Source organism: Vipera berus (genome assembly GCF_964194415.1).
Source record: "Vipera berus genome assembly, chromosome: 2".
Lineage (NCBI taxonomy): Eukaryota > Metazoa > Chordata > Lepidosauria > Squamata > Viperidae > Vipera > Vipera berus.
This window is the reverse complement of record NC_138203.1, coordinates 162,190,458-162,473,813: the sequence shown is the minus strand read 5'-3', so window position 1 is coordinate 162,473,813 and position 283,356 is coordinate 162,190,458. Positions and strand designations below refer to the sequence as shown.

At 40.7% G+C, this 283,356-nt stretch overlaps 2 protein-coding genes and 1 long non-coding RNA gene across 6 annotated transcripts; 2 read left to right on the top strand and 1 right to left on the bottom strand.

The window, feature by feature from the left end:
• Window positions 1–4,293: 4,293 nt before the first annotated feature.
• On the bottom strand, window positions 4,294–33,780 carry LOC308662153. Its single transcript, XR_014025111.1, has 4 exons — window positions 33,613–33,780; window positions 29,477–29,541; window positions 29,252–29,363; window positions 4,294–4,647 (listed from the first exon to the last, which is right to left on the bottom strand). It is a non-coding gene; the product is annotated as an uncharacterized lncRNA (long non-coding RNA).
• CHMP6 (charged multivesicular body protein 6) lies at window positions 33,243–47,083 on the top strand. The gene is made up of 8 exons (XM_081321698.1): window positions 33,243–33,338; window positions 35,512–35,621; window positions 37,182–37,269; window positions 38,501–38,587; window positions 38,682–38,747; window positions 39,055–39,135; window positions 41,193–41,247; window positions 45,241–47,083. The coding sequence occupies exons 1-8, from the start codon at window positions 33,276–33,278 to the stop codon at window positions 45,291–45,293; spliced, it is 603 nt and encodes a 200-aa protein (XP_081177824.1). The 5' UTR covers window positions 33,243–33,275; the 3' UTR covers window positions 45,294–47,083.
• A 43,655-nt stretch (window positions 47,084–90,738) lies between these two features.
• Window positions 90,739–278,669, top strand: BAIAP2 (BAR/IMD domain containing adaptor protein 2). Of its 4 annotated transcripts, none has more exons than XM_081317652.1 (15): window positions 90,739–90,977; window positions 132,361–132,436; window positions 140,134–140,220; window positions 189,471–189,532; window positions 190,571–190,642; window positions 191,294–191,431; window positions 238,419–238,571; window positions 246,017–246,244; window positions 248,867–249,068; window positions 251,252–251,453; window positions 256,269–256,337; window positions 257,024–257,174; window positions 260,910–260,944; window positions 267,924–268,041; window positions 276,205–278,669. In XM_081317652.1, exons 1-14 carry the CDS (start codon window positions 90,900–90,902, stop codon window positions 268,036–268,038), a joined length of 1,668 nt encoding a protein of 555 aa, XP_081173778.1. In that variant the 5' UTR covers window positions 90,739–90,899; the 3' UTR covers window positions 268,039–268,041; window positions 276,205–278,669. The 4 variants fall into 4 exon arrangements, with proteins under 4 accessions (XP_081173778.1, XP_081173781.1, XP_081173779.1 ...); XM_081317655.1 differs by lacking the exon at window positions 267,924–268,041 and adding an exon at window positions 267,794–267,853 and having other exon boundaries at window positions 276,205–278,668; XM_081317653.1 differs by lacking the exon at window positions 267,924–268,041 and having other exon boundaries at window positions 276,205–278,668.
• Window positions 278,670–283,356: the final 4,687 nt, after the last annotated feature.

Sequence of the window (283,356 nt, the reverse complement as noted above, 5' to 3'; positions counted from 1 at the left end):
TAAATGGAAAGGTTCATTAGGTAGAGGTTGAAAAATGCCTATTCTGACCTTTACTTCATACAGCAAAAATTGGCAGTTTCTCCAGGGAACAGGAATGCACAACTGTGAGGGCAGACTTTGGCCATGGTACCAACATCATCAGATATATTACATTGTGCAAGTTGTGCATTTTGCTTCGCTCTCTCTCTCTGTTGAAGTTTTGTTGTGCAAGACATGTATTGTCATGTTGAGGAACTCTCTCAGTAATGAAGGTTAGCCACATATTCTTGAGCTGATTTTTCCTTTCCTTCCCCCCTCCATCATTTCTTGTCTCTTCATTCATTCATTTTTTGCATCTCTCTTTCAGCAAAAGGAAAAAAGGAAAAGTTTGCTAGTTCAACCTATAGTATGGTAGAAGACAGACTAGGAATATAAGCCAAAACTGGCAAGAAAATGGTAAGAAAACACCTGTCTACTCTAGATTAGTTCAAGTGGCCAGGACCAGATGGATTACATCCCAGGGTTCTGAAGGAGCTGGCAGATATGATCTCAGAACCACTGAACAAAACCTTGCAAAGCTCCTGGGATATGGAAGAACTGCCAGAGGACTAGAAAAGAGCTGATCTCCTTTCCATCTTCAGGAAAAAAAATGGATCTAGGAGATTACAGACCAGTCAACCTGACATTAATAAGCAAGGAGCAGATTTGCAAGCACTTAGGAAATGAGCAAAGTTATTACTAGAAGACAACATGGATTTGTTAAAAATTTATCATGTCACACAAACCTTCTTTGACAAGGTGACTAAATTGGTGGATCAGGAACATACTGTGGCCATAGTTTACTTAGGCTTCAGTAAGGCTTTTGCCTATCTCTTGATAAGATAGAAAAATGTGAAATAGACATTACCACCAGATGAACTCACACCCAGCTGACCAACTGCACTCAATGTGTAGTCCTCAATGGAATTACATTCAAATGGAGGAAATCATGCAGTGGGATACCAGAAGTTTATGTCTTAGGCCCAGAATTCTTCAATATCTTCATAATTGATTTAGATGAGGGGATAGAAAGGGAATTCATCAAATTTACAGATCATACCAAGCTGGGGGGAATAGCCAGCACTTTAGAAGATAGACTCAAGATAGAAAAGGATCTTCAGAGACATGAACGCTGGGCCTTATCCAATAAAATGCAAATCAGTAGTGAGAAAAGTAAGTTCTTAGGCATGAAAAACCAAATGCATTCCTATAGAATAGGTGGTACCTGACTCAACAGAAGTGACAATAAGAAGATCTAGTTGTCCTAGTAGACCACCACTTAAGTATGAGCCAGCAGTGTGCTGCAACTTCCAAAAAGGCCATTGCAGTTCTAGGCTACATCAAGAGTTTTAGTAGCATACGGATGATTAACCATTGTGATTTATGCCAGGAAACGAAGAGTTTTTCAGTATAGTTAGAATATGAGAAAAACCTCATATTCATATTGTGAATAATATCTTTTATCTAATTGTTGTTTTGTGTTTTTCTCTTTAGTGCTTCCTTTTAATTATCAATATGGATAGAATGTTTATTGTTTCTGGCTTCTTCCAAATATTTCATCTATATTTATAAATTCCTTGCTTCATCTCTCTCAGGAACACTTGACAATCGACTATTTCCTACATATGTAGGAAGTGTGACAAATACCCATGTGTTTATTTGGTTGTGTTTTGCAGTTCTGCTTTTAATCCCACAACACACTGATGGAGTGGGAACGTTGCAGATGTTTCATCATTTTCGTCGGTGAGCTTGCATCTCTGCATACTGCAAATCAGATCCATCCATCATGGCTTGGGCTCAGAATTAAAGTTGGTAGCCCAGAAAGATCTAGAAAATAAAAGACACTACCCCTTTCAATTTAAGAATCTCCGGAAGTAAAACTGGGTAAGCCCTTGCTGTATTACCAGCAGAATGCAAAAAACAGGATTATATGGAGATCAAACCTTCACACTGATCTGCTGCTTTCCAAAGATATTTCAACTCAGCTAATATAATTCCCAATTTATATAACCATTTTTTTCATTATGGAATAGGTGCCATCCATCAGTCCTCGAATGAACAGAATATTTGCAGAAATATTTACAGTGGAACAGTCAAAGTGATTGGTAAAAGAATTCTAGACAAAATAGCAAAATAATGTTTCTCAGCAGTCTTGAGAAATATATATTCAATATAGTTTCTGAACCAAAAAAGGTTATTTAAAAAAAGTTTCAAATTATTTCTTAAATTAGGTACGTCACAGTCATGTGATCCTTCATCCTGGAAGCATTATTGCTGAAAAGTAGAACAGAGCATGAAACTTTAACACAGGAATATTACATTGTTTATTCACTAATAACTAGCAAAATGCGTATTTTCCGAGAAAAGAAGCAAAGCAGCATTGATAGATATTTTCATCAGCCTAATTTTCTGTCAGAATCCTTTAAAAAAACCTTTCTAATAACTTTTCATGGGCATGAGAATTTGCTCATTTATTGATTCAAACCAAGTGTTTGGAATCTTGTACAAGTTTAATCAAAGCATCACTCAGTCACTCCTCAAAATAGCTCTTCCCCCCCACAATCTAAAGCCTGAAAAAGAGATCCAGTTGTTTTATTTATTTATTTATTTATGGGACTTATATGCCGCCCTATCTCCTGAAGGACTCAGGGCAGCTCACAACAATAAAACAGCTATAAAAAACAGTAATACAAATATTAAAAAAGAATTAAATTACAAAGCCCCATAATTAATTATTAAAACCAATAAAATTAAAACAATATTAAAAAACCCCATCCTCAGTCCAGGTTGCCCAGTTGGAAAAGATACGTCTTTAGGTCGCGACGAAAGGACCGGAGATCTGGGGACATCCTAAGTTCACGGGGGAGCTGATTCCAAAGGGCAGGTGCCCCAACAGAGAAGGCCCTCCCCCTGGGGGTCGCCAGCCGACACTGTCTAGCCGACGGCACCCTGAGGAGACCCTCTCTGTGTGAGCGCACAGGGTGGAGGGAAGTCGTTCCTGGCAGCAGATGGTCCTGTAAGTATCCCGGACCTAAGCCATGTAGGGCTTTATAGGTAAGAACCAGCACCTTGAACCTCACCCAGAGGACAACCGGCAACCAATGCAGCTCACGCAGGAGGGGTGTAATATGGCAGTATCGGGATGCTCCCATCACAACCCGCGCGGCCGCATTCTGCACCAGCTGAAGCCTCCTGGTGGTCTTCAAGGGCAGCCCCATGTAGAGAGCATTACAGTAATCTATACGGGAGGTAACGAGTGCATGAGTTTTAAAAGTTGACTTATTGTAATCACTCTCTTAAAGTAGCTGCAGCATTTTTTCACTCTACTGCAAAGGACACTCAAAAGATGTGACCACTTTAATGAGATTTAATTATTTAAAGAGATGCAGTATTCATACTTCTGCATAATCCAAGCATTTATTCCTAATTTTTTGGAGCATGCACAGCCCAAAAGCATTTCAGCATAATTTCCAAAACTAAAGTGGAACTGTCTGCCTCAACTTGAAGTTCCAGTGGTTTTCCATTGCTCTTGGGAAAGTTAATGACAGGTATGCATTATGCCCTAGAGAAGATAGACTCAGATGCCATGAATTAGTTAATTAAAATTAAATGACTCCCGGTTGATTTCCATGCAGGGGGCAAAACCATGAATACAAATGGAGGTTTCAGATCACTCCTACATGAAATTAAATTTCCTACATTTTTATTGTTGCGGTTGCTATTACATGATTGTGATCTAATTCCAAGCATAGGTATGAGTTAATGGAATAGAAATACAATAGAATAGAATAGAATAGAATAGAATAGAATAGAATAGAATAGAATAGAATAGAATAGAATAGAATAGAATAGAATAGAATAGAATAGAATAGAATAGAATAGAATAACAGAGTTGGAAGGGACCTTGGAGGTCTTCTAGTCCAGGGTTTTTCAATCAGTGGTACAGGTACCACCTGTGCTACATTGGCACCTGGCAGGTGGTACGCGACCATCCTAGAAAAGTGGTAGCGGGGGAGGAGTATGAGCTGAACCGGTGGCAGTACTGCACAAGCCTGCGTGTGAGATGGCTGGAGCTGCGGGGCTGTCAGGGCTCAGCGGAAGTGCCAGGATCAGCGCCAGGCTCCAGCTGGAGCTTGGTGCTGATCCCGGGGCTTCTGCTGAGCCCAGAAGAAGTGCAGATCAGCTGGAATTTTGCAGCCATCTCCAGGGTCTTGTGATTTACATTCAGATGCTTGGCAACTGATTCATATTTATGACGGTCACAGTGTCCCAGGGTCATGTGAAGTGACCAAAACCTGCTGCAACCACCCAGCAGACGGGGGGGGGGGAATAAAAACCAAACACCCCCCCACCCCACCCCCGCTGCCAATCCTCAACAGAAATGCTGACAACAATGAAAACCTCAGACAGGAGGAAGAATGCTGCCGGGCGGGCACACAGGTGTCTTGCTTGGCTGTGGCTTGGAGGGTACTTTTTTCAGTGCCATTGTAACTTCGAACAGTCACTAAGCAAACTGTTGTAAGTCGAGGAGTACCTGTACTTCATCACTTTTTTCCTTTTTTTTCTTTTTTGGTCATCAAGTTTTTGACACCTTGCTGGTGACTGATGGTTCTCGGATGTTGCCATATCCTAAAAGTGGTACAATGGGTGAAAAACTTGAAAAGCCCAATCATCTTTCTTTAGCCATTTCAGCAACGACCTCCACAATGTAATCCTGAAAAATGCTATACTGCTGGAAGCCTGGTGGGTGAGCCCCAAGGGACGTCCTTTGGCCAAGACCTATAATTTACTAGCATCCAGAGACCCAGTTAAAATATTTGGTCTCATTGTTAACTCTTAGCCATGACGGCGGCTAAGATATATACTGGAGTGTACTGGTTTACAGCTCCTGCACATATACTACAATATCTGTTTCGTTTACGTTTACGTTTTATTTAATTTGTATACCGCCCTTCTCCCTAGGGACTCAGGGCGGTTCACAGGGCATATATAAATAACAATACAATACAATACAAAAGTTAAAAAAAGATTAAATCAGTGCCCAGTTAAAAACAATAATACTATTCTAAAACAACAATTTAAAACCCAAATCCCCCGTCAGGCCAGACCAGCTAATTCAAATAAATGGGTCTTCAGGCCACGACGGAAAGTTCGGAGGTCTGATGCCATCCGGAGCTCCACCGGCAGTTGGTTCCACAAAGCCGGGGCACCCACAGAGAAGGCTCTCCCCCTGGGGGCCGCCAGTCGGCATTCCCTGACCGGAGGCACCCTGAGGAGGCCCTCTCTGTGGGAACGCACAGGGCGGAGGGGAGTTGACGCCGGCAGCAGGTGGTCCCCGAGGTAACCCGGACCCATGCCATGTAGGGACTTAAAGATCATAACCAAGACCTTGAACCTCACCCGGAAGACAACTGGTAACCAATGCAGTTCGCGGAGCAAAGGTGTAACATGGGAGTACCGGGAAACTCCCAAGACAACTCTCGCGGCCGCATTCTGTACCAGTTGGAGCCTCCGAGTGGTCTTCAAGGGAAGCCCCATGTAGAGAGCATTACAGTAGTCAAGGCGAGAGGTCACGAGCGCATGAGTGACCGTGCACAGGGCATCCCGGTCCAGATAGGGCCGCAACTGGCGCACCAGGCGAACCTGGGCGAAAGCCCCCCTAGTCACGGCCACCACATGATCTTCCAGGGTAAGCCGTGAATCTAGGAGGACTCCCAAGTTGCGAGCCCTATCCACGGGGGGTAAGAGATCTGTTTCCTCAGGCTATGTTTTTGATTTATTTATTTTGTGCCTTCCAATCAGCTAAGTTCTGGCAATTGCCTGGATTAGTCCCTGCAGTTTTCTTGGGAAGATTTTGGAATTGGTTTGCCCTTAGCTTCTTCTTAGGTTTGAGAGAGAGTGACTGTCCCAAGGTCACCCAGCTGGCTTTGTGCATCTGATGGAACTAGAAGTCACAGTCTCCCAGTTTCTAGCCTGGGGCTTTAACCACTGCACCAAACTGCCTTTGTGCTTTTAATAATCATGGTCAAATAATAATGCCGCTTGGGGTGTGTGTGTGAAAGCCCTAATAAGCAGGCATATACATAGAATGAAGGCTACTGCTAAGTTTGTAAGCCACCCTGAGTCTTCGGAGAAGGGCGGGATATAAATGGAATTAAAATAAAATAAAATAAAAATAAATGTAGCACACATTCTATCCTACTCAGCTCATGTGAATAGAGATGCCACCTCTTAACTGATGGCACTGCCTACCTCTTTGGGCCTGTTCTGGGGCAGATGTGCTGAAATCCAAAGAGGTCTGAAAAGGTATCATCCAAGTAACATTCTCTCTCCACTAGCTTTTATTTTTTTAAGTTTGATCAAATAACAGACTGTCAGGTAACAAAGGGCTGTAACTAAATATAACCTGGCTTGAAAAATCTCTAGTGGGGTTTTGGACCTGTCACATTTTTCTACCATATGTATTATTTACTGTAGACTGAAAGTGGAGTTTATTAATAATTCTCTGCGTGTTTTGTTCTACTGATAGAATATTTCTTCAGCAATTTGTTCTTGCTCCTTGGCTGACTTCAATAACAATTGGATTTTCTGTTCTTTGCAAGCAGGAAGGTATGCATTTTAGAAGAACAAGAGCAAGGCTGACTCTAGAAGGGAAGCCTCTGTATTATGGCGAGGCACTCTGAAAGGGATGCAGGAAAAAAAAAGGGTGCCAGCTCTCGTGCAAGCACTGCCCCTCTTTAATATTCTTTAAAGCAGGGGTGTCCATCTTGGCAACTTTAAGGCTTGTGGACTTCAACTCCTAGAATTCTGAGAGTTGAAGTCCACAAGTCTTAAAGTTGCCAAGATTAGATACCCCTGCTTTAAAGCAACTATTGTGTCCAGCGTCTATGAAAAAACAAAAACACTGTATCCACTAGCAAAACAAACTGAATTGGAACCTGACATATTATGGACCCTTAAAGTTATCTCTGGACTGTTTTTAGCAAGTGTCCCTCCATCCCCCAATACTGAACTTTTGTTCTCAATGACCATGCACAGCCGTTATCCGTAATTCTCTAGCCCAGACGTGTCAAACACAAGGCCCGGGGGCCAGATCCGGCCCACGAAGTGGTTTCATGCGGCCCGCGAAGCCATCCTGGAAACAGTGAGGGAACGGCCCCCACTGCCTTGGCCCTGGCCCAGAGACCCTCCTCCTGCCAGAGACCCTCAGATCTGTCCCACTCCTGCCCAGGCCCCCATAGGCACCCTTGATGCGAACGATGTAGAGCTGGCCACGCCCACCCAGTAGGCCATACGCACTCTAGCCACGCCCACCCAGTAGGCCACGCCCACCCAGGCCACACCCACCTGGCCCCCTAAGGGCAACCGCAATGCTGATGCGGCCCTCAATGAAATTGAGTTTGACACCCCTGCTCTAGCCTCTGCACCAAACATCTACTCAAATGTTTAATGAACCAAACAGTGATTTTCTTCTTGACAAAACATTATTAGAAATGAAATAGGGGATTTAGGTGCTTCCAGAAGAAAGCCAACTATTTATGAGGTAAATAGTTACCCAACACTTTCCAAAATAGAAAACTAAAGAAGTCCAGTTCACATCTTCTGAAAGTAAAGTCTGTTTCCAATACAGTAAGCTCTGCTTTTGCTTTCTCGCCAATTTTGGCATCCTCACCAAAGGGACTGGAAGCAAGTCACCCCTTACTGAAGTGCTCCTGTGGGGAAAAGCGTTCGGTTTATGGATTTGGGACCGAGACTAAAATGCATTAGTGAAAAATATGCTTCCAATTTTTCTCTAAAAACAAAATCTGTATTTCAGATGAAGTACTTTATTATGTATTCAACCAACAATTCTCTTTCTAGTTGTTAAGGCGACCATCTGGTTCAGTTAAAAAGTAAATTGAGGAGACAGAATTAGAATTCCAATTTTTAAAAATTATTGGGGCAGGAGGCGGAACACAGAGGGCTTTCACAACAGACTGTTAGAATCCATCCACTTTGGCTTTAAAAAAGGGCTCAACTGCCAGGATGCAGTCCCGTTTACACTGTTGAAGGAGACTAAACCTAGAATTAAATGTATATGTGTGGAAATGGTTTCCCCAAAGAGTCTTACCCTCTTTCACCGTTAGAATATATGCACAATAATGAGCATCTTTCATATTATTGAAATTGGGTTTTTAATCAGAGATATACGGGTTTTAGATTTTAATCAAGGAAAATTTAATCTATTTTAATTGCTATTAATTTTTGTATTGTAATGTTGTTTTAATTGCCTTGTGAACCGCCCTGGGTCCTACGGGAGAAGGGCGGTATATAAGTTTAATAAATATAAATATAAATATAAATAATATAAATATAAATATAAATATAAATATAAATATAAATATAAATATAAATATAAATATAAATATAAATATAAATATAAATATAAATATAAATATAAATATAAATATAAATATAAATATAAATATAAATATAAATATATTATAGCTCCTCCAGCAACGCTGCCTGAAGGCTAGAATTCATAGGTGCAATCTGTTTTCATTGTCCAATGGACCCTCGCACAAGATTTTAAACTGAATTATTGTCACCAGTATTTTAATCACTGCTTTGAAACAGAATGTATCGATTCCTTTAAAGAAAAGAATACCCTGCAGTTATTTGCAGAACTGAAAACCAAGGAATGGTTTTAAAAGAACTTATGAGCAGAAAGAACCACTTTGCAGAGAATCAGTAGAATATTTTGTTAACTTCCTGCTTTCATCCAAAAATGACATCCATACGTTTCACAAATCCCACTTAGCTTACAGAAATGCAGATCGTGTTCTAGGAAAGGATGATCTTGTGCATAAGGAAACCATCAGTAAAACCAGTGCACCGTTAGTGGTACCATCTGCGGGACTCAGGCACTGTCTCCGTATGTTGCATGAACTGGACCAGCACATGACTGATTGATTTAGACATCATGTGTTATATCAGTGCAATAATTGCGTTTCAATCCCATCCCAGCTATAACTCTCAGCAAGGGAGCTGCATGGAATATTGATTTCCTATTTGCTTACTTCAATATCCTATCAAACTGAGGCTCAAAGCAAGATTTTCTGACAGGATGGACTAAACCACAGGTCTGCAACCCACGGCTCCGGAGCCGCATGCGGCTCTTTCAGCTGTCTCCTGCAGCTCCCAGTCCTCTGCCATGTGCAGTCCAAAAAAAAAAGTGGGACTAAAAAAGTTCAACCAATCAATTCAAATATGCAGGGTAGGTGCATATCTCGCCTTGGCTCCACTCTTCAGTCAAACCCTGTTCTGCGTATGATTGCATGTATGCGCATGCGCACATATTTTTTGCGGCTCCCAGTTTTTCATTTTGTGAGGGAACCGGTTCCGAGTGGCTCTTTCACTGTTTCAGGTTGCTGACCCCTGGACTAAACCAAGACATGGGGGAATTTTAAACCATCATTTATATAAGCATAGCCCTGCCTCTGAATGTTGACTGGTTAGCAGAGAGCAAGTAGGAAAAAATGGGTTCAAACACCACCACCACCCCCCAAAAAAACCCCATGAACCTCACTGGGATGATCTGGGGCTAGTTACAACATTTTTCTAAGAATAAATGCCAGAACTGGGAGGAGTATATACAGCCTCAGCTCCTTGGAGGGAAACCGAAGTAATAATAAGTAGAATAGAGTACTTAATATAATACAATAATTGCCCAAAGTCTGAAGATTAATTAGAAGCCTTTTCATGAAATCAACAAGGGTAGTTCTTTCACCCTTTTTTCACTGGCCAAATAATGGCCTTCCTGTTGAAATAATAGGTTGGAGACCAAGTGCCCCATTTCCCCATAACTGAAGCAGGTGGTTATTGCACGGCTGCAAGGAAGGAGCTTGCCTAAAGTACCTTAAAAAAAAACAACACGTCTATTCTCCCTCTACTTGAATAAAGGGATATGAATAAATGTGTACTACTGGTTAAAAGTTTGGAAAATAGAACCACAAATAGAATATCAGGAGTTTAAATATCAAGAGTAAGCATGAGACTCTTCAATAGAGTACAGTGTGAAGATTGAAGTTTGTGGATACTTGGCTTGCGTTCTCTATTACCTGTGAATGTTAATGGCACCTCTAATCTGGAAACATCTTCAGAGCCAAATATTTCTTGCCTCCTGAAAACTGCTTTTCATCCTGAGAAATGCACCATATTTGGTGTCATGGGTCTCACAGGCCATCCACAGCCTTCTTACAATTTTTTAAGTCAGGAAACTGAAATACTGTACTGTATTATTAACTCCCTCCTTCTCCCAGATTATGCTGATTGTCTTTAGTCCCAATATTTAGCAGCCATCTGAGTAAAAAAGAAAAGACATTTTCTAGGCACTCAGCCTCAGGAATAGCGTTGTGTGTCTTTCAATAAAACAGACTGGCAGTTTGTACAAATCTATTCTGCAGGTTGTTCTCTGTCCAATGAAAATTTTGCTCTTCTCACACATTGTCCAAAGTTGAGATTTCCCAAATCAATTTCTTGCACTAAGGGGCCTTTGCATGTTTCCAACTTTAGTTAATTAACTTAATTTTGTCAATTAGTTGAGATTTAAAACCAGGAGGAACACTAAAGACTTATTGTCATGATACATTTTTCTCCAGAAAAATTAGTAGATACCACAAACTTTGGATCTTTTCACTGTTCTAGTGATATTGCTGAAATATAATACTACAAATTAGGATGAAATAATATATCCATCTTTTTTGGTAGACCAGAGACTAATATCTGAGATCAAGCACTGCTCTTGATAAATAATGAATTTTCATACAATGTCAAAATTCACAATTCTCTAGCCAGAAATATCATATTATTTCCTTTTGATATTGCCACATGCCCTTTGAAAATAAAGGCCCTTTCAAATCCTCCTCCTCCTCCCTGTCTTCCCTTCCTGTATTTACAGAACAGATTTAAGGGAATAACAGAGTTGGAAGGGACCTTGGAGGTCTTCTAGTCCAACCCCCTGGTCAAGCAGGAGATCCTCTACCATTTCAGACAAATGGCTGTCCGGTCTCTTCTTAAAAACCTCCAGTGTTGGAACAACCCCAACTTCTGAAGGCAAGTCATTCCACGGATTAATTGTTCTAATTTTCAGGAAATTTCTCCTTAGATCCATGTTGCTTCTCTCTGTGATTAGGTGCTTTGAAAGGCAGGACAAGAAACAATGGTTGGGAAAATTTTGATTAGATGGATGGATAGAAACAATGGATGGAAATTACTGTCAGGATTTTAGCAATGATATTTAATACAACTATCTTTTGGAATGCTTTACCCATGACATACCTTGACTGAATACAGGGGTACCTCGGTACTCATCATTACTTGGTTCTTGGAGGTGTGATGATACCAATAATGATGAGTACCAAATATTTTTTCCCATAAAGAGTAATGTAGTGAATCTCAAGGCAGCCAATACCAACAAGATCTAACTTGTGCATTGACTATCAAATAAACGATGAATATTGGGACAATTTTTTCACGTTAAAAGGCACTGAGTACCAAATTCGATGGATTTCAAAGCAGTTGTGTACCAAGATATCACCGTATTTGATTCTGCGGGGAAAGCTCTCTTCTGCATCCAGCCATTGGGGAAGGCATACTACATATGGCTGTGGGAGGGGGCCTGCTCTGTCATCTTGAAAGCCCTTTCTCAAAAGCCAGCCTGGCATGGCCACTACCTACCTTTTGATACCCAAGAAATATTTTAATTAAATCATGGTGGACCTTTTTCACGATACCAATGGGGGGGAAAAATACCCATGTTCTGAAGGTCACTGACAACAGCTCTCTTAGTGGAAGGTAGAAAGGCAAGAGGGAAGCAAGGTTACCCCAAAGGAAATGCAAACATAATAGAGAGTTAGTAGCCTTGGCTGAACTGAATTCTCTAATTCTGCACCTAAAAGTACCTTTTTTATTGAGCTTTAGAGATGGAAATATTTTATTAGTGTTTTGTTTCTCTTCCCCAGCAACAGTCTATAGTTCTAGTGTTAGATGATTAGTGCCAGCCATTGGCAGTTCCCCAAAAAGGTCATCAGATAATTGTTAGATGATTAGTGCCAGCCATTGGCAGTTCCCCAAAAAGGTCATCAGATGGAGGCAAAGAGGCTTCTTTGCTTCCACTGATGAGCCAAGGGTCTCAGACCCGACAGCCCCATTGGTGAGAGAGTTTTATGGTCAGGGAGGGACCAAGACCCCCCATAAATACCTCTGCACGAGGGGCTGCTCTTTGTTCTAGTTTCTAGTTCTCCATTTCTCCTTCTAGTTCCAGTTCTCCTCTCCTAGCTCTTAGTCCTTCTGTTTTAGTCATGTATTGCTAGCTTGTTTTGTTTTATTTTATTTCTCTCTCACATGCAGGCATGAATGCTTTCATGCCAAGTATTTCTTTCTCTTTGATCTATCATGAATAAAGCTAATATGTTTGCATCTCTGCGTGATGCCTTTGCTTGGAAGCTCCTTTAACGATTCATTGTGAGATCACCTCACAAGTTGGTAGCCATAGGATGGTTTAAAGGAAAGCTTCCAAGCCAGCCAGGACCTATCCAACAAGATGTCTGGAAGACCCGGCTCAAATCCACTTATAACAGATGGCAGGACTTATCCTATCGTGACCAGAAGTCATCGATCAAAGACGGCGTCCCTGCCTACATCCAAGACTTCAGTCCCTGAAGCAACCTCAGCTGCAGATGAAAGCACAAATGGCCTTCATCCCGTCAGAGGATCCAGCAGAGCGTCTAGGACCCCTTCACATGTCTCTTCACAACTGAACGCCACAGAGGAGAGCATAGAAGGTTTGCAGACTGCCCAAGACTGCTCAGATGCTGCAGAGACGGACCTGGCTGAAGCCAAACGCCGCGTGAGTAAGCTGACTGCACAGGAACGTGAAGAGCTGCTTAAAGAGATCTTTGCAATGCAAGGGAGGGGGGAGGCAGCCCAGGAAACCGCGCAGGAAGCCTCCGAACAAGCGGTGAGTCTTTCCCTAGTGGCCACGAGGCCTCCAAATATGGCGCCCGCCACCCTTAGTGACCCCGGGACCCCAGGGCTTTTGGCGCGAACCCCCCCGCCCAGCTGTGAGCTACAGCTTCCTGGGGCAAGCGGAAACAAGATGGCTCCGCCCACATGGTCTGGAACAGGAAACAAGATGGCGGCCCCCATTAACCCCACACAGTCTAACAAAGACAAGACTTTTTTAAGCCTGGAAAGCCAGCAGTCCCTGGCATCCAGCCAAAATAGCCAGCAGTCCCTGGCATACAGCAGAAATGACATGCAATTCCTGGCATCCGGCCAAAGCAGCATGCAAATTCCTGAGTTCTCCCCACCACAAAGCCTAAAGTCCTATGATGGCGATGAGATCTGCCCAGCCGATACTAATACAAATACAAATGCAATTAAAACGGCCATCCAAGTCCTGACTACGGCCCTGGGGGCCAAGCAGACGTCGGGGGTGACCACCCCCCCAAGGCCTCCCATCCTCTCCCCAGGGCCCAACTGCCGGGGGAAATCCAGCCTGCAGCCTCCCAACAATCAACCCCCGCGGCCTCCCACCTTCTCTTCAGGTCTTCAGGACCAGCAATGGGCTCCTCAGGGCAAACCAGGCAATGATGAAAATCCATGTGGCTGCAATTCTCGGGAGGATTCATTGCAGCAACTGCGAGCTGGCAAATCTGGGCTCCGCCCCCCCAATGCCTCATGGGAAGAAGGGAGAAATCCTGAACAACGCCCTCCCCCGGATCACATGGTTTCCGGGCACGCCCATCTGGAGTTACTAAATAGTCAAGAAAGGATTCCCTCCTCGACCACTAGAGGGACCCCTTTCACTGTGGGAACCCCTTTCCCTTTCCCTTTTATGTCAATGGACATTTCAGAAATTTTTGAAAGTGGGTCTGAAAAGGACTATATTCCAGCAGCAAATCTTCCAAACGATTTTAAAAAGCTACAACTGGGAGGGGAAAATTATAACAGTTGGAGTAAAGATATACAGCTATATCTCTTAAAGAATGGGACTCTACAAATGGTTCAGAAACCACCCCCTCCCCCATGGGGACGTCAAGAAGAGTGGCGACATTTGCAGGCTTACTCGACCCTGCTCAGTTCTCTGGATAATAACCTGTTCTCCAGCATCCCAGTGGGGCTCAGAGCTGATGAAGTGTGGCGGCTACTATACAATTTATTCAACAGCGATACCATTGGTTCCATCACCAGACTTACAACTGAGCTTTATACAACCAGACTGAGGTTTGGTGCCAGCATGCCTGAACATCTTGCAAAATTAAAGGCACTCAGGTCAGAATTGATATCCAGAGACTTTCCTGTAACTGATGTGAACATGGTTGCGATCATTTTTGCTTCCCTAGACAGGAGTTGGAGCAATTTCATTGTTTCACTCGAAGCGGTCAAGAGGGAAAACATAAATCTGTCCTACCTCACAGGAAGACTCATCGAGGAAGATAGAAGGAGAAGAGATGCCAGAGAATACGCCAGAATCACCACTCAGCAAGCCAGAAAGGGGCGCCACAACTCAGAGCAAATTAATGCTCTACTTAAGTGTTTCATCTGTGGCTCTGAGGAGCACCTCAAGAAAGACTGCCCCCATCAACATCAAGCCCCTAAACGTGGTCCCAATCAAGTAAGAGGCAAGGGGCAAGGAAGGGGGCGTGGCAGGGGCAAGGGAAATTCTCTGCATACTTGTTCCCTCACCCCCACAACAAAGGCTGATAGCTCCACTGACTTATGGTTACTGGACTCTGGAGCTTCTTCTCACATTACTAATATGAGTCAAGGTTTTAAAAGGTTAAAGAAAATTAACTCATCTGTCAAGGTTGCAAACGGTGATACTGCTTCACTTGTTGGTGAGGGGTTTGTTTCTGTACCTGGTCTTGGGAAAGTTGAAGGTGTCTTACACGCCCCCTCCATAGCCAACAACCTATTAAGCATTACCAAATTGTGTGACGATGACAAAGTGGAAGTTTTATTTCGCAAGGGGGGAGGTCATGTCACCAGGGACCAGAGGGTCATTGGAAATATTACAATCATAAACGGCTTACCATATTTTTCTCCCAAGCCACCACAGCCTGCCCCAAGGCTTTCCAAGGGCAGTGTGGGCAAGGAGCCTGAATCTCAGCAGGCACCTACAGCACCACTCAAAGCAACTAGAGCCAAGAGGGTGTCAATGGGGAAGCCGATTCACAATAAGTGCGTCCACCTCATGCACAGAAGGCTAGGACATGCAAGCTTCCCTGTAGTTAAAAAGATGGGAGAATTTGCTGAGGGAGTCCAGCTCAAGGACTGTGACGTATTTCTGGACTGTGCCATTTGCAAGAAAACAAAGAGGAAGGCTGCCCCGACCTCAAAGGTGTCATTACGTAAGACTCAATACCCATACCAACTAGTACATGTTGACCTAGTTGGGCCTTTCACACCATCCCTAGGAAAGAAAAAGTATTTTCTCACTGCCGTTGATGATTTTTCACGATACGGCCACGTGTATACTCTCACAGAAAAATCTGAAGCCTTTGACGCCATAAAGTCACTGTACAACTTCGTAGAGACCCAGTACAAGACCAAGATCGCACAATTGCAGAGCGATCGCGGGGCTGAGTTCATGTCTCAGAAGTTCCAGGACTGGGTAAGGCGTAAGGGCATCCGCCATTTTCTAACTGCACCATTCACCCCTTCGCAAAATGGTGTAGCTGAGAAAAGGAATGGAATCCTGCAAACCATGATGCGTAGTCTGATTGCAGATGCAGGTGTCGCAGAGTCATACTGGGGAGAGGCGGTCCATTACGCCAATTACACCTTAAACCGCACCTGGAGCAGTGTTGTGAACCAGACCCCATATTTCCTGGTTCACGGTAGGAAACCAAATCTGGCACATTTGTGTGTTTTTGGTTCCTATGCATGGGTGCACATCCCCAAACAGCTGCGGAAGAAGGGGAGATCTGTTTCCCAGAGACTAAGGTTCTTGGGCTATGCTCCTGGCTCCAAGGCCTATCGTTTCCTGGGAGAAGGGGGCAGGCCTGTGACTTCCCAATCTGCCTCTTTCGAAGAGGATTCCAATTGGACTCAGATCCACTCAAATGATCTGAGCCCATATGCCAACCGACCCAGCAAAGGCACACCGACCACGACATCACCTGAGACAACCACATACCCTGCCACCGACGAAAGTGAGGAACAAGACGAAGATGCGTCCAGTCCCATGGAGGAAGACACGCCGTCTTCACCCCCAGCGACACCTCAGAGACCCGCGGAAGAAAAGAGCGGTGAGTGGCAGAAGGTAAGGAGGTCAAAGCGGTCCAACAAAGGGGTCCTGCCAAAGAGAATTGACATTGGCCACATCGCGTCTGTCAACAGCGTTGTGGTCACCCCAAAATCCTTCTCTGACATCCAGGAGCTGCTCATCGAAGAGCAGGAGAAATGGCAGCTCGCGATGGAGAAGGAGATGCAGAGCTTAAAGAAACTCAAGGTCTTCACCCCCCAGCAACCTCCAAACGAGAGGAAAGTCATTGGCACAAGGTGGGTTTACAAGGCCAAACCACTTGCCAATGGCCTCTACCTATATAAGGCCCGTTTGGTAGCCCAGGGCTTCGCTCAGCGTTACATGGAGGACTACTCGGAGACATACTCTCCAACCGTCCGGGCAGAGAGCGTCAAGGTCGCCCTCGTGACTGCAGCCGCTCTGGGAGAAGAAGTCTTCCAATTCGACATCCAGACGGCTTACCTCCACGCCAACTTGGACCGGCAGATCTACGTGAGGGCTCCTCCTGGCTACCAGCAAGAAGGGGGAAATACATGGTTGCTTCTCAAAGGGTTATATGGTCTCAAGCAGTCAGGTAAATTATGGTATGACTGTCTTAGAAAGAGTTTAGAACGAGTTGGTTTCTCAGCATCTCATGCAGATCAATGTGTTTTCACACGCAATTCCAAGGGAACCACAGAACGGGTGTTAGTTTATGTGGACGACCTATTATATGTAGGGCCTAACGAGAAAGGGTGTGATGAATTTGCCAAGGCCCTGGAAGAAAAATTTACTCTGAAGTCTTTGGGGCGGGTTGACAAGTACTTGGGTGTGCATATTTTGGCCACTAAGGGGGGGTTCGCTCTATCTCAAAAAGAAAAGATAGAGGAATTACTGGCCAAATGCAAAATGACAGAATCTAATCCTACGCATAGCCCAATGCAAAGCGACTTTTACAACCACACCCATAAGGACGGTCCTGAGTTCACAGATAACACGCTTTACAGATCTGTGATTGGCTCCTTGCTATACATCAGCAATTGGAGCAGACCTGACATAGCATTAGCTGTGAATCTATTGTCCAGGCACGTGGAACACCCAAAGGAATTCCACTGGACTGCTGTTAAAAGGGTGCTTAGATACCTAAAGGGCACAGCTGATGCTCTCCTTATGCTAGAACCAGAGAAGGGGAAGACGGCCCAGCTCTCCGCTTACTCAGACGCAGACTGGGCTGGCGACACCAAAACTAGACGGAGCACTTCTGGTTTCCTCATATTGCTAAATGGCTGCCCAATACATTGGCATGTCAGGCAGCAAAGATTTATTTCTTGCTCCACGGCCGAGGCTGAATATGCCAGCCTGTCAGACATGGCCAACGATTTGACTTGGTTCAATGAACTGATAACAAGCATCTGGGCATCTCCCCCTCTGCCCATCCAAATTCTAGAGGACAACACAGCCGCCATTGCAATCTCGGAGGCTTATGCAGTAGGATCTAGATCTCGCCACATAGACATACGCTATAAAAATGTCAGGTAGCTTACCAAAAAGGGTTTTATACATGTTGAGCACTGTAATACAGCTGACCAGATAGCTGATCTGTTTACCAAGCCTGTTCCCATTGACCGGCACAACCTTCTGTGTAAGCGTTTGTGTTTGGCCTTCTGAATGTTTTTATACATGTCTATGACACCTGCTCACCCCTCACATACATTCACTGGTCCCTGTCATTGGCTGGCAAGAAGGGGAATTGTTAGATGATTAGTGCCAGCCATTGGCAGTTCCCCAAAAAGGTCATCAGATGGAGGCAAAGACGCTTCTTTGCTTCCACTGATGAGCCAAGGGTCTCGGACCCGACAGCCCCATTGGTGAGAGAGTTTTATGGTCAGGGAGGGACCAAGACCCCCCATAAATACCTCTGCACGAGGGGCTGCTCTTTGTTCTAGTTTCTAGTTCTCCATTTCTCCTTCTAGTTCCAGTTCTCCTCTCCTAGCTCTTAGTCCTTCTGTTTTAGTCATGTATTGCTAGCTTGTTTTGTTTTGTTTTATTTCTCTCTCACATGCAGGCATGAATGCTTTCATGCCAAGTATTTCTTTCTCTTTGATCTATCATGAATAAAGCTAATATGATTGCATCTCTGCGTGATGCCTTTGCTTGGAAGCTCCTTTAACGATTCATCGTGAGATCACCTCACATCTAGGTAACCAAAAGGAGGATCTAAAGTGTTAAATGAATGTAAAAGTGGGAAAATCAGCTCTGGGAAAATATTTAGGAGAAGCAACCGTGATATATCATTGCTACAGAGATTGGCCAGTTTATATCAACTTTCATTGCTGCACAGTTCTGCATGCAATATTGGTAAAGCTTATGGCCAAAGGAACACAGTTCCTTTCCTGCACATTACCCAAGTCAATTGCAACCAGCTTCCAATTGAAGCTAATTTGAGATACATTCTCTGTACTATCTGCACTTAGAGTCTCAATGCATTTGATGGGCTTCTTCCCTAGGATGTAACATGGTTGCTTCTGCCTTAGTCGACAATTATTTTTCAGCTTTGTTCCTCCCTTCAGTGCAAGCAATTCTCTACCACCTCCTCTTGTTTTTCTTTAATACCAGTTTCTATTCCAAATTACAAATATTGTTGCTTACTATGTGCTCAGCAAAATAGCATGTTGAGACGTTATATTATGTTCTAGTGCAAAGATGTCCAGTCTTACCAACTTTAAGACTTGTGGACTCCAACTCCCAGAATTTGCCAGACAGCACTGGGAGTTGAAGTCCGTAAGTCTTAAAGTTGCCAACTTTGGACACCCCTATTCTAATGGAAGAAGTGTGGCAAGTGTCTCAGACTTGAGTTCCATCTGCTACCTGCTCCTGTGTGTCAAGAGGTTCTTGGATAGCTTTTCTCAAAATAAAAGAATAACAGAATAACAGAGTTGGAAGGGACCTTGGAGGTCTTTTTGTCCAGTCTCCTGCTCAGGCAGGAAACCCTATACCGTTTCAGACAAAATGGTTGTCCAATCTCTTCTTAAAATTTTCCAGTGTTGAAGCACCCACAACTTCTGGAGACAAATTGTTCCATTGAGTAATTGTTCTAACTGTCAGGAAATTGCTCCTTAGCTCTAGGTTGGTTCTGTCCTTAATTAGTTTCCATCCATTGCTTTTTGTCCTGCCTTCAGGTGTTTTAGAGAATAGGTTAACCCCCCTATTCTTTGTGGCAGCCCCTTAGATTTTTTTTTTAATCCCATTTATATCCCGCCCTTCTCCGAAGACTCAGGGTGGCTTACAATCTAAAGCACAAATCAATGTGCTTAGCAACAGCCTTCATTCTATGTATATGCCTGCTTATTAGGGCTTTGCCCCCCCCAGCAGCATTTTTACAAAGTCAGCTTATTGCCCCCAACAATCTGGGTCCTCATTTTACCTACCTTGGAAGGATGGAAGGCTGAGTCAACCTTGAGCCTGGTGGGACTCGAACCTGCACTAATTGCAGGCAGCTGGTGTTACTTAAGGAGGCATTAGCCCACTGCTCCACCAAGACTCTTAAAGATTTTGGAGTACTCATATCAGGTCACCCCTGTTCCTTCTTTTCACATGTCACTAGAGTAGATATATCCAATTCCTGCAACCGTTCTTCATATGTTTTAACCTCCAGTCCCCTAATCATCTTTGTTGCTCTTCTCTGCACTCTTTCCAGAATCTCAACACTAGAGTCTCCATAGAGTTAAGGAACCGTATCCTTGCCCAGATCTGATTTTGGATCTATTCGTGGATTTTTAGAGGGAAATTAAGATAGCAAAAAGGACCAATTCTGTCTTTTTTTAAAAAAGCTGGAAGAAGCATGTCTTCTGTCCTCAGTAATTTTGCCAACTGCTTCACTTGGATGAACGTATTAATGGGCAAAGACTACTATACTTTTTCAGCTTTTAGTCTTTAAGGAAAAACCAGATATTTGTTTGTGGCTACCAAAATGTTGAACTAAAATATCTCATGCACTGGCTCTCACAGGATGAGCACAGTTGTTATATACGTAGACATAAGGCAGAACATTTGTTTAAAATGGTTATAAGGATAAGGATAATACTAAACACAAGAGAGGTAAAAATAATAGGGAGAGGAGGGAGAGTACAAGCCTTAAAATAAAGGTTGTGAAAAATGAAGCCCACCAGAATGTATTTCAGAGACCCAGGGCTAGGTTCTTATAATGGACAAAATCTTGGGAATTGCTTTCCCCCCCCCTTTTTGAGAAGTTACGAAGGGCAAAAAGGACAAGCTTTAGAATTTGCAAAAGATTCATGCATCATTTCATCCCAGGGAACCTCATCACAATCGCACAGTCCTGGTGGACCACCACTTAAGTATGATTCAGCAGTCTGCTGTAGCTGCCAAAAAAGCCAATGCAGTTCCCAGGCCGCATCAACAGAGGGATAAGATCACGGGAATTAATAGTACCGCTTTATATTGGACTAGTGAGGCCACACTTGGAATATCATGTCCAGTTCTGTTCACCTTGATACAAAAAAGATGCTGAGGCCTTAGAAACAGTGCAGAGAAGAGCAATAAAGATGATCTGGAGGCTAAATCATACGATGGGGTACTAGGTATGTTTAGCCTAACAAAGAGAAGGCTTAGGAGAGACATGATATCCATCTTCTAATACTGCAGCCCCCAACCTTATGGGCATCAAGGACTGGTTCCGTGGAGAGAGTTTTTTCTGCGGACCAGGGGGGCTTGGTTTTGTGTGTTGCCTGCATCCCACAGATGGGGCTTCGCTTGTTTGGGCGGCCCAGTTTCTGGCATGCTGCAGCCAGGTACCGGTCCATGACCTGGGAGGTTGGGGACCCCTGTTCTAATACTTGAAGGACTGTCACAGGGAAGAGGAAGTCAATTTATTTTCCAAGCCACCTGAGGGCAGGACAAGAAGCAATAGGTGGAAGCTTGTCAGAGGGAGATCAAACTTGGGACTAAGGAGGAATTTCCTGACAGAACAACTAATCACTACAACAGCTTGCCTCCTGGAGTGGAGGGTGCTCCATTGCTGGAGGTTTTCAAGAAAAGATTGGACAACTATTTGTCTGGGATGGTATAAGGACTGCTGCCTTGGGCAAGGGTTTGGGTTATAAGACTTCCAACTCCCTTTCAACCCTGTGAGTCCACCTCCTTTGGCATGCAGCCCTCTCTGCATGTCAAACAAAGCCCAGCCCTCACGCAATGGAGTTTGGGCAACTATAATAAATGTATTGAAAATAGTGTTGAATAAATAAATAAAGCACAGTGGGATTTCTCTCCAGTAAGTTGATGCAAGAGTGTAATTTTACAGGGATGGAGGAAGGAAGGAAGGAAGGAAGGAAGGAAAGGAAGGAAGGAAGGAAGGAAGGAAGGAAGGAAGGAAGGAAGGAAGGAAGGAAGGAAGGAAGGAAGGAAGGAAGGAAAGGTTTTGAAGGCATTTGGAAGCAGGAAAAATCTAGTAGTAACAGAATCAGATAGTGATGAATGTTTTAAACTCAGCATGTCCTTTCTTTGTGCACACATACAGAGATCCCTTATGGCCAGCATACGTCCATACATGAGTTGCTGCTGAGGTTTATTAGTTGAACACATAGACACTGAAAAGCTGTTATTGTGATTTGGTCAAGCATAAGACCAGCACAATCAATGACAATTTTAATATGAGATTTATATTGGCAGATAGGCAGGGAGTAATCCACAACTTTTGACAACTAATGCTAAACAGTAGGCCTAGCAATGGCGTGAAGGTAAACTGTGATAAAGTATCAAATTTCTACTTTTAATTTTGGATAATAAAGACAAAAACTGCATTGTTCACTTTCTCTCTCCTACACATACAAGTACAGCACTTATATTGTCTTTTCCTACAGACCTACTCCACTTAGATACTATGCTAAATGCTAGACAGGTGAGACCATCTAAAGAAAATCTAATTGATATATTACTAAAACTCTCATGTCTGCAACCTTTAACTGGGTGAAGCCAGTGCATGATAAGGCAAAACCTTCCAACCAAGGTACTTCAAATGGACTAACCTACAAAATGCCAGCACCCTTGACTCCCATAGGAATGAAATTTTGCAAAGTTGTTCAGTGTTGTTGCTGCTACTGCCATGATCTTGTAACCCTCATTGGGTGTTTCCTGACACCTTCCCACAAGTCAGTGGAGAAGGCTGGAGAAGGCTGGGAAGCTTGCAGGAGAATGTCAATGGGAAACCTTGCAGGGAAGGTTGCAAGTTGCTCAGGTAAGTTCGCCACACCCACACAACCTATGCAGGCCCTCTGTGTTCATGAATATAATAATAATAATAATAATAATAATAATAATAATAATAATAATAATAATAATAATAATAATAATAATAATAATAATAATAAGTTGGAAGGGACCTTGGAGGTCATCTAGTCCAACCCCCTGCTAAGGCAGGAAACCCTATACCATTTCAGACAAATGGCTGGCCAGTCTCTTCTTAAAAACTTCCAGTGTTGGAGCATTCACCACTTCTGGAGGCAGGTTGTTCCACTGGTTAGTTGTTCTAACTGTCAGGAAGTTTCTCCTTAGTTCTAGGTTGCTTCTCTCCTTGACTAGTTTCCATCCATTGCTTCTTGTCCTGCTTTCAGGTGCTTTGGAGAATAGCTTGGCTCCCTCTTCTTTGTGGTGGCCCCTGAGATATTGGAACACTGCTATCATGTCACCCCTCACCCTTCTCTTCATTAAACTACACATACCCAATTCCAGCAACCGTTCCCTATATGTTTTAGCCTCCAGTCCCCCCAATCATCTTTGTTGCTCTTCTCTGTACTCTTTCTAGAGTCTCGACATCTTTTTTACATCGTGGTGACCAAAACTGGATGCAGTATTCCAGGTGTGGCCTTACCAAGGCATTGTAAAGTGGTATTAGTACTTCACGTGATCTTGATTCTATTCCTCTGTTAATGCAGCCTAGCTCTGTGTTGGCTTTTTTGGCAGCTGCAGCACACTGCAGCTGTGATTGTCCACTAGGACTCCGAGATCCCTCTCACAGTTACTACTATCGAGCAAGGTACCACCTATACTATACCTGTGCATTTGATTTTTCCTGCCTAAATGCAGAACCTTACTTTTTTCACAATTGAATTTCATTTTGTTAGATAGTGCCCAGTGTTCGAGTCTGTCCAGATCCTCCTGTATCTTAAGCCTATCTTCTGGAGTATTGGCTATTCCTGCCAGCTTGGTGTCATCTGCAAATTTGATGAGTTCCCCATCTATCCCCTCATCCAAATCGTTGATGAAGATGTTGAAGAGCACTGGGCCCAGAACAGAGCCCTGGGGCACCCCACTACACACTTCCTTCCATGCAGATGCAGTTCCATTGAGGACCACACGCTGAGTACGGCCTGTCAGCCAGCTACGAATCCATCTGGTGGTGATGCTATCTAACCCACATTTTTCTATCTTATCAAGTAGTAGGTTGTGATCTACTTTATCAAATGCCTTACTGAAATCCAAGTAAATTAAATCTACAGCATTCCTCTGGTCCACTAGTTTTGTCACTTGGTCAAAGAATGCAATAAGGTTTGTCTGGCACGATCTGTTTTTGACAAACCCATGTTGGCTTTTAGTGATAACTTTGTTCGCATCAAGGTGTTCGCTGATTTGTTGTTTGATTATCTTTTCCAGAATCTTCCCAGGTATTGAGGTCAGGCTGATAGGTCTGTAGTTTCCTGGATCTGTTTTTTTCCCATTTTTGAAGATGGGAACTACATCAGCTCTCTTCCAGTCCTCTGGTAGTTCCCCAGTGCTCCAGGATCTTTGAAAAATATAGTTCAGTGGTTCTGAGATCACGTCTGCCAGTTCCTTGAGAACCTTGGGGTGTAATCCATCTGGTCCTGGTGATTTGAACTCGTCTAGGCTGGACAGGTGCTCACTTACCATTTTCTTGCCTATCTTAACTTGCGTTTCTATTCTGTTTTTTATGGCACTGGTTTGGGTAGGTTGGACTGTTTTTTCCCTTTGTGTAAAGACAGATGCAAAAAACGAGTTAAATAGTTCTGCTTTCTCCCTGTTGCTTGTCACCTTCTTGCCACTTTCCCCCACTAATGGACCAATCATTTCCTTAACTTTTTTCTTGTTTCTTATATGTTGAAAGAAGCTTTTTTTGTTATTTTTGACTTTGGTCTCAAGCCTTAGTTCATTTTGAGCCTTAGCTTCCCTCACTTCATCTTTGCAGGCACGGGCTGTTTGCTGATATTCTGCCTTAGTTATGTGCCCCTCTTTCCACTTCCTATACTTGTCCCTTTTATCTTTCAGTTTATCAGAGAGTTCTTTATGCAGCCATGCTGGTTTCCTTTGAAAACTGTTATTTTTCTTCTTTGTTGGTATTGTGCTAGACTGGGCCTTTATTATCTCACTTTATTATCTCACTTTTCAAAATTTCCCAAGCTTCTTGAGTTGTTTTCCCCTTTAGGATTCTCATCCATGGAATTCTTCCCAAGGTCTCTCTAAGTTTATTGAAATTAGCTCTTTTAAAGTCCAAGACTCTAGTTTGGCTGTGTTCTATTGCTTGTGCTTCCATAATGTACCTGATAGGATGACCCAACAGGTCACAGGTTGTGTAGTACAGCTTCAAAATATGTTTTAGTTTCTATCATGATATGCATGAGTTCCCCAAGGATGCTCTTATGCACAGAATGGCCATTGGATATCTTATCTTTAAATCCACATTATATCCTTTCAAACTCCTTTTCCATTAGCTTCTTACATGCCAGTAATTTAGAGCCCAATGCGGCGTTAGCCTCCATCCTACAACCACATTGCAATATAAATGGTATGTCCTTGAAGGTGTATTGTGTGCTATGGAAAAAAATGTCTATTGAAAGACAGTTTTCGTTATAACCTAGAATTATTGATAAAGAAAAGGTATGGAAGGTTGCTCTTTCCAAACCTTCCTTTTATACCATGATTTAATTTCAACCAAAAATGAATCAAACAGCTTCCTATCAGTGGCACTAGGTGTCACTACTGCTTGAAAGGAGAACAGTACCAGCTAAGAGAAGAAGAAAAAATGCAGGAAAAACTTTGGAACAAATCTCCTGCCCCTGAGAAGAGATGTGAAACTTGGGAAATATTGTAAGTTGCAGCTGCACAACAGCATCAGCTTCACTCTCAGGCTAATATCCCAGTGACACAACTATATCTTGCAGCTTCAAATCTGTACATCTTTCACTTCAGCCCTAGGAGTGCCATTCAGAGCTAAAGCTGCTGGTGATGACCTATAAAGCCCTAAATGGCTTGGGTCCGGGATATTTGAGGGAACACCTGCTGCCGGCATCAAGTTCCCTTCGTCCTGTGAGCTCCCACAGGGAGGGCCTTCTCAAGGTGCCGCCGGTAAAAGACTGCTGGCGGATAACACCCAGGGGGAGGGCCTTCTCAGTGGGTGCGCCTGCCCTTTGGAACCAACTGCCCGTGGAGCTTAGGACTGCCCCCGACCTTTGTTCATTCCGCCGGGACCTGAAGACCTGGCTCTTTGAGCTTTCCGGCCCAGGCTGAGAGTTTTTAATTTGGGGTTTTTATATTTTTCAGGGATCAAATTTAATTATTTTTAATTGTTTTTAACTTTTGTATTGTATTGACATTTTTAATTGCCTTGTTAAACCGCCCTGAGTCCTACGGGAAAAGGGCGGTATATAAATTCAATAAACTTAAACTTCTCACTCATTTGGAATGGAAGAAAACAGGCCACAATATAACACAGCGTTTGGGTGGGGGAAAACACTTCCCACTCAGCCTATTGTGGAAAGAAGGCTTGTGTGTTTGTCAGGGAGTAGGACATGACTGTCTCCCTTCAGCCCTACCCCAAATTGCTCATATCAGTGTAGAAAATCAAGCCGGACAGTTTAAAAAGAATCAGGGATCGTCGTTTTTTTTTGTTTTTTTACTTCTTCAGTACAATTACATGTAAGGTCAGGTTGATTTTAACGTTGCTGTGAAATTTATTCAAAAGCTGAGAAATTAGGCATTGAGAGGAAGGATGAGGCAACCGTTCCCATGGAAGGGAGAAAAAAAAAGCCTTCTCCCAAGCCCTATAGAGCTGCAGCATCACAAATCACAAAATGGAAGCTTTGTGATTTCAGCTACAGTGCCGCTAAGCCGGAAGAAAATCAGCTTACGTGCCCAAAGAGGATAACCTTCTGGGAATAACATGGCAGGGATCAATGCCAGATTAGCACAAAAACCCTGTGAGGACTTTTCCAAAGTCCAAATCATAAAGAAGAAAACATAGGAAGCCCCTTACGGACCCCTACCGGATTTTTCAGTCTCCTCTGACATTGGCATGCAGTGTTTTTAACACTCTAGAACAGAACAAAACAAACTGCCTATTCTGGACATAAATGCGAAGACAGCTGAAACCTTCATTTCCATACACTTAGGGTCATATTTCAGTTTTGCCTTAGCACAATGTATGAAGTCCTCTATTGTGTTTATTCAACAAATACACTTAATGTGATGAATGAACTACCTTTCTAAAGTTATGCAGCACTTATATCTTTGGTAGCATTTCCTATCTATCTATCTATCTATCTATCTATCTATCTATCTATCTATCTATCTATCTATCTATCCACACACACACTTTCTGGAGATTGTGCCTACACACACAATCAAATGTAGACACCAGGGTAATATAAATTCTGTGCAGTACATATATCAGGTTTGCATATCAATAGGTTATGCATAAAACATTATGGGAAGGGCACAATCCCTACTTGATTGCTGAAAATCAGCTCTCTCTGGATATTTCAGCAGCTGTGCCTAATTATACCCAAACCTCTCTGCACCAACCATAAGAGCTAGAAACATGTCGAGGAAGGATGAATGCTGCATCCCAACCTAACTATGTGCCCTATCACCTGTGCCTACTACATCAAATCACTGAACTGGTTTAGACTTCCAAAGACTCTAGATTCTAATGCTGATTTCTTAATTCAGTTGTCATTTCAAATTCATAAGAATAGTAGTGAAAAAAAATCAATACTAATGAACTTCTGTTACAAATCTCTCATATAGCAAATATTCACAGATCTCTTTGCCAACTGAAGAGCACCTTATCACTACTTTTTGAGAATGTTCCTTTATACAAACTTACAACTGTTTTGTTGGCAATAGGACCTGGTCCAGAGATCCATTCTTGCCATGAATAGCATTGCAGCAAACATCAGTCCTGAAATGCTGCATGGAAGTTTTTGATGATAAGCCTGTAATGCCATCTAGCGAGAGAAAGCGTCTACAACCTCTGCAGAGCAGAAGAAACCGGATCCCGCTTGATGATGCATTTTATTATGTACAAAAAAATGGTAATTCTAACACTTATGGAAAAAAAATGTGTAAAATATTTGATTGTTTTTTAATACATGGAATGTTATGAATCAGATAAACTTTCCAGTACTGTCTAAAGTGCAAAAATAGACAATTCTAACAAAGGTATTATTTAGCAGGTAATTTTGAAGTTGTCCCTTCTCCTAGATCCACACGACTACCTTGACTTTCTACCTGCTTCTGTTTACAATCCCAAAACTGTTCCCAAGTCTGCCTCTTGAGGGGATATTATTCACGTTAAAGACTCCTGGAATCCAAAAGGACTCATATAAAATGCACAATAACAATGCAACGTTAAAATGTTCGCAATTTAAAAAAAAATTTAAATTTTTTTTTTAAAAAATCAACGCAAAATATATAACACAATCAAATCCATGCAAGATAGTATTATGGCCCAAATGCCTTCCAGAAAAGATCTATCTTGAGGTGCTCCTAAAAAGCAGGCACTGGGAGCCAATCCAATGTCCATTAGGAGGCTGTTCCAAAAGACCAAACTGCTCTTTATTTATTTATTTATTTATTTATTTATTTATTTATTTATTTAATTGGATTTGTATACTGCCCTTTCCCGAAGGACTCAGGGCGGTTTACAGGGAATTAAAACAAGAAATACAAAAATTAAAAAACAATTAAAAAGATTATAACAGTCCCTGAAAGAGTAAAAACCCCAATTAAAATTAAAATTAAAATTAAAATTAAAATTAAAATTCTCAGCCTGGGCCAGAGAGCTCGAAGAGCCAGGTCTTCAGGTCCCGGCGGAATGAACGGAGGTCGGGGGCAGTCCTCAGCTCCACTGGCAGCTGGTTCCAGAGGGCAGGCGCACCCACAGAGAAGGCCCTCCCCCTGGGTGTCGTCCACCGGCAATCTCTTACCGGTGACACCCTGAGAAGACCCTCCCTGTGGGAGCGCACTGGACGAAGGGAGCTTGATGCTGGCAGCAGGTGTTCCCTTAAATATCCCGGACCCAAGCCATTTAGGGCTTTATAGGTCATTACCAGCACCTCCAAATGTCTAAGGAGATTCTCAGTCATCCAGGTCATGGTTGTCTCAAAGGTGCTTTTTTCACGAGGCAACTGGACTTTGTTGTTTTTCTTTGAAGACCTTTTGCTTCAAAGAAACTTCTTCAAAGAAAAACTACAAAGTCCAGTTGCCTCGTGGAAAAAGCACCTTTGGGACAGCACCTCCAAGTCCTGGGCCCTTTCACCTCCCTAGGGTGGATAGCCACTAACAGCTTCTCCCAGTTAGATCAAACTGGGCAGTCCAATTCCAAAGGGAGAAAGCACATAACTTGGCACAAAGCCATGTAGGGCTTTAGAATTAGCACCAGAACTTTTTCACCTGAAGCTGATTGGCAACCAGCACAGAGTCCTGGAAAGAAATGCTATTGCAGTAGATATGAAGGAATAATTAAGGAGTCCAAAGATTACACAATCCGGAGACTGAAGCAAGAGTGAGGAAAAAACTCAAAACAGCCTTGCCTTGATTTTCTTGTATAAGATAGCAATAGCACTTAGACTTATATAGCCTTTACAGCCCTCTCTAAGCAGTTTACAGAGTCAGTATATTGCCCCCAACAATCTGGGCCCTCATTTTACCAACCTCGGAAGGAGGAAAGGCTGAGTCGACCTTGAGCCCGTCAGGATCGATCTCCTGGCAGTGAGCAGTGAGTTAGCCTGCAGTACTGCATTCTAACCACTGCGCGACCACAGCTCTAAGATGGAATAAAGAGAAACTTAGGTAGCTTTCAAGATGAATGTCATCCCTTCAAAGAAACAGACTCTCCTACTTTGTTGGTGCTGGATAAAATAATAGAATCTTAAAAACCTGTTTCTCTCTGGAGGTCACTTCCATTGAAGGCTGTAGGTTCTTTTGGATGGTGTAGAAAATAACTGGAAGTAGTGAAGAAATTTAAAAACAAATATATATATATGCTTTTAGTATTATGTAATCATATTTTATATTTTATAACAATCATTTTATAATCAATTGCCTGAGTAGATGCTTTGAGTATATGGGGAAAAATACAAGCCTCAAGTGGAGGAGGGGGAGAACAGGAGTTACAATGGGGCCCAATGTGAGTCACCATCTAGAAATTGTTTTTAAGTACCTTCTGGTGCCTGGTACCCCTGGCAGGTTTAGTAGAAGATGGGAGACATCTCTCCTCTAGAATTGATAGTAGGGGAGGGATCTTATTAGTATAATGTAAGCAAACAGGGGCAGAGATAATGTATTCTGTTTAGGCACTTCTGATAGATTGTAACCTCCAAAGCCTAAGCCAATGGGGCCATGGGGAAGGGAATGGGGCGTCGCGATAGGATGTATAATAATATGTGATTTTGGAATTTGGGGTGTGGTTCAGTTCTTGGCTACATTGCATTGTTTGCCTTCCTGAATCCACCACACTTTGCAAACCGTTATTTTTTTAGACTTTGTTGTGAAGTCTAAGAAACTTCTTTTCTATTTGTAACTCAAACAGAGTGGATTTCAATTTGTGACTATTTTTGTGTCTAACAATGGGAAAAGAAAAAAGTAACCCTAGGTGTCCCAGAGATCCATTTCCCTTTCTGTACCCTTCTAGATGCATAGAGGAGGGTGTATTTTTTAAATACATTCTTCACAAATCAATCTGAAGAGCTGGAATATGATAAAATGGGAACAGAATTTAGACAGCGTGGGAGGTACCAGCTGTTAACTGAAAGCCTCCTCAAGGCTTCATTATATTCATATTGGTCCTCTTTCTTATCAATTTTTGGGACAAATCCTCTCCTTGGTCTGTAGTTAGCAGGCTTGTAGGAAGACCAAAGGGCAAGATTTCAATTATATGTTTCTGTATTTCAAATCTTTTCTTCCCTCAGGCAAGATCATTATATAAACCTGACTGGGCAACTCTGAACTTACAGGCAAATAAAATGTTATGCCTGTCTCTGCGTGGGTTTCAATGCTTATTTCAGTGAAAACATAATCCATTGAAATTGTTGGTATGGAAGGGGTTTTACCTTGGAAAAAGTGATTTCTAGAAGTCGAACAACGCTGTGCATGTAACCTGATCATAGCTTGTGTAGTGAATGTGCTTTGTATGTCAGATTCCAGATTGCACTTATAATGCAGCTCACCACATACACAAATTAAGAAACCCCAGCATATTCCTCCAATGGAGAATGTTTGATCTTTAAAAAAAAACAGAGAGGATTCTGCAGAAAAAAGCTGCATGAGGAATAAGGTTTTCATCTCAGCAGCTTCTGTGAACATTTGCTATCTCCAAGAAGCTGGAGAAATCCAGACTTCGAACACAATTTGCTTTAAAATTGAAGAAATAAGCAAAATGTGTACCCACTAAGTTGTGGTAAGCTACTTTTTGGTATTGTGCTAAGTTTCATGTTCTTTGTCTCACTATACAAATTATGGAATTAGGTATTTTTGAGCTCCCATTCATACTTCAGGTTGTGTTCATGAAGACAGGGGGGGGGGTTGGCCAACTGTATTAAAAATTTTCTAATCTGATATTTTAGGTAAAGTGCTCTTCATCTGTAGGAGAAAATTATATATTTTTTTCAAATATTCTTTAACTAATGTGAAAGTTACTGTATTTTTGTAATCTGGGGAGCTCCATACCGAATGTGATTTTAAAGATTAAAAGGACTTTTCTGCATTTTATTGTTTTTTTTCTATTTGAATTAACTTTGATTTTGTTTATCTCCTGTGATATTGATTTGTCTTTCAAGGTGGGAGGAGAGCTGATTCTTCTAGCCACCACTTTTATGCTGCGTGCCTAGGAGAGGGCACTATAGAAATTATTCCAATTTTTGCATTTTGATTTTTTGTGAGAGCATTATTTCCTTTGCACTCCAGATTTAAACTGTGGATGACAGGTGAAGCACCTTAAGATACAGGGTAGTGATAGGAGCTTCCAAGCTGCTTCCAAGCTGCTTCTCTGAACCAGGAAGCAGAATCAGGGCATGAAGCCCCAAAACAACTTCTGAGAGAGGAGATTTATAAAGTCCTACCTTTTACCTTGCAGGTTTCCTGGATCATGTTTTCTCAGAAATGATAATTAAAGTGAGGCTTCCTGTTATGTGATCCAACTTAAAATTGCATCAAAAAGGAGCACCCATTGGAGGGACGGAATAAAATCTGCAAGATGTTGGAGCAGGGTCATAATCCAAAGCTATGAGTGCCACATAGATGCCTTTTCAAATGGTTCAGGGCATCTGCCATTTGGCAGATTTTGACTTCCCTGCAGATTCCACTGGCCTTACATTAATACTGAATGTTAGAACCACATTAAGGTTGGGGTGGACTGCATGTCGGACAAAGATCCATCCAAATAATATCAAATCAAGAGTGCTATTTTCCTGTCTCCCTTCCCACCAACTAGGCTTTATGCAGCTGACATGCATCTTGATTCACATTAAAAGGAATAAAAGTATTATTCAGAAATTTCTAATGAGTCTAAAGGTTGAAACAAAAGCCAACTGAAGATCAGAAATAATATTTTATCTAAATATTGACAGGTAGAAATGTGAAAAGCAGAAGTTACAAATTGTAAGAGGAAATATTGAAACAACTATACTGTAGGAGACGGACTGTGGTAACAGAAAATTAGATGGTGAAAGATAGGATATGGACAAAAGGGCTTCCTTGGAACATGGGAAGGACAGTGGTTTTAGGGGGTCCGGAAAGTTTATCGGATGATTAGGGAAGGGGCGTTGAGTGCGATAGCGGAGTGGGAATCTGCGTCGGGGATAGGATATAAAAATGTGTCAAACAGCTATGTAAGGTGTGGTTGAACTCCTGTGTGTGTGTTTCAGTCCACCAAGCCTTTGCAAACGCTTCTTTTGAAATAAAACTTTGTCACTGGAATTCCAAGTGAGTTTTTTTGTTGTTTTGGATCTTGAGCCACGTTCCAAACAACACGGAAGAATTTTGTTTTTCATGTCTAAAACTTACAAGAAACTAGGAAAAGCCACCCTAGCCTGCCTCTTTCCTACAAAAGTTTTTTTTTTATTTCTGGGTAACATTCAACCATAGCTATGCTGCTAAGCCTGAATCCACAATCAACTGAGACTAACAAAATTGACCACCAAAACTGTAGAAACCTCCGACTCTTTCACAGGGAAAGTCTTACAAAAATAAAACCCCCAGGAATGCAAAGAATAAAGGACGCCCTAAATTAGAGTCAGGAATTGAATGCACGCGTCATTTGAAGAATATTATCAATTGCCAATCACCTTGCCTTCTCCGACAAACAAAGCAGCAGCCACCCCCACCCCCCACCAAAAACACCGAACTGAAGGAGAAGCTACTCCCCTATATACGGTAAAAGTGCACAGGATACGCCACTTCCTCCCCAAAAGGTGGGAGAAAGATTCTTAGAGAATCGAAAGTTGCATCTTCCCTCAGTGTGCCAGTAAAATCATAACTTGTCCCGGAAGTGTGCTATCCAAAAAAAAATGTGGGGAGTCTTGCTCTGTCTTTCTTAAGTCTGCGACGTGAGTCCGCCGTCAATTTCGCTCCGAGTCTAGCGGGTCTCGTTCTACCAGAATAGAGCCTCGGTGGCCTCCGTACTGAAGTAAGGAACGGGTGGGGCCGATGTAGGCCAGGCCGCGCGGGCGGGGCCGGGGCGATGGGGAATCTGTTCGGTCGCAAGCGGCAGACCCGCGTTACCGAGCAAGATAAGGCCGTGCTGGTGAGAGCGGGGACAGGGGAGGGGGTTGTGGGAATGGCAGGCTGCGGCTGTCCGCCGGAGGTTCAGGGGGCGTCCCTCGCATCAGACCCAGCAGGGCTGCCTTTCCTCCTGGGCATAACTAGCAAGGCGGAAAAGGAAGCGACTTTTGTTCTCCTTTACGGAGGCGGCGACTTCTTCCGTGGACTTCCTCGCCGTCCTTTTCCACTTTTTTCCCCCTCCCCTCCCCTTTTAAAAAAGTCTCTGTGCGTGTGTGTGTGTAATGCACACAAGATACCTTTTTTTTTCCTTTTGAGGGGTCCTTGGTGCTGTCTGAGCTTGGTTGCTGCCTTGCAGACGTTTCATTATCCAAACTAGGTATCATCATCATCATCATCTAGCATCGATGAAGCTTCCTAGTTTGGGTTATGAAACGTCTGCAAGGAAACAACCAAGCTCCAGACAGCACCAAGGACCCTTCATTTCAGTGTGAGTTACAAATATTCTCCTTTATTCTTTTTCTTTCTTTGGTGTGTCAGTGCAATAAGGCAGAACGCGTCAGCCAATAGTTTGTTGTATAAAATAATAGTGTGTGTTTGTGTAAAATAGTATGGACTAACAAGCTGAATGTGATTGCATAAGCCACTTTTGGCCCTAGACACATGGTGGGAACACGGCCATAAGAGCCAATGGCTGATAGATGGGTGGAAGTTCCCCTGACATTATATGCTGTCTGGATTTGGGAATCTTGGTTTGAAGTCTTGCTTAAACCCAAGTGTTTTGACTCAAATCCTACACTGAAAGGCTATGACAGCCTTTTAGATGATCTTAAAAATATCCTGAGGTTGCGGAGTCCTTTTGAAGTTGGAATTTGTCATACATTGGATATGTTATAGAGTTTTTCTGAATGTCTTGAATGTTAAAAAGCATAAAATACTACTATTTCAATAACATGAGATAAGTTGGAAATCAGCTTAACTGTCAGAAAGTGAAGAATATTTTGAAAAAAGGACAATGTGTAGAATGGAGAAAATCTACAAGTTGTAGAAATGCATAAAGTAAAACGTAGATCATTGGATAGGAGATAATGGATTTTTTCTCACATTTTTGTTAAGGGAAATCTCAAACAACTGGTCTTTATTTGACCTATTATATTCCAATTTCTTAATCTGGAATCTTTTCATATAGTTACTTAATGTCCACTAAACATATGTAGGAAATTGAATTCATATCATCCCAAGCCAATGCATTTATATAGCTTTGTATTGTTTCTTACAGTGAGACTGTTGTCACTTAGTGAAAGTTTTCAGCAGAAATATTTTCCAATCCTACCTGAAAGAACCAGGGATTGGACCTGGAACATTTTTACACTTAATGCATATGCTGTGCCATGAATCACAGTTCTTCATTTAACAAGAAAATCTTAAGTGCCTTACAGTGGATTACATTATCAGAATGTGTCATAACACTTCAGAGTTCCTTCATTACTTTATGAGGAGTCTTTATATATAATAGCTTTCAGTGCAGATTTACTAACTGTTGAATCTGTCAACAGAGAAATTGGGAGCCACTTTCACTTTTGGTTCTTCCATATTTCCATATTAAAATTGCCATTTATTTGTATTTATTACATTAGAATTTAAGTAGATCACTATTGTTGGGCGTAATTTAACTGAAGATATTACAACTGTATACAGAATGGAAAGAAATTTTGGAATAAAATTAAATACTTTTTTTAATTAAAAAAAATCTTATTAGCCAGAAGAGGGAACCTGTTACCTTCTGAATTCCAGTCAGTTGCCATATATGAAAGGAACTGTAGTCTAACAGTATCTGGAGGATCAAATTTTTTATTAGTGAATGAATAGTAACATAAAGAATTGTTCTGAATGATATTTCAACTTACTGTTTCTAATAAGGCACCCTTATGACTTTAAATTCAGAAGTGTGTGAATGCCAGGGGATGGCAATAACTCTCACCATTATTTTTTTAATATTTTTAATATATCATTTATAACAATGAACCAGTAGCAATGCCTTGACTTTAATTTTGCATAGCTTAATTTTCAAATCCAGTTTTAACTTTCCAGTATTTTTCAGCACAGTAAGTTGGAAATCAAGATTGCTGGGTTCACAAGTATATCTACTTAAGGAAGAAAAGATTTTTTTCTAATGATCTGTTTGTTTTCTTCTCCAGCAACTAAAACAGCAACGAGACAAATTAAAGCAATATCAGAAAAAGATTTCTCTACAGCTGGACCGGGAGAGGATTGTGGCTCGTCAATTACTCAAAGATGGCAAGAAAGAGTAAGTCACTCCTGGATAGAGTTTGAGCTTACCGTTATTTATTTACATTTATTTGTATCCCACCTTTATTACTTTTACAAATAATTTAAGGTGGCAAACATATTCAAATATACTTTCCTCCTCCTATTTTCCCCACAGTAACAATCCTGTGAGGTGGGTTGGGAGGGAGAGTGATTAGCCCAAAGGCACCCAGCCAGCTTTCATGGCTAAGGCAGGACTTGAACTCACGGTGCCCTGCTTCTAGCCTGATGCCTTAAACACTAGATTAAACTGGCTTTCTCTATATTATATGTAGTACTATATTTCAATACAGCTTTAGCCAAATGATTCTCACCGGTGTTTCAGCTGAAACATGCTCTCCTATGCTTTCTAGTTATCTGCTGTGTATAGTGGAGACTCTTGTTTGGTGTGTCCCAACAATCTCTTTGGTTGTAGCCTTTTCAGTAGATGCCCTTCAGTTCCAAAAGTTAATGAAAAACTTTATTTTTAGGAGAGATTGTATTGTATAATAGTTTTTCTGCTTGTAATCATTTGGCTATTTCAGGATTGGGTGTTGGGGGAGTGATTGCAGCTATTGTGTTTTTCTGCTCTTTTCTGAGGTTTTATCTTTCTAATTTTTTATTTTTTTATAGTAAATGTAAATAATTAAAAGAAATAATACCTGGAAACAGCTTGGCAGCCAGTGCAATTTAATCACTATAGTGCGTTGACAGAATGGCTGCATGCTTTTAAAACATTTTAAAGGGTTAAATATATTTTAAAGGGAATAAATATATTTTAAAGGGAATGAATATATTTTAAAGGGAATAAATATATCAGTTTTGTTGGCTATAATGATGAAAAATAAGACTTGCTTGACAAGAGGCAATAATTCGGACTAGTTTGTTCTGAACCAGCCTGCTACCGGCCTTGCAGAAAGGCAACCCCTGTACAAACGGCAGAGGCTGGAGAGCGTCTGAAGCTGGAAGGCGTCTGCCAAGATTTATTACACAAACAACAGAACAAGAAACAAAACACTGGAACTGTGATCCTCAAACGGAGCGGTTGCTTTCAGCAACCAGCCCTTCCCCAAACACTCCCTTTATTAGAGTTCAGGGCGTGGCCTCCCTGTGCCTCCTTCCGAGGAGTCCCACAGCCTTTCTCTGCTTGTTCCTGCTTGACTGCCTCCTGCGTCGGGCATCCTTGAACAGGGCCAGCTGTGGGTCATCATCATCCGCACTGTCGGGCTCGCGCAGCTGAGAAGAGGGCCCTGGCTGGGGGCTCTGCGAAGCCTCCAAGCCATCATCAGCAAGTTCGTCTTCAACACCCTCCTCCTCCCCCTCGTCTGAGTCATCCGAGACATCCGAGCCGGCTGCCGGACCCACAGGCTGGCCCTGAATCACAACATAGTTCTGTAACTGACCTGTTATGTTTTTTTCAAGAGATTTTTAGTTAACTTGTCAAGTTATCAAATCCTGAAATAAAAGATTTTTTTTCTATTGAGCTCGGACAAAAATGGCTTGGTATAATATTTTTTCTAGATTTGCTTTTTCATCCACTCCTTTTTTCCCCTCCTTCTAGGAAAGCCAAGCTTCTGCTAAAGAAGAAGCGTTATGAAGAACAATTGTTAGACAAAACTGAAAACCAAATTAGCAATTTAGAACGCATGGTATGTGGGATTGGGTTTCTGAATTGCATCTGGTCACTTGATTTTCAGGATTTCTGAAGTGTGGCTTACATGTAAGGTTCTGAGTTTAGTTTAATTTACTTTTAATATAAGAGGATTTCTTTAACTCAGGATTCACATTGGCTCTTATGGGGGAATGCTGTGGTTTAAACATCTTTTAGGAGTCCTATATACTGTATACTCACAGATAAGCTGACCCTCAAAATTTAGTTGAAACACTGTGAAAAATAGGTCACCTTCAGATAAGCCAACCCTTGAATTTTTAAGCAAATTTTTAACCAAGGTACTCCTAAGCATTTGACTGCTGTTTGTGCAGTTGGGCCGTGATATCTTTAAAAAATCTGAGCTGTGGTTCACAGGTGTAAGCCAAACACAATTTTGGATGTGTATTTTGATACCTAAAATTTTCAACTTATGTGCAAGTATACATGGCACCCCTGCTCTGGGCACAAGTATATATTGCTTTTCTTGAGAATAGAATGATAGCTTTGAACAGCATTAGTTGCTTTAATGGTCACATAATGTTGACTGAACTGTCCCTCATTCCATCTTTTTTTGTTGCTCATCCAGCCCTCTTATCAAACTTGTCACAACAGTAATGTCCTTGCATTTTAAGGAAGGTTGATACTAATATACGTTCATGTGTTTGTGTGCCTTTTTGGCAAGAAAAGAGGAGAGAGAGAGGCATCAGAAATTAATCTGAACAACTTGTAATCCTAGTAATTCAGTAGACACGGATTCATACAGAGAAATTATATAACTTAGATTTCTCCTGCTTTTATTGCTGTCGTAGCAAGATTCTCATTTACTAAGGAAATGCTACTTATTTTGCTTGGTGCTGTACTGTCCATGGACCCCGTAGACCAGATGTGGGCATTTTACACATCCAGTGCTTTGGCTGTCACTGTCTGGCCCACAGGGTTTTGGGGTTTTTTTAAAATTTAAGTATGTCCATGTTTACATGGCTACACACCTTCATAGCCCTATTGGTTTGGCGCTCCACGACAATCCCAGTTCCTGATGTGGCACATTGGGAAAACTAATTGCCCATTCTTGCTGTAGACCATCCAAGTGTACAAACTGTCAACCAGTGAAACTAGCTGCCACAGGCTGCCTTCTGTTCGCTAGAACTCTTCAAACATCTTCAGGTTGCTTTCCTTAAAACTTATGGATAGAACATGGCATTCTGTGATCCTTGTCTTCTCTCCTACAGGTACACGATATTGAATTCACACAGATTGAGATGAAAGTGATTGAGGGCCTCAAAATTGGCAATGAATGTTTAAATAGAATGCACCAAGTAAGTATGACTGGAGCTGCCTGCCTGCCCTCTCTTAAATTGCAACCCACCGACAGTCATCTTGTTTATGTAAAATTGTGGGGTTCTCTTACAGGTTATGTCAATAGAAGAGGTGGAAAGAATCATGGATGAAACCCAGGAGGCTGTAGAGTACCAGAGGGTATGTATGGCTTGTGTGGTCCATTCTGTAGCGCTTGGTGCAAAGGCACACTCTTTTTATTACTTGCATTCCACCATTTCACTCCCTTGGATTGTTAAGGTACTTGTTTACATGTAGCATAAAGTACCTTGCCATGTTAACCTGGAAGCGTGTACAGTATTGAATTCATCCCGAGTATTGAAGCTGAGATTGAAACGAATAGCTAACAATTGTTCGTTGTTGTTGTTTTTTTTATGTCAGAGAGGGAACTGCAATCTTGGAGATCTGTTGTTAACAGCATGGTGTTCATCTGCCTTTTTCTTTGCAGCAAATAGATGAGATTTTGTCCGGAAGGCTCACTACAGAGGATGAAGATGCTATTTTAGCTGAATTAGAGGCCATCACTCAGGTAAGCACCAATTGCCAAATTGGGGAATTAGTTCAGGAGTTTATTTTGAAATGGTGTCTTTGATGAGGAAGCAGCATTTTCTTCCAAAATATTCAGATTACAGATAGTCCTTGACTTAGGGTCACAATTGAGCCCAAAATTCCTGTTGCTAAACGAGACAGTTAAGAAAATTTTGCCCTGTGTTACAACCTTGCTTGCCACAGTTGTTGAGTGAATCACTGCAGTTGTTAAGTTAGAACCACGGCTGTTTAAGCGAATCTGGCTTCCCCATTGACTTTGCTTCTCAGAAGATCACAAAAGGTGATCGCATGACCCCGAGATACTGCGACTGTCATAAATATGAGTCAGTTGTCAAGCATCTGAATTTTGATCACAGATCCATGGGGATGCTGCAACAGTCGTAAGTGTGAAAAATGGTCATAAGTCATTTTTTTTCAGTGCTGCTGTAGCTTAGAATGGTCACCAAATGAACTGTTATAAGTCAAGGACTACCCGTATATCATTTGTATTAACCTTCTGAATCTTCAAAGGATTCATCTTAATCCTTCAAGGTACACTTTAAATAGAAGGATAGATATTTTCCTTTTATTCATAGATTTTCCCAAAAATTTGGACCACTCTTCCAGCCACATAATTCCCTTCTTAGAAAATTGGTCCTTCACTCTGGGATAATTAAGCTTTATTTCCTCAATAGGTATGCATTCATATGAGTATGCCAGTATATTGCATTTTGTATTCATGTTAGAAATAGATGGGAAACAGCTAATGTTAACAAAAATAATAACTTATTATGATCTTGTGCAAAAAGGAGGCCAATAAATATCTCACTCCAGTAAATAAAATTCAGGGTAGAAAATCCTACTTGTTAGGATAATAATTATGGAATTATATATTAAGGTGAACTGGGAAAATATTGGGAAAAGATTAGGGAAGATGTTGGGGATTGTAATTATTTTCATACATTCAAAAGCAATTCAAAATTCAAAAGTAAGACCTAGAAAAAGTGTGGTCCCTCTTAAGATTAGGTGCTTTTTCAATTCTGATTCCTCTTTATATGTTTTAACTGACCAAAGAAGAAGTTTGCCATAGTAAAAGCAAAATAATGCAGTCTTTAAAGCTGATAACATATTTCGATCAGTCTTTATTACCATAAATAATGAACTTTTAACCCAGAACTATAAGTATTTTTACTGGCTGCTGATAGAACTTAGTTCAAGAAAATTCAAGTAGATAATCTTGTGGCATTAGTATATTTAATACTCTTATTTTATTCTTTGGGTAATCCTTGACACGACTTCATATCTTTTAAAATGGCTTCATGTCTCTGTATTTACCAGGCCCACACTAGAAGAGAAATAAGTGATTTGCAGAAAATTCAAACCAGAGTTCACTTTATATCCTTTCTTCTTACTGGGAGCAAGCAAGAAAGAAACAAATAGTGCCTTAGTAATCTTCTGGTTATTCCTTCTTACAAGTTAGGAAGTTCCTGTAGTTCTTCTATTGTGGTGTCTGCCAGCAGTTTCAGGGATAAAGGAAGGGTTAGTATCTCAGAGACCTTACATTGTTACTTGAGAGAAAATGATGGCTATGTATCTGATTGGAGCAATCCACAGCATTTCCTAAAATGTCTCTGCTTGTCCCACACTTCATGGCATTGTAATCAACAACCAACCAGCTGTGAGAAATCTAGAAAAAAAAAAGAATAGTATTGACCAGGAAGTCCAAGAACTATGAACTTGGTGTGAAAAAAGACAGTGGCTAACCATTGCTGTATTGTTGTCAAGAAAAATACATGTCCATCCCCATGTAGTCCTCGTGAATTGAGCTTTATTCATTGAAAAATCCACAGCTTCACCTGACCAAATTAATCAGAATTACTCATCAAAGTGCTAGAAGCATTGTATAAATGATACAGGCTCAAAGCCTTAGAAGTGGCAGACAGATGGTAACATAGTTATTTCCTGTGCATTTAAAAGTTCTACAGTAATATAAAGTTGTTTCCTGTCTGTGGAATATGTGTTTCACAGGAACCCCCCCTTTTTGTTTTTCCCTTCCAGGAACAGATTGATCTTCCAGAGGTTCCCTCAGAGCCTCTCCCAGAAAGGATTTCAGGTAGTATTATCTGTTCGGAGTTTATCCTTTCCTTTTGATATTGCCATTGTGCGCAAAAGGGCTCTTGATCTTGGCTATGGCTAATAAATACTTCATTCAAGACAGGCATGAAATCTACAGAACACTCACAAACAGCTCTAGGGCCATTTATAATAGCTTGTATCAAACTTCATTCTGTGTTCAGGCCCCAGCTAGTTATTATAATCGGTGCAGAGCTTCAGAGTTTGTAGTCTTACGTTTGTATTGCTTGCTGGCAGTTGTTTGTAAATTACCTTGAAAGTAGGTATGGTGTATTAGCCCAGTATTGACAAAGGGGAAGGCTGAAAAATGAGTGAGTTTTCCATTTATATTAGATTTAATTTGGTCCTGGGCCTTTACTCTTTGGAATCTCAGCCTCTGAACTACTTTTTTGCACTAGCTGTAGCTCTTACCTATTATTATTTTTTAAAAAAAAAACAAGTTTTATTGGTTTTCCAATTTAACAACTATATTTAGAAAGCATCATGGTGACTGGGTAATCAAAAATTCAATAACAGAGTTTTTAGTACATAGTTCAGGTTACATTATCAAAACATCCTTCTCTATTTCCCGTAACATTTAATACAACATATTTAAACTAATAGATTTCTAAGAATAACATAGTCAGTTAAAAAGTTTGTCATTCCAGTTTTAGTTAGATGTCCTGTTATTAAATTTTACCTAATCAACAAAGACAGCGTATTGAAAGCCTGGATAGCCGAGCAGTAACTGCAAAATTGGATAAGGCTCTTACCTATTTTATTGTTACATTCCATATTTCCTCTGGAAATTCAAAGGAGCAGCATGGACATCTATTGATCTTATCCTGCTAGCAACCCTTCTAAATATGAGAGTGTCACCACAGCCCATAGTCACCTTGTGAGCTTCATGTCTCATCTCAGCCCTGCACTTTAATCTTTATACTATATTGGGAAATAGACATCATAACTGGTTATTTTTCACTACATTATACTCAAGTGCAGGGGTCTTCAAACTTGGCCCTTTTATGACTTGTGGACTTCAACTCCCAGAATTCCTCAGCCAGGAGTTGAAGTCTACAGGTCATAAAAGGGTCAAGTTTGAAGACCCCTGCTCAAGTGCTTCTCCCTTTTCAAGCATAGAGCATAAACTTTTAAAAGTAATTATTTATCTAGAAACTGTTAACTGTTTTCCTATCTCTTCCCTAATTTTGAATTGCTACAAGAGTCTAAAAACTAGAATTTCCAATTAAAAAAATAAAGTTACTTCTAACCTGTGTCTTAAATATCTGGCTCCTGTTTTTTGTTCAACTTGCTTGTCTTTTTTTTCTGAAAGCAAACACTGAAATGTAAAACGAGTGGTGCTGTAATAAATTTGTAGAGAATGAAAGTTGGAAGCAAGAGTTGTGCAAAAAGGATGAGAACAGAAAAGTAGGGCCTTTCTGCTGTCTCGGATTTTATTTGCAGTGCAAATGTAGTATTAATCTATGACTCATTAAAGCAGCCACATCTGATTTTTTTTTTAATTTTTTTTAAATTCCATTTATATCCCGCCCTTCTCCGAAGACTCAGGGCGGCTTACAAGCTTAGCAGTAGCCTTCATTCTATGTATATGCCTGCTTATTAGGGCTTTCACACAAACCCCAAGCGGCATTATTACAAAGTCAGCTTAATTGCCCCCAACAATCTGGGTCCTCATTTTACCTACCTTGGAAGGATGGAAGGCTGAGTCAACCTTGAGCCTGATGGGAGTCGAACCTGCACTAATTGCAGGCAGCTGGTGTTACTTAAGGAGGCATTAGCCCACTGCTCCACCAAGGCTCTTATTTCAGGATCATGTAGCAACAGGGGAAGGCTTCTCTGCGCTAGTTGCCATTGTATGATCCTGGAAAACAACACAGCTGCTTAAATGAGTCATAAACAGATGCTATATTTGCACTCCTGCATGTTCTGAAGCATCTCTTGCAAACTGAATCTATAGTAGAAGAGGTCAACTATCACATGCACACTCTCAAACCAGTTTTCAGTTTTTTTAGCAAGTTCATTGTAACTATCATGCCCAGAACCTGGTGCTCTCAAAAATAGATTGAAAGCACACGTATTTAGAATTGGTTTTGCTTGGACCAGATTGTAGTCTGCGTAAATGCAGTAGATTACAACTGAATCTGGACAAGTCAGAAGGCTTAGTGGTTGGTGATTGGGAGGGACTCTCCCTCAATTAATGTTTTTTTTTTCCTCCTGAAGGAGTAAATCTACCATTTGCTGGACAGGCTCTTGGACCTTGGGCCATCCTTGAATGCCAGATCAATGAAGTGGCCTAGAGCATTTTTCTAACCTGTATATGATTTACTATTTCAAACCTTTTCAGAAGAGATCGTATTATTTTTGCTTTGCTTACTTATCAAATGGACCATTACAACATGCTTGGTGTGAAGGTGCTGAGGAGGCGAGCTGGAAATGTTGTCAGATTCAAATTGCAGTGGCCGTATCTCTGTCAGATATATCTTAACAAGAGCGTGTGACACATTCCGGCTAAGCTGCCCGCCAACCAATTTTTGAATCGGATTCAAGGTGCTTGATAGTCGATTTCTGAAAGGCTTGAATCCCACCGTCCTCTGTATGTTGTAAGCTCTGAGTTGCCTTCTTCAGATAAAAAAGACCCTTTGTACTTGCTACTCTGGGAAGAGATTTATTTGGAATCTGTGGTGTTGCTGATGGCTCCAGTGCTTTGCCTGATGGTTTTGCTGCTCCTTTCTGGCATTTTTGGAGAGGATGAGGACAATGGAGGGAACTAGAATCTATTTTTGCACTTTCATCTTTCCCCAGAGAGTGCCTTTTGACCTGTTGTCTTTAATGTTGATTTCAGATTGTTTTGTTATGGGGGGTGGGAAACTGATTATTATTTTTTTAGGATTTTACAAAATGTTATAATATTTTGTATATTTTGTCTTTAGTACTTATTTGTGGAATGTATCATAGGCTGGCTCTGCTGAGAGCATGCCGTACATAAATATGTTAAATAACAGATATTTAAGAGACACCCAACTGTAGAATATCACATGTAAATATATAGCCCTTCTAGCAAGCAGCAAGATCTGGCTTTTATTTACAGAGTTTATTATTATTGAGGACCCAGATTGTTGGGGGCAATAAGCTGACTTTGTAATAATGCCGCTTAGGTGTGTGTGTGAAAGCCCTAATGAGCAGGCATATACATAGAATGAAGGCTACTGCTAAGCTTGTAAGCCGCCCTGAGTCTTCGGAGAAGGGCGGGATATAAATGGAATTAAAATAAAATAAATAAATAAATAAAATAAATTTAAACCTTTCCATGGTTTGACTAATCCTTCCCTTAAACGGGCTAGACCTGGGAGGATAGCTCAGAATCAGAAGAAGGCTTTCAGCGAAACTGGACAGAAGAATAAGCTTTTCAAAACAACCACAACACTGCTCTGCTTGTGCTGCAGCCATTTACATTCTGCATTCGTAGTATGATTAATAGTAGCACAATATAGCCCAGTTGATTGGCATGTTCTTCTGTGAGGGTCTCTGCCTTGTCACAGTAGCTCTCTTTTCAAAGGCATTAGGTGCCCACTGGGAGAATATGATTTATCTGCTGTGGCCAGAATTGAAGGGTGCACTCATAATTAAGCACAGCTTCTCCAGAAAGATTGGGGCAGGGAATGGGGAGGTTTGTATTTGAGCAAGTTGGCCTTGAAAATACTGGTGTTAATGCAGATCCCGAAGAATGTAATGGCGCAAACACACACATCGGATCATTCTGGAAGAACAGAGAGGAATTCACCATTCACATTGGAGGGAGCGTTTGTAGAAGCAGGAGGCAAAAAGACTCTATGTCTGAGTTCCTGCAAAAGTTGTTCTGGGTGCAGGTCAGCGAGAGGACTGCATAAAAACCACTGGTTAGGATTTGCTGGCTCTAAAACCATTCAAAGCCAATAACTCCTTCCTCTTTGTGTGTGTTTTTCCTTCTCCACAGAAAAATCGCCTGTCAGAGTCAAACCAAAGCCAGAATTGATTGCTGCATCTTAACTCCACTACCTGCGGGGTATCCCTGCGCTGAATCTCGGAATCCCAGCATGCCTGGGGCATAGGAGGCCTCCCTGCTGGCATTACCCAGCCATACTGGAGCAGGGTTTTCTGCACAGAGTGGAAGCTGTAACTGGTTAATGTTCCCATATCAAGGTTATTTTGTAGCGTGCACACTCCTCTTTTTTTGTATCTTAAATGGGATTAAAAGGTGACTCTTAAACCTTCCAAGCCAAATGCTTTCTGCGACCAGATTTCAGCTACAGACCTGCCTCAGATGCCAGCAGAGCCTCGCTGTCTCTCGCTCTCTCAGTTCCTGGCACACGTCGGAGCATGTTGCCACTGCTCGGCTATCCAGAGAAAAGAACTTAACGTGGAACTTCTTGGCCTTCCTCTTGACTCATTTCACACTGGCTTTTCTGAAAGGCTGTTTTCCTTTTGCAAGGATGGAGTCTCCGAACTTTGTTAAATCTGTGGGTTATGTGCCAAGACGGGAGCATCTCTTCCCTTAGTAGTTCCAGCTGCTTCTGTTAGCTGCTAGTGGAGATTCGAGAAGTTGATTCCATGTTCAGTATGCTCTTGAGGTTAATGCGCTCATAAGCCTGGGCACTGGGGAGTAATGCAAGGCTGATGGGCTCATTCATTAGAAGAAAGAAGTCTTGTTTCCTGCCGGGGGAGAAGTCTAAATGGCTTGCTAAGGGTTTGTGCTTCACATGCTTCCCAGGCCGTCTGCTTTTTCCTTTCCCTCCAGAGTCCCACAGCATGAAGAGGCTGAACACGAGTTCGGCTTCTGAGGTCTTCTAAAAAACAAATGAGTTCAGTCGTAGCAGAGTGCTTTGTGATGGCTCCTGCCCTCCTCAGCTTCATAGATCTGGGCAGGCAGGCAGACTTAGAAAATGTACCTTTTGTTTTTAATGACAGAGCCGCTTGGTCACCTTCATTCTTGAGTTACTAGGTGGGCTTAAGAGCAGACAATGCCACCCACATGGTTCTCCTCTCACAGAATACCTGAATGTCCCTTCAATTTCCTGAATGTAGGAAATTGTTAGCACTATAGTTAGCACTTGTAGGCTGGGCTGTGAACTGAATAGACTTCCCTTGAGTGGACAGTTCATATATCAATAATACCCCATCATGTTGTACTGATTTTGAAAGTATTCAATTTACCTTGGGCTGGTAGTTAAACAATGAAGGGGACTACCAGACGGTTGTTTTGCTTGTTGCCAGGTTGGACAAGATACGGCTGTATTTGCATTGTTCACCAGAGGGCAGTCTTACCCTAAGCTCTTCATAACTGCGACTGCGAAGGAACATTTGAGTTGTGTGTCTTAACCTCTGAATTGCTCCAGGAGGGTTGCATTGATTTTTTATTTCTTCAAGCAAATGGCAAGGGAGTACCTGAAGAAATGCAAGATCCTGCTCCAGTGGTGTCCTGGGTATCGTACAGATGGGGTTTCTTAAAGGGCTTTATTAGACACCCCACCCCAGTTTACAATACAGCTCAGTGCCTGGGGAAATAGATGGGAGAATGCTTCTGCTTTTTGCTTGCCAGTAAGAACAGAAACGAGAAGAACTAAGGAAAACCAAATCTGCAAAGCCCACGAAGAGGAAACACTACTGTGTGCCAAGTGGCCTTGGAGAACAGGCTTGGACTTAGCTAAATCGCTTTGTGATTTCCTGATCCATACTCGTCTCGATGACTCAGGTGGAATTAAAAGTGTTGTTCAGCCTCCAGGAAAGTTCTGTCTTCTCCATTTGCTGTACATGGCCATAATTTGGCTAACTTCCTTTTGGGGAGCTCCTTAAAACAGGGAAGGTAGAAGCAGGGTAGATAGCGACAAGTTTTTAATACCTTCATCCTCTAATGTCTCGTTGCGTACCTTGGTTAAGAGCCAAACTCAATACTGTCTTTCTTGGTACCTGAAACATTGATGGTGCCATGAGTTCCTAGTGTTTTTTCTTACAACAGGAAACTGACCTAAAAGGTGAAGAGAGATTTGAAGTATTTATGCAGAAGAAATGAATGAATGGCGCTCTACGTTCTAGGTATGTATGTCAGGGATAGAGATGTTAACATACCCCAGAGCTTTGCTGCTCTGTGGTATATTAAATAGGGGCAGCCAACATAAATATCTTGATTTAATAGCTTTCTTTAGAGGTCAAGTCCGGAATGCAAAGCAGGGCCTACAAAAGACTGTGCCAGTCTATCAGGCCTGTTTCAGATAGAATGATAGGCTACGATATATTTTTCACAAAGCTTAGGTGTGAACCCAGGTGCTGGGGTTTAGAAACCATGGTTTATAGCTTAGTGCATGGTGGCTTATACAGGAATCTAGGGTCAACAAATTTACATCTCTGATTGAAATATGAGTTCAACCTGTGTCTTTCAGTGGGGAAAGGCAGGATGTTTTCCCTAAGGAGCTGCTTGTATGCATTGTGCTATAGTTTCGTGGATTCAGACTAACTCCAGTGCCAAGGATTTGTGTTCTGGTTTAGTTTTCCCCAGTGATGGGCAGCCCCCCCCCAAAAAGAAACTTAAAGGAGTTTCCCCCTTGAAGGAGTTCAAACTGTAGCAGAAGGTTGTGCAATAGACATAGCCCTCAACGTGGTCCTTATCTAGACGGTACCTTGCCTTGTCCTTGTCCTCAAGGACTTTACTGCCTTTTAAACTCCAGGTAACTTTCAGGCTCCTTCCTTCCCTTGCTCAAAACTTACACACGTCTTTCTTTAGTGGCACTATTCCTATTTACCTGGGGGGGGGGTGTTGTTGTGTTTTGTTTTTTGAGGGGAGGGGGAAGGTATGGTTGCGGAACTGCTGTAGCTGTCTAGCCCTGATGTGGTTTCTATGCCAACTCAGTGCAATCCTGGGAGTAGGAACAGAGGAATTGATTTAACAGTGACCAGTTTAGCAAAACCAAAAGGTTTCCTGCCCCAGCTCTATAGATAAGGTTCTAATGAATTCTGATAATCTGTATTCTGATGGCCTGAAGAAGATTTAGGTTTTTATCACACATGCTTGTTCGATCGTTTCTTTTCCCAGAGAAGCTCCAGCCTTCAACGAAAGGTAGCTGGGACTATGTTACTTCACAACTAATGCAAAATCTGAACTACATGGTAACTTGATCTTTTTAGTGACATGCCATAATCTGCAAACACAGCATTCCTGCCCTGACGTAACAACCACAGGGGCCGAGGGCGTACTAGCCTCCACTTCCCTGTCTTTCACCATAGGCAGGTTCTTTCTCAGAGATCCTGGAAGAAGTCTGGCTGAACTTTTGCCCAGCTCTGTATCTTAGACATTCTTGTCTATATTTTTTACTCTCTTCTCACTACCTTCATCGCCCTGGACTTAAATTCTTCAGTGCTGTGAAATGATTGGTAAGAGAATGTATATGTCAGGTGTCGGCTGTGTTTTCCAGTCAATCCGACAAGAACAAAATATTGATAGGTTTTTTTTATTATTATCCATTGTCAAAGCTGATTACAATCAAATATTAACAAGTCCTTAACTCTTAAAATCCTATCCGGTATGATAGAAACCGGAGGAAAAATTACAAAAGTTGGCAAGCCTATCTCAATCAGGGCATGTCCCTCCTAATAATAGAACAGAGTGTCTTTTCTGAAACAGTATTGTCAAATCCCTTGGATGATGATGATCTTAATGGATAGGAATCTTCTCTCAAGTAGTCAAGGTGATTGATGTTTATGAAAGCGGAAGTAAAACACATCTCAGAGTTATTTATTTTACTGGGACTTACATGCTGCTCCAATCCAGAAGTGGGTATTGGGACTAAGGCTATTTATATCTTGAAGGTTGAAAATGATAATCAAAAGCACATTGCAGGAAATGCAATCTTTTAAAGAAGAATGGGCAGAATTTAAGAGATGGGTTAATGCTGTTTATAGATCAGTAGTTTATCCCAAGGGTGTTTCCATATAATGTCTCACAGTTTCATGGTGCTATATTAACTTTTGCCTGCTTCCACATAAGCCACTACTGTATTCTTCTGGAATCTAAATGCGGATGGTATTGGAAAGTTGACATTTTGGTTGATCTCAAGAGCTTTACTGAAATGTTAAACAAGGCAGGGAGCCTTTTGTGACTATCAAAGACATGAGGAGCAATTCCTCATATCTGACAGTTTTCTCAGTAATAGGAATGGAATTGACTTTTTAAAAACTTGGTTATGTTTTCATACTTTTGACATGCAGGTAATATACAGCTTTTTCATGTAACATCAGTTCATAGTTACGACAGTCTCAGAAAAGTAAATTAAGATCTATCCTCAAAGTTAACGACTGTCATAACACCCCCCTTGCTCATGGGATCACAATGTGGGCATTTGGCTGCTTGCATTTACAATGGTTGTTCAGGTAGTCCCCAGTTCACTTAGTGACCATTCAAACCTACAACGGCACTGAAAAAGTGACTTATAACCATTTTTCACACTTAACGACTATTGCAGCATCCCCGTGGTCATGAGATCAAAATTCAGATGTTTGGCAACCAATTCATATTTATGAGGGTTGCAATGTCCGGGGGTCATGTATGATCACCTTCTGCAGCCTACTGACAAGTAAAATCAATGGCATGATACTAGCACTGCCCTTTCTTGAGCGGCACAGCACCTTGTTTCCGCGCACCACAGTGCAGCGGTGCCTGCTTTTGTGCCCCGAGGTGGGGTGGCCCATTTTCATGCCATGCGGCGTAGCGGTGTCCCGTTTTTGCACCTCAAGGTGTAGCATTCTGTTTTTGCGCCTCACACTGCAGCTTCCTGTTTTTTCATGCTGCGGCACTAGCACGAGTGGGGTGTCTGTGTGCACACACACGCACACACCGGCCAGCCTGTCCCGCTGCCCACCGGTTGAGGACCCCTGAAGTAAGTCATGCCCAATTTCATGATCTTTTCGTGTTGTGATTGTTAAGCAACTCACGGCAGTTAAGGGATCACATGCTCCTTATCTGGCTTCCCCCATTGGCTTTGCTTGTGGGAAGCTGGCTGGGAAGGTCGCAAATGGTGATCATGTGACTCTGGGATGCCGCCACCACCACCACCATCATAAATATATGTCAGTTGCCAAGTGCCTGAATGTGGATCACATGATTTGCAGGGATACTACAATGATTGTAAGTTGGGTACCAGTTGTAAGTCCCAGTGCCACTGTAACTTTGAATGGTCACTAAGTGAATGGCTCTAAGTCCTTCCAAGGACTCTTGTAGTCCTTCCAAGAGAGAATGGCAATGATTTGGAATTTGGAGAGGCCTGAAAAGAGAAAGGGCTAACCAGAAGCTGCTTCACAGCTGCACACTTATGGTTTGTAGAACAGCGCAGGCATCCGTTGTTTTTAATTATCCTGCTGTCCCAAGTATTCTAACCTGATTTCCTTACTTAAAGACCATCATGGAAGGGGGAACGCTCCAGATAAGCAATTATGCAAGTGATATAAACTGTTTCCATCCTCCTAACACATCGCTGGAGAGTAATTCAGCAATGCATGGTTCTGTATTTACTAGTTTTATAAACAAGTCAACCAGGTGTGAGGAGTCTCTGAGGATTTGAAATGCCTATTCATCTTCCCACTACTTTTTTTTTTTTTTACATTATCCTCCTACCTGTCCTCACTCTCACTCTCTCTCTCACTCTCCCTGCCTGGCAACTTAAATTCACCAAACCCAATGGGAGACCTTCCTACACAGTTCCTTTCATATTATCCCTAATGCAAAGCTTGGATAAGGAGCTTATATCTTGTACGAGAAGGCTCTGCGGACTGACTCAGCACAGTCATTTACATTTAGTAATAATGGTTCAAAACAAACACACAAATCTGGCAAGAGATTTCCTCCCTCAAAAGTGGAAATGTAACTTAAGCCTCCATGTTTAGGACAGTTTCATAATAACGGTAGCATTTTACGCTTAGCCATGTTATAGCCGTAATATGTAGAGGGTATGTTTATATGAATTATGATAGCAACACCCCTCTGAAGCATTTGAAAGGACCGCACACATATCTCTCTGCTGCCCTTAACCTGTGGACTGCATGGATGATATAAGGTGGGGTTAAGGTAAGGTACGGTAGATAGGTAGGTAAAACCTTATCTGTGTGGCTGAAATACAGATGGCTACTAGATGGCAGCGTACCGCTTTGCAAATTTTTGCTTCCATCTACTGGTTTTCTGTATTTTTTACCTCACCAAGGAGCCGGAGGAGGCTCAAGCTTCCTGTATTCTGTGCACAATGGTTTCAACCACCAGTTTGGTCACCAGAGGGTTCCCCCCCTCCCCCGAAACATAAAAATAACTAACGGCATTGGCATTGGGCTCAGCATCTTCGTATTCATTCATGTTTACTGCACCATATAAGCAATTTGCATTTTGGTAATATTCCAAAGCCTTAAAGTGTCATAACTAGATATTAGCAATCATGACAAGTAATCTGCTTATACACATCATGTTGCTCAGCTTACGTGCTACATGGCTAGCTACCATAGGAAGGCCACTATCTTGAAATGCAGTTTAGAAATACATTAAATAAATTTGGGGGGAAATGAGTGCAATTACTAAAGATGTAGCTTTAGGATCTTGAAACAATATAAGCCATAGATTTGGGCAATAGAAATAGTTTTAAATAGTTTTACTAGTTAAATAAGAATCTTAAATCCTTCAAAACTCTCATCAAGGGAAGGCAGCAGCTCAGCAGAACGTTATAACACAGTTTGTTTTCAAAATACAGCTTTCAAAATTCCCAGCCATTACAGCAAAGGTCCAGGCAGGTTGGGAATTCTAAAACTTGTACCAGACTGGAAAAAGCTGTATAAGGGGTATTCTTTATTACCGGTAGGATTTCCATAGGATAGTAGTGCATCTCTGCTATTCTGCTTGTGGCCATGTGAAAAAAAAATCTGTAGAAATTCCACACAGCCCACCGGTTTCCTTCCCCCAAACTCCTTATTTTCTGTGGTCCAGAAAGTACAAATCGGGTCTAGCTGATTTTGTCAAAAGATAAAGCAAAGCCTCATATTGGGAAACCTACACAATGCCCTATGGACAGCTCAGGAACATGTTGCACCGGTATCGCCCAAGGACTATTTCAGTAGCATGTGTTGGCATCACCATGGATACCAGCAGAAAAGTGTGAAACTTCTCACCACCTGCAGTGACCATGCTTTCCTTATAGCTAGAGCCAAAATGCACTGCAGTTGTCTGCTTTGTATTGCATATTCCAAGTTGTGCTTTTTTATGTACGCAAAATTCAGAAGAGGGTTTAAATTTAAGGCAAACCAAAGATAATGATGGCTACATTTCAGGGGATGCTTTCTCCCATAACAAATAACCTTAAATCATCAGCAGATATCTATATATCTGTCTATATATGTCTATAAGAAGATATAAAAGGTTGACCTTCTGCCTTTGGAATAGTTTTCCTAAGGATCCATGGTTATCCACCCTGCTTCTTTTTAACTGACTTTGTTGAAGTAGTACAACTTACAACCACAATTGAGCCTAAAATATATGTTGCTAAGTGAGACATTTGTTAAGTGGGTTTTGCCCCATTTTACGACCTTTTTTGCTAAGGTTGCTAAGTGAATTACTGCAGTTGATAAGGTAGTAACCTGGTTGTTAAGTGAACCTGGTTTCTCCTTGACTTTGCTTGTTAAAAAGGTTGCAAAAGGTGATCACATGACCTTGGGACACAGCAATGGTCATAATTATGAATCAGTTGCCAAGTATCTGAATTTTGATCATGTGATCATGGAGATTCTTCAAAGATCATAAATGAAAAACGGTCATAAGTCACTTTTTTTCAATGATGTTATAATTTTGGATGGTTACTAAATGAACTGTTGTAAGTTGAGGACTCCAATGTATTACTTGTTAAGGGATTGTATTACTGCTTTTAACCAGTGGTGGGATTCAAATATGTGAACAATCGGTTCTCTGTGTGGATGCCACTTCTGGAAGTCTATTCTGGGCTTGGGCAACAAAAAATTAGCTACCGTTTCTGCCAAAGTGGTGCGAACCAGCTGAATCTCACCACTGCTTTTAACATTTAATTTTAAAAAAAGATTTGTAAAGTATCTACAATAATACTAGTAAAAGGCGGTTTCAGTAAAATTCACCTACCGGTAATTGGCTGGGATTATGGGGACTATAGTCCATCATATCAGACCCCTGGTGGCGCAGGTGCAGTCTTGTAGGCAAAATGTGCCCACAGCCTGGTGTGTTATCTTGATAGAGCTCAAGACTGAATCAGCTTTCCATCCTTCTGAGTAAAATGAGGACTCAGATTGTTGGGGCAATATGCTGACATTGTAAACCTCTGAGAAAGTGCTGTAAAGCAGGGCTTTTCAACCTCTTCACCCATCGTACCACTTTTAGGATATGGCAACATCCGAGTACCACCAGTCGCCTAGCAAGGTGTCAAAAACCAGATGACCAAAAAAAAAAAGGAAAAAACTGATGAAGTACAGGTAGTCCTCAACGTACAACAGTTTGCTTAGTGACTGTTTGAAGTTACAATGACACTGAAAAAAGTGCCCCCCAAGCCACAGCCGAGCAGGACACCTGCCTGCCCACCCAGCGGTGCTCTTCCTCCTGTCCGAGGTTTTCATTGTTGTGAGCATTTCTGTTGAGGATTGACAGCGGGGGTGGGGTGGGATATGTTTGGTTTTTATTCCCCCCGTCTGCTGGGTGGTTGCATCAGATTTTGGTCACTTCATATGACCCTGGGACACTGTGACCGTCATAAATATGAATCAGTTGAATCAGCATCTGAATGTAAATCACAAGACCCTGAAGATGCTGCAACATTCCTCAGCAGAAGTGCCAGGATCAGCACTGAGCTCCAGCTGGAGCCTGGCGCTGATCCTGGTGCTTCCACTGAGCCCTGACAGCCCTGCAGCTCCAGCCATCTCTTGCTCAGGCTTGTGCAGTGCTGCCACCGGTTCAGCTCATTCCCCTCCCCCGTTACCACTTTTCTAGGATGGTCACGTACCATCTGCCAGTGGTACCACAGGTGGTACCCGTACCACTGGTTGAAAAGCCCTGCTGTAAAGCATTATGGGGTGATATATAAGACTAAATGCTATTGTTATTGCTATGATATCTGAAATTTTAAGTGGGAAACCTAAAATAATTACACAATTCTAATGTTTGGTCTTATCATTTACCGTACTAAAAACTGTGATGTTTGCAAGGGGTGAAATAAGAATGGAGAACTGAGCATTCATATTCTGTTTGATCATGTTACAATTCTAGATAAAATAACAAGGGCCTTCATAAGCTCTGATAACATCACAATGAATCTGAATTCATTAAAGGTACAAAGAAATGTCTTGCTAATTCATTTTATCAAAAATTGCTTGTTCCCTTCATCCTGTTTTCCTAATAGAAAAGCCAGCAACAACTAATCCAATATCCATTTGTATATGCTGTAGCTGGTTATATCTGACAGGTTTATCTGAAGAAACAATTATACAAGATTAGTCGTAATTAAATATTTTCCACTGTAGAACAAAATCTTTCCAATCAAGAAAGATAAGTAAACATACCAATATATCTTCTGGAATTGAGAAAGAAATAGTCATTCAAAAGAGAGAAAATTAAATATTAGTGCAAGGGGAAAACCAGGAGAATTGGACTGCTCTGAACTGAAAAACAACAGCAAGATAAAGTATCAGCACTGGTGTGAAAAACCAATTAAAGGGTTTGGAGAAGAGAATGATAAATTAATCCAATTCCTCCACATTTGAAGAATCCCCAAAGGATGGTATTAGATCTCAAAATATCTGAGAACCCTGCTAATATTTTTAAAGTATTTTAAACATCTCTCTGTCTTCTGCCGATAGTCCATAAATATCTAGGTTATGTGCAGTTGTGCACAGTGACCAAATCTGGGCTACAAAATTCTGAATGACCATGAGATGGTAGCAAAGACTTACAGGAAAACTAATGCTCTGGTGCCCCCTAGCAGTCATTTACAGCAAAGGTGCCCAACCTTTTGGGCACCAGGGACTGGTTCCATGTACAGCGTACAGCGAATGCTGGAAGCGTAGCTGGCACCAGCTACACACAAGGCATACGCTGTACAGTGAATGCTGGAAGTGTAGCCGGCGCCGGCTACTGAAAAGGCATACTCTGTACAGCGTGCAGTAAATGCTGGAAGCGTAGCCGGCGCCGGCTACGCACAAGGCATACGCTGTGCAGCGTACAGCAGCCGGCGCCTGTACAGCGTATGCCTTGTGCGTAGCCGACACTGGCTACGCTTCCAGCATTCCCTGTACACTGTACAGCGTATGCCTTGTGCGTAGCCGGCGCCGGCTATGCTTCCAGCATTCGCTGTACGCTGTACAGCGTATGCCTTGTGCGTAGCCGGCGCCGGCTACGCTTCCAGCATTCACTGTATGCTGTACGGCGTATGCCTTGTGCGTAGCCAGCGCCGGCTACGCATCCAGCATTCGCTGTACACTGTACGGCATATGCCTTTTGCATTGCCGGCTACGCTTCCAGTATTTGCTGTACACTGTACAGCATATGCCTTTTGCATAGCCGGTGCCGGCTACACGTCCGGCATTCACTGTACGCTGTACATGAAAATGAAAAAAGAAAAAAGGAAGAAAAAAGGGAAAAAGAAAAAAGGAAAATAGAAAAAAAGAAAAAATAGGAAGAAAAAGGAAAAAGGAAAAAAGGAAAAAAATAAGAAAAGAAAATGAAAGAAAAAAGGAAAAAGAAAAACTAATTAGAAAAAAAGAAAAAAGAAAATGAAGAAAGAGAAAAGGAAAAAAGAAAAAGAAAAATAATGGAAAAAAGAAAAAAAATTAAGAAAAAAGTAAAAATATAAATGAAAGAAAAAATAAAAAAAGAACAAAAAAAGGAAAAAAAGACAATATTAATAGGAAAAAAACAAAAAAAGGAAAAAGAAAATTCTAACTGTATATGCTGTACAATGTACAGTAGATGGTGGAAGCGTAGCCAGTGCCGGAATGCTGGAAACATACATAGCATTGGCTGCGTAGCCAGCGTCAGGTATGCACACTGTATACGCTGTACAGCATATATGTACAGTGTATGTACAGTGTATGTACTGCATATACATACTGTGTATGCCTTTTGCATAGCCGGCACTGGCTACGCTTCCGGCATTTGCTCTACGCTGTACAGCCTATGCCTTTTGCGTAGCTGATGCCGGCTACGCTTCTGGCATTCGCTCTACGCTGTACAGCGTATGCTTTTTGCGTGGCCACCGCCAGCTACACTTCTGGCATTTGCTGTACGCTGTCTAGGTTTACATTTAAAAAAAATCCGTAACAATTAATTTCTATAATTCCATAATCCACATAGTAGCTTTCTCTGATTTTCCATTCTTGCAATAATATTATCTTTTTCAAACCTTAAATAAGTACATTTCTTAATATTTTGATAGATAACAATTGAATATAAACATTTTTCTAGTATTTAACAATCATATCAATATAAAGCTTCTTTTCTAAGTAATCATCTTAATTATCTTGTCATAAATCCTGTTTGCACAATTTTTATTTAGATTTGTTTTCCCCGCAATGTTCAAAATATTCTTACCAGTTCAGATTTTCTGAGTTAATTACATTTAAGTATTAAATCTTTTTCCTCATACAAGCCATCCCAACAGCTTTGTTTCTCATATCTTAAAAAGAAAAGAAAAAAAAGACAGAAAAAAGAAGGAAATAATATAATACTTGAAAACATATCCCTCTTAAGCTAAAATACATATCCAAATTTTTTCTATTATTTTAACCATATTCAAATAAATGTTTAATCTTTAAATATTCCATCTAATAAATCCAATCATCTAATCTTTTGTATCTATTCAGAACATTTTTATCAACTGAGATTTTCTCAAGATAAATTACACTTAAATATCTAAAATCTTTCCCTCATATAAACCATCCCAACATTTTTATATTTCTCATATCATAAAAATAAATAAATAAGTAAATAAGAAAAAAATACTATTAGCCTGTCCCTCTTAAACTAAAATACATTTATATCCAGATTTTTTCTTTTTTTTAACTATCTTCAAACAAATGTTAAATCTTTAAATATTCCATCTGATAGGTCCCATCATCCAGTTTCTTAATTCTAACTTTAGCCTCCTTTTTTTGCCAAACATATTTTATACTCAGTAAGCTCCGCTGGAGCAAAAAGTCTTCTCATAGTTTTGTAGCTGTTATTGTAGGTACAAGAGACAAATCCAGTAAAATATTTTTGTGGGAGAATTTCGCCCTTTCATATTCATTGAGAATCTTTTTCTTTCTTTCTCTCTTAATTTCTCTTATCATTTTTTGTCTCTCAAGTTCTTGTAGGTCTCCTGACAGCTCTGTAATCCATTTTGTCAAATCTTTTTTCTTGTCCTCAGACTTATTTTGCAATCTTGAAATGTAGGTTATCTTTTCCATGTCCAATATTTCCTGCAATTTTTCTCCACCTGGGCTAAATCATAATTCCTTCCATTGTTGAGTTTCATCTTTAAATCTCTTTCCTCTGGTTTATATTCAGTTGTCTGCTTTATCTGATCACTCTCTATTTTTATTTTCTGAGAGTTTTTTTGTTGTAAAGTTAAATTGAAGATGTGTTCATTTAAGTTTTCAAAGTTGTTTTATATATATATATATATATATATATATATGTGTGTGTGTGTGTGTGTGTGTGTGTGTGTGTGTGTATGTATATTGTTTCTGCAGGTCTCTGATGTTCTATGATAGCCAAGTTTTCATTTCTCTGCAAATAGCTTCAAAGTCACAATTCTATAAGTATTTATAATCCAGGAAGGTCAATTTTTTGCTAAAAACTATAAAGTTCTTGCCTTGTAAATAGCCCAAAATGTTTTTTGTTGTTGTTGCAGCTGTTCTCTGTTTAGTTAAGATATTGAAGGTCACAAAAACAAGATAGCTTTTACTGGGCCTTCTGTCAGTTCCTGTATTAGAGCAACTACAGTTGTATATTTTCCTCCACCACTAGATGTCAGCACCATTTCGTTTTTTCAATTTTCAAAACAAACAATTGCTTTCTTCTGTTTTCAATAATCTTTTGAATAGAAAATCTTAACAAATTCCACCAACTTCAAACTTATCCAAAATTAAGTCTTATATTTATTTCATTTCAATATATTTCTGTCCCCATGAAAGTTTAATTCGCCGCTTCCTTCTTTTGGAGGGTGGGGCAAAACTCCCCCTCCTTCACACTTTTGGAGGATTTTGCTTCTTGGGTTTTTTCCCCCCAGGAAATCAATTATCAAGTAGAAAAGAGAAAATTGATGTTCTTACCCAGTTCCAATCACATTGTTTATGATCAAGCTTAAATTAGTGCCTTTTGGCTTCAGCTGCTTGTAACTTGGGCTAGACTCTGAAATGAAGCTAGCCTTTCTTCTGCTGGTTTCTGGAGTTCTTTCCCCAGCCCACCGGATTGACCGCCATCTCTCCACGGTCAATGGGGCATTCCTCCTTCTTCATCACCTCTCTGGGGCGACTTCAGGCCCATTTAGGGTCCCCTAGCAGAGAGAACTCAGCCGTAGGGTGTGGAGCTCCACGATCCCTTGGCTGTTGTGCTAACTGCGCAAAACCGGAAGCCTCAGTTGCTGAAATTCTTATAATCTTATCCCATTAATTTCAATATATCCTGCTAAAGATTCTGTGAGAATCCTGTATAAAAAAGAATATGATTTCAGTTGCATTGGTGGCCAGGAACCTACTATATGTGGCAGAGCTATAGTCCAAAACAACAAGTGGAGCCAAGAAAAATAATTTATTTTTATATGTTTATTCTTCCTCCTTTATGCCCAAGGCTTTTTGTACCAGGAGACGGATTGCTTAAACAATATTCTCTGATACATATGTCAGATAATCAAGTCAGATCAAGCCTCCTTTGAATCAGGCTGGACGTATGGTGACTTCATAGACACATCCATGCAGTTCTCTTGGCCACAGCATGGAAATTATGTACCACTGCTGCCTTTTAGGATGTTTATTTTATTTATTTTATTTAATTAGTTTTCTATACCGCCCTATTCCCGAAGGACTCAGGAAGGTTTACAGGGCAATATTTAAAAGACAATATAAAATTAAAATAAAAATAGAATGTTCTTTAACTTCTGAGGCTAATGATCCAAAATATCAGACAACAGATATCACTTATTGAAAACTTCCTCTCCTCTCCTCTCCTCTCCACAGGATAGATAGCTGTATATTTGAAGGAGCATATTCAGTTCAAAGGGACGCAGTGGCTCAGTGGGTTAGGACACTGAGCTTGTCAATCAGAAGGTCGGCAGTTTGGTGGGTGAGTGCCTGTTACTCGTCCCAGCTTCTGCCAACCTAGCAGTTCGAAAGCACGTAAAAATGCAAGTAAAAAAATAGGGACCACTATGGTGGGAAGGTAACAGTGTTCCGTGCGCCTTTGGCGTCTAGTCATGCCGGCCACATGACCACGGAGACATCCTTGGACAAGCGCTGGCTCTTCGGCTTTGAAACGGAGATGAGCACTCGCCCCTAGAGTTGGAAACGACTAGCACGCATGTGCGGGGGAACCTTTACCTTTACTATTCAGTTCAAAGATCAAGGCCTTTAAGGAGGAAAAATAATAACTTACATCTGCCTATCAGCAACTTTTAGCATCTGGAGAGCTGCACACTAAACAGGCATACAGATCACCTGGCTATTCCACAACATTAAAATTAATTGTATTACTGCTTAAATTATAGCAATTGTTTCTGCACTTGAAGCTATGCTTTGAACTGCTATCTTGTGCATAATTTATGCAAATCTGAGTCCTCTTTTTAAAAATATAATTTCCTCATTTTGAGGGAATGGTTAAGTGGCCTCTCTAATATATGCAATTTTAGCTCAGGAGGACATCCTCACCTCTAGAAGATTTGGAGGTTGAAATTTTAATTAGCATAGTATAAAGCCTGATCAACGTATTGGGTCAACACTGACATTAGATAGGACTGGATAATCTAATGGCATAGTGCTACTGTAGTGCACTTCAACAGTGGCAGAAACTGTTGCAGATATTATTATCAGCCCGTAATAATCACAGTGGGTTGCCTGGCACCAGTTCAAATGTTACACCGCAGAATAGAATTGGAATAGAGCTGAAGCAAGTAATTAAAATATCCTTTTCAATGTCTCTACATTGAATTATTGGCAAAATTCATATAAAGCAATATCCACCTTCACCCTCAGCCAAATATAGTTAAACCTGAAGATAGTAAAGAAAGGATGCAGTCAAATAGTCCCCTAGGGTGTTCATTTTCAAGTTATGATAGAATTGTTAGATCAGATCTACAAAAGGCAACAAAGATTATCAGGTAGCTATGTTGCCTTTTGTTATAAGTGGCTGATATGCTGGTTTGCTCCCCCACCCCACACACACACTTATAGTTATTGTCACATGTGTTTGGTTGATAGCCAGAAAGGTTTGCTGGAATGCATCCATCTAGAGTTAACTTTAAAATTGTTTGGAATCTTCAGCCTGGATGGAAACTGGAAAGCTGCCAGCTGACTGAGGAAGATGTTTTAATTATTATTATTTCATATGTGCAATCACTGATATAGCTGCCCTATGGCTTCCAAGACCAATTCAAAGAGCTAAGTCTAACTTTTAAAATGATGATTTCTTGGAATGTATTTCTAATTATTAATTGATGCTTTGTGTCTGTGCCAGGTTTCAGCTCAAGTTAGACTGCATTTTTTCATGGAAAGCTTTTGCTTTCTAGTGCTTTTCAGAAGCAACACCATTTTTTTTCTTTCTGATTTTTAAAAGATTGCTTCAAAGGTGTTGATTTTTGGTGCTACATACCCTTGCTCTGTATCTATTTATTTCTTATTTGTTTAAAACGTTACATAGCTATGCTTTAATAGAATTGGATTCGGAAATGGAATTAGTTAAAGATTGTATGGTAAAGTGGGCCCAAAATATTCAAGAACCGATCCCATTGGATATATGGGAGGTAATTTGGCTTAGAAATGTAAAATTTACCCAGGCCCAAAATTTAAGAGAAAATTTTTATAAAATGTTTTATAGATGGTATCTGGATCCTAAAAAGTTGTCTTGTACGTATCCTAATTTACAGCCCAAATGTTGGAGATGTGGCAGTTTGGATGCTACTTATTTTCATATCTGGTGGACTTGTAGAAACATAAAACTTTTTGGATTAAAATTTGGTGGAACATTCAAAAGATTTTCAAGAGAAAGATAAAGTTTACTCCACAATTATTTTTATTGGGTGTTATTACAGATTGTGATACTAAAGAAACTAACTTGATGTTGAATTTGATAACAGCTGCAAGGTTATTGGTAGGGCAATATTGGAAGAAGGATTGCTTGCCTACTATAGAAGAGTGGACGCTTAAAGTGTCAAATTTAGCAGAAATGGCTAAGATTTCTGCTTATTTGAAGGATCATTCACAAGAAAGATACATTTCGGTCTGGAGAAGATGGATAGATTATATTCAGAATAAATATGGGACTAAAAAGTTCCATTTAGCCTATGAGTAAATTTTAGATTGTTATTATTATTAATAGTTTATTATAGTGGAATTTTTATTAGTTTTAATTATATGGTATTATTATTTTTAGTATTAGTATTGTTTAATAACTTGGATATTGTATTGTTTAATAACTTGGATATTAATTTGTTTATGTTTTTACTATTATGTTTACTTTTATTTTGCTTGTATTTATGTTAAAGGGGAGTTTAAGCGCATTATAAACTTGGTTATTTATATAGTTGGTTAATGTTAGTTAGATTATGATTATTATATTTGTAACCCTGTATTCAGCTCTGGGAAGTGGGGGAGGGAGGGGGGTTATGGTGGGTTGGTTTTGGGGATTATATTGTAACTTTTATAAAACTTTTTAATAAAAAAAACATTACATACCTACCCATCTTATATCAAACTCTGGGCAGCTCTCAGTCGACAACAATATGAATAATAATTTCCCTTTCTATTAGATGAAATTGATTTACTAATTTGTATTGTTGGCTGCCATTTGATGGTTTAGGAAAGTGGTCCTCAAGCTGTGGTCAGTGGATCTCTGGGGGGGACGACGCGATGTCGTCGCAGGGGGTCTATGAACGCTTGAAGAAATTTTATAATTTAAATCTTGAGTTAAGTCTTGGTGGTCCATGGCCATGGTCTGTGGTCACAAAAGGTATTTAAAGGGGGTCTGTGGTGAGGAAAAGTTTGAGAACCACTGGTTAGGGTTAGGCCAGGGGTAGGCAACCTTGGCTCTTTTATGACTCATGGACTTCAACTCCCGGAATTCCTGAGCCAGCATGGCTCGGAGTTGAAATCCATGAGTCCATAAGTCATAAAAGAGCCAAGGTTGCCTATCCTTGGGTTAGGCAAAGAAAGTGGCAATGAATTTTTAGAAGTAGCAACATAAAAATATTTTAATAAAACAAACATAACTAGGTGGACAGTATGTGTTATACGCCATTTGCCTTCAGAATAAAGATATACAGATATGGTAATACAACAGTGATAAGCTTTGTATTGCCCTAATGTAGCCTAGCCTAACCTGATATCTTCTAGATTACTTGAATTCCAATATCCATTAGTCTTCACCAAAGTAACTAATGGCCTTCCTGACTTAAGAGGATTTAATAGAAGAGAACATTTGTAGCTCAGGGTTAAACTGTGGGGTCTTTGATGTCTCAGAGCTTGGTTGTATTCTTGCAGATGTTTCTTACTCAACTAGGTAACTTCATCAGGGCAGTAAGAAGGTTTACAATTCAATGTGTCAAAAAACCCCTACACCAAGTTGGGGAAGGCGGGTCTAACAGAAGCTATATCTTGGGTCAGCCATTTGTCCTTGCTATTGGCCAAAGACATTAACTGGCCATTTGGCTCATGTACTGTAGTCATATTTGAATGTACTTTGAACAATACCAATCCTTCAACTGACGGGAAGCTGCCAAAATCACTCTCCATTCTTGCTGAAAGCCCCATGGAATGCGACTCTCCCTCATCCAATTCTCAGAAGTGCCTTCAAACTACTTTTATATGATATGCTACCTCGGTTTAAGCTTCTGCTGTCCTTGACTGATTATGGCGTGAGGGGCCAGGGATGAATAGACAGCTCCTGCTGTCAGATAAAGAGATGATGAATTCTCCTTCATCACACCACCTGGAGGTAATTGCTACAGCCTAAGGAATTGGGGGGGGGGGTAGTAGTATTCAATTAGTAGTATTCAATTGAAGGGTGTGAAGGTTTCTGTGGGTTTTGTTCATAAAGCAACAGGGAAATCTGCATGCACATGTGATTAAATGCTGCAGACATGTGGTTAAAGATTGGATGCTTAGTCCCTTCAGTCTCTGGCTGAGAGTTTCATGTTTTGGCTGAATTACTTTATGGGCCAGGCTGTTCCTGTTGATTTAATGTTTTTCCATAGTATGTTTTTAAGATCATTTTTAAAATACTTTAAAAACCTCAAATGACAATGACCACTCTTCCTTCTACATTTCTAGTTTATGAAAAATCACAGTTCCAGATCAGTTTCTGCCCTCTTCTTGTTTTAGCCTTCTCCTTTTAATGCTGCAAAATTATACACCCACAGCCCCCCCCCGCCCCCGCCAATTTATAGCAACTGTCTCCTGTGCAAAGTTTTTCTTCACGGGTACACATATACTGTATAATAAATTAAAAACACTTTTTTTCCAGAGAAAGAAAGAATGAACAGGAAACATGTCCCTTTAATTGAAATTTTATGCTTAGCTAAAAGTTCCCATTTTTTTTAAAACCATCTAGTAATAGATGGCAGATGCTTCCATCAAATTTTTCTTGTATTATAACAACAGCAGCAACAACAACAACACATATTGCCTCATGATCTAAATCTCTTAACTAAATGAAGAAAGACTTTATTAGGGCATTCCCAACTATGTAGTGTTGGGCAGCTATAACAAATTTGAATAAATACATTTAGAATTTAGATTACAACAGAAGCAGCCCTCTGGCTTCTTCCATATCTTTTTTTATAAAAAAGCTCAATACTGAATTCATATCTTAAAGCAGTTGATGTTATATGTTTAAGCAAGAGTCATGAGGGAATCAAAGCAGAACTGGTTCCAAAATGTCCAAGGTGAGGTTCCTTCTAGGTCAGGGGTGTCAAACTCGATTGTGTCACGTGACATATCATGATGTATCATGACATTTTTTTGCCTTTGTGGAGCCAGGGTGGGCGTGGCCTGCGTGTGATGCATCCGGCCCATGGGCCGCCAGTTTGACACGCCTGGACTCTAGGTGAATAGAATCCATGAAGGGCAGAAGACTGGAGCTCCAGGAAGCCTCAGAGGTTCCTCCAATGCTGACATGTATCTTTTTCCAATATGACAGAGGGGGAGATTGGATCCATACACAGCAAGTAATAATAGAAACTTGATTTAATTCAATTTTTTTTAAAAAAAATTAAAACTAAAGAAAACTAAAACAGATTTAGCTTTTTCCCCTCTCTGGTCCTTTCTATTTTTGGTAAGTGTTGGTTTCCAGTATGCATCTTGTCAGTGATCCTTAGATTGAAAAACGATGAGCTTCTACATTAAGGAATGTAGAATGTGAGTCGTGGCAGATCAAGAGTCTATCATTTTCATTTTTACAGAAGAGAAAATCTGACTTGAGCAATCATGCATGCCGTGATCCCTTAATGGAGGAGAGGGGGAGGGAAACCACCTTAAATCTGATGTACAAGGTAGCCACTTCAGTCCATCTTGGCCCCATCTATGCTAACTACTAATATATGTTCCTAAGATCAGGTCACATGGTCTCTTGGCTTTGTTCTGCAGCTTTAGTTTGATTTGGAGTTTGCACATGAATAGTTTGTGATCTGTTCCACAACTCAGCTCCTGCCAATGTCTTTGCTGCTGCAAATGAGCTTTTCCACATTCTTCTACCAATATAATTATCTGTTTGACTTCTGTTTTATTCTGTCTGGTGATGTTCAAGCATAATGATGTCATTTAGTTGTTGGAAGACTATCTTACAAATAAGGAAATAATTGGATTGGCAGAAAGTGATGTCTTAGATTATTACAATTCCACTAAATTATTTGAAGAATTGCTTACATCCATATAAATCTGCTTGTGTTTAAGATCAGTTTTGGGGATTTGATTTGCTATTCAAATATGGTGTGCACTACAGAGAAGGGAGCTTGGTAATCTTTCTGCAGGAGTTTCTTCCCACAAGACATTCAGATGATCCCACTGTTGTTGTTGTTAGCTGCGAAGTCGTGTCCGACCCATCGCGACCCTATGGACAACATTCCTCCAGGCCTTCCTGTCCTCTACCATCTTCTGGAGTCCATTTAAGCTCACGCCTACTGCTTCAGTGACTCCATCCAGCCACCTCATTCTCTGTCGTCCCCTTCTTCTATTGCCCTCGATCTTTCCCAGCATTAGGCTCTTCTCCAGTGAGTCCTTCCTTCTCATTAGGTGGCCAAAGTATTTGAGTTTTAGCTTCAGGATCTGGCCTTCTAAAGAGCAGTCAGGGTTGATCTCCTCTAGGACTGACCGGTTTGATCGCCTTGCAGTCCAAGGGACTCGCAGGAGTCTTCTCCAGCACCAGAGTTCAAAGGCCTCAATTCTTTGGCGCTCAGACTTTCTTATGGTCCAACTTTCACTGCCATACATTGCAATTGGGAAGACCATAGCCTTGACTATACGCACTTTTGTTGACAGGGTGATATCTCTGCTTTTTAGTGTGCTGTCTAGATTTGCCATGGCTTTCCTCCCCAGGAGCAAGCGTCTTTTAATTTCTTGGCTACAGTCCCCATCTGCAGTGATATTGGAGCCCAGGAAAATAAAATCTGTCACTACCTCCATTTCTTCCCCATCTATTTGCTAGGAATTGAGAGGGCCAGATGCCATGATCTTGGTTTTCTTAATGTTAAGTTTCAACCCAAGTTTTGCACTCTCCTTCTTCACCCGCAACAAGAGGCTCTTTAGTTCCTCTTCACTTTCTGCCATTAGAGTGGTATCATCTGCGTATCTTAGGTTGTTGATATTTCTTCCGGCAATCTTAATTCCAACTTTTGATTCATCTAGCCCTGCCTTTCTCATGATGTGCTCTGCATATAAGTTAAATAGGCAGGGCGACAGTATACAGCCTTGCCGGACTCCTTTCCCAATTTTGAACCAATCAGTGGTTCCGTGTCCAGTTCTCACTGTTGCTTCTTGACCCACATATAGGTTTCTCAAGAGACAAATAAGATGGTCTGGTATGCCCATCTCTTTAAGGACTTGCCACAGTTTGTTATGATCCACACAATCAAAGGCTTTAGCATAGTCAATGAAGCAGAAGTAGATGTTTTTCTGGAACTCCCTAGCTTTCTCCATGATCCAGCGTATGTTGGCAATTTGATCTCTAGTTCCTCTGCCTCTTCGAAATCCTGCCTGTACTTCTGGTAGTTCTCGATCCACATACTGCTGAAGTCTAGCTTGTAGGATTTTAAGCATGACTTTACTAGCATGAGAAATGAGTGCAATGGTGCGATAGTTTGAACATTCTTTGGCACTGCCTTTCTTTGGAATTGGAATGTAAACTGATCTTTTCCAATCCTGTGGCCACTGTTGAGTTTTCCAAATTTGCTGGCAAATTGAGTGTAGCACTTTTACTGCACTGTCTTTTAAGATTTTGAATAGCTCAGCTGGAATACTGTCACCTCCACTAGCTTTGTTGTTGCTCAGCTTTTCTAAGGCCCACTTCACTTCACATTCTAGGATGTCTGGCTCGAGGTCAGTGACCAACTCATTGTGGTTATCAGGGACGTTAAGCTCATTCTTGTATAGTTCTTCTGTGTAATTTTGCCACCTCTTCTTAATCTCTTCTGCCTCTGTTAGGTCCCTGCCATTTTGGTCCTTTATCATGCCCATTTTTGCATTAAACATTCCCTTCATCTCTCCAATTTTCTTGAAAAGATCTCTGGTCCTCCCTATTCTATTGTTTTCTTCTATTTCTTTGCACTGTTCATTTAAGAAGGCATTCTTATCTCTTCTAGCTATTCTCTGGAATTCTGCATTCAATTGGGCATATCTATGTTTTTCTCCCTTGCCTTTCGCTTCCCTCCTTTCCTCAGCTATTTGCAAAGCTTCCTCAGACAGCCATTTTGCTTTCTTGCATTTCTTTTTCTTTGGGATGGTTTTGGTTGCTACCTGTTGTACAATGTCGCGAACCTCTGTCCATAGTTCTTCAGGCACTCTGTCTATCAGATCTAATTCCTTAAATCTATTTGTCACCTCTACTGTATATTCAACAGGGATGTGATTTAATTCATACCTGAGTGGCCTAGTGCTTTTCCCTACTTTCTTCAGTTTAAGCTTAAACTTTGCAAGGAGAAGCTCATGGTCTGAGCCACAGTCAGCTCCTGGTCTTGTTTTTACTGACTGTATAGAGCTTCTCCATCTTTGGCTGCAGAGCATATAGTCAATCTGATTTCTGTGTTGACCGTCTGGTGATGTCCATGTGTAGAGCCGTCTCTTGGGTTGTTGGAAAAGAGTGTTTGCTATGACCATCGTATTCTCTTGACAAAATTCTATCAGCCTGTGCCCTGCTTCATTTTGTACTCCAAGGCCAAACTTGCCTGTTATTCCAGTTATCTTTTGGCTTCCTACTTTAGCATTCCAATCCCCCATGATGATAAGGACATCATTTTTTGGTGTTAGTTCTATAAGGTGCTGTAGGGCTTCATAGAACCGGTCAATTTCATCCTCTTCAGCACTGGTGGTTGGGGCATAGACTTGGACTACTGTGATATTGAATGGTTTGCCTTGGATTCGAACTGAGATCATTCTGTCATTTTGAGGATTGTATCCCAGTATTGCTTTTCCTACTCTATTATTGACTATGAAGGCTACTCCATTTCTTCTGAGGGATTCTTGCCCGCAGTAGTATACCTGATGGTCATCTGAATTAAATTCACCCATTCCTGTCCATTTTAGTTCGCTGATACCTAAGATGTCGATGTTCAGTCTTGTCATCTCTTGTTTGACCACGTCCAGCTTTCCTTGATTCATGGATCTTACATTCCAGGTTCCTATGGAGAAAAAATCTTTACAGCATTGGACTTTCCTTTCACCACCAGACATATCCACAGCTGAGCGTCCTTTCGGCTTTGGCCCAGTCGCTTCATTCTTTCTGGCGCTACTAGTACTAGCCCTCTGCTCTTCCCCAGTAGCATATTGGATGCCTTCCGACCTGAGGGGCTCATCTTCCAGCGTCATATCGTTTTGCCTTTTGGTACTGTCCATAGGGTTTTCATGGCAAAGATACTGGAGTGGTTTGCCATTTCCTTCTCCAGTGGATCACGTTTTGTCAGAACTCTCGGCTATGACCTGTCCATCTTGGGTGGCCCTGCACGGCATAGCTCATAGCTTCATTGAATTACGCAAGCCCCTTCGCCACGACAAGGCAGTAATCCATGAAGGGGGATGATCCCACTACTAGTTGCTTTTGGAAGGTGTTAAAATCATTCTTCTCCTTAGCTGTTAACTGAAAGTTTAACAGCATTTCTTAATGCAGATTTTGCAATTGCATTTTATCTTTAACGTAATTTTATGGTGATTTGGTGTATTGTGTCTTAATAACTTGGAAAATGCTATGGAGTTGAAAACCTGTCAGGCTTTCAGTCAATCATAAAAATGAACTGGAAGTTGCTACAAAGTTTCTAAAAACTGAAGGCTTTTTTGGTTATCTTCCATTTTGTTTTATCCCCAATGCTCCAGGCTATGGAGCATTGGGTGGAGTATTTGGGATGAAAAATATTGGTTGTCGTTGCCATATGCTAATGCCTACTCGAAGCTAAACAAATTCTGAAATCAGCAATGTGGTAAAATATCAAAAATATGTTCATAGCAAGATGGGGTGGATGTACAATCATGCCTGAAGGAATTCTTTTGAGTTCTTTTAGCTTCAGAGACCAATGGAGGCATCTGTACAGGTAGTCCTTGCTTACTGGCCACTCATTCAGTGACCATTCAAACTTACAACAGTGCTGAAAATGGAGACTTTAGGCTTTTGTTTTTCTTTTCAGTGTGACATTAAAGAAAGAAACCCTAACTGTAGGTTTAGGATCCAGAAAGTTAAATAGAGATTAAATATCAAGAGAAACAATTTAGTTCTGATTCCTATCTAAGGAATAAAGACAAACATATAATTAAGTGTACAAGTCGTTAAAGGTAATGGTTTGTCCTATTACTGATTTTTTTTTTAAAAAAAAAGTTTGATTCAAAGAAATGGGAAGGGATGGGTTAACTTGCATAGCACCTAGAATTCTCCTTCCCTTCATTTCTCCAGAAATCTCTCTCTCCAGTGCATTTCTCCAGTTTTCTTTTGTAATCTCAAATGACACACAGAACCTCCAAAACAACCAACCCGGGTGTGCCACAGTAAGCAAATGCAGCAGAGATGCAGCATTATATCACTGTGTGATAAAATGCACAGGGTGGAGTGAAAGAAAGAAAGGGGGGGGAAAGCAGGACTACACCAACGAAACCATTCAGGGAACACACACAATGTGTCTCTTGCACATACACACATACCTACAGTTAAATTGGGTGGATTATATAATATACTGTGTTGCTACAGTAACTCTGCTCCATCCCATGGCAGCTGGGGGCAGATGCTACTGTTCTGTGAGCCAATGCATTGTAATTTTCATCTCTCTCTTTTTCTGAGTAGAAAATATACCCTGAGACCAAGAGGATTTGTGGAAATGAAGAAAGTGGGGGGAGGGGAGAGGAGAAAACCTAAAAGCTGGAACAGAATTCTATAAGAACTTGGTGCCTAAAAGATGCTTTCAGCCATCATTTATTTTGTCCAGTTCCCTTATTTTATAACCTAACAAAGCATCTGTGTGTCTTTAGCAGGTATGCAATTCATTTAATATCTGATCTGTTATACCTTCCCCAAAGCTGGGTGCCTTTCTTAGTGTTACCCCAGCCTTGACTAGCAGAGACCCCCAGATTCTCAGGCAAACATCTTTTCCTTTTAAAAGCAGATATCGAAACTGTCTCCGATCATCCAAGCTACAAAAATAGCCATACCTGCCCTGATAAAATTGAAGCCAACCTAAAGTCAGAATCTAGCATTCAATGTTTGCTGATGACTGCTTGAAGTGATACTTGCAACCCAACTGTCTACAGTCTAATGCTCTCTGGAGGGGATAGATTGCAACTTCATGCCAGCTAAATCAATGGAAAGCATATTAGATAGAGAGGCTTGCTTTGTGTCTCAGTCTCTTGAAAGTCTTAAAAAAAACCTGGTTCACACATTGTGCTAAACCCAGGATTTGCTTATTCATGTCTTGATGAATGGAACCATTTGTGAAATGCACACAAGATGGTAAGTGCAGTCTAAGAAAACCAAATTAATGCCATTTCTTCAATAGAACTTTAGCATCTTCTAGCCCTAGCATAAGGAATCAATCCTATTGGATTGCTTTATAACAGGGGCATGCATCTCTGGCAATTTTACAACCTGTGGACTTCAATTTCTGAGCCAGCCATGCTCTATAACAGGGGTGTCAAACTGCCGGCCCACAGGCCGGATGCGTCACACGGAAGCCGCACCCACCCCAGCTCTGGCAAGGGGAAAAAAGTCATGATAGATCGCAACATCACGTGACACAGTGAGTTTGACACCCCTGCTCTATAAGATCCTCTTTATTCTTTAATTCTCATGCAAAAGGGCTAATCATCAAAACCAATCTCTTGAGCATGCAAATGAGTTAGAAAAACCACAATTCAACCTCCATCTTAGCCATACAACACTGCTCTTGACTCACCCCCGCCAGCCCAATAGTGAAATATAAGTAGTCCTCAACTTACGACCACAATTGAGCCCAAAGTTTCTGTTGCTAAGTGAGTTTTGCCCCATTTTATGACCTTTCTTGCCATTGTTATTAACTGGATCACTGCAGTTGTTAAGATAGTAACACGGTTCTTAAGTGAATCTGGCTTCCCCATTGACTTTGCTTGTTAGAAGGTTGCAGAAGATGATCACATGATCCCAGGAAACTGCAACCATCATAAATATGAGTTGGTTGCCAAGCACCTGAATTTTGATCAAGTAATGATGGGGATGTTGCAATGGTCCTGTGAAAAACGGTCATAAGTCACTTTTTTCAGTGCCATTGTAACTTTGAATAGTCACTAAACAAACTGGGGTAAGTCAAGGACTACCTGTACCATCATTAAATGTTCTGGCAGAACAGAAGTATCATCTTCCCACTCCCCAGCTTCAAAATATGCAAAATCTTGAATGGGTTGCCATGCAGTGCAGTTACCCCACCCCACTGAAGTCAGGTGATCTGTGTGAAGGGCGAGAAGTCTTCTTTGGGAGTATCAGGAAGTCTGGCATGGTCCCTTTCTTGGGCCACTAGCCAGCCATTGTCTTGCTCTTTCCCTTTCCATTTATCATTTGACCTTCTTTCTTGCCTACTACTATCTCCACTCTCACTTTCGACTTCAATTTCTCTCCAGGCTTCCCACAAGATAGAGTAGAGCAAGGAACAGAGTTCTTTTAGATTATTGAGAGAAGAAATGTGTGGCATATGAGCATGGTTCTGCTTTCATAGTATTTTGAAATGATCAGATCGCCAGGATTTTGTACTGAGACTTATTCCCCTTTATCAGAATTCTGACTTGGTTGCATTGAATATTTTCAGCTTCTCTCAGTCTTGTGTCCTCTACAAGTTGTTAGACACTGAATATTATACAGGTAGTTCTAGGTTGGGGGCACAATGGCTCAGCAGTTAAAGACACTGAGCTTGTCAGTTGGAGAGCTGACAGCCCAGTTTCAAGACCCAAGTGCCATGTTAATAGGGTAAGTTCCCGCTACTTGTGCCTATCCAGCAAATGCAAGTAGATAAATACAGTAGGTACCACTTCGATGGGAAGGTAACAGCATTTCATGTGCCTTTAGTGTATAACCACTGGCCACATGACCATGGAAAATGTCTTCAGACAACACTTGACTCTCTTGGCCAAGAAACGAAGATGAACACCACGCCCTAGAGTTGGACACGACTGGACAGGGAAACATTTACCTTTTAGTTCTAGTTTAGCAATCAAACCGCATGATTTTATGATTTTACTTCAACTTTCTGTTGCTTTACAGATCTGCAAAGATTGTAAATGTGAGGATTGGTTACAAACTTAATTTTCATCACCATTGTAATTGGGAACAATCACTAAACAAGGCAGTCACAAATCAAGGACTACTTTTAATTCCTAGCAAACTTCAGCCAATCATTGTGTTGCATCCTTCAATGTACAAATATTTAAATTTGGACCCTAACATCTAAAAGATAAAATATTTCAATGTTTTTAAAATAACGGTAGTCTTTTCAGTTTTGTACTATACTGTATATTACATATTATATGGAGTTTTCTGAAAGCAGCCTTAATTTAGCATCCAAGTTCCACATCTGGAGCTGCTCACCACACAGATTCCCTGAATTATGTGAAGAATGTTCCTATTAATGCCAGTTGGGGAAGTTCTCCATACAAGCTGGATGATCCATATGTGTGAAGATCAGAAACCTACAGCCATAGCAAAGATCAGCAGTTGTGTGTAGGCTTGTTTCAGCATCTTCCATACCATGGCATAATAGGTCATATAGGTCTTGTCAGGGTTCTATTAACTCCACCTTTCCTATTTTGTTATATAGAAAATAATCTTAAGAAAACACTCTACAGCACCCTTCCCCAACCACTTTATAAAACCCTAGTGAGACCATACCTGGAATACTGCAAACAATTTTGGTCACCATATTACAAAGATGTTGAGACCTTGGACAAAGTTCAGAGAAGAGCAACTAAGATGATCCAAGGCCTGGAGACTAAAACATATGAAGAACGGCTGTAGGACTTGGGTTTGGTTAGTCTAAAGAAAAGAAGAAATAGGGGTGACATGATAGCAGTATTCCAGTATTTGAGAGGCTGCCACAAAGAAGAGGGGGTCAAATAATTCTCCAAAGCACCAGGGGGCAGGGCAAGAAACAATGGTTGGAAACTGATCAAACACAGAAGCAACCTAGAATAAAGGAAAAAGTTTCTAACAATCAGGACAATTAACCAGTGGAACAGCTTGCCTTCAGAAATCATGGATGCTTCATCATTGGAGGTTTTTAAGAAGAGACTGGACAGTCATTTCTCTGAGATGGTACAGGTTCTCCTGCTTGAGCGGGGGGCTGGACTAGAAGACCTCCAAGGTTCCTTCCAGCTCTGTTCTATTCCACATGCTCTTCAAATATATCCATATCAGCTTCTAGGATTCTTCAACAGCATGGTTATTACTAGGAATTCTGGAAAACATATATCTAAATTTATTAGTTTAGGGAAGTCTAGGACAATGTTTTTGAAACTTGTGAGAACCACTTTCACAAAGATACATTGAAAGCAGCAGTGTCTGCAAAGGATCACAAAAGGCAAGATGGCGGCCATAATGCCTACCATCTTTCCTTTTTTGATCTTCCTCCACCCCACCAGTAGATGTTGCTGGGTGAAGAAAAAGACAGTGGGATTTTCAAGGATTTTTCATTTAAGAGCTCATGTTCACTGTGAGTGTTCATCCAAAAATCACATTATTTCAATGTGACATCTGAGGAAACATTTGACAAGATCTTTTCTTCCATGGATAGGGTAATTGAATAGCTAGTCAAATTAAATGCATCCAAAACCCACAAAAATCTTTTGTGTGTGTTCTTAGGCCAGCTCACAGAATGCTTTTAAACTGAAGGAAGAAAAATAGATTTTATGCGAGCTGGGAGACAGCTCGAGGCAGCCATGAAGAAAAAATTATTTGAGAAAAGAGAAAACTTCTGCTGATGAAGCTGAAGAAGTAGTGAATTGTAGTGAATATAAAAGCATAAATACAAAAGAGTAGCAAGACCATAAAATAAGGGATAAAAAATTTATGTTGGATCAGCAACATGGTAAAAAGTTGGTGTCTCCTAGACCTTAATTTTGGAACAATATGGTATTTTTCAACCCAATAAAATTGTTGCCTTGCTACTTTCTCTTCGGTATTTATACATTCTTCTTGTTTCTTACCTCAACAATACCTTTTTCCCTGGAAGTTCTTTCTGCATTTACTTGCTTGCCTTCTGAACAACCAAAATTATGTATTTTAAGTTGCAGTTTCATAACCTTGATTGTAAACAATTAAATGTGGCTGAAGCACTCCAAATGTACAGTGCCACTTTGAAGAATGGACAATGGTGAGCATAATTATGATATATAACCTGCCTGGTGTTAAGAATAAGTTGGAAATGAAGAAAAAGACAAAGCAAATAAAAGAAAATGGTAAAGCTTAACCAATGAGCATTAATGTAGCTTCCACATTAAATCTTATTTTTAGATCAATGATAATCCCTTAAGGAAGAACACATAAAGCAAGAGAATCTTGGGATTGTCAGCTATATTGTGGGTGACCCCCATTTGAAATTCAGTGTGAAATCTTGGAAGCCTTGGAAAAGTTATAACCTGGAGAGGGGGAAGGGGGTTGAGAGATAATGAAAAAAGCTCAGGTAATCTGTTAACCTGACATTAAAGAGATTCTCTGTTTACCTTTTAAATTTTTGACAGGAAAAGTAAACTAAACTTACCATTGTGATGAAAAAGAAAAAGAATATTTTGAGCTAAAGATGGGGAGATAAAAATGTGTTTGAAGTTGGAGCCTAATTCCGTGAAAAATAACTCCAGAGATGAGCTTCCTAATGGGAAATTACTGCAAAGTCTTTTATCTCACTTGCCAGACAAATGACTTGTTTGAACTGGTAGGCTGTCCCTTTGAAAGTAAATGCAAGCTTCCTATTTCCTTCTTTGTTCCATCATTAGCCCCCTCCCCAGCCAAGTGAACGCTCAATGTAATGAAAAATATCTTACATAACATCCTATTTATAATATAAGGGATATGTGCAGGCCTTGCTCTGATCTGAAATTTTTGTCTTGAGTCTCTCAAGGGATACTTAATTAAAATCTGGGACTTAAAGTCATCAAATAAAGAGGGTCACTATCCCAGCATTCCCTTCTTCATCACCAGCATCTTCAGTTAAAAATAATTCTGTCTCTCTGTGTTCTGAAAACAAACATTATTGTCTTTTTAATTAAAGAATCATTGCCCGTGTTAGTTGTCTGCAACATCATCTATGTTGCCCAGCATCTTATGATTTTCATGTAAGGCTTCTAGGGCCTCTTGAAATAATGTGCTTTAATTCACATGAGTGAAACAAAAACTTTGAGAAAGATGTCCAAAGGAGATTAACCATATTCTGGGTTTTTTGACAGGAAACGAATCAGCCTGTCAGGATTGTTGTGTGCCTAGCAGACTTTCCTTTCTTAACCACCAAGAGCTAGATTTCCAGAAGCTTCTGAGAACATATAAGTTGAGTTCAAGTTTGGAGTGTGGATATTAAAGTCAATTATTCTTCTGTCTATCAAAAATTAAATGTTGCTGCTATTATATTGCACCAAATAATATTAATTATGCTCACCAGCTGATTATATTGGTCTGTAATCTTCAGATTCCTGCTCTGATGTTAGGTCTTGCTTTTTTTCTTTATGAAATCAGTACAGGTCTGGTGTTTCTAGCTGTCATTATTTTGCCAATTTCAGAAACTATCTTGGTACCATTTCCCATTACTTATCAGAGAACCCTCTTTATCTAGTCATGGGACCTTTTGGGGGGGGAGGTCCTTTAAAAATCTTAATTAACCATGATTCTCCAAATTATGTCATTTATAATTTAATTAGCTCCTGCCAAGGCATTTTGCTGTTCAAAAAAATCATAGGTGATAACTGCTTCCATTCCACAGAGAACCAGGCTAGACTTCAACCAAAGCTTTTATTGGCCTCCATAAGTGTTCCCCATAGAGAGGGAACAGCAATGGCATCTGCAGAGGTCAAAATCTGCATCCACCTCAAAATCACATTGCGAAGGGGCAGAATGTGTGTTGCAAGATTCGATCTCCATTCTTGATGGGTTTTGATGCACACTTCCAGGATGCTGGAAGTGCCTTGAGAAAAATATGTGCTGAATTGCTATTGCTACCTTGTATCAGAGGCAGTTTGACTCATGAAAAGGCTAGCTAGACCCTGTCCTTAATTTATAATTAACTTTTTAATATTGACTTCTTACATTGAAAAAACCCTGTAGACTTAGAAAGCTGAGATATTTTTTTAAGCTACTCTCTTCTCACCCAATTTACTTATTCTATTGGCTTGTTCCACTACCTTAATATGTTCAACCAGCTCACTTACTCTACAGCTGTGTGCATACTACACTACACACTTCTAACTGATAAATTATCATTGCTTAGGAGGACTGCAATGATAATTTACATGTAGGAACAAGTTTTAGGTCCCCAAGTCTTGATTCAAAAGGGCTTTCCAGTTCTGAATATTAATTTTAAAAATTACAAGACCACGGCACATGTAAGCTTATGTCCCAAGCATGGGCAACTCCTGGAGGGTTTCTTATTCCTTACTATTATTGAAGAAAATTTAATTGGATTTGGCCATGTGTGCCTGTGTTAATGCTAAGTTGTTCTGAAAAACTAGCTCTTTTCACTGAAAGGAAAAGGCTCACCCAGGAAGCATTAAACAGGTTGGAGCTGGGAACAGTGTGGTGAGATGGCCTGCTGGTATTATTATTAAATGGCAATTCATTCATGAGGAATCCGATCTGATCAGCCAGAATGTCAGCTCCCATGAGCCATCCATCCTTCTGCCTGAGCAGTCTAATGGCTTTAGAGAACCTGAGTCAAGAAGGCTCCTGGGAGAATGTCAATGGTGTTGCCTTGAGTTCTGCTGGCAGCATCTTCTCTTTGGCTGCTGCTCTCTGTTCTCTGGGAATTACTTCTAAATTATGCTGTTCTCAAAACCATGCAAGGAAGAGAAAATGAAGAAGACCAACAGAGATAATATTCTTCCACGATGGAAACTTGCCTCCAAACACACGTCCAAAGAAAAGCACATTTAATGCTAGTTCTGAACGGGGATTGAGAAAGATGAAATGTTGTTTATAGAACCAAGGTCCCAGTAGAGCCAGGCTTCCCACCCTTGGCATGCTGGTTGGGGAATTCTGGGAGTCGAAGTCCACCTGGCTTAAAGTGGCCAAGGTTGGGAAACCTTGCAGTAAAATGTCTTATATCAGCTCTATGACTGACTTACAGTTATGATCATCCATGTATTGGTAACCTTGATATGTTAAGCTAAAAATTGCCTGAAGACACTAGTTAATGCAGGATAAATCAGTCACAAACCTGCTTGCTAGGTTCAGTCATTTTCAATATATCCCTCCAGTAATGGATCAGGTATGCTACAAGCTGTTCAGTGGTTGGATTCCATTCAAAGAATAGGGATCAACTGTTGCCTTTGAGGATCTGGAACTATCTGAAACAAAGATCTTCAGAAGCCTTTTGCTGACTGCTGATTTCTCAATGGTGCCATTTTTAAAAAATGTTTTCCCCCTGGTCCTCCTCCCTAGAAAGGTCTGCGTGGCAGTCTCCTTCCTTATGTTTAAATTCCTAGCTAAGTGTCATGGTTCCGACTAATGAGACAGATCAAAGAACATTCAGGCATTGTTTATTCTAAAAAGTCTATAATAATGAGAACGAAGCATCAGCACTCATGGATGGATTCCAGAATCTGAATTCTCCTCCCCTGAACACATCTATCAAACACAATTCCCTCCCTTAATTTACACATCATAAATCATATTCTCCAATTAGTTTAACATGCAAAGTTTCCCTTCCCTTCTATAGCAGGCCATTCCTTATCTTATTAAAACAACCGGGTTAGCATTCTCCTCCCCCCCCACCCCCACCTTCGATTCAAAGCAAAACAGTTTAAAGAAAAAGGCTGCCTATTATATTGTCAGAGCAAAAACATCCAATGTTTGCAGTGTTGACACTAAGATTATTTTGTTCTGTTAGTCACATGATTGTTAACACTTACTAGATTTTATCTGTGCTTTTAATTCTAATCAGTCTATATTGATTTTATCATTATCTTTATTGTGGTGGTTGTTTTGTTTCCCATATAAACTATTTCTGAAGGCAGCTTGGGCAACATCTAAACTCAATAAATCTAAACGCAATAAATAAGTAAAAGGGTTGAAAGTTGCATCATGGAAGGCTTACAATTTTCTAAATCTATAGGTTGTCCATGACATATGACCATAATGGAGCCTGCCTATTATGGTCATTAGTTATAACAGTTATAAAATGTACAGCTTTTTTTGTGGTAGTTGTTAAGTGAACACGATAGTTATTAAGTGAACTAGTGGTTCGCCATGGTACTGTTTTGCTGAAAACTGGAAGTATCAGTTTTTGGCAAAACCATAATAAAACATGGTCACATGACCACAGGATATTGCAAATGGCGGTAAATGCAGCCATGTTGCCAGGTGCCTGGAGTTCAGTCACATGACCACAGAAACAGCCAGACTGTTGGAACTTTAAGTTTGTGTCATAAGTAGGTCCAAAGTAGGTCTGTTTTAACTTCAAACATTGGTTAAGTCGTAAGTCAAGGACTACCTGTAATTTGCTGTGAGAACTGAAATCAGCTGTCAATCCCACAAGATAGGACAGGTTTGAAAATCAACTCCACAGAAAGTCTAGAACTATATTTTATTGGCAGGCTATAATACAATAATCTTGCAACTCTTTGCTTTTCCTCCTCTCTCTTTTATACCCCAGTAAATCAGGGAACGGCTAACTTCTTCCTACTCCTTTTTCCTTTATTTTTGTTCCCAACTCCCTTCTAGATTTTTGTCCACGGTATAGTTTCCAGAGTTCAGGCATTCCTGGTCAAATTGTATGTTTCAATGAATCCCTAAGAAAACAGAATCTTACACCACCTGTACAAGGTTTGGAGTTGAAGCTTTCCGCAAATCTGAATGCAAACGTAAATTCAGTTTATGTGTCGTTCTTTACAGATTCAGACAAACAAAAAACAGGCTAGGGATGCCTACACTTTTTCTTGCAGCTGTTTATATAGTAAAGACTGGAATTCTTGATAAAAAGAAATGATACTTCTTCTGGGGATAAAGAAATAAGCCTTAGCACATGGCTGATCAGCTTCTGAAGAAAAGATAGAAAGACCGCTATTTATTTATTTATTTATTTATTTATTTATTTATTTATTTATTTATTCACTGCCCATCTCAAAAGATACAATTAAACACAGAGTTAAAAGGTGGTTTTCTTTTCATGAATAAAATGGGCAAAAAAGGATTTTTCTGGAGGAAAGCTGCTGGTGACAGCATTACCCAAGCTGGCTACTTCCCCGGGGTTTTGGGCAGGATTCAACTGGGTGATGGTTGGTGGATTTAGATCCACCCTCAGTTGGAACCAGTGGAATCTACTTTACCACATTTCTGCTACATGGGTCAATCAAAATCACCTTAGCAGAACTGGGGGGGGGGATTTACTCTTAAGAAAAAAAATGGCATAGGTCAGTTCAAACATTTCTTCAACCTTTTGTGCAGAAATGAAAAAAAAACATGAATGTAATTTTTAAAATCTTATAAACTATTTCTGTGTATCTAACAAAGATCTCTCTTGTTTTTTATGCCTATCCAATGAAACAAGTCTCACTGAGATACTTTGTTGAAAAAACAAATAAGGTGCAATTCATTAAAAAAAACCTAATAGCTACAGAACAAGAAAAATCTATGCAATTAGCTGAAATATTTTTAGTATAGTACTTAGAAACAAAATATAGGATTCAATTGACCACTATTATTATTTATGTGGACCTGGAATAAACGAGCGAAAAGGACAGAAAAAATATTGTAAAGCTAAGGACCCATTTTAAAATTGGTGCCTAATTAATTTATCTGAGTTAATTAATTGATTGAACATTGGTGGACAGGAGCCATGATATATATCAGCACCGTGTGGTCTCAGTATAATAATTATGGATGCCAGTTAAATAAGATATTCACCTACTTCACAATCTTTCAGACCACATGTATGTATGTATCGGATTATGATAAGGTGTGAAATTTTTTTAAAGAGACTGTTGTGCTCACTTCTATTGCAACTGATTATGGACTACATTACAAAGTGAGTCTCCCTCCTACCCCATAGTAATTTCTTGCTAACTTGGTAACCTAAAACCATGTACCTTTTGTTTATAACTGAAATGCCAATATCAATTCACTGGAAACAAACAAACAAAAAAAGATTTTAAAAATGTTCTCTTGAAATGTGTAAACAGAACCTTTGTTTCTATAATTACTGCTATAGACAGGCTGAGAGACAATACCTGGGTTGTTGTTTTTTCTTTGCCTAGCTCTATTGCTACCCCAGATGCTGAAAAATCCAACAGTTTGTGAATAATTGGCTATACAGCAAATCTGATTTGATACAGCCAGGCTCTATATATCTATATATCTATATATCTATATATCTATATATCTATATCTATATCTATATCTATATCTATATCTATATATCTATATATCTATATATCTATATATCTATATATCTATATCTATATCTATCTATCTATCTATTACAGTCTATTTTTAGTAAGTAATTCTTTAGGTGTTATATTGCGGGGGGGGGGGAAAGAAGGGGGCAATTACATACGTTCCCAGGGCTCTAAATTCATCACAGCTTCTTTTCTTTAAACGTCTCCCTTTATGTTTTTGAGGATCTCACTGACTCCTTTCTACTAGATTTTTCATCATCTTTCCTTTCCTTCAGTTCAGTCGCTTATGCTCATGTAATTGTTTTGTACATGATCCGTATGCATGAACTTCCATTGTGCTGATAGCTTATTTTTATATTTAATCCACATTCAGCATCCCTTTGTGTTTGAGCTTTTACCACACACACTTCTCAAGCACCCTATTCCCACTGCATTTAATTTACTTTTATATGTTTTCCCCCCTGATATACCCACCTCCCACTTCTGTATAACTAAATGGGCAAAAGCACATTCTTTTACACTGCCATTTTCACTTCTTTCAACATTCATTCATTTCTCACAGCAAGCGTCATGCTACCTTTCTAAAACATTTACACATCTTAAAAATTTGACAGCTTCAATCTACCTGTAATAAACATTCTATTCACAAACCTTCATTTCATTGCTCTGATTGTTCACCATTTTTTATCACACACAACTGTTCACATTTCCCCTTCAGAATACAGTTACCACTTTTGATCTATTAATTTGCAGATCCATATTTCACGTTGCTTCGTGCAAGCTCACATTCCTTGCAAATTGCTTGGCTTCTCAGCCAACAACATTGCACTGTTTGCATTATAAAAAGATGCATCCATTTACATTGCTGACCAACACATCCTTAACCTTACCATAAACATTTCTTATGTAATTGTCCACATCTGATCCACATACTTATGCGTTGATCTATAAATACTTCTTTGTCTTATTCCCTACTCAGTAAGCTTCAATTTTTGGGGTAAGAATTTCACCTATTGTCACATGTGCTTTCTTCCCATCATATACCATTTTTATTACATTAAGCAACTTATTTTCAAATCCACATTTGTACAAAAGTTCCATAATTCAAGGCTATGCACTTTATCGTGTGCTTTCTCCTTTTCTATGTTTTAATCAATTGAATTTTATAGTTTTAAAATGAGTTTATATGTCCTTTAATTTTTAGCTGGGAACTACCCAGTGTTGATTGAAAGATGGGCAACTACGTAAATGTTTTAAATAAATAAATCGAAATGAACAAACCTGCAGCGAACTATTTGTCACCTACATACATTTCTCAATAAACGACTGAAGAGAAAAATGTTGGTCTACACATTCCCAGCTGGGCAGAAAGCTCCATTGCATTCTTCTAGTCATCAGCTACAACATTCATATACACTTTAAACAAGTCTGAAAACTATTTTTGTAAGCATTTTCTTTCTTCAGTTAAGAATGTAAGAGCATAAGCAGCACCCTTCCCCATTGTTGGATCATCCAGTCCAGCAATCTGTTCCATGGGGGCCAACCAATTGCACTGTTCTCCCAGAGCCATCAGGGCTACTTGCCATAGGTCCCCAGGACTTCCAACATTACCCCCACTTCAGTTTCATCCTAAGTAATGTCATCACTTTTATAATTAATCCCATTTGCTCTTCTTGAAGCTCCTTGTTTTAGCCCATATATATGTTTTAAAATTTCCATCAAAATTGCTCTGTTTTCTCTTTTCATCTTACTTTCCTCTTGCTTTCCTTGTACAATCTTTGTTGTGTCTTTTCCCCCCTTATATATATTATACAATGATTTTCCTCATTTTTATAGCAGTTATGCTTATTATCTGCACTTCCCCTCATCCATAGGTTCTTTTACCTCATGGTTACATCAGTAATTCTTTTTCATGCTTCCCATGAGCATAACTCAACACATTTCTATGGCAGTCTGAAACATAAGTCTTTTTCATTCCCTCTCAAACCTCTTCTACATCCTCTTTATTTATGCCCACTTTTCATTCATTCTGTTGGAAGATTAATCTGTTTTCTAATTTTTTTATGCAGAATGCTTTTTTCCCCCAGCAGCTACTTTACTTTTCCTGACTTGTCTTGCCTTGTTTTGTCTTCCATGTCCATAATTTCTCAAGACAGTCTTGACACTGCTAAAAAACCCAAAGCTTTGCCTTCCATTCAGGTTTCCAGGATGCATGGCTATTCCACCTGTCTCTTCTCATTTGGAATTTATGTGTGAAGAAAAAGTTGAAGAAGGGTGGAACAAACACAGGTAGGTTACATTATGGAAGTCAGCAGCATCTCTGCCATCAGCAGGCAATGACTCTTAAATAGAGATAGCATTAGTTACTACTTGCAGAAAATGCCTGGTTAAAGAAGAAAAAGCATTTTTTTCCAAAAATATATTCTTTGTCACATATAAAATTTCAGACTGTTTGGTCTTTGTTCGTTGCCTAAGCTTTCAGTAAAAGCAGGAGAGATTTTGGGCCCAAATGATCTCTTCCAAAAGCAGCCAAATAAAAAGAAATAAAAAATGCTTTAAAAGCAACAGTTTGGCAACAGGAAACTTAATTGTGGACACATATTAAATTCACTGAAAATTTCCAATATCCTGGAGAGATTAGAAAGAATTTATTGGCTAAGAATGGCAATGGCATCTTAGGAAAACCCACATGTATATTTTGGAAATTTTTTCACCATAGCTTCATTTTCTTCTGATCATCAGCACCCAAGTCTACTGGTACAACTAAAAGTAGTACAGTAGTATAAATGCATTTATTTGGCTTTTGTAAACTTGTGCAGTGTTGTTGGCAAAGTGCTGGGCTTCAATTGGATAGAGGTGCTGGGTTCTGATTTCTACTTATTCCTAAAGCTTAATGAAACCATGGCACTAATTCTGCACTTAACCATCTATGGTTCTTTTGATGGTAAGATGATAAGGAATCATCCAGTTTCAAGTGACTACTTACCTGCTGGTTTCTAGTTACAGCTGGGAAAAGATAGACAGGGAAGAAAAAAAATAAAAAAACAGGAAATGGTTGAGGCTTATTTCTCACAAGCAGAAGGGATAACAATGGTATCTCCATTGCACCACATCAGGCTGCAGAGGGGGTCTTCGAGGACTAAACAATGATTAGGGTCTCCTTCTAAAATCATCATTATTATCAGTGTAGAGAAATAGGTACCATGGGAAAGGCCTAGCTTAATATTGTTATCTATTAATAACTAATCGACTTAGCTATTTAAGTAGAGGAACATTGAATTATGTCAACTCACATCATCAGTCTGAAGTAACACAACTCAAATAGCACAAGTTTGCCATCTCATCTGCTGTTTCTGAGAACTAAGCCAGAAAAGGGGGGGGGGAATCAGAGTAGGCTTTTCTGAGTGGGAGTTAATGTGTGGGACATGAAAAAAGAGGACATCTTTAGAGAATTTCTGCTTGAATATTATTTGTTCCCGAGTATTTATATTTTTATTCTTTCCCCCATTAGATGTTCTTGGATTACGTATTTTACTTTAAATATAGTAAAAAATAGAATAAAAAATACATAATCATATATATAAGTACACTTTAAATATGGATGAAAGCAGCACCATGGAGAGTAAAGACAAAGGCCTCTGTTTAAATACATCTTTCACCTGAGAAATTTCTCTTTTGTACAAAAATTTATATATCTGTTACTAGGCAAATCTTGGGGAGGGAGTTCCCCAGACTGGTTGCCACAGCAGAAGATTCTTTCTCTTTCTTTATTTGGCATCGGCCTTCCTTCTGAAATGTATAGTTTCTCAGTTGGTTGATATGAACAAAGAATATCGTTCTTGAGCCATGAGCCATGTAGACCTTTGCAGGTAAATGTCCAACTTGAATTGGATTGGACATAAGCCAGAAACAAGTACATCCTTTTCAGTTTCAAAGTAACAGAAAATATATGTTCCCAACAATTTATTTTGGTTAAAATATCCCTTGCTATGCTTCCAGACCACCTTCAATGACAACTTTATGTGGTAATCTAAAATAGAAGATTATTGGAGAATGGATAAACAGTAGCTAAATTATCCAAAGAATGATACAGTCAAAGGCACACTTTTTGTCACTGAGATTAGTTGGGTCTTTAGTAGCAATCCATGAATTCTGAGTATGCTGGTGCATATTACTATTCAAATTAAACTATTCTTTACTAATGGGAATCACTCCTTAAAAAGCCCAAGCAATATGACATTTTATTTAAGAACTAAAGAGTGAAAGCTCAGTTCACAATCTCATCCCCCAGGCCTTTGTAGACATGAACGCATATACTTATAAGAGAAACATAACCCATATAACTGGTCAATTATCAGATACTGTAATTCTTTATGTGTTTCCAAAATATGAATTTGTCACAATTGATTTAATGGGTACATTTCTACCAAGTCTTTACCTCTTAGCTGCTTGCTTATTTCATCATGAGTTCTCACACTGATGCTATTACTTTAAATGTCTACAGTTTTGCAGCTTATCAAGTAATTATTAAGGAAGCAGAGGAAGTAATATCTATAGCAAGGGTGTCAAACTGCCAGCCCACAGGCCGGATGCGTCATGCCAAAACCGGACCCACCCCATTGCCGGCAATGAAGAAAAAGTCATGATATGTCACGACATGTCACGTGACAGTGCGAGTTTGACACCCCATGTCTCTCCAATGGATGGGTGGGGTGTTACATACATAGATGTGTGTGTGTGTGTGTGTGTGTGTGTGTGTGTGTGTGTGAGAGAGAGAGAGAGAGAGAGAGAGAGAGAGAGAGAGAGAGAGAGAGAGAGAGAGAGAGAGAGAGAGAGAGCGCTAACCCACAGGTTGGAAAAGATATTGGTGTTAAGGTACACTGATTATTTTTTAATAATGATGAATGATGAAACTGCCTGGATCTCAGTTTTGCATTCCATTTTTTGGAATTACATTACTGGCTTTCAAAAAGTTATGAAATTTGTCATAGTACGGTCATCAACTTAGGTGGGTTGACTCAGTAAAATTAGTTGCTAACCAACAAATCTGGATGTAATAATACAACTCCTTCAATTTTGCACTTGCTGGTTAACATGCCAGCTGGTCAGATTGTTTGAAGATGATAGAAGTTGTGATCCAAATTTTTTGGAGGGGATTAGATTGGTGATAGCTCCCTCCCATCGGGACTAATTATATTTGAAGCAGAGAAGTATGATATACTTGAGTGCTGGATGTTAGTAAAATGGCATGGAAAGTATTACAGAAACCTGCTGAAATGGAAAAACTGCTCAGAAGTTTGAGAGAAAAGACAAGGAACGGTGTGCTGTAGACTAAGTTGCCTTTATGTCGAGGAACTTAAGTTCCATAAACAACAGTTCATAAATGGAGGATACTTTGGGTGCTATATCATTGCCTAAAAGAACATTAATGGAAGAGATTACCTATAATCTTCCTCCTTGACCAAGAAGTTAAAGCTAACCTATAGAGGAAAATGAATTTCTTTCGGAAGAAGACAATGGTAATTGTTGAGTTCATTCATCCTCACATATATTGGAGAGGGTTTTTTTTCCTGCATGCAATAAAGTGATCAGATTTCCAATACTCTAAATGATAAGAATGAGATTTGGAAAAGTATATACTAAAGAACATTTGAATATAAACAACAACATTCTTCAAATATATTTGGAACAGGAAATTGACCTGGGAAACCATTGGGTCATTGGATGATGTGCTAGTTTGTTAAAATGTATTATCTATAGCCTACTTTCCCTGCAAGAGCTCAAGGCAATGTACAGAGCATTGCCTTCTTTATTTTTCCATACAATAGCTGTCCTATAAGACGTTGAGACTATAACTGTATATATTATATTATATATTATGTATAAATAATTGTATATGTTGAGACAATAACTGTCCTATAAGATGTTGAGATTCTAGAAAAAGTGCAGAGAAGAACAACAAAGGCGATTAGGGGACTGAAAGCTAAAACATATGAGGAACGGTTGCAGGAATTGGGTATGTCTAGTCCAGGGGTAGGGAACCTTGGCTCTTTTATGACTTGTGGACTTCAGTACCCAGAATTCCTGAACCAGCCATGCTGAATCAGGAACTCTGGGAGTTGAAGTCCACAAGTCATAAAACAGCCAAGGTTGCCTACCCCTGGTCTAATTTAATGAAAAGGAAGGACTACACGATGACAGCGTTCCAATATCTCAGGGGTTGGCACAAAGAAGAGGGACTCAACCTATTCTCCAAAGCACTGAAGGCAGGACAAGAAGTGATGGATGGAAACTAACCAAGGAAACTAACCAACCTAGAACTAAGGAGAAATTTCTTGACAATTAGAACAATTCATCAGTGGAATGCTTTGCCCCCAGAAATTGTGGGTGCTTCACAATTAAATTATCAATTTAAGACAAGATTGGACAACCATTTGTCTGAAATGATATAGGGTTTCCTGTTTGAGTAGGGGGTTGGACTAGAAGACCTCCAAGGTCCCTTCCAACTCTGTTATTCTGTTATTCCATACTGTAACTTGTGCTGGGAGTGGCCAAGTGACCCATAGTCACTGGTTAAGAATTTTCATGGGTGTGGGTAGACCTCAACATGGTTCTCTCTAGTCCTAGTCCAGGGCCTTAACCTCTACACTAGGCTGGCTGTTAGCATTAATGGAAGGTAGGGAAATATTGGTGACATGGAACTAATTCCTCACTCATTCAGTTACCAAATTTATATAGCTGTCCATCTACCAAATTTCACTTTGGGCAGAATACCATAAAAACCCCCATAGAAAACAAACATCAAAAATTCCACAATAAAAATGTTATATTATTTATTTAAAAGCCTAAAAGACAGCATCTTTGGTGTTACAAACAAGGTAGCCGTCTCAGCGATTCTCCATTTCCTTCCATGCCTGTTGACAGAGCCATGTTTTGAGGGACTTCCAGAAAACTGCCAAGAATGGGTTCACCTTACTTCTCTCTTCACTGCTAAGGATGTAATATAAATACCCATGCTGGAACTGGTTTTTTCAAGAGAAATATAGGACAAACTGAGATAAATAGTGCTGAAATTATAAGTAAAAAGTGCTGAAATTATAAGTAAAATTAACAAACTAAAAATAAATCTTTAAGTTCACCCAAGAGTTCTTGAAGAACTTAAATATGAAATTGCTGATTTTTTTTGCTAAAATATGAATCTTCCTTTTAATCTTGGCAATTTTTCCCTGAGAAAGGAAAATAGCCATTGAGACCACAATTTTTAAAAATGGACTTAGGGACAATGTAAGAAACTTAACATCTTAGCATTTGCCCTGGAGAAAATTGCTGATATTATTAAAGGTAAAAATAATCATATAACTAGGAGTCATGTTGAAAAGAAGCTCATAGCTTCCACAAAGGTACATCAAGTCTCACTTCCTATTTAGATTTGAAGGAATCAACAAGTACGTAGACAAGAATAACTGAATAAGTATTTTCTACTTAGATTTTCAAGGCTCCTTTGACAAAATCTCTCACCAAGGACTCCAGAGAAAAGTGGCAACTAATTAAAAAAGTAAAGAAGAATAAATGGATAATTTCCACACTGGTAAGGCATGTGTAAAATGAGGTCCTTCATTGTTGGTACCATTCTTTTTAATCTGCCTATAAATTATCAGCAGTTGAGCAATAAGGCTGCTTCGCTGATGAAACCAAACTGCTTAAGGTGGTAAAATAAAAAAATGGTTTGTTAAGCATCTTGCCAAATGTGATGAATTAACTTCAAAATGGCAAGTGCAGTTCACTGTAAATAAGTATACAGTGACATATGTTAGAATAAAAAAATCCATATTTCATTAATGAGACCTGAGCTGGTAATGGTTGGCCAGCAAAGGGATCTTTGACTCAGGTAGACAATTCAATGAAAAAAATCAACCCACTGTGCAGCTCCTGTAAAACACACAACACATAAAAGCCCCATAAAAGAACACAACTCCATGTTTGAAATTGGAATTGAGAATAGAACGTTCAATATAATAATGTTCTGATACATTTTTGTGTCAAGAACATGCTCTGAAGAATTGTAGGCAGTTCAAATTAACGATCCAAAAGGATGTTATAGAATTTGAAAAGCTGCAAAAATGACAAGCAAACTGATTAACAGAGTAAAGCAGCTCCCTTACAAGAAAAGACTACAGCAGCCAGGACTGTTTGGCCTTGAATCAAGGAAATAAGGATGCAGGGTGAGGGGAGACAAATTTGCAGGATGTTGTGACCTTTTCTTCTTGTCTCACAATATAACAATTCAAAACAAGCTTCTGAATTAAAGGCAGAGAAACACTGGACCAGCAAACTACTTTTGTTCCACAGTGCATAGTTAAATTCTGGACTTCACTGCCAGCAGTTGTAGTAATAGCAACCAGTTTAGACGACTGCTCAGGTTTGCAAGATTAGATAATCAGTGACTAATACTGATGACTGTTTATTACCTTTTGAATCACAGCTTGCTGTAATACTGGATGCTGGGAAGTGATAGTGGAGAGGGGTAATTTATTTATTTACCAAATATCTAAGGTCATAGGACTCCATAATGATTCTGGGTGACATACAAACAATATAAAGAGGAATAAGGAACAATAAAACACCCAACCTAAAGATAAAATATTCCATCAAGAGGTCTGCCTGGTGCAATAGGTAGGTAGGGACCATGTGGATCTCTGGGACTACCTGGACTCCGTTGAATGAAACTTTAATGGAGGGAGCCTGGCTCATGCTAATTCTATTTGACAGGAAGGGCAGGCAGAAGCTACAGGAGATGAACAGTCCCTCAGATAACCAAGCCCCTTGCCATGAAAAGTTTTATAGCTGATCATCACTATTTTGAATTGTATCTGTCAGCCAGCTGCTAACCATTGTAGCTCATAAAGCAGAGGAATTACATGGGTGCATTGTGGCATATCCATCATTTCTTGTGCCACTGAATTCTGGACCTGGTGCAGTTTCAGAGGAGTAGCTCTGTGTAAAGTATATGGCCATGGGCCTCCCAAAAATGGGTGCAATTGACGCATAAGACAGCTCTGTGCAACGTATGTAGCTCCAGCCATAGCTACACCCTGCGTTTCTGGGACAAGTACACAAGTCCAGCAAAGTTGAACGCTTCCAATCAGAGGGACAATCTGGACCAGATGGTCCAAATAACCTCAACCACTCAGTTTTCCTTGGGTTGATCCTGAATCTATTCCTCTCCATCCTGACCCTCATAGCCTGCTGCCAGTGAGCCAAGGGTGAAAATATACTCCTGATCTCCAAAAGCGTATCAAGTTGCCCATTGTGATACAGAGCGCTGGACTTGGTGAAAGAATGGTCTGATTCAACCCAAGGCCGTTGTTACATTCAGGATGATGAGGTTTCAGGTCACTCTTGATCAGATCAGCTCCTAGCAAATATTAAGCCAACCAGTGTGTGTGTGTGGGGGGGGAGGGGAGGATAGGGGTTCGTGGGTGGCTGCCCCTCTTCTGGATTACGCGAAAAGGCTGCAGTCACAGGTTGTTTAGCGTGAACATTCCGCAGAAGTCGTCCGAGTAGACATCAGGCACGAGGAGCGAAGCCCTCTTTCACCCTCCGTGACGTGAGGGCGCCGGCGACTGGACGGAATCGTTCCGCATACTTTCTCCCTTTCTTGCTCGTGGGCGGGCAAGAGAGATTTGCGTGTTTGTTTGTTTGTTTGTTCTCGGGAGTTCTTGGTGCGAGGCGGCGCGCCAGAAGGTGCCGGAGCGCCGCAGGTATGACTGGGCTGTGGGCGGCGAATGGAAGTGGGTGGCTGACTCCGCCCACCCCCACCCCCACCCCACCCCCCGGGCGCCCCCTAGCTCCAGCCTCCACTCTGACTCCGCTTCGCCTCCCGCCTGCCTGCCTGCCTGCCTTTCCCAGGCGGCGCTCCTTGAGGCAACCGCCAGGGCAGAGCAACGCGGGGCAGGCGGAGCTGGGGGCGGGTGGAGGCGGAGGCGGCTGCCGGGGGATGCGCCCGGCCCTGAGAGGCCATATATAAAGCGTCGCGCCTCTCCCAGTCGCTTCGCCTGCAACGTCCGCGGATCTTAGCTGTGGTGGCGGTCGTCGCTCTCCCGCGCTCTCCGTGGAGTCTTGCGTCCCGACCAGTCTATGGTGTTTCCTAGAGCCCCCGGCACCGCCATGTCGCGCTCGGAAGAGGTGCACAGGGTCACCGAGAATGTCTACAAGGTTAGAGCCAGATCGTCTTCGGGAGAGGGGCAGGGGTCGGGCTCGGGCACCAGGCTGTGCCGTGCCCGTGGCATTGGGACCAACTTCCCGCCCTGTCCCGGGCTTCCTGAATCCTTTTGGCCGTGGCGGGACTCCCTGCCTTTGGCGCACTCCTCTTCCAACCACCGCCCGGCAGCGTCTGGCAAGCGAGACGTGCTGGTTTTCTTTGTGTGCTTTGCCGAGCGGCGATCACCTGTTGCAGGATTTTGTACCTTTCCTCGCTTGCGCTTCTCACCCAGGTGTTCAGGACGTCGTGGTCTTTCCGCCCTGTTTGTCGGGTGGCTTTTCGCCTTGAAGCAAGTTCTTTTCCAAACACATACACACACACTCTACCTTTCTTGGATTCTCCCGATTCTGCCGCCCAGGGCTGGCTGGCTTGCTTGCTTTCTCCCCTACCTCGGCATTGGTCGTTTCGTAATTGCGAAAAGAATATCGCCCAATTCCACCTAAACTGCTTCACCGTTTTTCTCTTTCTTATGAGGGGCTGCTGGTGGAGACTTGATTGAAAACCATATTTCCTGGGGCGAGAAGAGAGTGTGTGTGTCTTTGTGTATGTGTGAGCGACTCGCGTGTGTCTGAGTTTCCCTGGGAAAAGGGGGAGCGAACCATAAAGAACAGACTCATTTGCCAAGCAAGCGAGAAAGCAGCAACTCTAATCTCTCTTTTAGTGTAGTGTACTTGGTTTGCTTCAAAGGAATTCTAGTTTTTAGGCAAAGAACAGCATTTAGCTTCTTCCTTCTACCTGGTTAATATCCACTGCATTGGTCTGAAGCTTTAGTTGCTCCCTATCAGGTACTCCTGGGGAGGAAACACCATCTCTTTATTTAAGATTAAGATTGTTCCTCTTCCCTCTCTCTGCCTTTTTCTTGGCCTATCCTTTGTGTTTAAATAGGGGGGAAATAGATTTTGTCCTAAAAAGGGTGGGAAAAGATAGCTTATCTAAGAGTACAGGTGATTTGTATGTGGGAGTATTTTTTAAATAACTTATTTCTTTTTGTATTAAAATGAAAAACCATGTTCTACATTGGATTCTTTATTATTCTGGTTGAAAAATTATTTCTGGGGAAAAAAATGCTAAAGAACAGAAAAAAAAATCCTTCCCTCCATGTCAACACGCACTTCCTGGTACATGATTCTGTGGTAAAAGCTTCATCCTTTCTTTGCTTTTGATGTGGTTTCTGATGGAATGCAATGGTCTTAAAAATGACTTCTGGATCCAGAATTGTAAAAGTCCCAGGCCACTGGTAACATTGCAGAGTTGTCTTACTCTAAAAGCTGAGATCTCTCTCTACATGCTTGTAGGTATTCATGGTTTCCTTAGAGGCTGTTCTGAGGCTTTTGTGGAATAGAAAATACTCCCCTTCTAAACTGTTTCTCTGCTAGGTGAAATCACTGCTCCCAGCATGGCATGTTAGTTGCATGAATAGACATCTTTTTTCCCTTTCAAGGGTGTCATTTTAATTTTTACATTATTGGGTTCATTGGTTGTATTTTAATTGGTATGACCAAGAGGTTAAGAAATAGGTTATTTTAAAAGAAGGTAGGTTCATATGGGAGCATAATTCTAGGAGGGCATAAGATGGCAATTACACAAAAACAACCATTATTACACTCATTGAGTTAATAGCTAGTTGGCTAGCATGCCATTCAAAAGCATTTATCCCTTAGTAAGCAAGGAACTGCTAATTCAGGTGGTTCTTCGTGCTTTATTTGCATGAAGTGCAATAATTTAGCTTCATGCCTAATCCAGTGCTACATGCAAATAGGTCTGTACTATTTACCACCTGCACATATGTCACATGCAGAAATCATAGCCTGAGAGCACAGATGGTGCTGACGGGGGTGGAGGGGGGGGAAGAGGGCGAGAGAGAAAGAGAGCTGTTGATGGAAGTCTTCCAACACAATGTCATACTTGAAAGAACAAGTATACTTGTTCTATCTTGTGCGTGGAACCAAGTGTATTGGAATTGGCGTATGGTTGTTGTCCTGACCTCCTTGTCCCTAATGTGTTTGGGAACAGTGGTGCAACTTCTGTGTTTTCTGTCAAGAGGGAAACATTTTCAGTATAAAGTTAGAATGTGTATGCATTTGAAAATGCTGTTTCGCCCTGTTTTCTAATTACTGATACTGTACTTCAACAAGAAATATCATTAGGCCAGTAATTTGTTCTGTGTTAAACCTTTTTTTTCATATTAATGAATCTTTGAAATTTTAATCTCTCAGACCCTTGCCTTTGACATTTTCCTGAAAACATTCTTTTAAATTAATATGTTCTACTTCAGTAGATCCTGTGAACCACACTGAATCAAATCTTATTTAACTTAGGAATGTAATGCAGGCTGTCATGCATTAAACTAGATCAAGTTACTGCGTTATCTGGGGTCAGTCTCTGTTCCTTCATTTAAATTAATGAAACATTAAGTTATCTAGGAGAAGAATGAGGCATCTAAAGTGGTAGACCAGGGGTGTCAAACTCAATTTCATTGAGGGCCACATCAGCATTGTGGTTGCCCTCGGGGGGGGGGGTATGGCCAGGGTGGGCGCGGCCTACTGGGTGGGCATGGCTGGAGTGCATATGGCCTACTGGGTGGGCATGGCCAGCTCTACATCATTGGCATCAAGGGTGCCTATGGGGGCCTGGGCAGGAGTAGGACAGATCTGGGGGTCTCTGGCAGAAGGAGGGTCTCTGGGCCAGGGCCAAGGCAGCGGCGGCTGTTCCCTCACTGTTTCCAGGATGGCTTCGGGGGCCACATGAAACCACTTCGCGGGCCGGATCCGGCCCCCGGGCCTTGTGTTTGACATGTCTGTGGTAGACTCTCACCATTTAGCCCTATGTGATATTGAAAAGCTTTCTTTTTTGGTTCTTTATCCTGGGCTTTTTGCATATTTTGGTACAAAGTCCTTGCCCATTTCAGGTTCTATCTTTCAGCAAGTCTGTCTCTCCTTCCTTTCTTCTTCTTCTTTTAATGAACAAGTTTATGTATTGTAATTTTTGGATCCAAATAACTTTGAAAGCAAGATTTTTTGATGTTGAATAGTACCTACTCCCTTCGACAAGGCAAATGCTCTTTAAAATAGTGGAATAAGAACTCTTGAAACCCATTGTGCAAAGTTCCGTTTTCAACAGGGCTTAATTTAGTCATAGGGACGCGGTGGCTCAGTGGGTTAGGACGCTGAGCTTGTCAATCAGAAGGTCGGCAGTTTGGCGGGTCAAATCCCGAGTGCCGCGTAACAGAGTGAGTGCCTGTTACTCGTCCCAGCTTCTGCCAACCTAGCAGTTTGAAAGCACGTAAAAATGCAAGTAGAACAATAGGGACCACTACGGTGGGAAAGTAACAGCATTCCGTGCGCCTTTGGCATCTAGTCATGCCGGCCACATGACCACAGAGACGTCCTTGTACAAACGCTGGCTCTTCGGCTTTGAAACGGAGATGAGCACCGCCCCCTAGAGTTGGAAACGACTAGCACGCATGTGCGGGGGAACCTTTACCTTTACCTTAATTTAGTCATGATTAATACCCATATATGGATATTGTTTCGGTAAAGACTCCAGTCATAGAGGGGCAGATATTGTTTTGGTTTTTAATGGAAGATAGAAATGCTTTTGAGTTAATGCTTAAGATCTATGCAGTTTTCTTGGTAGCTTTGCCTTCTCATGGCAAGTTTCTTATCTGCATCTCTGGCATTTCCAAGTGGTCCACTATCTAAGGACAATTGAAGTTGGCCTTCTTTAGCTTTGGAGAGCACCCTAAGTCAGCAAGGGTTTTTATAAACCCTTTTTTTAAAACTATAGTTTTTAATGCCATAGTCCTAAATAGATGGATTGTGTTTATAATAAGGACTATTGGTTATCATAAGCAGGCATATACATAGAATGAAGGCTACTGCTAAGCTTGTAAGCCGCCCTGAGTCTTCGGAGAAGGGCGGGATATAAATGGAATTAAAATTTTAAAAAAATCATTTGAAACTTATTTAAAGATAAATATAGACCTAATGTAATTGTGTTGGTATAGTGTTTGGAGAAGCTTCCCTGGTCCGGGGTCTGGATTTATACACCATGCTAAATCAGTAATAGGCAAACTTTTGGTTGCCGTTGGCTAGTTTTAATACATTTGATGGGGTATTAAAGGCTGGAGTGGCTCTGGCAATAATGCCAAATGAATACGAATGATTTATGCATGCAGGGAGAGTCAGCATTTTGCATTTCTTTTCCCAATTTTGGGTTGTAGCTGGTTGCCAGGCCTTCGGGGTAGATTAGATTAGGCCACTGCTTGTCAAGGGCCAGGGAAATCGGTATAAAGATGGGTATAAAGATTTATTGGAAGCTTAAGCTTTCTGAAAGAATCTGAACTACTAAAGACCCAAGCAAAATGACAGTAGATAAGAGCAGAAGGTGGGCTGGAATTAGATCTATGGTGGGTGTGAAGGGACTCATGACCGATGACATGTTTGACCTCTCCCTTGGGCTCAGCCTGGTGATCTCCTACACTGCTATTTCTATTATAAAGCTTCAATAACAAAATCTTACAAGTCTGAATGTGCTACCCTCCTCTTTTCTTTTAATTTTTGTCTGAAACATTTGCTTAGGTTCCACTCCTGCCTGGACTCTTGTCTTCCTTTATGTGACTATTGGCTTGGTAGCAACTCTTCTTCCTGTTCCTCAAGGCCATTCCTTCTGTTTTTACGGTGATAGTTTGTGATTTTTTTTCTTTATTGAGCAAAGACTGTTTTACGGATTACATTGCAGGTTTCCTGAAGCTTCCCTCCCACTCAAAAATAATAGAAGACTATAGTGTTGATCAGACACTGACATCTTACCCTTTTCTATACTAAGGCAGTACTTGTCTATACAACCTCTAATGGCTTAAACCAGAATGACAGAAGTCTAATGGCTTAAACCAGAATGACAGAAGTCTAATGGCTTAAACCAGAATGACAGAAGTCACCTTAAGGCTGAGTACAATGTATGTACTCTTATCAGGGTGATTTGTAAACTATGAATTATAACTTCACAATGACTCATTGTTTCTCCTTGCAAGGGTTTGCTGAGTATGCAGCCACTGCAGTGGACCCTAATATTCTGAAGAGCTGCACAGTGCTGCATCCCCTCACCATTGGCCATGGCAGTTGGGAGTTATAGCAAGTTAGAAATAATTCTATGGTATGGGTCTCTACTTGCTTAAGCATTAAGAAACAGCTATGTAGCTATAAACCACTGTTCCCATTCTGCAATGGGATATGTTTGGCAAGCAAGATTAAGTGTGTCACTGTCTTATGTGTTAGGTGTAGATTATTAAATTTATCTCTAAATCAAAACTATATAATATAAGTTGCTGCACTGAAATAACAGAATAACAAAATAATAGAGTTGTAAGGGACCTTGGAGATCTTCTAGCTCAGGCAGGAAACCCTATACCAGGGGTGTCAAACTGCCGGCCTGCGGGCCAGATACGTCATGCTGAAACCGCGCCCACCCCATTGCCAGCAATAGAAAAAAAGTCACGATATGTTGTGACACGTCATGTGATGTTGCGAGTTTTACCCCCCTGTCCTATACTATTTCAGACAAATGGTTGTCCAGTCTCTTCTTAAAAACTTTCAGTGTTGGACACCCACAACTTCTGGATGCAAGTCATTCCACTGATAAATTGTTCTAACTGTCAGGAAATTTATCCTTAGTTCTAGGTTGCTTCTCTCCTTGATTAGTTTTCTTATATTTCTTATATTTTTTGTAAATATCCCTTTTTTAGTTGTAGGAAAAAATAGTTGGAAATGCTCATTGTAATTCTTAAACTTTCTTCCTGGCATATGTACAGTTTATATCTACTCCATGCCTTGATTGATCCAACTGGCAAACTAAGTTTAACAGAGAAACAGTCAAGCTGTTCATATCTTGTTTACTTGCTTTGTTATTTCATACCACACTTAATCTCCTGCACAGCTGTGGTCAGCTTGCTCACTTTCCAGGAGCATCTTCCCCAATAATGTTGGGTTTGATCCTCAGAGGTGTGATTGCAGCAGTACAAAAGAAGAAAGTAGCGTATATGTATCAAATGAGCCTTAAGTGACCTCTGAATGAAGTTGCCTTACTTCTTCTGACATTCTAAGGATCAGCCTCATAGTAGTTTTTTTACTGACTTGTCTTAAGAATACATATATATAGTTGGTCTTTCTCATTATTTTGTATTTTTTGCAGCTTTTCATGGAAAGCTATTGAGATGAGGATGCTATTTATGGGAATATCTTAGATTTATTAAAATCTAGCATTAATAAAGTACATACAAGTGTTCAGAATGTTCTTTGTACATTTCATCTGAGTTCTTACAACAAACCTGTAAAAAAATAAATCAACATTCTTTATCTTACATTGCAAAAGATAAAGGTCAGCTGAGAGGTTGAAGTGAGGTTTCAACTATTGACTTTCCAGCAGAAATATTTACACTGCCACTAGGCCTCTCAATAGATCGCTGTGCTGTATGGTGTTTATAACTCCTATAATTTCCATCAACAACAAATATATATGCAGTATATTTCTTGAATGTATGTGAATTGCAATCCAATATACTGTAGTTGGAAGGCACTAAGTCAGGCAAGGCTGTCTTAGAACATTGAACCAACCTATAAGAAATCTCATGGTAAATCTGCTTTTCCATGGCAGGAAGTTTGGTTTTACAGATAGTACATTTTGTTTTAATCATAGTTAAAAGCTGAAGAGATGTGACTAATGCAATGCAAAACTGCAAACCAGGATTTGTACATCATAAGGGCTGCTTTGTACAGCCTACTAATCCAAACAAGTCACATTACATTTACCTACATCTTCTGTAAGCTCCAGCATTTATGAGACAGGTCAAGGCCACATTCTAAAAATGAAGGTACTGCAGCCTACTTGTTTTAGGATGGTCTATGAAATCGGCTTTGTGGTTTGTAATCACTGTTTCTTAGGATGAGTTCATACATCATATTAAGCCAATAACTAGCAGATCATATGGGTATATTTGCCTGATATATTTAAATACATTATCTTGTCTCCCTCACTCAGAGTTCAATTCAGACTTGGTGACTTTTTTAGTTAAGATATCCAGGAATGCCAACCCCCATTAATGTTCACTGCCCAATAGAAATGGCAGCTTCTTTGCCATGTAATCAAAGAAAAGCTATTGACCATGGTTAAGGGTCTAGACAAGATGAAGTTAAAGAAATAGCCAACTACAATGGATTAACATGTTTTAAGAATAATGGCTTAATTTTATGGGAGAACCAGACTAATTCTGTAAAGCATGTTTTTTTTTTTAAAAAAAAAAACAGAACAAAAACCCAAGCCTGTTTTTGAATTTGATCTCAGCAGTGCCATTACTTATTAAATCAATTTTATCCCAGTTTATAAAAGTATTTGAAATGGGTTTGGAAATTATCCTGTATTATGTTTTTCTTAGTAGCAGCCTCAATTGCACTAATAGTGTGTGCTGAGGAGTGAGCAGAGTGACTGAGGATTATGACTGCCTGTGTGGAACAAACAGGAAGGGAGATGAGCCTGAAGAAGGAAATTGCATTTGCCAGTTCTCCAAAATCAAATACGCTGGCCATTGCTTCTGAAGGAAGGTTGCTGCTGCTGAAGTTGTTGTCTCTTAAAGAGCTCCACTAATGGCGCAGTTTCAGGAAAGGCAACTTTCTCTGGGAGTTCAGGCACAGTGTTATTGTGAGCTTGCTTGCTCTTGCTGTATCGGCAGATGCATGTTTCTATCAATAGTTTGCTTCACTCTCAGGACTCTTCAAAGAGATGAAGCTGTGGTGGAAGTAGAGCAATAGCTTAAGGCTCCCCTATTTTGAAAGAAGGAGGAAAAGCAAATGGGATCCTAACCTATAGGACATGCTGGTCTTTACTGTACTTACTCTGTACACAAAGCAGCTGCTAATAAGGTTGCTTCAGGTATCTCCGCTTACCTGGATTATAAGTGTCATTGAACTCTGTTCTGCTGTCAAACAATCTACACCTTTTCCAGTGCGTAACATTTTCTGTCAAATTAAATTTGCTGGCACTGGAAGATATAACAAAATAACCTAAACATGCAAGAAAATAGCAAAGGGACCCTTGCTGCCTACTTGCCAATGGCTGGATTTGTACAGAGGAGGACTAGACTAAAATAACAGCCCTTTTGGGTTTTTTTTGAGTTTGCTTATTGCATGAACCCAATTTATTTTATTAACCATAGTTGAACCATATCTTAAAAGCATTACATGAATTCAGAAAATATATAATACTATCTATTTTTTCCTAATCTGATTTTTCTTTTCAGTTTCCTGTGAATGATTAAATAGTGATAAAGAGTTTCTTGTTACATCAGTAGCATATATACCATTAGTAGCATATAAGAAAGTACAGTTTCTGCAGGAATACTATGTAAGTCTTTGCTCAGCACATAACTCAATCTATTTTCTGGGAACAGCTAAGAGGGGAAAAAATCAATAAAGGACAATTTAAGCCAGCTTGATGATATTCAGATGAGCCTTTAGTCATGCCAGCTGAAAATTTTGTGAAATGTAATCTAACAAAGCTGGGGGGGGGGAACTATGTTGAGGAAAGAAAAAAATGTGTGTTATACAGCAAGGGTCCCCAACCCCCGGTCCATGAACCAGTACTGGTCCGTGACATGCCAGCAACCAGGCCACACAAACAAGCAAAGCCCCATCCATGGGATGCAGACAGCATACAAAATGCTGCACCCTCCGGTCCGCGGGAAACCTCTCTCCACAGAACGAGTCCCTGGTGTCCAAAAGGTTGGGGACCTCTGTTATACAGGATGCATTTTATCTGGTAAAGAATCATTCGTGATTAAGCCAAAAGCTTCAGAGGAGAGGATCAGAACTGGCACTCGTCAATTATTTTTATCTTATTATTTATTGTTTACCGCCAAATCAAATGGTTATAATTATTGATATTTCATAAAACTATTAAAATTACAACTTGAAAATGCTACAATGCTGCAAATTATAGAAACTTTACAATGTGCCTGCAATTTATCTAAAAGGATAGTTAATTCACCCCATTTAATTCTTATTTTAAAATGGTGATTGGAATTCAGCCATCAATGGGGCGGTACTGAAATGCTTCATTTTTGGGAGACAGTTGTCTCAAATTGAGTCTTCCTTTGTTTCCATTTGTATAAGCCAAGTACAGAAAGATTTTTATAAAAACATTATAAGGCCAAAACAAATTAGAGATCCTACCAATGCTTTTCATTCCTTATAAATATTGATAGTAAGATTTTAAAAAATAGTCTTGGATCTCTTCTAATTTAACAGTATATCCACAGGGGATATAGTACAGGTAGTAGTTTCACCCAGGTTGTTCATTACTCTAAACCAGAAGTGGGGAACAACGGCCATTTCATGACTTGTGGACTTCAACTCCCAGAATTCCACAAGTCATCAAGGGGCCATAGTTTCCCACCCCTGCTCTAAATCAACCATGTCATTTTAAATAGATGTCAGGTGAACCCTTGCTTAAACCTCGGCTTTCTTGGAAGCCATGCTGAGAAGCTAAAGGGATGAAAATATAAGCAATCTTTTCCCATTTTCTGTTTTATTTTAAACTGATGTATTCATTTAGCTATGAAAAAGTCTGAAAAAACCTGTGCAAAGTCCTTTCTTCTGAGAAAGGAAGTGAGAACTTGGTTCCATGACAACCTGATATTTTCCTTCCTAATACTGAAACTAAAGGAAAAACATGTCTTGATTGACTTGATGCTGCACAGCAATGATTATACCGAGAAAAACATTTCTGGCAGTATCTCCTGCAGCAGCTTCTTAACTGAAAAGAAGTTTTATGAAATCTTGGCCTTCAGTTATCTTTTTAAGTGTATCCTCCTTGGGACCATCAGTACCATTTAGTCCTACAAGGAGCTTCTTCATGTTTCAGATTGGAACTGGAATCTTTAAATGAAGATTGAAACTGAAATCCAAATTTTGGATTATTTGGAATTCTTTTGCGGGGTCCCCAAACGGAGGTGCTTAGGTGCAGACATAGCTCCACAGTGTCAATGGAATGCTCTGGTTAACTTTTTTTTCTCTGTAGGATTCACAAAAACGCCTCTAAATCTGGATATATGAAGTACAGGTATGACCACAATTGAGCCCAAACTTTCTGTTGCTAACCAAGACAATTGTTAAGTGAGTTTTGTTTGTTTGTTTTGTTTTGTTTTATTATTATATTTGTATACCGCCCTTCTCCCGAAGGACTCAGGGCGGTGAACAGGGCACATATAAAAAATACAGGATACAAAAATTAAAAAGAATTAAATAGTAGCCCAGCTAAAACAATCGATAACAATATAAAAATCCCCATTAAAACCCCAACATATCCCCATCAGGCCAGGCCGGCTTGTTCAAATAGATGGGTCTTCAGACCGCGTCGGAAGGAGCGAAGGTCAGGTGCCATCCGGAGCTCGACCGGCAGCTGATTCCATAAAGCTGGAGCGCCCACAGAGAAGGCCCTCCCCCTGGGGGCCACCAGCCGACATTCTCTGACCGTTTTGCACATCTTACAACCTTACTTGCCACAGTTATTAAGTGAATCACTGCAGTTATTGTTACATGCAAAAGGTGATTGCATGACCCCCCCCAGGACACTGGAACCGTCATAAATATGAACTAGTTGTCAAGCACCCAAATTTTGATCACGTGACCATGGGGATGTTGCCATGGCTGAAGTGTGAAAAAACAGCCGTAAGTCACTTTTTTTAGTGCCATTGTAACTTTGAAGGTCACTAAACAAATGGTTGTAAGTTGAGGATTACCTGTACATTATATATAGAGAGCAGTGTCTTGTTGTAATTTCTATAATATGTTTTCTGCTCTTTATTAGAATTCAGAGCGAATCTGATCACAAAGAGGATGAAGAATTGTATGCATTCTTAACTGTTTTTATTGGTCTTTTGAGGATGGTTTCAGTCTTGCTGTAAATGAGATGATATTCATAGAAACACAGAGTTGGGAGGTGTCCGACCCCCCAGCTTGGTACACCAAATTCAAGCAGCCCAGGCAGATAGCTGTACAACCTCTGCCTGAGCATGTCTGTTGTATGGGAGCCCCAGCCATTTTTTCCATCTGAACTGCTCTTATTATTAGCATGTCTTCTTTAATGCCCATGCAGAATCTGCCTTCTGGTAATGTTAATCCACTATATTCTATATCTGACCTGTAACATGCAAGGATAAAGAACAGATCCTGACCTTTTTGTGTGAAGAGTGTGAGCTCGCATATTCCTCCTTGGGTTTTTTTTCCTCCCTAAGATTATTCTACAATATGCATTTACCTTGGAATTTAAAAAGCTGCATTTTTAATCTACTGACAACCTGGGAATCCCCTTAGTATGTTTTAAATTCAGAACGACTGTTTTCTGGATGTGTTGAGATATTGTCATCTGGGCATTTGCTTAAGCTGCTTGAACAACAATGGCGACTTCTGTTCTAAAACCATATTTTATTTCTGTTTGGTGGTGAGTGTGCCAGTGTCTGCTTATAAGAACAGAGAACATGAATACACTGTGTCATTTCTAATGACAAGGAAAGAAGCAATATTTTGATCTCGAGCTGAAAAGCTTCCTCCCCCCGCAAGTATTTGGTTATGACTGGCATTCATTTGCTTAGCATCTTCCTGCTCAGCTGACACCATACGAGGCAAAGCAAGAACAGCTTCAGCTAGGAAGTTTAAGAAAGGGCTTAAAGTAATCTAATGGAAACTAAATTAAACTAAATCTAATGGAAACCCTAAGCCTAACTTCTAAAACAGTGTTTCTCTCAGGATCCTTTCGTACTTTAAAAAATTGCCCCAAAAGAGCTTGTGTTTGTATCATTTATATTGATTGATATTTGCCCTATTAAAAATTAAATTTGATGCATACACTGCCACTACTACTTCTCACAATTGTTTGATTGCATTTTAATATTATATTTTTCAGCATAGGCTGGCAAATAATTGTGATATGGTCATCGGACCATACTTTAAAAACATGGTTTTAGAAGAAATAAGAAACAGAATGCGCAGCATACCAGGTGGGGAAGTTCTCTTAAGCTTATGTGGCAGTAGATATGCCTGTTTCTAAAAATGCTGAACCAGTGACCAGTGACCAAATAAATACCATGTTTGATCACGGGTTCTTTTAATAATTGTCTCACTAAGATGTCTGTGTTTTCCAAATTCACACTAAGGAAAGCAAAACTGGAAAAGTTGTATAATAATGACCGAGATACTGGCTGTTTTTAAACCATCATTTACCCTGCAAAGATGGACATGGGAATTTTCCAACATTAACTTAGCCACCTATACTGACTATAATGGATAAAGGAAGATTCCTCACTGCAATCTGGATATTCTCCCTGAATCTCTCATTCTTGCAAATTCTTGTTAAAATTTTGGAGAATTAATGTAAATGGATTACTTTTTTGTCATAGTAGTTATATCCCAGGATTGAGTGTATTATCAATTTAGATTCTGTTTCGTTTTCTGAGTATTACCATTAATTACTATGATTTTAGGTTGTTCAAATTATGTGTATATTCTTTATTGAAAATAATTTACACATAATTTGAGCAATGTAAAATCATAGTAATCAATGGGATAGATCTTGTAAAATCTACCCATCATCTCACCATTGCTCCTCCCTCAAATCTGTTTACATCCTTCTGCTTTTTGTAATCCACCCATTCATTTACAGTGTGGCATCAAAGTCTCCTTTAGGTCAAGCTATTTTCTGATAATAGTCTGGAAATTGTAGGTCATTGCCTTCTTTCAGGATGTTTCCTGGTGATCTTCCATTTAAATACTAAGTAGGGTCAACACTACTTAGTTCTGTAGTCCACACTAAGTTACAGAAACATCTGCTTATTTAAAGAAGAAAAAGGTACTGTTATATCAGAGTTAGGGACGCGGTGGCTCAGTGGGTTAGGATGCTGAGCTTGTTGATCAGAAGGTCGGCAGTTTGGTGGGTCGAATCCCGAGTGCCGCGTAACAGAGTGAGCGCCTGTTACTCGTCCCAGCTTCTGCCAACCTAGCAGTTCAAAAGCACGTAAAAATGCAAGTAGAAAAATAGGGACCACTACGGTGGGAAGGTAACAGCCTTCCATGCGCCTTTGGCGTCTAGTCATGCCAGCCACATGACCACGGAGATGTCCTCGGACAAGCGCTGGCTCTTCAGCTTTGAAACGGAGATGAGCACCGGCCCCTAGAGTCGGAAACGACTAGCACGCTTGTGCGGGGGAACCTTTACCTTTACTATATCAGGGTTCTTCTTGTTGGGCCTGGGAGCTTTTTTGGAATTTTGAGGAATCTTAGCTGCTTCTAGAAAGTGGTTGCTATGGAGGATGCCTCTGGTCACACACACTCATTTCACAAAAGGGCAAAAAAGGAAGAAGAGAAGGAAAAAGAAAAGAAACCTAAATATAAGGTAGAGGTGGGGCAGGGGCCTAGAAGTCAATATCTCTCTCTCTCTCTCTCTCTCTCTCTCTCTCTCTCTCTCTCTCTCTCTCTCTCTCTCTCTCTCTCTCCCTCCCTCCCTCCCTCCCTCCCTCCCTCCCTCCCTCCTATCTAAGAAACTTATGACTTTTGTGGTCCAGAAGTATTCTGGGAAATAAAAATGTCAGACACCCAGACAACTTCATACTGAGTTTCTTGTTAGTACCTGAATTTTAGTTTAGAACCAAAGAAAGAGAAACCAGTAGGGTACCTGGCAAAGTCAGTAGAACTGCTTTCTGAAAAGTGTGTGTGTGTGAGAGAGGGAATATTCATACATTCACACAATGACCTTCATTTCATTTTAATGTATTAAGTGACCTGGGTCTCCAATATTCCTACGTTCACTTTCCCATTTTTCCTTAGAAGGGCTTCAATTCCAAGAATCTCCAATTACTAGCACTCGTCCTTGGAATGATTGCACTTAATGAGAGTGGAAGGAACTATCAGCCTCCCCCTCACCACTGCTGCCTCTACAATCGCTTGCCTACACATGTGGAATAATTACAGGGGGGAGGTTGGGGAAAGCTTGGCACCTTCCGCCAACATCATCCCACTTCTCCTCTACACGGTGACTCATCCTGAAAGTTCTCACTGTGGCACTGATAGAAGTCTTGTCACCTCTGCTAGTGATGTCTGAAAATCTGCATCTACAGCATAACGGAAGCCTCTGCTGTGAAGAGGTGCAAATTCACCCACTGAAGCAGACATTAACTACAAAGTTGAGTTCTGCCTGTATGAAATTAGAGCAGGAAAGCAAGCTCTGTCTTATTCATGGTAAGATTTTCTTTCAGCATAGAAGGAAAGAGATTAGATGCCGAAGAAGGTTGGAATATAACCAAATCATCCCCTGAAAATCATGCTTTTAAAGCAGGGTTTCCCAACCGGGGGTACGAGATGATATTCCAGGGGGTGCAAAAATTTCAAAATTATAGTGTGTATGCACAATTTGTTGCTGTTATTTGTAAGAGGTGCGAGAATATATCAGAAGTGTTCTAGGAGTGCGAGGTATAGAAAAGGTTGGAACCGCTGCTTTAAAGTCTGGGGAAACATTTTTCCCTTCCTCTTTAATATTCTTTTATTTGTCTTGGCTGAGCACAGCTAGAATTTCTGATCATAGCTTGCTGCAGATTAACAAATGTCACTCCAAACAGAAGAGCTGATTGCTTTATTATCTTTAAATCCATACGGGTAGACAAGAAATTCTCCTTCAGATGAACCCTAATTAAAATGGTGGATGGCTGTCAGGTCTTGACAGCTAGAAGGAGATATGCAGGTCGACAGAGGGTGGTCTTGGTCCCTAAAGCTCAATTTAGCCTCTTTACAGATGTAATTCTTTCAGATCTTTACTGCATGACTGACTGAAAGGGTTTGCAGTCATAGGGAGCATAATGCAAATATAATTACTAGCGAAAGATAATTGAATGTAGACGTATGGTTTGGTTGGTGTTCCTTAGGTTCACTTAGGAAATGGCCTTCTGCGAGATTCTGTTTAACAATTTACTTCCTACTGACTTTTTTATCTGCCTGGATTCCAGAGTTGCACTAAGTCATGTTTAGCTATAGTGTGATTTTTTTTAATCTATATTTGCACCTTCTAACCTTGTTTCGTTGAAGCTTATCTCACACCACATGCTAAGTTAAAAGGCATACAAACCACAGTTATAGCTAGGCAGTTGTTGTTGTTGTTAGCTGCGAAGTCGTGTCCGACCTATCGCGACCCCATGGACAACGTTCCTCCAGGCCTTCCTGTCCTCTACCATCTGCTGGAGTCCATTTAAGCTCATGCCTACTGCTTCAGTGACTCCATCCAGCCACCTCATTCTCTGTCGTCCCCTTCTTCTATTGCCCTCAATCTTTCCCAGCATTAGGCTCTTCTCCAGTGAGTCCTTCCTTCTCATTAGGTGGCCAAAGTATTTGAGTTTTAGCTTCAGGATCTGGCCTTCTAAAGAGCAGTCAGGGTTCATCTCCTCTAGGACTGACCGGTTTGATCGCCTTGCAGTCCAAGGGACTCGCAGGAGTCTTCTCCAGCACCATAGTTCAAAGGCCTCAATTCTTTGGCGCTCAGCCTTTCTTATGGTCCAGCTTTCACTGCCATACATTGCAAAGCTAGGCAGTTGTCACATGTAAACCTAGCTAGGGTTAATTGTATTGACTTACCAGCGCAGTGATGCAGGGCCTACGTCTGACAATAACACAAGCTACTGATGGTGATCTTAGAGGACAGTTATCTTGGAGGGGTAGTCCTAGGTTATGACCAGTGGTTTGCCAAAACTCAAAAGTTACTGCCAGTTTTTTTGGCAAAACAGTTACAAACCTCTGTCACGGGACCATGGGAGGCTGCAAACAGCTGCAAACGTGGCCATGTTGCCAAATGTCCAAAGTATGGTCATATGACCGTGGGAGGCAGCATGATTGTCAGAAATTCAGATTTGTGTTTTCCTAAATCCCATTTTTTTGGATAAGTTGTAACTTCAAACAGTTGCTAAGTGGCCAGTTGTAAGTCAAGGACTACTTGTATCTCGTTATAATACTCATTGTCTACATTGCTTTGAATATGTCACAGGGATCACTGCATGCTTGCTTAACTCCTAATTAAGGATTAATTATCTAGGTATGCAGAGCATTGCTGTCTCAGGGGAGGGCTTCATGGAGAGATAAGGCATTGCTGACTAGCTGCTTAGAAGCACACTAATAGCTCTAGTTGTTGAAGGGTGGTGATTTATACTTTTATCTTTTCTTAGATAGCTGAAGTTATCCTTTTTGAATATCTTAATGTTATCCCCACAGCAATCCTGTGAGGAAGGTTGGGCTGAGAATGTGAATGAGCCAAAGTCACATAGCAGGTTTCCTAACTGTAGTCCTCAACCTATGACTACAAATAAGCACAACATTTCTGTTGCTAAGCAAAACATTTAAGTGAATTTTGCCCCATTTTATGGCCTTTCCTGCTACAGTTGTTAAGTGAATCACTGCAGTTGTTAATAATGCAGTTGTTAAGTGAATCTGGCTTCCCCATTGACTCTTCTCATCAGAATATCACAAAAGGTGATCACATGACCCCGAGACACTGCAACCATCGTAAATATGAGTCGGATGCCAACCATCTGAATTTTAATCACATGACCATGGGAATTCTGCAGCGGTCGTAACTCTTTTCACTGACGTTGTAACTTTGAACGGTCACTAAATGAACTGTTGTAAGTTGAGGACTACCTGTATAACTGTGGACTGGCTGAAAGCTAACTTGTGCCATGTTTCCAGCACCAGCAAGCATACTGGATCATATGAGAATACTCTCTCTCAAGGTAGTCTGGTTTGGTTCACTTCATCTCTAGCTCTGCCATAATGCTGCTTGGGGTGTTGTGTGAATCTCGCCATGATGGTTTGTATGGGTGTGATTTACCATTTTATATGAGCCCACTCAGATTGTAGTGGGTTTAATAAGCAATAGTTAAAGTCTGGCACAAAGCAGTGTTGAAGGTAAGTCTGTTGGCTGCTCAGTAAACTTTGAGATGCAGTAATGGCAGTCTGGAAGCTCTTGGGGTCTTGCATTAGGCAACTCTCAACCGTATTCTCCTTGAAGTTCTGCTAAATTAAAAGTATCGTTACAGACACAGATTAAGGGTGTTTTCTGAGTGTATGTGCTGCCGAAACTGCATTTGGGCCTTGGAAGACTTGTGGTTTCAGTTCCTTCTGATACCATGGAATGGGAGTGTCAGATGTAAATAGCGATTGTTTTGTTTTGAGCAACACATTTTAATACCGGGGTGGAGTTCTGAAGCAGGATCAACCAGTTCATACACTGGAGGAACTCCTTTCAGCATAGACATAGATAGAGCTTGCACGCTGCCAAAGTGCTGGTGCTATTTCCAGTGGGGGAAAAAACCTGCTTTCCCATCAGCCAGTCCCCATCTGTGACATTCCTGAGTGCAGTATTCTAATCCTGTGGCTATAATAATAAGACGAATACAAATGTAAATCCCTTGAGACAAAAATGGCTTTGTTCAGGTATGAAATAAAAGGCTGATTACCTCCATGTATTTGCATCACGGCATGGGGCTTGACTTAACAAAACCCGAGGATCTGGTTTCAGTTGAGTGCCTTATTGGTCTGGGGAGGAGGAAGAAACCAGAATACAACACGGTGATCCTCCACACCAGTCTCCTTATAATTGCCCTGATGTATCTTAGAAATTAATATGCTGAGTCAACTGCCCCCCACCCCACCCTGTCTCTGCTTCAAACTCAGCAACGATGCTTCCTTCCCCAGAGGAACTGGGTTCTGTGAAAGTCATAAGAGCAGATGCACAAAATGGAGTAGAATGGGACAAAGAACCTGGGGGAAAAATCTCTTGCTTTAAGAGCTCTCCAAGGTCTATGGGTCTCATTTATGTTTGCCTTGCCAAGTAGAGAGATGTTTGGCTGCTTCACCCTATCCTTTTAATTGGGTCTTTAAGGAGATAAAGGAAGGTCATTTGAAATAAGTCTAGTGTTTATCTGTTTTTCTGAAGTCAGCAGGGGAGTTTATTCTTTTGTTAATTTTTACTAGAATGTTTTCTACAAAAGTTTTTAATTATGTTTCATCTAAGCAACGTTGTTCCAACCAGTACATGGATTGTTTCATGGGCTGCTGGGGCTTTTTAGAGTGAAGATCCCAAATGGCTAAAACAAAGCTTGATTGCAGTTTACTTTGGAATATATTATGTTACCTTTTCTTGCTGTTGTTATCTGATTGTGAGTTATAATGTAGGTGAAGATTTACTTAAGTGCAAACAAGATAGCCTTTTCTGAAAGGGCTAAAATATGGTTGCCAAGGAAATATACAAACTTTTGAATTCTGATTACCACGTGGCTTTGTTTGTTGTTCCATCTTCAGCTGCTTCCTCACCAGCTCCACTGATGCTACCCTGTAACCTTCCGTTGCCACAGGCCAGACTTAGACCACCCATGGGTCTGATGTGGTCTGTGAGCCATAAAATCTCTTTATGTGGTTTTGGGGCCTCACGGCTGCCAAGCACTGCAGGATTTAGCCTTGCCCCCACATCACCCACATCATTGTGCAAAAATCACAAAACCTTGAAAAAGATGCTGATAATTGATTAAGATAATTTATAAATATCCCAGTCCGGATTGGACTGTTTTAGTTTTCCCCTTCCTGCTGCATTGGGAGGACCTGGATTGAAAAGACATTTATTGGAAGATCATAGGAGTTTTGGAAAATGTCATCTTGCTTCATTTAATAATGTCCCAAGCATATTAATAGTGAGATCAAATAGCATTGCAGAACTGCAAACTTCTAATTGCACCCATTTTCTTCTTTCTCTATTATGATGTGCAAAACACAGTTTTCATTCTTTCCCTGGGTTGTCTTCAAGCTTTATCTGGGTGATATGGAGGAGACCCAGGAATGAAAGGCAGCTGCTTTGCTTGCTGCTTGCTTAATATCAGTATTACATCAAGGAGATGATCTTCATGTTTCACTATGTACCTCAGAACCTCAATAATAATAATAATAATAATAATAATAATAATAATAATAATAATAATAATAATAATAATAATAATAATAATAATAATAATAATAATAATAATAATAATAATAATAATTTAATTTCTATACCGCCCTTCTCCCGAAGGACTCAGGGCGGTGTACAGGGCAATACAATAAAATACAACATACAAAAATTAAAAAATATTAAATATTACAGCCCAATTCAATACAATTAATACAATAACATTAAAATACCCCTAAACCCATCAGACCAGGCCGGCTTGTTCAAATAAATATGTTTTTAGGTCACGTCGGAAGGAGCGAAGGTCGGGAGCCATCCGGAGCTCCACCGGTAAACGGTTCCACAGGTCTGGCGCGCCCACAGAGAACACCCTCCCCCTGGGGGCCGCCAGTCGACACTCTTTGACTGACGGCACCCTAAGGAGGCCCTCTCTGTGGGAGCGCACTGGACGAAGGGAAGTTGATGCCGGCCGCAGGTGCTCCCGTAAGTAACCCGGACCCATGCCATTTAGGGCTTTATAGGTCGTAACCAGCACCTTGAATCTTACCCGGAGGACCACCGGAAGCCAATGCAGCTCGCGGAGTAGAGGTGTTACATGGGAGTGTCGGGACACCCCCACCACAACTCACGCGGCTGCATTCTGCACCAGTTGGAGCCTCCGAGTAGTCTTCAAGGGCAGCCCCATGTAGAGAGCGTTGCAGTAGTCCAAACGGGAGGTCACGAGCGCATGAGTGACTGTGCGCAAGGCATCCCGGTCCAGATAGGGCCGCAACTGGCACACCAGGCGAACCTGGGCGAAGGCCCCCCTAGTCACAGCTCCTATATGATCTTCCAAAGGGAGCTGTGAGTCTAGGAGGACACCCAAGTTGCGAGCCCTATCTACGGGGGGTAATATCTCACCCCCCATAGTTAACGATGGAATAATTTGAATTTCCCGAGACGCCGGCACACACAGCCACTCAGTCTTGTCAGGGTTGAGCCGAAGCCTGTTCCTCCCCATCCAGACCCAAACCGCCTCCAGGCATCGGGACATCACATCGAGGGCATCACTGGGGTGGTTCGGGGTAGAAATAAAAAGCTGGGTATCATCCACGTATTGATGATACCCAACCCCAAAACCACGAATGATCTCACCCAGTGGCTTCATATAGATGTTGAACAGGAGAGGCGAGAGGACCGACCCCTGAGGGACTCCACAAATGAGAGGCCTCGAGGCCGACCTCTGCCCTCCTGCCAACACCGACTGCGAACGTCCCAGGAGGTAGGAGGAGAACCACCGTAAGACGGTGCCTCCCACTCCCAATCCCCGAAGACGCCGCAGTAAGATACCATGGTCGATGGTATCAAAAGCCGCTGAGAGGTCTAACAGGACTAGGACAGAGGAGCAACCCCTGTCCCGAGCCTGCCAGAGATCATTCACCAGCGCGACCAATGCCGTCTCCGTGCTGTACCCGGGCCTGAAGCCCGATTGGTACGGGTCTAGATAATCAGCTTCCTCCAGGAACAAAGGAAGCTGCTGCGCCACCACACTCTCGACAACCTTCGCAAGAAAGCGAAGGTTGGAGACCGGACGATAGTTGTTTAACACAGCTGGGTCCAGGGCAGGCTTCTTGAGGAGGGGTCTCACCACCGCCTCCTTCAAGGCGGCGGGAAAACTACCCTCGCTCAAAGAAGCAGTTATCACTGCCTGGAGCCAGCCTCGTGTTCCCTCCCGAGCCGAATATACCAGCCAGGAGGGACACGGGTCCAATAAACACATGGTGGAGCTCAGCCTCCCCATAATCCTGTCCACCTCTTCTGGAGTCACAAGATCGAACTCCTCCCAGATGACATCGACAAGACCAGTCATGTTCTCACTGTCAGACTCTGCCCAGTCGGAGTCCAAACCGGTCCGGATCCGAGCGATTTTGTCCGACAGATGCTGGCTAAACTCCAAATTCCGATTTTGTTTTGCTCTATGTATTCTACAGGCTTTGAGACGTTCATCATAATATAACATTTCTTTTAATAACACAAAAAGAAGGGATTTGACATTTAGTATTAACTCCAGGTACATCGTCACATAGAAACCCAATTTTGACAGCCATTTTGAGAATGAATAACTCCCATTTTCTTTGTGTCCACAGTCTCAAAATATGCCCATTAATTCAGAAAGTATGGGGACTAATATCTTCAGAATACAACTTTTTATAACTTACGGTTTGTACGTTTAATTAATTTGAGCCAGTGCTCAACCTTGAATTGTTCTTGAGGCCAAATAAAGAACATGCCTTTATTCTATTATGCTAAATAATGCTAACCAATTTTAATCCACATGGGAATAGCAGCAGATGCTTCCATGATAAAAGGTGTGACTTCTTATGAAATTTCTTGGATCTTGGCATATCTTGGGTTTAGAAATAATCACATTCTTTTCTGCCTTGTATATTGAAATGAGTTTTATTCTATGGTTAGAATAGCAATGGTTTATATGCAATTAATCATTCATTTGCTAGTTTGATTGTGCAAGAATCATGTGCCATATGGTTCTCTTGGAGCACACTTTGAAAGACTTTGTTATGCAACTGTCCATAAAACAATGCTGTCCCATTTTTACCCAGTAGGTGCTCTTCATATTGTTTGGTTAATGTTTTTATAATGTAGAGTTAGATTTAATTTTGTCTTAGAATAGATCATGAAATGTGTTGACAAGAAAATGCTTCTGTTGTGAGGAGTGTTTTTCCTTGGCATGTTGGCCATTGTAGCAGGAATTATCCATCATTCAAGCCAGATAAGTATTGCATCCTCTTTGGTTCCCTATCTTTCCTCCTTCTCTACACACTCCCTGTATTGCACAGCTGAAGAATTTATTTCCCCCAGAATTAATTTATTAGGCTATCAGCTTTGAACTGATCACTGGCATTGAAGGCTATAGTATCACCTCTCTTCCGTAAGTGTATGATGCCTACTCCATGTTATAGCACAGGGCTTTTCAACCAGAGGTACGGGTACCACCTGTGGTACATTGGCACCTGGCAGGTGGTATGCGACCATCCTAGAAACGTGGTAGCAGGGGAAGGGAATGGCAGCACCGCACAAACCTGAGCGAGAGACGGATGGAGCTGTAAGGCTGTCAGGGCTCAGCAGAAGCGCCAGGATCAGCGCCAGGCTGTAGCTGGAGCTCAGCACTGATCCTGGCGCTTCTGCTGAGCCCAGAAGAAGCGCCAATCAGCTGGAATGTTGCAGCATCCCCAGGGTCTTGTGATTTACATTCAGATGCTTGGCAACTGATTCATATTTATGATGGTCACATTGTCCCAGGGTCATGTGAAGTGACCAAAACCTGCTGCAACGATCCAGCAGATGGGGGGAATAAAAACCAAACACTCACCCCACCCCACCCCCGCTGCCAATCGTCAACAGAAATGCTCACAACAATGAAAACTTCAGATAGGAAGAAGAGCGCTGTCTGGCGGGCAGGCTGGTGTCTTGCTCGGCTGTGGCTTGGGGGGCACTTTTTTCAGTGCCATTGTAATTTTGAACAGTCACTTAAGTGAACTGTTGTAAGTTGAGGACTATCTGTACTTCATCACTTTTTTTCTTTCTTTTTTTTTTTGGTCATCAAGTTTTTGACACCTTGCTAGGTGACTGCTGGTATTCGGATGTTGCCATATCCTAAAAGTGGTACAATGCGTGAAAAGGTTGAAAAGCATTGCTCTAGACTCATATAGGATCTGCCCTAAATACTTATGGCCTATGATTTTTTGGCATAGTTAACCAAAGATCTACAGTGTAGTGAACATTTGCTACATTTTACATTTTTGATATCACAAGAGAAAATGAACTTTTCATGTTTATATGTTACATTTTTATAAAATACAGAGATAAGCAACCTTTTGGGGGCCAGGAACTCTGCTAGTTTTTTTAAAAATAAATTTAGTCCCTTGAGGTTGCAAAAGTCATCATAATCAAAATGGTGATTTAATTGGAGAAGATGTAGGTACATTTTTCAAGCTGTTTTTAGACTGAAATTATATATTAAGTGAAACATATCTGATCATAAACCATTCTGCATAGAAATTTTGCAAAAAGTCTCTCAGGAGGGGTAGTGGTGGTGGAGGTTTATTGAATTAAAATCATAATGAAGGCAACTTAGAATGCGAAGACTCAGAAATAGTTGCAGGAAGAATGCAGGTTTCTGTAGTGACAGATGATTTTTTTAAAAATCACTAAACTCACTTAAAGTTCAGGAGTTTTCCCCAGAATGCTGAATTTGTCTCCCATACTCTTGTCAAAATGAAAAATGAGATTCTTTAGATTCCAAAGCTTTCATTTGGGAATACTTGAGACGGGTGGTATACAACATCTCTGTGTGCCTATTCAAATAGGTCTATAATTACAGTCAGTGAGACAATTGTTCCTGATATCATGTGCACTGCATCATTACAGAGTAGATAGTGCCTATAAATTTCAAAAGATTGCTCTTGTGCAGGTTGCGGAGACAGAAAGAAACCTGAAAAATAAGAAAAATTGCATAATATTCAGTTGGAAACAAATAATTACTGGGGGAGGGGACAAGTCACATTTCAAGTGAATCATGTGAGCTAAAAACTAAAGTAAGGAGATAGCAGTTTTTCAAAGTTAAAAAATGCGGTGCCTACTTTAAATAAGTAATCTAGAATAATTTTATATATAATTGTACAGAAGCAGCTATCAACATGGGAGAGCTTTCATATAGAATAATAACTACTTATATGTGCCCATAATGAAATTTATATTTTACTAAAAATATAGTGGACGTTGTTGTCTATGATATAGCTGAAGAAAAATTGGGCTTGCTTTAGGGCAGGGCTTTTCAACCAGTGGTACGGGTACCACCTGTGGTACATTGGCACCTGGGCAGGTGGTACGTGACCATCATAGAAAAGTGGTAGCGGGGGAAGGGAATGAGCTGAACCGATGGCAGATGGCTAGAGCTGCAGGGCTGTCAGGGCTCAGCGGAAGTGCCAGGATCAGCGCCAGGCTCCAGCTGGAGCTCGGCGCTGATCCCGGCACGTCTGCTGAGCCCAAAAGACGTGCCGATCAGCTGGAATGTTGCAGCATCTCCAGGGTCTTGTGATTTACATTCAGATGCTTGGCAACTGATTCATATTTATAATGGTCACAGTGTCCCAAGGTCATGTGAAGTGACCAAAACCTGCTGCAACCACCCAGCAGACGGGGGGGGGGGAATAAAAACCAAAGTGTGATAGGTGTTTCAAGAAGTACGGACAATGTGTTGGATATGTGAATGCTTTGATAGAACACTAATGTCCAAGAAATCTTTTCTCACAGTTCAGAGAAGTTTTCATTGCCATTCGAAATACAATCCTAACTTATTTGCTCTGTGCTATTTTGATGATAAGACAAGTCAACTATTTGTAGCTATGTGCAGCAGAAAAATATATTGATTTTCCTGTTAAGTGCAACTAAAGTGAAAAATTGTAAAGTATATAAGTTTGTAATAAATAAATACATAAAATTAGAATTATATGCAGCAAGCAGCAAAAAGAAAGTAAGGACTAAAATATTTTTTTGCAGGATGTAACTCACAATGTAAGGAGAGCCAAACTAATTCTACTATAAACTTTGTAAGAAAACTGCCTAGATGTCAGGGTATTGAAAGATCAAAAAACTATACAGGTAATCCCCGAGTTATGAGTGTTCACTTAACGTTCGTTCGAAGTTACGTGATGAGTGCCCCCTAGTGTTTATGAGCAAGGCCCAAATTTACGACTGTTACAGCACCACAGCAGTCGTTCACCCTTACGAGTGACTTCAGTGGCACTGCAACATTCACCCTATTCCCCCCACACACACTCCTCACAACTGTTTCCACCTCCCTTCCTACCATGCCAGATTCATTTACTTTGCAAAAATCCTCTCTGCCGTGGTTTCTTTCCCTTTGAGGGAGAGGAGAGTCAGCTTGGAAATGTTTTTTTGTGCCGAGAATGGAAGTTTTTGGAGTCGGTGCTCTCGCGTGAGTGTTTGAAGTTGTGCCAAATCACGGACCTCAGAAACTTTCTTTCTCTATGCAAAAGGTGCCTGTCTCCTGCTCCTGCTCCTGCCCCCAACTCCTTTCTGCCTGACAGCAAGCCCGAAGCCTTCAACTGAGAAGGCCAGGCCCCTCGCATCTGTGTCCAGTCTGTCAGAGCTCGCCACCCAGGGGGAGAAAGTGACCCTGTTGTCCCCGAAGCCTCGGAGGCCTCCTCCAAGCAGCCCAGAACGGAGGATCTTGCATGCCTCCAGAGGTTGGATCCAGTCCTCGGAGGACTTCTCCAAGCTGGAGACATGCAGAAGCCCCCCCCGAACTTCCGTTCCTGGCGCAAATGGCTAAGAAGGCCCCTCTGAGGCTTGGATCCAACCTCTGGAAGCTCCTTTCTGGGTGCAAATGGCTTGGAACAGTCTTCCGAGGGCTGGATCTAACCTCCAGAGGCATGCAAAATCTCCCCCCAACCTCCATTCCTGGCGCAAATGCATAGGAAGACCCCTCCAAGGTCTGTATCCAACCTCCAGAGGCATGCAGAAGCCCCCCCCCTAATCTCCATTCCGGGGGCAGTGGCCGTGTAGCTCTGGAGTTGGGGGGGAAGCAAGAGGCAGGCACTGCAAACAGCGTGAGAATTCAGACACCCATTCTCTGCAAAAGAGGATCAGTGCCTGAATTCGCACCATATTATGGCACCCAGGGGCTTCCATCGACTCTCCTGTCCCTCAACCAGGAACTGTGGCAGAGAGGACACGGATCTTTTCAAGTTAAGTGAGTCCGGCGTGACAGGAAGGGAGGGGAAAGCAGGAGGTATCTTAGTGGGTCGGGGAGGCCTTGGGTGCCTGTTCGGTCACTAGGCCCTCCATGGCCTTCCCCATCCTGAGATACCTCATGTGCACTTAACGAGCTACATGCATTTTAACGAGCAAGGGAGTGATCTTGTTCAAGGTACGAGATTCACTCTACAAGTTTTCGAGTTATGAGTGGAATGTGCAGGCTCCATTACACTTGTAACTCGAGGACTACCTGTACAAGAGTTTTCCCCCCCTTTCTTTTCAGAAGTATTTTTATTTTACCATTTGATCACTTGGATAAAATAAGAGTTTAGTCAAATCAAATACAGAACTAGATTAATTTCAAACAGAAACAAAAATATAAAAATCTCAACACTAGAGGGGAAAATTACAAAGGGGAGAAGGTTCTGTATATACCAGTCTTTTAAACCTGTTCTCTCCAGAGATATTGGACTTTCATTGCCCATTTTCCCAAGCTACTATATTAATCTTCTAGTTTTATATAATGTATACAACTCATCTCAGAACCATTTATCTCCTGCACTTTTTAAATTAATTAATATAGCCATCCATTTCAAAAAACATGACCCTGGGTGGCATACAACATATTCACAATTAAAACAAAAATAAAAATGAACCACTTAAATATATGCACTTACAAGTTAAGTCTAATTATGGGATGAATTAAGTTGGTAATTTAAATGACACATTTATTAATTATCTCTTTGATCCCTTAATATAATAATACTGTGAAAGGTCTGGAGGTTGGAGTTGTATTTTTGAAAATTAGTTGTGTAATATTCTTTTTGCTTAACCTTTCTCAAGTGGATGTCCATTAATTAATAGTGTATTTCTTTGAAGTAGAATAAAACCTTTCTTTTTTCCACTCTTCACTTTACTATTGTACTGATTTTCATATTTTTCAATATAACACCATTTCTCCCTTTCTTTAGAGTGCTTGTGTTTTGCATTATTTTCAATATTTTTGGCAGCCAGATGGAAGAAGCAACAATCCCAAAGTGTTGAGTTATACCAAGGAAATGTAGAGCAATGAAACAAAACCACAACTCCTTTCAACCTCTAATCAAGAGAGTTTTATGTTTTTCCTTTTTTCCATGTTCTTTCTAACATTTAGAAAGCAATGCCAATGGAAAAATATATGGGAGATTTGATGGAACAAAATTAAATCAAAAGTATTTTTTGCTTTCATTAATCAGTAGATGCTGTTTCCTCTTAATAATCTGTGCTGCATTCATATAGACAAAGAGAAAGTTATAGAGACCTGTGTTTTTCAAGACTCTAAATCAACCTCCCACAGTTTCCTCCAGTTTGGGGGTTGATAGCTTCCACCATGTCTATTCTGACTGGGGCATGATGGAAATTGTATTTTAACTTATCTGGAGGCCTTAATTGCTTTTCTTGATACTGAAACTTTCTTCCTGACAAAATGGTATAACTCCACATTGGAGAAAGAGGTCTGTCTGTTGATTAAAAATATGTAAAAGCATTTAAGATTGTTATACTGCGTTATATAATACAATTTGTAGATGTACTGTACTGAAGATCCATATTACAACTTGAACTATAATTTCATAATATATTAAGTTGATATTCCTTTCCAAAGTTATATAGCAAATAAATTATCTAATATCCATCCATTGTTTATGTAAAAACAAACAAATGTGGATAGGGATGTGGCAATATGATAGCAGCGGAGTCCTTGTTGCTCTCTGAGCTTGGTTGCTTCCTTGCAGGCATTTCATTACCAGACTAGGTAACATCCTCAGTGCTAGCAGTATTGCTAGCTAACATTTTTGCTAATTTGCAGTATTGCTAATATGCTAACAGTTTATTCTGTTACCTGTTACCTTGACCCTTTCCTATCTTATCTCTGACAACCCTTTCTGTTTTGATTTCACCTGACTTCAGAGTTGGAAAACCCTGCCTCCAGCAAGATCTCCCAGTCTATTCTTTTGCTTCATTCAGTTCTTTTTCTTCCAGAACTTTTCACTTCTCAGGCCTTCATATCTCCTCCAACGTTGCCTCATTCCTCAGCCAATACTCTTCTTCCATTATCCACATTATACACTAATCCCGTGGTGGCGACCCTATGGCACGCGTGCCACAGGTGGCATGCAGAGCCCTCTCTGTGGGCACGGGCACCATCGCCCCAGTCCTAGGCCTTCAGCTGGGTTTTATAAAACCTTTTCGCTTTAATTAGGCCTCCGCCACCGTGTGCAAAAAACAACAACAAAAAAAATCAATCAATTTCAACTTCTCGCAAAAAAGATCTTGCAAAGTTGGAATTGATTGATTGAACTTTTTAGTCCTACCCAGTCTGCTGTTACCACTGCAGCCACGCCCGCCCAGTGGGCTACGCCCACCCAATTGGCCACACCCACCCAATTGGCCACAACCACCCAGTGGGCCATGCCCACCCGGCACCCAACAATACATAACTGGGTTTTGGGTTGCAGTTTGAGCACTCGGTCTCTAAAAGGTTTGCCATCACTGCCCTAATCCATCAGTTCTCCAGGAAATAAAATTTTACCACCTAATTATAAGAAATATACCCATTATTCTTTAAGAATCATAGCTGTTGCATTGTAATTATCTAATATTCCAACATTTTATTCCAGAATCATTTTATTCTGAAATAATTAACAAGCCCCTTAGTAATGTTTTTTTTAATTGTTTATTTAAAAATTGTATATCCAGAACTACCCTAAATATAGTACATTCTAATACCGAAAGTAATTCCAGAATGACCTTCTCTGGAAGAGAATGAATGTCCTTATGTGTGAGAGAGTTTTTGCTACTGTTGTGGGGCCCTCAGCAAATCTTGATAGCAGTGATGATGGCCTCTTAATTAGATTTACATATTGGCTTTGGGAGCATCGTTATGCAATGATTCCCCTCCTGTCACCAGGGCAGGCTTTAAAGAATAGCATTGGAAGGGCAGTCCTTTGGTAGTCTTACTTGACAAGGTTTTGTCTCCAGCCCTGTTTAATATTTCTATGAAACCTTTGCCACAGTTCTTAGGAGTTTGGGGTAAAGGGCTGATTTGTCCTGACTTTCAGACATGCTACAATTATACTGGATTAAAAAACCAGTACATAATATTTACAGTGGTGGACAGGGAAGTGACTAAACAAGGTCTAGTTAGTACAAGCTTCAGGAGTTAGGATCCTGGTAGGAAACATTATCTGAGGTCAGTCAGAGATGAAATTACAGGTAGTCCTCAACTTACAACCAAAATTTATGAGGCATTTGTTAAGTGAGTTTTGCCCCATTTTATGATGTTGCTTGCCACAGTTGTTAAGTGAATCACTGCAGTTGTTAGTAGCATGGTTGTTAAGTGAATCTGGCTTCCCCATTGACTTTGCTTGTCAGAAGGTCAGAAAAGGTGATCATATGAGCCCGGGACACTGCAACTGTCGTAAGTATGAGTCAGTTGCCAAGCATATGAATTTGATCACATGAGCACAGAGATGCTGCAAGGTTTGTAAGTGTGAAAAATGGTCATAAGTCACTTTTTTCAGTGCCGTCTGAAGTTTGAAGTTTGTATCAACATTAAATGAACGGTTGTTAAGTGAGGACTACCTGTACTCAGAGAATGAGGGCACAGATTGGTTACAAAAACTAGCACTTACTTAAATCAAAATGTCACAGAAACAGCTTCAGATTTGAGTGCGCTCTAGCTCAGCCATAGGTTTTTAGCTGAATGCTCTCGGTCTCCAACCTACACAGAGTTGGCCTTGCTTAGATTGGATTGCAGTTAGGCTATTTAGGAACAACATCCTAATACTAATGCTAGAGGGTAAAACGTAGTATAAGCATCCACCATTCTAATACTATTCTGATTAGACTACTACTTCCATCTGAAACCAGACACTTCTCATCTCTCCTTTTTCTGGTGCTCTTGTTGGAAGCAGCATAGTTGTGGTGGCTGTGTCTTAGCTTCAGTGTTGGAATCCAAGACAGCAGGGTTAGCAGTAGCAAAAGGCCCTCCTATTAAGAACTAGGATCCTGACACTCTCAGGTTTATAATAACTATAATATTAAAGTTGTAAGGGATCTTGGAGATCATCTAGTCCAACCCCCCCTCGGGCAGGAAACCTATACCGTTTCAGACAAATGGCTGTCCAGTCTCTTCTTAAAAACTTCCAGTGTTGGAGCATTCACAGTTTCTGGAGGCAGGTTGTTCCACTGATTAATTGTTCCAACTGTCAGGACGTTTCTCCTTAGTTCTAGGTTGCTTCTCTCCTTGACTAGTTTCCATCCGCTGCTTCTTCTTGTGCTGCCTTCAGGCGCTTTGGAAAATAGCTTGACTCCCTCTTCTTTGTGGCAACCCCTGAGATATTGGAAGACTGCTATCATGTCACCCCTCATCCTTCTCTTCATTAAAGTAGACATACCCAGTTCCAGCAGCCGTTCCTTATATGTATTAGCCTCCAGCCCCCTAATCGTCTTGGTTGCTCTTCTCTGTTTGATCTTGACTCTATTCTTATCCAGCTCCATGGAAGAGAACTTATCAATGACTATCCGGATGGTAGACTTAGTCCTGTTTCTGTGTGATATCAGAATCGGGACAGACTGCCTGCAGCCTTCAATACAGTAGAACCAGGGCTAGAACTGAATCTCAATAAGATGGAAATGCTTTAATTGAATGTTTCCAAAGAGCAAGAATGCCTGGGTTGTAGTCTCCCTAAGAGAACAGATATAAATCTGGGCTGTTGTCACTGGAGTCCTAATGATCTTAGTGGTTAGGAGCATCTACTGCTAGCTGAGGCTGTACATCAATTGCCCTCATTCCTGGACACATCTCAAGTTTGGATTATTGTAATATACTGTCCAGAAGCTACAATTGCTGCAGCTTACATAATGCTGTTCATTAAATTCTTTCATTGTAGCCCAAGTTAAGGTTGCAGCATTCTTGCAAGAAGGAAACAATGGATTTTTTTTTACTGAATGTATAAAGGAGTAGATATACTTTGATTTTTATCTCCCTTTTACGTAGGAAAGAAGCATTCGTTCATACATATGACATCTGAATGGTTCCTTAAAAAGAAGGAATGATGGTTTCTTTTTTCTTTTGTCTCTTTTATGCCACTATAACACTTTAGTGTTTGGGGGGGGAAAGCCATAATATTTCCTCAAATGCATTTCTTTTCATTGCAATCCCTCTAATTCCTGAGATTCTTTAATACAGCTTAACCTTTGAATTCATCCACATGGAACAGGGTTGGATTTTCTTAGGTCATAAATTTTGTATAGAAAAGCAGATGTGCAGATTCATCTTTCCTCATACATAACTGCTATCAGCAGCATATTAAAAAAAACCAACCTTCCCGTTTATACCTCAGATTCAGTCACAGATATGTGCAGACAGCTAACAAACCATCTATATTTATATCTCTTTTTTTAAAAAAAAGAAACAAAATCTAAGAAGAATCTGGAACACATTTATGAAGAAAGAGAGGGCATCATGCATTCTTACAGTTTTGAAATGTGTCTTGTTTCTGGAGCTGCAGAATAAATTTTGGGAAGCTCTAGTATAATTGCTTTTTGATCAATATTATTTAAGAGAGGACTACTAATTGCCTTTTGATCAATATTGTTTAAGTAGGGCTGCTGAGATGGCTATTTCAAGAATTCTGTTCTTCACTTTACCCCAGCAGTCCCCAACCTTTGTGGTTTGGCGTCCTGGGGAGGGAGGGGAACTGGAACACGCGAGTGGTGGGCCAGTGTGCGTGAGTGCACACAGTTCAACTTGCGCAAGCAGCGGGGTAGCGTATGCGCGTGCAGCTCAATTTGCACAAGTTGTGCTGAAAGCACGTATGCACATGTGCTGGCCTGCCACTCACCCAAATTGAGCTGTGCATGCATGTGTACACTGGCCCACCACACATGCAGCCCAGTTGCGAATAGGCCATGGCCCAGTAATGGACCAAAACCCAGGGGTTGGGAACCCCTGCTTTACACCATTGTACTTAGAAAAATAGTAAAAAGGTAAAGGTAAAGGTTCCCCCGCACATGCGTGCTAGTCGTTTCCGACTCTAGGGGCCGGAGCTCATCTCCGTTTCAAAGCCGAAGAGCCAGCGCTTGTCCAAGGATGTCTCCGTGGTCATGTTAGAAGCAATTACTGCATTTTCCTATATGTGAGATATATTCTTTAAAAGTGTGAATGGAGCAGTGCTGTTTCAAACTTGTTCAGATTTAATCTGGGTAAGCCAAATAAGCATATTGCCAAAACTCTTAGTTGTGGCCCCTGCCTGTAATTATTTAAAGTGATCATGCTTTTCCTGCAGTGTGGTCCTGGGACAAGGCATATCTATCCCATTAATTGGTTGTTTCTTTATATTTTTATGAAAATGTAAAAAAACAAACCCTTCTGTGCTTACCATAAGCTTATAATAATAAATGTGCTGGAATTCAGTTTCTGTAATCCAGAGAAAGCACAGGAATTTATAGTTACTATATCTTGAGGAAATTCCCAGATAGTTCTGCCATTCAACCAGTTGGTCTCTGGAGTAAACAGCTGGTTAGGATGCTAAATGAGACAAGAGGCTCCTGCTAGGCATCTCATGGCATTTGATAAAATCAGTCATGAGTGTGGCACATTTGTCCAATACAAACTCCATTGCAATATCTTGGCTATATATACAGAGAGTGTTGAGCAGCGATTCTATTTCAGATGAAGTTTTTCCATGAAGCTTCAGATCATCCATGTAAAGGATGTTGGATAGTCTGGCAGATGTTTTTGATATTTGATAGCCATGGCCTGAGCTATTCATACTGTTGACAGAGGAAACAGTGCAATGACAAATAGTAGTGGTGATAGGGAATCTCCTTGAAATACTCCTCTCTTGATATTAATCTCTCCTAGTCTCTCACCATTGACCTACAATTGTGACTTCCATTGTGCCATCGATCTTTGCACAAAGCTTGTGATGTTTCTATTGACTCCTGTTATTTCTAGGCTTTTGATTATCAAGTCATATGGCAGGGAGTTAATAACAATAACATATGTTAAAATTATATGCCACCCATCTCACTGTTATGTTTTTATGGTTTTATGCTCTGAGCCTGTGATTGGAGCGTCATATAAATTGTGTAAAATAACTAAGTAAGTCTCTGTTACTGGATAACTGTTCAAAGGTGTGAGATTGGCAAAAACGTTTGTTTGCTTCCTTGAAGAATCCCCCAAATGCAATTATTCAATATTTCATTGTTATTAGAAGATGAATGTCATCCTATTTGTTTGTGTAAATATCTCTGTTGACTTAGTAGCATGTTCAGAACACTGCTGGAATAAAACCATTGTTCAGAACTAAGCTTAAGGTTTACAAAGGTTAATCACTTACCCTCCCCCAAATTCTAGTAGCATTACGTTCTTCCACCATATACTCTACCAAGCTTGGAACTATCACTGTGAAAAGAATGTTGTTTGTTCTGAAATGAATAATCGGCTGAAATAAAAGTGTGTCATTGCTACTCAACACTAGCAAGGAATCGTATTGTTCATGGGCTTGAAAGAATAGAATCCATAAATAAGGGATAAAATGATTCAGGTAGCAAATGAGATTTTTAGCTGCTTGGCTGGCTTAGTTGAGGTAGCAGATGTTTAATCAGTTTATTTGGCAAAATAATCTTGTTTTGATTGTCTCTTCTCTCTCCAATCCCCAACACTGTCCCCCCAAAGGGAGTGTGATAGCCAAAACTATGGCCTGCCATAGTGTGGGAAATGAATGATAAGTTAGCTTGGACAGTCTCACTGCATCAGTTGGCTATGCAACCCAACTGGCTTTAGATTAGTGATAAGGCTCTTTTCAGTGATAAGACACTTTTTCCATTAGATTAGCGCATTAGATTGGAGTTCTCATTGGTGTATGGAGAGAGAGGGGGGGAAGGAGGGGGGAGAGAGAGGGAGAGAGAGAGAGCATATTGAATTCTCTTTTCATGTGGATAGGGTCAAGGGCCAGGAAATCAGAAGATCCAGGTAATTCAAATGAATATAAGTTTATTTATGTTAATGCTCTCTACAAAAATCTGAACTATTAACAGTCAAAGCAAAGATAATAGTCAATGGAATTCAAAGTGGGATGAATCCCTTAGGCCAGAGGCCCCCAACCATTTGGGCAACAGGGACTGGTTCCGTGGAGAGAGGTTTTTCCGCAGACTGGAGGTTGCATGGTTTTGTGTGCTGCCTGCATTCTATGGATGGGGCTTTGCTTGTTTGTGCGGACTGGTTGCTGGCATACTGCGGACCAGTACTGCTCCACGGACCGGGGGTTGGGGACCCCTGTCTTAGGTCTCTTGTGCGCACGAAGGGACTTGAGACTGATGACACTCGACCCCTTCCTCGGGCTCAGCCTCATCATTTCCTACAAGCACAGATTGAAGATCAGTCTTCCTCAACACGTGCCCTGAAATTGGACTGGATGGAACTCCCCAAACTCTCAGTTAATATGAAAATCCAACATATTTGGAAAGCATGGGTTAAGAAGGCTGCTGTTAATTGTTATTTGGCACTGAGAACAGAAGCAATTACAATGTTGTTCCCCTTATTAGTATGTTTCCTTGGTGATATTAGAAACATCTTCAAGAGCTCTATTTTGTTATGTTCTCTTTGCAATGCTTCTGATTCAGTGAAATTTAATAGTGGATTTCATATTTACCTGGTAAATATTTATGTTATTTTTTAAATTTTAACTTTTATCATTGAGAGTCTTTAAGCTACTTGCTTATATACGGTTCTCTATGTTGGTAACGTTTTATTAGTATGCATCTAGAAATAATCTTTTCTAAAAGATAAATCTTTTTATAGGGATCTTAATGCTGATTTTTCTTGTACTGCTTTTTTATGAATTATGGGTTCATAATTTATGAATGGGATGGCTATTTGATATTTGATCATTTTAAATAAATAATAGCACTTTAAATAAATTCTTGAACATAAGAATCTTAAGGAATGTTATCAGCAAAAGTATGTCTGTCTAATTGGGGCAAAAAAATCTCTAGTAAACATACTCAGAATTGTTACAGTCCTAGTTCCAGCTTTGAAATATCAAATTTTTCTGTCAAGTGGCAGAAAATCCTTATAACATTTGTTTTCCTAGTGAATTAATTTATGTATTCGCCCTCCTTTAACAATCTGGATGGTGGTTCCTTAATTCTGAGACAGCATTTCAGCTGTGGGGAAGAAAAAAGTGTTTGTGTGTGTGTGTGTGTGTGTGTGTGTGTGAGGAGGGAAATCATAAAGAACTAGCTAAATGGCCAATCAATTAGCGAGCCCTTTGAACCTTTAGAAAGGTATTAAAAATGAATTTAGGTCAGAATTGAGTACGTTTTTGAAGATGCTTTGGCACTGAGGAGGAATAGACTTGAAAGTTTGAAATTAAAGTTTTCAAAACAGTTTGAAAAAACGTTTGAAAACAGAGTGTTTCCTCACATTTGTTGTGGGGAAATAGTAGAAAATAAAGTTGAGGTGGGCTTTGTTAAGTATCATCAGCTTTTCTGGGCTTGTATATACACTTGCAAATGAGAGAAATTAAGGAACAAATCATAAAATGACTGACTAGAAGATGAGTAGGTTGCCTAATTAAAAGGCATAAATTAGGTTGGAACTCCAAATGTCAAGCTTTCTCTTTCTAGTAAATGCAACTGAACTAAAAACCAAAAAGACTAAACTAAAAACTAAGCTAAAATTAAATTATAAACCAAACTAATTTTGTGGAATGAAAGCTGATGAGCCTAGGATTTCATCCACTGGCTAGAGAATAACTTTTTCTCTACACAGTTCATCAAGATGTTGCCAGGACATGTTGTGCCATGGTTAGAGGGGCTTGGGAAAAGGCCCTAGGGCTGCGTTCTCTTGTGTCATTTAGATGAGTTGGAGGGTCATATAAATGAAATACAGAAATAAGGCAGGAAGTTGCCTGTTAAAATAATGGAAATATAATTTAATTTAATTCTAAACATATCTATGTAGAACTTCTCTGGTGATCTCTGTCCACCCTAAAGGAAAAGGGAAAAGTCTCTAATCCCCACAGAAGGACATGTTCTCCCTCTTTTTCTGAGACTTTCCTAGACCGATGCTTTCCTCTTTTAGGACTTTCACTCATGAAGGGTTTGATGTCCATCTAAATGTGGGAAGGACAAGCAAGCAAGGAAGCTGAGTGAGGTGAAGGAACGTGGCCAAAGCTGTGAGGAGGAAAAAATAAACAGGCTGAGAAGAGGAAAGAATCTGGGTAGACAAAAGAAATCACTCTTTCCTATGGATGCTTGTTTGCATATAATTGAGTAGGAGGGCTTTAAGCCAAATGCAAATGGCCTTTAAAATTCATTCTGGAAGGTCTGAAGGGACGCAGCTTCGTGGGCACAGTTGGCGGTCGCTGCTGCTGTCATGGCACCCATGAGTGCTATGCCAAAGACCCCACTACTAGAGCTCTGACAGGCTTTTAATGATGATGATCATTTTTTTAAAAAAAAATAACGTGGATTCTGTGCTGAACTTCTTGTTCTGTTGGTAACAGCCTCTTTCCCTCAACCCTCTTATTATCTGACTCTGGTTTGCCATACTGCATGGTGACATTCAGAGATTAGCTTCTGGGCCTGAAAGAACAGGAATAGTTGCGATTCCGACCAAGCTCAGTTAGCAAATTCCTCGTCTCATTTGTAAGGTGCCATAATGACAAAGCGATTGAATGACTTTGGGGACTGTGGAGCTACAGTAGGCAGGAGGACTTGCTCACAGCTTGTTACTCAGTGAACAAAGAGCCTTTCTTTTCAGTGATTATGAAGAAAAAGTTTTTAAGAACATAGTTCACTAACTGGAGGTAAGTGAGCCCTTCCTTATTCTGAGCCTGGCTATCCTACTCTTCCTGTAGGTGTGGGCACATATTTTCTATTTAGTTAGTTATTTCTACCCCTTCGTTATTAATTTTACAAATAACTCAAGGCGGTGAACATACCCAACAAACGTTCCTCCTGTTTTCCCATGCATGTGAGGCTTTTTTAAACAAGAAAACCTTTTAATCACTCAAAATATTTTAAATTTCTTCTCAGCAGAGCCTAGACTTGATCCTCTGCCACTCTCTGTCTATACACCCAATCATATATTCTTTGTCAGCTGCCACAGTATTTATATAAAAAAACCTTTGTTTTTCCATTTTTTGGACTGTAAAATAGATAATCAACAATCCATCCTGGGGCTGTGTGTACAAATGCAATGTTATAGATGTGATCCGCAACCAAGATGAGCCTAGGTTTATCCAGGCTGGCTTAGAATCAAACTATGAGCTTTGTGTGGGATAAAAACAGCAATTTTTATCGCAGTCAAAATTTCTCAGTATCTCGGCCACTACCTGTCCCACTGACAAGAAAGTGTGGGCCATAGGAAATTGGACCTTAATGTCCAGGTTGCTGACACCCAATAATTCTTCATTTGGAACTTCCTATCAGATGACTCAAATGAGAAAAGCTGCAGTGAATGTATGGCTCAGGTAGCAGATTACACCAACTGAAATCCATCCTGGTGGCAGTTTGTTATTCTCCTGTCAGCAAAAGTTTAATTTTAGTAATACTTGTCCGGTTATTCTGGATTCTTTGAGGTTTCAGTGACGTGAACAGGGTGTGTGAAGAGATTGCCACTGTCTTCTTTTTTTCAACTCTTAGCTCTCCACCCCTTATTTATTTGATTTGATTTGATTTATTTGCTGCCCATCTCCCCTCATGGCAACTCTGGGCAACTTATAGCATTATAACCTAATAAAAAAAATTAAAACCACATATAAAATAATTTAAAACTGACAAAGATGGGAAGGAAGGGAGCAAGATGAACATGGGGGGGGGAGGTGGAATCTTATTTTAATGATGTATCCCCCATTGGCGCCCCAGATCTTCAGCCCCTTTCAGAAGGCCAAAAGTGTGGGTGCAGATCTCACCTTGCTCCAAAGGGAATTGGCCATGGCAGGAAAGGCTCTGCTCCTGAACCCCACCAATCAGAATTCCTTGACTGGTGGGGTCTACAGCATCCTCCTTTCTGCTGGTGAAGGTGGGGTGAGCCAAACCCATTGGGGTGAGACAGTTTCTCGGATAATTTGGGCCCGTGCCATGAAGAGTTTTAAAAGTGATAACCATCACCTTAATTGGACCCGGAAACAAATTGGCAAACAGTGCAGCTTGTGGAACAGCGGTGTAACTTGGACCATCACCCTAAGGGCTGCAAGAACTGTCCTCGTGGTTGCATTCTGCACCAGCTGTAGGTTTGAAATATTCTTCAAGGGTAGCCCCATGTAGAGCGGTTGCAATAGTCCAATGTGAAATGACCAGTGACTGAGTGCATGGACTCCCGATCCAGGAAGAGGCATAACTGGCATACAATACAAAGTTGCACAAAGGATTAGCCTAGCCGTGACTGCCATCTGCACTTTGAGCAGGAATTGCGAATCCAGGAAAACCTGGATTCCAAGTCTGTCTGGGGTGGTGGAGACCCATCCAAAACTAAAGATGTCAAACTCCCAGTTCCTGACTCCATGCACCCAAAGCCACTCAATATTACCAGGGTTCAGGCAAAGCCTGTTGTATCCCTGATCAAGACCCCCACAGCTTTCAGGTGCCCTAAGAGGGCAGCGACAGAATCGCTTGGATCACTGGGGATGGAGATGTAAAGTTGAGTATCATCAGCATGCTGGCGGTACCTCATCTCATGGTGGCAGATGGTTTCACCCAGAGGCTTCAAGTAGGTGTTTAAAAGGAGTAGAGACAGTACCTAGTCTTGCATCATGTCACAGAGGAGCAGCCATGGACTGGACCTCACTCCCTATCAACACTTATTACGATCTGCCTTGGAGAAAGGAGCCAAATCAGTGCAAGACTGTCACCCAGCCCCCAAAGGATTCCATGGTATCTTTGTCACCCACAGCTGTCCCAGAAAAATACCACGATCAGTGAGACTGAAGCTGCTGAGAGGTCAAGGAAAGGAAGGATAGATCTCCATACTGCACACGCCAGAGATCATTGACAAGAGCAGACAAGGATTCAACCAGCCATGAATCTTCACTGGAAGGGGCTAAAATCATGCCTTGGAAATTGGAAATTCGTTTCTTATTTATTTTATTTTACTGTGGTAGCATGCTAGCCTTTTCTTAGCTTAAAAATAAACTTTATAGGTTTACAGTGGTTATGATATGAAACTATTCAGTGCTGATAATTTGTAACTTATATTTTTGTTTCAATATGCTACAGTAAACATTTGGTGTATGCATCCATGCCATTTTTTCTTTCACTTTAACTTAGAAGTAACTCTGTTTTACATTTTAAAATGTCTGCTTTGGTGGTTAATTTTCAGAGGAGCACAAAAAATCTGGGAAGCCCTTGCAAAGCAATTGGCAAAGGTTTCAAACAAAGAAGGAGTTCATTTTTTGTTATCTGACATGTTTCTGTTTTACCTTGTAAACGTTTGCTAGAACCTATCTATTTAAGCTAATTGCTGTCACTCGGTTTGTTTATAGCTGTGATAAACTACTAAAGGTTACTTCTCAGTAAAGATCTTTAAAAAAGATCTTTAATTCTTGTAAACTCATTAACAGTTATTTTATAGCAACAGGAGGAATTAAATAGTTCACCATTGTTTCCTTTTTAGCTTTTTTATTGTCTCTCTGGAACGGTGTATAAATGTGGTTTATCTCTATGACTCTATTGATGGCTGATTTGTCAGAATGCAAAGCAACCAAGAATTCCCTAGCATTTTTTTTTTGCATTTACCTTGATCTAGGATGCTCACAGTTCCCCCGGTTGAAATGGTGATTGAGTCTGTTCATGTATTGTGATTATAAGAAGTTTTCATTGTGTCTTTTGACTGCTATTTGGTGTTCATGGATGCACTCTGGTAGTCTTCTGCCTGTCTAGCCTACATAGTGGCTATCATAGTCATTACACTATACAGTATGTTGTAGATCATGGGTCCCCAACTTCTAGTCCGTGGACCGGCACCAGTCCGTGGCATGTTCAAAACTGGTCTGTGCAAACAAGTGAAGCCCCATCCGTGGGATGCAGGCAGCACACAAAACCACTCCCCTTCCAATCCATGGAAAAACCTCTTTCCAGAGAACGGGTTCCTGGTGCCCAAAAGCTTGGGGACCCCTGTTGTAGATGAGTCCTGCTTTTCTGTCTTGGTTCATTCTTTTCTTCTTCTTTTGGTTTATTTAAGATATTTTGGAAGGCTTTAGTTGGTCTGTGTGCTACGGTGATGCTATGTGATTGTAACGGTCTATTGGTTGTTTCTGATATGCTTATAATGTATGGCAGAATTGCCCTTTTCATATCTTGTGTTGGTTGTGCTGTGGTGGATCGAGTGGTCATGCACTTTTTGATAAAATCGCGTGGGTATCCATCCATTTTGTTGGAAGATGTTGGATAGGGAATCTGTTTCCTTTTTTCTGCTGCTCTGGATTGCTTCATTTTGCTTGTAATTGTCTGAATAATGTTCTTATACAGCTCCTCTTGTGGGAGGAGGTTGGGTTCTTACTTTGGTAATGGAGCACTAGATTAGCGATTGATACAGGTCTCAATGCTGAAAGACCCTACAGAAAAGCCAGGTCTTTAATGTTTTCCAGAAGGGCATCAGAGGGGGGCTCCCTTGTGGGATTGCTAGTCCTATGAAGTCTGACTGGGTGGGCACACAGCGGCTTCTTTCAACTAAGCAATGCATTTTTGTAAGATTATGCAGTGAGGGCTTCTCTGTTGTTGCTTCATTTCCCAAGAACTCTGCTTTAGAAAGACATCAAAAACTTGGTTTTTCAAAGAACTAAGATGTTTTGTGATCCCCATGAAGTGATGACAGACGAGAGATAGTTGAAACTGTATTTATGTACTTCTTAATAGCCTCATTTAATTTTTACACTTTTCACATTCTGAGTGTTGTTTTTTATTGGATTTTTAATATAAGCTGCCTATGTCCAAATTGGTGGCCATATAAGACAAATAACCAAATAACCTATAAAGCTCCTATGTTTAACTGGGACTTAGAGGAATGGGTTGAAATACAACGTTTATATTAGTGTTGTAAAATCTGAGAAAAATATCTTTGTAAAAATATGTGTAAGATGGCATATGACCAAATCAATGAACTTATTTAGCTGTATTGTGTTTACATATTTCATTGTATATATCTCATAGCTAGTTGTTCTTCAGACTTGCTTCCGTTTCATATTTTTCATTCCTGGCAAACTGAATAGCCATATAAGAAAGTTGTGGTATCTGGAATGCCTATTGTATGTAGCTATATAGTTAAATCATAGAATAAGTTGTTACAATACATCATTATCTTATAAAAATGTCAATGATGTGGGTTTGTATTGCCTGTATATGTGTATATGGGAGGATTGGATTCTCTTTCTAAGAATTCATGGGATGGTGGGATAATGTCCTGTGTATTCATATATGTTGTATAGAAGGGGTAGAAAAACACAAATGGCATTCACATTTAGATTGCTAATGTCTTCTGTTTTCTTATAGACAGTCATGGAACAGTTTAATCCCAGCCTCCGGAACTTCATATCCATGGGAAAGAACTATGAAAAGGCCTTGGCAGGTAAGGAAAGTAACACTATATACTTTGTCATGGCTGTAACATGACAACTGTAGAAATGGCACCTGTTTTTTGGTGATGGCTGAGGTGGGAAAAACTAGTAATATCTGTGGAAAGTATTGTCAGCATCATTCTGAGTGCTAAAGAGGCTTTCAGCTATCATAGACAAGCTACAAAGCAGTTCTTTGAATTAAGTTACAAGGATAGTATTTTTTATGACATATGAGGCGTGAAAGCTCTCTTAAGGAAGACTTCTCAGAGTGCTATAACACAAAATATCTTCTTTACAATTATGAGCCAGAAACAGGCTGCTGGTTTACCAACAAGATAATCCGTTCTGTATTCTTGGGACTTCTGTTTTCTTAATCTCTCTATGTCATCTTCTCTCCCTGTGCTTTATTAACATACTGTACCTTTTTAAAAATGACAATTGCAAACAGTAGCATTGTATGAGGGCAATTCAGAAATAAACTTCAGTTTGGTTATGACACTTGCAGATACTGAACTTTCATTATACACATTAGAAAACTAAACATATTACGGTACTTTTTGACATAATCACCATTCAAATTGAGGCACTTGTCATAACATCTTACAAGGTCTGAAATTCCATTGTAGTAGTCGCTTGGCACTAAATCTGGGCTAGGGGTGGGGTGGGGTGATCAAAAACATCCCAACAGAACTGCTTCAAAAGTTGTTGGGTGCATCTAGCGGTGTGCAGGCGAGCATTATCATGAACCAACACCACACAGGAAATCAGCATGCCCCAACGCTTGTTATGGATAGCTTGTCTGAGTTTTCATACCGTTTCACAACAGACGTCTGAATTGATGATCATACCACGCTCCAGTGCTCCTTTGGCATCTTCACATTTGATGGGATTTTCTATCGCAGCACTTCCGATGGGCTGTTGGTTCATGATAATGCTCGCCCGCACACTGCTAGACGCACCCAAGAACTTTTGAAGCAGTTCCATTGGGATGTTTTTGATCACCCACCCCATATAGCCCAGATTTGGCGCATGTGAACATTCCAATAGCCACATCATAAAAATATATTTATTAAGTCAAAATAACATGAATGTTCTCAAAATGTTAAGGTTTATTCAGTTTGCAAGAGGGCTCTCTCTACAAAAGCAAACAATAGTGATTCCCCCTGTTTTGGAAATACAAAATCCAGCTTAGATTTAGATTGGTTTGATTTGATTTTTGGGCCATCCATTCTCATCTAGAGGCAAATTAACACAAATCCAATCCAAATCAAAAACTCTTCACAAGAATAGAACATGGTTAACGTCATCGTTTTGGAAAGCGGCTTTGGTTGGTAAAGGTAACTAATACATTTTGGACACAGAGCCAGGGGGAATATATACTGCTCAAAAAAATGAAGGGAACACAAGATAAGACATCCTACTATTAAATACAGTACATTGTGTTGTTTAAGTGTTCCCTTTATTTTTTTGAGCAGTATATATTCTTATGGACTTAGTGCATTTCATTTTCTGCTCTGGTTACTTTCCCTGGGCTGGAAAACCATTATATGTTTTTGTCCATACTTCAAATCATTTTGGAGGTCAGTTGTGTTTCCCCCCCCACCCCCGATGTTTCTTTGTTGTTTTCTTATTAATTTCACTATATCAGTGATTTTGCCAGCTTGTTTGAAGTACAGCTAGCATCCTTGGGATTTTTTGCTTGCTGTTTTTTATTTAAATAAAATCTGTGCCTTCAAGTCAGTGTTGACTCTTGGTGAACCCATAAGGTCTCCTCTAGGATTATGTATCCCTGATTTGGCCATTCAGGTCTCTCAAAAGTGCACCTATCACCACTGTAATCAAATCCGGCATCCAGCCACCTTTATGGTTGGTTATCTTCTTTTTCCTTCCACCTTACCCAGAGTTACAGATTTTTTTCAAGGGAGCTGAGTCTTTTCATAATATGTCCAGAATTTGAGCTTAATCCTTTGTTCTATGATTAATGTGTTTGTTTTCTTGCTGTCCATAGTATTCTCAAGAGTCTTCTTCAATAGAGTTCAAATGCGTCAATACTCTTTCTACCCTTCTTCTTTAGAGTCCAGCTTTTGCTTCCATAGTGCCACAAGAAAATAATTGCTTGCACAGTTCTTATCTTTGTGCACATCACAGTATCAATATGTCTTTTCTAAGTCCTTAATTGCTACCCTACCAGGTGCTAGTCTGTGGCTTATTTCTTGACTGCTGGCTCCTTTATTATTGATAAAACTATCTACCAAAAGGCTAAAAGGCAGAAGTTATCTACCATTTCAGTGTCAGTTCTAAGGTTGGTTGCAGTAGGTTTAATCTGTCATTTTTCACTGCGTTCTTTGGCTTTCATTACGAGAGCTTGCAAATTATTTGCATTTTTAGCTATCATGTTAACATCATCAGCATAGCAAAAATTATTGATGTTTCTTTCATCAATTGTAAAACCACTCTCCTTTTCTTCCAATCCATCTTCCCTCAGTATATATGCAGCCCAGAGGTTGAATCAACAAAAAGAGATTATGTAGCCTTGTCCCACTGCTTTGCTAATCTGGAGCCAGCAGAGTCAAACCAGTGTGAATACTGGATCTTCTGATTTAGAAAAATCTGTTAGAACCAGCGGCTTCTCATCTTTGTGAGCCAACTATTTAGCATACCTTTGAACTGTTTTCCAGTGGCTACTTGAGGTGCTGGGACTACAGCTGGTACCTACTAAGAGTCTACATTTTCTAAGGTGCAGTCAGATCTGGGCTTTCTCATAGCAAGAGAACTCCATATACATTCAAGATCTGCACTTTCCTATTCCGTGTATTCAGAGACTGAATTGCAGTCTTCAGAACAAGCTGAAGTATTGAAGCTTTGAGTTAAAATATGTTTTGGTGTGATCTTTTTGCCAGAAAGAAAATTTACATAAGATGTTATTCTATCATAAAAATGCATGAAATTATGCAGCCCTGTTTTGATGACATTTTAACATATAATGCTTTTTTTAATCTCATCAAAATAAAGGAGAATATTTGTAGCTCAGGGCTGAAAAGAGGGATCCTTGCTATTGTCTGAGCTTAGTTGCTTTCTTACAGATGTTTCATTACTAGAACTAGATAACATTATCTGTGCAGAAACAAGCTCAGAGAGCACCAAGGACTCCTCATCATAATGAATTGGTTCATATTCCGTGGAATAGACAATTTTGCAAGAATAACATACTTTTTCCACATTGCTTTGGAACAGTGCAAATATGATCAGTCATTTAATGACCATTTGAAGTTACAACAGCCCCAGAAAGGGGAGAGGGTCATGGCCCATAAAACACTTCTGGCCGTCATAAAACATTGCACCACTGCCTACCCACACAACTGCATTTTGGGCTCTTGGCAACCGGTTTGCATTTACTACCAGTTGCAGTGTTTTGCAGTTATGTGACCACAATTTGTGATGTTTTTTGACAGATTCTGGTAAAAAAAAAGCCCATTGAGGAGAATGGATTTGCTTAATGATCGCGTTGTTCAACTTATAACTGTGTGATTTGTTTAACAACTGCTGTAAAAATAGTAAAAAAAAATAGGTTCAGTCACATGAGTGCCTTGACTTACAACTGAAATTCCAGTCCCAATTGTGGTCATAAGTTGAGGATTATCTATATGAACATTGTAAGCATAAACAATAAATGGACAGGGATGGGAATCTGTGGCCCCCAGATGATACTAAATTGCATTTCCCATCATCCCTTGCTGTTGATCATAGACTCCTCACCTTTTGACACGCATTCTCATTCTATGTATGTATGCATGTATAAAATACGGATGTTTGTGAAGGCTTTATAGTTGAGTAGCCTATGATATGAGAGGGAAATTGTGTACTTGCATATACAAGACTTCTGTGACCAAAATCAGCAGAAGTAAAAGACATAGCATGATTTATGACAGTGCAACTAATTTAAAATCCAACATTTCAATACAACTTCCTTGTATTCTTGCATGGAAAACATTTATTAAATGAGGTTAAAATGAATATTTATGAGTGTTCTCTGTATTTATTCATGATAAATCAGTTACTTCGCAATTCAGATTTTTCAGAAATATTTCTAAAATTGTATTATCTACATTTATCCCATACATTATTTGCTTTTAGGCAAAAGGCCAAGAAGTAATCTACATTGTTTTCTTTCCCACAATTAAGTGCACATCCAGATATTGGTTAATGTAATTATTGCTAAATTTTTAGAATTGTTACCTTTCTAACAAATGCAAAAAGATTTATTATGAGGTCAAATTATGTTTTGGATTTTAAGATGCAATATAATAAAGGGCTGATATTATTATGGGCAATTTAGTTATGGTAACTATTATGGAATAGGCAGGAGGTATAAATTAGGCAATGAACTGTAATGTCTGGGAATTCAGTCTGTTGAAATCCCAACCCTTCTGGAGAATAAGTGGTAGTAAAAGAACTAGGCACAGAGGAATGACAAGTAAACCTCTTCTCCTTGTTCATCTGAGAAATGTGGAAAAGTACAATTTTAAGGGGTTTACATTTATTAAAGAAAAAGAATAAACAATTTAGAGAACTGTTGAACTTTGGCTTACTTTCACATAGTTTTGAACCAAATGGTAACTGGAGTCCTTATATGCAAATATACTGTATATTTATATTATAGCTGCAGTGCCCAAGACACTTATTGGAGGATAAGTGGGCTTTTAGAGCTCAGGTTTTTTTTTGTGTTTTTTTTAAAAAGGAACCAGTAACTATGTTTTAAAAATAAAAGAGGATTCAGTTAATGCCCTGTATTATAGAAGAGGGATGTGACTATATTAAACTCATTTAACAAAACTATATTTCAGAAATACTGAATAACTTTTTTCATGCTTGGTCCATATTTATTCTAGATATAGTGGTAAGAGAAATATATTAAAATATCTTAATGAGAATTTTATTTTTATTTATTTTTATTTTTATTACATTTATATCCCGCCCTTCTCCGAAGACTCAGGGCGGCTTACAAGCTTAGCAGTAGCCTTCATTCTATGTATATGCCTGCTTGTTAGGGCTTTCACACACACCCCAAGCGGCATTATTACAAAGTCAGCTTATTGCCCCCAACAATCTGGGTCCTCATTTTACCTACCTCAGAAGGATGGAGGGCTGAGTCAACCTTGAGCCTGGTGGGATGCGAACCTGCACTAATTGCAGGCAGCTGGTATTACTTAAGGAGGCATTAGCCCACTGCTCCACCAGAATTGATGCTTCCACTCTGGTTTCATCTGATTCAAGCTGTGAATTACATATTTTCATCATAAATCTATAATAATAAATGGCAGCCTTTCCCCCTCCCTCCCCCTTCATTTTCTGATCTGGGTTCTCTTGAAATGCAAGCATTTTAAATAGATAGCATTTGCAAGAACAACACAATATAGGAGATAAACCTATTCTGACAAATTGTCACAACTTAGGTGACAAAGCCTATGCAACATATTCTTGTGATTCTTGTGACTATGAGGAGTTCTCTGCTTATCTGATTAATAAAATGATGTGTGCCCAGTTAGAATTTCAACAAACCACCTTAAATCTATGAACTGCATATGAAAGCCCATACTAGTTAGTTTCTTAATAATGGGCCATACACTAAATATATAAAATACATCTTAATAATAGTTTTAGAGCCTTCTTAAGGTAACATCAAGGACATGTATGCTTTATTGAGTTGTCTTGGAAAAGGTAAATTCAGGCTCTACACCCAGATTTCAAAAGCTTAAGCCAGGGGTGTCAAACTCAATTTCATTGAGGGCCACAACAGCATTGCGGTTGCCCTCAGGGGGCCGGGTGGGTATGGCCAGGGTGGGCGTGGCCTACTGGGTGGGCATGGCTGGAGTGCGTATGGCCTCCTGGGTGGGCGTGGCCAGCTCTACATCGTTCGCATCAAGGGTGCCTATGGGGACCCGGGCAGGAGTGGGAGAGATCTGAGGGTCTCTGGCAGAAGGAGGGTCTCTGGGCCAGGGCCAAGGAAGTGGGGGCCGTTCCCTCACTGTTTCCAGGGTGGCTTCGCGGGCCACATGAAACCACTTCGCGGGCCGGATCCGGCCCCCGGGCCTTGTGTTTGACATGTCTGGCTTAAGCAATCCAGACAAATCCATCAAGGTTGGTAGCTTCCCGTTATCTGACTTTGAAGAAATTTCAAATTCTTAACAAAGTTTTGGGGTGGCCTGATGATAAAAGGTACAACACATTTTATATTCTAGCTCTTCCCAGCCTAGATGCCATGCAGCATGGCATTGCAGTGACCCTTGGGAAGCTGAAATTCGCATACCTCCTAGAGGCCCAGGTTAAGGTAGTCCTTGATGTTTAGTGTCCGTTCGAAGTTAGAAAGGCACTGAAAAAAGGGATGTACATTTTTCACACTTACAACCATTGCAGCATCCCCATGGTCACATGATCAAAATTCAGATGCTTGGAAACTGGCATGTATTTATGATGGTTGTGCTGGCTCGGGGTCATGTGTGTTCTGTACCAGCCTGCTACCGACCCTGCAACAAAAGCAGGGACGACCCCTTTACAAATGGCAAGAGGCTGGAATAACGTCTGCCACATTTATTACTACAAAAACAAACAAGACACGAACCAAGATACAGGAGCTTTGAAACACTATCCGAGCGGTTGCTTTCAGCAAACCAGCCCTCCCCACACATTCCCCTTATAAAGAGTTCAGGGCGTGGCTTCTCTCTGCCTCCTTCCGAGAAGCCCCATTGCCTTCCTCTGTTTACTCCTAATTGACTGCCTCCTGCGTCGGGCGTCCTTGAACAGGGCCAGCTGTGGGTCATCTTCATCCACACTGTCAGGCTCACACAGCTGGGTCTCCATGGTGACCAAGTGGGAGGGGCCTGCCTGAGGGCAATCATCAGCAAGATCTTCAACCCCCTCAGCAAGGTCTTCAACACCCCCTCCTCCTCTGAGTCGTCCGACCCAACTGCCGAACCCACAGGCTGACCCTGAATCACAACAATGTGATTATCTTTTATCAACTTCTGACAAGCAAAGTCAATGGGGAAGCCAGATTCATTTAAGAACTGTGTTACTAACTCAAAATCTGCATTGAGTCACTTAACAACTGTGGCAAGAAAGGTCGTAAAATGTGGCAAAACTCACTTAACAACTCTCTTGCTTACCAACAGAAATTTTGGGCTCAGTTGTGATCGTAACTCGAGGACTACCTGTAATAATGTGGAATTGGACTGAAATTTTGCAAATTTTAACGTTCCTCTAATTTCCTGTATTTAATTTATATGGGATGTTTTCTACAATCCTAACATCTTCTAGACAGTGAAAGCTGTTAATGCTATAATAGCACCTACTAGTAATTTTAAAGATGCCATTTTGATTTCTTGTTGGGATCAAATAGTGATAATGGCTAATATTCTGCAAAATAAAATAGTATTAATAGTAATAGTTTTTAATATAGTTAATTTGATTAATGTTATAATTATTATCAATGGTTATAGTATTACTATTAATGAACATAATCAAACAGATGCTATAAAAATTTGTGAGATATTTTGAGAATTTGAATTAAAATAAATATGGGTATTGTGAACCGCCCTGAGAACCGCCCTGTGAACCGCCCTGAGTCCTCAGGGAGAAGGGCGGTATACAAATATTATTAAATTAAATTAATTAAATTAAATGTTTTAATTTTATACTTTTTACTATCTAGGTGTGACCTACGCTGCAAAAGGATACTTTGATGCCCTGGTTAAAATGGGAGAATTGGCCAGTGAAAGTCAAGGATCTAAAGATTTAGGTAAGTCAAGTATATGAATGATGTTAGTGTAAATTGCAGGTATGAAATTTATTTATTTATTATTTTTATAAACAACTGAAGGTGGCGAGCATATCTAACAACCAACCTGTAAGGTGAGTTGGGCTGAGAGACTGACTGGCCTCAAATCACCCAGCTGACTTTCAAGGTGGGACTAGAACTCACTGTCTCCTGCTTTCTAGCCTGGTGCCTTAAATACTAGACCAAACTGGCTCTTGAAATTTAAAGTTCCATTAAATCACAATGCATGCCTTATTCAGAAAGTAATCTGCAGTCACTAGGAGTGAAAAATAACCCAAGTATACTTTATTGTTGTTGTGCTACCATTGCAGGTGCCAAAAAAACTGATTGGTGCATGGTATAGTCCAGAGGTAGGCAACCTTGGCTCTTTTATGACTTGTGGACTTCAACTCCCAGAATTCCTGGGAGTTGAAGTCCACGAGTCATAAAAGAGCCAAGGTTGCCTACCCCTGGTATAGTCTATAGTGGAATGTAGTCTGGTTCCCAGGAGGGAGGAAATGCATTTCAGAGGAATAAGAGACAGCAGAGTTTTAAATAGTTTGATTGGAAGGAAGAGGGTCAGCTCAGTTCCAAACTATAACTTTAATGATGTAAGGAGCTTGTTTTAGTTTGGCAATGTATATCAATACAGTGATAAAAATGTATCAAAATATTCAATACATTATAGAAAACAAATGTAAAACCATAGTGTCAAATATCACTGAACTACAAAATATTCATTACACACAATTACTTCCACCTACTACTGTTTCAGTAAGTATAGCAAAGCATACAACTGCTTCAAATTGCATATTTAAAAAGCCATGGTTTTTAGAACCTCCTGAATATTAAAATTGGGAGTGGGAGGACAGATTTTACTTTATCTAATAGTGTCAACAGTAGCCAGACTTTAACCTGTATAGAACTTTTAAGATGATTACCAGCATTGTGAACTGCACCTGGAAACAAATTGGCAATCAATGTGGTATTGGTGTTTCATGACATTATCAGGTGTTCCAATCAATATAGGGACTGCTCCATTTTGCATTACAGTAGTTGCAGTTTCTGGGTCATTTAAATGATGAGAACACAGTGTCTGTAGCCAGTGGTAGCTTCTCCCGAGCTTCATGTGTTATTATAGGTTCTTACATTGTGCTAAGTACAAGGCAAGCCATTTTTGCCTTAATGCAGTTTATGAGAGCCGTGGGGGCACAGTGGTTAGAATGCAGTATTGCAGGCTAATTCTGCTGACTGCCAGGGGGTTTGACCCTCACCGGCTCAAGGTTGATTCAGCCTTCCATCCTTCCGAGATCGATAAAATGAGGACCCAGGTTGTTGAGGGCCATAGGCTGACTCTGTAAACCTCTTAGAGTGGGCTGTAAAGCACTGTGGAGCGGTATATAAGTCTAAGTGCTACTGTGATAAATAAATAATACAGTTTATAAAGGGGGTGCAATGGCTCAGCATTTAAAGACGCTGAACTTGACAGTTGGAAAGCTGACAGCCCAGGTTCAAGACCCGAGTGCTGTGCAACAGGGTGAGCTGCCATTCTTGCCCCAGCTCCTGCCCACCTAGCAGTTTGAAAACATGCAAATGCGAGTAGATTAATAGGTACTACTTTGGTGGGAAGGTAAAAGTGTTCCTTGCGCCTTTGGTGTATACCCGTGTAGGTTCACATGATTAGGGAAGCATCCTCGGACAATGATGGCCCCTCTGCCAAGAAACGGAGATGAGCACCTCACCCTAGAGTCAGACAAGGGTGGACAGGGAAGCCTTTACTTTTACTTTAATACAACCATATAGCTATTATCAGGAGAAGAAAAGATTGTAAATGACTTGTACATGACTTGTACGTTGCAAGAGATTAATAATATCATCGTTGGATAAATTTACAGACAGACAAACATATTTTCTAGTTATTGTTGTGTAAGTAGGTACCAGAAATTAGGTGTGCCAACAGATGTGACTAAATATCAGTATACCAAAGATACCCTATTCTGTGCTGATAGATACCCTCCATCAACTGTTTCAGGTAGATGTTAAAGAGGAATGCAGAGAATAGACTGCCTTAAGACAATCTGTGAGGTAGAGACCTCTGAGCAGATCTCTCATTTCCCCTCCCCCTGCAACAACTACCAAACAGAACTAACTCCTTGGGAAGAAGGAACATCACTGAAGAATAGGAACACCACCACCCCCATTCCAATCCCATAAAGTTGGTTCAACAAGATACCATGGACCCATTGAGAGATCAAGGAGGACCAAAAGGGTTGCAGCCTCCTAATCCCAGTCTCTCTAAAGCTCATCTACAAACCTTCTTGCCAAGATCCAGTTAATCCCGTTCCTCTGGAGTCTTCTAAAGTTGCAGCACCATCACTTCCTCTAGGCTGAGAGAAGACTTTTTGAACAATGGGCACAACACAGCTTCTTTCAGAAGTGATGGGTCCCCAACTATTTATTTAGAGAGATGTAAATTGCCGCTCAATCCTAACCTCTCACCACCTGTGAGAGGTCTTGACTAAACACCAGAAATATGAATCTGACTGAGAAGTGACAAGAGCTGACACTATAGAGACCTTTATCCACTTCCATGGTACTCACAATCTCTGATCCCAGATTACATCACAAAACAAAAAAATAACAACAGTCATTTCCATTGGAACTGCCCAGCTAGAGTCCAGCTGTGCTTGGATCTGAGTGTTTTTTTAATCTACTAAATCAGGGGTCTCCAACCCCCGGTCCGTGGACCAGTACTGGGCCGCAGCATGCCAGCAACTAGTCCGCACACAAAAAGCAAAGCCCCATCCGTGAGATACAGGCAGCACACAAAACCATGCACCCTCTGGTCTGTGGAAAAACCTCTCTCCACGGAACCGGTCCCTGGTGCCCAAAAGGTTGGGGACCTCTGTGCTAAATCATAACATAACCTTGAATTACACTTTGGGAAGTAAAGAGCAGGTCTAAGGCGGCGTAACTCTATTGAACTCAGCAGTGTAAGTGATCTTAATAGCAGCTGCATATAATGTGGGTGTATTTCAAATTGGGCTAAATCATTCTGCTGCCTATGTCCCAGCCTTTTAGTGCATCTATTTGCTGTTTTCACTAGCCCAGCGTGATGTTAGTAATTGTTCCAGTTGATGGTAAACAAAGCACTAAAGAGCAGTTGATACAAGAATGCTGCTTTAATTTGTGAATTGCTGAAAACAATATTGGTTTAAGAGCCAAAGAAGGCAGTATTTTTTAAGGGAGCAGCTTGTTTTAGAAGAATTTGGCTGAACTTAAAATTTAAAAATATTACCTTGGGCAAAGAGTTATAAGAAAAACTGATTAGTCCCCCATTTTGAATGAGTGAGTTATAGATTTTTCTGATCTTTATATATCCATAGAAAATTTTAAAAAGGCTAGGGAAGACATTTTGAGGAATTTAAAACTTTAACCAGCTATGTAATTAGCCATATATGTATTACCTTAGGCAAAGGGTTGAGAGACAAACTGAATTATCTCCCATTTTTCATGAGTGAATGATGCTTCTTTTTCATCTTTATATAGCTGTAGAACATTTGACAAAGGCTAGAGAAGAGATTAATAAGCTGCTTCCATGTGTTCTAGATGTGAGTCATCTCTGTGCAGGCCCTTGTCTCCATGAAGTTGACAAGAACAGTTCGCACATCTCGTGTGAATGATTGTAAAGTCAGTGTAGATCTTTGATAGCTTTAATATATTTCAGATAAGCTATCCTCTAGGAAGAAAATAGCATTTGTAATATTTACATTAAAACTGCATTATTTTTGCTTTCAGAACTGTATACTGTTATAAAAATATTTTTGTGTATTAGGAGGAAATGTAATGTAATTTATCTGGAGAAGAACAGTAAAACAGTTGATAATCCAGAGGTCCAGCTCAGGACCATAGGCAATGTGTTAATGAAGGAGCTAAGATTCAATAAAGGTGATACAACTATCATTGATAAGAGTTTTTTTAGAGACATTAATTGAGGCCTTCATGTTAAACTTTTGAATTCAACATATAAAAGCTTCCTTTTCCAGCAGGAACTGTGTGTTCAGGAGGAGTCCCAAACTCCAGGCTCTCCAGAATCCAAATAATTTTGAATTTCTTCAAGATGTATTCTTCCTAAAGCAGAATAAATGGGCGCTATCTAACAAAATGAAATTCAATGGTGAAAAAAGTAAGGTTCTACATTTAGGCAGGAAAAATCAAATGCACAGGTATAGTATAGGTGGTACCTTGCTCAATAGTAGTAACTGTGAGAGGGATCTCGGAGTCCTAGTAGACAATCACTTCAATATGAGCCAGCAGTGTGCTGCAGCTGCCAAAAAAGCCAACACAGTGCTAGGCTGCATTAACAGAGGGATAGAATCAAGATCAAGTAAAGTACTAATACCACTTTACAATGCTTTGGTAAGGCCACACCTGGAATACTGCATCCAGTTTTGGTCACCACGATGTAAAAAAGATGTCGAGACTCTAGAAAGGGTACAGAGAAGAGCAACCAAGATGATTAGGGGACTGGAGGCTAATACATATAGGGAACAGTTGCTGGAATTGGGTATGTGTAGTTTAACGAAGAGAAGAGTGAGGGGTGACATGATAGCAGTGTTCCAATATCTCAGGGGCTGCCACAGAGAAGAGGGAGTCAAGCTATTCTCCAAAGCACCTGAAAGCAGGACAAGAAGCAATGGATGGAAACTAGTCAAGGAGAGAAGCAACCTAGAACTAAGGAAAAACTTCCTGACAGTTAGAACAATTAACCAGTGGAACAACCTGCCTCCAGAAGTGGTGAATGCTCCAACACTGGAAGTTTTTAAGAAGAGACTGGACAGCCATTTGCCTGAAATGGTATAGGGTTTCCTGCCTGAGCAGGGGGTTGGACTAGATGACCTCCAAGGTCCCTTCCAACTTATTATTATTATTATTATTATTATTATTATTATTATTATTATTATTATTATTATTATTATTATTATTATTATTATTATTATTATTATTATATAATTTAGTTCAACTACTATGCCAAGTCACATACAGCATTAACTATATTTTGAGATAGTTATCAAAACGATGTTGATTCTGATTTGCTAGCTGATCATAAACTACAATTTGCCAGTTGGAACATCTTGCTGGATTGATATGGTGTCTGTATTCAGTCCCAATTATTTCATAAAAATCCTTATTTGCTTGAAACTTCACAGTAGCAGATGGTACTTCTTCAATTAAGCCTTAGTTCAATAGTTCCATATCAGTAAATAGTTAACAAAAGAAATGCCAACTCTATTCAAAACAACAACAATGCAGTAATACACTCTAATCAGAATTTTAATGTAATTTAATGCAGAATCTCTGGCAAACTATAAAGCAGATGTAAGATGAATGCTCTGCCCTAGGAGTGCCAATATAAATATATAATCTAATCATTCTTTGTAAATACTCCATTTTCTGTATGTTTAGAAGAAAAAAATCTGAGTTCTTCCTAAACAACTTATTTAATTTTATTAGAATGTAAATTAAGTTAATCAGGATTTTCTGTGAATCTTGAGTGGATTGTTCTGTCAAAGAAAGTACATTTTATGTCTGAGTGCCATGGAGGATATTTTAGATATACTTTCTATCCTTCATTCAAATTGGGAATACTTGGAATTAATGTTCTGGTCTTCAGTGTTGCGAACTCAGCTTAACCTAATTGTTTGGACCTCTTGGCCTCATTCAAGCAACCCTTGTTTAGGAAATTGTTTCAGGTAAGAGATACTTTATATTGCCTTTCTTTGACACCTGCTGTTTGGCAAAAAGGAAGATAGTACCAGGAAAGGAAAGAAAGAGGAACTGCCAACATAGATATGGATATCCATTTTATAGTTTCTCCTTCCTCTTTTGATTTTGGGTCTTCTCCCCTCTTCAAATGGGAATACAACTCATGATAGCAAAAAAGTTGCTCATCTTTTAGCAATAGCAGTCCTAGGAAAGAACTGGAACATCCTCCATGGTGCCAAAACATTGGCATAATATTCTTTGTGTAGTAGATGTGGCAGCATTTTTACATAACTATGATGTCAACTGGTATAACACAATATAGATTTTGAACCATGGGCATAATTCAGGAAAAAGACTTAGGGATACAGAATTTTGTTATATCCTTACCATCTTCTCTTGAAAACTCTACTGCAGTGGTTCCCAACCTTTTCTTCACCATGGAACCCCTTTAAATATCTTTTGTGGCCATGATCATGACCACAGACACCAAGATCTAACTTAAGATTTAAATCATAAAATTTCTTCAAGCCTTCGCAGACCCCCTGTGACAACATCGTGGCCCCCCCAGTGGTCCGCGGACCACAGGTTGAGAACCATTACTCTATTACATATGAAAACAAGGTAATATCATACAAGACTTCATACATGTTCTGAAAAGCCAGACATTTCAGCACATATATCAGTGTTTCAATAAATTCTTGCCAGTATATGGAGAGTTTGCTTGGGTTTCCCTGAAATCTCTGCAGTTTTTTTTTAATCCCCATCAAGCAACCACCCACATTTAATCTTTCCTTGATGCTCAGTTTCTAAATCTCTTCCCGCATCATTCTTCTAAATAAATTTGCTAGACTGTATGATTGGTACAGTGAAAGTCATAATGCAGTCTTCTGGCCCCAATAAATGCTCCAGTATCAGGAGTATTTAGGGAATCATCCTGAACTGCAAGCTGTTAGAACTGCAAAAAGTCTTTCCAGACGCTTTGCTAATTCGATATACACACCGTGGTATTCCCTTTTGTCCCAAGTCAACAACTCATTTGGGTTCAATTGCTGCTGTGTTCAGATACATGACATTTCCTGAAGAGCAGCAGAGTGAAATGTTTTCTTTTTAATTTTTTTGCCAACTGGCCTCTGAGGAGCCTTTTATCTGTTTTAAAAACACCCTGTGGAGAAAAATGCCAGTTCTGTGTCTCTTTGTACTTTCCTTTCTTCGGTGGGCAAAGCATTTAAGTGTACTGCTTTTTCTGCCTTGAAGAAATCAGAGAGAGAATGCAGGGCTCTCTCCATTAGCTTCAGAGAACTGGAGCATCCTGTTTTGACTACAGGACATACCTACTACTAGAACTTGAGAAACTAGCAGTGGATTTGTGTTGCATTTTCTCATTCTTTTGGATGTACTTTGTTGTTTGTATACATTTTCTTTAACACTGAAATTCTTAGAGCTTGTGAATTCCAGTATATTGAATGGATGTAAGTCTGTTAAATTAAGGAGTATCTTCTGGGTGAGGTTCACTGGACTTTTAAGGAAATTTACCAGTTGGCCAGTTCCCCTGGCAAAGAGGAATAGCTCTTAAGTCTCCTGTCATCTTTGCTTTACTCCTCAAATTTTTCTCTGGTTCACTATTCTTGAATCACTTTCTATTTTCTTTTTAAAAAATGGTGGGTGAGGGGCAATTTTTAATTCAAAAATTTGTAAGAAAAGCTGTGTGTAATTTGAATAAATTGTTACGCTGCTTTTCTAAAATGTAGATTTCCTATTTTTGTTAATGCATCTTGAGTTCATCATGATTTCCTCCATTCCGTTTATATTTTATATACTTTAGAGAGCAGGAAGCTAAACTTTGGTTTAGTGTGAACAATTTTATATCTCCCTTCTGTAGTATATTTTTAACTAGCAGGGTTGGTTTTTAGTCATTTATAAATGGAAAAATCTTTAGTTACTTAAGGCACGCAAATGCTTGGCTGTAGATTGGTGGAGACTTTTTTTACTGAAAGTCTTGAGAAAGTTTTGAGAGGTGAGTCACAGGTATAACTTTATCATTCTTTTACTTCTAGTTGTTTCACATAGTAGTCATTGGCATCTTGCCAGTTACTGTTACACAGCCAGAAGAATAGAGAAAACAGTTGAATCAAACAAACATCAGATTTGTCTTCCTGAAGATTTGTTCTGCCGGCTATATTTTCAACAGATAATCTCCATTTATAAGCCAATCTTGTACATTTTATAGCTCCTGTAAAGCTACATTCCTACTCTCTTCTTCTTCTTGCTAGTTCAGGGACATGCTAACCTCACTGTAAAACCTGGCACTATATTCAGAAATGGCATCCAAAGGACATTTCTCATTTCCATTTCATATAAATACATATTTATTGTGATGATGGGGAATTCAGGTGTATAAAGAAAATAATTAATTTGGGGGGAAAAGGGAAGAAAGAAGCCTTTGTAAACAGTGTGGTGAATACTGTATTTAGGTTAAGAACAGGGGAGAAAAAAAAGATGATTCTGCTGAGACATTTTATTGGTAGAAATGTGAAATCAAAATAGGATTGCTGTCAAGAGCGAAGCAGTGAGTTATATTTGACTAGCTGAAATTAATTAAAGCTGTACATAATATCATTGTATGAAGCTCTAAGCTTGAGGGGTCCTTGGTGCTCTCTGAGCCTTCTTGCAGATGTTCATTATCCCAAACTAGGTAACATCATCAGTATGAGTACCTAGTTTGGGTAATGAAACATTTGCAAGAAAACAGCCAGGCTCAGAGAGCATCAAGGACCCCTCATGTCAGCCCTGAGCTACCAATATTCTCCTTTATTAGCTCTAGGCATGCAAATGGAATCTTCCCCTTCCTTGTTCTTGTTCATACAGTATTATATTTTTCCTCATGGTACTAAATAGCATGGATTTGATTTAGACATAAAAGTTGCCAGAACACATTAAGTATCATGACCAGGATGTCACCGCTGCTTCCACTGCTTCTGTGTTGTACTAGGGTGATCACTTGTCCACTGCTGTGCTGTAAGAGCCCTTAGAGCAGGGGTGTCAAACTCACAACGTCACGTGACGTGTCACAACTTTTTTGCTATTGCCGACAATGGGGTGGGCACAGTTTCGCTATGATGCATCCGGCCCGCAGGCCGGCAGTTTGACACCTCCCTGCCTTAGAGCAACCTATTTAGTGGATTCTTTAAAAAAAACAACTAGTACAGAGGGTCCTCCACTTATGACCACAATTTAGCCCAAAATTTCTGTTGCTAAGCAAGACAGCTGTTAAGTGAGTTAAGTGCCCCATTTTATAACCTTTCTTGCTGGGAAAGAAGAAGTGAATTGCTGTAGTTGTTAAGCTAGTGACATGGTTTTTAAGTGAATCTGTCTCCCCTATTGACTTTGCTTGTCAGAAGCTCACAAAAGGTGATCACATGATCCCAGGACACTGCAACCATCGTAAATATGAGTCAGTTGCCAAGCATCCAAATTTTGATCACGTGACCATGGGGATGCTGCAGTAGTTGTAAGTGTGAAGAACTGTCACAAGTCATTTTTTCCAGTGCCATTGCAACTTCGAACGGTCACTTAACAAACAATTGTAAGTCAAAGACTACATTATTTTATTATTTTCTGGCCATAGCTTTTAGTTGCAGGGTTTCCCAGCATGATCACTTTCAGATGAGTGGACTTCAGTTCCCAGAAATCTCGGCAGCATCCATGCTGGCTAGGGAATTCCAGGTGCTGAAGGCATAGGGAAGTTGCCAAGATTGGGAAGCAGCATTCTAGTACCTCTGAGAACAGCAGCAGCATTTCAGATAGAATATTGGCAGGCACTGAAAGCAACTTCTTCCTGCTCTGTCAGCCAATCAAAATGCTTCTTCCACCATGCAGCAAGATATTGTAGATGAGATAGCCACGAAGTCTCAAGTGAAAGTTAAAAGTCATGTCATGGTTAAAAGTAAATGTATACTGCAGCAGGACATTGCCAAAACAAAGAATAAATGAAACTCTTGTCTCCTGCCCTAGAGAGAACTGCTTCTCTACCTGATAATGTAAAGTGGGCAGGAGAAAAAGATGCAAGATATTTGAACATTGATAAATAGAATGTACATCTGATACTTAGCAACTCTTGGAATTCTTTCTGAATTGCTTCTCAGTAGCGGGAAAAAAAAATCTATTTTCAGAAGTTCCTAGAGCAGGGGTCCCCAGCACCGGGATCAGTACTGGGCCGCGGCATGCCAGCAACCAGTCTGCCCAAAAAAGCAAAGCCCCATCCATGAGATGCAGGCAGCATACAAAACCACACATCCTCCAGTCCACGGGTAAACCTCTCTGCACGGAACCAGTCCTTGGTGCCCAAAAGGTTGGGGACTTCTGTCCTGGGTGCAAGCAAAGCTGTTTCAAGTCCAGTCTGCAGGGTGGGGGGGGCCCCCCGAAACTAACATTAATCTGTGCTGCTGTTGTAAATTGCTTCTTGAACTCTGTCCATTCTAGGGATTTCAGTGTTTCATTTATTTGAGGGGTCTGCCTTACTCAATGAAGCGGTGAATGCTTTCCTGCTACTTGCTGTTACCAGCCACTTCCACCGCCAAGGAACTAGAAAGATGGGAGCAAGGATAAATATAGAGAAATGCTTTCCCCTTTCTAAAAATAAAAATAAAAATAAAATACAGGGCCTATTTAAACCCAGCAGCTGGTAGACAAAATGTAAAGGTCTAGGTCATCTGAAGCATGTTACCAGCTTATCATTTTCAAACGCCAAAAACATGTATTTAATAAAGCATTTTATTAGAAAAAGCATAAAAGGAAAGGAAAATACGGATGGGAATCCCAAAGAAAGGTTTAGATTTCAGGAGTGATGGTAAACAGTAAACAAAGCGACAGTAACTAGGTTCATTCTGTAATTGAGATTAACCCTCAGGGAAAATAGCTGTGACAAGAATTGGGCGAAGCTCTGACATATCCAAAATAAATCCAAGACCTTAATGCAGTCTGATGGATTGCTTATGGAATCTTGGTTCAAGAGATTTTTTTTCTTTGTAGAACCTTAAAAGATTGATATTTCCAAACTTTCCCTTTTTGGTCTTTCCACATGAAGATTCAGAAGACAAAAATCATTCTCCCTTGCCATTTAATCTCAAGAAGAGACATTACTAGTAATAAAGATAAATAATTCATAGGCCGACTGTGGTTATACTGCCGATCCGGTGGGCACTCCTAGACATTACTGCAGAAATATCTGCTACAAGGAAAATAGCAACTACAGAGACAGATTAAAGAACCTAACAGAAGATGTATGGCTATGGTTGGCTTAAAACTTTGAAATATGTTGGCACAAAGCTGGAGCAATTCAAGCAAAAATGCTTCCTCTGTTTCTCTCTTTCTGATATGTTACAAACTCTGCAATGGACGACTAGCTCCAGTCATAAATTGATTTAGAGAGACTTTTGAATGTGTCAGGCAAATCTTTCATGCTTACCATTGATGTGGTTATACAGGTAGTCCTTGACTTACAACAGTTCCTTGAGTGACTGTTTCAAGTTACAGTGGCATTGAAAAAGGGACTTATGACCATTTTTCACACTTATGACTGCTGCAGCATCCCCATAGTCATGGGGTTTAGACTTAGATGCTTGATAAGTGGTTCATATTTATGATGGTTGTAGTGTCCAGGGGTCATGTGATCCCCTTTTGTGACCTTCTGAAAAGCAACCTCAATGGGTAAGCCAGATTCACTTAACAACCCTGTTAGTAATTCAACAACTGCAGTGATTCACTTAACAAACACGGCAAGAAAAGTTGTAAAATGGGGCAAAACTCACTTAACAAATTTCTCACTTAGCAAACATAAACTTTGGGCTCAGTTGTGATCGTAGTTTGAGGACTGCCTGTATTGCTATAATGGCAAACAGCGGAGCCAAGATGGTGGAGAGGCAGCAAAGGCTGTAAAGAGCTCCTCCAAAAGTAAAAGTTTTATTTTATTTTACTTTATTTTTATTTTAACTTTTTAACCTCTTTTAATATTGTATTTTAACCTACCCCTTTTTTAACTTTTAAACCCATTTTTAACCCATTTTAACCTTTTAAACCACAGTTTTAAACTTATTTTTAAACCTGTTTTAACAAACTTGAATGGGGCAAAGAAGGAAGAGACAGCACTCTGCAGCAGAAAGTATATCCAAGCCTTTGAAGCAGCAGAAAATGGAGGATTATATTGCAAACAGACAGTCTGCTCCAGTAAGTAACTCATTCGCAGGCACCTTATCAGATAAATTTAATTCATGTGACTCATTGGAATGGGACTTACAAACCGAACTGGAGAGCAGACAGCGTGTGGAGCTGTCCCTCTCGGAGAATGGCTCCCCTCCTTGGAACCCAGCAACAGCCTTTTTTGCACAGGAGGGAGATGTAGCAAATTTGAAGGGGGAAAATGTGACAGACTTCCTCTCTAGACAATGTTTGCTTACAGCTCAAACTGTAAACTCAATATATAATGGCAAACGTGGAAAGCCACAGAAGTTGTATTATCAGGGGTGAAGTTCTGTTGGGCAGTGGGTTGCAACAGAAAAGACTACTGTACTGTGGCACATGGAGGATACAGTCATAAGGAAGGAATACGAGGAACATCCAAGCACACTTCATGTCTTTTTGGCTACCCAGCTGCAGCCTTTCTCAGAACAAAAGAGACATTAGGAAAAGCAGCAGGATTAATGCCACCAAAAACCAAACACGTGCAAAAGTCAACAATGGCTGACATTTCTCAGTACTGCTTTGGTACCAGAACACCTACAATAGTGGCCAAAATTGTGGAAACCTTTTGGGAAAAGTTTACAGTAGAAATGCTACCTTTGGTTAAGTTTCCACCCATTTTTCTTCTAATTTCTTTATAACTGTAGCCTTGTTCACTTAATAATACTATTTTACATCGCTTTCTGGGCAACCAGTCAACTCTTTGCACCATTACTTTAATTTTATTATGTTTTACAAGCTCACTAAATGAAAGAAAAAAACCCCAACCAACTTATCATGCGATCCCATAACACACTGACAATGTCCTCCTCTCAGCTTCAATACATGACATCAATAACTGAATCCTACTGTGATCTGATTGGCTCATTGCCAGAACAAGATGACACCTGATTGGCTCTCTCATGCTCATTGGCTACAATCAGATGAAGGAAAGCTACCTGATATCAACCTAAGCAAATTGTGCTTTCTTTTTCTGGTTATTTGGCTATAACTTTTCATATAATACAGTACAGGTAATTGAACAAACTATGTTGCTTTACATTCTTGATTAAATTATCTTTCCATTTATATATAATTTTATGATACTACTCCAAAAAAAGTGGTGTTATTAGCCATCAAACCTCAAAAATACACTTTTCCCAAAATGTTTCCACAATTTTGGTCACTACTGTAATTAGTCTTAGAAGGAACAAAAGCTTATCAGTTCCTATATGTTGTATCTGTTACCAAGTAATATGTGCAAATTTTGAACTGAGTTGAGACAAAAGAGCCTATGCTTGAATCTAACGTCAGAAAGATGTGCAAGTAGCAGTAGTGCTTTCCTCAACCACTGTGATTTCAAACTGTTCTTAGGCGGCCTTCTCCCCTTTTTATTACAGCATATCAAATAGACAGTTAGATGCCTGATGTCCTTTGGAATATTCTCCCCTCAGAGGTGAGGTTGGTCCCCACACTCCTGGCCTTCCAGAAGAGCCTTACAACCTGGCTCTGCCTGTTGATATGGGTCCCTGGTAGGGATGCTCAGTGCTGGGGATGCCTAACAGGGTAGAGAGAAGATCCCCCCCCCTCTCATGTTGCCTGTCTTTTTGATTTTTTTAGTCTTTATTTACTCTTTCTTATTTTAATTTTTTTTATTATTATTCTGTAAGCCAGTGTTGCCCACCTTTCCAGCTTGGCAATCTGGCATGTGTGTGTGTGTGTGTGTGGCGCAAATGGAGTTTCATGCTTGAGCGGAGAGTGCTTGTACTCATGCGCAAAGCTCCATTCGCATAAGCAGAGAGTGCTCGCACACGAAGCTCCATTCATGCCAATGGAGCTTTGTGCGTCAGCACCCTCCCCTCAAGTGAGTGGAGCTTCATGTGCGAGCACATGTGTCCTCCATTCAAGTGCTTTCTGCTCACGCGAGTGGAGCTTCATGCACATGCTTGCCTATTGCTCACGCAGCCTGGTTTCAAACAGACTGCAGCATGGAGGTTGGGGACCCCTTCTGTAAACCACCCAGAGTTGCTGTTACAGTGAGAGGAACAGCATACAAATGTAATAAATAAATAGCACCGATTGCAATTCAAAGGTATATTTATAGCTTTATTTCTATATACTTATGCTTGTATATCTACACAAATGAACCCACATGGACTCCTCTGCGCATTGATAATTTATCACTGAATAGAGAATCTTCCGATTAATCAAGCCCAAACATTAGCAAAACCTCACTGTATCTCACCTGTGACAAGCATCACCATAAGTGCAGGACTTGGGGTGAACTCCCTCTTTTATCTTTCTGCAACCTCCACATTTGCCTTCCTAGAAGTAACATAGGAAAGCAAATGTTGCATTGTTTAATGTTGTTCATGCAAGTTTGTCTGGGTGGTCATTTCCCTTTTTATTGTTTACTTTGTTAATTATGTATTCTTCTATGATTGTAAACTGTTCAAAGTATTTCTGGAGTTGCACAGCCTCAAAATCCAAGGTGGTTGGTTTTTTTTTAAGAGATGCACTGAACGCCTACAGCGCCAACAGAATTGTAAAAAGATTCAGAAAATTTCTTTGAATCTGAAGATAGCCATCAATTCTGCTACTTTAGAATTTACCATGATTCCTAAACTTATTGTTTGCCAAAGATGGAATGGAAGGAAGTGTGAATACTTTCCAGGAAAAATAATGTTGATTAGAGGGGTTGGTAGAACCAGAATAGCCTGAACTCATAGTTGAGTAATACCTTTACTCTGTTTGTGTGGGGTGGGGTGGGTGTGGGGGGTGTATTCCAGATTCCCCAGAATAATCTCTCTTGAGGTTCTGGTGTGTGATTTTCCTGTGTTGCCCAGAGACCTTAGGGATTCATGTGGTTTACCAACAATAAATCAATAATGAAAAACATTAAGCAAAATATAGTGCATGCAGCACTCCATAAATCTATTATTTTAAATTTTGGTTTCTTAAGCTCTGGTTTCTCTAATAGAGATCATTTAGTCAGCTAAATAAACGCTGCTAAAGGGACCTTAGGAATTTGTTGGTAAAGCAGAATATATCTATTTCAGGTTGCAACATTAATAAAACTACCATTCCTGACAAAAGCATTTTGCTGCATTACATTGTGTTTCCTGATCTTAGTACTTTAGCCGTAGTTTTGAACAGAGCTGTAGCCCCAAACTGTAGTGCCAAAAATCCAGTGTGAGATTCATTTTACCTTTTGCTTTGCTGATTCTTGTCAACTTACTGTAGCATCTGTATCAGATTCATTTTTACATTACAGGTGTTTGTTGACTATAATTTTATTGCCCTCATCAAAACATTTTCTCAAAGTCCCAAAGGTGCTTTTCTAAAAGGGAACTGGACTTTCTTGCTTTTTTCCTTGAATAACTTTTTACTTCTCATTCAAGAAGCTTCTTCGGTTCTTTTCTTGGATGAGAAGCGAAATGTTTTCGAGGGGAAAAAATCCAAGAAAGTGCAATTACGTACCTTTCGGAAAAGCACCCTTTGGGACAACCATGATCTGGATGACATTTTCTCAAAGTGTTATTCACTTGATATATCCAAAACTGTATTCTTCTAAAAGGAAAACTAGGTTTTCTCAAAATAAATTATCTTTAAAGCAGGAAGGTCATATTAGATTTGCTGAGCTTATAATAAAGGAAGCATATATGTGTTTTCTGTCTAGAAATTCAGCATTGTCTTCTTTTGGCTAAATAGAATAGGTTGTTTTCCCATTGAATCAGAAATATTTATCATCAGATTATGTCCCCCTACCCAATTTTTTCTCTTCGGCCCTCCCTTTTTGTTTTGGTTATGGGCAGGAAGAGTGTCCTTTTCACAACTCTACAAATATCTGGTGATATGATGAGATTTTAGAACACAAGATGAATAATTTTGGAGAAAAAACATTTTATTTTAAATCTCTCAGATCCATTACAAAGAAATATTGTTGTAAAAATTCTAATAAATCAGAAACATCTACATTATATATCTCATCTCTGAAAATCGACTTTTCGTTTTTTTGGGGTGGTATAAGATTCCTTGCAATGCAGGAGGGAGCCTGAAGGATCTGCTGCCGCCCATGTTTTGAGGATCTTGTCCAATGATGAATATTCAACACATGTTAAATGTTTTGACAGCTAAATGTTTGGTTCTTGAAACTTTGGAGTGGCCTCTTTCAGTGACAAACCAATTTCAGTAAAGCTGGAATGAGTCATTCCAACATCAAAATACTCCAATGGAGATTGGAATTGGATGGTTTTGAGCTGGTGTGCTTTAACATCAAAGCATTTTGTACAGCTTTTAGATATATCCTCCTACAATATGATTGATTGATTATGTGCTGTTAAGTTGGTTTCAGCTCTTCTTTTTTTCCTTTCCTTTCATCTTTCCTACCAAAATAGGGGGACCACACTTAATTGGAAATAAATTCCTCCCTCCTCTTTCAACGTTTGGATGATACTGCACCCAATCCTGCAACTGTTAGCAAATGCTCATAGCAACTGTGCAAGAGCTTTGCTTAGAGTGGCTGTTTCTGAAGATGGTATAGGAGCAAGAATGTGTTTGTGAAAAGACATATCTTTTTAAAAATTACTAAGGTCACAGAGGGTCAATTGCTGTAAAGGAATCAGACAAACTTCATATCTGCATTCTCTTTTGGCATTTTTGATAGTTTGTTCCATGATTTTTGCCTGATTTAGCTGTTCCTTAGGCTAATATCTGTTGCTATAGAATAACACGTACCTTCTGTTTTCACTGTCCATTTAGCAATTGTCTCTACCCTTAGCAAAAAGATGCATTCATTTTTGAAAACTAAATTATACGTATGTTAGTCTTTTAGGTTAGTAATAATACTGACAAAGTGGAGTTGATTGAAATCAAATTGTTTTAGAACCACAATTTAATTATTTAAATCACTACTCAGGAAGACTTGATTTAATTTCTGTCATGATGTATTCACTAATCAAGAGGATCCTATAATCACCATTTCCAGTAGCAATGCATTCCTGTTTTATTTTACGACCTGAATACATATTTTTCAGTGCATGCAGAAAGCTGTAAATTTTATTTTTATGGAAGATACATACTGTGTAAAACAGTCATTTTTAAACATTGGTTTAAGTTAAAAATGGAATTACGATCACAGTACCAACCAAGCAGTCACCTACTTGTTTAATACAGTAATTAGAAGCGGAACTGGTTCCAGTTAACAATTAACCTGTTCAGTTCATTGTTGTGCATATTTGGATTATATATTACCATACTTTTCTAGGAGATCAAGCATCATCAGTTTTTAAGATGTACTAGTAATCTTTTTGGTTTAACTTTCTTAAGAAACAGGCATGTACATAGAATGAAGGCTACTGCTAAGCTTGTAAGCCGCCCTGAGTCTTCGGAGAAGGGCGGGATATAAATGGAATTAAAATAAATAAATAAATAAATTTATTTTAACATACAAGCATGTGTGTTTTCATTAACTATTTTAGACTTACTTTTTAATAAAACAATATTGGCTAAGTCATAGAAGAAACTGAAAATATTGGGTGGATAGTGCTTGCTTACTTATTGCAGTTGATAACTAGCATCAGCAAATTGGTATTGTGATATTCAAAATATCCAAAACTAAATTGACAAGGCCAGGATAGTTTAAAAAAAAAGTGTATTACACAGACATTTGGCCAAAAGACCATGTAGGTAAATAATGAATTCTGCTGTGTTTGTGTTTTCTTCTTTATTCAGAGTTTTCAATGTTTAGATAGTTTCTCAGTTTTAAATTCATTACTTCAGTGGAAGAAAATATATTTTTACACCATTAGAAGATGCTACTAAAGGACTGTTTAAAAAATTGGATTACCAGTTGAGAATAGAAGAATCCAGGTATTTAAATGACTTCCAAGTTATGTGATTTTTTCTTTTTTGAAAGCATAGACAATCATGATTTTCAGGGGTGGGTGGAAATAGAATGAATTTTCAGTAGGATGAAATTAGTGTATGTACTAACCTGAAGGCCTGCATGTTTAGACATGCTATCTATAGCAGCTTCTCATGATATTTAATCCACACAACTGGGGCTTGCCTTTTGGTATTGTGCTACTGGCATTTTAACACTTGTCTGATTTACCCATAGATATATGAACTTAATGTAAAAAAAGTTCCCTAATGCACTTTCTGACATTGTTCTCATTATGTTTTGAGCCATACAGATTTCAGAATTGGAAAGGTCTTCCTGAGGTCTCAGGATTGGAGAATTCTGTTCTTCTAAACATTATGTTCTTATGTTCTTCTTTTTGTGTCACTTTCTATTCCTCCAAACCAAGGGTGGACTCTCTCTCTCTCCCTCCCTCTTTGTCAGTATGTGTTCAGATTTTTCCTCTTTGCCCCCATCTACTCCATTATCCTGGATTCAATTTATTTTCTTTTCCTTCTAGACTAGAGAAAGCTTACTTATTTCTCATCTCCACAGGAGGCAAGCAGAATAAAATTAAAATTACATAGAGTATATCTGTTTTAAAAGAGAAGAACTTTAAAAACATTATTTAAATTTTAAAAGTCTGATCTTAAATTTAGAAGGTCCAATTTAAAATGTCATTTATTTGTTTAGCTAGTCCTGAGTTGCTGAATCTATGTTGACCTAGTTCCTTTAAAGGTTAATTACTCATACTAAAAATTAGTGGGCCATTAGTATGAAGGCAGAATGTTGAAAAATATACACCTGCTCTAATTTATGCAATTTAAAGGCATATGGCTTTTGTATTGTATAGTGGACTAACTAGAGCAGAGGTGTTAAACTGGCGGCCTGCAGGCCGGATGCATCATAGCGAAACCGCACCCACTCCATTGCCGGCAATGGCAAAAAAAGTCGCAATGCATCATGACACGTCACGTGACGCTGCAAGTTTGACACCCCCGAACTAGAGGATAAATTGAATAAATTGTTCATACAACCTTTTTAAATGGAAAATAACAGATTCCTGAATCCAGAATGTCTCTTCAGTGTTTGAGCAATGATTGGTATCATTTGACAGGTATAGCAGAAATAACATTGTATGCTTGTTTCCCAGACTAAAAGGGAAGGAAAAAGATGGGATTAAAAGAAAAGCATAGAGGGATATGTAGAACCTGTGCATACTTTCCTGGATACAGAATGGGTAACAACCTGTTGATCATGCTTTAAACTTAATGCTCATATATGGGAGAGCTATGGAGGCCTTTTTTGAAACTTCCTTCTTAGGCACAAACTGGGTTTGATAACCAGCCTCATATAATGAATAGAACTTGCAGCCAAACTTAAATGATGGGATTTAAACAAATATGGCTCATGTTAGAAAAACTAGCAAAGATCAGTATATAGATTTAGGATTACAATTCCAAATGAGCTAAACCAAATCCTTCAGGAGAAAATAACATCAAATCAGATAACTAAAGCAGAAATAGCTGTAGGAATAGTAGAAATGGATTATTACAGCTATCCTCAGTTTGGCAGGCAAATGTTAGTTACAACACTGAGGAAATTTCCAGGTGGAAATTGGACCCTGTGAGAGTTAATCAGTAAACAGATAATTTATTTTAAATGCTAAATTCTTTGCCAGATGGAATCTGGTTTGGTTTTGCCTAGAAACTTTGTAAAGTACAGTACCATGTGCTACAGTGATAGTTTTTTTACAAACAATTCTTGATTTAGCTAAAGGATATTCTCTGACTGTGCCATAACTTGCATCCAACTCCCTGATAAAATTGATTATAGTATAATGCTCTCAACATATGAGTGAAAAATGATCAAAACATTCCATCGTTCTATTTGCAAGAGTTGTAGATCTTCAATATTTTATTAAAATATTTTGCTAAATTACTTGAAATAATTACGTTTAAATTGTGGAATGAATAACAAATACAGAATTGGGAGGGACTGGCTGTCAGTAGTGTCGTGTTGGAAAAACCTCAGATTCAAGTTATGGTAAGGTTAGAAGAACTTCTGAAACCATAGAGAGACAGATAGTAATCTTGACATTGTGAGGAACCAAAATTCTTGTGCTTAATTGCTCTTTCTGTCAGGGGATTTAAAAACAAAGAATACGAATAGAAAGACCTGAATTATTAGGACAGAATAAGCTATTGCTCCTTGTTCAGCTATCATCATAAACCATGGAAGGAGATCTACAGTTTATTTAGTCACTCCCATGGCTATTAGACCAAGGGATGAAGATGTAGTACACTGCCACACAGTCATTCAGTCTTAACTAACAAAATGGCACAATGGGAAGTATGGGTGAGTAGCAAATAAAATGAGACTTGATGGGAATTGAAAGGGTCCTTGAAATAATCTCATATCTTTTCTCTCTCTCATGGTGTACTGCAGTTTTGACACAATAGTTTTTGCTGGTTGACTGCCACTAAACCTCTGCTCTATCTAATACCTGTTAATGGGGAGGGGGTGCCCTGAAAAGAGACATTGCCTTTCCCCTGTGTCTGTTACCTAGGTAATTGGGCATTTGAGAATTGCTGATACAAGCAGTCTTCTTTTAACATCTCTTCTGGAGAAGAGCAGTCACACAAAATAAGTGCATTTTTTTCCTCCCCTCAATGTTCACTTAGTAAAACTATGATCACTTAACTTTTTTTGTGACATATCAGCTTCATATGTATATGCAGGAACGCAGTGGCTCAGTGGGTTAGGACACTGAGCTCATCGATCAGATGGTCGGCAGTTTGGCAGGTCAAATCCCGAGTTCCACGTAACAGAGTGAGCACCTGTTACTCGTCCCAGCTTCTGCCAACCTAGCAGTTCAAAAGCACATAAAAGTGCTAGTAGAAAAATAGGGACCACTACGGTGGGAAGGTAACAGCGTTCCGTGCGCCTTTGGCGTCTAGTCATGCTGGCCACATGACCATGGAGACGTCCTCGGACAAGCGCTGGCTCTTCGGCTTTGAAACGGAGATGAGCACCGGCCCCTAGAGTCGGAAACGACTAGCACGCATGTGCGGGGGAACTTTTACCTTTACCTATGTATATGCAGGTAGCTCAATAGGTAGCCGTTAGATTTCAAAGTTTGAAATGCTTCAAGTTTTCTCTGAAAATTGTTTGCTAGAATTTGGGATTAGAATTAATTGGACTTAAAGTGTGTGGTCTGTTTTTTAAGTACCTGCCTTATATTAGTTTAATTACTTTTTATTTATTTTAATCCTGTTTTTAAGTCTTATTTAATTATGGACTTAACTTTTTTGTTGTTTATGGGTTTTGGTTTAATACTTTAAAGCATCTATACACTATGCAGACATTTTCAATTAATGAGAGAAATTAAAAAGATAATAATTGCACAGGAGAACATTTTCTTTCTTCATTTCAAAGATTTAATGATTTAATTATCTAATACAGAATAAGCAACTATGGGAAGTTACATATATTTATTTGCTGAAAAGACTTATCCGGCGGCCCATCTTACAAAGCGCAACTCTGGATATCTCACAATAATAAAAACCAATGAAACCTGGCACCCAGTCAACAATTTCCAATCCACCCAATACTACAGTCCTCCAACTTTACCCCATCCTAATGCCTGTGGGCGGCAGGGGGGGGAAAGAGAATCCAAGCCTTATGCCTTTTTGGAAGGCTAAAAGGGTGGGGACTTTTTGGATCTTAGGGGGAAGGGTGTTCTACAGAGCAGAAGTTGCTACAGAAAAAGTGTTCAAACCAGGGCTTTTTTTCTCATAGAACGCTCAGAACGGAGTTCCGGCACCTTTTTGGGATGGAACCTTGTAGGTTAGGCAAGGCGGGTTGTATGACATGTGTGAGTTCCGGCACCTTTTTCTTTTACAAAAAAAGCACTGGTTCAAACTGACTTTTTTCTTGCATAATAAAGGAGCTGCACTTATCAACTCGGGAAGGCAGCTCTTAATGAATAACTTAGTAAACAAAACATTGCTGCAGGGAAAAATTGCATTGGGGTCAATTCTGAATTTATTGAGACTCTGATTCTCCTGTTAAGAAAAACACATACAGGTAGTCCTCAGCTTACAACAGTTCATTTAGTGACCAAAGTTACAAAAAAAAGATGAATTTTGACTGTTTTTCACACTTATGACCGTTGCAGCATCCCCATGGTCATGTGATCAAAGTTTGGATGTTCGGCAAGTAGCTTGCTGAAGTAGTTTATGATGGTCGCAGTGTCCCCAGGGTCACGTGATCTCCTTTTCTGACCTTCTGACAAACAAAAGTCCACGGGGAAGCCAGATTCACTTAGCAACCGTGTTACTAACTTCACAATTGCAGTTATTCACTTAACAACTGTGTCAAAGGTGGCAAAAATGGGGCAAAACTCATCTAACAAATGTCTCACTTAGCAACAGAAATGTTGGGCTCAGTTGTGGTTGCAGATTGAGGACTACCTGTATGGGATTGAGAACTGTTCTACACCAGAGGTCCCCAACCTTTTGGGCACCAAGGACCGGTTCCATGGAGAGAGGTTTTTCCGTGGACCGGAGAGTGTGTGGTTTTGTGTGCTGCCCGCATCTCGCGGTTGGGGCTTTGGTTGTTTGTGTGGACCGGTTGCTGGCATGCCGCAGCCCAGTACTGGTCCACGGACCAGGGGTTGGGGACCCCTGTTCTATACCATACCTCCTTAATGTAGATGCAAGTCATCTTTGACTTACAACCATTCATTTAGTGACCATTCAGAGTTATAACAGCACCAAAAAAAGTGACATGACCAGTTTTCACACTTATGACCATGGCAGCATACCCATGGTCACGTGAACAAAATTTGGGTGCTTGGCGATTTGTAAGTATTTATGACAGTTGCACTGTCCCAGGGTCACCTTTTGTGACCTTCCTAGCAGGCTTCTGACAAGCAAAGTCAACGAGGGATACACAATTCACTTAACAACTGTGGCAAAAAAATGGTTGCAAAGCTCACTTAACATCTGCCTTACTTAGCAATGGAAATTTTGGGTTCAGTTGTGGTCGTAGGTCAAGGACTACTTGTATGTGCTAAGTACCGAACTTCTGGTAGCCACAAAAAATATTTACTACCCTCTGCTATGTAATTTAGCCACAGCAACTGCTGTTGGCATTTGGTCATGGTTAGAGCCACAGCCCACTAGTTTTTCCTCGGCTGTTTGATTCTCCTAAACCTTTAGCAAAATAGGCAAGAGTTCGATATACAGAAAAATAAAGAGAGAAAAGAATATAGAATATATTCATTACGTTGTAGTGATCGCAGTGAGTGTCACATGGTACACAGGTCTGTATTTGTGAAATTTCATAGTAAGTGAGCTTTCCTCCAGAGGTTTGGATAGAGATTGTTGGAATTATGTAAGTTGCCGATTATGCACAATCATATACCTGTTCCTGTGGTTAGGTCTGCATTCCTTTAGCCAATTATAGAGCTACCCAGAGATGGAGATTTGTAAGCAGGTTGGACCTAGGCAGAAGTAAGTAGAAACTCTGGATTTCTCTCTATTGAAATCAGAAAAACCAAGCAAGCAAACCTATTAATGGCAGCCAAGCAGGCACAGACACTGATATTTTATCTCCTTCCCAAATTTTTAAACAGTCTTTACCTACATTGCTAATGTTTTTAAGTGCTCACTGAAAATACAATTACTTTCCATGTAAGAGTCTGATAATTATAAACTTGAAATCAATTTATCTTTTTTGTTGCTGTGTTAACGTTTCAAAAGCATTGCAGTTTTGCTGATTTGCTTACAGAGACTTTTCATCCATGAAATTGTCCACTAAAATTACAGCTGAGAATATATATTAGAGGTGAATTGAAAACGAATGTATTATTCTCCCAGCAATCATTTCTTGTAACTTCTTTGATTTTAGACTAATAATCTTTTTTAGCCACGTGAAAGATCTAGCTCAGGTTTCAATCATTGACTGGGTTTGTATTATACAATAGACTTGATTAGGATTCAGAGTGCTGTAGAAATCCTCCATTGTGCTTCAGTTCATTGTGAGAAACCAGGCAATGTTTTAGTAAGTTGTGCGAATCAGGCTATTAAATTTAAGTTGCAATATGATTTATTTGTATGGACACAGCAGGCTGTGTGCGTACAGCATTCTTGTTTTGTTACCCAGCTGCTTATTATATGTATTCTTCTTGAGAAAGACACTGTGGTAGTGATACACATAGTAGCCTTTCCTAATCTTGGTTGCAATCTAGATATATTGAAATTTTGCCAAGTGAAACTTTGGTAATGAGAGGAAAAAATGAGAGTGGAAGCTATTAAACAGATTATGATCTTAAGGTTTTAAGTTCTATCTCTTAGTGCATCAGTGACTTGGTGCCAGTTTTTGAGATATTGGGTGTTCAAACAGATTAATTACATGACAATTTTATGATTTAAGTTAGGAAATAGTAGCTGCTGTGATGCTATTGATTCTGTAGCCACAGATTCCAATAATAATTTTTAATTTTTAAAGCCACATACTCCTACAAAGTAAGAAGGAATGAGCTGGTATGGCAAACATGAGACATTCAACTTTCAGTCAAAACTAAACATGCTTCCAAACCTCCTGGCTACAGAGAAAAATGTGTACGTTTTTGGCAGTGTCTGTCAAAGGAACAAAAACTAGAAAAACTGAATGGCTCTGATGGGTTTTTCATTAGAGATTTCTGCATTGCACATTAGCTGTAGTTTTCATATCCTTTTACCTCTCTATTACAATTATTACAATTCCCAACTAATCTTTCTTATTAAAATTTCCCGTTCAGTACATTGTGTCATTGTGAGAATATTTTGTGAGAATCATTCCTATTCTAAGAGCTAGGCAAAGTGTGATGTGAATGTCACAGGTGATACCAATAGCTAGACAAGGAATGCACATTGAAAATAGCAAGAGCAACTGCCTTTACCTAGAGCAGGGGTAGGCTATGCTGACTCAGGAATTCTGGGAGTTGAAGTCCATGAGTCATAAAAGAGCTGAGGTTGCCTACCCCTGACCTAGAGTCTGCAGAATTCAGATGAGTTATCTCCTACTGTATTGACTTCTGCAACTGCAAACAACTTCTTTGCCTAATACACATTTTCTAAGACAATCATTTTCCCATAACAAGATGGTGGATGAATGTGACTTGGTTTGGGCAACTCCCAACAATTATGGATCCATTTTGTATAAATCTTTATTGATCCCCCTTTAGCAAATAAGAGCAGAAACATCTTATGTTTAAATGTAACAAACTAAATTGAATTAGCATTCTTTTTCTAATCTGTATCTAATTTTCAGATCTTTGATAACTCTTCCATTAAAGCCTGCTAAAGTCTTTCATCGTATAGAGGAAAGTATAGTTATTATATCTAGCTGAGCTCTAATTTAGAACAACAGCAATGGTTGTAACTAACAAAGCAGACCTAGATTTTCCATTTCCTTTTGCAGATATACATGTTGAAATAATTTATTTTGTAGACTTTTTAATCTTTTTATGAGCCTGAAAGGAACCTGGAGGGAATTTGTATCTGAGATTTTCTTCTTTTAATTGCTTCCTTTTAATATAACTTTTCATGTGGTCAACTATGTTTAAAACTAGTGATGATATTTCTTAAAAAAAATGTAAAGTAGGACATTGTGTCAGTGGCCCATTTGGTCAGTTTGGCTTTTCTCATTCATAGAAGAAACCAACACATCAGCAATTATTTATTGCCAGGCTTGTAACCCTGGCTGGTTCTGCCTTATACATATTGAGTAATAAAAGGATAAAAGAAGGGGCAGCTCAGCATTTGGAACAAATGCTAAACTTTTTCTGGATGAGCTGAGTGTGCTGGTAGGTGAAACCAAGTGGGAAGGAATGCTCCTGTATGAATCAATTAGTAGACATTGGTCTTACCAGTTTGTGCAAATCTAGCCTTCATTTTGTTTTTTATATTTTAATTAATCTGTGCAAAATGTGCATGTCATGGAACAGTGTCAATGGAATTATGCTCAAGGGTCTCCCCAAACCTCTTGCAGTAGCTAAATTTCTGGTACTACAGTATAGAACAACAGCAGGGGTAGATCAATTTCATTTCAGTTTGCTGATTCCTTGAGTGCATTTTGATGACTCGAGATGGTTACGTTAGCCATAAAATCACTTTGGGGCCCTCCTTCATGGATACCATAGCTGCAAGCCATCCTACTGTGACTGAGTTTGAGGTTATTGTATTACTCAAACAATAGCACAGTGGCTTCTTCTAGAGGGGAGATAAAACCTGCAGCGATTTTAAAAAAACACATTGAAATAATGTCATTACAGAACCTTTAGAAACTGAAGATAAAACAATTAGCTGTTGAGAAGTCCACATTAAGGGAAGTTACCTGACATGCTTTATTTTGAAAGAGAAAGATGCCTCTTGTTACTGGATACTCTGGAATGATTTGCAAATGGTGTTGACAATATTTCTTAATGTGGAAGTTTCTTTCAATGGGAAATCTCTCCTATTATTTAGCATTTGTATCCCAAATCCAGTTTGGCAGCTTCAACCTCTTCTCTGGACTTTTATTTCAAGCAAGAAACTACTGCAGTTACTACTATGGTCTTTAATTGCTAGAAATGACTGGCCAATTTAAGATTTATCCAGGAACTTCATTAATTCTCTGGAAAACACTTTCACCACCATTTGATATGCTGTCTTGTAACTGTAATAGGAATGCAAGAAATTAAATTAGGTTGCAAATAAGGAAGCACTTGTAATACATAGGCTTCTTTTCCCAAACATCTATAGAACAAGATTCCTGGACAATGTGGATGTGAATACACAGACACACACACACACACAATTGAGAATGTGTTGCTATGGAGCCAAATATTTTAAAGTTTTTGAAGAATGAGTATGTGTTGTTGTTTTGCTCTTTTGAGTCAGTGTTGACTTCTGGATACTGGGTAAACAAGACCAGATATTTGGGAGTGGTTTGCCCTTGCTTGCTTCCTGGGTCTAAGAGAGAGTGACTGGCCCAAGGTCGCCTGGTTGATTTCTTAACTAAGGCTGGACTAGAACTCAGGGTCTGCTGATTAAAATGATGGGAAATTGTCTTGTAAAGTAATAGGCTAAAATTACATGATGCTTTTTGAAATTGATGGTGCAGCTCACCTAGTGCTACGTCAGTATGCCAGCAGTGAGTAATCTGGCGGGCATTTCTTGGCACCCTTCAGGATGTTTGTCCCATTGGATTTAATTTGTTTAAATTATTATGAATTATTTTTAAATGAAAATCAGACACACTGCGAAGTAGACTACCAGCCCCAGGCACCATTATTATTTCCACATAAGGATTCTCACAAAATAAATATTTGGAGGATTGCAGCCTAAGGCTTTATCTGATAGAATGGCCAGCTATCCTGAAAGAAATAGAAGCACTGTGGTGTGCTGATTAAGGTGTGGACCTAGGAATGGGAAGACCTAGGCATTAGACCACCCTCACACACTAGCTCCCAAGGTGACTATGGAGTAGTTAGTTGCTTATAATCCAGCTCCTTCACAGGGATGTTGTGGGAATAAAAATTGATGAAGAAATGTTATTTGTGCTGTCACGAACTCCTGAAGGAAAGATGGATGTAAATCTAACAAATAAGGAGAGAAATGTAAGAATGTCCTGGCAGGTATTGCAGCTGCTAGGAGTTAACTCACTAGTTTACCTTCTGGTCAGTGTATATCAGGGGTCTTCAAACTCAGCCCTTTTATGACTCGTGGACTTCAACTCCCAGAATTCTGGGAGTTGAAGTCCACGAGTCATAAAAGGGCTGAGTTTGAAGACCCCTGATATACACTGACCAGAAGGTAAACTAGTGAGTTAACTCCTACCAGCTGCAACTCCCAGAATTCTGGGAGTTGAAGTCCACAAGTCATAAAAAGGTCGAGTTTGAAGACCCCTGGTATATATCTTGTGACTAGACATTCCTCCTGTGACAGCGTTTGTCGATTCAACCCCATCTTGGTGGTCATGATGTGCTCTTAAGCCCTAAGTCCCAAAAGATTGCAAATATTTATTTCACTTAGGAAATGGATATTCTCCAGAACCTTATTTATTAGTGCATCCAGGGAGCAAACCTGTAACATTAGTGCTAGAGATATATGCTTTATCACAGAGCTGTGACACATCCTTAACTTAGCTACTTGAGGTTCTGATTTAGAGAGGTAATTTGACAGGTTGCTTCAGATAGTAGGAGCTGGGGAAGCTCAGTCACTGAAATTTTGGAGAAGATGGAAAGAGGGAGGGGTTGGGCCATTAGAACAGTCCTTAGAGCTTCTAACCCCGTGGTGGCGAACCTATGGCACGCATGCCACAGGTGACATGCAGAGCCCTCTCTGTGGGCATGTGTGCCATCTCCCAGTTCTAAGCCTTCATCTGGGTTTTATAAAACCTTTTCGCTTTAGGCCTCTGCCGCCATGTGCAAAAAAAAAAGGTTCAATCAATCAATCAATTTCAACTTCTTGCGGGGAAAAAAAAGATCTCACAAAGTTGGAATTGATTGATTGAACTTTTTAGTCCCACCCAGTCTGCTGTTACCACTGCAGCCAAGCCCACCCAATGGGCCACGCCCACCCAATGGGCCACATCCACCCAATGGGGCATGCCCACCCGGCATCCGATGATCTATAAGTGGGTTTTGGATTGCAGTTTGGGCACCCGGTCTCTAAAAAGTTCACCAGCACTGTTCTAACCAATGAAGGCAAACCTAAAGTCCCTGGTGAGCTTCAAATTGTCTTCCTCATAGGCTGTCTAGGTTAAATGTATGGCTGGGAATATATTTCTAATCCAGTAAAATGGAAAACTTCTAAGTACAAGGCTTGATAGAAAAATGTCTGGCAGGAGATGTTAAATATATGTGTGTGCACATGTCTGTGTACATACACAAAAACACATACATTTGGCATCTTCTTGGCTGCGTCTTGTTGGATCACAGTTTTACAAATTCTCCTAACCTACTGCACGGCCAAGTGGCTCAGGAGCAGAAAGAAAAAAGGGAAAAGGAAAAAAAAAAAGCAACGGCAGCCAAGTTGGCAGCCATGGAAGGACAATGTCCCAGATCTATAGCTGACTTCTGCCTCACCAGAATTCCATGATGAATTTGTGAATTGAATGTAGAGACTGAGTTAGATAGTGTGGGTATATAAGTAGAATCCTTCCACAGCGGTATTTTGCATGATTTGGGGATTTTTCACTGGACCTCACTGATTAACTAGTTACTCTTTAGAAAGATGGGTAGCCAATAAATTTACTAAATAACTGTCATCTGTTTTGGGGATGAGAGTCACTTTAATTTTGGCTATGCTCTAGTTAGTAAATCACTGCAGAGTTAGTCTTTTGCCTTTGAAGTCCCACAATGCTGCTGTCATGTGGATTTTCTCACAGGGGAGGATTGTTTCTTGTTCTTCCTTTGAATACAGGATCAGACCAGCCTTTACTTTTTTTTCCCCCTCTGCCTGTGCCCCCTATAAGGTCCAATGTCCTGCTCTTGGACTTTTGCACTGTTTAAGCATTAACCCGTCCCATCTCCATAGCAACCGATCCCTTGAAAACAATTGAAGAAATACTTTGGGCCTTGTACAATCACAGCATCTCTCTGTTCTTCAGTACAGTAAAAAAAGGTAAAGGTTCCCCCGCACATGCGTGCTAGTCGTTTCCAACTCTAGGGGCCGGTGCTCATCTCCGTTTCAAAGCCGAAGAGCCAGCGCTTGTCCAAGGACGTCTCCGTGGTCATGTGGCCGGCATGACTAGACGCCAAAGGCGCACAGAACGCTGTTACCTTCCCACCGTAGTGGTCCCTATTTTTCTACTTGCATTTTTACGTGCTTTCGAACTGCTAGGTTGGCAGAAGCTGGGACAAGTAACAGGTGCTCACTCTGTTACGCGGCACTCGGGATTCGACCCGCCAAACTGCCGATCTTCTGATCGACAAGCTCAGCGTCCTAACCCACTGAGCCACCATTTTTGAGATTTCTGCCTGATGGGGTTTTTTTACTCCACAACTGGTAGTAGTCAGAGGCTAAGACAGAGATTGGACTGAGGTTTTTTTTATTGAAAAGTTTTACAATACATTTTTTAGAAAGACAAAACCCCTCCCAACCCCCTCCCCTCTCCCCAACCCTCCCCAACACCTCCCTCCCCTCCCCCTCCCTGACTTCCCAGAGCTCAATACAGGGTATAAATATACAAACAATCATAGTCTACCTTATGCAAACAACAATAAAATACTAAATCTATCGCACTTTAACTCTTATAAACTAACTACAAGCAATTTAAATATCACATCAATACTTATTCAAATGCTAAATGAAACTTTTTAGTCCCATATTTATTCTGGATATAATCAATCCATCTTCTCCACTCCACAATATATCTCTGTTGTGACTGGTCTTTCAAATACGCTGAGATCTTTGCCATTTCCGCCAGGTTGGGCAATAAGCTGACTTTGTAATAATGCTGCTTGGGGGGGGGGGCAAAAAGCCCTAATAAGCAGGCATATACATAGAATGAAGGCTATTGCTAAGCACATTGGTTTGTGCTTAAATTGTAAGCCACCCTGAGTCTTCGGAGAAGGGTGGGATATAAATGGGATTTTAAAAAAAATCAATGTGCTTAGCAATAGCCTTCATTCTATGTATATGCCTGCTTATTAGGGTTTTCGCTCCCCCCCCCAAGCAGCATTATTACAAAGTCAGCTTATTGCCCCCAACAATCTGGGTCCTCATTTTACCTACCTCAGAAGGGTGGAAGGCTGAGTCAACCTTGAGCCTGGTGGGACTCGAACCTGCACTAATTGCAAGCAGCTGGTGTTACTTAAGGAGGCATTAGCCCACTGCTCCACCAAGGTTTTTGCACTCTCCTGTTAATCAGCTGGATGATGAGCATGGGAATGATTATAATGTATAACAAAATATGTCATATATATATATATATATATATATATATATATATATATATATATACACACACACACACACACACACACACACACACACACACATACATACATACATTACATACATACATACATACATACATGGCTGCCGACCTTCGCTCCTTCCGACGCGACCTAAAAACCTATCTGTTTGAACAATCCGGCCTGGTCTGATGGGTTTTGTTTTAATTATTGTTTTAATGTAATTTATCTTCTGCATTTGGGCACTAGGGTTTAATTTGTTTTCAATTTCTGTATTTGGGCATTTTGATATTTATGTCCCTGTTCACCGCCCTGAGTCCTTCGGGAGAAGGGCGGTATACAAATTAAATAAATAAATAAATAAATAAATAAATAAATAAATAAATAAATAAATAAATAAATAAATAAATAAATGTGTTCTCTGTGTTTGAAGATGGGCAGAAATGAAGATGGCCATGGATCAGTTTTGAACTTCCCTGAGAGTATTGACTGGAAATGCTGATAGCGTAAAAACACACACCTTATTCAGGGACAGAATAAATTGTTGTTTCCTTTAACTCTGAAAATACAAAGAACATGTTATTTATTATTAACTTATAATGACAACAACATATAATTATAAATAATATACAAAACTTATACCTTGTAATTATATAGTTTTAATATATAAGCATTATATCCTATTTATATTATTTAAACTTAATGGCTGCACAACTCCAGTGGACTCTTCAAAAACTTAGGGAGCATGCATAATTCACAAGGGTGTTGGGAGAAAAGAATGATGGCTGTACATGTGTATGTGAAGACTGGCCAGACTTGATGAGATGCATTGGGTAAAGAGTGATAAAGTTCCCCTAGTTTATTTGCTGCAGGATTTTGCATAATCTCAAAGACATAAGGGTCACAGTGAATGTTTCTAGCATTCCCTCAAGTGTCCAATGTCAGAAGGGAGGCAGTAGCATCTTAAATAGGGCTGGGCAAAGTGTTTTGAATTTGAGTAGCTACAATTTTGAAATAGCTTGGTTCAAGTTTGAAACAGTTGTTTCAAATTTGAAGCAGGCTGTTTTGATAATTGTGGAAAGGTTCCCAGGGCTATTTCTAGCTCAAAACCTTCCAAAATGATTGAAAAGGTGAGTTTCAAGTTTGATACAGCTGTTTTGAACTCAAAACAAGAGTTTGGAGTTCAAAGCGAGGCATTTTGAATTTGAGGTGTTTCAGATTTCAAACATTTTGCATGCACAAATACTCTTGAGTTTTTGTCACTACTCTTGGAAAGAATTGAAAAAGCACATGCTGATTGATTTTGTTAAACTAGAAGTTTGTCTTGCAATTCCTTCAGCTTTCAATAAAGCAACGTATATTAATATTATAATTTTCAATAAAGTGTAGGGAGTTTGACTCTGTGAGTCCTAAGGAAGTGGACATGATCGTCCAGTTGTGAACTTGGCCACCTGTTGGTTAGAGCCAGACTTGTTAATGCCAATATTTTATTATATTTACTAAATTTATATGCTACTCATCTCACTATCAAAGCAACTCTGAGTGGCTAATGGGCATGGTTGGGCCCAAGCTGTGTTGTCTGCTTTACTGCAGAACGGATTAGTTCCCTCAACCTTCAGGGATGCCATAGTGCACCACCTCCTTAAGGAGGTCATCAGTAGACCCAACCATCTTGGATAATTTCCATTCAGTGTTCAACCCCTCCATTTTTGAGGAAAGTGGTAGGGTGTTCAGGCTTCAGCTCCTGTCAGCCTTCTATGCAGACCAGAGCAGGAAGCCACCTTCACAGGAAGACTAAAGCTATCCTTACTGAGATTGGCTATAACAGCAGCATCTTGCAAGTCCAATTGTGCTATACCTTCCCCAGTTTCCTATTCTTCAATGAATTAGGGAGGTGTCTGTCTGAACCACTTCCAAATTTTGTATTGTTTCTTAGAAGTTCAAATGTGTTTCAACCCGTTGCCTAGATCAGGGCTTTTCAACCAGTGGTACGGGTACCACCTGTGCTACATTGGCACCTGGCAGGTGGTACGCGACCATCCTAGAAAAGTGGTAGCAGGGGAGGGGAATGAGCTGAACCGGTGGCAGCACCGCACAAGCCTGAGGGAGAGATGGCTGGAGCTGCAGGGCTGTCAGGGCTCAGCGAAAGCGCCAGGATCAGCGCCAGGATCAGCGCCAGGCTCCAGCTGGAGCCTGGCACTGATCCTGGCTCTTCTCCTGAGCCCAAAAGAAGCGCCAATCAGCTGGAACATTGCAGCATCTCCAGGGTCTTGTGATTTACATTCAGATGCTTGGGAACTGATTCATATTTATGATGGTCACAGTGTCCCAGGGTCATGTGAAGTACCAAAACCTGCTGCAACCACCCAGCAGATGGGGGGGAATAAAAACCAAACAACCCCCTCATCCCACCGCCGCTGCCAATCCTCAACAGAAATGCTCACAACAATGAAAACCTTGGAAACCTGCTGCCAGGCAGGCAGGCAGGTGTCTTGCTCAGCTGTGGCTTGGGGGGGCACTTTTTTCAGTGCCATTGTAACTTTGAACAGTCACCAAGCAAACTGTTGTAAGTCGAGGACTACCTGTACTTCATCACTTTTTTCCTTTTTTTTTTTTGGTCAAGTTTTTGACACCTTGCTAGACGACTGGTGGTACTCAGATGTTGCCATATCCTAAAAGAGGTACAATGGGTGAAAAGGTTGAAAAGCCCTGGCCTAGATAATGATTCTTGCATATTTCTGCCAGGGTCATCTTCCTTACACTCTGCAACTCCAAAGGATCTGATAGGAAGTGGATTATCTTGAATTTTCTTCTTTTTTTTTTTTTGCCCACGATGGCGGTGGCTGCAGGCTGAGCTCCGGGCGCTCTGCAACAGGCTTTACATGGGTCGGTTGGGGAGACCCGACCGGGGCATGATACGGTGAACAGCTTTAAAGGGGAGTTGGATACAGAGACGTCTTGCTAGGCGCTGCTTTTGGCGGCGCTGGGCTTTCCCTCCCCCTTTGGATAGCGGCGTCTGCCTACCGGCTCGGAGATTGTTTGTGGTCGGGCCTGTCATCCGGGCCTCCCAGATGGTTGTTGCGGGCTCTCTCCGGTTCCTGCAGTTTTCCTTTGCTGCTTTCCTCGCCGTGAACACTCCCTGCTTGTCGGAGGAGCGGCGGCGACGATCAAGTGATCCGAGGACTCAGGCTGGAGCTGGGATTCATATCAGCTGGCGGGCGCTGCTTTCGGCGGCGTGGAACCTTCCCTCTCCCCCTGAGTGGCGGTGGCGGCTTCCTGGCTTGGAAATCAGCCAGGGCTTGTTCTACAGGCTTCTTCTACTATCTTTTCGCCATGGACACCCACCCCCCCCGTCAGAGGAGCAGCGGCGACGATCGAGCGATCCAGGGACTCGGTTTGGAGCTGGGAATTATATCAGCTGGCTGGTGCTGTTTCGGCGGCGCAGAGCCCTCCCTCTCCCCGAATGGCGGCGGTGGCTTCCCGGCCTGGAAATTGGCCGTGGTTTTATTCTACCGCCATGGATTTGCTGGATTTGCTGGTAGATGCTTGGATTTGGGGACGGAAATGCCTCCTGGCCGTCGTACGGTGCTTGTAGGGGGGATGTCTTTGCCCCCCTCCACGGAATGGCGGTAATGGCCGGCGGCCTGAAGATCGCCCGGGGCTTGGCCCTTCTCCTTATGCTGGCTGGCAGGCATTACTGTGGCCCGAAGATCGGCCAGGATTACGCTTTAATGCCTGGTTGGGGGCCAGTGCTTCCCATTAATATTCTGGATTGGACCTGGGACTGGACCGTGGTGGGAGGACGGTCTTGGATTGTTCATCAACCGCCCCACTGGTGTGAGAGACCAGTTGGGGTAGGTTTACCCCGGGATTCCTCACTTTGTCCATAACAGGCTAGATGCCTCAGCCGTAGTGAGAGGACGGTTGGGGTTTCTTTTTCTGAGTTCCACCCAGGTGAGAGCTGAGTTGGACTAATTGGACTGTGATACATCTACTGGACTTTATGCTATCAATACCATCGATCCACCCATTATTAACATCAGCCCTATGCGGACATTTTTTCATTATTGTATGGTTCCCTTGCACTATTCTGGAGCCGATTTGTATGCCCTCAGGGGGGTTTCTTCTTCCTGGGTTCGACCTGCCGCCCTTTCCTGCACTCCCCTTAATGACGAGCCCAATTTTTGGGACCCCGAGAAGTGGTTGGGCCTAGATAGGGGCCTCGAGCGGAGACGTATTAAGAGGCCTCTAATTCACTTTTTAGCCGGTTATTTTAATAGGTTAGGGAGGGTGAGGGAGGGGAGGGAATTATTAACCGGCACTCAGTCTGGGCCGGTTTGGGGTCCCGGCGGGACGAGGTTTGGGTCAAAGGCGGCTGGTTCTGGATCTGTGGGGGTGGGGCTTCAAATCCCCACGACGATAGGGAATGGCAGCAGGTGTGTGCACGGAGGGCCGTATCGACATCTGGGATCACACCCCCGCTGCTTGCAAGCGGTGACGCGCTCTGACCCTCCGGTTAGCACCCTTTTGCCCGGGGGTGAGGGCCCCTGAGCTCAGGCTGGTTTATCTTAATGCCAGATCCGTTGTTAATAAGGCTCCCCTCTTTCGTGACTTGATCGAGGAGGAATGCGCGGATCTGGCATGCATTACGGAAACCTGGTTGGGCTCGGAGGGAGGGGTCCCTCTGATCGAGTTATGCCCTCCAGGTTTCCGTGTACTACACCAGCCACGGGCTCAGGGTAGGGACGGCGGGGTGGCGGTGGTTATCAGGGAGACTTTATGTCCGCGGGAGACCACCATTGTCCAGATTGGCAGGAGTGAGTCCCTCCTCCTGAGATGTGGTTCTCGGGTTCAGATGAGCTTGTTGCTTACATACCTGGCGCCCAGCTGTGTGGCAACAGCTCTGCCGGAGCTGCTCGACACCCTCTCAGGGTTGGCGGTGGAGTTCCCCAGGCTCATAGTGCTGGGTGACTTCAACCTGCCTTCCCTGGGAGGGTCATCGGAGCTAGCACGGGAGTTCATGGCTTCCATGACGGCCATGGACCTGACCCAGGTAATTCAAGGCCCGACTCATGTGGGGGGACACACTCTGGACCTGGTGTTCCTGTCTGGACAGTGGTTGGATGATTTGGGAGGGGGTTTACCAGTTGTTATCCCCGTCATGGTCCGACCATCATCTCCTGCGGCTGGTCTTCCATTATGCCACCCCCCGCTGCTGGGCGGCGGAACCAACTAGATGGTTCCGCCCCAGGCGCCTAATGGACCCTGAACGGTTCCAGATGGTGCTTGGGTCTATACCCATCGCCCTCACTCACAGCCCAGTTGATGCCTTGGTAAATGCCTGGGAAAAGGCAGCTGCTGAGGCACTCAACTGTGTTGTACCCTTGCGACCTCTGACCCGGCACAGATCACGTTGGGCTCCATGGTTTTCTGCGGAGCTCCGGGAGATGAAGCATTGGAGACAGGGTCTAGAGAGCGGTTGGAGGTCCAGCCGTTCCGAATCTGACCGATTGCAGTTAAGAACCTTTATAAGGTCTTATCTTGCTGCGATGAGGACGGCGAGGGCTAATTACTTCGCCGCCCTCATCGCGTCCGCAGATAATCGCCCGGCTGCCCTGTTTAGGGTGACTCGCTCCCTTCTTAACCAGGAGGTGAGAGAGGATCCCTTACAGGGACGGGCTGAGGAGTTTAGTCATCATCTGACGGACAAAATCGCTCAGATCCGGGCCGGCTTGGACTCTGACTGGGTGGAGTCTGACGCGGAGGAATCGGATGGTCTTGAGCATGACATCTGGACTGAGTTCGATCCTGTTTCCCCTGATAATGTGGACAGGATCATGGGGAGGCTGAGCTCCACCATCTGTTTGTTGGATCCATGCCCCTCCTGGCTGGTTTATGTGGCCCGGGAGGGGACACGAGGCTGGTTCCAGGCAGTAATAACTGCTTCTTTGAAGGAGGGTGTCTTCCCCGCCGCCTTGAAGGAGGCGGTGGTGAGACCCCTCCTCAAAAAGCCTGCCCTGGACCCGGCTGTTTTAAATAACTATCGTCCAGTCTCCAACCTTCGCTTTCTGGTGAAGGTTGTTGAGAGTGTGGTGGCGCATCAGCTTCCTCTGTTCCTGGAGGAAACTGATTATCTGGACCCGTACCAATCGGGTTTCAGGCCCGGGCACAGCACGGAGACGGCATTGGTCGTGCTGGTGAATGATCTCTGGTGGGCTCGGGACAGGGGTTGCTCCTCTGTCCTAGTCCTATTAGATCTCTCAGCGGCTTTCGATACCATCGACCATGGTATCCTACTTCGGCGTCTCAGGGGGCTGGGAGTGGGAGGCACCATTTTACGGTGGTTCTCCTATCTCCTAGGCCGCTTGCAGTCGGTGTTGACAGGAGGGCAGAGATCCACCCCGAGGCCTCTAGTTTGCGGAGTCCCTCAGGGGTCGGTTCTCTCGCCCCTCCTGTTCAACATCTACATAAAGCCGCTGGGCGAGGTCATTCGTGGTTTCGGGGTGGGGTATCATCAGTACGCTGATGATACCCAACTTTTTTTCTCCACCCCGAACCAACCCAGCGATGCCCTTGCCGTGATGTCCCGTTGCCTGGAGGCGGTCCAGGTCTGTATGGAGAGAAACAGGCTTCGTCTCAATCCTGCCAAGACTGAGTGGCTGTGCATATCGGCATCTCGGGTTAACCAAATTATTCCACCTTTAACAATGGGGGGTGAGGTGTTACCCCCCCCCCCGTTGATAGGACTCGCAACTTGGGCGTCCTCCTGGATTCACGGCTCAATTTTGAAGACCATATAGGAGCCGTGACCAGGGGGCTTTTGCCCAGGTTCGCCTGGTTCGCCAGTTGCGAACCTACCTGGACCGAGATGCCCTATGCACAGTCACTCATGCGCTCGTGACCTCCCGTTTAGACTACTGCAACGCTTTCTACATGGGGCTGCCCTTGAGGACCACTCAGAGGCTTCAACTGGTGCAGAATGCGGCTGCGCGAGTTGTGATGGGGGTTTCCCGATACTCCCATGTAACACCTCTACTCCGTGAGCTGCATTGGCTTCCGGTTGCCCTCCGGGTGAGATTTTATTTTTATTTTTTTTATTTTAATCCCATTTATATCCCGCCCTTCTCCGAAGACTCAGGGCGGCTTACAATTTAAGCACAAACCAATGTGCTTAGCAATAGCCTTCATTCTATGTATATGCCTGCTTATTAGGGCTTTCGCCCCCCCCCCCAAGCGGCATTATTACAAAGTCAGCTTATTGCCCCCAACAATCTGGGTCCTCATTTTACCTACCTCGGAAGGATGGAAGGCTGAGTCAACCTTGAAGATTCAAGGTGCTGGTGATGACCTATAAAGCCCTGAATGGCTTGGGTCCGGGTTATTTGAGGGAACACCTGCTGCCAGCATCAAGTTCCCTTCATCCAGTGCGCTCTCACAGGGAGGGCCTTCTCAGGGTGCCGCCAGTAAAAGATTGCCGGCGGATAACACCCAGGGAGAGGGCCTTCTCTGTGGGTGCGCCTGCCCTCTGGAACCAGCTGCCCGTGGAGCTTAGGACTGCCCCTGACCTTCGTTCATTCCGCCGGGACCTGAAGACCTGGCTCTTTGAGCTCTCTGGCCCAGGCTGAGAATTTTTAACTGGGGTTTTTATTTTTAGGGATAATTTAATCTTTTTTTAATTGTTTTTTAACTTTTGTATTTTGTATTGGTTTGATTTTAAAATACCCTGTAAACCACCCTGAGTCCTTCGGGAAAGGGCGGTATATAAATCTAATAAAATAAAATAAAATAAATAAATGTGTTTTAGTCAGGTTTTATAGGCTGGGATCCTATACATAGGCAGCATTGGTTTCACTTGTGGATTATCTGTGGTGGAGCCTGGATGGTGGGGCATCCATCCGGGAGTTCCTTGATCACACAGTGGCTTTTGATATCATTGATCATGTTGTCCTATTGGGACAGATTTGAGGAGCTGGGAGTTGGAGGCCTGATTGTGGCCCAACAGAGTTCCCTACTGCTCCCATTCTTTCGACTTTCCTCAGACTGCTGAAGACTTGGTTGTTTTCCCAGGCTTTGGAAAAAAGGGGGTCGTTGAGCCTCTTTGTTAGTTTGGTTTTTTATATCAGTCACGTTATCATATCTCATATGTCATATCACATCTCCTTTTATTGTTTTTTTTATTTGTAACCTTCTAAATAAATAAGTCTGATGAACAAGTGGGGTAATGTCTCCGTGGCTAATGGAATTTGAAGTAATAAAAAAATAGCTATGCTCATCTGCAGTTTTGTGAGGCCTGTTGTTGCTAGCTGTACTTTAAATGTTGCTTATTAAACTTTTTGTGTGTGTGATGATGAGTAGGATTTCGTATTTCATCTTGCAAGGAAGAGTTGAAAGGAAGTAAACACTTGACAATAGACAATCTGGTAAATCTGTGATGGAGGTTAGATTTAAAACTGGAGACCTGTCACCTTGCAGGCTTTGTCTGGTGCTAGTCTAGATGTAGGAAATGTTTAGAATCTTGTGGTATAAATAAAAGGGAGGAACGATCTGGAGGAAAAGGAGGGGGATGTTCCTGTTCATCTGCTGAAGCCATTCCCTGCAAAATAATAATAATAAAAATAATAATAGAGTAATTCTCCTTAAAATGGATTCTCTCTCTTTTTACAGGCAAATATATAAGAAAGTTACTTAAAATCAATCCCTTCCACTTTCCTGTAACTACATTGATTGAATGAGGCATTAATTTAGTACTGATCATTTTGGCCTTGCATCCAGATGTTGGCCCTGATTTTACCCAGATTATCTTTCCCAGCTCTAACAAGAATACAGCCACAACTGGAAAGGTCTGGGAATAATTTCACAATATAAATTGCATCAAAAAACAATAACAAAAAACAATGGCTGCAGAATACCTATAAAAATATGACATACACATTTCCAAACTGGAGATCTAATTAGGTGCTTCATGTAGGTAGCAGAACTGTGAGCTGTAGTAATCCAAAACTGTTGTTGTTAAAGAAATAAACCTCTGGCATTTCTCCCCAACAACTTTTTAACTGTTTACTCAGTACAGGTAGTCTCAACTTACAACCATTCATTTAATGACAGTCTCAAGTTACAACGGCAATGAAAAACGTGACTTATGACTGTTTTTCATACTTATGACCATTGCAGCATCCCTATGGTAACATGATTAAAATTCTGAAGCTTGGCAACTGGCTCATATTTATGGCGGTTGCATGTGATCATGTGATCACCTTTTGCAATTTTTTGACATGCAAAGTCAATGGGGAAGCCAAATTCACTTAAGAACCGTGTTATTATCTTAACAGCTACAGTGATTCACTTAACAACTGTGGCAACAAAGGTCGTAAAATGGGACAAAAGTCACTTAACTGTGTTGCTTAGGAACAGAAATTCTGGGTTTAATTGTCATAAGTTGAGGGCTACCTGCAATAAAAAGAGAGGTTTTCTTCTTCATGCTGGTTGTGGTATGGCATAATGGAAAAAAAAAAATCACCTGCACAGTTTATAATGAAAATGGAATAAAAAAGATTAGGCAGCTGTCTAGAGCAGGAAAAAAGAGAACATGGGTTATACCAAAATTTTGTGGGGTAAAGAAGGATTTTAAAACCAGCATTTATTTGGGTGCATATTTAAGTGAGTCACATGGGAACCTTTTAGCAGCTACAGTTAATATTCCAATTTTACCAATTCAAAAAATGTCAGATTTTTTTTTCTCTTTTTCGTTCTTAATTTTATGAGGAAGCTGTGTGTTTTGCTTAATGCTAGAGAGGGAGGGAGAGAGAACAAACTGAATTACTGCTGGGTTGTGTAATGGACAATAGCTCTTGTTCCTTACCTCATCTTTAACTGCAACCTGCACCTTTTTTGTCTTAGGCCAGGGATAGGCAACCTTGGCTGTTTTACGACTCGTGGACTTCAACTCCCAGAATTCCTGAGCTGGCTGGCTCAGGAATTCTGGGAGTTGAAGTCCACAAGTCGTAAAACAGCCAAGGTTGCCTACCCCTGTCTTAGGCATTCAGGGTAGGGAATTAGTGGCCCTCCAAATGTTGCTGAGCAGTAAGTCAGTGCGTCTCTGCAGTTTCTTAACCAGGCTGGGTGGAGCTGCTAGGAATTAAGGTTAAGTAACATCTGAAGAGACATAGTTTCCTTGCTGTTAGCCTCACCTAATTAAGTCTGCTGAATAATTCTGCCACTTCATCTTACATAATTTAATAAATACAAGGGTGACCTAATGGGATGATTCCCATGGCTGAAGAATGTATTCTGAAGAAAGAGAAAAAATAGAAAAGAAGAAGAATTGCACTGTAAAATAAAAAAAACCCAAAGTTAGTAAAACTGAAAAGAACATCTAGGTTAAATAAGTCTAGCATAAATAAAAGCAATATTGTAGCTGATGTCTATCATCATCTAAGCAACCAAAGAAAGAATATTGATGAGGCTTTCCAAAAACAAATTGCAGATCTTTCAAAGAAGCAGAAAGTAAAAATAGTCCTCACTTACCAACCATAGTTGGAATTGGTAACTCCATCACTAAGCAGTGTGATTGTTAAGTGAAATGTCACATTAGTATGCCACTTTTATGATGTCAGTTCTATTATGGTTATTAAGCAAATCACAATGGGTGATTATTAAGTGCAACATTAAGTGGCCAACAAGTGACTTCCTGCTGGCTTCCCCATTAACTTTGTTAGACACTGGCTGTAAGGTTGCAAATGGGGATCATGTGACTGCAGGATGCTACAACTACTGTAAACGCTTCCTAGTTGTAATGTGGCTATATCACAATTGTTAGATACTGGGTTCGTCGCTTCAATGATGAGACGAGGCGAGTGAGTTCAGCAAAGATCATTGTTTATTGCTTGCAGGATCTGAACTGAGAAACAAGGCTGCAAATGCAGCAATTTATACCCTGGCCTCTAGGTGGAGGCCAATAGGTTTAAAGCAAACTATTGCCTCCTTAGAGGCAGCCAATGGCGGCGTTGGAGATGGGTTGTCTGAGGAGCTGGGAGCCCATTAGCCAGCTTCCCTGCTTAAGCAACCTTCCAGCAATTAACCCACATGGTGTTCCCTTAACAAGACAAAGCCCAATACATTACAACAATCATGTCACTGTGGAGATGCTATGATGGCTACAGTTTTGAGGAACAGTTGTTAAAGTTTTGTCAGTAGTATCATAACTTTACACAGTCATTGAACAAGGCAGTCAGTAAGTGAGAACTACCTGTATCGAGGGGGAACTTTTAAATACCTGATTTCTGTTAGGAGACTTCTGAATATGGTGTCTTCAGGAAAGTTCAAGATTTGTAGTGTGCTCAAGTTTCTAGAGGGTGAAAGAAGGCATAAATGGATTCCTTTTTAAAACTTGATACTAGCCAAAAGGGACAACTTATCTGAATAAGTATAGTTAGTAAGATAGTAGTTGTAGTTGGAAACTGACCATGCATAGCTGGAATTTTTGATTTTAAAGGAAACTGAATATAATTGAACACACCTCTTGGACCTCAAGAAAATAGATTTTAATATGCTAAAGAGCAAAGACAACTAAGAACTCATGGCAGGAGAGGTAATGAAAAAGGAGGTCAAAATGGATGGAATACTAAAAATGCAATTGAAACATTCTAAGGGGGGGGGAACAACAGAACACACCAGTGTAGCTGCAAAAGAGGCTTAGTGAAAATCTGAAACACATATACACACACAAGAAATAGAAATTGTGACAAGTCACTGGGGAATGTTAGCTATGTGTAACCTAGAAATGTAGAGCTGGTGGTAGGAAGTCAAAACTAACTGAATAACAGAAAGCTCTCCTTCAGATTTGTTCAAAATAAAAGCAAGTGAATAAAAATGGCAAAATTTTAAGATGGAATAATAAAAAGGCAGAACTATTTAAATCCTGCTTTGGCTCAATCTTTCCTGAAAAGATGCTTTGGATTGCACCAAACAGGATGAGTTGAAGCTTATGACCGAGAGAAGCTGTGATTGATAGAAAATTCAATTTAAATTTTATTATATTCTTATAGGAAGCAATCAACAAGGTAAAAGAAAGGGAATAGAAAAAAGCCCTATTAATAAACAATGGAAAAGCGTAGAAAGCAATCTACAGTAGTGGCCAAAATTGTGGAAACCTTTTGGGAAAAGTGTACATTTGAGGTTTGATGGCTAATAACACCACTTTTATTTCAAGTAGTACCATAAAATTATATATCAATGCAAAGATAATCCAGAATGTAATGCAACATAGTTTGTTCAATTATATGTATTCTATGAAAAGTTATAGCCAAATAACCAGAAAAAGGAAACACAACTTGCAGAATAGAGCAATGGGGGGGGGGGGTGTGATAGATGAATTTAAGCCAATAAATGAACATAATCAGCCAAGCTCTTGTATCTACTCTAATCAGCTCTGCTTCTAGCCTAAGAGCTACATTCAAGACACGTTTGGGAGTACCAAATATACCAGCAGGGAATATCTATTCACTCTGAATGTGTTTATATCTCTGTTAATCTAGAGAACTAAAAATAATTGCTGATGATCTGGCTGTACCTTGCATTTCTGAGAAATCCTGGAGAACAGATGAAAGGCTAGACAATTGCAAAATAACAAATGTCCCTTTCTTTAACATGCAGAAAAGAGAGGATTGGGGAAACTATAGATTAGTCAGATAATAGCACTATCTGGTATGTTTCTAAAGCAGATCATAAAACAATCATTCTATAAGGACCTTGAAAAGGTTGTGGTAATTACAGGTAATCCTCAGCTTACGATCATAATTGAGCCCAAAATTTCTGTTGCTAAGTGAAACAGTTGTTATGTGAGTTTTGCCACATTTTAGGGCCTTTCTTGCCACAGTTATTAAGTGAATCAATGCAGTTGTTAAGTTAGTAACAGTTGTTAAGTGAATCTGGCTTCCCCATTGATTTTGCTTGTCAGAAGTTCCCAAAAGTTGATCATGCGACCCCAGGACCCTGCTACTATCATAAATATGTGCCAGTTGCCAAGCGTCTGAATTTTGATCATTGTGAATGTGGGGGTGCTGCAATAGTCGTTAAGTGTGAAAAACAGTCATAGATCACATTTTTCAGTGCCACTGTAACTTCAAACTGTCACAAAATGAATGGTTATAAATCGAGGACTATCTGAACTAGAAATCACCATGAATTGGTCATGAGCAAATGTTGTCAGACTGGGTTATTTTTTAAAAATTGAGTCACTTTCTTAGTAGATTGCGAGAATGAAGTAGATATAACTTGATTTCAATGAAAACATTTAACAAAGGGGATTCTGATTAGCAGCTAGTTAAGTGTGCGCTGAATTTCATTACTAAATGGAGACATTGCTGGCTCAAAAGTCACACTGAAGCAAAGTATGTATCTATAATACCACATCAAATTGGAGTTGGGTATTGATCTGTATAACAGGGTACAGTCCTGGGCCTTGCAGTTTCAACATTTATATTAAAGATAGAAGAGGTGGAGGCACAATTTATCAAGTTGTCAGATCATACAACATAGTTAATGTTTTAAGAAATGGAAATTATTTGGAATCTTGATAGATGAGGATAACATGCTAAAAATAACAGAATGAAATTTAACAGAGCAAGGTTCTTCACAATGGAAACAGAAGTCCAATGTATTGGTATAGAGTTGGATATTATATTTTTTAAAGAAAAAAAGGTGCCTCTCCAATTATGTTATGGAATCGAACAGTTCCAAAAACATTGACTATACTAATTTATCTTCCTGCTTTGACAGACAATATTTTAATTCATATCAGTAGTCCATTACTGAAAAATGGGTATCTATAATAATTCTTTTAAGCAATTCTTACATCTGAAAAATTTAAATTATTTTATATTAAAATATTATAAACACTACAGATATAGCCAATTAGAAAGATGTATTTCAATATACATTAGTTGATTCGAAGTCATATTATTGATTCTGATCTACAGTGTGATGACCAAGCTAAATTTCTTATGGTAACTATGTAACTAAATTCACATTAATTAAAACAAGTCTTTAAGTCAGGACATTCAAGCTCTTTATTCCAGGAGTGGCATAAAATATCTCATAAAACTTCTTTCAACTTCCAATAAAAACTTTTTTTTATTTAGGAGCCATTGTTAATCCTGTCTGAATGATCTAACCTCTAGAGCAGACATGTCAAACTTGCTACGTCACGCAACATATCGGAACTTTTTCCCCATTGCCAGCAATGGAGTGGGCATGGTTTCCTTGTGATGCATCTGGCCCGCAGGCCGGCAGTTTGACACCCCTGCTCTAGAGGGTTAAGAACAGACATATAGTTTCCAGATCATGGGAAGTAATTACTATATTCTGTTTTATCAGACCTATCTTACATCTTGCATTTGGTTTTAAGCATTGATAAGGAATCAGACAAACAAACAAATTGAGGAAAGGGAAAGTAGGATGATCCAAGTTTCATAGAGGCTAGGAAGAGAGGTTGCAGAAATAGGGTATACTTAACTTTGAGAGGATGGAGATAAATAAATAAATAGCTCATTTCAAACACCTGAAAGAACGCCACATAGAAGAAGCTCCATAATCTCTATCCTGTCAAAGTGCAGAACATGGAGTTAAGTTACTGGAAGACAAATTCTAATTGTTTGGTAGAAAAAACATATTCCTAGCAGGAAGAGTAGCAGTGGAACCAAGAGTGTAAGAAAGGAAATGGATACGTTCAGGGTCAGATTAGATAGTCATCTGCTTGGGATGCTTACATTTGAGTTCAGAGGCAATTGGGTTCAATATCCAAATTGCCCTCTATGCAACTACACCTGTATAAATGTGTGACAAATCATACAGGATTTTCACCACATCCATGCTTGGAGTGTTCTTCCCACATTCTTATATTGTTTTGTTGAAAATACCATTGGAAGAATTTTGCAGATCTCCAGAAATGGATCATTTCTTTGTGAGATTTTTTTAAGTGAATTCTTGTCAAGACTTACATGTAATTCAAATGTATTTTACTGGATTTTTTTCATTTCACCGACTGCAAATTCTGTTTGGCAACCTTGCCATCCATCCATTCACCCATCCAAAACATCTGCAGAAATATTTGTATTTATTTTCATGAACAGGTCTAATGTACACATCTGATCTGTCTGCACATTTTTGCAAGCATTTTTATATATACTTTTCCTAAAATTAACATTTTGTTACACAGTTTTCCTAGTACACAATTTTAAGCATGTTGTTCAATTATAAACAGAATAACAAAGTTCCATAATTTATTTATTTATTTATTTTATTTTATTTAATTGTATTTATATACCGCCCTATTCCCTGAGGACTCAGGGCGGTTTACAGGGAATTAAAAATCCAAAATACAAAAATTAAGAACCAAATTAAAAAAAAATTAAATTAACCCTGTAGTCAGTTAAAAAAGAACCCCAAATTAAAAATTCCTCCTCAGTCTGGGCCCGAGAGCTCGAAGAGCCAGGTCTTCAGGCCCCGGCGGAATGATCGGAGGTCGGGGGCAGTCCTCAGCTCCACCGGCAGCTGGTTCCAGAGGGCAGGCGCTCCCACAGAGAAGGCCCTATCCCTGGGTGTCACCCGCCGGCAATCTCTCACCGGCGGAACCCTGAGCAGACCCTCCCTGTGGGAGCGCACTGGGCGAAGGGCGTTTGATGCCGGCAGCAGGTGTTCCCTCAAATAACCCGGACCCAGGCCATGTAGGGCTTTATAGGTGATAACCAGCACCTTGAATTTCACCCGGAGGGCAACCGGAAGCCAATGCAGCTCGCGGAGTAGAGGTGTTACATGGGAGTATCGGGAAACCCCCATTACAACTCGCGCGGCCGCATTCTGCACCAGTTGAAGCCTCCGAGTGGTCTTCAAGGGCAGCCCCATGTAGAGAGCGTTACAGTAGTCCAAACGGGAGGTCACAAGCGCATGAGTGACTGTGCGTAGGGCGTCTCGGTCCAAATAGGGACGCAACTGGCGCACCAGGCGAACCTGTGCAAAAGCCCCCCTGGTCACGGCTCCTATATGATCTTCAAAATTGAGCCGTGAATCCAGGAGGACGCCTAAGTTGCGAGCCCTATCAACGGGGGGCAACACCTCACCCCCCATCGTTAGAGGTGGAATAACATGGTTAACCCGAGACGCCAATATGCAGAGCCACTCAGTCTTGGCGGGATTGAGACGAAGCCTGTTTCTCCCCATCCAGACCTGAACCGCCTCCAGGCACCGGGACATCACGGAGAGGGCATCACTGGGTTGGTTTGGGGTGGAAAGAAAAAGTTGGGTATCATCAGCGTACTGGTGATACCCCACCCCAAAACCACGAATGATCTCACCCAGCGGCTTCATGTAGATGTTGAACAGGAGAGGCGAGAGAACCGACCCCTGAGGAACTCCACAAACGAGAGACCTCGGGGCGGATCTCTGCCCTCCTGTCAACACCGACTGCGAGCGGCCCTGGAGGTAGGAGGAGAACCACCGTAAAACGGTGCCTCCCACTCCCAACCCCCTGAGACGTCGCAGCAGGATACCATGGTCGATGGTATCAAAAGCCGCTGAGAGATCTAATAGGACCAGGACAGAGGAGCAGCCCCTGTCCCTAGCCCTCCAGAGATCATTCACCAGTGCGACCAATGCCGTCTCCGTGCTGTGTCCGGGCCTGAAGCCCGATTGGTACGGGTCCAGATAATCAGTTTCCTCCAGGAACATAGGGAGCTGATGCGCCACCACACTCTCAACAACCTTCGCCAGAAAGCGAAGGTTGGAGACTGGACGATAGTTGTTTAAAACAGCCGGGTCCAAAGCAGGCTTCTTGAGGAGGGGTCTCACCACCGCCTCCTTCAGGGCGGCAGGGAAGACACCCTCCTTCAAAGAAGCAGTTATTACTGCATGGAACCAGCCTCGTGTTCCCTCCCGAGCCGCATAAGCTAGCCAGGAGGGGCACGGATCCAACAAACAGGTGGTGGAGCTCAGTCTCCCCATGATCCTGTCCACATCATCAGGGGAAACAGGGTCGAACTCAGTCCAGATAACATGCTCAAGACCGCCTGATTCCTCCACATCAGACTCTGCCCAGTCAGAGTCCAGGCCGGTCCGGATCCGAGCGATTTTGTCCGCCAGATGATGACTAAACTCCTCGGCTCGTCCCTGCAAGGGATCCTCTCTCACCTCCTGACTAAGGAGGGAGCGAGTCACCCTAAACAGGGCGGCCGGGCGATTATCTGCGGATGCGACAAGGGCGGCAAAGTAGTTAGACTTCGCCGTCCTTATCGCCGCAAGATAAGACCTTATAAAGGTTCTTAACTGCAATCGGTCGGATTCGGATCGGCTGGATCTCCAACCGCTCTCTAGACCTCGTCTCCGACGCTTCATCTCCCGGAGCTCCACAGAGAACCATGGGGCCCAACGGGATCTGCGCCGAATCAGAGGTCGCATGGGTACAACGCAGTCGAGTGCCCTGGTGGCAGCCGTTGCACTTTTTGATATTTACTAGTTTTTCAGGTTGCCCTGTATATTGCCACATTCAATATTTATATAAATTGCACCCACCTTTATAAAGGTATTATGCTAGTGTTCCTGCTTCAGACTTTTTTTTCTCCTTAACCGGAATATAATTAGCTAGCAATAGCTATTATCAGAGATTGGATATATTTCCATAGCAGACATGCATGTATTTAAAAGGAGCCACTGTTCTTTAAAAGACAACTGGTGTCAAATAGCTCCTGCTAAGCGAGATGCATTTGGAGGGGAACAGTGGCAGATGCCCTTTATTTAGCAAAACTTTAAAGGGTTACCTTTCTAGATCTTTTTTCTGTGGGAGTGAGGCCCATGTTGACTCTATGTCTCCTCTAGTAAAATTCATTTGCTTGAAGATCTGAAAGAGAGGTTCCAAGGGAATAAATAACTTGCAAAAAACTGTGTTGCCTTTATTGCCTCTCTTGGGAATTCACCAATAAACACAAGGCACAAGATCCTTAGCTATTGCAGTGTTTGGAAAGGAATGACCATCTGCTAGCCTGAGCAAAACATGCACTGGATGCAGTCACATGTAACACTAAACAAGGGCATAAATCATGGCTTGCTGATCAAGTCAGACTAGCTTCAGTTGCATATTACACTACATTTTACAGTGCTTATTATAATACACCAGCCAGGCATCAAGGATCAATATCTGCTTTTCCTGTCTGGATGCCATTGTTGTATATTCACTTCTAATCTAAATTAGTCTTAAATGAATCCTTGAAATAAGCTTTCCTTGTTTCAGATTTCAGCAAAGGGAAATGGTTACTAAGGCTGCAGTTGGGATGGAGGGGAAGAGAAGGTTGATACAGAACAATCTCTTGGATTTTTTTTTTAGTCTCTCTTCTTTTGTCTCACTTTTTCCAGGGGATGTTCTGTTCCAGATGGCTGAAGTCCATAGACAGATTCAAAATCAGTTAGAAGAGATGGTAAGCACTTGTGTTGCTATTAATTTGTCTTTTTGCAGAGCCTGGCCAAGGGGCAGCCTGCAGGGCCTCTGATACACATGGATTTAAAATTGAAACACATCTGCTATAGAATAGCTGCCAAGTCCTGTAAGTAAGAATAGGGACCTCAACTGAATAAATTGTGGGCCAAACAAAATTGCAAGTCATGTGCTGCCTTTTGAAATGTCCAAGAAATCATGGCTCTGACTGGTTTCAAGTAGCTTCCTGCTGAATTAGAAGTATCTCCTTAATTGTGCCTTGACCTGTAAGTAGAGTGGTAAAGTGACCTTTAATCAAAAGAATAAGAAATAGAGATTTTGCATAGAAATATTTTGAATCTCAGCCTACTGGGGAAGTCTGTGAACAGATGACCTGCATGTCTTCTCTGTCTTCTGTCCAGCTACTAACTAGAAATGGGAAACTTTTTATTTTTATGTCTTATGCTTCTTTATTTTCAAGGCAGAATTGAATCAAGTAATCTCCAGCTAGAGAATATCTTCAAAAATTATCCTCTAAAGATACATACATACATATATACATATATACATACATACATACATATATATATATATATATAATATATATATATATATATATATATATATATATATATATATATATGTATGTATGCATATATATATATATATATATATATATATATATATACACACACACACATATACATATACATATATACATATATACGTATGTATATATATATGTATATATATATATATATATATATATATATATATATATATATATATATATATATATATATATATATATATATATATATATATATATATATATATATATATATATATATATATATATATATATATATATATATATATATATATATATATATATATATATATACACATGCGCACCATTCTGTTTTCCATTATCATGTCCAATGATCTGTTTGGTATCTTAATGTAGATTATTTGTCTTTACTTAAAAGTTTTCTTTTTATGATCAATATTAATATTTATGCTTCTTCTGTTCACTTCTCAGCTGAAGTCCTTCCACAATGAACTACTAACACAGCTTGAGCAGAAAGTAGAGCTAGATTCACGGTATCTAAGCGTAAGTAACAAGGAACTTTTGAATGTAAATTGGATTAGTAGCTGTGTAGTTATTGACATGGCATTATGAAGCTACGTGGTAGTGAGCAAAACTGTAAACTTTGCTTATAGTTGGGATGAGTTTGCAAGAAATGGCAGGTGCCTTAAACTGTTTTTGCAAGTGCAGATTAAGAGAAGAATATTCAAGATCATTTGAATAAGCATTGGAATAAGTGCTTAAGAAAAAAAATTATTCAAGATCATTTTATTCAGAGAAATTATGCTTTCATTATTGCATATTTGTAAGGATGCTTATGGTTTATATTAAATCCATAGGGATTCTCATTTAGGTTTTTTTAAAAAAGGAGATTTCACATAGCCTTGGAGGGGCGGGGGGAAGGGCTGCACTGTGTATTGCATTGTGTATTGGAATTGGAGTCCAGGACTCATGGGAAATGTTTTCTTGGCAAGTCCCAAAGGAAGACAGCTTTTGTTTCTAATCAATGCACCCTGATTCAAAACATGTCCTCTACAGCAGGTGTGAGGTTGAGACCTTTCTGCTTGCAGGAAGCATATAAACTATGCTCATTACCCACAGGGGAAATATCTGCCCATGTCTTCAGCCTATTATTATTTCAGCTACTCAGCACTCCCACACATCTTTCATGTTCAGGCTGCACTAAAGAAGTACCAGACCGAGCAAAGGAATAAAGGGGACTCAGTAGAGAAATGCCAGGCTGAATTGAAGAAGCTTCGGAAGAAGAGCCAAGGAAGCAAAAATCCTCAGAAGTATTCGGACAAGGAGCTACAGGTAGGCCTCTGAGTGAAAAGCTGGGGCGGGGCATCATCTAACTGGGGTTGTGTTTAGTAGGTTGACATTACTATTATGGGTTGGCCAATGGCAGATGGAAGCTAATTTCAGTGGAAGTCATTGGCATTGGCTTTAAACCCCCTTGTAGGACAAAAGCCAATATGGCCATAAGAATATAAAACTTCAGTCCTTTGCACATATCCTTGGAAGTAAATTTGATTCTGGTCAGTAGAATTTGTTTCTAAGTTACCAATTTCGATTGCATAGCTTCACTTTATTCTTTATGACATATTGACTAAAAGATGAATATATAAATCCTGACATTCTGTTGCTTGAAGAATTTTATCTACTAATAGTCTGAAGATTGGTAACTGATATTTAAGAGTCCACTGAATTTTAAAACCAAAAACTGGTTGTGTATATAATGCATCACATACTGTGAAACCGATTCTTTCTCATTCTTATATCTACCAAGGTTTGCTGAAAACTACTGATGTACTTTTATTCAGGCTTTCTGAATTTAACCTTTGCTATTTTGGTAAACTTCTAAGCAATGATTCAAAAGTTGACCCAGGTTTTCTTGCCCTGTTAACATTGTGGCAACAGTGTCTGATATTTCTATCTGCAATAGGTACATATTCAACTCTAGAACGGGATTCATGGGTTCAGCTTTATATTACTACAGAGTATAGGTTGAGGGGGAATTAAATCATTATTCCTGTGTGGACGGCCTGCATTATAAGCCTTCTTAGGGTTAGGAGAAGCTGTGGTAGAATTTCTAAGGAGGAATTTGAGACCCAAGGAGAATAAATGAAAAGCTACAAGTACAGGAGATTTAGAAAACCGAATGGCAGCCAAATCCTGTCACACAGCATTAATCAAACTAATGCCTTGAGCGCAGAGAACTTCAATCTGAGGCCTACAACCATAGGCCTCTTTAGCACTGACAGGCCAAACTACAGTACTGACTAATATTAGAGGGTGGGAGTTGTTATTGGATATTTTTTATTTATTAAATTTCTACACTGCCCATCCCACCTAACTGACTCTGGAGGATTTACAAACAACCATATTCACAATGCAAGCTTAATCCTATCATACTTTTGATTGGTTTTAATGAACAAATGTGGTAATCTGCATTTATTTTTTTGTTTGAAGGCTGTACCTAAAAGAATAAAAATTTGCAAACAGAAATGAAACTGTTGTTTCCATTAGATAATTTAATTTTTTAAATGTAAATGCCGCCCAACTGCAAGCAATTCTTATTGCTTGGATTCATTTGCAGATTCAAATACATAGGGGAAAGGGTTTAGTTGCCAGTTACCAAAACAAAGGGAAAATAAATAAACTTTAGAATTTGGGAGTTCAAATTCCACCAAGCCGGGCACTGAAATTTAGGAGGTAAATGATAAAGATGTTCCATTATCTGTATTTAGGATGTTCAGCATCACAGAGCATGTCTGTGCAAAAGTTATCCTTTGTGCCTCATTATTCTTAAATCCAGAGGCAATGGATGAAGCCCTCGGGATACGCAGAACTGTTATATCTCATCCCAGTCTTATGAATTCACTTATGAAGTTATCTAAGCCATTGTGCATGATTACTACTGTTCATGGAGCATGTCTGTGAAGATGTCAGATGAGCAACCCTTTGGTGTTTTCTAAGTTTCTAGATGCAGGTATAAGAAATAATTGCTAGGTGATCCATATAAAGAGTATGCCAAGAAACATTTTATTGTGTGAAAAAAAATAAAGTTTCTCGATCCTAATTGGCAGTGTGCCCTGAAAATTGCTGCTCAGGAGAAGGAGCAGAGTTTTATTTGCGGTTGCCTCTCAGGTTGCCTTGAGCTATTTGATTGCAGAATGAAGTGCAAAAATAATAGATAAACTTCAAAATATTCAGAACTAGTCATTTTGGCTTAAGCTGAGTGACAACAGTGAACTTTCACAATGCTTTTTCTTTGGCATGATTACTTTTGATTAAATAAAATATTCTCTTTATCCTGTACTTTTAGGTTTACTTGCTTAATTTATTTGCAATAGGTATTCCAGTAGTTTTCAAAAAGTGTGGGGGGGAGGGGAAGGAAATAAGCTAAAATTTGAACTCCCGCACTTTCTAGGAGGAACAGATATTTCATATTCTCTTGTTCAGGTAGTGTTTGACTTGATCAGTCAAGTCTTCTTAGCTTTATCAGAGCAGAAATTTCAGAAAAATTTCCCCAAAGCCATTAGTGTGTGACCTCTGTTTAAATTTCCTGGAATTATGTCTCTTTATTGAAGCCTATCCTTACACCATTCTAAAGACTGTAAAAGCCCAGCCGCCTTTGTTTCATTGGCAGTTCCAGCACTGATGGGATGTTGTTCGTGTGTGCATAGGCAGATAATTGTGGACAGTGTTCAAAAGAGACACCTGAACCCTTTCAGGAGAAAAGTCTGATTTAACAGTTTGAAAAGAAGTACGTAGCACCATAAATGAGGCCAATATTTCTGTTGGTAAGCAAGACATCTAAGTGAGTTTTGCCCCATTTTACGACCTTTCTTGCCACAGTGAATTGCTGCAGTTGTCAAGTTAGTAACATGTTTGTTAAGTGAGGCTGGCTTCCTCATTGACTTTGCTTGTCAAAAGATTGCAAAGGGAGATCCCATGACCCCTGGACACTGCAACCATCATAAACACATGTCAGTTGTCAAATGTCTGAATTCTGATCATGTGACCAGGGGGAGGCTACAACAGTTGTGGGGAAAAGGGTCATAAGTCACTTTTTTCATTGTCATTGTAACTTCAAATTGTCATAAGTGAATGGTTGTAAGTTAAGCATTACCCATACTTGGTTTGCATTAATACACGTTGTAGAAGTCCTTTGCACAGCCCAGCCTCTAATATTCTTCTATACCTTAGAAGGAAAATGGGGGAAATAGTACTTCTTGCTTTATTTTTAAAACTTTCCTTGCGTGAAAAATCAGAAGAATGTCTCCTGTCTTTTTGTGCAATTAAAAAAATGGATGATTGCCAGTAACGGGAGTTCTCTACCTAAGCTGGGCTCTTGACGTTGTCCATCCTGCTCAGATAGCAGGAGGCTGGATCTGACTTTTCATCTCAACCCACTTCATCGATTCCTCAGCCTTGATCCATAAGACATGGGTAGCAAAGAACACTGCCAAGAAGGTTGTAAAAGTAAACCCACTCGTGTTAGGGTTTACTTTTAAATGCAAAATTGTCCTTGTGATGTAAAACAGACTCTCCAAACTTAGAAACCCAGTTTTGGAGCAGGCATCCTAATTGTTTTCTGTAGGAATATCCAGATAAGTGAATCCTTAAGCCTGATGCACAGAATGAATCAAGTGGAAAACATTTTCATCACAAAATTCTAATGTGCGCTACAGTTGAAGAACTTATCAATTATAACAATTTTCGAGTGAAAAACATTTGTGTTTGGGTGAGTTGGCCACCTGCATTAACATTTGGTGACAAGTGACATCCAGCAGGGGAAGTAATTCTCAGCTATGAAATTTCACAGCTAATTTAAGGAACAGCTTAACACTTGTACTATTCAGATACTAATGTTTCAACACCAATTCTTTATGTGTTTTAAAAGATTTAAATATTTGCAGTTACCCAAAGCACCCTAAAATTTCCCTTAAGGTTTTGCACATTTGATGGGTGGGGTTTTTTTGAGTGGGAAACTAGCCTTTTCTCTGAAATTATGCTTTTTACTGTGTTGGATAGAATGTATGTATGATTTATAATGGTTTCAGGATATGTGATACTTTTTGTTTTACCGTACGCCATTCTGAGATGGGTAGCCATATAAAGCTGATAAATAAATAAAACAAACATAAATTGTAAAGTAGAAAAAAAACATTCCCATTGCAAATCCATAGGTGCCACACGTGTGCTCTAGAGCAGGCATGTCAAACTTGCAATGTCATGTGACATCATGCGACGTATCGTGACTTTTTCCCCATTGTCGGCAATGGGGTGGGCACGGCTTTGGCGTGACGCATCCGGCCTGTAAGCCAGCAGTTTGACATGCCTGCTCTAGAAGGATAAGAGGCATTTGTTGGAGCAGAGTTCAAGCAGATGGAAGGCTGCAGAGGAAGAAGAAAGAAAATACCCTTGTATGAACAGGGTGCCTTTGTGTAACATTGGATATAGTCCCTGTTATTGTATTTCAATGTGTATTTCTGGAAGAGTAGACTAGCAAGTAGACTAGCTGGCTACTTCCCCCAAATAACCAGAAGAATTAGTGAAGGGTAAATGAAAACATATTTAAGAAATAGACAGCACGTCATATATGGCCCATATAGGAAGTTGCTTTTCTATATTTACCCAAAGGTTTACTAGGATATAGATTAAAGTTTATTTCAGTGTTGGGATTCTAAAATAGGACTATTTCCAGGACTTGTTACACAGAACAATGCCATTTCCTGAGCTGCTTAATCAGAACTCACATACAGTATCTCTGATAATGACGAAATAAATTTAGAATTTGCACCCCTAACTTTCAGGTGACTTTAAACCCAGTCTTTAAACAAAGACTGTGGGCAGTTGGCTAATTTTTAAAATACCATGGCCAAGGAATCTCATCTAAATTGACAGGGGGAAAAGATAGACATCCATTAGATCTTGCCCCACTCATATTTGATGCTAAATGTTCCTCTAATGATAATGTGGGTAAAATAACTGTGAGCAAACTTTTCTGTCTGTATGAATTATAAATAGAATCCTAATGTAATCTAGGGCGCTCTTCCCCAACCTGTCCAGAACTATTAGAATCATAAATTCCAGATTTCCTAACAAGCTATAAGAATATATTGCTAAAGGGTGGATGTTTCATATTGGAACATTTTGCTTTCTGGGAATCTGGAAGTTGTAGTACTAGCACAAAGAGGGGACCAAACGTGGACAACTGGCTGACAGTGGCAAACGTTATGCTAAGTCAACATTTTTTCTCCCAACAAACTTTTTTTTTACACTAGAAATATGTATTTTTTGTAAAAAATGCTTTTTTCCATTGACCTCGGCTTACGACTACAATTGAGCCAAAAATTTCCATTACAAAGCAAAATAGTTGTTAAGTAAGTTTTTGCCCCATTTTACAACCTTTCTGGTCACAGTTGTTAAGTGAATCACTGCAGTTGTTAGTAACAGGGTTGTTAAGTGAATCTGGCTTCCCCGTTGATTTTACTTGTCAGAAGGTCACAAAAGGTGATCACATGACCCAGGGCCACTGTAGTCATCATAATAACAAAGTTGGAAGGGATCTTGGAGGTCATCTAGTCCAACCCCCTGCTCAGGCAGGAAACCCTATACCCGTGGTGGCGAACCTATGGCACGTGTGCCACAGATGGCACACAGAGCCCTCTCTGTGGGCCCTCTCCTAGGCCTTCAGCTGGGTTTTATAAAACCTTTTTGCTTTTGGCCTCCACCGCCGTGTGCAAAAAAAAAAAGGTTCAATCAATTTCAACTTCTCAGGGGAAAAAGAAAGAGCTCACAAAGTTGGAATTTGTTGATTGAACTTTTTAGTCCCACCCAGTCTGCCATTACCACCACAGCCATGCCCACCCAATGGGCCATGCCCACCCAATGGGCCACGCCCACCCAATGGGCCATGCCCACCTGTCACCTGACGTTACATAAGTGGGTTTTTGGTTGCCGTTTGGGCACTCGGTCTCTAAAAGGTTCGTCATCACTGCCCTATACCATTTCAGACAAATGGCTGTCCAGTCTTTTCTGAAAGACTTCCAGTGCTGGAGCATTCACAGCTTCTGGAGGCTGGTTGTTCCACTGGTTAATTGTTTTAACTGTCAGGAAATTTCTCCTTAGTTCCAGGTTGCTTCTCTCTCTCTGGTTAGTTTCCATCTGTTGCTTCTTGTCTTGCCTTCAGGTGCTTTGGAGAATAGCTTGACTTCCTCTTCTTTGTGGCAGCCCCTGAGATACTGGAACACTGCTATCATGTCACCCCTCATCCTTCTCTTCATTAAACTAGACATTCCCAGTTCCAGCAACTGTTCCTTCTGTGTGTTAGCCTCTAGACCTCTAATCATCTTTGTTGCTCTTATACATGTCATAAATACATGTTAGTTACCAAGCATCCAAATTTTGATCAAGTGACCATGGAGGTGCTGCAGTAGTCATAAATATGGAAAACAGTCAAAAAGTCTTTTTTCCCCAGTGCCATTATAACTTCAAATGGTCGCTGAACAAATGGTAAGTCAAGGACTGCCTGTAATGTCTTCTTGTGTGAAACATGGAATCACTCTGTGATAAGAGACCTATAACCTGTATTTTATACAAATGAAAGGATTATTTACTTAAATTAAATAACAAATTGCACCAGATGAGCTGTCCTGAAATAGGCTGGAAATATAGGACATAAAAAAGAGCTTTGATTTTGGAACAGCTTGATTTTCAGTTCAGTATATCCAAGAGACTTGAAATAGCCCAGGTTGCACTTCAAAAAAACAGCTTGGCACTCGACTCAGGATGTTTTATGAAATTTGACACTTGAAACAGTTCAACATTAAACATTTGGATACTCTCTGATCTTGGTTTGATTCTATACTGATTTCACCCCACCACCACCACCACTTCCATTCAATCATGTCTGATTCTTGGAGACTGCTTGGACAAGTCCCTGCCGTTTTCTTGGCAAGATTTTTCAGAAGTGGTTTGCCACTGCCTTTTTTCTAGGGCTGAGAAATAGAGACCAGCTCAAGATCATCTGAGCTGGCTTCATGCCTAAGGTGGGACTAGAATTCCCAGACTCCTGGTTTCTATCCTGATGCCTTAACCACTACATTAGACAGGCATTGTACCGATTTCCAAATACCAGTAGCATATGACAAGCAATTGTGCTGCTTTTTGTGTGTATTCCCCAAACCTCTTTGATGTGCATCGGTTGCTTAAGGATTATATATCTTTATTTAAAAATGTGCTTGTTTATGAAATTTATTTGGCTGCCCCACCTTGTGGCTCTAGGAGGGTTGCAGTAAACAAGCAAAATAAGCAAAAACAAATAGACAATTCAGTTAAAATGAAAGTAAACCATAATTGTTTCCTTTCTTTGGGTGGGACACCCCAGCCACAGCATCAGAGGAAAAAGACAGGATTTTAATTCCTTTTGAAACATCAACAGGGTTGGGGCCAGTCAGAGCGAGAGGGTGATTGTCTCAGAGAGCAGGTGCCACAGTAAGTGACTGGTTAGGGCAATGAGTAACTGGGTGTGCTCCTAATTATTAACAATGAAGGTAAAGACAGGGTTTCATTGCCAACCTGCTACAGCAATGCCATCCTGTGTGTCTTCTGATCTTTCACTAACACCCTTTCTTTTTTCCTATGGAAGTGTGGTTGTATAGCTGACAGTAGTTATTTTAAAAACAACGCCACTCCCTTTCTGGCACAAGACTCCACACAGATGCTCTGAGCTTATGGAACTTTTTCAGTTCTTCCTAAAGCTGGTGGAAAGCAACTATGGATTTAGGCTGTCAACATAAACAGGGGACTGCTGATACTGGAGGCAGCCTAAGCCCTAAATGTCTTTGTCTGGCTTTATTTAATGACTTTTGAATACTTTCACCCCCTCTCATCCCGTCCAGTTGGCAAAAGATGTTATATACCTGTCCAGCCACGCTCTCCCAGAGAGAGAGAGAGAGAGAGAGAGAGAGAGAGAGAGAGAGAGAGAGAGAGAGAGAGAGAGAGAGAGAGAGACCCAATCTATTTGCAGAAAAGTCATATGTTACTACTTAGGAAGAATCCTAGACTTTGCTTTAGTAGACATGTTTATTTAACTGGCGGTTAAACATCCACGATTCAGATACTGTGCAATCTTTTCTTTTGATTTGTTGGGACCCCAGGAAGTTTAAAAGCTGTTTTTGTGTACTGCCATTGTTTGCAGAATGTAACATTTTGTCATTGTCCTGAAACATTAAGGGGAAAAAAAACCCTTGCTTTATGAAAAAAGACAAATGGCTGCTCTGATAATGAGGTTGAATAAATATCCAAACTTCAGTTTGTTTTATGCAAGCCTAACATATCAAAAATCTAACAGCTGTTCTCTGGTTGTTTTGCTAGGTCATATGAAAATTTCATCAAGCCGTGTTACTTCAGAAGGATTATTGTCCTTAAATACAACTTTGAAATTGCTATTCCAAATAGGAATGACATTTTAGGAAATGGTTGCCATGTGCCTGAAATTTATAGCTTATGTAAACGTCAATACATTATTTATTGCAGTGAGGCTTGGATTATCAGTTGGAGAAAAACCCTTTAGCATCATAGAATTATACCAAATTTTTGTTTCTATGGAATTAATTAGAGTTGGAAATAAATTTATGCATCAAGGACTGGTTCCCAATATTTACTACTGTGGGAGAATATTTATTCTCCAGTCTAGAATTTAGAATTCAGCTGTTCCCTGGTATGTATATTTTCCCCCCTCTGGATACTACTTAGATCTAAGATCTATTTCAAAATGACCCACAGCAAAATCTTTGGATTATGTGTTCATTCATCTTCATCCGCTTGGGTGAATCACTCTGTTTCATTTGGGAAATAAACCTTGACAGATTTCTTTGACATACCTAGAATAAATGAACATTAGTCACAGTGGAACAGTCCTGTTTCTTTCCTTTAAATCTACCTGAACCAACTGCTCATAAACAACATATTTCCCCATGAGTAGAAATAATATTGCAAGACGTTATGCTATGATAACATTATTTTGTACTATATAGTTGTTCAAAATACATGACATTATTTTGAAGATGTTGAAGATAAATAAGTAATTTTTTATCTTTAGATGATGGTGAAGGACAAATATATCCAATTTATTACAATTCTTATCTTTTACGGATAGTCCTCACCTACCAAGCACTTATTCAGCAACCATTCAAAGTTGCGAGGGCACTGAATGAGTGGTACTTAACAACCAGTCCTCAAAATTCCTGCTGTCTCACTGCCCCTGCAGTCATATGATCACCGTTTGGGCACATGGCAGCCACTTCACACACTTACAAATGTTGCAGCATCCCAGGTCACGTGAGCTCCATTTGCAACCTTCCCTGCCAGCTTCCCACAAAGTGGGGAAGGAAGGCCACAAGTCACTCTGGTAATTCCAACTCAACTTGGCCTTCCAGTGGGTATACCCCTCCTGCACCATACATCCCCCTTGAGGCTTTTTGTGCTTGTATTGATCTCTGCCTGGCCATCCAAGTCCACCCCTGCCCTTCCCCAACTCGTCTGCACCTACATTAGCTCTCTCAGGACCTCCCCAACCCCAGTGGCACTTTTCCACACCCGACAGCAGCCCTGTGCTCCTTATTTGGGAAACCTGCCTTGGGGTGGCAATGGGATTGCTGGTGCTAAGCAATGCAGTCACTTGACACTGTGCTTTACAACCACACCACTTAGTAACCAGGCAGTCCTGGTCCCAGTTAACATCATAACCCAAGGACTACCTGTGTTACCTTTAGCTATTTCAGTATTTGTTGTTGTTCATTCACTAAGTCTTGCCCGACCACATGGACCATAGCACATCAGCCTCCCCCCTCCCCCCTATTTTCCATTGTCTCATGGAGAGTTTCAGTATTACTAAACATAATATTCTGGACCTTTCTATCCATGACATTACTAACAGGTAGTTTAGCTTAGTCAGAGCAGCTCTTTGGTATCAAGTCCCTGAATGGAGTGTGCATAACAATGGACAGATGATGACAGCTCACAAAGGAACATTATACTCTATTAAGACATCTTGTCAAACACATTTAGAAACAAACAGATCCTTCTAGCACAGCCCAGACTCAAGCTATGATGCTAATTCTTAAGGCGATTTGTTCAATTTGTTCATAGAGTGACGGCTTTTATACCCTGATCTTGTGTGTAATTTACTCAGAAGTAAATGAAGCTTATACCCAAAGCCATAAAACCAGTTGTTTCATCAGGAAAGTCTTTCATTGTGTGGTTTATATTTTCTAGGTGTTTTTCTGCCCTGTTCGGTCAAAAAGTAGTTAAGTGAGCCATTTGTTTTAAAGATATTTCTGCACCATAATGTTTCAATGTCTAGTCATTTGGAATTCCTTAATTCTACTCCTGTGGGTCTTCCTCTCAAGCTATAAACATAGATTTACATCCTTTGGAGTTGGAAAGGAAAGGAAAGGAATTAGTGGCACAACTGAACAAAACCCGGGCGCTTATTGTCATCAAATGAGGTGCATTTGGTGGTCTGTTTTCTGCTCCATCTAGCCTTGACAGTGAAGGGTAAAATCCTAAAAGAGTTCAAAAAACCATCTAGATTGTTACTATCTCATCCTAGAGTCTGATCTTATGACTGCTCTGACAGAGGTTCATTAAAGCAGCTGTTGGGGGGGGTCATCTGAGCACTCAGCAGAAGGGCATGAGGTAGTATCATTGTACGCTACTGGGCCACAAAAGTGGTTGCTATCCTTTGTGAGGGATAAAGACGTTTTCAGACGCCTTGTGAAAATACTCCCTGTGATGAAAAAGAGAGAAGCAATAACAGGATCTACAGGCAGTCCTTGGCTTACAACAGTTCATTTAATGACTGTTCAAAGTTACAAGGGCACTGACAAAAGCGACTTATGGCCATATTTCACCCTTATGATCGTTGCAGCATCCCCATGTTCATGGGATCAAAATTCAGATGCTTGGCAACCGACTCAATATTTTCGACGGCTGCAGTGTCCTGGGATCATGGGATCACCTTGTGTGACCTTCCTGACAAGCAAAGTCAAAGGGGAAGCCAGATTCACTTAACAGCCATGTCACTAACTTAACAACTGCAGTGATTCACTTAACAACTGTGACAAGAAAGGTCATAAACTGGGGCAAAGCTCACTTGACAAATGTCTCACTTAGCAACATAAATTTTGGGCTCAGTTGTGGTTGTAAGTTGAAGACTACCTGTATTGAATTTTTTAAAATACACAGTTGTTTTCTTATGGTAAGTTGGAGAGAATTGGAGGAGAGAAATGAATGGTCTATTCTAAGGAATGCCTTAGTCTCATATTATCATGTTCCATGTTGGTGGAGCAGTGGGCTAATGCCTCCTTAAGTAACACCAGCTGCCTGCAATTAGTGCAGGTTCGCATCCCACCAGGCTCAAGGTTGACTCAGCCTTCCATCCTTCCGAGGTAGGTAAAATGAGGACCCAGATTGTTGGGGGCAATAAGCTGACTTTGTAATAATGCCGTTTGGGGTGTGTGTGTGAAAGCCCTAACAAGCAGGCATATACATAGAATGAAGGCTACTGCTAAGCTTGTAAGCCGCCCTGAGTCTTCGGAGAAGGGCGGGATATAAATGTAATAAAAAAATAAAAAAAATAAAATAAAAATGTAAAAATGTTGTTTTTTATACAAAGGTCATATTAAATGGACTGACCAGGATCTATCATGGACTTAAGCATTCATATGTCTTTCAGGAGACTTGAGTCCTGTCTTCTCCGACTACTTGCTTTAGCGATATTTGTTCAAACAATCTAGGTTTCTTACACAATTTCCATAATTGAAACCTCATTTTGAAATTCCCAAAAGAAGAAATAATTTTAGTTATTGGCCAGGGAATGCTAATAAATAGGAAAACTGACTCAAACCAGGCCATGTGCATTTATATAAGATACATTAATAATAATAATAAAAAAGTTAAAAGCTCAGAGATAGTTCAGTGTCTACTTTGTCGTTCATTAGGGAACAAGGAACAATTGGTAGCCCAATTAATAGTCTTTAGTAACAGGTGTGAGCAATCTCCATTGGCCCTATTTAATGTTTAAGATTTTATTCTTGTCCATCAAATTCTAACAAACTATTTCTTGAAATACTGTCGGTCATTGTCTGTATCTCTTATTCAGAGCTGTTGAAAGAAAATGCTGGATGAAATACAGAAACAAGTTTTGAAGAATATGTGAACAGATTTTAAAACCAAATTAAATATATTATGCAGGTTATGTTTGAATTAACTGAATGGCTTCTGTATTTCTGACTTGATAAATCTCAAACCTCAACTTGAGCTGTGAGTCATGGCAAGCAACCTGGGTGAGAAGGATTGTGTAGTTTTTCTAAGGGATTGTGCAAGCAGAATGGGATTTGTCCTGCTTTGCTTGGACAAAACTTCAGTGGGCTGTGTGAAGCAGAGAGTAAGGCTCAGAACAAGCTTTGAAAGATGTCCCAATCTATAGGTTTGGCATATGAAACAGAGGTTTTGAATGATTTGGGACCAGTTCTTATCTCTCAGTCCAACGTATCTCAAAAGGTGATAGTTATGGGGGAAAATAGGAGAACAAAGTATGGTGTATGCCACCATGAGGGAAAGATGGGATATCCAACTATCAAAAATAAATCATCTAGTTTTCATTCATTATTTAATCTCTTATTTATTGCACCAATTCATGTATTATTATTTGGAGTCAGAATTCTGTAAGGTTTAAAAATCCCTGCCATGCTTCTTTACTAGGGGTTCATGAATGTCAGTATGCTTTTGTCAGTCAAACAATTATGTGAACATCTGTTGCTTTGGCTTAAACATAGCCAACACTGAATGTCAATGAACAGGCTAAGTGATACTGCTCCGAAATAGGATTTCAGTCTGGGTTCTGGGAATTAACCTGGACTTGGTAATCATTCATAATTATAAATAACATTTTAACATACTATATATAACTTTATAACTTTGACATGCAAATAAAAAATATCACCATAATAAAAATATAGTCTAAAAGGAAAAATAATAAATAAGCCAGCAGTAAAAAGTTCTTTAAAACACTCAATTTGTGTAATACTTTATTGTGAGATCAAGGGATTAAATTAATAAATAGAAATAAATCAGTAATTCATTTAATTATTTTCCATATCTTTGTTCAAAATCAATTCATTGTCATTTTTAACTATGCACATTTTTACAACATCCAGGATTATAAAAAATTGAAACCTGTTCATTTACGAATGAAACAGTTTTAGTCAGTTGAACAGATTCTGCTTTGCTATTGTATAGCAGATCCTCACAGTATTATTTTGAAGAGCTGCAGGGGATAAACTAATAAAAATTATTTCAAGGCCTGGAATTGAAGTGGCTTACAGACCACTCGGAGACAGCTGGCTAGGTCTAACAGGTTTATTGAGGTACCGGACAAGTAGGTGCTCAGCTTCAGCTCTTTTATAGCCGGCCGCCGGCCGGCTGGGCCAATCCGTGGTTGTTCTTCTCCCGCCGGGATTCCGGAGCCAATCAGCTGTGGTGTGTTTTTGACAGCTCCGCGTCCTTGTGGCGGTGGCGCATGCATGGTGGGGAACTTGTTTGACAGCGGAGGGCTGTCAGCTGGCTGCGCATGCGCTTTCGCTGGCGGCAGCTTTTGACAGCTGTCAAAAGCTCCCGCGTGTATTCCTGTCACTGTGTTTACCTCACAACATTTAACAATCTATTAACTCTTAACATCAGTTAACATATAACACACCCCTTACCCTTCCCCTGGATGAGTTCCTTCCCCCCGTTGTTGTAGATTTCTCCCTGCCCAATCATAGTCTTGCAGGTAGGCTGGGGCTTTCCTAGTTCGGCTGGAGCGGCGTAGGGGTGTTTCGTCGCCCGGCTCCCTTTCCCCATGTTCTGGTTGTTGTAGGTCGGCGGCGTTGGGTAGTGTTGGATCGGGTAGCTCCTGGTTGTCTTCTTGCGGGGTTTCATGGTCCCCTATGTTAGGGGTTGTTTGTTGAGAAGCATTTTGGGGGCTCCGTCCCCTTAATTGGTCTATGTGCCGTCGGAGGTGCCCATTAGGGCCAGCGTCTATTAGATATGACAGGGGGCCGGTTTGGTGTATCACGACCCCTTGCACCCACTTTTGCCCCCCCGCGTAGTTCCTCGCCCAGATGGGTTGTTCATTCTTTAAGGATCGTGGCGGGAGAGGTCGCTCTACGTCGAAGTTCGTTCTGTCTGGGTGCATTCTGTCAAGTCTGGTTATTAGCCGCCTTCCCCACCGAAGTTCTGCCAGTGATTTACCCATGGTCATGCAGGGGGTGGTGTGTTGAGCTAGAAGGAACTGGCTTAGTTGCCGGTGCCAGTTCCCTTTGATGAATTTCTTTAAAGCTTCCTTTGTGGACCTCACCATAATTTCTGCCATGCCATTAGACGAGGGATGGAACGGAGCCGACGTGACATCCCTAATAGAGTTCTCCGTGGTGAATATCTGAAATTCACGAGAGGTGAATTGGGGGCCATTATCGGAGACAAGGACATCGGGGAGGCCATGAGTGGCGAAAAGCCCTCTAAGAGCCTGAATAGTGGCGGTTGTGGTGGTGTTGTGGACCGGAACAACCTCGAGCCATTTGAAGAAACTATCTACAGCTATTAGAAAATTTTGTCCCTGAAGGGGCCCGGCGAAGTCTAGGTGTACCCGGGACCAAGGATTTTTTGTAGTTTCCCATCTATGGACAGGGGCCTGGGGTGGATCTGGTCTGGCTAACTGGCAAGGGTAGCACCCTGCCACATGGTCTTCGATGTTGTTATCGATTCCTGGCCACCACACATAGCTTCTAGCTAGGGACTTCATCTTCACAACCCCCGGGTGTCCCTCGTGCAGTGTGCGTAATGTCTGGGGTCTATGTTTCTCTGGAATCACCACTCTGTTTCCCCATAGAAGGCACCCTAAATGGGAAGTTAGTTCCTGCTGTTTAGTGAAGAATGGGCAGAATTCCGGGCCCGGGCACTTTGCAGGCCACCCAGCAGTGACCCACCGCAGTACCCTGCTAAGATATTTGTCCCTGGCCGTGTTGGAGGCTATGTCCTTGGCTGACAATGGGCACTCAGGCAGTTCTGAAATTGCTAAAATGTGCCCGGCTGGGGCCGGGTTGGGGTCTATTGCCTGCAAGGGAAGTCTGCTGAGTCCATCAGCGTGGCCCAATTCCCTCCTCGGTTTGTGTAGCAGCTTGTAAGAGTATGCGGATAAGAAGGTAGACCATCTTAAGATTCTTGGTGACAGTATTTGGGGAGTTATCTTGTTCCAAGTAAAAATGCCTAAAAGTGGTTTATGGTCAGTAAAAATGGTAAAGGGTCTGCCGTAAAGGTAATCGTGAAATTTCTTCACGCCGGCGACAATTGCTAACGCCTCCCTGTCAATTTGGGCATAATTTCTTTCTGCTTTGGAGAGGGTCCTCGAATAGAATGCTATTGGTCTTTGTGTCCCGTTTTCGGTTAGATGGCTTAGGACGGCACCTATTCCGTATGGGGATGCGTCGCACGCGATGCATAGGGGGACCTCCTCTTTGAATAGGGTGACGGTGGAGCTGTTACAGATAATGTCTTTTAGGTTTTGGAAACTGGTTTCGTGTTTTTTAGTCCAGGACCACGGTGTCCCTTTATCTAATAATCTATGTAATGGTTCTGCTATAGTTGCCTTATGTGGCAAGAATGCATGATAGAAGTTCAGTAAGCCTAAGAAGGCTTGCAGCTCTTGCTTATTTTGGGGGTTGGGGGCTGCTTTGATAGCCTTAATTTTCGAGTTGGTAGGATGGATTCCGTGGGCATCGATTCTATACCCAAGGAATTCCGTGGACGGCACCCCAATTGAGCATTTCTCTTTTTTCAATTTAAGACCGGCTGTTCTAAATCGGTCTAGGACTGCTGACAGTCTGTCAACTAGGTTTGTTTCTGAATCACCGGCCATGAGAACATCGTCGAAGTAGGGGCAGACCCCGGGGATCCCCTTTAACGTTTTCTCCATTACCCCTTGGAAAATTCCCGGGGCAGCTGATATGCCAAATTGCAACCTATTGACTTTAAAAGCCCCGCGGTGCATGACAATAGTCTGCGCATCTGTGGTTTCCTTAGTTACAGGGAGTTGCAAGTACGCCTGCGCCAAATCCAATTTAGCGAAGATGGCGCCGGAGCGGATGGAAGCAAGGACGTCTTTCACCGCCGGGACTGGGTAAGCATGTGCATTTAATGCTAGGTTCAGGGTGGCCTTGCAGTCGGCGCAGAGCCGAATCTGGCTGTTAGCTTTAATCGGGGTGACAATTGGGGTTTCCCAGCTTCCCCCTTCGGTTGGTTCTAGGACCCTTAATTTAACCAGGCGTTCCAGTTCGTCCTCAATTTTCTTTTTGAGGGCGAATGGAACTCTTCTAGCTCTGATTCTGATCGGTTGTACGGTGGGGTTCAGTTTTAAGGAGATTGGTGGGCCGGTGTATTTCCCCAGAGAGCTGTCAAAGACGTCTGCAAAGTGATTGCAGACGGCTTCGAGGCTTGAGGCCTGTGTCGTGTTGACCCCGGTGATAGCGATGCCCAAGGCTTTAAACCAGTTCAACCCGATTAGGCTGGTGCGTTCCCCCTGTGTAACTAACACTTCTAGGGGCCCCTGAAATTTTTTAAACTCTACCCACACTCGGGCTTTCCCTTTTAACAGAATGGGGGTTTTCTGGTAGTCAGCCAGATGTATCTGGGGGGGGTTCTAAAGGAATTTTCTTATTGTTAAGCCGGCAAATTTCCTGGAAGGTTTTGAGGGAGATTAGTGACACTGCCGACCCGGAGTCAACCTCCATGTCGCAGGGGACCCCTTGGAGTTTTGCTCTGATTTTTACCTTGGGGCTTAGCTGGTGGACCCCTTTAGCTACCTTAGCCCTGTCTACCACCTGCACTAGGCTCCCCGGGGGCTTCCGGCTATAGGCTCTGGTTGGTCTCGTACCTGGGGAGGTGGCCTCCAACTTGTGAAGATTCTTGCGGGGTCGGCTCCGGCAAACTGTCCTGATATGCCCGTTTTTTCCACAGTTATGGCACTTGGCATTACGGAAGCGACAGATGGCTCGGGCATGGTTGCCCCCGCAGCTGGCACAGGTGGGCCGTTGTTCCCTGGGGTAGCTTCGAGGGGAGATGTTGCTTCTTGCTTTTAGTTTTTCACCGTGGTCATTCCGGCGGGTTTGGAGTCTCTCCATTCACCATTGTATGACATCCACGTCGGTCAGGTCTATGGTTCCGTCGTCGTCACTAAGGGTCGTTTCGTCTTGATGTACCGTTCCGTGATGTTCGCTGGTGGACCAAGCGGGGTCCCCTCGGTGGCTGTCTTCGTACGCCAGCACCTCCCTGGAGACCTCCACTAAATTTAAATCGGGTTTTGCGATAATCTTCTTCTGGAGGCGCTCATCTCTGAGCCCGATGACGATTGGTCCGTGATCCAGTCTTCTAGGTCCGGGAATCAGCAGCTTCGGGCGGCGTGCCGGACTCCTGCGATGAAGTCATTCGGAGATTCATCCGGCCGCTGGCATCGATGCGCGAATTGAACTCTCCAGTACAGCTCCGAGCGTGCAGGCATGAAGTGTTTGTTGAGTCTTTCGGTTAGTTCAGCGTAGGGTACCTCCGCAATCGGTACCGGGCTGAATAGCCCGACGGCGATGTCGTAGACTGGGAGCCCGCTTATGTACAGGAGGGCTGCCGCTTTGGCTCGGTCGTTTGTGATCTTACTGACCAGAAGGAACCCTTCGACCTGCCCTAGATGCGATTCCCATCGCTCCGGGTGCCGGGTGTCGAATTCTCATACGCGTCCAAAGTTGGCCATGCTGTCTCGGTCCGGTAATCTGCTTTGCTGCGTTCGTGGAAGTTATAACTTCCCGATGTGACTCAGCCGTGACTCGCTCAGGTCGCCGGGAACTCTCTTCCCTGGCGGTGACTTCAGCTTGGCGAAGCAGATCCCATCCTCGTCGCCAGTGAAGTGGCTTACAGACCACTCGGAGACAGCTGGCTAGGTCTAACAGGTTTATTGAGGTACCGGACAAGTAGGTGCTCAGCTTCAGCTCTTTTATAGCCGGCCGCTGGCCGGCTGGGCCAATCCGTGGTGGTTCTTCTCCCGCCGGGATTCCGGAGCCAATCAGCTGTGGTGAGTTTTTGACAGCTCTGCGTCCTCGTGGCGGTGGCGCATGCATGGTGGGGAACTTGTTTGACAGCGGAGGGCTGTCAGCTGGCTGCGCATGCGCTTTCGCTGGCGGCAGCTTTTGACAGCTGTCAAAAGCTCCCGCGTGTATTCCTGTCACTGTGTTTACCTCACAACATTTAACAATCTATTAACTCTTAACATCAGTTAACATATAACACAGGAATAATAAAAGACCTTGTAATTTGATTGAAGTTGGTTATTTCTCTTTGTTTCCTTCCAACATACTAAGATGATAATTTCCCGAAAAGCTTTAATGTTGAATTCTATTTCAAAAACCAGTTGAAAAGTTTTTATGTATAAATTTTTAAAGTCAGATCACTGGAAAACTTGAAAAGACTGACTAAGAAACTCCACAGGGAATATTTAGTAGCGATATATTTTATACATAAAGTATAAAAATATATATTAACAATTAACACTTGTTGTTAGAAGATTGAATGAGAAGCAAAAAAAATGGACATTCCTTGAAAAATAGGTTTACCTAATTTATAAATTAAAATAAAGTATTAATATATCAAAAACTGCCAAAATGTTTAGAAAGTTATTTACCTGAAAAGCTTAAAATACTTTAAGTAGACAAAAAGTCTATTTTCTATGAAATATTCCATTACCACAAGAATTTTCACTTTCACTGACTATTCCTGATGCCCTTAATTGCCTTGTTTTGTTTTTAACTAACCTATAGAATATTGCAGTTGCTGTCACAGTCTTTTTATTTAAATAATCCTTGACTTACATCCATTCATTTAACAACCCTTTGAAGTTATGAGGGTTCTGAAAAGTAACTTGTGCCTTGTTCTCGCACTTTAGATCCTCACAGTGTCCCCATGGTCATGTAATTAAAATTTGGGGTATTTGGAATACACACTTAATGGCCACATCACTTAGCGATGAAAGTTCTAGTTCCGATTGTGGTCATAAGGTGAGGACTAACAGGATGACTACATTTCCATAGCAGTTGCGTGCGTTCAATACAAAATGATAGCTTACTTTCCTCATGCAAAAAAAGAGATGATGCCTACATTATATAATTTCATTTTGTAATTAGTATTTCTGCTTCTGTATTGTGCAGTCTCTGAACTAATAAATTATACCCTCTGTCTGCATGTAAGAGGCCTTGAGTAAAATGTTTAAATCTGTACCAAATGATTATGTTTGAACTCAATTCCACATCCTTAGGTGTTTTGTTCTATAACTGTTTTTTTTAAAACTATAACAGTTTTTTTAGATTAAGTCAGCATAATCTTTTGCTCGCTTTTTTTTTGTTTGATATCAAAAAAAGATCCAATTTCATGGTATAATAATGCTGGATAAGAGCCAAAACTTTCAAGCCCGTTTCTACAGATTTTCTGATAAGGCAGGTAGAAGTTTTTTGATAAATTCCAGAATAACTTTTGTCAGGAGTTAACCAAACCACCTCTAGCTAAAAACGCACTACTATTAATCACAAGCAAACAGCTTCAAGGTCAGGTCTAAAGTAGCAGTAAAATATTCTCCTGACTTTGGGCTGCCTTCACCTCTCAGGACAAATTAAGAAGGAATAAATCTCTGCACGTGGTTCCTTTTTTCTTCATCTTTCCGTGCAGTCACCTCTCTTTCCATCTTCTGAGTTCTTTGAAATGGGTGCAGAGTTAGGTATCTCACCTTATAACTGGGAAAGGCAAGTAATTTGGACCCCAAAGGCAATGGCATCTGTGAAATTCCCCTTACTGTTATATGGATTTATACTCATTGATTAGGCTGTTCTTCAACCAACTCTCTCTGGTTCTGGAGCAGTTAGGATCTAGTGTGGAAAGAGGAGGTTTTCCCTTTTAAAGTGTGCTAGACAGCTAGGAGACAGTTCATATTCATCCAACAACAACAACAAAAAAACAGTCATGACTGGGAGAAAGCCAAGAGGCAGCATTGCAAATATTTAAAATAAATAGTACCATGGTTGTTTTAAAAACTGTAGTAAAGGAAATAGATTAACTACCCTTTTAATCTTCTACTGTATAATTTCTTTCTTTTGTGGTACAAATGCTGTCTTCTTAGTATTTTAGATATACACCAGTTCACAATTTTTTGCATTTTATGCAGCAATCAGTTTTCTAACATGTCCTGATCCCACAGATTATACTTCGAATAGAAGAGAGCTGGAAGGGACCTTGGAGGTCTTCTAGTCCAGCCCCTTGCTAAAGCAGGAGAACCTATATCATTTCAGACAGGTGACTGTCTAATCTTTATACGTGAGACAAAAACAATACCATCTTCATATTTTTTTACCTTTTTAAAAACCAAGTGAGAATGACAACACAGCTACAGGAAAAAGAACTTTGGGTTTTGAGCTCCATTTCTCCAACCCGCCAGAAGTGTTCAGGTACCCTCCATGCACGTGGGCTGCAGGAATGGAGCTCAAATCTTCAGAATCCAAATTTCATTTTTCTACCCTACCTCAACTGCTATCATCCCTAGGCCAGTATAGTTTGTTTTTTTTTACCTTAGAAATAAAAAAAAACATATGTTGAGTCATTTGAGGGCTTAAAACCCAAAAGTTTATACAATGTTTCTTATCTGGGCATCATTTAGGGGATTATATTTAGCAGCCATAGTCAACAATTCAAACTGTTGCTTATAAACCTGACCTACAGTTACCTGTATTGTTCATAAGCTCTGGGTAATATATTCCTGTCTTCCTTAAATAAAGAGTCAGTAGACAAAGCAGTGGAGAGTTGTTACCAGCAACAGTCATATTCTTTGCAAACTTGATGTCAGTTTGATTTTTTTTTAAAGGTACCGGTAAATGGTAAATAGCAGGATCTTTTCTTTCGGATTGTCGAGTTCTAAAAATTCTGGGATGAATCTTTCAGATGGTTTTTTCCTGGAAGCTGGATTCCCAGATGCTTGTTCCATAATTGCCTGTTTTAAGAATTTGCATTTTGCATACATATACCGTATATTGCACTTTTTAGACAAGGAAAAGCTGTTTTCTTTCTCTCTCCTTATTCTTGTCTAGTATGATAATTAGGGAATTTGCTTTTCCACTGTAGCAAGCTGATTACAGCATTTGGAGGGATTTGTGCATTTTTGGTAGTATAGATTCCTGGGGAGGAAGGAAACTGTTGCTACTCCAAAGGTTCCTAGTAAGAAAAAAACAAAAAAAAAACGTGCAGTGACATTCCCCTTCTTTCATCAGCAAAGTGAAGACTCAAGTAAGGCACATCTTCTCATGCAGATACTCATGCTGGGCTGTAGGAAGTGGTTTGTTCAGCATGTCAGCAATTTGATCACGTGTAGGCACATACTGTAATGTCACAAAACCTTGTTTAACCAGTTGCCTTATGTTTTGATATCGGATGTCAATGTGTCTGGACCTTGAACCTGTAAAACGTGTTTCAGAAATATAAACCACAGATTCATTATCTTCCATCACTGTGATTGGTCGAATCGGATGTGTCCAGATATCTGTGACTAAAGCATCAAACCAGGTTAAAGAATTGCATGCATCAGACACACAAGCATACTCAGCTTCTGTAGAGGAACAAGAAACAAGATTCTGTTTACGCACATGCCAGTAAACAGGACAACCATTTAAGAACATCATGTAACCTGATGTACTTTTCCGTGACTTCTTATCACTCGCCCAATCTGAATCTGCATAACAACATAACTCTGCATAGTCAGTATGTGTGGGTTCCAACAACAACTTCATGTCTTTGGTGTGTTTTAGATACCTCAATAACTTCTTAACACATGTCCAATGAAACTGTTTTGCCTTGCCTACGTGTCGTGATAACAGATTAACACTAAGTGCAATGTCGGGTCTAGTCCAACTACTAATATACAGCAGCGACCCAATGACTGAGCGATATAGTGTTTGATCTTCGAACTCAGGACTTGGTTCATGTGCCAAAATGTGAAAATCAGTTTGCATGGGTATACTCACAGGCTTAGCGTCCTCCATGTTACAGTGATGTAACAGTTGTTCAATCTTCTCTTCTTGTGTGAGACTAAACCCCTTCTGAGTTTTGGCAATTTGAACACCTAAATAAGTGTTAATACATCCTAAACACTTCAACGTGAAAAACTTTTGTAAAGCTTTAGCAAAAACCTCACTCATCTGCTTATTTGGACCAATATAAACAATATCATCGACATAAACAAGAATTATCTCATACCTATTACCGGATCTTTTAGTAAACACGCATTCATCTGTTTCGGACTTAATAAAGCCCATTGAATTTAGTTTGTCAGAAAGACATAAGTACCACATTAAACCAGACTGTTTCAGACCATAAAGACTTTTGTGTAGAAACCAGGTATCCCCTTCTTGCTGTCTGAAACCTGGAGGACCTTTGACGTAGATGTCTTCATCAAAATCAGCGTGAAGATAAGCCGTTTCAACGTCGAACTGGAAAACTTCCAGGCCAAGGATAGTTGCAGTGGCTAAAGCAATTTTCACACTTTCAGTCCGCACTGTGGGTGAGTATGTATTTGTATAGTCCTCAGGATAACGTTGAGCGAAACCCTGGGCTACGAGTCTGGCCTTGTACAACGACTCACCATTCGGCTTCTTTTTGATCCTGTAGACCCATCGAGTACCAATAACTTTCTTGTTTGCTGGAGGGCTTGCAGGCGTAAACACTTGAAGTTTTTTTAAACTGTCCATTTCAGCCTGCATTGCCTCAAACCATTTATCTTGTTCTGATTCAGGAAGATGTTTGATCTGTGTGAACTTCTCAGGTGGAAGTGTAACATTACAAATCAAAGGTACAGGTGTTTTTGTTACTTGCCACGAATACCGTTTTGGAGGGATTCCCTTTGTGGTCCTCTTGGAACGTCTCAGGCCAACCGTCCATTCTTCTTCTGTGTCGTCCTCGTCTTCATCGTCGCCAGCAGCAACATCAGCGGCTTGCGAAGACGGAACAGTAGGTTGAGAAGAACTCGTGGAAGGAACATTATCCTGTGCATCTTGATCATCAGGTTGCGTGGCATCAGCAACATCATCTCTAGGAAAATAAACTCCAGGATCGTTAGAATGAATCCTGGACCAGTCAGCATCTTCCTCAAAAGTAGCAGATTGTGAAACCACAATAACATGATGAGAGTCAATGTATTTGCTCCATTTTGAATTATCATCAATGCCCATAAATCTCATCCTTTTTGCTGCAGGACCCCCTTTCTTTCTTTGGGCTAAAGGAATATTCACCATAGCATATGAACCAAAAACATGGAGATGTGAGAGATCAGGCTTGTGTCCATACAACATGAAATAAGGGGTCTGATTTATCACACTACTCCAAGTACGGTTGATGATATGGTTAGCATATTTGATAGCTTCACCCCAGTATGGAAGACTGAGGTTAGCATCTTCAAGGAGGCAACGCATCATGGTTTGCAAAACCCCATTTCTGCGTTCTGCCACTCCATTTTCAGCTGGAGTATAAGGAGCAGATGTCTGATGTACTATCCCATTCTCACGCATCCAGTCTTGGAAACGCTGAGACATGAATTCAGCACCGCGATCACTCTGGATTCTGGCAATGTTGACCTCGAATTGGGTATAGACAAGACTAGCAAAGTCTTTAAAGATCTGAAAGGTCTCAGATTTTTCTTTCATAGGATATACATATCCATATCTAGAATAATTATCAACGATTGTCAAGAAATATCTTTTACCACCAAGTGTGGGTGCAAAAGGACCAACTATGTCAGTGTGTACCAAATCAAAAATGCGTGTTGACAGGCGTGTAGCGCGTTTTGGAATTGCTGCTGCTTTGGATTTGGCTTTCTTGCAGACAGCACAGTCCAAGAACACCTTACACCCCTTTAGATCCAAACCTCTTGCGAACTCTGGCATCTTCTTCAGAACACGGAAACTGGCATGACCCAATCTTCTGTGCCACTTATGGATACACCTGGAATGCAAAGGTTTACCTGTTAGTGAATTCTCAACATTAGCATTTTTGTTAGGAACCCCAGGCTTGCTGTGAGCAACCTGTGTCTTTTTTGTATTTTTATCATTATTAGGAACCTTTGGAGTAGCAACAGGATCTCTCTCTGGGACGTCTCTCTCTGGGCCTGTGCTCTTTGGAACGTGTATACTTGCCTGCTCTTGCTGCTTAGGCTTTGGTTTTAAGTAATAAACACCACCAATCAACATGGTTTCAGCAACAATATCTCCGTCTTTGACTATATAACTTGCTTTTTCAAGATGGTGGACCTGAAAATGAGAAAACCTAGACAAATGACTCTGACTAAGCAAATTACTACTGGCAGACGGAACATAGTAAACGTTTGGAATGAGAGCACCGAGCTCTTCAATATAAACAGTTCCTTTTCCCATGACCTGAACAGGATGATTGGAAAAAGAGTAAAGTTCACGAAGTTCAGGTTCAGGCTCGTGCATCTCAGTGTAAAGCTCTTTTCTGTAGGTAACATGTAATGCTGCTCCACTGTCCAAAGTCCAAAGAAGTCGTCTGTCGTACTCTGGTTGAGGCTGTGGATCGTTGGTCACAACCAATGTGACAAGTGGAGCTTGTGGATCACGCCTGGAACCACGACCACGACTTTGTCGTCCGCCTCTACCTCTGCCTCCTCTGGAATCTGTTCCTCTGGGCTGGTATGTGACGGGCGCTGGAACTCGTTGGGGACAATCCCGGGTGGCATGTCCCACACGATTGCAGATGTAGCATCTTGGCATTCTTGGAACGTAGGTCCTTCCACGGAAGGCACGCCTCGCTGAAGCTCTTGATGCAGGTGGTTCCCTTAAATGTGGCGCAGCTTGCATAAGTGCCTCTTCTTCGGCTAAGATCCTGCATACATGATCCACTGTGCGTTGAGCAATAGGCACTTGATTGATCTTGGAAATAGCATCTTTCCACTCATGATTCAAAGAATTGATGATAATGCTGATCATTTGAAAATCATCAATAGGATAGCCTTTTTCACCCAGTTCTTTTCTAATACCTTTCATTTTAGTCAAATGTGCTCCAATATGTTCACCAGGTTTTAATTTGGAACCATGGAACTCAGACAAAAGCAAACATGTAGACTCAATTGATGTAGGCCGATAACATGCCTCTAACTGAGTCCAAATTTGTTGGGCAGTTGCATCTTGTGAAAACGTGAGCTGCAATTCAGTGTCCATTGACATCAATAAAGTTGTGCATGCTCTATTATCCAAGTCCCATATGTCAGGAGTCCATGGCTGGGCAGGAGGATTAAACACCATCATGTGAGTACCTTCTCTGCGTAGCAAAAGTCCAACCTCACTGACCCATGCCCTGTAATTCTGTCCTGACTTCTTTAATTTTGAATCACCAACCAGTGGTACGATGGAAGGTGTTTGATGAGGAATATACAATTGAGGTACTGGCTGTGCAGGTTGTGCAATCCGACCATAACCTGCAGGGGGCACCAGTGGCGTCTGTGCCTGGACACGCGGCAGTTGTATTGAAGCTGCCGGTAGTCTTGGTGCTGGCTGTGACTGTCTTTGAGCTGCTATTCCACCCTGGCCAGCAGGAGGCGCTGGCGCTGGGGCTGGTGCAGTAGCATAACCTGCAGATGACACTGGCCTTCGCATATAAGAACCCGGTGGCAATTGCATGTGGGTTAAATATGGCTGTGCTCTGCCAGGTAGAGGGGCTTGCATAGAAGCAATATTAACAGGAGAAGCAATAGTAACAGGAATCCTAGCACCATCAGGGACTGGAGCCTCAGATAACGGCAGAAATCTTGTATCTCTGAGCAAAGACTCCTCCATAGACAATTGCGAGAGTGAGAGCTCCAATTCATGTCTTAATGCAGCTTCACCAGTAGATGGTGCTATAACATTTGCTTCAGGCATCACTGTGGCTCTGTATGTCCTTTGAGACAGCCCATGATCATGTGACATAGGAGCCTCCGGTTCCCATTCGTCTTGCATGACACTCAATAATGGGCGTGACTTTGGCTTTGGGGAAGAAGGAGGCAATATGGCTTCTCCTTGTGGGTGTGGCAATATGGCCGGTTCATGCTCATAATTCCTCTCATATTGCTGAACCATTGACACATATTCCTTTGCCTGCTGCAAACGCCTTTCAAAAACCCCAATTTGTTCACAGTAGCCTTGCATAGCCCTATCTCGCATAGTTTGCTTGGGGCTTGAAGGAGCAGAAGGAATTTTCTTCGGCTGAACTTTAGGTTTCACTCCAAGCCTTTGAAATTCATCTTGAGCCCCTGGAGTGGGAACATTTCCAAAAAGCAGCTGCCAGGGAGCTTGGAAAAGTAGAAAAAGGAGTGACTGACCTTGCATCGTCGACAGGAGCAGGTGCGTCTTCTCCAAGGCGTGTGGCTGAAGCTATCGGAGTTCTTAAAGTTGAAGGGAGCTGACCCACAGAAAGACTCCTCTTTAGCCGTGGCTTCCTTCCTGACATGTTTCAGCAGTTAATCACCGCTGCCTCGCTAGCACTAACTAACTGATAACAGCCGCAGAAACATGCATCTCCAAAAACATAAATCAAACCATCCTCTGCTACCAAAATGTCAAGGTAAAAATCACCTTTGTAGAGGGCGACGGACCGTGCTTCAGAGAATGCATGATGTGCATGCAGAAAGGCAAGAAAAACACGACGCATAATCTTACTAAATACCTTTTACTTAATATATAATATAAAAACTAAATATATATTATACAGAGCTAGCTCACTACATCCTAACGTAACAGACAGTAACAGCAAAGAGAATAAAACAATACAGATAACAACCCAGAACTTTCTCTAGACATGCGCACTAAACAGACTGAAACCATAACATAACTGGTCATATGGGATTCACTATGGTTACCAGATAAGTTATCACAACAGGTGCAGAGAACAGGGGAAATGTACAGTTAGAAATGAACTTTCTGACGAACAAAAAAAAAACGTGCAGTGACAGAAACCTTTGGAAGAAACCAGTGTTTTGGAAACAGACTTGTTCCATTTTTCATATAACTGAGGGTTTAAAGTTCTTGATTACAAGAGTCAGAGATATACATGTAGCAACTTTCTTAAGCAGAAAGTTAATTTTTAAAATTTAAATTTCTTTTAAATTTACATTTCTTTTCTTCTTTTCTTTCACTATATCAGTGTGGTGTATTGATGGAAAAACTGGCTGGGAGAGTCAAGTTCTAGTCCTCTGTTAGTCATGGAAGATGACTTGGATCAGTCACTCAACATCATGCATTAATAAAAATTCCCTAGTAGAAGGACAAGATTAGATTTTTTTTATTGAAAAGTTTTAAAATACATTTTATCTTTAACAATCCCCCCTCCCCCCCTACCTATCCCTCCCTACCCCTCCCCCCCTTTCCCCCCTCCCCCCCCGACTTCCCAGAGCTAAGTACAGGGTATAAAAACAAAGAACAATCATAAACATCCATATACTACCAACAATAAATTCTTAAATCTATCACTCTCTAGCTCATATAGGATAACTACAAACAATACTAATATTTCATATAGAAAAAAAAAGAAAATAGAAAGGAAGACTTATTCAAATGCTAAATGAAACTTTTTAGACCCATATTTGTTCTGAATATATTCAATCCATTTTTTCCACTCCATAATATAACGTTCTTGCGAATGATCTTTCAAATAAGCCGAGATCTTTGCCATTTCTGCCAGGTCAGAAACCTTTAAAGTCCATTCTTCTATAGTCGGCAGTTCCTCCTTCTTCCAATATTGACCTATTAAAAGTCTTGCTGCTGTAATTAAATTCAACATCAACTTAGTGTCCACAACAGTAGCATCTATAATTATACCCAACAAAAAGAATTGCGGACAAAACTTTATCCTTTGCTTGAAGATCTTCTGCATATTCCACCAAATTTTTATCCAAAAAGCCTTGACCTTTTTACAGGTCCACCATATGTGAAAATATGTTGCATCTTCGCCACCACACCTCCAGCATTTTGGCTGATAATTCGGATACATACTTGCAAGCTTTTTAGGGTCTAAATGCCATCTATAAAACATTTTATAAAAGTTCTCTCTTAGGTTTTGAGCTTGTGTAAATTTTACGGTCCTCACCCAGATCTTTTCCCACGTGTCCATTGTAATAACTTCTTGGATGTTCTGGGCCCATTTTATCATACAATCCTTAACAAGTTCTGTTTCTGAGTCAATTTCTATCAATGCAAGATATATCCTTTTGATATGTGCTGGACCCTGATTTCTAATTTACTTTATCAAATTTTCATCAGTCATTGCAAAACCAGTTTTCTGATCTTCTTTCCACCTGGCCCGTAACTGAGTATATTGAAACCAAGTTTGAACAATCTTCTCATCTCGCAAGAGGTTATACGATTTTAAACACCATACACTTCTTTCCAAGCTTAAAATCTCCTTATACGTAGTCACATCATGTTTGAAACCAACATTTATGTTTTCTATTGCGTGTTTTGGAATTGCCCACAATGGCATCTTACAATCTAACTTATGTCTATACTTCTTCCAAATTCTCAACAATGCCTGTCTTAAAATATGCACTTTAAACACATTATCTACCTTCTTATCATACAACAAATATGCATGCCAGCCAAATAACAAGTCGTGGCCCTCAAGATTTAATAATCTCTCTTGTGTCAAATTAATCCAATCACTTATTCCTGCTAACGCAGCAGCTTCATAATATAATTTAAGATTGGGCATTTTGAGACCACCTCTTTCACGAGTATCCTGCATAATCTTAAGTTTAACTCGTGGCCTTTTCCCTGCCCAAACAAATTTATTGATACCCCGTTGCCATTCTTCCAAATTAGAATCTTTCTTAAAAACCGGTATCATTTGAAATAAGAATAAAAATTTAGGCAGGACATTCATTTTCACTGCTGCGATTCTTCCCAGCAAAGACAATTGCAATTTTTCCCAACTCTGCATTTCATTTTGAATTTTTCCCCATAATTTTTCATAGTTATTTTTATATAACTTTGTATTAGAGGGTGACAAAAACACCCCCAAATATTTGACCCTTTTAGCAATCTCAAATCCAGTTAATCCTTCTAAAAGAGCCTTTTGCGATACTGTCATATTTTTGGCCAGAATTTTAGTTTTTTGTGCATTAACTTTAAATCCAGAAACCTTCCCATATTGCATTATTATCTCCATCAGGTCCACAACAGAGTTCTCCGGCTGGGTCACCGTAACAACCAGATCATCTGCGAACGCTCTCAATCTATAATCCTGATCTCTAATTTGTATACCCTTAATTCTTTCCGAATTCCGTATTTTTACCAGTAATATCTCCAATGTTAACACAAATAGTAAAGGCGATAACGGACACCCTTGCCTTGTGCCCTTCTCAATATTGCATGCTTCAGTCAAACTATTGTTAACTATTATTCGGGCAGTTTGTTTTTGATATAATGCCCTAATTGGTTGCAAAAATTTATCCCCAAAATTCATTTTATCTAAAACTTTCATCAAAAATTGCCAATTCAATTGATCAAAAGCTTTTTCAGCATCTAAAAAAATTAGCGCCGCAGGGATCTGGTTGTTCCTTTCCAAAAACTCTAACACATCAACTATATGCCTCACATTATTTTTCATTTGCCTACCACTAATAAACCCAGTTTGATCCCCATGAATCACCTGTTGCAGAACCCTCATCAATCTGTTAGCCAACACCTTAGCAAATATCTTGTAATCTGTATTTAAAAGTGATATCGGTCTATAGTTTTTTACTTGAGTAGCATCTTGATCTTCCTTCGGAATCAAAGAGATAAAAGCAGTTCTCCAAGACGGAGGCACCTTTCCCCCTCTCTGAATTGTCTGGAACAGTTCCTTTAACGGCTTTATCAACTCCAATTGTAAATTTTTGTAGTAAGCCGCAGTCAAACCATCCGTACCTGGCGCTTTATCCACCTTCAATTTCTTAATTGCTATAAGAATTTCTTCTTCTGTTATCAATTGGTTAATCTCCTCTTTTTGTGCTTGCGTAAGAACCGGGATGCTAGCATTCTCCAAATATACATCAATGTCTTTTTCATTAATCTTCTCCTTAGCATATAATTTAGAATAAAAATCCACAAAGGCTTCCTTAATAAGATCCTGTTGAAACACAACCTTTCCCTTATGTTCAATTTTATCTATATTAGAAGCCCTTTGCTTTTTCCTTAGTCTGTAAGCTAGCCATCTACCTGGCTTATTAGCATTGCAAAAAGTATTATGCCTGGCAAACCGCAAATTGGTTGCCACTTGATCAGCCATCAATTTATCAAATTGTCCTCTTAATAGCTTAATAACCTCCTTAGTCTTTACATCCAATGGGTTCAAAATTAAGGCCTTTTCTTTTTCCCTAATTTCATTCTCCAATTCTTTCCTTCTGGCTTCCAAAGTACGTCTGTATTTATTATTCATATATATCAACACCCCTCTCATGTAGGCCTTGCTAGCATCCCAAACCATGTCCATAGAGGTATCCTTATTCATATTAATTTCAAAAAAAATCCTTCATCTGCTGTTTACATTCTTCCACATTTCTCTGATTTCTAAACAAATTCTCATTTACGTGCCACGAGCGCCTATCCCTATTGTCCTTATTGATCTCTAACCAAACTGGACTATGGTCCGAAATAGTTCTTGCACAGATCTTTACCTTCTTAATCCTAGAAAAAAAATCATTAGTCAGCAAAATAAAATCAATCCTGGAAAAAGATTGATGTCTGTCAGAAAAAAAAGTATAATCCTTTTCATGTAGGTGTATGTCACGCCAGATATCTCGCAGTTCCAAATCGTCCTTCATTTCAAAAAAAGATTTAGGCAATCTGGCATGACTCGAAACATGCTTAAAAGAACCAGCCTTATCCATCTGTACGTCCAGAACACCATTCCAGTCCCCCATAAAAATAAACGATTTGTAATCCAATTGAGTAAGCTTTGTATGAAGTAAACTAAAAAAATCAGCTTGTTGTTGATTAGGAGCATACAGTCCAACTAGAAGCGTTTTTTTACCTTCTAACAGCAAATCTATCATAACATATCTTCCTTGCTTATCTGCTTCAATTAATTCCGCTGTTAGAGTACTTTTAACGTAGACAACCACTCCATTTTTCTTATTCATCGCAGAGGCAACAAATTGCGTGCCCAACCTTGAGTTCGATAAATACTTTTGGTCCATAACCCTAATATGTGTTTCTTTCAAACATATGACATCAATCTTAAATTGTTTTAAATATTGAAAAACTTTCTTTCTCTTCTGTGGTGAGTTTAATCCATTAACATTCCAGGTTAGAAATTTAGTCGCCATGCTTGGCGCCCCGAAGCTTTTGGAGCACATCTTCAATAGCCCCTGTATCTTCTTTGGGCCGCGCTCCTCCCACAGCTTCGCTGTAAGTACGCTTTGAGAGTTCCATAAACTTCTGCTGGTCTTGCTCTTGTACTTGTCTTGCTCGTCTTAAAGCGGCACACGTCAACCTCTGCTCTCCAGCAGCAGCCGATGAAGCTATAATTTGATCCCCTCCAGCACCATTCTCCTCTGTCTGCCCACCTTCAGCCTCTTGAGGTTTTCCCTCTCCAGATCCCTTTGCAGCTTCCAGGAGTGATAGAGGGGTTGCTTTTAAAACATTGCTGTAGAAATCACGCGCCTGAGTCACAGTAACCAGACGATATCTTTTACCTTCGTGCATCACCACCAATCCGACTGGAATCTCCCATCTGAACTTAATATCACGTTGCTTAAGTTCCTATACAAGAAATGCAAAATCTTTCCTTCTCCTTAAAATCTTTGGAGGAATCTCTTTTAGAACCAGGACTTCTTGCTCAGCAACCACAACTTTAGTGTCATAAGCAGCTTGAATAACTTCATCTCTAGTTGCTCTCTTTGTAAAATAGACCACCACATCTCTAGGTAGCTTCCTCTGCCTTGCAATCCATGAATTTACACAAAAATTTTTATCCATGCATCCCTCTATTTCAGATGCTGGCTGGCCCAATACTGCTTCCAAAGCCTCAGAAATCAGCTGCTTTAAATCTTCTTTAGGATTCTCTTTTAAGCCCCTGATTCTAATAGCATACTGCATCTGATGGTACTGGACAAGGCTCAATTCTCCGTCCATTTTATCCCTTAAATTTTCATTCTCCAGTACCTTTACTTCTAATTAGTGCAGGTTCGCAACCCACCAGGCTCAAGGTTGACTCAGCCTTCCATCCTTCCGAGGTAGGCAAAATGAGGACCCAGATTGTTGGGGGCAATTAAGCTGACTTTGTAATAATGCCGCTTGGTGTGTGTGTGAAAGCCCTAATAAGCAGGCATATACATAGAATGAAGGCTACTGCTAAGCTTGTAAGCCGCCCTGAGTCTTCGGAGAAGGGCGGGATATAAATGGAATAAAAATAAAAATAAAATAAAATAAAATAATATAGAGTTCTTTTGACTAAGATCCTCCACTTTTTCATCCAAACGTTGCACACATTCAGCCACGCTTTCAACTGTAGACAAAATGTCTACCCTCATTGCACTAAACTTCTCTTCCATCCTCTCCTCCATTACATTAAACTTCTCTTCCATCCTCTCCTCCAATTTCTCCAGTTTCTCCTCCAGCTTTGCCATCTTATCATCCATCATTTCTGACATTACCTGGGATTGCTTTGCAAAGGCATCTTGTAAGTCCTTAAGCGTCAATGCCACAGGACGTGCAGGAGGAAGCAAAGCTTGCAACGATGTCTGTTGCACCGGGGAAGTTCCCGCACTCCGAAGAACTTTAGAGGAAGATTTAGCCGCCATCTTTCCCCACTTTCACTTGTTGCGTACTTTCACTTTAAAGCTATAAAGTCCATTGAGCTAGGGAGTAAAAATAAAAATCCACTTCGCCTTGACCTCCTGTACCGCTCTGCCTGCTCCTTATTACTCCAAAGTCTTTCCTTCTGGCAGGGGTGGTCGCTAACGCCTGGCTCTGCTCCAAAAATCCCGGAGCAGAGACGCTGAGCAGCTCGGAGCAACCCAGGCTTCGGGGGGGCTCAATCCTTCAGCCGCCCAAGCTTTCAGCTCAGGCGGCCCCGGAGAGCTCAACCCTACCTGGGGCCTCACCCCCTCCTCTTCTCCTGAGGAGGGGGCTTCAAATCCACCTAAACAGCTGATCGGCGCTGTTTTCGGTAGAAAAAACACAGCTGCGAAGCGGACAGCCCGAAACGGCTGTCTTCGGCGCCGCACCGCCACCGGAAGTCGAAGGACAAGATTAGATTAATGATCTAATGATCCTGCTCTAGTCTGTCTTTCTCGGCTTCCACTTGGTGCTTCAGCTCCTCCTCCTCCTCCTCCTCCTCCTCCTCCTCCTCTTCTTCTTCTTCTTCTTCTTCTTCTTCTTCTTCTTCTTCTTCTTCTTCTTCTTCTTCCTCTTCTTCCTCTTCTTTCTCTTCTTTCTCTTCTTCCTCTTCTTCCTCCTCCTCCTCCTCCTCCTCCTCCTTCTCCTTCTCCTACTCCTCCTCCTCCCCCATTCAATGTTGTTGTTGTCATCAGAATCTTCATTCTGGTCAAAATGTGCATCTTTTTTTCCTGCATAAAATACCTTTTTCCATGGAATGGGTCTGAAAATTTTTATTTTAGTGTTTCCCCTAACATTAGTTTAAGATTTTATAAGGACATGTGCTGTTCTTGATTTTGCTACACACCAGCTTATACTCTGCCTTTCATTTCTGCAATAATTTCTTGACTAATCTTGCATTCATTTTATAATATCTCAACCTCCTTGTTATCTCCTAGACACCTAGGCACCTTGTTTATTTTGTACCCCGCCCTTTTTTCTTTTCTCAATGTTTGCATGACTCAGTTTCCTTTGTTAGCTTTACAGGGCTGTTCTGTCAGGGATTAGCATTTTTCCCTTATGTGTGTGACAGACTCTTGGTTATAAGGCAGTAAAACATGATGTGCAACCTCATTTTTAAAACCGGTGCTTGAAATAACAAGCTTACTTTTAGCAGTGATTGAGAAAGATACACTTTTGTCTTCCTCCCAGATGTTTGAATTAGCTGTGCTTTATTTTAATAGTGTCAGAGCATGTGGCCTTTCAATCCTACCTTCTTTTATCTCTGCAGTACAGGATATTTCATAGGTTTCATAGAATAAACCTATGGATCACGTATAACTCTGGGAGGCAAGCTGTTCCATTGATTAATTGTTCTCACTATCAGGAAATTTCTCCTTAGTTCCAAGTTGGATCTCCCTCTGAAGAGCTTTCTATCCATTGTTTCTTGTCCTGCCTTCAGGTGCTATTTGATCAACATTAAAATAATACTCTTTTTTTCCAAAGTTTTGACAACCATTTGGACTTTTGTTGACACCAAGATTGAAAAGTTGATGTTTGTGGATTTGTTTATAAGTTTAAGGATGGTATATGGGATGAAGAGATATATTTGTTTCTAACCTCATAGGGGGTATTGTGTGGTCATGGCTGATACTATCTTATCTCCCACTCTAATCGTTTTCTGGATACTTGTTTTTGTGTGTCTGTGTGTTTGCATATAGAGATTCAGGTACAGAGAGTCTCTTTTAAGATTCTGGACATTGCAATTTTCTAAACTTGAAGTGAGTTTTCCGTGTATGGCCATTTTTAAAAGCCACATTGTCTTCCTCAGATCATGTGATTGTTATATTCCTTTTAATATGCAGGAAACTTCTGAGGCTTTGCTAAAAATTTACTGTCTGCTTTCAAATGTTATCTAGATGTTTTCATGATCTTAAAAGCTGAAGTCATCATTTCTTTAAACAGCTGAAATAATCAGAATCCTGAACATTTTGCATATTTTTTTAACAACCAGGGCCTACAATTTATACTTTTCCTTTCCAGATTTAGCCTTGTTAGCCTGGGGGGTAGTTCTTAAAACACATGTAGGTTTTTTATGATTTCATTTCTACTTTTAACATATTTTCTCTATCAAGACTTTCATTGTGGAAACAATCACTTCATTTTTCAAAACAAAATCAGTATTTCTCAATTAACTTAACTTTGTTATGCCTAGTTTCAAGTAACAATCCTCCCAGATGTTATGCTTCCCTAACAAATAGTCATTGTGCTTCCTCTTAACGTTAATCGATTTCACAATATTGCTAGAAAGTAGTCAATAGCAAATGCTGCTATTGTATGGAGTCATCTTTGTTTATACAAACAAGCTTTTCATCTTATGACAATAAAAAGACCAGAGATTCTAGGTCACACATTACTCTAAACCAGGGGTAGAAATTATTTTCAAAGAGAGTCTGCACATATTTTAAAGTGGCCTTTGACGATCTTATGAAATATGGTGATAAGTGATATCATCAATGAGGGAGAGCTGAAAATTTCAGTGTCCCTCTCCTTTTTATTATTATAACACAAAAAATATGAAATCACAACTACCAGTTCTTTAGGTAGTGCTCACTTTCATATTCATCAAGCTTTCCCCCAAGAACCTAGGATGCTGTAAGATATTGGTGTGTTATACGTGCAGATTCAAGCAGTGTGGCATTGACAGAAATTTTGTCAATGCATAAATTTTCTAAGTACTGGCTTCCGGTCTGCGCGCACAGCGCCAGCGGACACACAGGAAAAAGCCTCTCCCTCCCGTCTGATCTATCTTCCTTGGAGGACCCTGAAAAGGGTCAAAGGTTACCCTGGAGGGGCGACCACCATGAGGAGGCCCTCCTTGTGATCACGGAAGGGCGGTAGCCCTCCGTTTGATTCGGAGCAACTCCTCTGGCCCGAAGAAGAAGAGATCAGCCTTTAACATGGCTGATCACTAAGCTCCCTGCCGAAAGCCAAAATCACCATCAAGCACAACGAAACAATCTGGAGGATTTGGGTGAGACCTTACCTTTCTTACTTCCCTAATTACTTCCCTGTGGGACTCTTCTGAAAATCTTCTCCCCCTTTCTTGAAAGATCAGTGAATACTTACTTGGGGAACTAAAACCTTAAAGCCTCAAAAGAAACCAAATGACTAAGCTAAATAATTAAACAACCCTATTTGTACCTCTGGAATTTTTGGGCTACTAAAACGTTCTTATCTCTGTGGGGACTTTCTACCCTATTTATTGCTAAAAAAATGGACTAATTGGATAAAAGCCTCATATTAGTCTGGAAAAAGATTCTACATGCTATTGAGGACATCTTGTGGCAAAACCTGGTATAGCAAGTAAACCTTTTTTATTGTGAGATCTGGCTGTAACATATGTGTCCTTGACATTATCTCTAAAGATAAGAATTGGGAACCCCTGGCACTGAAAACAACCTTTAGGAATAGTGGAGGTGGACATTCACTGACTCTTATTAAAATAGCCTCCACTAAAGACCTATCTGTAAACATCAAAGAAATGGAGGATTATATTCCACCACTTGACTATAAGTTTATACTTGATACAATTTTGGCAATGAACAAATGAAAGCCAGACTTAAAGACAAATCTGACAGCATAAACCCACTAAATGAGACTCTGACTTCAATTGATGAACTGGCAATCCAAAAACTAACAGAAGAGGAGGAAATCAACAATAAAATAGGGGACTTTAAAGAACAACAAGTACAATTTACTGAGAGCCTTATGCCCAAACATTGATTTCAACTATAAAATCTACAATTCAACAAATAACAGAAGCTGAAGAAAGCAATACTAAGATGGAGGATGCCAAAAGCCTTCAAATACAGTACATTAAGAATCTAACCAAACAAACAAAAACTATAACACCAGACATGACCTCTTACCTAAGCCAGATGGGACTGAAAGAAGAAGACCAGACTGAATTAATGACAACTATACTATGCCAAACATGGAGACCTGTTTTATTACAATGACAATTTAATGACTGTAAAGGGGTCACTCTCTTTGAAAAATTGACAACTGGATGGTCTCCCTGGATTCAAACAACGTGTGTAGGAAGAAAGGGAGACACATTTGAGAAGTTAAAGGCAATGATATGGAACCCTGCCTGGCACAAAAAGAAACCTAGAATTAGAATTAAAAAATGGGGGTTTTTTAATGTTGGGATTTGTAATAATAAAGCTTGAAATTGCTTTTATTGGGCTAAGGGGAACTGTTAAAAGATATAAACTGATTTTATATTTAGCACGTAGATTTTTAAGGGAATGAAAATTAGCTACTAGAGCATAACTTTGAATTATATTATAGAACTTGGAATGACACAACAAAAGATACCTTGCTAATTATTGATAATTACAAAGATGATAGATAGAGTATGATTTTGAAATATAACAAGAATGCACTTAAATGAACAATGTATGTATTTTAGATATGATAACTACTATATAATGAAATAGGGGAAATGTGGGTTACCCGAAAATTAAGTTTCTTAGATGCCATAGGCTAATTTGGAGCACTGTTTTGAAATTAGATAAAACTTAAAAACAGGATGTGGATAAGTATCTGTGAAAATGTATTGATAATTGTTCTAATTGACTCTGTCACAACCAGAAATGTATTAATTTATTTTGATATTATGATTAAGGGAATTGGAGAGGGAATTTTTGTTGATCTATCCTGACCTATGTACAAAAAGATTTTGTTATTGGACTTTTGATTATCCAATCACCACATTGCTTCATAAATATTTTGGATGTAAAATTAGAAAATTAATAAAACTTGTTTTTTTTAAAAAAATTTCTAAGTACCATCCAAGATTTTTTGGTACGGCACCCAGTGTGCTGATAACTACTGGGACTACCATGGCCAGTTTATATCATAATGTTTAAGTTTTGATTTTCAGATCCCGTTACTTTGTGATCTTCTCCAATTATTTGTCTTCTAATATCCTTGGAATTGCCACATCAATTATCCACACTTTCTTCTTTCAATTATAGTTAAATCTGGTGTGTTGTGGGACAGTTTGTAATCAGAAATTCCACAATAATTTAACCTGCGCATTTTCAGCTACTTTTTCCCACCAATTTTTCATTCCTGCACGTGATAATTTTTACAGATGTTACAATGAATCATTTTGGCAACTGTGTTATATTGTTTATAATGAATTTGTGTTATCTTCTTGCACGAGCTGATTTTATGATCTACCATTTCTCCTGCCTCTGTACATTCTGCACTTGAATCATTTGATGATTTTTCCATTCTAACCTTGATAGCATTACTTCAAATAGCTTACTCTTGAGCACCCAAAATCAAGCCTTCAGTTTCTTTTTTTAATGGTCTAGTTGTAAGCCATTGTCAAGTTTTATCTTTATCCATTTTCCCCTCAATCCTTTGTAGAATGCTTTTCCTTTCAAGCATTCTGTTCTTGTTTTTACCACATTATTTCAGTATTCGTGTTTTCTTTCCTGCACATTAAATTTCTAACTTGTATCAATGCTTGTATTGGCTGTCTTTTATGTAATCAGTCAATGCATGCTGTTTTTGCAAGTTTGTTTGACTTGAAGTAAATTCTGCCTCCATTTCTGCAGGGTATGTATAATTTATCATTATCACTACAAGGATGTAATGCATAATGAAGACACATTAGCTTTATTATTTTGGGATTCAAACCGTCCAGTTCTGATTGTGTCCAGTTAATAATTCCAGTAGTATATCATATCACAGGTAAAGCCTAGATATTGATGACTTCAATGGTGTTTCCACCATTCAATTTTATCTTTAGCACTAGTCTCACTTTTTGGATGTATTCTTTATTAATCATATTCGTAACTTGTCATGCTTGGTGTTATCCAACTGTAAAATGCACATATACTTGTAGTCTTCCTCCTGGTGGTTCTTGATGGTTTGGCCTTTTGGCATTTCAATTCCATTATAATTTGTGATTTTAAATTTCTCCTCCTCCTGTAGAGTTTATATGCTATTCCAACGGACTTATCAACAATCTTACTTGGAAACCGCTTCTGGACTTTGTGCTTGAGGTGGAAAAAAATGATGCTATGATTTTGGGTTTTACTGATTAGACTGATTTGTTGGTATAGAAATGGCTATTTCATACTACTATAGAAATGTAAAAGGTTGAGATTTGATCTTAACGTCTTATTTTACTGCAACAGAGGGAGTCGGAAGTCAACGCCTTTTGTTTCTTTCCCTCCCCTTCTCCACACTTTTTCATTTTCCCTTTCCCTATTGTTGTCCCTTACTATTTGCTTTTGTATTTTCATATTTTATGTTATAAATCAGGGGTGTCAAACTCAATTTCATTGAGGGCCGCATCAGCATTGCAGTTGCCCTCAGGGGGCCGGGTGGGTATGGCCTGGGTGGGCGTGGCCTACTGGGTGGGCATGGCTAGAGTGCGTATGGCCTACTGGGTGGGCGTGGCCAGCTCTACATCGTTCGCATCAAGGGTGCCTATGGGGGCCTGGGCAGGAGTGGGACAGATCTGAGGGTCTCTGGCAGAAGGAGGGTCTCTGGGTCAGGGCCAAGGCAGTGGGGGCCGTTCCCTCACTGTTTCCAGGATGGCTTCGCGGGCCGCATGAAACCACTTCACGGGCCGGATCTGGCCCCCGGGCCTTGTGTTTGACATGTCTGTTATAAATGAATAAAATTACAAAAAAATCTTACAGTGAAGAGATTAAAAACAGCTCAATAGAATTAGGTTACAAATACAGTAACCCTGCCCTTAAACAACACCCAAAACTGCAAAGAGAAAAAAGAAAAAAAAAAGCTCATAACAAAAATGTCCACATCTCATCCTGATTCTGGCCTTCAGTGCCTCTCTGGAAAGCCATATTGTGCTGGAATCATTGTTAAGTCATCTATACTGTGTTTTGCAAAGGCACATGGAGGGAGAACCAGCATGGCCATAAGGTATATTTTCAGCTTAATCACAACATGACTTCCTGTTACATATGAACAGATACACTGTAATATCTTCTCTGGGCCCTACACGAAGGCCAGGTAACATAAGCTCACTAGGTTTAAAATTAGCTAAGACCAAGTTGTAATATTTTTGTTAAAGCGAGTGTGTGAAATTCTCACTGGGGAACAAGAGGGATGTGATTCAGTACTCTGTTCCTAATAATCTTCTTAAGAATCCAGAAATACTGAGTCTGTGTTGCAATCTTTTCTTTAAATAGAAGGCACAGTGAATTCTTTCTTGTGGAATAATTCTGAACCAGAGAAATGCTTCAGGTATTTTCTTAAAGCCAGAAGAAGAAGGTGGTCATTTTTCTTAATTCAGAAATCACACATGCAGTTTGCCAAAGTGGTTCCTCACTGACTGTTTGCCTTGTTCAGTATTGAGCTTACATAGGTAATAAATAAAACTGATTTTTAAAAAATAGCCTCGCTTTAGGAGTGAGCTTTAAGTTGATCCACACATTTTAATGGATTAAGACTCTGGGTTCTGTATTTATATGACCAAACCAGAATTTAGGGTTTGGGTTTCATTTATTTTGCACCATTATTTAGTTTCTTGCCTTCTCCAAACTTTCCACAGCATATTCACACAAAGAATGCAATCAGCTAGATATATGAGGGCATGAAGCCATAGAGTAGGTAACTAAGGATATAGAACACGGGTGTCAAACTCACAGCATCATCTGACATGTTGTGATGTATCGTGACTTTTTTTGCATTGCTGGAGCTGGGGTGGACGTGGCCTCTGTATGATGCAACCAACCCACGGGCCAGCAGTTTGACATTCCTGATATAGAAGAACAAGCCTTGCAGAACTAAAAGTCTTACTTTCTGCTAAGTCTCATCGGCCTGCTTGAGTTTTTCAGGAAGAAGGGGACTTTCTCAATTTTAGAGAATAGGACAGGACTTTGACCCATAGTGGTGCCCACTAGTTTAGCTTTTGGCCTCTCACCATTGCTGATGTGCCTGCCATGTAAACTGTTCAATGGTCAACCCAATAAAGGAAACAATTCATTTTAAATAACTCTAAAATGATGCACAATGTGACAGCCCCTCCACCCAGTGGTGGGATTCAAATATGTGAACAACCGGTTCTCTGTGTGGATGCCGCTTCCAGAAGTCCATTCTGGGCCTGGGCAACAAAAAATTAGCTACCGGTTCTGCCAAAGTGGTGCAAACCAGCTGAATCCCACCACTGCTTCCACCCCATTTCCCAATTTCACACAAATGGTGTCTGAGTAGTTTGTACCTAGTGAAGAAAAGGCCTTGGGTTTAGGTGATATCAGTGAGGGCATCAATTCAGCTCCGAAAAAAGGCCAAGTTAGCAAAGGGACTAATTGCCAAGGTTGTAATAATACACTTATACTAATCTATGTTACAGTTTGTTTGTTTTACTGACTAGAATTATATGTTTAGTACTTTGGATAATGCTTTTAGATTCATTTCAACTTAAACTGAATATATCTGGAGATGAGATCTTTCTATAAATCTTATGCAAATGTTTTGTGCATTTACATAACTGCTGCCTTTTGAGTAGTCGGTAGACCTCTACCCATGGAGGAAACAGGCATGATGGAGTTGCCTTAATGGAGAGAAAAATAAATGTACAATAGTATGAGAACTAAAGTGCTTCTTGCCTCCTGAAGTTCCCTTTTGAGATAGTGTTTTGCAAAAGCCCATCTGCAATATTGCTTACTTTCTTCCAATCGTAATGTTAACAGACCTTCTGCAACAAATGAACAAAGGGTTACAGCTGTATGTTAATGTGCAATCCATGTGGGCAGAAGCTGTGCTTGAGAGCAGCCCATTAATGATAGGAAAAAAATTTCTCTCCATAGCTGTTTTTCTCTCCTTCTGTTCTCTCTTCCCACCCACCCACCCCCTTTCCCACCCCCACACATGCCAAACAATAGAGACTGCTTATAATGCAACTCAGTCTTCAGGATCTGCAGCACTAGAAGCACCTCTCATGAGTCACCAGCTTCAGGAGATAGCATACTTTTTTCCCCTTTCTTCTAAGACTTGCACTTTCCCTCTGTCTAATCTCTCTTTTCTTTCTTTTTCTGATTATTTTCCTTTCTTTGATGCTGAGACTCCAGAAGGAGTAAAGAGAAGAACAACAAAGATAATTAGGGGACATGAGGCTAAGACATAGAAGAACAGTTGCAGGAATTGGATATATTTAGTTTAATGAAAAGAAGGACTAGGGGTGATATGATAGCAGTGTTCCAATATCTAAGGGGTTGCCACAAAGAAGAGGGTGTCAACCTATCATCCAAACACCTGACAAAATGCAATGAGTGAAAACTAGAACTAAGGAGAAATTTCCTGCCAATTAGAACAATCAGTGGAACTGCTTGCCCTCAAGTTGTGGGTGCTCTATCACTGGAGGTTTTTAAGAAGAGATTGCACAACCATTTGTCTGAATTGGTATAATTGATATATACACTAAATTGGTATTTGTGTTGTAGCATTCTATGGCCTAAAGTATTTACATTGCTAATGTAAGTGGTTCTTACTAGTGGATTTCTTATATACCGATGTATCTAGGCATCTTGTGCTTTAGATTGTAAGCCGCCCTGAGTCTTCGGAGAAGGGCGGGATATAAATGGGATTTAAAAAAAAGTGTCTACGACTTTATCATAATGGGGAACTGATATATTGACATTGCATGAGGTTGCTGTTGATATTTGCTGATCACTGCAAAAGGGATACTATAATCAGTAAGATTTCTTTAGTTCCTCAAGCTTAACTGAATACTCTACTATTCCAATGTTGCAATGGCTGCAAAGGCTGTTTCATTCAGGTACAGAAAAAAAGTGAAGCTCTTGCAAGGTACATAGGTCCAGGATAGAGGATGATGCTCCTTTTGACCAATTTCCTGGTTGAGAAAGCAGCACGTATTGCTCTGATTACAAACAGGCCCCTGAGGTTGGAAATGGCGCATTGTTTTTCCTCAGTATAAATTGAGTGTGTTCAATTTTGAAAGTTTTCATCTTTGTCTTTATGTGTCACCAGCACATGCTGTGCCATAAAAGCCCTTAGCAGTGGCTGTTCCTCACTCATATCCCAACATCTTTGCCAAGAACATCACATTTTCATTCTGTATGTGGACCATAACATTCAAAACACGCCTGTTTCAATCCAGACGCAGGCCACCCAAAACCAGCTGTTCCATCTATGGAACACTTTGCACAGCCCTACTTAGAAGTTAAAAACAAAAACAAAATGGGAAGAAGGCAATTGTAAACCACTTCCATTCTGTAGCCAATGCATTCTGTATTATGTGAGAATCTCTTTCCCTCCCCCACTACTTTTTCCTTCCCTGGTAGCTTCTGTTGGAGGTGTTTTTGGAAGTTGTGGTTTGACATGGCTGCTAGTGAAGCTAACTTCATATCCCCAGTAGCTTTTGCAGCGGGTGTTCCTTGTTAATAGAGAACTCAAGATCAAATATTCCTTAATATCTTTGCCAAGAGAAGGAAATGTTTTTAATGTCTGAGGGTTCAAACTGCTTGCGTTTATTTTGATATGGTGATACTGTTTAACTAACCCAACCTATAATATCAGCCATTGTAATAAACGAGAATGAATACTTGAAAGCAAAAGGAGTGGTCAAGCTTTTTCCAATATAAAATAACCCAGAACCGTTGGGACTGTAATGGCCAGAATTCTTAGCCAACATGACTCCCCCGTCATACAGGCTGGGAGTTTTCAGCTTTGTAGTCCCCCACCACCAACCCCCCCCCCCAAAAGTTGGAAAGCAAAACTCTTGATTCTGCTCCTTGTGAGAAAGTAGTCATAATAAGGCATCTTATTTCATTTGAATAAAACTGTGGAAAAAAGAGATATAGCTTAATAGAGCTACTGTTCAAGGGAAGCTGAGTGCAGGCTTAGTAGCTGCTTTTCAGTTATACTTTCCACGTCTTCCATGTATGCCCTGGGAGCAGTGAGCTGAGATCTTTTCAAATAGAGAGGGAACATGTGAGATTACTGGGTGATGGCACATTGAGTGACTTTGTTCTGGGACAAAGACACTGCTGAAGAAAGGAACAAAACATATTGCTTTGATTTTCAGAAATCTTACCTTAATGTATTAGCTGGTTGTCAGAGTTTAAACAAGTGGCACGGAAAGCAAACAAGCGCTGTTGTCTGCAGTTCACAGTCCTGTCAGGTTTAGGCTGGTATTGTAATTATTGCACTATTTTAAACAAGTAACGTAACATATGTTTGTGTGCTGCTGCTGGGCGTGTTAGGAATTTAGGGGAGAATGTCTCAAGCTTTATACTTTATACTTCCACTTCATTCCCATTTCTCTTCTCCACTGACAAAATAGAATATTCACATCACCCAATAAATCTTTTTAAATGGAACCTTTATTTGCAATTCTGCCATTCCCCCCCCCAGGTATTAAAGTTGCTAATGTGATTGCAGAGACATTAAAAGTTATGTTCCAAAGAATCTGTACCATTAAGGCATTGCAGGAAGGGACAAATGGCAGAGGTGGATCCCTTCAGCTGAAAAGGAGGCACCCCAGCTCATGGGCAGCTGCTTAGAGAGAAATGGATGCTAGAGTTAATTCCTTCCTGCAATAAAATATTTGGAATCCAGTTGATAAAGTACTTATCCTTTTTTTCTGGAAAGAAATGGAATCATAGAATATTTCTTACGGGCCAAATTTACCTAGCAGTCAGTGCCAGCAAAGCTTGTGATAGGAGTATGCAAAGACCTTGATTCAAATGGCCTTGAATTCAGCTGTTTGAAACAGCTGTTTCAGATGTATGAATCAAGCTAATTCAAACTTTGTGGAAGGGGTTTTAGCTTGGAGTGTATTTTGAGATGCAACTATTTTGTCCCTCACAAATAAGATATCTGCAAGTCTGTTTGTCTAGCATGTGTTGCTTTCACTGACTGGCTGTGCTTTCAGCATTACCTGGAGGTGCTTTCAGCATTACCTGGAGATGCTGAAGCTTGAAACTGCAATCTTTTGCGGACCCAACAGAGGATCCACCCTTGGTTGGGTAAATGTTCTATAACACAAATGGAATATATCCGAAATATATACTGTTTACCTATAAATTAAGAAGGAAAAGCTTATGGTTTCTCTCTTTTTCTTGATGCTGTGAGGCATGATACAGTGAATGACAAGAATTTTCCAAAGGCATTCAGCATGAATATAAATGAATTTACAATACAATACATATAGGTAGTCCTCGATTTAAGATCACAGTTGGGACTCAAATTTCTGTCATAAGTAATTGTGGTCATAAGTCAAGTCAAATCTGATTTTATGACAATTTTTATAGCGGTCATTAAGCAAATCACTGGTTATTAGGAGACTCCAGCTTCCCCAATGGGTGTTTCCCCCCCCCCCTGGAAATCAGCAAAAAAGTTAGCAAATCAAGATCATGCTGCCACTGGTCATAAATGCGAGTTGGTTGCCAGATGCCCAAAGTGCAATGACGTGACTGGAAAGGTGGTGTGACAGTCATAAGTGGGAGTATAGGTTGTAAGTCACCTTTTTTGAGGCCATTGTAACTTTGAAACATTTTTAAATGGTCATAGGTTAAGGATTATCTTTAATAAAACAGAAATTTTGATTTCTGTTTTAACTCCAATTTAACTCCATATAAAGAAGCTTTAAGTGGCTAGATCATGGCTGCATGGGAAGTAAACTGAGTTTCTCCTTGTTTTCTCTTTTCCATAAAGATTAAAAGCTTATATTGTGGTAGCATCATCTACCCAAGGACAGCTTGGGTAGTTGTTGTGGAAAAGAAGCCATGTTGTATTACTATCATAAAGGAGATGGCAGAAAGGAAAGCAATACTTTGTCACTTCAGAATGGAACCCACCTACTGTAGGGAATGATGGAGGACAAAAAAGGATTTTGAAAGGAAATGAAAAGTGTGGCTTGTTTATGCTTCATATGATCAGAGGAAAATAGCCTGGAGCTATTTTTCTTTTCAAGATTGCCTTTCTTGCTTTTGTCCTTGGCTAGAAATGGACCATCATCTAATTAAAGAATTCATAGCTGATATATTTATTTTAATTGGCTACAATAATTGTTCAAATCTGTATACATGTGACATCTGAATAAATATTAATGGGAGGGAAGCGTGCCGTTCCTTAATATGTATTTATCCTGCAACAGGCTTCCTCTTAGAAAAGGCATTTTCCTTTCTCACAGTAGCCTTTGTTGAAATGGCATCTGCAGCCTGCCTGCAGAGTCTTTTGGGGTGAAGAGAGATTGAGGGAGGGGGGGTATCCAGACAGCAGGCACAAGTGCTTGCTCAAGGGCTGGTATGTGCAATAAAGAAGGGGCTCTATTAACTCTTTTGTAGTTAATGACCTTTAAAGCCATGAGGGTTTACATCAAAAATGCTTTAGGATATACCAGACTTTTAGGCTACAGAAACCGAGTATCAGATGGAAGTGTTGAGTGCAGAGAAACCTCTGAATGTGAGAAAAGAAATTTATGGCATTGTGGATTTCTCAGGCCATTGGTTGCAGAATTAAGTGGATGACTTGTATGTCAAAGTTTGAAGACTTCACATGAGGAGATGCTCTTTGGTTAAAGGGGAATGTGGGGCTCTTGGAGAGGGTGTCTTCTTTGGCTTTGTTGCATCTTCTCACAGGAGAGGAGGAGGTGTGGGTTCAAACAGACAGCTTGAAGCCTCTCTGCGTCACCTAGAAGCCTTTGAGAAGGACCTCTGTCCTCTATAACTTTCAGAAAGAGCAGGTAGCAAGCTGATTCTCAGCAGCCTAGAAAGGGGAGCTCAACGGAGAAAGTGTAAAAAACCCTTCTGAAGCCCCTTTAAACTTATGTGAGCCACCAAAGTGAATTCGTTGCAATAGGCAGTAGAGAATTAGCAGTATCCAGGTGCAGAGGGAGTAGGAGGGAGACTAAGAATCTCTCTGCTCTTCTGCCACCCACACAACATCTGAAGCCCACGTACTGAGTCAGGAGCTTTTGTGTGAGGCAAGTCAGATGACTAAGGATGGATGTTACTGAGGGGGAAGGAGAGATATTCTCTCAGCAGGCTTATGCTCTGTGGCCAGGTGCCCCCTGCTGTCCAGGCTACAGCTGAACACCAGATCAGGAATCTCAGAAAATCTGTACAGTAATGATGAAGAGGCAACTGCCTACTTCTTTCTCTCTGCTTCCTTTCTCTGAAGCAACTGGAATAGAGGTTAGATTTGCAAAGGAATCTGCTGTATTCAGAATACCTGCAGTCTTGTGGGCTCGTATTGTGATTAATGTGGTAGTTTTTACTCCCCTCTAATATTTTATGTTCTCTCTTTTCTTCCAGTTTATTGAAGCAATGACCAATAAACAAAGTGAGCTGGAGAACTATGTATCTGATGGTTTCAAGACAGCACTCACAGAAGAGAGGCGGCGATTTTGTTTCCTGGTAGAGAAGCAGTGTGCTGTGGCCAAAAATGCTCTTACATACCACTCCAAGGTAAGCAGGAGCACTTAGTAACTGAACCAGGGATATATTTTTCTTTTTTTTCAAAATAGTAATTTTATTAAAGATTACAATTACAGTTTACAACAATGTAAATTAATACAAACTAAAAAGAAGAATAAAAAGAAAAATAGAAGATGCAGAAAAGAAAAAAATAACAATATAGTAAAGAAAAAGAAAAGAAATATATAAAGAGGTGACTTTCCTCTTCATCACAAGTATAAACAATTTTAGTAAATTATCACCTTTTAAAATGCAACAAATGATCTCTTCTGCTCATATCCCATGAAAATCCAAACAAATCCATAAAGCCTCCTTGATTTAGTTCTAATGTCAGCAAAAGTCAATTAAATAACAAAATAACAAGATATCTATTTTAATCAAATAAAATAGTTTAATCAAATAAACCAGCTCTATGTTCCTTCCTTTTACTGCTAACAATATCGATCTTTCGTCCCTTCAAATAATATCCTAGAGCTTGATTTGTTTTGATTTTTTTCTTTGTCCCTTCCCACAAAATTCTTCAAAGCTTTAACAGGCCTCTTTTGTAAGTCCAATATTCAAAAGTATCCAGGTTACTCCGTTGGTTCGTTACCTGTATATTCCTTTTAATTATTAAGACATCAACTGATTTCCAACATAATTCTTGTAGCCTGTCATTTTTAAATCCACTTTCAAATCAGTGTTGATCATGTCAAATAATACTCTGCCATAATATTATTTTTTAATTTTAGATTAATTTTAAACACAGTCTATTTACAGAGGCAGACACTTAAAATTAACTTTTAGGTCCATTGTTCAAAAAAATCCTTTAGTATGTCCAGTGTTAAAATATTTTGCTTCATCCTGTATTAGTAAGTCAGGTGTTCCTCTCCTTTCATTGTAATCTTTAGTTCCTTCTATAATGTCCAGTTTTTAAAGTCATGTATTATGTTTTTTTAAGAATTCAAGATAAAAGCATTTTCCTATGGGAAGAATTCTTTATAATTAATTGCAAAATCTTATTTAAAATTGTCCATAGTTATGTTATCTTGAGCTCCTAGTTAGTACAGTGGACTGCCATTAGTGTAGGAAGAGTGCCTACCAGTAGTACTTTCCTACCAATAGTACTTTCCATAGTGCTTCCGGCGTAGGTAAACAAAGGAAACTAGTCCATTATGTTTGATGCTGCCTAGTGGCAAAATCCTTGGGGAAGAATATCTTACTGCATGCCAACCCATGCAAATTCAATCAGTCTGAATAAAACAGATGTGCTTTATTTTCATGGCTGGAAAGAAAAGTTGAAAAAATATGGAGAGCACCCCATGGGAGTGTAAATGTTATTATGTTATTCTTAATGGTGAAATAATTTGTTCTGTTAGTATCAGCAGGCTCTTATTGGCATTGGTTTATTGCTGTGTGTGTGTGTGTGTGTGTGTGTGTGTGTGTGTGAGAGAGAGAGAGAGAGAGAGAGAGAGAGAGAGAGAGAGAGAGAGAGAGAGAGAGAGAGAGAGAGAGAGAGAGAGATATTATTGTCTCTGCATTTCCTCACTCAACTCATCTATAGTATCCATCTGGTTAGATTGAACTTAATCAGGTAATAAAGGAATGGTCTGCAAAATCTCAGATTTTGTGGAGAAATATGTGGAGAAATAGGAGACCAACACTCTTTTCTCTCATATAGTGGATTATTTTTTTTATTGCTATTATTTTGTCACAATACTCCAATGAAGATAAATAAACTCTTTCAGTTTTTAATTTTTTTCTTTTATTTACATTTTTATTAAGTAGATTATCTTGGTGGTATTTACAGTTAGACACTGAGATCATGGGGAATTGTGCTGAATCATGTGTGGCTTGTTTTATAACTTGTTCAAGAAATCTGAATACACACATTTACATTCCAGATCAAAACCATTTGCATAGTTTGGAAGTGTTGGTTTATAACATTCACCTACTCATACACAAAACACCCACACAGATACCTCAAAGTGTCATTAAAATCTTCCGGGAAGCAGTGCTTTTTTTGTAAAAGAAAAAGGTGCCGGAACTCACACATGTTATACAACCCACCTTGCCTACCCTACAAGGGTCCATCCAAAAAAGGTGCCGGAACTCCGTTCTGAGCGTTCAATGAGAAAAAAAGCCCTGCCGGGAAGTATGGGCTTCTACTTAAATTTAGCTATGCTGTTATCCAGTGACTGAATATCAACCTCTGTAGAAGGTGCTAATGCTGGTAAAAGTGGAAGGAAAGAGAAGAAGAGGAAGACTAACAGCAAGCTGGGTGGATTTGGGGCAGAACTGGAAAACTTGAAGGACCATATAAGGGACAGATTGTCATGGAGAAAATCTTATGTAGATGGTTATTAAGAGTCAACACCACTTTGATGGCCCAAAAATAATCAATGTTCTTAGCTCCTTTCGTTTTCATTTCATTTTATTAAATTTGTATACCGCCCTTCTCCCGAAGGACTCAGGGCGGTGAACAGGGCATATATAAATAGCAAATACAAAAATTAAAAGAGAATTAAACAATTGCCCAGATAAAAACAATAACAATATAAAAAACCCATTAAAAACCCTAACGTCCCCCATCAGGCCAGACCAGCTTGTTCAAATAAATGGGTCTTCAGACTGCGCCGGAAGGAGCGAAGGTCCGGTGCCATCCGGAGCTCAACCGGCAGTTGGTTCCATAGAGCCAGAGCGCCCACAGAGAAGGCCCTCCCCCTGGGGGCCACCAGCCGACATTCTCTGACCGGAGGCACCCTGAGGAGGCCCTCTCTGTGGGAATGCACAGGGCGGAGGGAAGTTGACGCCGGCAGCAGGTGGTCCCTGAGGTACCCCGGACCCATGCCATGTAAGGACTTAAAGACCATAACCAAAACCTTGAATCTCACCCGGAAGACAACTGGTAACCAATGCAGCTCGCGGAGCAAAGGTGTAACATGGGAGTACTGGGAAACTCCCAAGACAACTCTCGTGGCCGCATTCTGTACCAGTTGGAGCCTCCGAGTGGTCTTCAAGGGGAGCCCCATGTAAAGAGCATTGCAGTAGTCCAGGCGAGAGGTCACTAGTGAAGGGATCAAAGAATATCTTGCCATTCACATAAGATTCATGGCAAGCCACCACATTATTCTTTCTATATAACGATTTTTCTGTGAAGGAGCCTGCCCTTAGAAACCATATATTATGCATGCAGGAAGCACGGTATATTCTGCCTGAAGACACGAGCACGTATGTTTACCTTTCCTTCACCCTCCCTTCAACCTCCCATAATAATAGCTAGGCATCCAACAGGGCAGGTGTGCCTGTTTCCTGGCAGATGATGTATGAGTGGCACAATGGCCCTTGGGTGCTCTTCAGTCTGGAGCTTATAAATACAAAGTGCGCTGCTTCCAATAGAACAGGAGAAACTAAGTAGCTGCAGTACTGCTTTCTGTGCCTCTGTCTTTCTTGTCTGAACTCAAATATAACTAGTCCTTGCTTAACAAATTGGGACTAGCAACTCTGTCATTAAACAATGCGATTGTAAAGCACAATGTCACATGACTGTGCCAACTTATGATAGCAACTGCAACAATCCCAATTGCTGTTACTAGGTGAATCCCGTGTGGACACATCATCCCGCAGTCACATGATCACCATTTGCAACTTCCCCATTTGCCAGCTTCCCCATTGACTTTGCTTGTTGGAAACCAACAGTGAAGGTCACAAATAAATACATCACTCCAGGACACTCTGATATCACAATTGTGAGCCAGTTGCCAAATGTCCAAACTGTGATGATGTGATCATGGGAATGCTGCAATGGCCACAGCTATGAGGACCCATCATAGATTTCCCCTTGTAACTTTGAACAGTTGTTGAACAAGTGGTCTTTCAACAAGAATTACCTGTAAGTTCCTTCTTCAGATGAGAAGTGTTGAATGTTCTTCTTTTGCCTCCAATTTGCTTTTTACCTAAAAAGCTTGGAAGTTTGCCTACCATTTGTTATTCTTGAATCCCCTGGACTGTTTTTTATTGCTTTCCTACATGCCCATTGTGGCTGGTCCCAGAGACTCTAGACCAGTGATGACGAACCTTTTAGAGACCGAGTGCCCAAACTGCAACCCAAAACCCACTTATGTATCATCGGGTGCCAGGTGGGCGTCGCCCATTGGGTGGGCATGGCCCATTGGGTGGGCGTTGCTGCGGTGGTAACAGCAGACTGGGTGGGGCTAAAAAGTTCAATCAATAAATTCCAACTTTGCGAGATCTTTCTTTCCCCCCCCCCCCGAGAAGTTGAAATTGATTGATTGAACCTTTTTTTTTTTGCACATGCGGCAGAGGCCTAAAGTGAAAAGGTTTTATAAAACCCAGCTGAAGACCTAGGAGAGGGCCCACAGAGAGGGCTCTGCATGCCATCTGTGGCACGCGTGCCATAGGTTCGCCACCACGGCTCTAGACTTTTTTGGGGTGGGGGGTGGGGGAGGGGGAACTGAAACTAATGCAGGGAATTAAGACATGATTGAAGCAGCAGGAGTTTCCAGAATAGCAGCTCTTCTTTCAGTGGAAGCTAAGAAACTCCTGCTTCTGCTGCTCATCCTGATAGGCAGAATTATTTCCCTGCACACAATTAATGTGCTTTCATGGGAGGAGAGGAAAGGTATAGATCCTCACCAAAATGATCCCTGAAGCCATTGTTGACATTTTCACGGGAAGCTGCTTCCTCCATGTAGCTGACATTAGCTGTTACCAGCTTTCTCTGCAAAAAGTCATCTTTTTTCATGTTCCTGTTCAAAGACCCAAATAACAGGACAGCCATTTTGCGACAGTCTTCCATCCTGCGGCTGACCTGTGCTTACCTGGGAGTTGTCAAAAGCTATTCTCAGGCCTCCTTTCAGATAGCATGGTTGCTGTGGAGCAGCTGGCCTATGCAGCTTAGGCACTTTGGGGACATCCTGGGGGATGTACAGCACTAAGCAATCAGTTTTGGTGGGGGTTTTCCCCTAAAGAAGTTCCCCATGTGTACCAGTTCCTGCTTACCTTTTGCCCCTAATGGTTGTGCTAAATCTTCAGCTGCTACGAGAGGAGAAAGGAGGCAGTGAGCCACTCTGCTTGGGCCGTGATGTTGAGAAAGAGCGAGTTTATTGATGTAAATGTTTCTGTGAGGATGTATTGTCCCCTTAGCTACATGTCTTTTTTCAACATCCCTTTTGCCCCAGAACACCCACGTTTTATATGCTGCTCTTTCAAACAGTTTTTCAGAACCACTCACAAAGACTTTGCTGATCAGGAAATTAAAATTGGGGATGCAAGGCTTGCAACTTGGTTTGAATGTGTATATTTGGAAGGAGTCTCTCACAGGCTGCCGCTCAGGAAGACATGTCCGTGTGATTTCTATCCAGTGATAGAAGAGAGCAAGAAAAGAGAAAGGAATTGATGTAAAAACCTGGGCACATTTTTATATCCCTGCTCATTCATTTTCCTCAAGGATTTCCCACTTGTAGCTCAGTATTAAATGTTTTCCTCAAGGAGATCTTACATTAGATCTTTTGGCTCACATCAACACTGTATATTCCTGAAAGCAATGTCAGGTCAGACCACTGTCTTTTGATAACTCATACTCAGTTAATTAAGGAGAAGGTGTCTGGAAAAAACAACTTCTGAACAGCCACTGGACTAAAACGCCTTTTTTCAGAGTGGGAAGAAGGAGTGGGACTTCTTAGATGGAGAAATGCACAGAGGTGTACTGTGCAAGTCCTGGCTTTCCGGTTTCTTTTCCTTTCTCAAGTTGTTTAGTTACAACATTTTGGTAGCGCCTGTGTTGCTTCAAGAAGAGAAGAGGACATTCCCTACAGAAGAGAATTTCTCAACTGTGATTCCTCTGAGTTTCTTTTCAAGGTGAACATGTAGTACCTGTGTTAAATCTAAAAAAATAGAGCTGGCTCCTTTTGCATTTGGGAAGGATTTTAATTTTGCTTGACGCCATTTGAGGATTGGAGTATTTTCCTTGTATCACATGGTTCATTGTATCTATGCCTTTACAGCTGTGCTAAATTAAAATGTCTGCATGTGCTAAGTGCGTGAATGGAGGCTTCCAAGATTTCAACTTCCCTAATCAGGTCACAGCTCCTGGAGGGAGAAGCAAGCTGAATTGTTCTCGGGAATGAAGTTGGAAGGGAGGCTGCTGAAGCCCAGTGACACAAACATAAGCTCTTCGTTCTCCCTGTTCTCTTTTCTTGCTTTATATTTAAAACTACTACCCTAAAGAAAATAAGTTGCCTTTAAAAAGAGCTAAATGTTTATTCCTAAAGGGACGCGGGGTGGCTCAGTGGGTTAGGAGGCTGAGCTTGTCAATCAGAAGGTCGGCAGTTTGGCGGGTCGAATCCCGAGTGCCGCGTAACAGAGTGAGCGCCTGTTACTCGTCCCAGCTTCTGCCAACCTAGCAGTTCGAAAGCACGTAAAAATGCAAGTAGAAAAATAGGGACCACTACGGTGGGAAGGTAACAGCGTTCCGTGCGCCTTTGGCATCTAGTCATGCCGGCCACATGACCACGGAGACGTCCTCGGACAAGCGCTGGCTCTTCGGCTTTGAAACGGAGATGAGCACCGGCCCCTAGAGTCGGAAATGACTAGCACACCTGTGCGGGGGAACCTTTACCTTTACCTAAATGTTTATCTGGTCCATAAGTAAGCAATGATCAATGTGGCTATTATTGTGTTTCTTTAGTTTAATATAAAATTTTGGTGAATTTGAATTAAAGAAAGGGGATCTTGCAGTTGCCTGAGGTTGACAAATGTCCAGTGTGAAATAATTTCCTTTTTTAAAAAAAAACTAAATTACCACAACTAGTTCTAGTCCATTTCTTTGGCTCTGTTCGTATTTTTGGTATCCTAACTAGTAACAGGCCTAATATATATGAACCTCTCTGAGCAGATCAGAAGTCCAGTCCAGTCCTCTTCTGTCCTCTCCTCTCCTGCTTTTAGATTCATGAGACAATAATAAAGACTTCTCCAACCCTGAACAGTGAAAGCTGATTGATTATGGAAAATATTATTTTCTCCCTTTATGATTTACCCCCTTTTACAGTGGACCTAAAATGATAAAAAAGGGAATCTTAGCCAATTTCATTCTATCTGTATTTCTCAGATATGCTTTATCTGAGAAGTTGCCTCAGAGAACAGTTTCAAAGCAGTGATGCACCAATACCAGATTAGCTTTTTTTTCCTCCTCTAACTAAATAACTGACAAATAAACCTAGTCAATCTATGTAAATTACAAAGTTACAATAGTTTAATTTCTGTTAGAATCAAAAAAATCATTGGCCAGTTAATGTCCCAGTTCCATTCTCAGGAAAGTTATGTTTGGGTATTTGTTCCATCTTTGAATTAAAATCTTCCTTGGGTATTTCGTACATTCTGACCTCTACCCCCCCCCCTCTCTCTGTCTCTCTCTCTCTCATTTTGACAACTTTCAGGGAAAAGATATCTTGACACAGAAGCTCCCATTATGGCAACAATCTTGTTCGGATCCCAACAAGATCCCAGACCGTGCTCTCCAGCTTATGCAGCAGATGGCCCTCAGCAGCAATGGCTCAATTATGGCTACACCTCTATCAACATCCAAGTCAAATCTCATCATCTCAGACCCTATACCTGGTGCCAAACCTCTCCCAGTCCCACCAGAGCTGGCACCCTTTGTAGGAGTAAGTATAGGATGGATTGATAAATTGGGAAGAGATGTCATAATTCATCTTTCAACGGAAAGATGTAGACTTGGTACTGGGGCATGTAACATTTTCTGAGTCAAAGCTACAGTGGTCCTTTCACTGGCACCTTGGAAGCTACACACTTCTAAAGGTAAAGGGACCAGAATTAAAACTGATGTAGATTTTGATTTAGTTTAAAGCAGTTAAAATGACTATTGCACATTTAAAAATTTCCATAGAGCTTTGGGTATGTGGTTTTATTTTGTTCAGGTACAAAACATGGAGTGTTTTTGAATTAAGATTGCATCTTTGAAAGACATCTTTTTGGCAAGAAAAATAGGTTCCACTGCACTTATTCTGTAGAATATAAACATGCCGGTTCATTTCTTGGCAAAATATGAAGTGCTAGTCATTACCACAAAAGCCTAACAAAGCAATTTGAGCCCTTTTTTCTGTTTGAACCTCCATGCTTACTATGATCATCTGAGGGAGTTTGCCATCATCTAAGGAGGCAAACTCATCTGGTGGCATTTTGGGTTCAAGCCTTCTTTGTTGCTGCCCCAGTCATTGGAGTGTACTCCCTACAGAGTTAAGGAGGCTAACAGCATCATTAGATTTTAAAATGGCCCCTTTTGAGGTAGCAGCCTGACAACTCATAAACTCACAACTCCTGCAACTGCTGTACATGACTACTGGCTTTCAAGACTACTGAGAAACTGCAGAAAGCAGCTGCCCACTTGCTGGCAAATGAGCACCACCACAGCAGTATCACACCAGTTCTGCAGGATTTGTGTTTGTGGCCAGCAGGTTTCCAAGCACACTTCAGAGTCCTGTATTAACCCAATTGGTGGTGGTATTTACATACTTGGATTAGCTCCCAGTTACCTTCAGGACATTAACTTTTGGAAAGAAAGAATTGGCCTATCCTGGATGTTCAAGATGAGAGGGAACACTTTAATTATTTTCCCTTCAAGAGACAAGACAGGTGGAGGTGCAAATGAGATGTTTTTGCTGCTCTTCCATCACTTGGGAATAGCTTTATCCCCTTGAGACCAAGATTGGCCCCACCTGGTCTGTTTTAGGAAGCTGGGCATTGGAGCCAGGCAATCTACAATTTAGGCTTTGGGGAAAATTTTAATTGGCCTTTTCACTGTTTTAATGTCTCAGTTTTAAATTTTAAGTGTACACTGAAAGCAGTATATTAAGCTACGATAAATAATTAAAATACAATTTAAAATATGTTGTCATAAGAAGCCTCTCTGGCAGCCTTTTTTGTTCATTCTTGAAAAACGAGGCACCGGAGCTGAAATCTGTTGATACATGGCTGCTGAACTTGCACAAGTCAGTAACTGACTGTGTTCCAAATGTACATCAGTCTTCAAAAGCTGAATTTCCTGGCCATAGGAAAATTGGGTGATTAAGAGAACTTACGCTTCCTCCAATTGAAGTGTTTGGGTTTGCACTTTGGGTGTCAAACTTGCAACGTCACGTGACATGTTGCCAGACGTAACATGATTTTTTTCCCCCATTGCTGGCAATGCGGTGGGTGCGTTTTTGGCATAATGCATCTGGCCCGTGGGCTGGCAGTTTGACACCCCTGACTTAAGCAATTCAGGGCTCTTTGGTTTTTCTTTTCATTACCTTGCATTGATGATTTCCCCAGCTGCTGTCCAAAACCCATTTATTCAGTCCAGTTCTACACCTGTAATATGATAACATCTGGGGCAGGCTGGCCATGAACTGTGTGAAGAAATTCTAAGTTACACAGATTTGCAAACCTGAGCTCAAAGAAACTGAACTCACAGTACTCTGGCAGATATTATACAGTGTAGTATATCCTGGTAAGTGGTATATCCTGGTGTGGTACATTTTGGCATGTCCTTCTAGGCAAAGTTGAATATCTTCAAGCTAGCTCAAGAAGAGCCATGGTTCGATATCATGTTACAGGTAGTCCTCGACTTAAGATCACAACTGAGCCCAAAATTTCTGTTGCTAAGCAAGGCAGTTATTAAGTGAGTTTTACTCCATTTTACGACCGTTCTTGCCACAGTTGTTAAGTGAATCACTGTAGTTGTTAAGTTAGTAGCCCCGTTGCTAGGTAATCCAGCTTCCACGTTGACTTTACTTGTCAGAAGGTCACAAAAAGTGATCACATGATCCTGGGACACTGCAACCATTATAAATACATGCCAGTTGCTGAGCATCTGAATATAGATCACATGACCACTGGGATATTGCAACAGTTGTTAAGTGTGAAAACCGGTCACTTTTTTCCAGTGGCAGTATAACTTTGAATGGTCACTAAATGAATGGTTGTAAGTCAAGGACTACCGGTACAGGTTTAAGCCATTTGATGGGACCACTTATTTCCACAGTCTGCCAGTCAAAAAAGACACTGTGCTCCATCTTTTCCTCCTTAATCGGTAATTGTTCTTTCCAGCTTTCTGCCAGGAAAAATAAAAATAAAAAATAAGGAGGAAGTGGTGGAGGGCAGCATGATGTAGACTACCTGTAATATTCTGTGAACAAGGCAGAACGGTTGTGCAAAACAAACGTTTGTATCAAGAGCATCCTATTTGTGTTTCTCTCTCCCTCTCCCCCCCCTCACTATTTCTCCAGCGAATGTCTGCACAAGAGACCATTCCAGTAATGAATGGCGTTTCAGGCTCGGAAGGTGAAGATTACAGCCATTGGTCTGACCGAAAGCCTCCTCAGCCGAAGTCCTTATCCCCACCACAAACTCAAAAGCAACTGAGTGACTCTTACTCCAATACTCTCCCTGTGCGCAAAAGCGTAATGCCGAAAAACAGCTATGCAGCCAGTAAGTCATTCTTGTAAGAGATTATTCCTCTCTCCCCTTCCCTCCATTTTGGAGGACCAGGTATGTCAGATCTCACAGAGCAACACAGTAGGAGAAAGGGCCTAAAACAACTTTCTCCAGGCTTTCCATGTATGCAAAGACCTCTGGGTCCCTAAATCCCCAGCCATCCCAGCAGTCCCAAGAGATCTGGATTACCCCAACTTGGAGAAAGCTGGCATAGAAGCACAAAAATGGCCTCAACTTCTAAAAGCATTTCTCACGTTGAGTCTTTTAAACGGTCTAGCTAGAACTCCTATCTTTCTGCTTGGTGGAAACAAAGAAAAGGTATTGAGAAGGCACTGAAAATTTGGGGAAGCTAAGAAAGCTCAAAAAATTGCATCAGGTTTGCTGACATGTAGGCAGGACTTTGTCAGAAATTAATTAGATGTGCTTGTTTCTTATTTGCAAGCCCTTACACAATAGAAATGGATGAGTCAGATGTTTGCACTTACCCGAAGAAGGCTTTTTCCTACAAAAGCTAGGACCAACAAAGCTGTTTTTCCAAAGGGCTGCAGAAGTCTAGGTTCTTTTGCATCACACTAGAAACAGTGTTGAGCAAAGCCTCCTTTAGACTGACATCACTCTGCAATGTTTATTATCCTCTGACTAAGGCAGGCATGTCAAACTCGTGACGTCACGTGACGTTGCACAATGTATCACAACTTTTTCCCCCACTGCCGGCAATGGGGTAGGCGCAATTTTAGTATGATGCATCTGGCCCGCGGGCCGGCAGTTTGACATGCCTGGATAAGGTCAAGCTGCCTTTGAGTCAGGCTCAACTTGATGAGCACAGTTTGCATCACTCCTGACGGCACCAGAGAAGTAGTTTTCCACTGCTACCTGCTGGGATGCTAGCTTCCACTAGCTACCTGCTGGGATGCTAGTCAATAGCACAAGTGTTTCATGAAAGTCTCTTGTCCAAGGCCTTCCCAGGCCTTCCCTGTTTAGCTTGGAGCTCAGAGAAAGACAGCCAGATGCCAGTGGCGTAGCGTGCCGCACCGGGTGCAACATCTGGGGGGGCGCGCTCGCACTCGCAGCTCTCTGCCCCTGCCTGGCTCACTCACTCTCTCTCACTGCAGTGCTGGCTGTGCGAATCCGATCCGAGCCGCCGGGTCGCCGCCCACTGTGGATGGGGGGGTGCCAGGCGTGCGGTGCGGAGAGAGAGCGAGGGACTATCTGGGGGAGGGACAGTGCAGCGGCCGGGTGCTTGCCCCGGGTGCTGACAACCCACGCTACGCCACTGCCAGATGCTAACACCTGCAGTACTGAGATTATGTGGGCCCCGATACTACTGCTGTGTTGCTTGGTTCCAGCGGGAAACAAAGTTCTTATTGCATGGGACATGATAAGGTTACTATGTTATTATTTATTTATTGAATTTATATAGCCATCCATCTTGCGCCTGTGACTCTGGTTGGCGTCCACACAATTAAAACACAGAGCTAAACAATCAAAATAATTCAAACAGAACCACTAAAAGAACCATAAAAACAAAAATACCATTTTCATTGCTTCCTTTTATGCCATAATTACTATTAATCGTTTTACATAATGCACAGGTATCTAGCACTAGCTAATGTTTGTTTTTAAGAGCAGGTCGCTCAGTACATCATATCTGTGTGGGTGTTTTACCAGGAAATTCAGTTATTTTCTTTTGCTTTACAAATTCATTGACATTTATGATTAAGAGATGATTATGATTTTACTACCTGTTAGCCACAGTTGTGAAGTGAATCACTGCAGTTATTCGGTGAATCATGAGGTCATTAAATGAATCCGGCTTCCCCCATCGATTCTGCTTTTCGGAAGCTGTCTGGGAGGGTTGCAAATGGCAATCACATATCCTAAATATATGCTGGTTGCCAGCACCTGAATTTTAAACACACGAATGTGGGTATGCTGTGAGAGTCATAACTGTGAGGACCAGTTGTGAGTCACTTTTTTCAGTGCTGCTGTGATTTACCGAATGAATTTGTGAGTCGAGCGGACTATCTATAAATCCGCAATCCACAGTCTTTTGTTTTTCAAAAAAAAAACATTTGACAAACTTCCTCTGGTAACTGAAGTATTAGCAAAGAAGTATAATAACAGGAAAAGGGTTATTTATTGAAAAGAGTGGACTCAGTCTCTGTCTTGTCTTTCAGCTGAAAACAAGACTCTTCCCCGTTCCAGCTCCATGGCGGCAGGACTAGAAAAGAACGGCCGAACAAGAGTGCGAGCCATCTTCTCTCATGCTGCTGGGGACAACGGCACCCTTCTGAGCTTCAAGGAGGGGGACCTTATTACGTTGCTAGTGCCTGAGGCCCGAGATGGCTGGCATTATGGAGAGAGTGAAAAGTCCAAATTGTGAGTATGCTTGTTAATGTGTGGGCTTCAAAATTGGTTTTTCTTTTCTTAAGGTGTCTTCTTTAGCATTCAATTGCTTTCATAGCACAGCGGCGGGCAATAACAATGTTATGGACTGTAACTTTTAAACCTCTCAGAGCCCCGGAAGGGTGGTGCCAATTGCCTACTCTGAGCCATCCTCAGACACACAAAGCCACGCTGCCTTTTGTTCCCAAGGTTCAGGGGTACCATCTGGGGTGCTGTAGATAGAGCAAAGCATGGGCTGTCTCAGATGTGAACCTGTTTGTCATTATGATCTTTTCCTCAGTGTGGCCTTGCTGCAGAAATTGCAACAAGAGTTCCAGCATTTTGCATCTGTTTTAAAAAGCCAATGCAAAATCAGAGAAAGAGAGAAGAGAAACACTGCAAGTCAATATTTTACATTAGGGAACTCTGATAAACTTTGAGCCTAAGACAAATTAGTATTCTTTGTGCTTAAAACATAGTGTGACTTTCTGATGAACTTTTTTTCCTTACCCTGATTTGGAAATCTTTGCTCTGGTAGCCAAAACTGAAGTTGATGTGCCAAGAAGCGGAATGTGTAATAAACAGTTCTGCCCTCAGCAACACAGCTCCCATGCTGGGGAATGCCAGAAAAAAAAACCGAAGAGGGAGGACAGAAATTGCAGGCTTTTAATTCCTGGAGAGTCTGTAGCGTAACTAGGAATAAAAGCTGTCGCTGGGGTGGACTGGTCCAGCAGGTTTGCTTTGGCATAATAGGTTTGCTTAAGATTAGGGCAAAAAAAAAGTCTTCCTTGGCAACAATTGTGTAGGTAAGCTCCTTCATAGATACTGAATATTTATCTTTTTTTTTCTTCTCTCCTTACCCACATCTCAGTATTTAAAGCTCTAAATCTGGAGCTGCAGTCGTTTTCAATTGTTCACTAAATATTTATTTTTATTTTTTTATTTTTATTCCATTTATATCCTGCCCTTCTCCGAAGACTCAGGGCGGCTTACAAGCTTAGCAGTAGCCTTCAATCTATGTATATGACTGCTTATGAGGGCTTTCACACACACACCCCAAGCGGCATTATTACAAAGTCAGCTTATTGCCCCCAACAATCTGGGTCCTCATTTTACCTACCTCGGAAGGATGGAAGGCTGAGTCAACCTTGAGCCTGGTGGTATGCGAACCTGCACTAATTGCAGGCAGCTGGTGTTACTTAAGGAGGCATCAGCCCACTGCTCCACCAAGGCCATACCTTTACTCTTTCATCCATGCAATTTGTGACTGGCTTTACAACAGATGCCAGTTGCCATGCAAAGGGTTGGCTTAATTAGCAAAATCAGATTAGGAAGCCTTGGAACTGCAGGGCAGTCATGAGGGTGGAAGTCTGCTGACCTGGTGATTCCTTTTTTTAGTCCAAGTGAATGTCCACAGGGTGAGCCAGAAAGCTGGCAGGGTGTAAACTAGGTGGCTGGTGAGACTGTGCCCAATAAACTTGGGCAGGAGGATAATCTTGCTTCACAAAGTAAAAGCACAGATGGCAGTAAGATGCCTGTGGCCATTTGGGTAACTGCCACATGTATTAGCAGCATTCCTTGAAAAGATCCAAGATTAACTCATTCTAAATACAGGTAGTCCTCAACATTACAAGCTCAATTGAGCCCAAAATTTCTGTTGCTAAGCAAGACAGTTGTTAATGAGTTTTACCTGATTTTATGACCTTTCTTGCCACAGTTGTTAACTGAATCATGGCAGTTGTTAAGTTAGCAACACCGTTGTTAAGTGAATCTGGCTTCCCCACTAATTTGCTTGTCAGAAGGTCACAAAAGGTAACTTTGAATGGTCACTAAACAAACTGTTGTAAGTCGAGGACCATCTGTACTCAAATACTACCTTCTGTTATAAGGTTCCCCTCTTACTGTAACACATGTACTGAACATGCCTCCAGCCCTTTTTTGCATCATCACCCTGTTACATGTTCCCAAAGTCACTCTGCTAAAGTTCACTGGCAAACCACCCACATTCAATAATGTGATATTTTGAACATCTTTTAAAACAATCAACAGGTAAAGTATACATTCAATTCTTTATAAATCAGTCTGAAGACACTTCTACATTGCTAGTGCGTTCACTCCCCAAGTTCTCAATTCCAATCACACTTCTTGGCTACCATGAAGCTTGCCGGTGCCTCTGCCCAGCTGGCCAATGGGAGGGGAGTTCAAAAATGGCTGCTCAACTGGTGTCTTATTGCCCCCTCCCTCCTTGCCTTTGCTTCCCTGCATTTGTTTTCTGGCAAGGAAAAACAAATGCAAAGTTGCTGCATTGAGGCAGCAAAGCTGTCACATTGGCAGGGTGGGGAAGGATACTAAGGTGTAATGGCTCCCTGACTTTGGGAGGATTGTGAGGAATCTAAGAAATTGGAAGGCAAGATGAGGCAAGAATTCCCACCACTGGGAAATAACTATCTTCTGAAAGGGCAGCTGATCTGGGAGTAAATTGCTCACCCGCCAAAGATCTTCCATGACTGACAGAGTCAAGGGCACAGAGAGACACTACACTGATTCCAGATTGGTGCAGTTCATGCATATGGAAGGGACCATATTTCTAAAAAGCTGCCCATGGTTCCCTACGCATTGAAAGAAGCAACCAAACAGTTCACCCCCGGGCCTCCATCACCTCATCACCATTCTTCCTGAATCTTCTGGACCTTCCATCCTTCCGAGGTAGGTAAAATGAGGACCCAGATTGTTGGGGGCAATAAGCTGACTTTGTAATAATGCCGCTTGGGGGGGGGGCAAAAGCCCTAATAAGCAGGCATATACATAGAATGAAGGCTATTGCTAAGCACATTGATTTGTGCTTAGAGTGTAAGCCGCCCTGAGTCTTCGGAGAAGGGCGGGATATAAATGAGATTAAAATAAAAACAATAAAAAAATAATAAGAATTATAGGAAGAGAGGATGACACCACCCCATCCCACCCCCAACCTGCTACTGCCTAGTAAACTTTTGTCATGTCATAGAATGGAAAGTAAACAACTCGGTAAGCATTTTGAAGTTACAATTTCTTTATTGGGTTTTTTTAAAAAAAATGTCTTTTTTAAAAAATTCCATTTATATCCCGCCCTTCTCCGAAGACTCAGGGCGGCTTACAAGCTTAGCAGTAGCCTTCATTCTATGTATATGCCTGCTTATTAGGGCTTTCACACACACCCCAAGCGGCATTATTACAAAGTCAGCTTAATTGCCCCCAACAATCTGGGTGCTCATTTTACCTACCTCGGAAGGATGGAAGGCTGAGTCAACCTTGAGCCTGGTGGGATGCGAACCTGCACTAATTGCAGGCAGCTGGTGTTACTTAAGGAGGCATTAGCCCACTGCTCCACCAAGGCTCCATTTTTCAAATGGAGGATATTTGATTTATTCAACAAAATTAAGAGGCATTCTGGATTCTTCCCATGAAAAATGGAAATCATAGGAAAAGCTTTGTGGGTACTCAAAAGGTAGTTCAGTGAATAGGGCTTTTGAATAGTACAGATATGTGATGAAATGTGCAGCTGGAGAAGGAGGGGGGGCATGTTGGGAAGAGCACTGTGGCTTCTCAAGGAAGAGGTAGCACGTTCCAGAGAGGGGCCCGAAACAAAAGACAGACCAGGAGAAGGATATGGGAGGAGGAGGATATGGGAGGTAGAAAGAGGTTCAGAGTAGACACACCAGGGTATAGCTTTAGTCTGGCAAGATTTTGTTTATTAAGTTAGAACAATTAACCAGTGGAACAACCTGCCTCCAGAAGTGGTGAATGCTCCAACACTGGAAGTTTTTAAGAAGAGACTGGACAGCCATTTTCCTGAAATGGTATAGGGTTTCCTGCCTGAGCAGGGGGTTGGACTAGATGACCTCCAAGGTCCCTTCCAACTTATTATTATTATTATTATTATTATTATTATTATTATTATTATTATTATTATTATTATTTAGTTGAAAATAATATATAAAGTATATATAAAGTAATATATAAAGTATTTTATAAATATATAAAGTATTCTAAGTGTGGTTTTACTAAGGCCTTATTATAAAGCCTTAGTAAGAATACTTAGTTAGAATACTGCATCCAGTTTTGGTCTCCATATTAAAAAAAAAGATGTAGAAATAGTGCAGAAAAGAGCAACAAAGATAATTAGGGGTCTGGAGACTAAAACATATAAAGAACGGTTGCAAGAATTGGGTTTATCTAGTCTAGTGAAAAGAAGGATTAAGAGTGACATGACAGCAGTATTTCACTATTTGAGGGGCTGCCACAAAGAAGAGGAGGGGGAGGTCAACCTGTTTTCCAAAGCACCAGAAGGCAAAATGAGAAACAATGGATGGAAACTAATCATGGAGAGAAGCAACCTGGAGCTAAGAAGAAATTTCCTAACTAGTAACCAGGTGAAACAAATAAAGAACAGGACTTCACTGGATCTCACTTGTGTTGTCTTTAGGCTTAGGGCTGACAAGAGAGTATCTGTTGTGCCTCTCTTTCTCTGACACATTCTGTTTTCTGCTTCACCTGTCAATCGTTCAAACTGAGGTTATAGTGGGAACACAGGCAAGATTGGTTCATCTTAACCACAGCGCTAGGCTTTGAGGCTTATACGTCCTGGAAGTTACTACAATGTATTGAGAGAAGTGGGCTATCTGTAGCTGAAATTCAAGAATAGGCATCTCTGTTTTGGCTACAGAATACTGAAATTCTAATGACTTAACATCCCTTCTTCAGTATCCTCTTCACTGAATGGGGGGGAAAAACCTTGGATATTTTTGTTCTTTTTTTCTACCTGTGTTGTAGGAGAGGCTGGTTTCCTTTCTCCTACACACGTGTGCTGGACAGCGATGGAAGCGATAGATTACATATGAGGTAAGAAAGTTCTTTTGAAAGATGCAATGTAATCATCTGACATTTGAATAATGTTTATACTCAAAACAGACAAACCCTGTGTGTTTACTTAGCCAGAAGCGGTATCTGTCCTGCATTGCCCTCTTCTGGCTTATCTTTCAAGAGGAATTTTATTAGACTGGGTTCCTGTTTCTTGAACTAAGATTTCAGGCTTTGCTGTGAAAATACGTGTGTCCATGTATTTGTACACACAGAGATACATATATATGTGTACACATGCATGTATGATCTAGAGCAAGCCAGTGTGAATATATACTGCTCAAAAAATAAAGGGAACACAAGATAAGACATCCTACTATTAAATACAGTACATTGTGTTGTTTAAGTGTTCCCTTTATTTTTTTTGAGCAGTATATATTTGCTGGAAAAAGTCCTATGACAGTGTTTCATATGGTGAAACGTAATGAACGCCTATGGCTCCAGATGGAAAAGCTCCAGGCCTTGGTGGTGACAGGAGGAGGATGTTACCTTAGTGATTCTGAGCAGGCTCCCATGGGGAAAGACATGTGGGATTAAGAGAATCTGAAGAATCCTAATTTTGTCTGCATCCAAGGAAATGAGCCAAGATTTAATGGCTTATAAAGTGTACTCTGTTTGCACAGTTTTGCTGCAGAGGAGATGCTGACTAAATGTATTTATGTCTTCAGCCAGGGGAAAAGCAGTAGTACAGGTAACCTGTTGGACAAAGATGATATCCCCCCTCCAGATTACAGCATGTCCTCCCGAACTTTCCAGTCACCGAATGTCAGCACTTTCAAACAGAGGCCGTACAGCGTGGCAGTGCCAGCGTTCCCCCAGGTGAGACACTTTTTCAACTGAGACAAGAGGAGGCGTAACCATTGTGAGTGAATACGCCAATCAGGAGGGGATCTGCCAGAGGTAGATTCTAAGGCTCCATCAGTGGAGAAGGAAGGTGGTAATCAGCATTCTGCAGGTGTCAGGGGTCCATTTCTTGTATTCTGGTTGGGTATGTTTTATCTTTATTTTTACTAAAAGTTTGAAATGGTTGTTGACCATCAAAAAATAGCTTAAATCAAATGGATGTATGAGTTGGCGAGAATTAAATGGGCCTTAGATCCTTTAAATATAGCTGCTCTGATTAGGAAGAGTAAAGGAGAAATTGGCACTGCAACTTTTTCTACAGCTGGTACAACAAAATGAGAGGGTTCTAGCTGAGTCACACTTTGTGATTTGGGTAACAAACAAGAAGTCTGATTCACAGACTACTAAGCCATAAGCATGGCTCAGCACAATGTGTGAGTGAAACTATGAACTGTGGTTGAATGGAACAAACTTGAGATTAGCCCACCAATGGACTACCAGCTCTTGTTTTCAATTAAGCCAACTTGCAATATCTGTCTGAACTCATTATTTTTCCCTGTAGGATAGAGAGGTTTTGTGATGAAATGATTGAATCTGTCAAATATTTCTTTGGGCTGTGACCAACAAGATTCCCAACTCGCCCCCCCCCCCAATCGTTGGAGTTTATATCTATTTGAATTGATTGGATCCTTGTGGTGCTGTTTCTTAGTAATGCTATTGATAACTTCTTCTATTGCCTGCGAAATTGTTTTAAAACTTCTTCTACAAAGTTGAAGGCTAGGATGGGAAGTCAGTGAACCCACTTCCTTTCATAAAGCAGTTCTTCTCCCTTCTTTGTGCTAAACTGCAAAGTTACCTTCCATATGCAACCTAACAATGGCGTTACAGTTGCCATTATGTTTTGAAGCTGATCACCAGAAGGAAACTTGGACCAAAAATCAAGGGTGCAGTGTGCACATTGTGGGTAAGCAGGAGGCTGCCTTGCTAAATGGTTGGAAACTTATCAAGGAGAGAAGGAGAAACTTCCTGACAGTGAGGACGATCAACCAGTGGAACAGCTTACCCCCAGAAATCGTGGGCACTCCGTCACTGGAGATTTTTAAGAAGAGACTAGACAATCACCTGTCTGAGATGGTGTAGGTTCTCCTGCTTAAGCGGGGGGCTGGACTAGAAGACCTCTAAGGTCCCTTCCAGCTCTATTCTATTATTATTATTATTAAAAGTAGCTCTGGTTGCACCATTGTTGAAGTGAACATTCCTAAAAAAAAATCTGTTTCATAACACAGGTTTGCGTACAAGCAGGCGAGGCTTTCTGGCCAACAGTTGCTTGTATTCATTATTTATAGGAGTACCTTATGCCCTACGGTTGTGCAATTAATGAATATTCCCGTGGCCTCTTCCCAGTGTCACCTGCCTCCTACCAGCCTTATTCTAGGTCAACAGCCGTAAGTCCCAAGAACACAATGTTTCCATTGGGGTTTCGAAAGCCTCTTTTCTGCCTCCAGCATCTTTGTGGCTTACCTAACACACATATCCTGGTGCCACACCTCTCCCCATCCTCCTCAATCTTAAGAAGCCGGTGAGATGAAAGGCTTCTTCAAAAATAAAAATAAAAAAAATGAAAACAGCTGTCAGAAAAGCCAAACAGGAGTAGAGGTAAAGAATTAACAGTTTGGCAAATTAGTGATGGGTAAGGCAGAAAGACTGGCAGTAAAGGGCAATGTAAACACCCAACTGGTAACATATGGCTGTTCTACAAGTATCTAGCTGCAGAAGTCAATGGTTCTTAGGCCAACAATGCTTATTTTTCCCCCCATCCCCTCTCCCTTGGACCTTCCACGTGGGGTCTCTGGAAATTTGAGAAGATTAAACAGCTAGTGGGTGGATGGAGACAAGGAAAATAAGCTGAGGGACATGGAAACAGTGTGTGCACATTAGTAGGCAAAAGGGGATGGGTGAATTTAATTTTGTTGGAAAACCACATTAAAATGTTTATCTCCTATCAAGGGTAGCACACTGAGAAGAATGTTATCAGCCCAAGAATACTTAGCATTAAAATGAAGGCACAATTTTTGGCTGTAAAGAGGTTATGCTATCAGAGATTTTCTAAGCACAAGAGTCCATCCTTTTCTCAGGGCCTTTAGAATTAAATATCTACTGTATGTCAGAGTGTGCTGTGAAGAGATAAGTTGCAAAATAAGAGTGGCTTTGGCTAGAAAAACGTTGGATTTCTTTAATGGCGAGCTTTGATTCTCAAGTCGTTCATTCGGAAGCCCCTTTTACTCTGGCTAGACACATGTCAGAGGAAAAGATCACAGCAAAAGAAGAATGTGCCTTATCCTTAATACACCCACATACCAATTAAGAGGCTACTATGGTACTCTTTGAATATATTTGAGTATAGTCCTTCCATTTCAACTACAGGCTGACCTCAGATCTAAAATTTTATGTTTTTGTCTAGAATATTTATTGCCGTAATCAGGTGAAAACTTCGTACAAGTGCTGTAGTTGAGCCCAATATCTTCATAGGTCTGAACAGGAGTAAGGGTATATTAGTTCAGGCTAGAGAAAAATCCCAAGAACTGTCCAAGATTATGATTCCCTTTACGTCAAGAATGGGGAACAGGCGGCTCTTCAGTTCCCAGCATTTTCATCATGGGATGACGCTGGCTGTGGCTGCTGGGGGTTGGAGGTCAGCCATGTTCAAAGGCTCACAATTTAATACAGGTAGTCCTTGACTTACCACCATTTGTTTAGTGACCATTCAAATTTACAGTGGCATTGAAAAAAGTGACATGGCCAGTTTTCAAACTTACAAGCGTTGGAGCTTCCCCATGGTCACGTGATCAAAATTTGGCAACTGGCGTGTATTTATGACCATTGGCAGGGTCCCAAGGTCATTTGATCACCTTATGTGACAAGCAAAGTCAATGGGGAAGCCAGAGTCACTTAACAACCATGTTACAAGCTTAACAACCGCAGTGATTCATTTAACAACTGTGGCAAGAATGGTCATAAAATGGGGCAAAACTCACTCACCAACTGTGTTGCTGAGCGGGCAAACATTCCGGGCTCAATTGCGATCATGTGTCAAAGACTACCTATACTCTGTTATACAACATAGGTCTTAAATACGATTCATTCCTTCCACAGTAGCTGTATGATTAGACTTCACCCAAAAAGGAAAAATAAGCGCTTTTATTTTTATTTTTAATTCACTTCCCTTGATGTATCAGAGAACAGCGATGAAAGTAGCAGGCTGCATTTCGCTGTGCATGGCGGCTGTGACTTCATCTGATCTACCTCTCTGAAGGGAAGATGATGATATGCAAAAGGGATGGAGGATGCAGCCTTCCTCCATCAGGAACTGAAATGCTATCAAGCTGCCTGCATTCACCACAGCGTGTTTTTGCAGTGTGCATAGCATTTTGCACAGTCCCTTTTTAGCATCCTGCACTGCATGTCTTTAAGTTGGAAGCTATTTTTAATCTTGTAGATCTGCTATACAAGATCACCCTCTGGTGAAACAAATGTGTTTTGTTTTGTTTTTTGCCAATATCTTTTGTCATACTTTTGAGACCAAGTACTCTGACTATGCCTTGGAAGGCTGTTGGGACAAGGCAGATGCATAACTTTCATTGCTATCTTTGTGGCAAAAACCTTATGGTTCCATAGCTGATCCCCTCCCCCCCCCTTGTTTTTTTTCTACAGGGACTGGATGACTATGGGGCAAGACCCTCAAGCAGGTAAGATACTTCATTTTCCAATCCATGATGGGTCTACAAAATTAATTTCAATAGGAGAAGCTAAAGTTTGGGCAAAAGTTTAAAAGCGATGTTAAATGCAATTTCTGGTGGTTTCACTGACATGCCCTATATAGCATCTTAAAAATTCTAAAGAAGTTGATTTTTTTTAAATCTTCTTAGTCTAGCCTGCAGCTCTTCAATTTTTCCCATTAAAGTCTAACCTCCCAGGTCCAGTCTCGCATTAGCTTTCTTAGATCAGCCACATAGCCTGGCAGAAGCTTAAATGAAAGAAATTCCCACAGAACCACGTGTTTTTAAAGTGTGCAGGAACTGGGAGTCCAGGGGCCAAATCCTCCTGTTTTCTGAGTAAGACATGGCATAATTGCTTGTATTTTGGAATGGATTTGGTCTGGGCTTTTCACAAAAAGGATATATATTTCTGGAACCGAAATGCTTCTCATACATATATAGCCCACACAATTTTCCCTTTCAAGGTAGCCAGTGTTATGCAAACTGCAGAAAATGTTTATGCACCTTGCTCAGACTCATTAGAGTGGGCTGTATAAAAATGCTGCAAATAAATAACAAGAAATATCTCATTATTCTTTTCTGTCCTTGTGGCCATGACTTCTGCTATATTTATTCCACACTTCATACATTCATTCTTTAAACTTCTCACCCCTTTTTTGAAGGTTCTTGTCAATTGCATCCAGCCACAACTTCCTTGGTGTTTCTTCCTCTTCATCCATTCACTCTTCTTTTTTTCCCCTATCCATTTTGTTCATTCTTTCAACTCATTTCTTTCCCACTGGTCACCTTTTATGTAGTTAGTTCACATTTATGTCCATACATTCTTGGTCCTATCTTTTCTTGTTTTTCCAAAATAACTACCCATTGTATTCAACTGTCTTTTGTTTATTTTTTCCTGACATTCCCAACTCTTACCTCCACATAACTACATAGCTGAAAGGACATCTTATAAACAGCTATTATCATCTCATTTCACGTTCATTCCTCCAGTCAAAGTATTTCCCATTAGTTTTCTTTTATCAACATTTGCACAACTTAAGATTTCTTCATCCATTTTCTCATCTTTAATTCTGCCAAGATGCACAAATTCATCTACGGTACTTTTCCTGGTGTGTGTGTGTGTGTGTGTTATTTATGAATAAATTGAGTTCATTCACTTCAGAAATCACTTTTTCTTTGCCCAGTCATGGTTATTCTGTTTCTCTGTTTAGGTAAGGAAATATCTCTGAAAAATGACCCAGTGGGTCACAAATTGTCTAGTTCCTTATATATTTATTCATAAACACATTAAACAACTAAGGGCACAGCATACATCCAGATCTTACTCCTTACTAAATGTCAAAACATTAATTAATTAATTTACTCTACTGGAGATTCCTTTTCACTCACTTCCAAAACAATTTTGATTCCCGTCAAAATTGCTTTGTATTTTCTCAGTTTTTCCTTGCTCTCTTCTTTGTAATCATCCCATTTCTCTGTACATTGTACAATATCAATGTACGATACGGTTTTTTGCCATGGTCATGCTTTTTCTCATGCCCAGCTTCTTTCACGTCATCATTCCATAAAGTATCCTTTTTCATTCTTCCTGTTAGCCAATCTAAAAAGGAAGATGAGCTTTATTGAATGTCACTGTGTTAATTATTACAGAGCTTCCCCTGCTGTGTGCAGTGATAGGAAAATATGACTGTTCTTTATGTTGCATTGCAACTCATGCAGGGTAGTAGATGTGCTCAACAGACATGGTTGGCACAGTGAATTAACTGAATGTGCACCACCCATGTCTCATTTTCTGCAGTGCGTCCATGAGTCATTTGCTCAGTGGGACAAAACTTCAGTTTTAAATGTAATATTTCCAGTTAGACAGACTACAATTTTTTTTCAAGCAGGAATGAAAAGTTGACTCCACATTTTGCTCTTCTGGCATCTCTAGTTGCATATTTTGTTAGACTTAATTTTTTTTCCCCTGTGGCCTTCAAACTGAGACACAGTGGTGGGAATGCCCCTTACAAAACCAGGAATGAATGCAAAATCCATATCCAAGCAATTAGAAGCAACAAAGATGTCACAGAGCAGCAACCTGATTTTCTTTCCTGTTGTTTTCTGAGTATGGCAAGTACCTCTAACATAGTGGGTTCTGCTGCTAGATGGAGCCCAAGAAATGTTGCCATTTCAGAGCTGCAATGAAGCTGCCAATAGTCTACTCATTGCTTCCTGCCCACCCTCTCTCTGCCCTTGCTTCCTAATTCCAATATCAATGCGTTGCAGCTTGGTGCTCTTCCATCTACTCTTGGTTATTACTTTCCCTCCCCCCCCTCTCTCTCTTGAAGCGAGTTTGGGCGAATTGTGTGCTTTTTCTTTCTGTTCCACAGCGGCAGTGCTACGTTGGTATCTACAGTGTGAGAGAAGGAACCTTGACTAGAAATGGCAGCTGCTGCTTGGAAGACTTCCTTGTTTTGCTTCTCTGTCCCCTTCATTTCCTTCTTTCTTCTGAGATGCACATTTTTCCTCCTGCCTATCCCGTTTTCAAAGCAACAGTGCCAGCTCCTCCTCTCACCTCTGAGACCCTGAGGACCACTCCTTGAGGAACCCTTGGAGCTGCTACTTCCCCATCCCCTGGTATTTGCAACCACCCATTTTGGAACAGAAAAATGTCCAGAAAAGGAATGTTGGTTTTCACAGTCACTACCAGATGCAATTTAGATAAACTAAACTAGATAAAGATGCTGCATCTCTCTCTTTCTCTTTCTCTTTCTCACTCTCTCTCTCTCTCTCTCTCTCTCATTTATAAATTATTTTATTTTTCTTAATGCATTCTCTTTTCAGAGATGTTAATGCAAGCTGCACATTTATAACAAAATAAGTGCAAGATTCACCCCTTCTTTAAAAAAAATAATCTGGAAACAAAATATGCATGGCATATGGTGTACGTACTGTTACTTCAACTATCCTTTTTTGCAACTTTATCACAAAATCAGTTTTCTGTGTCAAAAGAAAAAAGGGGCGTTGGGATGCTCGGGTATTTCTGTGTTGGTTTTAGCAAGAATTGGACTGTTAAACTGAGCACCAACCCAGTCTCCATTTTGTAAAGTATTTTGTTTTATATATATGTATATATATGACAGACACAAGCATATTATATTATTATTCTATTCTATTATGATATATATTTTGTAGGAAGGTATTGTTACCTCACAGTTATGCTGAAAAGAGCAGTGGAGGGGAAGGGAGGGGAAGGGCTTCTTCTGTTGTATTATGCAGATTGCCAGATCAATCCAAAGACTTTCTCTTTATAAAACTGGAGGGGTTTTTTTTGTCTTCATGGTAAAGAGGGAGGGCCAAATTGCCTCTGTTTTGAAGTTCCGGTTCTGAACGTGGTGGTTTTTCTTCTTTTTTGCTGAAATTTCAACCACTTTCCTTTCCTTTAAAAAAAAGAGTCTTTTTTATGTGTCTTAACTAATTTCAGGGGCAAACAAAGTAGGACTGAAACTAATGGACTGCTTCTTCCGTTACCAAATTGCAGGCGATCAGACACGTGACCCATGCTAAAGACTGAACACTTTCAGCTTTGGGTTACAACAGGGTTTCCCAACCCTGGCCAATTTAAGACGAGTGGACTTCAACTCCCAGAATTCTCCAGCCATCAGCAGCTGGGGAATTCTGGGAGTTGAAGTCCACATGTCTTAAAGTGGCCAAGGTTGGGAAACCATGGGTTATAGTCTACAGTTTGAAGCTGTATTCCTATGATGACCAAAGGGTGTCTGCAGGATATGGTCCAAAAAGTCAACATGGTGACCCACAACGGTGCAGTCAAAACTGCGTTTAAAAAGTGGGCAGGCTTTGACTATATTGTCTTAACCAATATATTGACTTTTTTTTTAACCATACTTGCCGATGCCCTTGTGCGATGCCAATGTGAATTAAGTGAAAAACAGTCAAAATATTTGATCTGTATAGGAAGCAGCTGGCAATATTATCTTTACCATTTGTATATATGAAAGTTCTATCTCTACACATATTAACAAAGCTTTTGTTTTATATAATAGACTTGGGGCATATGTACTGTAGTAAGATCCTCATTGTCATAGCTTTGCTCAAATGACGTTTACATCAAAGATACTCTGTAGAATACAGAAAACAAAGCAAAACAGAAAACGCACAAGCACTGTGTGGACACTGTAAAAGTGCTGATGGAGAGGGGTATTGTGTTTCTTTTTCTTTCTTTTTTTTAAAAAAAACCTAAGAAGCAAATACAAAAAAAAAACCAACAAAAAAAATGAAGCTGAAAAGAAATGTGCCATGTACTATGATATTTGAATAAAAGTTTTACTTCCTCTGTTGAGTTGGGCTTGGGTGATTTTCTTCAATGTTTTTTTTTAAAGTCTATTTATTTAGCTGGCTTTATCCTTGGCAGACTATATGCTCACACTTAGATTGTTTAGAGCCGTGGTGGTGCAGTGGTTAGAATGCAGTATTACAGGCTAATTCTGTCTACAATCTGGAGTTCGACCTTGGCTGGCTCAAGGTTGACTCAGCCTACCATCCTTCTGAGGTTGGTAAAATGAGGACCCAGATTTTGGGTGGCAATATGCCGACTCTGTAAAACTGTGTAGAGAGGGCTGTAAAGCACTGTGAAGTGGTACATAACTCTAAGTGCTATTGCTAGTTTATTCGTTAATACAAAAGGCTTTTGGCCCAATCCCTATTTCCTCAATTTCCCTTTAATGCTCAGACATCTCTTCATGACTGTGAGAGTGCAAGTTATTTTATTCCCATTCTACATATTAAAAATTGAGACCGAAAAAGAGACTAGCTCAAACCCAGGACAGGAACCTATACAGGTTAACCAGCTCTTCCTGTTCTAATTCTGATCACCAATATCTGGTGGAAGACTCTTTCCAATAAGCCTCTTCGGTCCACTACTTAGGTATGAAACTTGTCAGAGTATTTACCAAGAACCAGATCATTAGAACCTGAGAGTTTGTTGCAGAAGAACCTTAGCCACAGCTAATAATTATAGTTTATTTATTTTATTAAACTTATTTTATTTTTTATTAAACTTATATACCGCCCTTCTCCCGTAGGACTCAGGGTGGTTCACAAGGTTTTTTAAAACAGTACAACAAATTGCATAGATTAAAAACAATTAAAATGATTAAACTAACCTTGAAACTAAAAACCCCAATAACAATTAAAATACAATTAAAACCCCAGTTAATATTCTCAGTCCAGGCCAGAAAGCTCGAAGAGCCAGGTCTTCAGGTCCCGGCGGAATGAGCGAAGGTCAGGGGCAGTCCTAAGCTCTACAGGTAGCTGGTTCCAAAGGGCCGGCGCACCCACAGAGAAGGCCCTCCCCCTGGGTATTGTCCGCCGGCAATCTTTTACCGGCGGTACCCTGAGAAGACCCTCCCTGTGGGAGCACACAGGACGAAGGGAGCTTGATGCCGGCAGCAGGTGTTCCCTCAGATATCCCAGACCCAAGCCATTTAGGGCTTTATAGGTCATCACCAGCACCTTGAATCTCACCCGGAGGGCAACCGGAAGCCAATGCATAGTTAAAGGTAAAAGTTGTTATAGGTTAAAAAATAAATAAACAGTTCTGTTGAGCATAACCTCCTAATCTTTTGGATTACAGCTTCCATCCTTCAGTCATTCTGGCTCGATAATGTAGAGTCTGAAATGAGATATTTGGAGGGCAGCAGAGTGGGAAAGTGCAGGAATTATAGCAGAGCATCGTGGGGATTTCTAAAGACACAATATGTTCAGCTATGTCTCTGTTATCCCAAAATAATATTGGGACAATCTAGCCTTTTATTTTCTTCCTCATTATGTTGCTGTCCATGTGGTATTCAAAAATCCCACTGCAACCTGGTTTACTTGAAGTTTACTCCATTTTGTGGAGGCTACATCCAGTTTTCCACTTGTGGTTATTATGCTGACATAATGTCATTCCAAACATTTTTTTTAAAAAATTCCAAGTACAGGTAGTCCTCGACTTATAATAGTTCATTCCATGACTGTTCAAAGTTACCACAGCACTGAAAAAAGTGACTTATGACTGTTTTTCTCACTTACGACTGTTGCAGCATCCCCATGGCCATGTGATCAAAATTAAAACATTGGGCATCTGACTCATATTTATGACGGCTGCAGTGTCCTGGGGTCACGTTATCACCTTTTGTGACCTTCTGACAAGCAAAGTCAATGGGGGAGACAGATTCACTTAACAGCCATGTCACTATTTTAACAACTGTGGTGATTTACAACTGTGGCAAGAAAGGTTGCAAAATGGGGCAAAATTCATTTAACAAATGTCTCACTTAGCAACAGAAATTTTGGTCATAAGTCGAGGACTACCTGTGCCTGGAAAGTTCTGAAGACCCAGGAGAAAGATGGCTGTTTTTTGAAAGAACATATCTGAAAACTTTACGCCTAGGGGAAAGAGTGTTAAGTGAAATATCTTCTCTGGCAGGGAGCCAAAACACAGTGATCTCTTTTTAAACCTGAGGCAATTGAGAAAAAAAAGAAAAGTCATTTCCTCCTCCCTTTTAATTCTCTTGCCATTGACTTTTGGGGGTGGGGGAAGGCAAAGAATTAACATTCCCAAAGGTTAAAAAAAAAGTAAACTTTATTTCCTCTTAGGTCCGATCTAGCTGATATCTAATTAAGAAAAAAATCTCCTCTGGATGTCCTGCCTTTAAGGGGCCTGGTCAGTGAAGGCTCCACCCTAACCCACCCTTGTCCCTTCTCCATTAATATGGACTATACGTGTTTGCCACATACTGCTCTACAAACAGCCTCTCTATTTTTCCATTACAGCCCGGATGTTGAAGTGGCCAGGTTTTGAGATGTATCCCTGACTGTGTGTATACAGTAGTTGTAAGTTTACCATCTTTTTTTTTTCCCACGGGCCCACTGCTCTCCCTCTGCCCCACACTTCACTCCTAAGAATGCTCTGGACTGACTTCTTAAATGCTGTTGCCTATGGAACCACAGGTGGAGATGGAGGGCGTAGGAAACCGGTTGCAGTTACTCCGTTGAAGGGTTCCATTCTCTGCAGATAACTGGTCAGTTCAGAGCACGGCTCAATTCCAGCGGTGTTGGAATTTCGTCACCTTTCTTTGGCTAATGGAAGTGGTTCCTTTTGCTCCTCTGATCTTGGGAGTAAATCTCCCGGCTTCCCTTTTTGCAGTCCACACTTATATCCACCAATCTTAAAATCCTCCTTTCCTTGGTTCTTCTTCTTTTTTCCCCCCAACCTTTTCTTTTTGCTACATTTGAATTTTCACTGAGCTTCTAAATCTGGGCACTGGGGTTTCTGGTTTCCAACGAGCATTTTGAAGTTTTTGCACGATTACTGTAATATTGTTGGCAAATACACCGGGCTTGGGCTTTCATTGGCTTTCCTTTCCCTTCCAAGTGGTTTTGTTTGACTTCATGTCTTTTATGCCAGGACTTTGTCCTAGGGCATTTCAGCTACAGTTGGTTGCGGGGGTCTGGTTGTGAGAAAAGGGACCTTGTACCTGCAGACTGCCCATTGCCACTTTTGTCAGGGATGGGAATGTAAACTTGGAATGATCAAATGGCTTTTGTGTATGCGTGTGACCACATAAAAGCTCCCATTGTATGTGAGGGGATGCTGGAGAGTGCCAACAAGGTAATGAGCCAATTTTTCTTCTGAACTGTTTATGTTTTCAGTCATTTCATTATTATTTTGCCTCATTATATATGCATGGAAAGTCACATTGGCAAACAGCTACTTTTATACAATTCCCTAGGACAAATGGAAGGAAACACAGGTTAGGACTAAAGGATTATGGGAATAAAATACATATGGCTCTCTCTCCTCTATCTTGGCTTCCATCTCTGCTCAGCAGCGATACATTTTTTTTAAAAAAAAATCTGTCAGGCTCTCACATTTCTCCTCCCTTCTCATTTGCTATTAAAAAAAAAGTTAACTATTCCTTGGTGAGTCACAGCGTGAACCATTTACAAGACTTTCTCTGCTCTCTTTCAGTTTCAAGAATCTATTTTAGCATCCCTTGTGGGGAGAAGGGGCCACCTTAAGCTCCTGCAATAATTAAGTAGGAAATATTAATTCCCTGTGCTTTAAAAATAGAATAATTAATTTTGCTGCTGTGAACTGAACAGCCCTTTTTAAAAGAGCCGCACTGGTTGCAAATGGGTGCTTGCGTCCAAAAGAGAAATGATGCTTTACTTCATGTCTGCACAGCAAGCAAGCCCAGTGTCTCTTTCTCTCTCACCGAAGAGATGTTGGGCTACTGCTTCTACAGACCACCTGGGAAGACCCTTATCCTTTTATTGGCAATAATACGTAAGAAATTAACAATATCTTCTTCCAGGATTTGTTTTTAAAAAACGTGCCAGTATACAATGTGGTATTCTGGTGGTCACTTATCCAAGTATTAACCTGGGTTGATGATACTTAGCCTCTTTGGAGACCAGCCAAGGCTGGGTAACTGCAGCCACCTGAATTGGGACGACATGCAGTAAGTTAGGTATAGCCTGAAATGTTTGTAGATCCCTCCAGATTACAGCACACGTCGATTTATCAGCTGTGGCCTCTTTAAAAGAAGGCATGTGAATAATGCTTTTGCGCATACCCCACGTGCTACTTGTTAATATTTTGTAGTTAATATTTAGCTATTGCATTGGTGTGCAGAAACATTACATTGCAAAACAAACCAGGGATAGTTACTGTGGGATTAGCAAGCATTCTCAAACTTACACTTTCTTTTGCCAGAAATATAAGAGGAAACACTCTCTCTGGGAAAGAAGCCCTAGAAAATGCCAAAATGCTAAAATGGGCCCTCTGCTTTTCATTCTAGCAAATAGTCAAGGCAGCTGACAAGAATGTTAAAAAGCAAACTTTAAGGACCCACCTCAGCTAACCACCCAAGAAAGCAGAACTCTTGAAACAGGCATTGTCTCCAAAGGAACTGTTATTAGGGGTTAGTGACAATAGGGAAGTCAAGGTGAGATCTGAGGAAAATTCCACTTAAACCAGGCATATCAAACTGCTGGCCCGTGGGCCAGATGCATCATGCTGAAACTGCGCCCACCCATTGCTGGCAATGAGGGAAAAGTCCCAATACATTGCACAACATCACGTGACATTGCAAGTTTGACATGCCTGGCTTAAATGGTACAGTTAAACTAGCAATCTTCCTCCTCCCAACAAAGTCATAGTGTCCATTTGAAATCCACAAGTGGCAACGAAGTGCAGATAACTGGCACAGTTGGCGTGCATCTCAAGGTCTTCTCCAGTTTCGTTTCTCCATAACTGTCTCCCTGATAAGGCAGACACAGTCTTTTCTCAAGTGGATAAAGGCGGGAGAGGAAAAGCAGAAAGCGAAAGTTATCCCAAGCGAAAGCAAATCCCAGCAGAATGGCAGGCCCCAAGCAAGAGCACATATGCAGGGAAAATAATAAGGATGTCAGAATCCATTTATATCACATTCATAAATGTATGTTTAAAATATTGTGGATTCTGCCATCTTCTGAGGGGGAAGGAGAAGAGGTGTATTCAGCCTGCCTGTAGGCTATCTTCAAAGACCAAGGAAAACCTTTTGAACTGGGGACAACAAGGGGGAGGGTTAGGGAAGAAGAGATCTGGTCTGTATCTCCATTTGAAACTGAAAGGAAGAAAGCAATAGCAATAAAAAGCATGAGAAGATTACCCTTTCCCACGGAAGGGCCTGACACCTAAGTTTCATTAATGTGAGTCTGACCAAATGGAGTTGAAGCGAGGGGGTTGAAACGGGAATCCTTTATACAGTATCAAAATGTAACAATGCCAGATCCTGTCTTGTATTCCCACAATCAACTACATCTTAGTAAAATCTCCTTTTTGGACAAGCCTGGTTCCAAGAGTTCTTTATTTCCTAAGATGTGAATTGGGGTGGGTCCTGACAAAGGATTTGGGGATCTGACACAAACATAACCAATTTCAAACATAAATTAACATAATATAAACCCATATTCGAATTGATGCTAAGCTCAATTAACAATCAAAAATCTGATGAAAGAAATGTATTTTCTAGGTTTTCTAAACCCAGAGGGAATGTGGGAGAAATGCAGCTCCCAGTGAAGCATATTCTGTAACCTGGGAGCAACAGAGCACGAGTTCTGAAAAATGGGCCTCTAACAGCAGCCAAACCTGGAATGAATCCCTGCTTCTTTTTTGGCTGCAGGCTCCATTTTTCTTCACTGAGATAAACTTTTATGGGATATAAACTGTTTTTTTTCTTTTTACATTATCTTTCCATCAGCTAGGAATTACAGGAAACACAGCAGTTAGTGGATATGGGGATGTTATAGGAATGAGTGGGGAGGGGGTTGCATCTTTCATCTTGTGTAGAGAGTTGGGTTTGGTTTTGTTTTTAATAATAATAATGTGTAAGCTCAGTAGATTTGAGGAAAATTTTTTACCTTTGGTTTCCTACTCAAACCCAGTGGGAAAGTCAGTCGGTCTTATTTGCCAATGTGGTCTTATGAATTGCAGAGCCACAGAAAAGAGACTTGAGAACCTGCACAAGGGTTACAGAATACCCAGCTCTGCTTTAGATAGAACAGTGCTAAACAGACTGCTGGGTGTTTCCATTGTATCACCATCTTAGGCACACACTAGAGTGCAGTGAAGAAGACTACAGTCTTTCATAAATAAAGTGCATCCTTACACTCTTGCACGTGGATTTTTTAAAGGATAGCATGGATTTCTTTGAATAGCTTCATTTTCCTATTTTTTTTTTAGAATCTCTGCTGATAAGAGTTGAACCATGAAGCATGCACCATCCAATTTCTCCTGTAATTTAGCTTAAGACTTGAACATTTCCCCATCCCACCCACCCTTTTCCCTCATCATGGAGAGTTTACTATTTAGACAGCACTGGTAGACAGACACGTTGAGTTTGAAGCTGAAATTCTGTGGACAAGATTGCTCATTTTTAAGTTCCCTTGTAGCATCTGATGATGATCAGTTCTTGTGAGAATTAGATGCTAAATCTCTGTATATCAAATGAATCTAGGAGGAAGCCAGGTCATTTACTGTTTTCTATATTTATCTGTAAGGGACGCGGTGGCTCAGTGGGTTAGGACGCTGAGCTTGTCGATCAGAAGGTCGGCAGTTTGGCGGGTCGAATCCCAAGTGCCATGTAACAGAGTGAGTGCCTGTTACTCGTCCCAGCTTCTGCCAACCTAGCAGTTCGAAAGCACATAAAAATGCAAGTAGAAAAATAGGGACCACTACGGTGGGAAGGTAACAGCGTTCCGTGTGCCTTTGGCGTCTAGTCATGCTGGCCACATGACCATGGAGACGTCCTCAGACAAGCGCTGGCTCTTCGGCTTTGAAACGGTGATGAGCACCGGCCCCTAGAGTCAGAAACGACTAGCATGCATGTGCAGGGGAACCTTTACCTTTACCTTTATATTTCTCTGTGGATGATTTAGAACAAACAGTCCCAGACTTGGATCATTGCGTACCAGGTGACTTTCTGAACCCAGAAAAGAGCACCTATGTGGGCTGAATTTTCTCTTTATCTCATGGAATCATGCTTTATGAAACTTACAAAAATGTAGGCTGCTTGGGAAAAGGAGGATGTCAGCAGCAGGCTTGCATTAAGAAGAAATATATGAAATGTTTAGGTCAGAAATGGGTGGGTTTTTTTTCTTTAGCAGATAGGTACACTGAAATTCAAGGGTACCCTTAAAAGGACTACCATTAGGTGAATGGTCTGTTGTGGTGGGTGTGACAAACTGGGAAAGTTCTTGTTTCTTGCTGGATGCACTGTATTACTCTAGTTTATATTTTTTGCCATCTTCCTATTTAATTTTTAAAATTAAAGATAAGCCTCGGAGTAAGGCAGGTACCTAGGTAGGCAGCCTGGGCATATTAATGCCTACAGTTGGTTTAAAGAGAAATAATGCACTTCTAGTTTTAAAATCTCTGACAGCATTAGACAAAGCAATACCCCCTAGTCTTCCATTTGCCCATTTCATGGACCAAGCATCAATTGCCAGGAATAGGGAAACTAGAGTCTCCAGATGTTTCTGAACTATAACTCCCAGCCAGGATCCCAATTTATTGGTCATGTGGGCAGGAGCTGCAAGGAATTGTAATCCAGCTCCTCACCCAGACTATATAACTGCTACACTAAGGATCCATTTGTATTCTACATTATGAATCCCATGAGCTTCTCTTTCCTCTGCAAATAATTGTGGGCCACCTGTTTTCTTTGAACACACCAGTTTCTTTCTGGTGGCTTCAGGTTGATCTTGCTCCATGGAAAGTGCCATTTGCCTGTTTTTACGGCAAACATCCATCCTGCATTTACACGGGAATGAGCCTAATTCAACAAAACCTTTTCTAAGTGGACACATACAGGATTGCAGAGACATTCAGGCCAACTGCTTTCTTGTCATGAATATATAGGACCAAAGAAAACCTGACATTCCGTAGACTCCCCCAAACAGAGCAAAAAATAAAATCAAATGAAATGATGCTACCACCAAAATAAAACAATTTGATTGTTCTAGGAACATTCTATTCATGTTGTACATGTAGCTTTCACAAATAGAGGTACAGTATAAATTTTGCCTTGGTGAATGACTCTGAAGAGGGTCCATCTAAGGTCCCCAGAAACAGTCTTCAAATCCCTATCAGTGAGCTGGCAAATATGGACTGTTCTCAGCCCCCTCCTTTTTTCTTTTTCTTTCTTTCTTTCTTTTTTTTGGTGCTTTATGGAATATTCCCTCTGCTAGTGTCTTTAGAGAAGAAAATCTGTGTGGCCCAAAAGAGCAGAAATTACAAAGAGGCAAATTGCTTGTGTGGCTAGCATTGACTATCCCTCAGATAAGCTGTGTCTCTTAAAGAGAAAGTAAGCTGCTTGTTATTTTAAGAGAGAAGACTGTAGGATCTGAAATCTGTTCTCTTTGGCCAAAGGCCAACCAGTCTGGACAATCTTCAAACACAATTTCTCTGCAGCTGAGCCACGCTCTGCAAATAATTGCTTCTTGAGGAACAGCTGATGCAACGCCCCCTCCAGTCTCCCTGAGCCAGGAAAGATCAGAAATGTAGTTTCTAATTGGCTGGAAGTGCCTCCCCCACATCACTCTGTAATCTCAGCCTGGATCTAGATTTGTCCATGGTGGAACAGCCTGCCCACCCTGAGAGAAAGGTAGACCCACAATAGTTACTTGTTAACAAAGATTGGGAGAGCAGCAGCTTGTCCTGAATAGATGCCAGATGTTCTGGAGGAAGCAATGCTTTGTATGTGGTTGCAATATGTATGTATGTATGTGTGTGTGTGTGTATATATATATATATATATATATATATATATATATATATATATATATATATATATATATATATATATATATATATTAATATTAATTACACACAAACACACACATATCACACACACGTGTGTGTGTGTGTATCAGGTGACATTTTGTGGGGGTGAGGGTGGGGGGAGAATAATCTGGTAATACTTTGAGGAGACCTGGAAATAAATTACAGGTTCCTCCTCCTCCTTACGTGAGGGTTGACCAACTGGTAGAAGAGCTAGAATTCTAACTGGGAGGTGGAACTCTACTTTGAAATGGTTTGAATTTATGGAAGAACAAGCTGAAGCTGCAACAGAATGTGGCTTTCTACAATAATTTTATGACTGTTGCACCCCCCCCCCCAAGAGTCATTGGCTTGAGATGGGAGGCTATGCTTATGGACAGATTGAACAAATAATAAGTATATAAATTCCTGACTGCGGTCAACCTTCTTGGTCTTCTTTCAAGATGAGCCATTCCATTCCTCCTTTCTTCTGCCAGTCAGCCATTATTCCTATCCACTGAGTGTATTCAGTCCTCATGAAGATATGTGGGAATGGAGTTCCAGGATTTTTCTGTTGCTATTGGACATGGGAGTGCTTCCACAAATGGCAGAATCCTCTCCAGCCTTCTGAAATGTTTTTTCTGGTCATGGGTGATGCTACTTTGGTGCATATGTATCCACGCTCCTCAGTATTTATCAGAAGTACTATGGATGAATTTTTGTACATTGCCTGTCTTAAAATAGAAGAGTGTTTTTCTTTTTTGAGAAAGGAATCTATAAAAATAAGATTGACATGAACATGCATATTTTGATCAGAAGAATCTTTAGTACCAGCCTATGTCTTGAAGGTATGCACTCTAAATTCTTTAGATGTTTTTATATTTTTGTTCCAAACTTCATGGGCTGTAAACTGTGTTTTCTGTATCTAAACTTGGATCTGGGGCATGCTGCCACTGCTGTGAAAATTTCTTCCAAGAGTCCCAATAGTTGATCATCTTAACTAGTTATAATCTACAGGCGAGCAGATTTTTATAGTCCAGAGCCAGTATAAGTACCCTGTGACTCTCCTACATTCCAAGAATGTGGAGCATGACAAGGTGATACCCAAATTCTCAAAGAAGAGATTCATACTGATAACTGTCACAGTGGAGATCATGTGATGAGAGGAATGGGGAATGAGATATGGTCAGAAAACAAAGACAAAAGTCAACCTTCCCCTAAAGAAGAGTTATATTGTTTTCCTGCCAAGATAACTTTTCTGAGAAAGCGGCTTACCTTTGTTTCAATAAGAGGAAGGAATATTCTGGGGACATGCCCATGGCAACTGTGACCTGCGTTCCAATCCCACCACTTGACCTGAGGCCAATGTCTCCCAGCGTGTTTGGCTACAATGCATGTCACTCTAACTTGTTTGGAATAATGGTGGCTGTAGTCCAATATATTTGTGGGTGAGTGATCAAGGAAGGGTGAAGTGGACAGCATCTATTTACAGGTGTGTGTGTGTGTGTGTGTGTGTGTGTGTGTGTGGCTTTCTGCATGACACAAAGCAATTTTATTCATCAGTCCATGTCCTGGATAGTCTTCCATGGATTTAAGCTTGGCTGGAGAAAGGAAACATTGAGATAGTTTGTCACTGAAATTTGGCAATTAGGCCAAAGGCATTTTCCAGGAAAAGCCATTGTTTAAAGATTCATAGTGTTGCTTGTTTTGTGAACACATGATGTTTCTTTGGCTGTGGAGGGAACTATGTTTGTAGTGATCTTTGCTTCGTGTTTGTGTCATCCCTGCATTCCACTTTGTTTTCTTGTCCTTGTCAGTACAGACTACTTGTGTCCTGAAACAGTTCTGGCTAAAACTATGCCTTGCTTTCTCTCTACAGGAATCCTTTTGCCAACGTCCAGCTCAAACCAACCGTGACAAATGATCGCTCAGCTCCTCTCATCAGCTGATCCAGAAATGTTGAGTTACGGCGGGTACCTTGCACCTTTTGATTTCGCTTTCACCTGTGTTGTATTTCTGTGAGATCCTTGTACAGTTTACATGTCTTTCCCTCCAACTCTGTTTTGATAGCTAAATGGCATTTAAATGGCATGCCAGTGTGCTTTTCCTTTTGCTCATTAGAAATAGAAGAGAAACTTCACCCTTGGAGAGCGATGAGTTTTGAAAGGGATGCTACGCTGCTCTATTGACTGGAGACCTAGGTAGACCAGAAAGCAGGCCCTGCCTTCTTTGCCTTTGCAGCTATATGCAACGTTCATAAACATTTTAAAAATAGCCATGGAGATAGATGAGCCTTGCAGTCTTGCAGTGTCCTACGTTTGCCCATTAAAATTTCTCCTGGAAGTCCTCTTTCATCTTCTGTCAAAACATATGGAATTGAACAGGACTTCAAGCTGTCAAGAGAAGCTTTGGGGCTGCCTAAGGCCGTCGGATGAAATGCACAATCCGGGTCCTGCTCACTCAACACCTGGAACTGACACGGACTTGAATCTCTGAAGCGCTTCCTGGTAGCTCCCTCCTTACCTTGTGTTGGACTTTTGCTGGATAAAAGTAAAGTAAAAATTTTACTGAATCAATGTTTAAAAGAGCTGGACTCCTCAAAGCAATTGTCTCAATTTGACAACTTTAATTTTTATTAATGGTCCTTCTCTCCTAATGGTCCATCTCTCCTACAGCTATCCCGTTTGCCTGTGATGATCCTTAAGCGGCAAGGCCCACTGATAGCCAAGTTATTCTGCATGCCCTTTCCAGCATATTAAGATGGTTGGGGAACGTTATGCAAGGAAGGAATATTTTCTGTGTGCAACTAGCACCATCTGTTGTTTGAGCATTTGTTTAATTTCTCTGTAGCTTTAAATAGACCAAGGAGGGACTTTTCCGTCCAGCCCCTATGAAAAAGCTAGTTTAGTCCTACCATGCCCAAACTCCACTTGCTGTGCCTTCTTACTGACACACCTTGACTGGTGCAAGTGTGTCTTCTGCTGCCAAAACAAGTTAGTTTAGACAGCTTGACCTCCGTCTTGGTATTGGGTCCATGCTGTTTGAAAGATCCTTGTTCTATGACTAAGCCAATGCTGTGTTCCTATTTTTTAACTTTTCTGTTTAAGGTGCACTTGCCTTCTAAAGTAGATGTTAATTCAGTCACGAATACACTTTTTTCTTATCTTCTGTTCTAATGACTCTCAAAGTCTGGTAAGATGCAACACAGACCATTCAGCTCGCTACGTGTGTTTATGTAACCCAAGAATAATGAGTAGTTCTAGGAAACGGTAGTTATCAAAACGGAACTGGACTTACCCACAATTTGGAATGCTCTTACTGTTTGAATTCCAGTTGCAGCACCAGAGTCTGGTGATAATGAACAATGCAAACCCAATTCCTAAAATACATTTGACTTCAAATATGGAGTGATAAGAGGCAAATTAGTAGTCAATTTTTAAGAGCTGTTTCTATGCCATTTACCCATTCTATCTTTTGAATTCTTATTGAACAAACCCTAATGAATTATGCTGGATGCAAACTTCTCCTTATTCTCCTTAATAGTAGCCCCCAGCTGACTGTACAAAATCTATATCGAGCTATATTTATAATCTATATTTTCCTCCCCAAAAAGAAATGATGATAATAATGGTATTTTTTTCCTCTAAAAGTGGCAGATTTTGGTGTGAACTTTGGCTAAATATTAAACAGCCTCTCTCATCTGATCCTTTGCATAACCTGAATTTATTTGCAGCTGCTTTGCTTTTTCCAGTGGCTTTTAAAAAGCAGTCACAGCTGGCTCAAATATAATTTTAACAATCCTACCATTAAAATCATTCAAGTTCAAATTTGATCATAGTTACTTTCTGTGTTGTCTGTTCTCAATTTCTGAAAAATATTAGGACTGGCTTCTATGATACACTTAGCCCAGAATTGTATTGTCTGGCTTAAGGTGTTGAGTGAACCCAATCATTGTGGTTTATTCAGTAAATCAAAGTTGAACTGTGGCTTAGCATGCTATGTAGATCCTGTTTAAGTTCCCACGCAAGCTTGGAGACTTCTGTATTTTTCTGTTAGTGAGCATTTCTATCACAACTTGTACATTTCCCTGTGGCTTATGATGCACACATATAAATATCTAAAATTCTATATTTTTATATAAAGAAATTTAGCTAAAAACCAGTTATAGAAAATCTCTAACTCTGACAGTTCAGATAAGACTGCAGTCCTAAGGAAAATTATATAACAGGTGAAGCTCATTGGCCTTATTTTTGATCACATGTGCTACAACTGCTTTTTTATTGTGTCTTTCTTCTATTATAATCTTTTCTTGAAAATCATTTTTCCAGTTGTTGAATAATTTACTTTATGGTCTTTGTTCACATAAATATAATGAAGATTCTCAGCCACACTGTACTGTTTTGAAAAATGTGTGTGTGTGTGTGTGTGTGTGTGTGTGTGTGTCTGTGTTGCGTATGCATTTTTAAAAAGTTAAACTTTGTCAAATTATTTTTTTCTTTAAAGAGGTTGATTTTTTGTACCTTGCTTTGCTCCTGTCTTAGAACAGTTCCTGTCTTATGTAATATTTTCAGCAATGCAGCCTTGCTGTGGAATTATTTAGATCTGTGTTTCTCAGGCTTGGCAAGTTGAAGTCCACACGTCAGCTAAGGCTGAGAAACTTTGATTTAGATCAGGGGTCTTCAAACGTGGCCCTTTTATGACTTGTGGACTTCAATTCCCAGAATTCCTCAGCCAGCAGTGCTGACTGCAGAATTCTGGGAGTTGAAGTCCACAAGTCATAAAAGGGCCACGTTTGAAAACTCCTGATTTAGAAGATTCAAGGCAAATAGGAACTCTAGCTTGCCAATTTTTTTTATTTTTTATTTTTTTTTATTTTAATTCCATTTATATCCCGCCCTTCTCCGAAGACTCAGGGCGGCTTACAAGCTTAGCAGTAGCCTTCATTCTATGTATATGCCTGTTTATTAGGGCTTTCACACACACCCCAAGCGGCATTATTACAAAGTCAGCTTATTGCCCCCAACAATCTGGGTCCTCATTTTACTTACCTCGGAAGGATGGAAGGCTGAGTCAACCTTGAGCCTGGTGGGATGCGAACCTGCACTAATTGCAGGCAGCTGGTGTTACTTAAGGAGGCATTAGCCCACTGCTCCACCAAGGCTCTTGGTAGGCTGAGGGGCAGCATGGCTATCAACTCCTACACTGAATGGGAGAGAAAGGATATAGACAAAAGATTTCCAAACAAACATTGGCTCTTGCAAGATGGACCTATCAGTAGGATCAGAAATTAGAACAGGCTTGCTGAGGCTCAGACTGCCTTAGTGTTTTTTTTAGGTGCCCAGTGCTGTAGGAAAATGGGACCGTTTGTGGGAACATCTTCTGTAGGAGATGCCAGAAAATGGAGCCTAATATTGACTTTCTTCTTTCACTGAAAGGTAGAATAAAGACTTGCAATAGCAAATGAGGGAGAGGGTCCACCTGCAAATATTTTTCAAGGGAAAGTTGATCAGAGTCACTTTTAAATTTCACTGGTTTTTGATACCATCCACTCCATCCTAATTGGTACATCTTCCTATTTGAACTATTTAAATAATTTCTCCTAAACAGGTCCAGGAGCATGTAATAAATGGGAAATTGTTACTATACTTTATGTAAGAGTTGGCACAGCACTAACATAACTGAGGATGCATGTGAGGAGCAGCAGGTTGGCTGAGGAATTCTGGGAGTTGAAGTCCACAAGTCATAAAAGGGCCAAGTTTGAAGACCCCTGGTTTAGATAGTGTTACTTGGTCTGCTTATGCTCTTCAAGAGTCTCTTTTGTTAGGGCTTGAAGATTAAGAGGTTTCACCTGGGCAGTGGTGGTCTTATGGTGTTTTTGTGCTGCCTATACTTCGTTTCTTGGTTAACTAACTTTCCCAGAGGAATAATATTACAAGACCCTCTTGCCTTCATATTGATAGTGTGAAATTAAGGTTTGAAACAATCCATGCCTAACTCTTAATGACAAGAGTGATATACACCTTCCAGTTAAAATTGGAATTGGAGTTGGGTGGTTTATCAATTCAACTAAAGAAATTAAAAAAAATAAGTGGGGCAAGTTGTTATACGTGGTGGATCTTGGGAATAAGCAGACATAATTATAGTCACAGCCACAACCTATTTCATGGTATGGAAATGTATCCTGTGACTTGACTTGTGCTTCAAGAAAAGCAGCAATAGACTAGCGAAGGTGTTATGATATCAGAGTACCTAGTTTGGACCCAATTGGAAACCACCATGACTAGCATTGGGAGGCTGGCTCTTAATAACAATGAAAGAATGGGCCAGTGGCCAGTGAAATACACACAACTAGGAATATTACCTTCCGAATGTTACTTTCTTTCCTCATTGCCCTGCTAAATGTTTAGCATGCATGCCAATGATGACCATAACAGTGGAAGAGCATTCTAAGAACTGATGCTGTGGACCCTACTATTAAAAGAAAGTATAGTGCAAGAGTTGTTTTATACTTAAAATGGTTTGGTGTCCTGCAGGGAAATTTGCCTTCAAAAATGCCACAGCAGTGCCTTTGAGAAGGGTTGCATTTTTAATCTTAATTCCAAAATGTGAAATACTGAACACCTCCCAATACCTGACCAGTTAGCTATACACTGGCATTAAAATCATTTTAACAAGAGTTAACTCTTGGCATCAAAAGAAATTGTGGTAAGAAACTAGATCAGTGATGGCGAACCTTTTAGAGACCGAGTGCCCAAACTGCAACCCAAAACCAATTATGTATCATTGGGTGCTGGGTGGGTATGGCCCATTGGGTGGGCGTGGCTGCAGTGGTAATGGCAGACTGGGTGGGACTAAAATGTTCAATCAATCAATTCCAACTTTGTGAGAACTTTTTTTTTCCCCACGAGAAGTTGAAATTGATTGATTGAACCTTTTTTTTTTGCACATGGCGGTGGAGGCCTAAAGCGAAAAGGTTTTATAAAACCCAGCTGAAGGTCTAGGACTGGGGTGACGGCGCGCGTGCCCACAGAGAGGGCTCTACGTGCCACCTGTGGCACGCGTGCCATAGGTTCGCCATCACGGAACTAGATAAATGAAGTTTTTTTTTCCTACTATGCCATATCAAAGGGAGTGCTAAAAGAGCCTCCACACCAAACCAAACCAAATAATAGTAGAGCCCAAGTCTCAGTGCCTAATTTACATAGCTGTAGGAAAGAATAATATTTTTTTATTTCTTAGTTGCTGTCCCCATCTCAAAAAGTCCCTACATAACTCCTATCCACTGGCTGTAATCCATGTTTTATTCCTATCCAGTTGAGAAGTAGAGCTAGCCTTGGATGATCAAGTTCAACCAACCTAGTTTTGGTTTTGGTTTTTAAGCCTACTAAATATTTCTGAGAACATTTATTTATTTATTTATTTATTTATTTAATTCCATTTATATCCCGCCCTTCTCCGAAGACTCAGGGCGGCTTTACAAACTTAGCATGCCATAGGCTCCATGAATTCTTGAAAATAGCTAGTTTTTTCCCCACTGAACATTCTCACCTCTTGCGACGTTGGCATCAACTGGAGAAAGAAAATAGCTTGTTTCTAACCCCGTCAACCCCGTCCACAGAAGGAATACACTACTAGACCTATGTGGCGATTTAGCTATTCCTGGGCCAGTGTGTTGCCCCTCTTGGCAGCTGTTCCAAGATGTTTTCACAGCAGTAAACTGATCCCTGTTTTGCAGCACAAGTGTAGCAATGCAGGTGCCAATTTTTCCTGAATCTGCAGTTTCTTTCTGTCCGGCAGTTACCTGAGGCATAGGAGCCTTTGTCAAGAAAGGGGTTGGTTATTTTATATCCAAACCATTACTGAACTGGATTCACTGTCTCTCAAGATGTCTAGGTGAATCGATATCATCCGTAATTTCATTATTTCCTGCTGTCTTCAAAACACCGATGGAGGAGAACAAGCAAAAGTTATGTTATTTTAAAAATGTTTTATTTTTATAGTTATTGGATCAATGGTATTTGACACACATGCTGGGAGCTGTATGGAACTCAGCACTGATAAAAAATACAGCAATTATGACCCGTATCAATAAAATACACTGTAAATAGCCCACCCCTCTCTATTTCTCTCTGTTTCAAAGAAAATCATTAACCCAAAACATAGCTCTAGTTCTGACCTCATGCAGTCTCTCAGGGGTTGACAGCTGTCTGTTACTATAGACCATATACCTTTTCAAAGGTAACTAGATAAGGAAATGGAGAGAGCAAGCTGGGCTGTAGCTACTTACCATTTCCTGAACCTGCTCTTTTGTTATGGTACTGGTTCTGTCTTCGCCTTTGAAAGTGGAATATGGCAGTGGCAAGCTAGAAGCACACTGTATAGCTGACAGATTTGCATTTCATCTAATGTGGAAGAATGAGAACACACACATACACACACAAAACCCCTCCAAATGCAGCATTCCACTACACAAAGCCAGCACCATCCTTCTTGTATGTAACAATGTGGACCAATGCCATCTAATAGTTGCTGAAAATCCAGTCCAGTGCAGAATATCTACACAGAATATTTTGAGAGGATGTGAGAACCAATGAGATTGAGAGGTCCTAAGAATCTGGAAATGCTCAACAGTAACCTGCATTTTCTTGGTAAAATTCTCCTTTTGCTTTGTCTACTACAAGGAGGAGCAGATCTACCCATGGCTGCTATTCTTTTCAATTCTCATTCTCCAAATATCACCCCATGGCAAAATAAGGATTAACAGTGCCCCTGCCATTAAATTTCTTATTTCCCCAAGAGGCTTCTCATTCATAAATAAAAGAATCTTGGAGGATAATTTATTTTTTCCCCCAATGAATGTTGGAAAGCAATTGTACAGCTCTGTAGCTAACGTTACTTGATTTTCAACCACTTTTCCAAACTCTTGCTTCATGGTTAATAATGCAATAATGGACAGCATCCTTCAATTTAAGGAGTTTTTTTTAAAGAGCTTTGCCTACTTGGTCTCTAGTCACTTGCACACACCTGTTTA

Bases quoted from the DNA above. Each gene is read 5' to 3' on its own strand.
- CHMP6 (XM_081321698.1), top strand. From the start codon at position 33,276: ATGGGGAATCTGTTCGGTCGCAAGCGGCAGACCCGCGTTACCGAGCAA. The intron at 35,622-37,181 runs GTAAGTCACTCC...CCCTCCTTCTAG, and splicing joins CTCAAAGATGGCAAGAAAGA to GAAAGCCAAGCTTCTGCTAA. The intron at 37,270-38,500 runs GTATGTGGGATT...TCTCTCCTACAG, and splicing joins TTAGCAATTTAGAACGCATG to GTACACGATATTGAATTCAC.
- BAIAP2 (XM_081317652.1), top strand. From the start codon at position 90,900: ATGGTGTTTCCTAGAGCCCCCGGCACCGCCATGTCGCGCTCGGAAGAG. The intron at 90,978-132,360 runs GTTAGAGCCAGA...GTTTTCTTATAG, and splicing joins TCACCGAGAATGTCTACAAG to ACAGTCATGGAACAGTTTAA. The intron at 249,069-251,251 runs GTAAGTCATTCT...CTTGTCTTTCAG, and splicing joins GAAAAACAGCTATGCAGCCA to CTGAAAACAAGACTCTTCCC.